Consider the following 288358-nt stretch of genomic DNA (forward strand, 5'->3'; position numbering starts at 1 on the left):
CTCAAAGTGAACACTCCTCTCAATGAACACCTCATGTGTCTCTGGATCCATCAATCTGTATGCCTTAACACCCTCAAGATAGCCAACAAATATGCAAGGTCGACTCTGAGGTTCCAATGCCTTGCATTTCTGCGGAGGTATGCGAGCCCATGCTAGACACCCAAAGACTCTGAAATGTCTCACAATTGGTTTCCTACCAGCCCAAGCCTCAAAAGGAGTAATACCATGCAAAGATTTGTGAGGAACCCGATTCTGGATGTGTGTGGCACAACTGATAGCCTTTGCCCAAAAGGCGGGATCAAGAGAATGTGCATGTATCATACAGCTAGCCATTTCTTTGAGAGTTCTATTCTTGCATTCTGCAACCTCGTTCTGCTGTGGAGTGTATGCGACAAAATGTTGAAGATCAATCCCCTCAAATGTACAAAAATCCTCAAGTCTTTTGTTCACATATTCCCTTCCATTATCTGTGCGAAGAATCTTGACCACTTTCCCTGATTGCTTCTCCACACGAGTCTTGAAATCCTGAAATCTGTCAAATACTTCACTCTTATGAATGAGAAAGTAGACCCAAGTGAAGCGGGAGTAGTCATCAATGAAGGTGAGAACATAGCGGGCCTTACTAAATGAAGGTGTTGGAAATGGACCTGCTACATCGCTGTGAACAAGTTGAAGAACTTCCAAAGCTCTCCAAGCTTTCCCCTTATCAAACTTCTCTTCGGGATTCTTGCCCATGGAACAACCTGAACATACACCCTCTGAAAAATTAATTTGAGGTAGACCTGTGACCATGTCTTTAGTGCTTAGCTATTGAAGATAGCGGTAGTTGAGGTGACCAAACCGCTCATGCCATAGCTTACTTTTTGAATTTGAATAAGCAAGGCCCTAGAAGGTGAACTTGGCACAAAGTGGGAGAATGAATAAAGCCTTGAGTTGTCATTGACTTGTCCCACTACTACCAAGGCATCATCATCAAGTTCCTTTACCACAACTGAATCTGGTGTAAACTCAACCTTTTTCCCATTCCCATAGTGAGTGATTTGGTAGATGGAGAGAAGGTTGGTAGACAAGTTAGGAACATAGAGAACATTCTCAAATGTTCCATCATCCATGTCAACTGAACCTTTCCCTTCAACCTCTACTTGTGTATCATCACCTATGTAAATGTGAGGTACCTTAGATGGCTCCAATGAAGAAAACTGCTCCTTTGTAGAACCCATGTGATATGAGGCACCCGAGTCAAGTATCCATTGCTGTGAAGAACCTGTTGTAGCCACAAATTCTTGCCCTTTTCCCTTAGACTATGACGAAGAGGAAGGAGATGAATCCTTCTTTGAGTAGGCTGATGGCAAGTTGATGTTGTTTTTCTTAAGAAGATTAGTTAACTCATCAACTTGCTTTGCGTGGCATCGATGCTCATCATGACCATACTTCTTGCAATATGCACAAGTTGGTTTATCCTTCTTAGGTGGTGTCCCCTTCTTGGAAGAGGATGTAAAATCGCCTTGTGATGGAGAGGATGATTGTCCTTTTTCCTGGTGTGGTTTAGACTTAGAATGCTTCTTCTTCTTGTTGGAATCTTTGCCTTGACTTCCTTGATTCCCTTGATTAGCCACCAAAGCCTTAGACTTTGAAGACTTGAGAAGCCCCATGTTCAACAACTTAGATTGTTCCAATATCAACATTTCTGTGAAAGCATCAAATGAAGGCATAACATAGGAACTCCCCACTATCAAACGATGAGTTTGGAGGCTAGACACAAATGCTGCATATTCTGGTGCAAGCTTGTCCAACAAGTTGAATATCAACTGAGCATCCTTTTTGTCAATTCCATAATCCTTAAGCTTTGCTATTAGCTCATTTGCTTTGGTGACATAATCTTGGATTGTATCAAAACTCTTGGGATCCAAGTTGGTGAGCTCATTGTCAATCTAATAGCCTCCAATTTCATCAACTTGACCATATAATTTCTGAAACATATCCCAAGCCTCTTTGATTGTTTTACACTTCTCAATGTGAAAAATGAGGTCATCTGATACATACTTGCACAAAGTTCCAAGAGCCATGCAATTCTTTGTGAGCCATTCTAATTGACCATTTGGATCAGCCTTAGGATTAGGTGGTGTTGTTATTGTTCCATCTATGTAATGTGTGAGACCCTTTTCCATTAATTTACTCCAAACTTTAATTTTCCATGATGCATAATTATGTGGAGTTAAAGGTGGAAATTTATTAGGACTCATTGCAACAAAAAATGGAAAGAGCACAAAGAGAGGCACAATCACACAAGACACCCCCCCAAATTCACTCAATCAAAGAACCCCCCCCAAAAGTGATGATTTGGCACTTTATAATTAGTGCGTATACAATGGGCCACTTGCAAAAAATGGCAAAGTGGACTTTTGATCACAATTTTACAACTACCTCAATAAGGCCAAAAGAGACTCAAACTGATAATGCAAGAGATCTAACTAAGATCCAAGCAATTTACAAGTACCTAATAGGCCAAATCAGACCAATATCTGAAAGTATAATTTTCACTTAAAATCTCTGAAATCTGATCATAGATTATGAAAGTAGACAAAAAAACATGCACTTTCAAAAAAAATGGCACCTGAAAAGGAGGTCGTATGAGCTCAAACGAGGCCTTTGAAGTTGCAAAATTGAGGATTGGACAGGTACAGCTGAGAGAATCCAAAAAATTCCTAAAAACTTATGCCCCAAAATTAGAAAATAACCACACCACTGCAAAGATCATGAAATTTTAGCCCATTTCAAAAAAAATTGCACCAAAAAAGGAGCAAAAATGAGCAAGATATGGCGTTTCAAAGTTGGACTACAAAACTGAAAATCTCAATGGAGAGGGGTCAAAAAATTTCAAAAAGCTGCTGATGTGGTGCTGATGTCAGCAATTCACTGTCTTAAATTTGATGGTCATATGACCATCGTGAAAACTTCGCCTCCCTGCTGACTGGGCGTCCGTACCGTATGGACTGCTAACTGTGCAAGTTGATGTGGCGTATGGATCTGACAGGGCATACGGATCTAACAACGTGGCGTATGGATCTAACAGCGTGGCATGGGTGATGTGGCATACGGACTGGACCGTGGGCCAGTGGCTGCCTGCCACATGGCGGGCGCGGTTTCCGCCTGTTTTGTAGTGCCGACGGAGAGAAGGCGTCGCTGAAGGTTTTCGGCGACCGGGAGCCGAGGCGCTGGAAGGTCGGAGACCAGCGGCCGAGAGCCGAGGAAAGCTGGTGGTGGGAGCGAGGCAGCCAGCGGCGGTGACGGCAGCGAGCGGGGTGCGGTGGAAGCCGGGAGGACTGGACGGCCGGCGACAGCGGCGGGCTCCGAAGGAGTACGGGCCGGCAGGCGCTGCAAGCGCTGCAGCCGAGTATGACCTGCAAGCTGCAGGACACGCAGGGTACAAGGGGGTTTGCGGACCTCCAAACAATCCAATAAAAATAATAATAATAATAATAATTTTATCGTTGTTTTGATTTTCGAAATTTTTTTTTTGAAATCCGTACAATAATAGCCAAAATGGGAAAAAAAATTTCTTACCAAAATAGGTCGACTTTATAGTCGAAATTTATGGAAACGGCCTCCCGAATTCTACGGTGATGTCCAAATCGTTGTATGATGCCCCCAAAAAATGAAGATCCCCAAATCCGAAAATAGAAGCCTCCCACGATGTCTCCAAAAACCAATCAATGAAGCCCCAATAGCTCTGATACCATGTAGGATTTTGCCAAGATCCAGGGCACAATGAAAAGCATAAAAAGAGACAATAGAATGACAAGAACAAACTATATTCTCATCAATATACAAAAATGATCAACTGGATTAACCAATATAATGAATATAGGTCTGCTTATATAGGCAAGGCCATATGGATGTACGAGCACACAATTATGACAAGTGGCTCAATGAGAAACAAGGGTAGGTAAGAAATACTAGGGGTAGGTAGGAGAAATAATATAATATTCCACAAGAGGTGGATGACCCACCGAATGTGGAGTGTAACAGCAAAATAAGACCACAAAAGGTGGTATTTCTCCTACAAGCACTATCCCTATGTGCACACTTCCCTAGGTGTCTCAAATCCAAACTACGAAGAGATGCATTATCCTAAGTTAACTTAAGTAAAGTGTAATAATATCCATAATGAATATTTATTTACACCAACAAATGGAAATGATCTATACAATTTATAGACAGTGAGAAATATGAATACCTCGACATTCATAGTCTTGGGACAGTATATAAGATGAAAAGTCAGGTTCAGATTTTCCAAAAAGCTCAGAGGTTTCATTAAGCATTAGTGACAGTGAGGGTCTGTGAAAATAAGACTGTTAAAACCAATGGTTAAGAGTGATATTAAGGAGTAGATATATCAAAGATAAATGACAGACATCCTTACTCTTGACTATTTAATAGCATTGAGAACTAAATGATAGCAGTAACCACACTTTATGATGAAGATTAAATGCTTAAATCTGAGGCAAATGATTGAAAGCAAAGAATGTCCAAAGAGAGGGAGCAAGGTCTATGGGAAATATAGTGACAGAGCTTCATGCACACCATTCAAAGCATTTAGAGTGTTGGGATCCAAGAACACTGAGAGGGGGGGGTGAATCAGTGTTGTGCCAGAATGATAAAATTTAACCTTATAAACACAATAACTCAACAACTGGTAAACATAAAAGCATATAACAATAAGTAATAATGCAACCACAAATATGAACACCATAACACCACAAATTTATACATGGAAAACCTCAATGAGGAAAAACCACGGTGGGATTGGAGACCCACAATATCTATCCACTGATCAGATGAATAAATATTACAAAAAGGGGCCTGCACATGCAAGAAGACCAACAGCCTAGAGCATGCTACTCATCACAAAAGGAGTCTCATTGACTATAGAAAACATCAGACTACAATATGGAATGAAGATTGAACTGCAAGTGCGGCATCTCCTATGCCTGAGTACAGTTCCGGTTTAAGCTCAATGTTGGAGGTCTTAACCCTCTTACACAAACCCAGTTTGATCACCTATGATCGACCAAATCCTCTACATATGATTACAACTTTATTCACACACAGATAATCCCATAACCTATACGCCATGATCTACAAAGAGATCTTGCATCATATTTATACCAACCTAGGACCTAAACAATTAGGTTAGCCACCTAAAATATAATACAATGAATGCATTACATAAACTCGTAAACCAATAATAAACCAAGTCAGCCTAAGACCGAAACAAAATTAACCAAACAATAAATCCAACTGATAACGCATCAGGAGCATCCACCAACACGTTACATAAACTGGTCCATAACCTAGCAGAATAAGACCAGACCTAAAATAGGTCACCATAATTCAAATGAAATACTACCGATCAACTAGAACGCGAACACGATAACCATCAGCATCCTAAAAAACCTTCGAGAAGCCTCACCAACACCACTTATCAAATCCATCAAAAGATCTTCAACGAAGCTATGCCGGTAAAACCCTTACCGGTAACCAAAAGGCTTACTAGAACATAAGATAGCTTCTGGATCACCAAATCCTGAACCAACTAAATGTGACACGCATCTAAATAACATGAATGACCAAACCAAACCAATTCCACCAATCGGAATATACTAGAGACAAATCTCCTAATCATCATCAAAGTCCAACCACTCTACCGGAACCCAGTAGATGATCAAAGAAGCTAGTGTTGACATCAATGCAACACATAATCAATTCCTCCAAATTGCCAATAATCTCCCCCTTTGGCATTGATGGCAACACTAGATGTGAAAAACATCCAAGTGCCAAACAAGTCTCCCCCAATGGAAGACATCCAACAAATGATATATCAATGAAGTTTTGAACCAAATAACCAAACCATAGACCAAACTCCCCCAATGGGATACAACCAATCTGAAATTTTGTTCCTCCCCCTTTGACTAATATCTCTGTTAAGCTTTGTTTTTCACATGTATATCTCTCCCCCTTTGACATTAATGCTAGAAATCTGACATAAACATCAAATAAAAATCATAGATCCTTTGAACCACACAGCTGACTACTCCCCCAAAGTAGTAGCACCAACTCATCAATCCAGAATGAATGATAGTTATGATAAAGGATACCTGATTGATGCCAATCAGGATCACTCAAGTCTCAATCGGAGGGGCAGAGAGCCCCAATTTGTCTCCAAAGTACTCAAATGATTCCTTGGGGAAAGGTTTAGTGAAGATATCTACAATCTGCTCTTTAGTGTTCACATAAACCAATCTGACTTCATTTGCTTCCACCTTTTCCTTCAAAAAGTTATATTTGATTGATATGTGCTTTGTCTTAGAATGAAATACTAGATTCTTTCATATGTCAATAGCAGCAGAGTTATCATAGTGAATAACTACTGGTTCATTGCAATCTACCCTTATATCCTTCAGCATTTGCTTCATCCATAGAACTTGTGTACAACTAGTAGCAGTAGCAACATACTCAGCTTCAACAGTAGATAAAGAAGTACATGACTGTTTCTTGTTGATCCATGAAATAAGTTTCTTTCCAAGAAAGAAAGCTCCACCGGATGTGCTTGTTTGGTCATCTATATCTCCATCCCAATCTGTATCTAAATATGCACATAGTGTAAAGTCACCATAAACCATAAACCATACCTGAAAATCCTTGAAAATATCTGAAAATCCTAGCTACCAGAGTAAGGATTCAACATAATTAATTCCTTCCTTCTGATAATATCCTTTACATACCAATCTAGCCTTGTTCCTCACAACTTGACCATCTCCATTCAATTTTATTCCTAAAAACTAATTTATTTCCAATAACGTTCTATCTGATCCAATTCTTCTTCCATAGCTTTCATCCAACATCCATCCTTACATGCTTCATCTATTGATGCTGGTTCAATTAAAGAAATTAAGCATACCTCATCAACTGCCAACCTTTTGAATGATTCAACCCTACATACCTAGGAGTCTTCTGACCTTTTATTTCTTTGCACTAATCTTCAGTTACTGTTGAATTTTCTGATACTATCAGAGTAACTAGTTCAACATTCGGTTTCGGTACAGGTGTTACCAGATCAACTATGATCATTTCCACTTCCGGTTCTCTCTCATAAGTTTTGATTTGACCTTTGTATTGCTCATCCACCTTGACATTAGTGCTCTCCACAATTCTCTGCTATCTCTTGTTATAACATTTATATGTTTTTCTTTTATTTGAATAACCAATAAATATTCCTTCATCACATCTAAAATCAAACTTACAATTCACTACCAAAGATTCTAAAATACTTAATAGTAGGTGTATGATCAAACCATAACTCATAAAGTGACTTACCAGTAAACCAAACCAGATCCAACAAATCTTTGTCAGTTAACCTTCAAACTGACTACTCCAAAATCTGAAATAGGCTTTCACGCCACTACTAGGGGCAATGCAAGATCTGTCATCAATTTGTCTCCCCCTAAGGCGAATGCCTTAGATACCGGATGAGCATCCTGCCGGTGCAGGAATATTTAGCTCAGCCAGTTGAGTAACTAGGGTATATGCTTTAGCTGAACATCTGGGACATTTGATTCTGCTGGTTGACTCTCAAACTTCATAACCCACTTCTTCTCATGCTCCTTCCGAATATCATCAACCTTATGTTTTATCTTCTCATCATTTCCTACCAGTAGGTTCTTTCTTTTGTAAAATTTAGCAATATGTCCTACATTGTCGCATCTATGACATTGTGAACAAGATAAGATAAGGGGTGCAATTTTAGGACACTACAATGCTAAATTTTGTGAAGATGAACATAATTCATGTGATCCCAGGCATATTTTTCACAATGATAGTGACAATGTCAATGAACCTGATTATGTAGTTTCATCTAATGGTATGAATCAAGCCATTTCCTGCTCTGTGGTTCACAATGATTCATATGATTTTGATTTGGAGGCTTGTAGTCCACTTGAGAATAACATTGATGTGAATTCAAGGGATTGTCTTTTCCCATATTTTATTGACTTACCTTTGGACCAAGAGTTAGTTTATTTGTCAAATAAAAGTGTCAAGGAAATTCAAGTTGTTTTAGATCATATAATTTCAAAAGCAATTTACATGGAAAAAATTATAGAGGGTAATGATGAATCCAAAGGTGTTGATGCACACAAAGGCTTGGAACTCTTTACTAAACTCTATGGTTATGTTTTCTCTCATTTATTGGAGCCTTCTTATGAAGTGGTTCATTTGGCTGTAAATGGTGATTACAAGGTTAAATTAGATTGTATCATTGAGAAATTAAAATATGCACTCTTGCAAGAGTGGGATGTGGATAGTGTGTAAGTGTTTAGTTTGTAAGATGTTGAAACAATAGTGACCAAACAAAGTCTAAAGGTGAATTGGTATGTCATTGTCCATGCTAGTATGATAATATTATCTAAAGAAAGATCCAATGTGTGAGTATTTTTCTTTTCATACATCTGAAGGTACTTTATTTGGTTTGAAATTTGATATTCATGATGGCTCCATGAGTTGTGTGCAAGAGTATTATGAAATTTGGTTTGATGATCCCAACTATGAGGTGAAGTTTGGGTACTTTCAATTTATAGATTAGTTGAGCATGATTGTGTTATTAATGATGAAGGATACCACATTGACTATGGACATGCATTGTATTGTGGGTATGAAATGTAAGTTTTAGATCATGATGTATTTCAATATGTGGATGATTTTGGGGTACTACTAAATGTTAAATGTGCTAACATAGCTAAGTATAGTAAATGGATAAATAATGCCAGTAGTAATGAGTATTCCTAGACACATATTGGCAATATTTTTAGATGTGGGATACAATTATAGGTTGAGAATCAAAAAATTTGATAGAGTTAAATATCATTTTTTTTGTTTTGGTGGCTTAGGGCTACCAAATGAAGTTTGGATCTGATTTTCAAAACAAAGCATGCTTTGAATAAGGAGCCCAATGGATAAATACTTAGTTTGCTTCCCCCAGCAATCTAGATTCTTGCTATTTTTGCAAGAGGCATACATCCCCAATTGGAGCCACTATTGGCATATTCATTTTTTTGTAATTTGAAGTGTCATTTTGTGTTCAGTTTGTATTAGTCTACTCTTAGAAACCTCTACCAAATCTTCTAAATTGTCCTACTTTGAAGGGTAATAATATTGATCTTATTTATTGTCATGTAAAATCACTTGGAGCATATGTTCACATGTCATAACTAAGCACATATGCAAATTTACAAACTCCTATGATTAGGTTTGATATCTTTTAGATGCCCTTAGTTTGGGTGCTCTACAAAGAGTTACAACCTACACATTGTTAAGTCAGCCCAAGTAGCCCACTTCAAAAACTAATATTGTAGAGCCGGATGATTTTCATGTCAAATTTATTAGTGCTCACAATTATCCTCATATTAATATACTCTTGTACCCATTCTCCAAAGCGTCAACACCTCATTTGCTATTTTTCACATTTCAAAAGCAAATGGGATTTATTGAAATTTGATGTTTGCACTATGCTAGATCTATTAGAAAACCTTCTTTTGAGAGTTAATATTTTAGAGAAAAGTGATTTTCAAGAGAAATGGATTGGTTCTCATGATTATTTGGATGTTCATATAGTACCTTGATCAATTGCAAAATTCTAGGATTCAATTTGGTGTTTTTTCAAAGCCAAAAGCAATTGGAGTTTATAGAGTTATGTGACTGCTTATTCTTGAAAGTTTAATTAGGGTCAAATTTGACCATTAATATCTTGTAGTATAAATGGAGTTAGGAAAATCCCCTTGGCATAAGTTCTCATTTGATCTCATTGAACTCCTCCACCCAATGGTGACTTCCCCAGACAATATTCAATGTTGTTTTTAGGTACATGGTTAGCAGGGTTTAGATGATTTTTAACATGAGAGTGATGTAGTCGGCACTGCCAGTTTACAAAAGAGGTGCCTCAATTTTACAAACTACTCAAATTCCAACACAAAACACATGTTTTATCTTAACTATCATAGTTGCTCACAAATTTATGTGGCTCCCCATTTATACGCAGTAGAATTACCCCAAAGTAGCTGCGAGAGAAATTAAAATTTCACAATTTCTCTAAATTTGTGCTAAACCAATTTAAAACATTTTTGTAACAAATGAAATGCTTAAGAAATTGAAAGGGCTATAAAGTGAAAATGTTATAAGTTCCAAATGTTTATAAAATTAGATCAAAGTTGTGTATGCAAACTGATTGGTGCATCATTGGAGCTTTTGGATAGCCCCAATGATAGTATATGCTCCAATAATGAGAAGTTTGCATGGTATTTTGGACTTTATCGTTGGATCGACGGCGACATTAGAAGGCTCTAACAATAGTAATCCTCTTAGCGATGAAAAGAATGCAATGAAATATGGAAGGAATAATTTGCATCGTTGGATAAGCAAAGTTGAAAAGTGGCTCCAATGATGGTTATTTCCTTAGAAAAATTAAGTAAGCAAAGGATGTTGAAATTATGTGGGTTCTATTTTAATTATTCCCATCAGTGGATCATGGGAGGTCAACAGGAGACCCCACAATCTACTATTCTTTCACCATCATTTGGAGCCAAAAATAGCACAAGAAGGAAAATTTTACAAAGTTTTGTGTAAGCATTCCAACGTGCAGGTTTCTAAGATTGAGGGTACCCTAGTTTGGCAGTGAGTTTGAATGTGAGATGTTACTATTGCCATTTACAGAGGTAGAGATTGAAAGTTAAGTTTCCAAATGTGAGGGTGTGCATAGCATATAAGTAGAAGGGGCTTGGAACTCTTTGCTAACTTCTATGTTGCACATCATTCCACTCAATTGGGGCTTGGAACTCTTTGCTAACTTCTGTGTTGCACATCATTCCACTCAATTGGGGCTTGGAACTCTTTGCTAACCTATGTGTTGCTCATCATTCCACTCAATTGGATCAGAAGAGTTCGCTCTGCTCTAATTGAGTGGAATGATGAGCAACACAGTAATTTTAATGTTTTACTGGTGGTAGATTTTGTTCAATAAATAGATGGGGGTGTATATGGCATCAAAGACTTGTTTTTCTAGGCAATCTTTGTCACAAAATTTATGATGTTTTTGACATAGATTCTGGTGAAGTCAATATTATGAGTAGAGGTTATTTTTCATCACCAAAGGAAAAATTAAATATTGCAGAGTTGGAAAGCCATGGACATTTGAAGTATCAAATTTATTCATTAAAGGGATATTTTGTTTGAGTTCTCATAACCAAGTAAATATCTTTACATTCAAGAGGGATTTATTTTTTTCCCAAATGGACAAAGTGCATATAAGAAGATTATATTTTTCATTGGTGATAATATTTTTACTACGATAATTTTGCATCTATGTCAAAGATTTTTCATAAATAACAATCTCATGAATAAAGCAGAATTATTTTAGTTGCAGTTGCAACCTAGATAAAATGAATAAAAATAATTTTAATCGAGGAATTTTTATCTATATCGAATGAAGTATTTTCACATGAGAGGTAAAGTGTTGAAGAAGTGGAAATTAATTTCACGACCACAAAATATAATGTTGCAAGGAAAATATTTTCACTTAGTAAAAACTATATTCACAAAAATAAGACATGTATTATTAAAATAGTGCAAGTTCAATAGTTATATAATTCCCACTAAAAAATATTTTTCACTAAAAGAAACAAATTATGGCAAAGAATGCAAGGTGCTAAGATGAAATATCTTCACCCTAAAGTGAATTGGTTCCATAAAGTTACGGTTGTGCAAATTAAATGTTTTTTCACTAAACGTGCAAAATATTTTCACATAAGGGAAAACAAGTGAAAATTATTCTCACCCAAAGAGGCCAAGGCACAAGGGGGAATAAGATAAAATTATTTGTAAATGAAAGTGGGAAAATGTAGAGTAATGAAGAGTCACTTTTTTATCTATTTGTGATCTATTTGTGATGAAGTGAGTAGTTCAACAATTTTATTTTATAACTAAAGGATGTGAATGGTCTAAAGCTCTCCCTTGTTGTTCTATGAAAGGGAAATCAGAGTCATGTAGCTAGAGTTAGAAAAAATTTGGAACATAATAGTGTTGTGTATATTTTTAAAACTTCAAAGGAGAATATGCAAAAAGATTTGTTTTAAAAATGGTCTTCATTGTTTGTTGATTATAATGAGAAGATAAGTTATTGAACTGTCTCCAAATTGTACTTCTTTTTATCATATGAATCAATATATCAAAGACTTATTGGTTTGTTATTGAACTTTCATGTTGTGTGATTTATTTGATGGGTTTTCTTAATGAGGAATTAAATTCTATTAGATAGATTGTCCTCGTTTGGAGAAGTAAATTGGAATCAGTAAGTAGGGTTATGCAGTTAACGTACTTGCACACTTATGTAATGCATAAACATTCTAAGTGCTAAACAGTTTGAGTTTAAGCCATTGGATGAGCACACGTTAATTTTGAAATTCAACTCCATTTCCCTAGATTAAGGCATCGATTTGCATTTTGTTCTAATACAAAAATGTAGATCATTCTATCTTCTATTTTTGTTGTAGGTGTGTTGCTAAATAGATTTGTTATTGTCATTTCATCTCCAAAATTGACCCTATTTTCCCGAAGAGAAGTGACAAATTGTTGGCAACAATGCATCAAACTGAGAGAGGGGGGGGGGAGTGAATCAATTTGCTCAAAAACTTACTGCAACTTAACACACAAATCAAATTTGATGATTAACAGTTTAAAGCATGAAACAACACCACAACAATAACACACATAACACTAAGATTTTTGACATGGAAAACCTGATTAAGGGAAAAACCACAGTGGAAACCTACCCACAATGAGATAATACTCTATTAGGAGTAAGTGTAAATATTACAATGGCAAATGCACATGCATTCAAGCACACTGCCTAGATCTCACTGCTCAAACAAGAAATGCAGAAAGGGCTGCAACCCTTAGGGAAGGCTCACTGCCTTACAGGTAGTCTCACTGACTTACAAAAGAATTTGAACAACAATTTGAATTACTTGAATTGTGAAAATAGCATCTCCATATGTCTGGGTACAGTTCCAGTTAAGCTCACTATCAAATCTTCTCTGCAACACACTTATTCGCATAACTTTGCACAACTTCCCTGCTACTGAATTATTGATACAATATTCGCACATAGCATGATTTCGTTCAAATATTATTACATTCATTTATACAAGTAATCAACCTATGAAATATAGGTCATCCCAACACATGCTACATATTACAAAATATAATTACACGGGCTATAACATTGCATGCAAACCAAAATGATGTTGAAGCTAAGACATAGTCTAGACCTAAAAAGCCACTGCAAATATGAATCACCTCAAAGAATTATGTTAGAAAAAACAATGAAGGAAAACTGAGAGGGGGGGTGAATCAATTTTCACCCAATCTAACAATTTAAGCACAACTTCATATCTGATCAATTGCAGCAAGAGCAAAGACAAGCACAATAACATGAACAATACAAATAACACCAAGATTTTGACGTGGAAAACCTAGTTAAGGGAAAAACTACGGTGGGAACCTACCCACAATAAAATGATATTCTGCAGTAGTATGTGTAAATATTACAATGGGGAATGCACATGCATTCAGGCACACTTCCTAGAGCTCACTACTCAAAATAAGAAACCTAGATAGACTACAACCTTAAGGGAAGGCTCACTACCTTAAAAAGATTGGACAATAATCCGGATTACAAGAACTAAAAGATTAACATCTCCTAATGCCTAATAATAGTTCTAGTTAAGCACATTTGTCTTCTCTGCAACACTCTTTTCTCAACACTTCTCACCAAAAGATGAATTCGCTTGTTCACACATACACCACTCTCTGATAATGCAGACACAACACCAATCACGAAATTACATGAATATGAAACCTATTTATATAAATCATCAACCTTGACTACAAGGTCGACTCAACCCTTAAGACCTAATTACAAATTTACATCACATAATACATAGATCAACCACCAAACCAATACAATGCTATAATGACATAGCATGGACCCAAATCAAATCCACGAACACACAACACCACCAGAAATCTCGCCAAGATCATCTGCAACATGCTACACCACTGAAAATGTTGCATAACATGAAGAATATCACCGGACCCATAAGATCCTCAATAACATGCATAATGATCAATGCAAACCAGCAAAACAAATAGGATGCGATTAGGAAACACAAACAAGCACGTTAGAACTATCCGCAATAGTTGCACCAACACCACTTAATCAAATCTTCATCGATCAACACATTGATACCCAAGAATCAACTAGGACTAGAAAGATAACTTGCAGAGCACTGAATCATGAACCATTTGAATTCAAGATTCACACGAACATCCCAAATACTCTCCCAAATCTGCAACTCAAGATATAATCATTGTGAGGCACAATGGATCAAATACTAGAACACTACAACACTGAACACTGAAAAACCAATCCTCATGCCAGAATCCAGAACTTGATCAAATCACCACATAGCATCATGAAACCAACACTGAATAAACTAGAGATACTTCATTACTGAAATAATAAATCCTCAACAACACATCTATAACATACCAACTGAAAAAACCAACCCAACTCTCGGCAAAACCTGAACACAAGAACACAAGAATATGTTGACATCAATGACAACAACATATCCTAGTAGCAACAATATCCAAAAAAGTATGCCTTTATCATCCGCAACACGCTACAACAACATGAATGTTGCATAACACGAAGAACGTCACTGGTCAATGAGGACCACCAATACACATAGAGCATGATCTAGAAACATTCACAAGCCATATTAATTGCACCACAACAAATCAAATTACTAGAATCATCATCATCTCTCTACCAAAGCTCAAGAACACCAACATAAATAACTATCAACCTGAAAGATTCGCTTGTGGATTTCCAAATCATGAACCAATCGAACTGAGGACACACATCAAAGTCCATAATGCATCCCACACATCCGCAACTAAATATATTATAATTTCGGAGCAATACAGAGCACAAACCAAAATCCAAATAACACGAATAATTTGAATATCATCCTCAATACTAGACCTCATAAACCGATCAAATCAACATGTGGACCTTTGGAAATGAGAATGAACCATCTATAAACAACATACCAGAAACTCTTTAATCCACATCAGCTCATCTACAACACATAGGCTAAACCAACTCATCCAATCTGACTGCAACACTGGAATACACTGAAGAATATGTTTTTGATAATAAAAGAAGCCAAAAATGAGGGGGCTGACCCATGGGTACAACTAAGAGAACAATGGAAGGACCATTGTCCACAAACAATCAGCACAGAAGTAGCCTTTTACCTCTATCAAAAACAAAAACCATCTTACGAGAGTTTATCACCAATAAAATACTACCAGTCAGAGTATACTTCTAGTGCCACGTAGGGCTATAAGCATTAAAATATAAACATAAGTCGAAACTAGACCTATCCAGCCTACTACACCGCATAGACAAAAAACTTCTCCACATGCAAAAAATTAATTCTTTTTCCCACGGCTCTTCTTAGGGAGCAGCTTCTTAGCCCATTCCTTAGTGAGGAACTTGAATAGGCCTTTAAAGGCCTCATCCTCCTTGCCTTTACCTTTGTCTATGCTATCCTACAAAAGGCACAGAGTAGTGGTTGAGCATCTCATGACATTTAGAGCGAATTTAGACACATCATGCATCTTGGACTCCGTCGCCTCCAGTCTGTTGGTAATCACCTGCAGGTTATCTTCTTCCTTCACACTACTGGCCTCTTCAACAACCAACATTTTCTCAATCCTAAAGGTTGGGGAAGGGAAATTGGTTGGTTCCGGACTCATAGAGGCGGTCAGGCTTTTAGAAACATGGGTTGAGCTCACAGAAAGGGGGGAATGTTTGTGTTGGGCCTGGGGGGTTTTATCAGTCATAATGGAGTTGCACATGTCATGTGAGGAGGAGGGGTCTCTTAGGGATTTACCAGAGGATTTAGAGGCCAATTTGCTAGAGCAGCGAGGTGTGTTGGCGTCTTCGGTAAAGTCCAGGTCCAAATCAATTTCTTGGATTTTAACTTTTTTAGGGGTTCTGACCTCCTTCGGGGAGTGATTCTTGGTTTTCTTATTGGAGGAGCCAAGTTCCGTGCAATGGGGGCTTGAATCATTAATGGCCAGAGGTTGGGTCGAGGGGTCGACATTCTGCACAGAAATGGAACGGGGCGGGCAGAGGGCAAGGTGGAAGTTGAAAAGGCAGAGCATAAGGCCCTGGTGCAGGATAGGAAAGTCTTTTCCTTTCTTTTTGGCTTCAGCTATATCTTTAACGTTAGCATCCATCGAGTGCAATAAAAAGAATGGAATGGAAATGAGGTCTTTGTTCCTCAAATGGTTCAGGAAGGGGAGGTGGTAGTAGTAGAAAATGCCATACCTGCCTTCGAGCGTAAAATACTTCATCACTATGTAGCAGACTTTGTCCCAAGGGTGCGGGAGTTCCTCTCAAATAAAGCCTTTGTCCCTCTTGACAAGGTTCTCATCGTGGCAGAAAAAATGGTTAAGGCTGGTAGAGTCCACAATGCGGCTCTATTTTTTCCATTTTCTGCCCTCCATTGAGAGGCCAGTAGCCTGGCCTATGACCTCTTCATTTATTTTGAAGGAGATTCCCCCTATAGTCACCCTTTTGTCCTCCCAGGAGGACACGAATTGTTTAGAGAGTCTCTCGTCGTTGCCCTTCATGTTCTCCATAAATTTGTCAATGCCTCCTTCGGTGCACATGAACCAAGACGCTGGTTTGGCTTTGAACTCCTCAACTTTGTTGGGTTCCAGTCTGAGCCTATCCCCCCCCATTTTAGAATCCTCCAGCTTCTCTATTTGACAATGACGGAAAGCCAAAACGTAGAGCCGAAGCAAACTCAAGACGAAATGGTTAGGGAAAATGTGCCAGACTTGGGTTAAACGGTCGTAATAATCATAGTGATTATTATCCTTTAAAGTCTCATAGAAGAATATGTTGACATCAGTGACAACACACTATTCCAGCAAACTTCCCAACAATATCCCCCTTTGACATTGTTGGCAACATATGAATGTGAAAAACAATCAATGCAAAGAAAGAAATCAACCCATCACAATCTCCCTCAAAATCACAAGGATCACCTCCCCCTTAGACAAACAACTCAAATCACAAATCTCAAAATGCTTTTCTCTCCCATGGAGTTTTTCACATGCTTCTCTCCCCTTTTGACATCAATGAAAAAAGCTTAGGAATCAAGATTCTCTCCCCCTTTGAATTAGCTTCACAAATTTGTACATATGAACCACTAAACATCAACACTGACTACTCCCCCTGAGTAGCAGCCTCACTCATCAATCCAGATCATAAAATATTTTTGTGAAGTTCATCGAACTGATGCAAATCCATGCATCTTAGATCTCATTAGGAGGGGAAATCACCCTAACTTCTCTCTAAGATACTCAAAAGTATCTTTAAGCAAAGGTTTTGTAAAGATGTCTGCAATCTGTTCCTTTGCAGATACATACTCCAATCTGACTTCTTTCTCATTAACCTTCTCTATCGAGAAATGAAACTTGATTGATGTATGTTTTATTTTGGAATGCAACACTGGATTCTTTGAAATATTTATAGCACTTGAATTATCACAATATATAGCAATAGGCTCATCATAATAACTCCTATACCCTTCAACATCTGTTTCATCCAAATTACCTGAGTACAATTTCTAGAAGGAACAATGTATTCAGCCTCTACATTAGATAAGTAAATAGTATTTTGATTCTTAATTTCCCAAGAGACCAACTTCTTACCCAAAAAGAATGCACCACTAGTAGTACTCTTCTGGTCATCAACATCAACTGTCCAATCAGTATTTGTAAAAGAACTCAAGGTAAAGTATTCATTCTTAGGATACCACAAACCAAAATCAATTGTCCCTTTCAAATATCTGAATACCCTTTTTATAGTAGTAACATGAGATTCCTTAGGATTAGCTTGAAATCTAGCAACATGACACACAAAATTCATTGTATCAGGTCTAGCTTGAGTCAAATACAACAATCCACCAATCATAGATCCATATCTAGTTTGACTAGCTTTCAGAGAATCATCATCTTTTGTCAACTTATATCCGGTCACCATAGGTGTACCAATTGGTTTAGAGTCCTCAAAACCAAATTTCTTTAACAATTCCTTCATATACTTGGACTGAGATATGAAAATACCTTTATCCAATTGAGTAATTTGCAATCCCAGAAAGAATTTTATTTCACCAATCATAGACATATCAAATTCATTATGCATCTCTTCAGCAAATTTCTTACATAGGTAGTCATTTCCTCCAAAGATAATGTCATCAACAAAAACTTCAACAATCAAAATGTTATTCTGATCAATCTTGAAATAAAAATTATTGTCAGCGGTACCTTTATTGAATCCAAGCGTCATCAAATACTTATCCAATCTAGCATACTAGGCTCTAAGGGCTTTCTTCAATCCATACAATGCTTTCTTAAACCAACAAACCATGTCCTTTTCATCTATCAGTTGAAATACATATGGTTGCTCAATGTAGACTTCTTCTTCCAACTCACCATTAAGAAAGGTTGATTTGACATCCATCTAATAAACCTTAAAATATTGTGAGCAACATAGGCAAGAATCAATCTAACAACTTCAATTCTAGCCACTAGAGCAAAAGTCTCCTCATAATCAATTCCTTCCACCTGTGAATAACCTTTACATACAAGTCTATCTTTATTTCAAACGACTTCACTCTATTCATTCAACTTATTTCGGAATACCCATTTAGTTCTAATTACATTTTGATCCTTTGGTCTAGGAACTAGAATCCATGTATCATTTTTCTCAATCTGATTCAATTCTTCTTCCATAGGTTTAATCCAATTTTCATCTTTACATGCTTCATCAACACTTTAGGTTCAATCTTAGAAATCAAACAAATTTCTTTAGCAAGTCTTCTCCTAGTCATCACACCTTTATTCTTATCACCAATAATCTGATTTTTTGAATGATTCAACCTCACATACCTAGAAGTTTTAGGATTTTCTTGAATTTAAGGCTCTTGAACTCTTTCTTCTGCACAAGCATTTGTACCTTCATTCTCTTCATTCTTAGGATTTTCTAGATCAATCTGGACTTGACTTTAGGTCTGCACTTGTTTTCTTTTATCTGAACTGGCATTTGGATCATCAAAATCATATCTGCAAGATCTGATCTGTCTTACATTACCTTCATCAACCTTCAAATTAGTACTTTCAACTATCTTTCGCAATATTTTATTATAACACCAGTACACCTTACTCTTAGTAGAATAACCAAGAAAAATTCCTTCATCACATCTAGCATTAAACTTTCCAAGATCTTCATCTCTTTTGATATAACATCTACTTCCAAAAATTTTGAAATATTTAACAATAGGAGCATGACCAAACCATAACTCATAAGGAGTCTTACCGGTATCACTTTTGACATTTACCCAATTAAGATTGTGTAGTACAATACTCACAACTTCTCTCCAATACACATACAAAACATTTCCTTCAATCATCGTGGTTCTAGTAGCTTCTTGACCTATTCTATTCTTTCTCTCCACAACACCATTCTGCTAGAGAAGATAACTGTCTCTTAACTCCATGCTCCTCACAATATGCATTAAAATCACTAGAAGTGAATTCTCCACCTTTGTTAGATCTCAGACATTTCAGCTTCAATCTAGTCTCAGTTTCAACCATAGCTTTGAAAATATTGAACTTCTCCAATGCTTCAGACTTCTCCCTTAAGAAGGTAACCCACATCATTCTTGAATAATCATCAACCAACAACATGAAATACATGTCACCTTGTAAGCTTCTCACTTTAGAAGGACCACACAAATTAGTATGTACAAGATCCAACAATCCATTAGAATTATATTGTTTTCTCTTATAAGTAACTCTTGTCTGCCTCCCTAATTGGCATTCCTTACATACCGGATTAGAAGGTTTTGTTAACTTCAATAGATCTCTCACTTATTGAGTGGAACATATCTTAACCATGCAATACAAATTTACATGACACATTCTTCTATGCCATAACCAACTTTCATCAACTTGAAAAATCAAACAACTTTTACCACCAACATTCAAGTGAAAGATATTACCTTCAATCTTTGTACTTGAAGCAATCTCAATTCTGGAGATACTCAAGATCTCACATCTTCCATTCTTGAATTTCAAGTTATATTCCTTATCAACCATTTGACCAACACTCAAAATATTATGCTTTAAACCTTCAACATACAACACATCATCGGTATTCTGCTTACCATCAAGAGAAATAGAACCTCTATCACAGATTACATAAGCTTTGTTATCACCAAATATTACTATACCACCATCAAACTTTTCCAAATTTACAAATTTACTCTTATCACCTGTCATATGATGAGAGCAACCACTGTCAATAACCCATTCATCTTTCTCCTCAACTTTAGCAGCCAAAGATTTCTCCTCATTAATGCAGCTTGTAGAATCTATAGTTACAGGATCATCTTCCTTGATAGCAATGAACCGACTCATCACCTGCCACACCTTCATCAGCAACATAATAACACTTCTTCTGATATTTAGGCTTATATGGCTTAAATGGCTTCTTCGGAGTTCTATCTCTTTCTGGACACCTTGATGCAAAATGTCCTATCTTATTACATGAATAACATTTAAGAGGTAAATTCCATTCACACTTACTGGAACCTTTAGGCAATCTTCTAGCAATAATTTCTTGAAGCTCTCTTTCTTCATCTTCCATCACTTTCTCATATCTAGATACTCTTGTAGAACTTTCTCCCAGATCATATGTCTACTTCCCGAAAACAGTAGCTTTGAATGCAAATTCAATATTAGGAAGAGAGTCTCCAAACTCACTCAACTCAAAAGCAGCAAGTTTACCAGTCACCATGTCTCTTGTCACATTTGTCATAGTCTGGATCTCATCAATAGCAGCATCTTTATGTTTGTAAGTAGGAGGAAAGGATCTCAACACTTTAGCAACAATCTTAGATTCTTCCAATACTCCACTGATACATCTGATTTCACACACAAACTCATTCACTTTCTCCATAAAACGAATTAATGTTCTCATCTTCAAGTTCTCATATTTTCCCTTCAATCTCTACAACTTAGAAATCTTCACATGACTATCACCTTCATGCAAGGTCTCCAATTTTGTCCAGATCTCATGCGCAGTCTCTAAGTCCATCACATTAGTCATCTCAGAATTTGACAAGGCACTCAGCAATGCTTCCTTAGCTCTAATATTGTATTTTTCTTCCTTTATTTCATCCAGAGTAGTAGGACCATTCCGAGGAACATTATATACACTCTTACTAATCTTCCAGTACTCTTCTCCAATGCATCTAAAATGACATTGCATCCATCTTTTCCAGAGAGTGTAGTTCATTCCATCAAATCTTGAACTATCCTTCTTGAAAGAAAAGGTTGTCTTCTCAGATCCCCTCAAGTGGTCAAGCTTCTTCTGGAGGATCTGGCTCTGATACCAATTGTCACAATAATGAACCAAACTAAGAGGGGGGGTGAATCTGTTTGCTCAAAAAATTACTGCAACTTAAACCACAGATTAGATTTGATGATTAACAGTTTAAAGCATGAAACAACACCACAACAATAACACACATAAAACCAAAACTTTTGACATGGAAAACCCAATTAAAGAAAAACCATGGTGGGAACCTATCCACAGTGAGATAATACTCTATTACGAGTAAGTGTAAATATTACATTGGGGAATGTACATGCATTCATGCACACTATTTAGAGCTCACTGCTCAAACAAGAAACCCAGAAAGGGATACAACCCTTAGGGAAATCTCATTGCCTTACAGGAAGTCTCACTGACTTACAAAATCATTTAGACAACAATCTGGATTACATGAACTACGAAAATAGCATCTCCATATGCATGAGTATAGTTTCGGTTAAGCTCACTATCATATCTTCTCTACAACACACTTCTTCACATAACTTCGCACAACTTCCCTACTACTAAATAATTGATACAATATTTGCACATAGCATGATTCCTTTCAATGATTATTAAATTCATTTATACAAGTCATCAACCTATGAAATATAGGTTGGCTCAACACACCCTACATATTATAAAATATAATTACACACTCTATAACAATGCATGTGGACCAAAATGATGTCAGCTAAGACATAGTCTGGACCTAAACAACCAACACAAATATGAAACACCTCCAAGAATTATGCTTTGATCATCCGCAACATGCTACAACAACATGAATGTCGCATAACACGAAGAACATCACCGGTCAATGTGGACCACCAACACACAAATAACATGATCTAGAAACATTCACAAGCCACGTTAATTGCACCACAACAACCGCAATAACTCAAATTACTAGAATCATCATCATCTCTCCACCGGAGCTCAAGAATGCCAACATAACTGACTATCAACCTACAATATTTACTTGTGGATTTCCAAATCATGAACCAATTGAACTCAAGACACACATTAACGTCCAGAATACATCCCACACATCTGCAACTAAAGATATTATAATTCAGAAGCACAAATTAGAGTCCGAATAACACAAATAATACAAATATCATCCTCAATATCGGACCTCATAAACCAATCAAATCAACATGCGGACCTCTACAAATGGGAATGAACCATCTGCAGATAACATACTAGAAACCCTTTAATCCACATCAACTCATCCAATATGACTGCAACACTGGAATACACAAAAGAATATGTTGACATCAATGACAACACACTATTCCAACAAACTTCCCAACACAACCATTCCAATAGTTGGAGAGATTGCAATGAAACCACAATCTTACTCTATATCTGAAAGAGGCAACTCCCTCGTATGACGGGTTTATTTTGTAGTTTTTTGTGCAATATTAACCTAAAAGTATATAAAGGATAAAACATAGAACTAAGGAAAGATGACTAATAAAAAATCCTACAATAAACATAAGAATACCATTTGAGATTTACAATGAATAAAAATTACAAAGGGGATTTTAGTACACAATGTAATGATGATTAAAGAGAATAACAAACTTTGACATATGAGAAGCTAGGCTATACCAATACATCCAAATCAAGATACCAAGAAATGGGTGTCGTTCATTATATCAATCACATAGGATGTTAATGTATTACCCATATGAATAGAAAGACTACCAATTTAACATACAAGAGATTGGTAATGATAACACATGAACATATTTAGAACACAGAAACAAAATGCATTCTTCATTATCTTTATGAGATTATACCATCTCATAATACCCTTCTATACATAGTTCAAAATCAAAATGTCATTATAAGTTTCTCTTAACATTCTTGCACAGTTTCCCCCCCTCTGCAAAAGTCCCCCTTGCATTACAAATAGCCTAGTATTTATAGGCTTTTCCTTGATAAGTAGTTTGTAATTACATTTTAACCACCTAGTAACTACCTTTGCAAATTTGAGAAAATAAAAATAGGCTTCATTTTACATTAACTTTTCTCAATTTTTACACAAAGAAAGCTTATTTTATAACTTTATTACAAATATATGACATAAATTACTTTTACCCAAAAGCAATTAAAAACTCCAATTTCAAATAAATGTCAAAGTTTGGTTTGCTAAGCTATTTGTCCACTTCATCTACTTCATCTACATGACCTCTACTCATGGAATCATAGTAGTAATAACCTTTGTTCACTAATATTATAGTGGTTTATAGAACAATGCTTCCACCTTTTGCATATATTTTAAGGATTGCATTTACCATTAAAATATCCAATTCAACCCCAGATGTACGAATCAGCTTTCCTTGTTTCCGAGTGTCAAATTGCAACATGTTTTAAGAATGCTACTAATTAAATGTGTAATGACATGCTTTTGGACATAGCCATTGCATTTGCTTGAAAATTTATAAAGCCTTTTCCATAAATGATTCGGTGTGCATTCCATATGACGATATTTCATTGAGGTATCTGGTCAAACACTCAATTTGTGCTACCAGTGTCTATGCAGTACCCAGACTATACCATTGATCATGTTTTTTAATTAATTAATAATTAAAATATAATGAGTGTTTATTTTTCAATTAATTATTAAACATAATCATTGGTACAATCTGGGTGCTGGATAGACATTTTCACTTGTGCTCCCATACTCACCATGCAACATTTGAATTTAATGATATGAAGTATATTGTCGAACAATCCATTTGTACACATATCCAGCAAAGTATTTGCATTAAGGTGAATTCAAGAGTAATTCATTAAAAATAATATTGAGTGCTTTGCAAAATTTGTTTCATGTGCTTCCCCAGCTTAAATCCTCCCCTGTACTATTGCTCCCTGTCTAAGAATGGTCCTTTGAAGTCAAGGAGTATCAATCTTTCTTTGGAGGTTCCAAATTCCCTGGCTGATTCCTCAACTCTTCCATTTTCTTCTCCAGATATGGGAATAGCCTCCAACATTCATAGTCTATTAAATGACTACATGGAAGAGGATGAAGTCCCTGAGAAAGTTATGGAAACTCCTCTTGCTACTTTGTACTCACAGGTGAAAGAAAAAAGGAAGTTGGGCATTGAGAAATTTATTGATTGCAAATCCAAGCCCAATTTTGGCATTGCCTCCCCTAAGAGGGGTAGAAGAACTCTAAGTGAGCATCAATCTATGGAGGGAGAGGTTGATGGAAAAATCAGGATTACTGATAGACTGAAAGTAAGGAAGGGCTCATCCCTTCCTAAACAAAAATGAAAATCCTAACTTGGAATGTTAGGGGCCTCAATGCCCCTAACAAGAAATGCTTGATCAAAAGAAGATTACTTTTACAAAATGCAGACATCATTATGCTCCAAGAAACTAAACTCAATCTTTAACAAGAAGATTCCTTTGGTCAAGGCCTTAGGATCCAATACAAAGGTTGTAAGCAAGTAACAATCCAAGAATATGGTACGTTAGGGGGTCTTCTGATAATATGGAAACCTTCTAAGGTCCAGATTGAGAGGGTTGGCTCAGACAAAAATTGGTTATTGGTTGTTGTTAAGATGTTATCTTTGAATTTTTCTTTCTTGTTGATTAATGCCTATGGTTTTGTGTCTTTGGCATCGAAGCGTGTCTTCTGGTTAGATCTGGATGGAGTAATGTCTCAAAACCAGAATGAGAATTTATTTATTGGAGAGGATTTCAATGCCATTAGAAGTTTGAAAGATAAAAGAAGAGATTTAATTAGGCTTGTAAAATCCCAACAAGAATTTAATAATTGGGTTGATAGGAACAACTTTCTTGAGGTGGAATCAAGGGATAGCATTTTTACTTGGAATAACAGGAGATTGGGTTTCAGTAACATTGCAGAAAAAATAAATAGACTTTTTTGGATGGGGGACTTCTCTTTTTTCCCATTCTCTCTAGAGTGTAAATTCTTACCATGCTTGGGTTCAAATCACTATCCTCTTCAGCTAAATTTTCAAGAAGCTTCCAGTTTTTCAAAACCCCCATTTAGATTCAAGAATATGTGGATGAAGGATCCAAATTTCCTGCTTCTTATAGACCAATGGTGGAATGAAGACACTTTTGAGGGTTCTAAACTTTATTGCTTTGTATCAAACCTAAAATATGTCAAGAGGAAGTTGCTAGAATGGAATGTTGAGCATTTCAAAAATATTTTTGAATCTAAGAGAAGCCTAGAGACCCAACTAGAGGAGCTGAATGAAAAAATAAACAAGGATGGTATGTCTCAAGTAGAATTTATTAAAGAAAAGGACCTATTGGCAAAATATGAAGATATTCTATCTAAAGATGAATTTTTTTGGAAATAAAAGTCAAGGGAGGGTTGGCTTCAAGCTGGGGATAAGAACACCAATTTTTTTCATAATGTTACTAAGCATAGAAGAAATATAAATAGAATATCCAGAATAGAAGATCAAGGGAATCAGGTCATTGAGGATCCTCAGGCTATTCGGTCTAAAATAATTTGATTCTTTTCCAACTTGCTAAACAACAATGAAGGATCGGACTTAAGGGACCAAAAAAAACTCCTTTTAGTCATTCCCAAAATCATTACAAAGGAGAAAAATAGGCGGTTAAATGACAACAATTCAATGGAAGAAGTCTCTACGGCCCTAAACCAACTTCCCTCTGATAAAGCTCTTGGACCAGATGGATTCCCCGTTAGTTTTTTTCAAAAAAAGTCAGCACATAATAGGGCCTAACTTGGTGGCGACTTTAGAATCCTCAAGAAAATCAGGGAATATTCTCAAAAAAATCAACAATACTTTCATTGCCCTTATCTTGAAGAAAGAGAAATATGTTAGTTTGGGGGATTCTAGACCAATATCCCTTTGCAACTCTATCTACAAAATTCTCTCCAAGGTCATCACTAATAGACTTAAACCTCTCATGGACAATATTATTTTAGAAGAACAAATAGGTTTTGTGCCAGGGAGGTCAATTTTAGATGGGGTGATTGTTGCTAACGAGGCTATCCATACTCTTCAAAATACAAATAAAGCTGGAATTATCATTAAAATAGATATATCAAAAGCATATGATAATGTTGATTGGTGATTCTTATGCAAGACAATGCAAGCTTTTGGTTTCAACAATCTATGGATTAATTGGATCTTTGAATGCATTTCAATGCCAAAATTTTCAATCCTCATAAATGGGAATCTTGAAGGATATTTTTCATCTTCTAAAGGTATCAGACAAGGTGATTCTTTGTCACCATTTCTCTTCATTATAATGGCAGAATCCTTGGGCAGAGCTATTAAAGATATGCAAAGTCGCGGCTCATTAGAAGGTATCAAGATAACAAGAAACTTCATTGCTAAACATCAACAATTTGCAAATGATAATTTCTTGTTAGGAGCAACCAAAGTAAGAGAAGCAACACAACTCCAAAGCCTCCATTTTTTCGTATGGTAAAGCCTCAAGCTAGATTATCAACAGGGAGAAATCAAAGATCTATTTTTTCTCAACTCCAATTCCAATAGAAAAAAGAATCTTGAAAATTTTTAATTGCAAGAAAAGCAGTCTTCCATGTACCTATTTGGGAATTCCTATAGACAAAGGTTTGAGAAATTCAATACTATGGAACCCCTTGAAAGAAAAAATGGAATAGAGTATCAATTCATGGAAAGGCAAATTGCTTTCATGGGCAGGTAGACTAGTTATGCTACAGACGGTTATATTAGCACTTCCCATCTATTTTTTTGTCTTAACTAGCATTAACAACAAGGATGAATACATTCATTATTCAGAAAATGAGAAATTTCTTTTGGCAAAACATGGAGGAGAGGCATAGAATAGCTCTAATATCTTGGGACAAAATCTACAAACCAAAGGCTTCAAGTGGTCTAGGGACTCATAATCAACAACTTCAAAATCAAGCTTTGGGGGCTAAACTTGTGTGGAAAATGACAAAGGATCCAAAAGATAGATGGGTAAGATTACTGCAAGATAAATACATTGCAGATGGAGAACCAAGCAACTTCATAAGAATAAGTAATCCGCCTAAAGGATCTAGGATTTGGAATTTTATGCTCAAGTGTAGATTTCTAGTGGCAAACTATGTCTCTTGGGATGTCCATGATGGCTCTACTTGCTTATTTTGGGAAGACTCCTGGGGTGGTTATCTAAGCTTAGAAAATTTAATATTTATTCAATACTCAAAAGCGTCGTTAAAACAAAATTGGAGTATCCACATTCAAGATTATGTAGTATTCTCTGAGGGTTCTAATTTTTTATGGTTTTGGAAGAGCTTTGGAGGTCTCCCTCTCCTCCATAATGAAATTCATCAGCTCCTAGATATTATCAAGAATAGGCAGCAATTTTTCAGAACCGGTTAGGATTCATTGATTTGGACTCCATCCAAATCAGGCCAATACAATGCTTGGGAAGGATATAATCTCATTGTTAACTAGTATGAGCACAATGATCTTGGAATCCCACAAAAGATTTTTTGGAGCAGCAAACTAATACCAAAAGCAGGGGTTTTTGCTTGGTTAGCAACTAGAAAGAAAATACTAACTGCTGAGAAATTCAAGAAAATGGGTTTTGAAGGCCCTTCAAGATGTATCCTTTGTAAAGCACGTGAGGAAATAGTAGACCACCTCCTTCTCAACTGCCCTTTTTCAGCTAAGTGTTGGAGATGGCTACGTGTCAAGCTAGGGTGGATCACCACACTTCCCAATGATATTGTTTCCCTCTTTCAAGGTTGGCCAATTAGACCAAAAGATTGCCTACTTAGCCATCTATGGGAAATTAGTCCTTCAAGTCTAATATGGGAGGTTTGGAAAGAGTGCAACAGGAGGATTTTTTATAATAAAGAAAGGAGGTTGGAATCAATCCTCAATTCCATAGAAATCTCAATTGTGGAGAACATTAATTGTAAGCTAGCCCTCAATTCGAACACCAACAAAGATTTCACAGACCGTGATGGCAAGATTAGATTCAGATGGAATGGCATTAAAGTTCCTCCATTTATGGGGAAGAAAGATTGTCAAATAAATTCTGCTACTTGGAATCCACCTAAGTCAAGATGGTTAAAACTAAACTTTGATGGAGCCTCAAAAGGCAACCTAGGACCTTCTAGAGTAGGATGTGTTATCAGGGATCACAATGGAAATTTTAAATGCAAATTAGCTATCCCCACCAATCCTAATACCAATAATGTTGCTAAATAGAACACCCTCTTACTAGGCCTCATAGAATTCTCAAAGAGGTATTAAGAATCATGAAATTGAATGGGATTCCATTACTGTCATCAATGTAATCAAAATTGCAAAAACACCAAATTGGAGGCTGCAAGCAATATTGTAAAAGATCTTATCAATTTTGGATTTATTTGAAAAAAAATCTTGTAAGCATATTTATAGAGAAGCTAATTCAGAGGTAGATTCTCTCTTTAAATCAGTGGAAACATGGTCGGATCTTAGTTGGTGGGTGGATGAATATATGATCGATAAGAATTGATGCTCACATTCTTCTCTGGAAAATAACAGGACTTAATTTTCTTTATTTGAAGGTTAACCTCTAGACCTTTCTTCTTTTTCCTAAGTTAGCCTTTACAAGGAGTATTTTTTCCCACCATTGTAAATTTCAATTCAAAATTGCCAACGGTTACTAAGGATGCATAGCCCAAATCTTACCGAAGGTTTATCCTATTTTGAAATTTAGGAACCATTGAGTAGTTCTTTTAATGACTACCTCTAATAAACCTACTCTAATCGCCAGCTCATCTCGCATTTGGATATGGACCTGTGGAATGAGGAGTTGGCATGTAATGCTTGCCAAAATACCACAGAGAAAATAAAGCAAATTAACATACTAATGGAGATTAAAAAAATTAACATCTAATGCAACACATAACATAATCTATGCAATATAAATTAACATCAATTAACTCATAATCATTATGAACTTGAGCATGCCACATAAACTAATTACGCAAGAAAAATAAACATAGCATAATCTTCACTATCATCTCCCTAGGGTATCTCAACAGCATTACTTACTCTACTAACATAGGCAATAACAATCTAACCATTTCCATTAGGACCCTTAACATCCTTAATTATTATTCATGCACATATGCAATACACTTAGTATTTCTTATTCATTAACTATACACATGCAACTCAATTACTTCTATACTTCATGGTATGCAGCCTACATACCCATTTATCTAATATGATATGCTACTATTTTCAATGCAAGACCAAGCCCTTTTCCTTATGTTCATTTTACGTACCAAATCCAAATATGCCTAAAACACTTAATCATTTTATATTAACATGATCTCTACTCTCCTACAATGATAATGCATAGATATAATTTTCCTTTCTTATCTAGTACTCCCATATCTACTCATGATTTCATAACTCTAGCATGATTATTTTACTTTACGTGATTCCTAAGTGCATAATGCAATAATCATAAAGTCCTTCTTTAACCAGTCATCTTAAATGTTATACTTAACTTTCTATCACAACCATAAGTGTAAATACCATTAACACATACACAATAATCATTTATCAACTACAGTTCCTACACTACAATAATCCTATTTACATAGGTTCTTTTCCACTTTTAATCTACAAGCTCATCTAACAATCATAACATACTCATAATGATAAGTGCATACAATAGATACAATTACATCATTTCCATTAACTAAGCAATATCCAAATACTTTGAGATGCACCCATGTCTTATTGTACTACTAGAGTCATAACCTCATTCCACATTAACTAAAACAATCTAAATCATTTCCTTTAGGTTAACTATTCATCTTACTAACTAGTCATTTATTCTTACAATCTAGAAGTATCCATTTATCAAGAATATCAACCTTTCAAAAAAAAGCATTCCTTCAATATTTGCATATACATCCATACTCAAAGATCATTCCTATTACAACATAATTATTACTATCATTACAACATATAAAGATTCCATCATATTACGAGTCCTAATACTTTTATCCACTAAATGCAAGTTACATAGCTACTTTTACATTAACACTTTAATTACCATATTGGATCTCCTATTCTTTTCTATCATAAACATGAGCATAAATTCCTATTACATGACCATGATATCAAAACTCATGAATCCCTTTACGAACCATTACAAGATAATCTACAACATATCTATTTACATGAATTGCATTCCATTTCAAAGATAATTACATTTCAATGCATCTCAATATCCATTAACCTTAGATTCTTTCCTAACCATCACAATTAACCACAATAAAAATTCCATTACAAACACCCAGCAACATAAATCTACTTCATCTCAAAATAAGTCTATCATAACCATCTAATAACATGATCCCATTTCTTAACTAGAATAAATACGTAATACATCTCAATGTTATCTCCACAAATAGATGCCAAGTCTTAAAGATTCATCTACTATGATTATTACATGAATTATACAACAAGAGCATCACTTCCCTAATACATAATCTCATCTACATCTTTTATAAATAATTACATTACATTTGTCATGATATCAAATACACTCATCTGCTACACTAATCATCCATAAGCTGTAATTAAGAAGAATCCACATCCACACATGAGGAACCCAAGAAGATATCCCAATGGTAGAAAGGCACCATCCACTTGACCATGTGGAACCAAAGGAACCAACCCTATGCTACAAGATGACACAAGGTCCCAACACACACTCTAAACCTAAGCTGGCACCAAACTACAAGGGAGACTATTGGAAATTTGGAGGAATTGATTATGTGTTGCATTGATGTTTTTTCATTGATGGCAACACCGTCTATTTTGGTTGTTTGTCAGTTTTTGGTTGGTCTCGGTAGAGTGGTTGGATTATGTTATTGATCCGGTATGCTTTGGTTTGTGGAATTGGTTTGGATCTTTCATTCATGCTATTCAGATGCGTATCACAATCAGTTGGTTCAGGATTTGATGACTCAGACACTATCATTTGTTCTAGTAAGCCTTTTGGTCACCAATAAGGGTTTTACCAGCAGAGCTTTTTTGAAAATCTTTTGATGCACGTGATAAGTGGTGTTGGTGCGGCTTCTAGATGGCTTTCGAGATGTTGTTGGTTATCTTGTTCATGTTCCTATTGATTGGTGGTGTTGGATTTGGTTATGGCGACCTATTTTAGGTCTGATGTTATCTAGGTTATGGATCGGTTTATGTAAAGTGTTGGTGGATGATCCTGATGCATTATCGGTGAAATTTAATGATTGGTTTACATTGTTTTCAGCCTAAGCCAACTTGGTTGATCATTGGATTGTAGGTTTATGTTATTAATTTATTGTATTATCTTTTAGGTGGTCAACCTAATTGTTTAGGTCCCGGGTTTGTATAAATATGATGTAAGATCTCTTTGTAGATCATGTATGGTATGAGATTATGGGATATAGGATTATCTATGTGTGAATAATGTTGTGATCATATACAGAGGTTTTGGTCAATCATAGGTGATCGAATTGGGTTTGTAAGAGAGGTTTAAGGACTCTGATATTGACCTTAACTAAAACTGTACTCAGGCATAGAAGATGTTATACTTGTAGTTCAATCTTCATTTTGGATTGTAGTCTGATGTTTTATGTAGTTAGTGAGGCTCCTTTTGTGATGAGCAGTGCGCTCTAGGTTGTTGACCCCCCTCATATTGTAATTGCATACTTACCACAGAAGTATTATCTGACTATGGGTAGGCTTTACCCCTTTTAATCCAACATCTGGCAATCCTCCTTCGACAGGTCTGGATAAGGAGCTTGAGAATGATTGTAGAGCTAGAGAAGCCCTTTTGTGTGCACTTTCTAATCAGCAAATAATGGGACTAATTGAAAAATCAATTGCAAAGGCTATATGGGACAAATTGAAGACTCTAAATGAAGGTGACCTGTTATCACTGTTTTAAAACTGGGTTCTTCTTTCCCATAATTGGCTGTGGTTTTTAAAAAAATTTTGAATAAGGTGTAGTCCCTGGTGCTCCAACTTCTTTGTTCTTAACCTAGAGGCTTTAAGGGTTTTTTAATGTTTTAGACCTTATCTTTTTGTGTTAAACCCCCTGGTTTCTATTTTGCTGTTACTTTATTTCACTTAGATCATGGGTCGTGGGGTCGTAGGAATTGTCCCCCCTTGTTATTTACCTAGGCGGTTACGTTGATTATTTGAAAAAATTTCGCCTTGTATTACTTCATTCTAAAGTGTCGGGCCCAGTAAACACCGATCAACTTGAGAAGGGATCCGACGGTCCGCGCTATCTCGCAAGGGTTAAGTGCTCACCCTTTAAAGCCGCGAAATAGCGAGAATGAATGTCAGCCGTCCATGTGTCATGACGGAGGACGTAAAGGATATAGCGGTCAAAGAAAGTGGGGCCCCCGTGGTTTTCTTTTGGCGTATTAAAAGGCAGCACGTGGCACAAGTTGCCACAGTCAGCAGGTTAGGATTAAAGGTTCAAAAGTGGGCCCCAAAGATGAGTCAGCTCACAGGTGGAGATGACCTGGCAGGAACAGCTCTTACAATTTATTGAGACCCCGTGGCTCCTTCCAGCAAATGACAGAATGACAAGTCAGATCCGAAAGTGACGAGGCGCTAGGTGTCCATTACGTGTCCGCGGGCCCACCTCTTCTGAGAGCCTTTAACGGGGTTTAAATACCGATCAGGTTGAAATATAATCTAACGGCTCGTGTTATTTCACAAGGGTAAGATGCCCACTTCTTAAGGCCGCGAAATAGCGAGAGTTAACGAGGGCCGTCCACGTGTCTTGATGACACGCGGTCTAAAAGGAAACTGTGGGTCCCTATGGTTCTTGCTTGACAAATGAGAAATTGACAAGTCAGCTCCGAAAGTGACAAGGCGCCAGGTGTCCATGACGTGTCCGTGGGCCCACCATCTCTGAGAGCCTTCTTAAGGGGTTAAATACCAATCGACTGAAGGATGATCCTACGGTCAGCGCTATTTCGCAAGGGTAAAGTGCTCACCCTTTAAACCCGCGAAATAGCGAGGATGAATATCAGCCGTCCACGTGTCTTGATGATGACATAAGAGACAGACCTGTTGAGACAAAAGTGGGACCCCCCATGGTTCTTCTTCTGGCAAGTGACGGAGCGACAAATCAGCACAGTAGGTGACTAGGTGCCAGGTGTTAGTGACGACTCAGCGGGCCCACCATTCCTGAGGACCTTTTCGAAGGATTAAAAAGTGATCAACTTGAAGGATGATCCTACGGCCCACGCTATTTCGCAAGGGTGAGGTGCTCACTTCTTAAGGCCGCGAAATAGCGAGAGTTAACGAGGGTCGTCCACGTGTCATGATGATGACATGGCAAAAAGGGAAAAATATGGGCCCGCCACAGTATAAAGAGAGACATTCGGCCAATATCAAAACAGAATGCGAAGGGGTTTTCTAAGCCAATGGTCGGATGTCGTGTGGTATTATGTAGCCAATAGAAAGACGGGACCCAGACTAAAGACAAAGCCGTCAAAATGAAATTAATAGTGATACACTTGCAGGAAGGCTGCGACCCGTTGGAGCTAAAATATGAATTCTCGTATGAATTCGATTTTGAAGGGACGGCCGAAGCATGCGGAATCAATGTTATAGTTAAGGCCCAGAGTACAAGCATTTGATTTCCTAACAACCAAGTGTAGATATCTTTTAAAAGGATCTTGCAGAAGAGTAACGCAGAGTTATCTTTTTCAAATACAGAGAAGGCAAATCAGTTGCAGAGCGAATTCCTTCAAGCAAGCATCAGGTTCTTTCTTATTTTGCAGCTATTCTTGTGTGGTGTAATAAGTGAAATTATTCTCGTGTTACAGGAGTCTTTAAGAAGTGATATTCATCTTGTTGCATTTTCAAATGGCTCCCAAAAGGGAATTTTCTAGCAAAGTTGATTATTTAGAAAGAAGTGTATGTAATGACTTTTTAGAGCAGTTGACGCTGTCAACTAACCAGGCATCTAAGGCCAAAGAGTTAGTACCCAGGGCTCCTCGTCTGAAGATAGGAGAAGGATTATATGACAAAGGTAATTGGTTAAGAGACCCATAGGTTGGACTGTCTGGGTTGGGGATGTTTAGAATCGGATTTGGGATGAGGAATTCTCCTGCTCCTCAAAATAGCATTTGGGAACTAGATGTCGGGAAGTTGGTAGTCCCAGGAGTATTCATGGATACAGACTTGCTAACCCAAATGGCATTAAACTATGATTCAATCACAAGGTGCATCCGGGATGTAAATGGGAAAACCCTCGTGGAAATCAATGCAGAAGAATTGAGAACAGCGTTTGGGCTCAGTGAGTTTACAAACTTCTTGGAACCCATAAACTTCACACAATTAGCTCAAGTGTACAGTGCATAGAGGAGTCATCTTAGGAATGGGCCTCTCAAAGAACTTTTTCTGAAAATAGGAGGGTTAGCAGTTGTAGGGCCCAACACACAGGAGCCTTTTTCATTGAGTATGTTTACCTTGAGGGCGAAAGGGATGTATTGGGCACTTTGCCAAGTTCTAGGAGAGGATGCTGAATCAAATATGCCAAACCATTACTTGTTAATGATTGTTCAAATTTTGAATCCTTCTCTTGCTATTACATTTGATTATGCTGCTTATATTGCTGATGCTATACATGGAGGGTTGATAGGGATAAAGAATGGAAAGGTGGATAGGCCATTTGGGTGGTATTCACTCTTGATGCACCTCTTTCTCTTCAAAGGTGGTGATTATTTCGCCAGTGGAATGGACCTGGTAAAAGAAAAGGAAGGAGAGAAGATGCCAGTACAACTACAGAGTACTGTGTTGTCATGGGACAGGGAGGATGCTAGTTTTCTAAAATTCGATAAATATTTTGCATCCAAAATAAGGACTCTCCTTTGCTCTGACAACCCAAGAGTCCCCAAGGTTCTTCTGGAATTCTTAAGACCAAAAGAATTCACAGAGAATATCAAGATAGTTCATAACTGGGGTGATATGTACTTATATCCAGTCTCCACAGTTTTCAGAGTCTTTGGTTTCAGAGGCACCCCATTTTTGTTACCATACCAGGTCCCCCTCAAAGTGGGAATAGCTGAGATTCTTAGACAAATTGGTGGCCTACAAGAGGCAGAGCTAACAGGCAGAGGTAAAGGGACAATTTTCCCTACAGCTACAGTAGCCCACCAATTTGTAATCACCAAGGGAGGCTGGAATTGTTTTGAGGATTTCCTCAAACCCTACCATTTGTCCACTGCAGTGTCTAGATGTGCTGATCCAGAGGACTTCTACAATGGTGTGTTCCGGAAGAAGGTAGCATGCAGAGGTAGGCCTCATCAATTCCACTTTCCTAAAGACCTCATCAAGAATGAATTTGATTTAGATGAACAAGAGTTAAGGAAAGAAAAATGGGTGGCTTACAAGAAAGCCCTGGACTTTGTGCATCAATTTGATGCTAGCTATGACCCATTGTCTAGCTTCTTCCCATTGGAAGAAAAATTAAATTTTTTGATTGTTTGCTTTGAGGATGTGATGCAAACACTAAAGGAGAAGAGGGAAGCTGTAGTTAAGAATAACCCTGAAAAGGCAAGAATGATTTTAGGAGAGTTAGCTTCCATAAAGCAATCCCTCCTGGTGACTACACCCTGCATAAGAAAGCAGGTTACAGTGTGTTGGTGTCTACAACAGGGGAACCCTCTTCATCCAAAGGAAAGAGGAAGGTACAAGATGTCATTGACATCCAGGACAGCCCAAAGAAGCAGAGGGTGGGGAGGGAAGTGCAATCAGATACACCCTTGTATTCCCCATCCCAATCCCCTCTCCACATAGGAGATGAACAAGCAGCAACTGAATACCTCTCTCAGTTGGGCAGCTTGGGGGAAATTGCATATACCTATGATGAAGTGGAAGAAGGGATGCCAGAAGATCCCACTGAAGCACAGATGGACATCACCTCGACTAAACTTAAAGGCTAGGAGTGGGATCCTGAGATAAAGAAGGCCACTAGTGCCTTTTTAGCTGATGATAGCTTTGTCACATCTGAAGCATTCATGCAATTTATCAGGAAGCAGCATATAGATAAATATAATGCTAGATGTGAAGCAAGAAAGGCAGAGCAGCCTAATAAAGAACCAACCTCAGTGGAGGAAGAAATAAAACAGGAGATGATGGAAGAATTCAAAACCATCACTCCTGAACAGGGAAGGGATCTAGTAGCACAAGCTGGAGTGCTCATTTTACCAGAGTGGAATATTGCTGATGCTCTAGTGCTGGATGCAGTAAGAAAAGAGACTAAACCCATGGAAGGGGTTACATTCAGTAAGAACAATGTTGCACTAGTCATGTGGTCCCTCAAAAGAAATGAAGACAAGAAAGGTAAAGACACCTCAGGGACAAGTCACATTGGTGGATTGATGATTAAAAGAGTAGAGAGTACAGGGGTAGTAGAGGCTGCTAGAACGGTGTTAGAGACTACCAAATTCAGTGTTGCAGTGGCTGAAAAGGAAGCCAAAGAAAAGGAGGCCCTCCAAATTAAACTGGAAATAGTTTTAAAGGCTTATGATAGTGCTAAGGAGGAGATAAGAGGCAAAGATAGCATTATTGCCAAATTGCAGAGCCAGCTGGTAGGACAACGCCAACAAGGTGAGTCTTCAACATTAATGATCGCCTCTTCTCCTACAAGACCTCCACCTACTAGCCCCATTATTGAGCTCCCACCATCTCCTGCGCCTTCCAGTTCTCAAATGATTGAGATAACTCCCCAAGAATTGGTGTACCTAAAGCAGACTCAGGCCTATTATGCGGGGAAGTATGAGGAGAAAATAAAAGCCACAATCTCCAGTTTTGCAAACACTATAAATGCCTCACTGCTTCACAATAATGTGGGAAAGGTCATAGAGATATGGAATGAATTAAGGAGAGATAAGGCCATTTTGACACCCATTTTTGACAAATGGAGGCCAAGGGAGTAGGATTTAGAGTTCATGTGTGTTTCCTGTGATGAAGCAAGGGCCAATCCCATTATAAAATCTACCTCTGATGTTGCTAAAGTCTTAATGCAATTGGCTACAGATGTAGATAATGTGGATAGGAAGGTCAATCTATGTAAGAAGGAATACACTGATCAGGTTTTTGAGTTGCTCCCGGGAATTTTTGCCAATCCGGATCAGATAAAAGATAAGCAAATATGGCTCAAAGAGGTAGAGGTCAAATTGTCAGCAAGGGTTAAGGGAATCATCGACCTTGATGATACCTCTTTCTTTGTCATAACAATACAGGAAATAGAAAAGATTAAATCACATTATAGTTTCCTTAATTCAGAAGTCAACAAATTGAGAAATTCTTGGAAAAGGTTGACCAAAATTAAGAGTGATGTGATTAATTTTTCATGGCCGACAGAAGAGACATATAGTGAGTGGGGAGTTAAATATTCTACCCATGATCCGGAGCAGTTGGAGAATGCCCCTGAAAAGGCAGAAGAGGTTACAACCGAACAACCTGTTGAACAGACTGCAGAAGCTGAAAAAAGCACATAACTGCTTTACGCAAAAATTGTAACCTCTTCAATTTTTGAAATAATTGTAACAAACTTTCCTCGAGAAGTCCGAAGCTTTGTGCATCCATATTGTTATAAATGGATACCAGGACTAGAGGGAGGGGGATCACAAAATTTGTAAGAAAACGCTGCAGAAAATTATCTGAGCTTTTCAAAGTTTAATGGAGAAAAAGAACTTTTTGTAAAATCTCTTCGAACGAATATCAATATACAGGCCATCGGTTTTTGAGTAAAACTCTGTGTTGTCTTCAAGTTTATTCACAAATTTATTTACTGTTTTCATTCTGAACAATCTAGGATTTTTCTTTTGAATGGAATTGCAAAGCAATCTCAGTATGAGTTTTTTTAGCTTTTCTCTTTACGAGGGAAATTAAATATGCAAGATCACTTATACCAATAAATTCTTTGGGATGAACTTTGAATTTTGAGGACCATAGTTTAGTGTGAAATGATTAAATTCTTGTATGTGTCAGGCACATGTAAGAATTAGTGGAAACCGAGCTGATGGGAAGCATATAGATATTATGTTTCAGGAGTTTTATTTGAGTTAGGTGACTCTGTAACCTTGGATAAGGCACTGATATTAATGGAAGTTGTTTATTGCATGCTTTGTTGATCAAAATGCTGAAGTCAAGTATAGTTTTCATGCTTTGTTTTTAGTTGCTTTCGAGGTGAATAAATCCACTGGTTTTCTGGACTGGTTTGTTGTGGGTTTATTGTTTAAAAGTGTGAAGTTAATTCACAAAGGTATACCCACCTAGGCTCCAAGAAAAGCCCGAAGTGTAGAAGGTCTAACCAAACCTTGTCATATGTTGTTTCTGGAATTTCCTTATCTTTGATGTCTTCTCGGCACCCATTCTAGATCATCTTATTCTAAAGACATTGAAGGGAATCAGATTTTGAGAACAACAAAAGTGGCGACTCTGCTGGGGACCAGTTATAACAAAGATATAGATATAGATCTGCGCCAAGATTTGTGGAGAGTATTGTTGTGTTTGTGAGTAAGACTGCTTGTTTTTATCTTTCCCATAGTTTTGTGGGTGGCGACTCTGTTACTTTTAAACCAGTCCTTGCGAGATATAAACTTTCTAAAATAAAGACAAGCAAGATGCAAGGAAATAAGAACACAAGATCATTCATGAAGAAACATCCTCGTGAAACCTTGCAAGAAGGTCTGCCAGAGCAGTCACGAAGAGGCCAGAAGAGATCTGTGATGCATGAGCCATCAAATGCTGCATGGGTGTAGAAAAACAACAATACTGGTAAGATGCCTGACCGACTTGTTTATGCAAAGTCAAATTCATCTTCTAGAGATTCAGAGCATGATATTTTAGGTTTCCATTCAGGATTGTTTGGAAATATTGATGATGTGCCTATTTTAAGTCGAGACTTATCTCATGTTAGTGTTTCTGCAAAAGATAGAACCAGTTCAAATGCAATTAGGCACTCTGTTCCTAGGACAATAGATGGGAACATTAGTTTGATTGACATAGATCAAATTAATGCATCAGATTCTGAAGAAAATTATCCTGATGAAGATAAAATGTCTCAAGAAATTGAAGAGTTAAACAAAAGAGTTCATCATTTAATATCCCTAAGAGCCCAAAAAGAGGCAAATAAGGAAAAGGAAGTTAAAGCCAAAATAATGGAGAGAGATAGGCTTCTTAGACAGATAGCTGATCTTGAAGTGCTTGCTAAGGAAAAAGAAAAAGGTGATGAGGAAGGCCCAGTGATTAGGGAGATCTTAATCCCTAAGATTAGACCAGTTTCTAAGTCAGTAGCCTAGCCAAGTAAAGAAGTATATAATGACTCCCAGCTTCCTAAAGTCAATTTAGACAAAGGGAAACAGATATGGGTAGATGATGAAGTAGAGTCTAAAACTGTAGAAGGGATTTCTCATAGGATCTTAACACATGAGAGAGAGATGGAAAGGATGAGAAAGGAAAAGGAAGACCTCCAAATGGAACTGGAAAAGGCTGAGTTAGAAGCAGCAAATCAGGAAGTTAAAAGAAAGATTAACTACTTAAAAGCTCCACCTATTACATTCCCATCGGAAGATCTTAGCAAGCCTAATCCCCAACACATCTCTTTTCCTCAGGTCAATACTCAACCTACAGTACATATTAACAATGCCTCAGCAAGCCAGATACCTTCAAATAAACAGTATAACCAAACATCTCAATCCCCAATCCCAAAAGCTAAAATGATCATGGGGAATAATAGTATTGTTTCCCCTTTTCAAAGAAAGCCAATTAATCTAGAACAATATAGGCAATTGTTTTTTGATGGGATCCTAGGGTATCCAAATCATGTTCCCACTGAGCTAAGAGATAAACTCCATAAATTTGCTGGGAACAATGCAGTCAGTGCTGAGGAACATCTAAAATCTTTTGGGGATCTGATAAATGATTATGAGATAGCAGATGAAGATGTCATTATGAAACTGTTTGTTCAATCCCTAGTTGATGATGCAAGAGATTGGTACAGAGGCCTCCCAGTAGCTAGTATAGGTTCATGGGAAGAGTTCAAAAATTGCTTTCAAGAACAGTACGGTGATAAGACTAATGTGAGTTTCATGTTGAATGAGTTCAATAACATTAGAAAATCTGAAAATGAAATAGTCACTGATTTCAATGCTAGGTTCCAAAAAGCTATGCACAGATTGTATCAAGTAATGAGGCTAGATGACAATATGTGCCTTAATACATACTATAATGCATTTGATTCCAAGATGGCTTATATTTTGCGAGATAAGAATCCTCATAACCTGAGGGATGCCTTTAGAATTGCCATAAATGTAGAAAGTAATAGAAAGGCATATGGAAAAATAGGAATAAGGACAGATGGAAGATTATGGCATGAAACCAAACAGCAACCTAACAAAGTTCCTAAAGAGGAGGATAAAATAGAAAAACTGGTTACTGCTATGAAAGATTTAACTGCTAAGGTCAACAAAAATGATAAGCCTCATTACAACTGGCAAGATAGACCTCCTAGATTACATGATATGCCATACAATACAAATTGGAAGGATGGTAAACCCCAAGTTGAGAAGCCTAAAATTGCCCAAATCCAAGACACACCAGATCCTTTGAAAGGGAAAACTGATAATAATATAGAAAATACTCCCTGGTGTATTGCTTATGATGGACCACATTCCCCTCATCAGTGTGCAGTGGCTCAAGCTCTGGAAGAATCCATGAGACCAGAAGCAGAGCTTGACATTAATATGTTTGAAACTATCATAGAAAGTGATGAGGAATCTATGTAAAGTGAATACAGTGATGTGCTAGATAATGAAAGGTTAGTGCAAGGACAATTAGCCTTAAGTTGGCATCCCACATTGAATGTGGTAACAATTGAAGATGAAGAAGTTCATCTTAGGAGGCCTAGTGATGAGGAAGTTAAAAATCTCACTAAGGCTGCAATTGCCAAAGCAAAACATAATTACAACCTGAGAAGCACCAAGAGAGATACTGATCAAGGTGAGCCAGGTTCCATGTTTGTAAAAGAAGTCACTAAGAAAGGGGCATCAAGCAGTGTTACTGCTACTTTTAAAGCTAGTCAAGAAAAAGAGGAACAAGTTAAAGACTTACCTAGAACCACAGATGCCAAAAATGCTGGTGATGTACAAAAGGCGGAAATAGTGAAAAAGGCCAATCAACTCAAAGCAGAAAAGGTTAAGGCTAATACTGAAAAATGTAATTATTCTACATTTGATATGGCCCAAGCGTTAACTCAAATGAAAGTCACTGTCCCATTAGTAGAGTTACTAAAGATTAAAGAACACAAGGATGCAGCTTTGTCTCTATTCTCTAGTATATCTGAGGGTAACCTAGTATTACCCACTGGTTCAAATAGAGTTGGAAAGGATCAAGAGTTCCAAACCCCAGAGGTATATGTCGGAACCACTATCACTCAGGAGCCTTCTCAGGTGGATCCCTTCTATGTAACTTTGCTAGTCAATAACCGGTTAATTAAAAACTGCATGATAGATTCAGGAGCAGCTGCTAATGTAATGCCCTATGGTGTTATGAAAGAATTAGGATTGTCAGTAACTACTATGTATGGGAAATGTTATGCCATGGATAACAGAGAAGTGCCTGTGATAGGTACAATGAAAGATGTAGAAGTAAAAATAGCTGCATTTCCTGAAGCCACTTATAAAATGGATGTTATTGTCACAGATACTAAACCCCACTATGGCATGTTACTTTCTAGGCAGTGGGCAGCAGCAGTGGGGGGAAATGTTCAACTGGACTTGTCTTATGCTACTATTCCTGTTGGTGGCAATAAGGTCAAACTATACAGGGAGCCACGAGCTCCTAAGGTAATTGAAAATGTAGACTCTAGTATGCTTAATTGTATGATTGATGTGGATTTAGATAACTTCAGAATTCAGCCAGTATCACCTCAATTGAAGAACACTGACCCAATTGTAGTTGAGCTACAAGCACAACAGTATGGGTTGTGGCAGATGTATTTTGATGGAGCTTGCTCCAAAGAAGGATCTGGAGCAGGGGTTCTTTTTTATCCCCATAAGGTATAACCTTTAAATATTCATTCTTATTGGCATTCCAGTGCACAAATAATACTGCAGAGTATGAAGCCCTGTTATTAGGACTTGAGGATGCAAAAAGGCATGGAATCCGACTGTTGAAAGTGATAGGTGATTCAGAGCTGGTTGTCTCCCAGGTAAGATCTAAATATGCATCCAAGAATGATAAATTGAAGCAATATAAACATGCTGTCTGGGATGTTATTGAATATTTTGATGCCTTTTCTATCAACTGGATAGAGCGAACAAAAAATATTATGGCAGATTTCCTAGCTAATGTTGCTTTAAAAAATGATGATGCAACACTAACTGGTATTTCCACTGTGGAAATAAAAGCTAGGCCCGCTATCCCTGATAATGTATATAATTGGCAAGTTTTTGCTGATGATGAGGATATTCTTAGGTTCATCCAATGTGTTGATGATTATGATGGACAAAAAATTGATTGCAATGCATTGGTGGAAGTGGTGGATGACAGAGAGACAGTGCTTGGGAATGATATTGTCCAGTTAGAAACTAACGAGATACCTAAAGGATTGGTGGAGTTAGAAAGTATGTTTAGTTATAATGACAGTCATTTACACCAGCAATCTACCACCAAGTTGGAAGAGTTGGAGGAGGTTAACCTGGGGATAGAATCATTCCCCAAGTTGGTATATATTGGAAAGAAGCTACCCCCTCATGTTAGGACTAACCTTATCAGTTTACTGAAAAGGTATAAGCATGTTTTTGCTTGGTCTTATGAAGACCTGAAGGCGTATAGACAAGATCTTTTTCAGCATGAAGTTCCCTTACTTCCAGATGCTAAGCCTTTCAGACAGAAACAGAGACCTATCAACCCCTTATTAGAAACTAAAATGCAACAAGAGTTGACTAAATTGAGAGAAGGGGGGATTATCAAACCAATAAGACATTCTTCATGGGTCTCTAATCTAGTTCCAGTAAGAAAGAAAAATGGGGACATCAGATTGTGTGTTGATTTTAGGAATCTTAATGTTGCCTCTTTAAAAGATAATTATTCATCCCCAAATATGGAAGCAATGCTACAAAGAGTGACAGGATGTGATCTTTTATCCATGATGGATGGTTTCTCAGGATACAATCAAGTGCTGGTAAAGGAGTCAGAACAGTTTAAAACAACTTTTACTACCCCATGGGGAACCTATGTATATGTGAGAATGCCATTTGGATTAAAAAATGCAGGGGCTACATTTCAGAGAGCTATGGATGTGGCTTTTAAGGAATTCATAAATATTATTATGGTGGTTTACCAAGATGATCTAACTTGTTTCTCAAAGAAAGCTGATGATCGCTGTGGACATTTAGAGAAGGTGTTTGATAAGGCCTTGGAATTTGGTGTATCACTGAATCCCAAGAAATGTCATTTTGGGGTCACTAAAGGAAAGTTATTGGGACACATAGTTTCTAAGGAAGGGATAAGAATAGACCCTGAGAGAATTGAAGCAATCAACAGAGTGTCAGAACCAAAGAATGTGAAAGGAATCCAGTCTTTTTTAGGCAAAGTGAATTTTGTCAGGAGATTCATTGCAAACTTTGCTGAGATAGTGAAGCCTATTGTCAAGTTGCTCAAGAAGGATGCAAAGTTTCATTGGGATCAAGAAGCCTCAAAAGCTTTTAATGAGATTAAGAAGGCAATTCAGGAAGCACCAGTGTTGAAATCCCCGGATTATGGTAAGCCTTTTTCTCTTTTTTCTTTTGCTTCATATCACACAGTGGCTGCAGTATTATTACAAAAGGATAATGAAGGATATGAACATCCCATAGCTTTCTATAGTAAATCTTTGCAAGCGGCAGAATTAAAATATGAAACCATGGAGAAACAAGCTTATGCCTTGGTTAAAGCTGTTAAAGCCTTTAGGCCATATCTGGTGAATGCAAACATCATTGCATATGTTCCACATGCTGCAGTTAAAGATATTTTGTCTCGGTCTGAGGTTACTGGGAAGAGATGTAGATGGATCAATAGAATTCAAGAGTTCAATTTGGAGATAAAGATCACTAAATTGGTGAGAGGGTTAGGTTTGGCCAAGCTCATGACTGAGTCAAATCTCATGAATGTAGAAGTACACAATGTTGAGGTTAAAGATACTTTGGTTACTAGTATTGAGAGACAACCATGGTACACAGAGATAATCCAAGTATTGAAAGGTAATATGCTGTCAGAGGAAATGACACACAATCAGAAGAGAACTTTGAAACTTAAGTCCCAAAAGTATGTGCTCATTCAGGGTGATCTTTTTTGGAGAAAAAGAGATGGGGAGTTATTACTGTGTTTGGATGAATTTCAAGCTAAACAGGTGTTGAATGAAATGCATGACGGAATATGTGGAGGTCATTACTCTGCTAAGACTACTGCTGGTAAGATAATACGGGCTGGGTATTATTGGCCTACCTTATTTAAAGATACCCATGCATATGTTCAAAAATGTGATCCATGCCAAAGATTTTCTTCTAAGCTCAAGTATGAAGGAGCCTTACCACTAAATCCAGTCTCTGTAGAAGCTCCTTTTGTCCAATGGGGCATTGATTTTGTTGGAGAAATTGCTGAGAAATCAGGAAGAGGTCATGGATGGATTATAGTGGCCACAGATTATTTTACCAAATGGATAGAAGCTATTCCTACAAGAAGAGCTACTAGTAAAATTGTCATTGATTTCTTGATGGATAATATTGTGACTAGATTTGGAACACCTGCAAAATTGGTAATGGATAATGCTATGTGTTTTAGATCAGAAGAATTTGTAGGTTTTTGCAATAGTCATGGTATACTCATGTCATACTCATCGCCTTATCACCCTCAGGGGAATGGACAAGCAGAATCTAGCAACAAAAGCTTGTTAAATATCATTAAGAAGATCCTAGAAGAAAACAAGAGGTCTTGGGATCAAAATTTGAAGTTAGCTCTGTGAGCAGATAGAATAACAGTTAAAAAATCCATTGGAATGTCACCTTTTGAGTTGGTTTATGGTACCCAAGCCAGATTACCGGTAAATAACCTTCTTCCAGTGTATAAATTTTTGCAGGAAGAGAACATGGAAATATCTGAACCAATGGAGGATAGAATGATCCAAATTGTAGAAATGGAGGAGCTTAGGACTTCCGCCCATAAGAAAAATCAGAAGCTCCAGTTACAGTCAAAATATCTTTTTGATAAAAGGACATCATTAAGGAAGTTTCAAATTGATGACATGGTTCTTCAGTGGAATGCAAAAGGGCAGGATAAAGGAAAGCATAAAAAATTTGAATCACTCTGGATTGGCCCTTCTATAGTTGGTGACCTGAATGGTAAAGATTCATATTTTTTGAAGAATATGAATGATGAAATGCAGGAATTTCCAGTGCATGGACAATTCCTAAAGCATTATTTCTCTTGACGTCCATGCACGGTAGGTCCTTTGTTTGTATATATTTTGTTTTATTTCTTGCTTTCCTAGTTTTGGTCTGTGTTTTGGTCTGTTTCTCCAGAATTTCTGAGTTTCCTTGTGTTGATTTTGCAATCAACCATCCCCAGTCAGAGCCGTTGTTATCACTGTTTTAAAACTGGGTTCTTCTTTCCCATAATTGGCTGTGGTTTTTAAAAAAAATTTGAATAAGGTGTAGTCCCTGGTGCTCCAGCTTCTTTGTTCTTAACCTAGAGGGTTTAAGGGTTTTTAATGTTTTAGACCTTATCTTTTTGTGTTAAACCCCCTGGTTTCTATTTTGTCGTTACTTTATTTCACTTAGATCATGGGTCGCGGGGTCGTAGGAATTGTCCCCCCTTGTTATTTACCTAGGCAGTTACGTTGATTATTTGAAAAAATTTCGCCTTGTATTACTTCATTCTAAAGTGTCGAACCCAGTAAACGCCGATCAACTTGAGAAGGGATCCGACGGTCCGCGCTATTTCACAAGGGTTAAGTGCTCACCCTTTAAAGCCGCGAAATAGCGAGAATGAATGTCAGTCGTCCATGTGTCATGACGGAGGACGTAAAGGATATAGCGGTCAAAGAAAGTGGGGCCCCCGTGGTTTTCTTCTAGCGTATTAAAAGGCAGCACGTGGCACAAGTTGCCACAGTCAGCGGGTTAGGATTAAAGGTTCAAAAGTGGGCCCCAAAGATGAGTCAGCTTACAGGTGGAGATGACCTGGCAGGGACAGCTCTTATAATTTATTGAGACCCCGTGGCTCCTTCCAGCAAATGACAGAATGACAAGTCAGATCCGAAAGTGACGAGGCGCCAGGTGTCCATTACGTGTCCGCGGGCCCACCTCTTCTGAGAGCCTTTAACGGGGTTTAAATACCGATCAGGTTGAAATATGATCTAACAGCTCGCGTTATTTCGCAAGGGTAAGATGCCCATTTCTTAAGGCCACGAAATAGCGAGAGTTAACGAGGGCCGTCCACGTGTCTTGATGACACGCGGTCTAAAAGGAAACTGTGGGTCCCTATGGTTCCTGCTTGACAAATGAGAAATTGACAAGTCAGCTCCGAAAGTGACAAGGCGCCAGGTGTCCATGACGTGTCCGTGGGCCCACCATCTCTGAGAGCCTTCTTAAGGGGTTAAATACCGATCGACTGAAGGATGATCCTACGGTCGGCGCTATTTCGCAAGGGTAAAGTGCTCACCCTTTAAACCCGCGAAATAGCGAGGATGAATATCAGCCATCCACGTGTCTTGATGATGACATAAGAGACAGACCTGTTGAGACAAAAGTGGGACCCCCCATGGTTCTTCTTCTGGCAAGTGACGGAGCGACAAATCAGCACAGTAGGTGACTAGGTGCCAGGTGTTAGTGACGACTCAACGGGCCCACCATTCCTGAGGACCTTTTCGAAGGATTAAAAAGTGATCAACTTGAAGGATGATCCTACGGCCCGCGCTATTTCGCAAGGGTGAGGTGCTCACTTCTTAAGGCCGCAAAATAGCGAGAGTTAACGAGGGCCGTCCACGTGTCATGATGATGACATGGCAAAAAGGGAAAAATATGGGCCCGCCACAGTATAAAGGGAGACATTCGGCCAGTATCAAAACAGAATGCGAAGGGATTTTCTAAGCCAATGGTCGGATGCCGCGTGGTATTATGTAGCCAAAAGAAAGACGGGACCTAGACTAAAGACAAAGCCATCAAAATGAAATTAACAGTGATACACTTGCAGGAAGGCTACGACCCGTTGGAGCTAAAATATGAATTCTCGTATGAATTCGATTTTGAAGGGACGGCCGAAGCATGCGGAATCAATGTTATAGTTAAGGCCCAGAGTACAAGCATTTGATTTCCTAAAAACCAAGTGTAGATATCTTTTAAAAGGATCTTGCAGAAGAGTAACGCAGAGTTATCTTTTTCAAATACAGAGAAGGTGAATCAGTTGCAGAGCGAATTCCTTCAAGCAAGCATCGGGTTCTTTCTTATTTTGCAGCTATTCTTGTGTGGTGTAATAAGTGAAATTATTCTCGTGTTACAGGAGTGTTTAAGAAGTGATATTCATCTTGTTGCATTTTCAAATGGCTCCCAAAAGGAAATTTTCTGGCAAGGTTGATTATTTAGAAAGAAGTGTATGTGATGACTTTTTAGAGCAGTTGACGCTGTCAACTAACCAGGCATCTAAGGCCAAAGAGTTAGTACCCAGGGCTCCCCGTCTGAAGATAGGAGAAGGATTATATGACAAAGGTAATTGGTTAAGAGACCCACAGGTTGGACTGTCTGGGTTGGGGCTGTTTAGAATCGGATTTGGGATGAGGAATTCTCCTGCTCCTCAAAATAGCATTTGGGAACTAGATGTCGAGAAGTTGGTAGTCCCAGGAGTATTCATGGATACAGACTTGCTAACCCAAATGGCATTAAACTATGATTCATTCACAAGGTGCATCCGGGATGTAAATGGGAAAACCCTCGTGGAAATCAATGCAGAAGAATTGAGAACAGCGTTTGGGCTCAGTGAGTTTACAAACTTCTTGGAACCCATAAACTTCACACAATTAGCTCAAGTGTACAGTGCACAGAGGAGTCATCTTAGGAATGGGCCTCTCAAAGAACTTTTTCTGAAAATAGGAGGGTTAGCAGTTGTAGGGCCCAACACACAGGAGCCTTTTTCGTTGAGTATGTTTACCTTGAGGACAAAAGGGATGTATTGGGCACTTTGCCAAGTTCTAGGAGAGCATGCTGAATCAAATATGCCAAACCATTACTTGTTAATGATTGTTCAAATTTTGAATCCTTCTCTTGCTATTACATTTGATTATGCTGCTTATATTGCTGATGCTATCCATGGAGGGTTGATAGGGATAAAGAATGGAAAGGTGGATAGGCCATTTGGGTGGTATTCACTCTTGATGCACCTCTTTCTCTTCAAAGGTGGTGATTATTTCGCCAGTGGAATGGACCTGGTAAAAGAAAAGGAAGGAGAGAAGATGCCAGTACAACTATGGAGTACTGTGTTGTCATGGGACAGGGAGGATGCTAGTTTTCTAAAATTCGATAAATATTTTGCATCCAAAATAAGGACTCTCCTTTGCTCTGACAACCCAAGAGTCCCCAAGGTTCTTCTGGAATTCTTAAGACCAAAAGAATTCGCAGAGAATATCAAGATAGTTCATAACTGGGGTGATATGTACTTATATTCAGTCTCCACAGTTTTCAGAGTCTTTGGTTTCAGAGGCACCCCATTTTTGTTACTATACCAGGTCCCCCTCAAAGTGGGAATAGCTGAGATTCTTAGACAAATTGGTGGCCTACAAGAGGCAGAGCTAACAGGCAGAGGTAAAGGGACAATTTTCCCTGCAGCCACAATAGCCCACCAATTTGTAATCACCAAGGGAGGCTGGAATTGTTTTGAGGATTTCCTCAAACCCTACCATTTGTCCACTGCAGTGTCTAGATGTGCTGATCCAGAGGACTTCTACAATGGTGTGTTCCGGAAGAAGGTAGCATGCAGAGGTAGGCCTCATCAATTCCACTTTCCTGAAGACCTCATCAGGAATGAATTTGATTTAGATGAACAAGAGTTAAGGAAAGAAAAATGGGTGGCTTACAAGAAAGCCATAGACTTTGTGCATCAATTTGATGCTAGCTATGACCCATTGTCTAGCTTCTTCCCATTGGAAGAAAAAATAAAATTTTTGATTGTTTCCTTTGAGGATGTGATGCAAACACTAAAGGAGAAGAGGGAAGCTGTAGTTAAGAATAACCCTGAAAAGGCAAGAATGATTTTAGGAGAGTCAGCTTCCACTAAAGCAATCCCTCCTGGTGACTACGCCCTGCATAAGAAAGCAGGTTACAGTGTGTTGGTGTCTACAACAGGGGAACCCTCTTCATCCAAAGGAAAGAGGAAGGTACAAGATGTCATTGACATCCAGGACAGCCCAAAGAAGCAGAGGGTGGGGAAGGAAGTGCAATCAGATACACCCCTGTATTCCCCATCCCAATCCCCTCTCCACATAGGAGATGAACAAGCAGCAACTGAATACCTCTCTCAGTTGGGCAGCTTGGGGGAAATTGCATATACCTATGATGAAGTGGAAGAAGGGATGCCAGAAGAGCCCACTGAAGCACAGATGGACATCACCTCGACTGAACTTAAAGGCCAGGAGTGGGATCCTGAGATAAAGAAGGCCACTAGTGCCTTTTTAGCTGATGATAGCTTTGTCACATCTGAAGCATTCATGCAATTTATCTGGAAGTAGCATATAGATAAATATAATGCTAGATGTGAAGCAAGAAAGGCAGAGCAGCCTAATAAAGATCCAGCCTCAGTGGAGGAAGAAATAAAATAGGAGATGATGGAAGAATTCAAAACCATCACTCCTTAACAGGGAAGGGATCTAGTAGCACAAGCTGGAGTGCTCATTTTACTAGAGTGGAATATTGCTGATGCTCTAGTGCTGGATGCAGTAAGAAAAGAGACTAAACCCATGGAAGGGGTTACATTCAGTAAGGACAATGCTGCACTAGTCATGTGGTCCCTCAAAAGAAATGAAGACAAGAAAGGTAAAGACACCTCAGGGACAAGTCACATTGGTGGATTGATGATTAAAAGAGTAGAGAGTACAGGGGTAGTAGAGGCTGCTAGCACTGTGTTAGAGACTGCCAAATTCAGTGTTGCAGTGGCTGAAAAGGAAGCCAAAGAAAAGGAGGCCCTCTAGATTAAACTAGAAACAGTTTTAAAGGCTTATGATAGTGCTAAGGAGGAGATAAGAGGCAAAGATAGCATTATTGCCAAATTGCAGAGCCAGCTGGTAGGACAACGCCAACAAGGTGAGTCTTCAACCTTAATGATCGCCTCTTCTCCTGCAAGACCTCCACCTACTAGCCCCATTATTGAGCTCCCACCATCTCCTGCGCCTTCCAGTTCTCAAATGATTGAGATAACTCCCCAAGAATTGGAGAACCTAAAGCAGACTCAGGCCTATTATGCGAGGAAGTATGAGGAGAAAATAAAAGCCACAATCTCTAGTTTTGCAAACACTATAAATGCCTCACTGCTTCACAATAATGTGGGAAAGGTCATGGAGATATGGAATGAATTAAGGAGAGATAAGGCCATTTTGACACCCATTTTTTACAGATGGAGGCCAAGGGAGCAGGATTTAGAGTTCATGTGTGTTTCCTGTGATGAAGCAAGGGCCAATCCCATTATAAAATCTACCTCTGATGTTGCTAAAGTCTTAATGCAATTGGCTGCAGATGTAGATAATGTGGATAGGAAGGTCAATCTATGTAAGAAGGAATACACTGATCAGGTTTTTGAGTTGCTCCCGGGAATTTTTGCCAATCCGGATCAGATAAAAGATAAGCAAATATGGCTCAAAGAGGTAGAGGTCAAATTGTCAGCAAGGGTTAAGGGAATCATCGACCTTGATGATACCTCTTTATTTGTCATAACAATACAGGAAATAGAAAAGATTAAATCACATTATAGTTTCCTTAATTTAGAAGTCAACAAATTGAGAAATTCTTGGAAAAGGTTGACCAAAATTAAGAGTGATGTGATTAATTTTTCATGGCCGACAGAAGAGACATATAGTGAGTGGGGAGTTAAATATTCTACCCATGATCCGGAGCAGTTGGAGAATGCCCCTAAAAAGCCAGAAGAGGTTACAACCGAACAACCTGTTGAACAGACTGCAGAAGCTAAAAAAAGCACATAACTGCTTTACACAAAAATTGTAACCTCTTCAATTTTTGAAATAATTGTAACAAACTTTCCTCGAGAAGTCCGAAGCTTTGTGCATCCATATTGTTATAAATGGATACCAGGACTAGAGGGAGGGGGATCACAAAATTTGTAAGAAAACGCTGCAGAAAATTATCTGAGCTTTTCAAAGTTTAATGGAGAAAAAGAACTTTTTGTAAAATCTCTTCGAACGAATATCAATATACAGGCCATCGGTTTTTGAGTAAAACTCTATGTTGTCTTCAAGTTTATTCACAAATTTATTTACTGTTTTCATTCTGAACAATCCAGGATTTTTCTTTTGAATGGAATTGCAAAGCAATCTCAGTATGAGTGTTTTTAGCTTTTCTCTTTAGGAGGGAAATTAAATATGCAAGATCACTTATACCAGTAAATTCTTTGGGATGAACTTTGGATTTTGAGGACCATAGTTTAGTGTGAAATGATTAAATTCTTGTATGTGTCAGGCACATGTAAGAATTAGTGGAAACCGAGCTGATGGGAAGCATATAGATATTATGTTTCAGGAGTTTTATTTGAGTTAGGTGACTCTGTAACCTTGGATAAGGCACTGATATTAATGGAAGTTGTTTATTGCATGCTTTGTTTTCAGTTGCTTTCGAGGTGAGTAAATCCACTGGTTTTCTGGACTGGTTTGCTGTGGGTTTATTGTTTAAAAGTGTGAAGTTAATTCACAAAGGTATACCCACCTGGGCTCCAAGAAAAGCCCGAAGTGTAGAAGGTCTAACCAAACCTTGTCATATGTTGTTTCTAGAATTTCCTTATCTTTGATGTCTTCTCGGCACCCATTCTAGATCATCTTATTCTAAAGACATTGAAGGGAATCAGATTTTGAGAACAACATGACCCCTATTGTTAAAATTGGTAAACTTGATGGTTACTAGGTAAGCTATGAGAACCTGAAGATGGAAGAAGATGAAATGATTACTGCTTTTATGGAGAGAGTTAATGCGATTGTTCTGGGAATTTAATGTTGTGGTGGATCTCTGAGTGAAGATGAAATTGTTTCTAAAGTACTGAGAGCTTTTCCACCAGCTTATAAGATGAAGGCTACTGCAATTAATGAGTTGATAACTATGGAAAACACCTTTGTTAATAGGGATACCTTGGTTGGAAAGTTATCTTCTTTTGAGCTTGAGAAATTTGGACCTTCTGGAGCTATAAAATTTGAACTTGCTTTTCATGCATCTACATCATCTACCAACAAGAGTGATTGGAAAGCTTTATATGTGAAGGAACTAGAGGATATGAAGAAAGAAGATGAAGAGTTTGAGCAACTTGAAGCCTTATTTGCTAGAAGAGTACCTAAAGGAGCAACATGAAGTAAGTATGAAGGAAAATCACCTTTTAAATGTTGTGCATGTAATAAGATAGGTCATTTTGCATCTAGATGTCCTGAAAGGAATTCAAGATTTGAGGAAAGAGCTAGAAGATCTTTTAAGCCTAACCATTATTACCAGAACAAGCATACGTACAGGAGGAACAAAGAAAAATCATGCTACTTTGTTGATGAGGAAGGTGTGACTGATTCTGATGATGAACTAGCACAAGATTTAGCTAGTGGGTCCGGCAATGGAAAGGAATGGGTATTTTTGGCTATCACGGAAGTTGATCCGGTACCTGAAGAGAAGGCCCTTGCTACTAAAATCGAAGACAAGGATGAATGGGTGATTGACAATGGATGTTCACATCATATGACTAGAGATAAAAGGAAGTTCTTATCTTTGCAAGACTTTGATGGTGGTCTGGTTAGATTTGGAGATGACAAAGCATGCATTATCAAGGGAAAATGAACAACATCATTAGATGGTAAGCATAATATTGATAATGTTTATTATGTTGAAGGTTTAAGGCATAATCTTTTGAGTGTAGGATAGTTGGTGGATAAGGGATTTCAGTTATAGTTCAAGAATGGAAAATGCAAGATTAGCAACAGATCCGAATTGGAGATTGCAACCGGTACACAAACTAAAGGTAATATTTTTCATTTGAACTCCAGTGAGAAGACATGCTTGATTGCACAGATTGATGAGAGTTGGCTATGGCATAAGATGTTGTGTCATATGAATTTTGCCTGCATTGTGAAGATCATTTCTACTAAGGCAGTCAAAGATATGCCTAATATTGTAAAGCCCTATAATCTGGTATGTAAGGAATGTCAAATAGGAAAGCAAGTCAGAACTACTTTTAAGAGTATACAAGACAAATCTAATGATGTTCTTGATCTTATTCATACTGATTTGTGTGGTCCTGCTAGAATCAAAAGTTTTCAGGGTGATAGATATTTCATGCTAATTATTGATGACTATTCAAGAATGATATGGGTTACTTTTCTAAGGGAGAAGTCTGAAGCATTTGAAAAGTTTAAAATCTTTAAACCTAAAGTTGATTTAGAGACAGGATTGAAGATTAAATGCTTAAGGTCAGATCAGGGTGGAGAATTCACATCCGATGAATTTAACAATTATTGTGAGAAGAGTGGGATAAGGAGATAGTTGTCTGCACCCCAGACACCTCAACAAAATAGAGTTGTGGAAAGGAAGAACAAAACTATCTTGGATGCAACTAGAACTATGATGGTGGAAGCTAATCTACCTCATGTCTACTGGAGAGAAGTTGTAAGCATGACAATATACACATCCAACAGAGTTCATACCAAAGGAGACACTGATAAGACACCTTATGAGTTATGGTTTGGTCATACACTGACAGCTAAGTATTTCATAATCTTTGGTAGTAAATGCTATATCAAAACAGACAATTCCATTGGAAAGTTTGATCCTAGATGTGATGAAGGAATATTTCTTGGTTATTCTAATGAAAGCAAATCATATAGATGTTATAACAAAAGATTGCAGAGAATTGTGGAGAGCACAAATGTCAAGGTGGATGAGAAGAACATAAGTCAAATCAGAACTTATGATAAGGAACCGACAGTGGAAATGATCATAATTGAATCGGTAGCACCTGTACCATAACAAAATGTTGAACCAGTTACTCCGGCAGTATCAAAAAATTCAACAATAACTGAAGATTAAGACAGAGGAACAGAAAATCAGAAGACTCCTAGGTATGTAAGGTTGAATCATTTATAACATCAGATCATTGGAGACAAAAATAAAGGAGTGGTGACAAGAAGAAGGTTGGAAGCTAATGAGGTATGTTTAATTTCTCAAGTTGAACTGGCATCAGTAATTGAAGCTTATAAAGATGAATATTGGATGAAAGCTATGGAAGAAGAATTAGATCAGATAGAAAAGAATAACACATGGATTTTAGTTCCTCAGCCTAAAAATAAGAATGTTATTGGAACTAAATGGGTTTTTAGAAATAAATTGAATGAAGATGGACAAGTTATGAGGAATAAAGCTAGAATGGTTTGTAAAGGATATTCTCAAAAGGAAGGAATTGATTATGATGAAACATTTGCACCGGTAGCTAGGATTGAAGCTGTGAGATTATTTCTTTCTTATGTTGCACATAAGAACTACAAGGTTTATCAAATGAATGCTAAGTGTGCATTTCTGAAAAAGATCTTGAAGAGGAAGTTTATATTGAGCAACTTGATGGATTTTTACTTTCAGATGACAAAAACATGGTTTGCAGGTTAAAGAAAGCTTTATATGGATTGAAACAAGCCCCTAGAGCTTGGTATGCAAGATCGGATAAATATCTTTTGAAGCTTGGTTTCACTAAAGGTAATGCTGACAGTAATTTATATTATAAGATCACTGATGATGACATTGATTATTGAAGTCTTTGTTGATGATATCATTTTTGGAGGTGAAAATAAGTTGTGTATGGAATTCTCTAACAATATGAAGAATGAATTTAAGATATCTATGATTGGGGAGATGAGATTTTTCTTAGGTTTGCAGATTACTCAAACTAATAAAGGTATTTTCATCTGTCATACTAAGTATGCTAGAGAGATGTTGAAGAAATTTGGGTTGGAAAATTCGAAACCGGTTGGTACACCTATGGTTACAAATGAGAAATTGTCAAAGAAAGATGCATCTACACCGATAAATTATACAAGGTACAAGTCTATGATTGGAGGTTTGATATATCTGACTCAAACTAGATTGGATATAATGAATGCAGTTTGTATTGTATCAAGATATCAGAGTGATCCTAGAGAAAATCATGTGAGTGCGGTGAAAAAGATTTTTAGGTATTTGTAGGGAACAACTGAATATGGTTTGTGGTATCCTAAAAATGATGACTTTACATTATGTGCATATACAGATGCGGATTGGGCTGGAGATGTTGATGACCAAAAGAGCACATCTGGTGGAGCTTTGTTTCTTGGAAAGAAACTTGTTTCATCGATCAGCAAAAAGCACTCATGTACCTCTTTATCTACTACTGAAGCTGAGTATGTTGCTATTGCTACTAACTATACACAAGTTCTATGGATGAAGCAAATGTTGAAGGATATAAAGGTGGATTGTAATGAACCGGTAGTTATTCATTGCGATAACTCTGCTGCTATTGATATATCAAAGAATCCAGTATTTCATTCTAAGACAAAGCACATATCTATCAAGTATAACTTTTTGAAGGAGAAGGTGGAAGAAAATGAATTCAGATTGGTTTATGTGAACACTAAAGAGCAGATTGCAGATATCTTCACTAAACCTTTGCCTAAAGAATCATTTGAGTACTTCAGAGATAGATTGGGAGTTTCTGCCCCTCCAGTAGAGACCTGACTGATGTTGATTGGCATCAGTCTGGCATGCACTTACATAGATACTATTCATTTTGGATTGATGTGTTGGTGCTACTACTCAGGGGGAGTAGTCAGCTATGTAGTTCAAAGGATTTATGATTTTTCTTTGATGTTCATGTCAGATTTATGGCATTGATGTCAAAGGGGAGAGATATATGTGAAAAACAGAGCTTAACGAAATATTAGTCAAAGGGGGAGTTTGGATCAGTGCTTCATTGCTATATCATTTTGTGGGAGATTGTTGGTTGTCTTCCATAGGGGGAGACTTGTTTGGCATTTCTTGGCACTTGGATGTTTTTCATATCTAGTGTTGCCATCAATGCCAAAGGGGGAGATTGTTGGAAATTTGGAGGAATTGATTATGTGTTGCATTGATGTTTTGTCATTGATGGCAACACTAGTTGCTTTGGTTGTTTACTGGTTTCCGGTTGGTTCCGGTAGAGTGGTTGGATTATGTTACTAATCCGGTATGCTCCGGTATGCTTTGGTTTGTGGAATTGGTTTGGATCTTTCATTCATGATATTCAGATGCGTATCACAATCAGTTAGTTCAAGATTTGATGACTCAAACACTATCATTTATTCTAGTAAGCCTTTTGGTCACCGGTAAGGGTTTTATCGGCAGAGCTTTGTTGAAGATCTTTTGATGCACATGATAAGTGGTGTTGGTGCGGCTTCTAGATGGCTTTCGGGATGCTGTTGGTTATCTTGTTCATGTTTTTGTTGATCGGTGGTGTTGGATTTGGTTATGGTGACTTATTTTGGGTCTGGTTTTATCTAGGTTATGGACCGGTTTATGTAACGTGTTGGTGGATGATCCCGATGCGTTACCGATGAGATTTAATGATTGGTTTACATTTTTTTTGGCTTAAGACAACTTGGTTGATCATTGGATTGCAGGTTTATGTTATGAATTTATTGTATTATCTTTTAGGTGGCCGACCTAATTGTTTAGGTCCCGGGTTGGTATAAATATGATGTAAGATCTCTTTGTAGATCATGTATGGTATGGGATTATGGGATATAGGATTATTTGTGTACGAATACTGTTGTAATCATATACAGAGGTTTTTGTCGATCATAGGTGATCGAATTGGGTTTGTAAGAGAGGTTTAAGGCCTCTGATATTGAGCTTAACTAAAACTATAATCAGGTATAGGAGATGCTATACTTGCAGTTCAATCTTCATTTTGGATTGTAGTCTGATGTTTTTTGTAGTCAACGAAGCTCCTTTTGTGATGAGCAGTGCGCTCTAGGCTATTGGCCTTCCTGCATGTGCAGTCTCCTCATATTGTAATTACATACTTACTGCAGAAGTATTATCTGATTGTGGGTAGGCTTCCCACCATGGTTTTTCCCTTTACCGGGTTTTCCACGTACAAATCTTGGTGTCATGTGTTATGGATGGATGCATGGTAACTATTATATGATTTATGTTTATGTTTAATTGCTATATCAGTTATTTTGGTATTTGGTTTATGAATTTCGACATTGGGTTTATGTGTTTAGGTAATAAGGATTTGAATGTTTAAAGTTTTATAATCTGGTGACAACTAGTTCACCCCCCCTCTCAGTTGTCCTCTGGTTATCTAAGTTGTCTAACAAGAATTTCAACTCAAGTATCACATCCACACAAACACAACAATCTCAACTCAAGTATCACACCCACACAAACACAACATCTAATCACATGACAACCACAAATAGAAACTCCCAAAAGTGTAACGATTCAAGGCATTAGTACAACAAGCAAGGACACATGTAGGAGTGGAGTGTCATCACATGCTATCCTCCAAATATAGACACACAACCCTTCAAGTCATAACCCCGATAGACATGTGGAGCCATCTCAACCTATGAGAGAATCAAGGGAGATTGACTTGCCACTGCAATGGCCTTCCCAAGCTTATCCTAAAAAATCCTCCCTAGGATCAAGTCATGGGGCTCAACTATTAATTATCTTTAATTAGGTGAGTCCTAATTAGCCAAGCCATCTAATTCATTATTAATGTTATCACTTGTTTATAATAAGGAAAACTTCCAATGTGCCCTAACGATCTAGACTAGAGGCTTATCAACTCACCACCTATCTCTCACGATCCTGGTCGTCACATGAAAGCCCACTCCCCCCCTAGCATGTTCCGAAACAACAATAATAACAAGGAGGCTCTAATACAACATTCAAGAATGATCCATAAACAACATCACATAATCATGAAGCATCCATAGCAATCAAATGCTAATAACATCAATAAACCAACAATGAGCCTCATAAAAAGTAGTGCATCAAAAGCCATACCCAAGTCAATCAAAATCTGCTATAATCATGAAATGAACATCAATAGTAAGGCACATCAGCTTACTGGACCAAGAGCAACAAATCAAATCTCACAACATGGCTTATCAACATGATGGAGATGCACAAAACCTCTTCAATATGGATTATCAACATACCAAATCTTTAAAATCATCGATTAACATCAAATCAAATAAATCATGAGCTGAAAAAACATCAACATTCCTCAAACAAAGCCTCTAGTATAAGCACAGATCAGAAAATTTCATCACAGAATGAGAAAACTAGACAAACACATAAACCAAGTAGTTTAGCACATATGTGATGCAGATTAGTGCATACATTACATTCTGTAGCACCTATACTGATGTTGATAGTATGACAATCAAAACAATGCATATGACCAAGGTTTCAGCGCATTTGTTCTAAAATGACGCATCTACACAGAAGTACAACACAAAAACTGAACAGTGCAACACATATACTAAATATAAACTCACATACATTAAAAGTATTAGTGCATTTACAGTTATATCACATTTTCTAACAACACAAACCTAAAAATAGTAAATTTGCTACACCAAAATAAAATCGAATAGATCACAAAAACTTACGAATAAGGGATAAAAAGAGACGCCCAGACAATACGAAATAAATGGCATAAATGAATCAAATAAACATGAACTAAAACCAAAGATATTGCCTTTCAAAACTTCGCAACAACCATACAAAACTTCACGGAAACAAAATCATAGAAGGCCTTTCACGACTCAATAGCACCAACAAAGAAACAACAAATTCATATAAAGTCATAAGGGATTACAGCTCCATCAAACAAACACCTACAACAAGAAGGGGGAATACTCTAAGAAATCTCTCTTATGACAATGTCAGATCGAGAGACTCATACAGACAAAAAATGTGTCCCCAATAATACTCTAAGCACCATAAAAATTCCAACAACTGCAAATCCAATTCAAACACAAACAATAGAGCAAGGAATCACATAGGGAAAATCTACACAATCGTGCATTCACAGCAAAGCCACAACCACACAAATATATTTTTCCCAAAACCATATTGCAATACCATATATTATAAATATGCCATGAAAAATTAAATTCTAGAACTATAGAAAACTTTAGAAATAATTATTATTCCCAAACACCCGCATACAGTCTTTCTGCAGACATGGAGAAGACATTGAAAAATAAAAAATACAAAAGGGAAGATTCCCCAACCTAGAATTTGAAGTGATGGAAATAAAATACGATGATGTGCAAACCAAATCCAAGCAAGCTCAAGTCAAATTCTTCAAGCTCCAAAATCCAAAATGCAAAGAAATCTCCAGTAAGGTAACCCGACACAATGCACAGGCTACCGAATAAAAGGAAAAACCATTCAAACCCTAGCCTCAGAACCGACCAATCAAAATAAACCAAAATAATATAAAACTTACCTACCCAAACTTAAAATATAATTTATTTCCCCAATACATATTCAACCAATAGCTTTTAACGGTAGGTAGGGAATAACAATAAACTCATTTACCCTTGTAACAAAATAAATAACTAAAATAATATAAAATATTACTCACCAAGTAACAAAAGGAATATAGTAAAATAACACAAAGTTTCATTTACCAATGTACAAACAATAATATCCATGCCCTATTAAATATTATGGGCTAATAATTAAAATAAAGCCAAATAAATATTAAATAACCAAGGCTCAATTTAATAAAAAAGTTTAGTGGAATAATCCACTTTTATTGAAAAAAAATAAAATAACCAAGGCTCAATAAATAAATAAAAGCCACCAACTAATCAATGTTAAAATATGAAAGTACTAATAAAATACAAAAGCGCTAATTAAATAATAAATAAATAAATATTAAATAAACAATAAATCAACAATAGATAAATAAACATTAAATCTCAAATAAATAAATAGAAGCCATCAATAAAATATAGATCAACATTAAAATATAAAAGCACTATTAAACAATAAATAAATAAATAAATAATAATTAAACAATAAATATCAAATAAACAACAAACCAATAAATACCAATTAAACAATAAATCGATCAAATAATAATTAATCAAATTAAACTATAATAATAATCCACCAATTAATTTAATCATTAATAAACTATATAAATCAAACATTAATTAATTAAATGAATAATCACATACTCACAAACCACTAAAAGACCATGACTCAACTTACTAACATGGCGAATCACGCCAAGGCAACTGACAACCAAGGTAGACAGCTTAAGCCTAGAGTATATGAAGGGAACGCATGTCATCTCCGACAACTTCCCATTGGGATTTAAAGACATGCTCAGACCTGTGAAGCCAAGTGGAGTCGATGTCTGGTACCTGCAAACCCTCATCAACACTAAGTTAGTATATATGATACATATATATCATAATGAACAGGCAAGAGGTAGAGAATTGAGATGACATATCATGCTCGCAATGAGTGATATGACATCGTCTTTACTCACGAATACAATCACACAATAACCAAACACATCATAACACCAACTCATCACATATAATCAGGAAGTAGAGTTAGCATAATCATAATGCTATCAAATCCATAATTCATATAATCCCTCTAACATAGCAAGTGCATATAGAGACCATTAATATAAATCCATCATATCATTATCATCAGTAATAAGTATCAGCATAAGCATTTGAAATATAAATAGAGTCAACACATAGTATAATACCATCAAATATTATCATAAAGTAAACTAAGCTACGACAATAGAGTCTATAAATGTACAAGGAGAAGGATGAGTCAGTGTGGGGCACTACATGGCAGCTGAGATCACACAGTACCTGGATATATTAAATAAGGTAGGCGATATCCCAACTAGCACACCAATAATGTTAGAAAATCTAGGGAGATCTAAGTTTTTCCAATTTCTCTCACTCTCTTCAAGAGCTCTTAGCGGTTCTGACATCATGTCATCTCCAAACTTAAAGTTGATAAAACTTAGCTAGAAGTATACTTAAAATGGCAGGGTATACAACAAATTTGATGGCTTTGCTTTTCCATCTTAATAACTCTAGTCAGGGAGTCTTAATGGTAGGTACGATTAGCATTCAGGCAACCCACCAAAATCTCCAACAATCTAAGCAAGTGCTTTTTGAAGTGCAGAGAGATTTTTTGCATCTACTAATAAGGCATTGAAATTGGCCACTTGACAAAGAATTCAATCAAATTTCTCTAAATTGATGAGTAACTCACCTCAAGGCAAATTGCAATTAATCTAGCAGGTAGACATTGGGGATGTTGGTCGGTCATTAATGAGAGCAATCACATCAAATTTGCATTTCAACTTGGCCGTTTTTTCCATTTCTTCTTTCATTTTTGCCTTGGCCGAGTTTTTCATTTTTAGAGGACTGGTTTGGTTCCGAGAGAAGGAAAAATTCCCTTGCAATGGATAATTGACAATGGCGAAAAAAATTATAATTAGGGCATTTCCAAACCCAGTATCCTGCTTTGGCATTGACACTCCGGTTTCTTTAGCAAGCCCTAACAGACAAGCAAACTTTAAGGAAATCTCGGATCAGATATTGAAGAGGCTACTTCACAACACAAACTCATTATGGCAGTAAAAATGGTTTTGGGAGGGGGTCATCTTGAAAGAAATGAATACTATAGGGATAATACTCAAATTTCCTCAAGATTTGTGGCTTCCCTATTGGACAACCATGTACCCAAGGTAGAAGTGAAAGATTTGGCTAACCATCTTTTCGATTCAGACCTTTTGATTGGCTTAGGGAAAGTTTTAATGTACGTTGTGCATGGAACTAGTCTTCCGTGGCATGGGGGCCTAGCTTCAATCACAGACTCATAAGAATAATTAACATTCTGCCCTTTTCTTCTTGACCTCAAGGGTCCAACCCTCATGAAACATAGGGCTATTGTTGTCGTGACATATGCTTATCTACTAGTGCTTGCACCAAAAGGAGGTGCAATAGTTAGCCGATAGTAAAATATATTTTCAATAATGTAAAAGCTTTTATTTATTAAATTGGTTTGGATCTAAACTTTAAAATGTAAAAGGCTTTATTTATTAAATTGGTTTGTCACATCGAAAATGACTGAGGCAAACTTTAAAAAGTACAAATGTTCCAGTTGCAGATTCAAATTACTCTAAAATTCTGCATAATAAAGAAAGCGAAATTCTCACAAAACACAACACACATATATGTAAATTTTAGCAATATGAACACTTTTGATTGTTGATAAAATGGGAGCTTTGGAATAGTACGTACAGACATCATCGATTGAGTCTATTCTAGAATTTTGCTCGTGCTTTTGTGAGGTTTTCAATTGCTATGTTTGTTTTGGATCTATTCGGTAGACCAACATGGGTTTATGCTTTGAAATGTTGTGAGTGTTGACACATTGTTATTATATATATGGAGATAGTCCAATTTATTCCCTTGGTTGATCTAGTTGAATCATAGCGCACCATATTTATTGAGATTCCTTATGTATGATTGAAGATGTGATTACTTGGACGAGGTGCATTTTATGTCATTGGAATCTATTTTGTTTGAGTATAAAGCATATCTAAATTCTTCTTTGGGGTTCATCTATGATTCGTGTGGGAATCTCACATAGTGATTATTACTATAAGAGCTTAATTATTACAACATCAAAATTATGTATCGTTGTAGTAATTTTTGATGCTATGCCCATTGACATGTTGAACATTGATTTTTGATCGATTATAGAATTTGTCTCTCATATTAATATACCCTAACCACTGATAGAACCTCATTTTTTGAAAGAGTCCAAACTTATTTAATACTTTTTTCATCTCTAATTAATACATATTCATATTTAAAGAATATATATATATATTGTTAAATCTAAACAACATTTTTAAAGACACTTTACATGAAAACTTACACCCTCATCCACCATCATCCACCAAATCTGCGTGACTGCATGCCAATAAAACACAAGAAAAGATTACAAGCTCGAAATATGTTCAAGACTGCTTCACTAGTACAAAGACTTTAAAAACATCCTCAATAGCCATTTTGTGCATATCATGCAATCCTAGCATTCCATGAAGTCACATTTTTTTTCGAGAGATTTTGATGCTGGAAAAGGTTGTGGAGTCTGACTTTACGCCTGCGCATTCGTTTAAAAGTTTCGTTTAAAAGTTTCTAAAGTCTTTTCAACAAAACCATTCTGTGCATAGTTGCAGTCCATGAGAGCAAAACTTTTTGAGGCATTTGGTTAAACAGTTCGCATGGCTTGTCTCTGTTTCCGCATTTTGCATACATTGTCCACCAGGGCACTTGCAACTACAATATCCGAGAAAAATAATCGGATTCTAAAGCTCCCATTTTGGCACAAGATGGGAGCACAGTGACAAAATCTGAAGAGCCTGGCCATACACCCGCCAATTGCATTTGCTTACAATATTCAAGGCATTTCTAAAGAATCCATTTTGTCCATACTCTGGAATCACCGCATTCCATGATACCGCATCTTTTTGAGGCATTTTATCGAACAGTTCAAGCACGCTTTTATATGCTTCCACATTTTGCATACATATCCACCAGGGCATTTGCAAGGATGAAATCTTGCGTTCATGTTTGCCAGGGCATTTGCAAGGATGGCATCTGATGAAAGTGAACATTGGATAATGTTTTTACGGATATCCATACCTAGCTCTAAAGCACCCATTTTTGCATAGGGTGGAAGGATGCTGGAAAAGTTGGGGTGACTGGTCTTACACCTGCCAATTTCATTTGTTTAAAAATTTCTAAGGCCTTTCGACATAGTTGTTTTTTGCGTATCGTACTATCATTTCTCTTTCAGGCATTTTGTCAAACAACCCACATTAAATTATGCTCTGGTGGATAGCAAAGATGGCGGAGTCTGACTTTGCACCTGTCAATTTTGAAGGCTTTCTCACCAAAACCATTTTGTGTACACCCTGCAATCATTGCAATACAAGACACAATATTTCTTTGAGGCATTTCTTCTAAAAGATTTTCAGCCTCCCCGAGAACACAGTTTTGTGCATATCCTGCAACCGTTGCAGTCCATGTGTTGAAATTTTTGTGAGGCATTTTGTCAAACAATTCAGGTGCCTGGGCACTTGCAACTACGACTGATTCAATCACGAAGCTCAAGTGGCCGAAGCCCTTCTGCAGGAAGCATATTTCCTATTCTTAGATTAGGCAATGTTCAGAATCCCCAGTGAAATCCCTTTCTTCTCGCCATAAAACGATAGAACCCAACCCATCTCTGGCACGTCGAGAACGAGAATGAAACAATCTCGCTTGACCCCCCAATCAGTGGCGGTGGGATGGTAACCAGAAGTTTAGGATATGCGAAGAAACCGAGCCATTCTGGGGTATCTCCCATAGTGGCTCATCCAAATTTCCCAACGATATCAAATTTTCTCGATGACCGCGTCCAAAACTTTCCCGACTGAGCGTGAGACAATTCCGGTGGGCAAAGTCCACGTTATAATAGCCTATCGGATAAAAATAGAAGTTCTCTGCAGATTATGTTGACGATATAGATGAGGAAGAATTTAGAGACTTTGCTATTCTTAATGGATTCCTCACTCTGAAAAGAAGAAGAAGAGACCCCACCCCAAGTGGAACACTTCAGTTCACCTGCAGAGAGGCCAAGGTAGCGGTCAAGGGCACAGTAGCCAAGGGCGCGGTCGAGGAAGGGGTCGGGGCAGAGAGCGCGGTCGTGGTCGCAGAGGTTGTGGTGGTCGTGTTTCAGCTCAGTCCAGTTCTCACCCTGGGTCTTCAACCTAGGAGTGGCATTTCAAACAAGAAAAAGATATGAATTTATTTGCAGATACTGTTTTTTGATAAGCTTTTTTGAAATCACGTATCAAGAAGTAACGTTGATAATTTCAGGCTTTGGGTGTAGATAGGATGTCTGCATAATTTTTGAAGATCTCTTCTGTTATCTTGTGGGTTGATAATAGCCCTAATCAGGAGAAGTCATTTTTTGAGTTTTTTCAGCTGGGCCCTGATGAGCAGGCAGACTGATAATCTTTTTGTAATTCTGAAACTTTTTTCTTTTAATATCAGCTTTTCTGGCTATGCCGTTTACTGATAAAGAAAAAAATTGTTTCATATGCAACTTGGAATCATTAATTTTCATTCCTTGAGATGATACTTTAGCTCACGTGCTTTGTCTCTGTTCTTCATTCAGGTGCATATTCTGTCATCATTAATTCCATGGGACAACATTTATTTTGAGGTATTCTCCTAAACACTCTATATATCCTTCATACGCTTCCACATTCCGCAGGATGTTGACAAATTTGGTGAGTTTGGACTACCGTGCCAATTGCATTTCCTTGAAAGTTTTTAAAACTCTTTCAACAAACCGATTTTGTGCATTCCTATAAACATTTCATTTCATTCCCTTGAGATGATGTCTTGTTTGAAACATCCTGATGGACAGTACACGTGCGATGTTTATTATGATGTTAACAACGTTACATGTATTTGTTTGAACGTTTCTATATTTCCTGTGATCATGGCATGCCACGAGATGGCATATCTTTGAAGTGATTTGTATGCGTGTCTACAGGAACATTTCCAACTATAATATCTATATTCTCATATGATTAACAACACCAAGAGAAGATTTCCACACATTCACTTCAGCTCCAAATGCATCGGGTTTTTTTTTAAGACAACCACCAAGAGAATGCAATTTCAAAAAACCCTCCACTTGGGTGCAGACAAGAAGTTTGGCCGACAAATATAGTGGAATCGATTTACACATGCACATAGAGTTTGCTTGAAAGTATCTAAAGCTTATCAACATATCGATTTTGTGCATACCCCGCAAGCATTATATTCGCATTTTCTTCATAGTCAAAATGCTATTAACAATACATTTTGTGCATGTTCAATGATTCACATATCATGAGAGGACATCTCTTTTCTAATTGAGGCATTCCTTCAAATTCTTCAGCTACCTCGTTCATGATTCCATTTTACATACATTTTAACTAGGGCGAATCATGACTTCATAATGCCTCACAAACTCTAATCTCTATTTGTATTAATAGATGCTCATACTGTGCTCCATAGCTCCCATTTCAGCGGTTATAACACATTCATTTCACACATATCTTACAATTATTCCATTCCTTGAGAGGACATCTTTTTGAGGATTTCTGTTAAAAACCATTCTCAGGCCTTATTTACAGTTCCATATTTTGCATGTATGCCAAGTAGCAAACTTGCAACTATGATTTTGTTGTCCTCATTTGCCTTACCACAAGATAAATTCCTCTTTTAGTGTTTTTGTTTTCTTGTCTCTTCTACTCTAATAAATGACGTTAAATGCATTCTTTTCAAATAAGTCAAAGTACTCGCCAGTAGCCTTCCACTCTTCGAATGTCTATATTCTTACACCCATTTGCTTCAATGTTCTTATATTAGACACTCTATTTTCTCTCTCACCGTCAAAGCTCTTTTCTTATTTAAGGCAAAAGTAACAATGAATTTCAACCCCTCCCGTCACCCTTATTTATTATTTTTCCCTCCCTTTTGAACTTTCCCCCCTCATTTTTTCTCCTTTTCCCTCCATTTTTCCTCCCTCATGCCTCCATTTTCATTCCCTTTAACTCTAATTTTTCTTTTGAGAGATCACCTAGGCTCCCTCAATCCACCTTCTCTCTTAAGGGGTAACCATCTATCATATTATAATTGTGATTTCTTCAAATATTTTAGCAACTTGTCAATATTTATGTTTCTTTAGGAACCTATTTTTATTTTCATCATAATGACATCACGCCTTCTTGGTCTCAACACCATCTCAAAGGGGGGTGGGGGAATGTAAATGCTACAAATCCACAAGACTTATTGAATCACTTTGTCACTAATTAATTAAATAAATCATATTTACTTAATCAATTAAGATAACACCTCATCACTAGTTAATCAAATAAAATTAATACGAATATTTATTTAATTAATTAAATTAATCCTTCTCACTAATTAATTAAATAAATTATTATTATTTAATTAGCCTAATCTAACCTTCTTATAAACATTTCCAGTTATTACTAAGATCAAAAAATTGCATTTTTCATCTCCCTCATTCAAATCAAAAACTATTTTAGCCATCTACTTCAACTCATGCCCTCTGGTACACTTGTCCCCCAACCTCAACATGAGTGAATCCCATAACAACATGCATGAGAAGTGGATCTCCACCATTCATCTCATGATTTGATCCTCTCCATCCACTTATACTCTTTCCACACTTCCACATGCTTGCATCTCCCATCTCTATGCAATTTCAGAATATCTCAACCGTCCATCAACTTGATCTCTTCCCATCCGTCCACTTGTCTCAAGCCTAGCTTACCGTACATGCAAAGCAATCTTAACATCCATTTCATCATCAAATCTCTACTCTCCATGCCTATGGCTAGAAATCTACATAAACACACAATTATCTACATTTAAAAGTATGTGCTGCTCAAAAAAAATTCATGTAAGAGTGAAAAATAGCAACTTGTCATTGCAATCTTTTATCTAGGAGCATATCTCAAACATCATGAAGATATAATGCTTGTGTCTAGTCTTGCATTTGCTTGTTTTGTGCGTTCATTTATTCCATCGGAGGTCTGATCTAATTTGGATTGACTGCTTTGAGTTTTCGTGCATTTCTTCTTGTTCTAGTCCAAATTTCACCAACAGGCTTTATAAGTTTGAAATTTCCCCTTAATATTGACGCACTTTCACAAGTCATTTGCCATCATTTAAATGAGGTTTTAGATGTCTTTTACCATGATAAAGTGCACGTCCATCTGAAATTTTAAACTTCCTTTGTGCTAGGAGCAGATTATTTAAATGTTTGTCCAATTTCTTCCTCAGCCACCGATTGGAGAGGGTTCAACCACTAAAAAGGTGCACCATGCTTTGATTTCACTTCTTTTTCATGCTGGGTGCACTTCACTTAGTTGCCAACTTAGCTTCAACTTGGCCAAAAAAACATTGGGCCTTGCCACTAGATTTGTGTGTTTTGAAGTTTGTTTTAATTCTTCCTTAGGTGCACTTCATGTCATTTTCCTTTACAACCAAAGTGCCTTTCTGCTATTTTTATCTCTCTTTGAAAGATGACTGAAAAATTTTTAGGTATCCCCCTGCTTGTTGCTCTTATATGTTGTTGATCTGCTCTGTTATTGTCATCTGCTCTACCAGACTCGTGTTGATCACCATTACCCTGTAGGAAGCATTAGTTGAAGTACAGAATAACAAAACCACCTTTCAACTGAATAGGAAGATAATCAACACTGAGGATTGACACAAATTTGAGAATCAACTGATGACACATCTGACCAAAGTGGCACAGAAACTAAGTTTTGCAGAGGTACCAACAATTCTTTTCACAAGTACTTTCACTAATGATGATTTTCTTACCCAAGCAAATCAGAAAAGGTTGTAGTTTCTTCATGAAATGCATATGGATGTCATATATTTGTTTGTATGGCATACCTAACAGTATGCTAAGCCTGAAAGGAAATAGCTTCTATGAACTGCATTGTGAAAGCTGAAAACACAAAGAGCATAAAGCTACTTCCATAATTTCATACAATGAATGAAATTTTTGTTTCTTTACACAGACAATTTAAATCTCCTGCATGAGATGCAATGTACAATGTATTGCACTAAAGTAGCACACCTTTAGGAACCCGGAAAGGTTAAAGGAGATGAGTACTTCTTTTTCGGTTATATGAAATCATAAATGTCAATATTCCAATTAGAAATCATTATATCATTCAATTTTAATGCCTGATGTGACATAAATAATACGAACACAAATATATGTACATATTCTCAGGGACAACTATAGCCACAGTAGAAGTAATTGATAATTACAAATTTGGAAATGGGTATGCCAGATCATTTATTATGTCACTTTAACATAACAGACCACAGAAAATACTCTTTTAAACCTTCAATGTTGGGAATGTGAAGTCCAACAGTCACATGATCTTTTGGCTTCTCCCAACTCTTCATTTTTTAGTTGCACATGAATGTATAATAGATGTGTACAGTCCATGTATTGGAATATTGGATATTGGTTAATACAAGATAGTTCATTTTTTTTTATTTTTATTTTTTAAGGGGTAAACGCTTTTGACCTGAGCTATGAACCAGTGAGGCCACAAACGGGGGACCTCATCCCCACACTTCACTTGTTCAAATCCGTGAGCACAACGGCCCAGCGAAGGCACAAGGCCTTGAGAGCACAAAGGCCCAGCAGAGATTTGAACCTGAGTGGCCGCTTCACCAATGAAGTGTTTTAACCGCGGCACTACGTGTCCGAAGACATACAAGATAGTTCATTGCTTTCCCATGGATGTAACCTTTAAGATGAACCACGTAATTCTATTATGTTATGTGTTTCTAAATATTTGTCTAATTTTCTTTTCTGCTGTTTGATATGTTTCTCTGCTTGTTTAAAATACTGACACCTATTGCCTTCCTGAAAGCCTAAGTCAAGGCCTCAGTCTTGTTCATCTCTAGCAAAAACATTTCACTACCAGCCATCTTTGCAAAGGGAGTTTCTTCGCCTAGGACTTTAGCCATGCCCATAGCAATACCAGTTTTCTCGATCAATTCACCTTGCAGAGCTCCCACCTACAAACTGAAACTGTCCAGGGAGGTGGAGACCGCAATTGAGCTCGCGGGATGTGTTGGGGTTAGCTCTGCCACCGCAATATACTGCACAACCTTGTAAGTGAGCAAGATGCTCTCAGCAGCTTCCTTGAGCTCTGTAACCCCTGTTCTCCTTGGATCTCCCGTCACCGAGCACCCCGAATCCTCCTCAGTCAGCTACTCCACTTCCACTCCCTTGATCATTTTCTCCATAAATTGTAGTTGTTGCACTTGTTCACTACTTGCTGCCTTCTCGTAATCATATGTCGTTCTTGATCACTGACACTCTTGCCTCAAACTGTCCAACTCAGCATGCATAGCAAGGATTTGTTGTACTTCTGCATGGCATCTCTGCAACTCCAAATTAAGATGAAATTCACGATCTGCAAATTGGTGAATTTTGGAATTGCTACCATATCAGGCACCTACTCCACAAAATCACCCAAGGGCCCCATCTTCTTCTCAGTCTCCTCCTGGCCCTCCTTCAACCAAAGAATCGCTTCATTTGGCGACATGTCATCAGCATGCATTCGTCTGAGAGTGGCATCTAAAAAAAACTCTACTTGCTTTGGTCTATCCGAAATCATCTCCTCACACCACCAGAATCTCGGCTGCTTATCATCTGCAATCAGGGGACCCACCACCTTTGGTAACGGAGAAATATCACAATCTCTCCACTCCTTGGGAAAACCACCATTCATTTCTTGACTCAAAATGCCAGACCCATTAGCCCTCTCGTCACCGTTAGCACAACCACCTTAACTTCATCGCACCAATATACACGGTGTTTCGTTTCAGCTTTCGTTTGTACAATATCACTTTTGTCGAGTCTAATTCGTCACTTTTTAAAGTGCTAAGAAACTCCTCAATGATTGAATCGGCTTCATCATCTGAAATTATAAATTCAGTTAATCTCATTAAAACATATTTGAAGTATGAATAGACTGTAAAACCATTATCCAGCTCCCAAACTTCACTTTCTTCCATCTCTGCTAAATCTAACCAAGCTTTGATATCAATTGTTAATTTTAAATGAGCAAAAAAGACATTAAATAACATAAAACAGCTAAATTAAAACAGAGACAAACATAAAAAGAATACACAAAACAGCATAAAAAGAACATACATAATTTGCTGTTTTGTGTGTTTTTTTATGTTTGTCTCTGTTTTATGTTATTTAATATGTTTTCTCTATTCTCCTTCTTTCAGAGATGAGGTATTAAGAACTTCGCATCATTGGTTTGGAAAACATTTAATTTCAGTTGTGGCTTGGAAACCTTTTTTTGTTCCTGCTCGATCTAGTTCGAAACTTATTCCTTTCTGGTTTGGTTTACCAAAAATTCCTTTTGAATTTATGGATCCGGATGTTCTTGAGCAAATTGGAAATACTATTGGAACTTTTTTAACATCTAAAATGGACTTTGTGGAGGGGGAGGTTCTGGTAAAAATTTGTGTTCTTATTAACCCTAACAATGTTTGCCCTCATACTTGTAATATCAAGTCTCGTGATGGTATTTGGCGCTAGTCAATTAAGAAATTAGATAAAGAGCTTCTTAAGTCTCCTTTACTTTTGGATGCTCCGTTACTTATGGATTTTAAGAAAAACCAGCAAGTTGTTGGCTCTGTCCCTAAATCCCTTAATAAAGATAGTTTGTCAGTGGGACCTTCGATTGAAGGATGTGGAAATGTCTCTTCGCATAAATTGGTAGAAATAGGTCACATTAATCTTGAAAATAATCCATTGTGCCGTAGTTCTGGGAAACCAAATGATCACATTTCGGGTTCGGTCTCACTTTCATCTTTTTTGAAGACATTGTCTAATAACGGGGGTATAGTGATGGATGGTAATCCCCTGATAAATGAAGTAGATCATTCATTGACAATAGATTGCCCTAAGATGCCAAATAATCACATAAAAGGTGAGGATGACAATTTGCCTTCATGCACTCATAAAGAGGTTTTTGATTCTTCAAAGAATGTGAATTTAGATAAAAATGTAGTGATTGATATGGAAACTATTAAACAGGTACCTGCCATAGGTCTTCCTAATGATGCTTCTTTAGTTCAGGAAATTAAGAATTTGGTGTCTAATAATTCCCCTCTGAATGTTGAAATTAATATGGCTAATGAATCTTCCTTAGGGAATAGTAATGCATCAAAGGTTGTCCCAGTTATTATGCCAGATGAGAATCTGGTTCAGCAAGTAAATGATATTTTTAACAATCATGCACATCAGATGGATGAGGGTATTACTGATAGAGTTGTTTGTTCAATTGAGAATGATTTGGGGGGTATAAACTCGACCCTTCCAATTTCGGAATCTGCTAATCCTTTTGCGGTTTTGGCTGCAACAGAATTGGGTTTTGAAGATAATCCAATTATCCTGGCTTCTCCAAAGTCATGCAAGAGTTTACCAATTGTCCAAACAACTCTGGTTTTTTCACCATCAGTGGTTTCTCCTGGGAGAGGTAGGCCTCCAAATAATCTTAAGACTCAAATGGAAATTGATGCTGGAATTCAAAAGACTTTGTCCCTTTCTCCTGCTAGTGGGCAAGGGAGGCGTTCGGTCTCTCTTGGTAGGCCTAAGAAAACATGCCTAACTCCTGTAAGTGTAAAAAGAAAGAGGAGTAAAAGATCTATGACTAGTCCTCCTGTGACAAGGTCAGGGACTGTGAAACGTAATTTGCAAGGTTATTTTGGGGAAAGCAAAAATTCTCTTACTAATGGGAGGAGGGGAGCTTCGGCCTCCCCTCGAGGACAATGAGAATTATTTATTGGAATGTTAGGGGCTTAAATGCCCCCAACAAGAGACACTTAATTAAGTCCCAGATGGACTTATTTAAGTGTGATTTTTTTATGTTGCAAGAAACAAAGTTGTCAAAGGAGTCTGCTGATTCGGTTTTTTCATCTTGGAGAAGGTGGAATTTTCTTTCTTCTCCTTCTTGTGGTGCTTCAGGAGGTTTGGCACTGCTTTGGAATAATTATAATATTGAGGTACAGTTAGTGGCATCCGCTACAAATTGGATGTTGACTTTAGTTATAAGCAAGATTTCGAAGGTTAAATTCTGGCTTTTTAATATTTATGCCCCGTCAGGAATTCAAGGGAAGAGTAAGTTATGGGGTGAATTAAAGAGGATTTCTTCTCCCTTAAGACATGGTTCCTTTATTATCTTTGGGGGTGATTTTAATGCTATCACTGATTTAGATGAGAAAAGAGGAGGTGTTTTCCCTAATAAAAAGATTATGGATGACTTTGGGGATTTCATTTTTGATATGAGCCTTTTTTATTGTAAGTCTCAGAATGGAGTTTTCACATGGACAAACATGAGAAGGGATTTTTCTCAAATTGCTGAGAGATTAGATCGGTTTTTGTTATTTGAGAATTGGAGTGATTCAGATTTTGAATTCTTTTCCTCTATTCTACCAGTCTCGGGTTCTAATCACTTTCCAATATCCCTATCAGTTATTGAGGATAGGGCTTCTTTTAAGTCTCCATTTAAATTTGAGCCCATGTGGTTTAGGGATTCTTCCTTTTTGCCTCTACTCATGAAATGGTGGAATTCTGCTCCTTTCTGTTTTGGGTCCCGTATGTTTCAAATTTCTAAGAAGTTAAGTTATTTGAAATTGAATATTAGGGAATGGAATATCTCGCATTTTAAGAACATTTTCCAGGAGAAACAAAGGATTCAAGATATGATTGAGTGTCTTAATACTCATGTGCTTCAACATGGCATGGTGCCACAAGTTTTTGATGAATTGAAGTCACTAAACTTACAGCTTGAGGAGGTGTTAGCTAGAGAGGAAATCTATTGGAGACAGAAATCTAGAGAGTTATGGCTCTCAGATGGTGATAAGAACACAAAATTTTTTCATTCTTCAACTAAGATTAAAAGATGTAAGAATAAGATATCTTGTATTTAGTGTCAGAATGGGAATTTATTGACAGAGCCAGAGGATATTGCTTCAGAGGCGGTTAGGTTTTTTAAGTCATTATTATCTTCGGAAAATGGAAATCTCAGCAATGATATTATATCTAATATTCCTCCTTTAGTATCTTTGGAAGACAATAAGATGTTGATGTCTCCCTTTTCCTTAGAAGAAGTTAAGAGTGTTGTCTTTGCCATGAATCCGAATAAAGCTCTGGGACCAGATGGTTTTACTCCTTTATTTTCTCAGAAATGTTGGGATTTTGTGGGAAATGATGTTTTATTGGCTCTCGAGGAAGCTAGGAGAAATAGGTCTGTTTTAAAAGAACTTAATACTACAATGATTGCAATTATTCTTAAAAAAGAGGATACTAAGACTTTTGCTGACTTCCGCCCCATTGCTTTATGTAACACTTTGTATAAGATATTTACGAAGGCAATTTCCCTTAGGTTGGCGAAAATTCTACCTAGGATCATTTCATTGGAGCAAGGTGGTTTTGTTCTTGGAAGGGAGACAACATAGGGTGCAATTGTAGCACATGAGGTGCTTCATTCTATTTCCACCCAAAGAACACCGGCCATGATACTTAAACTAGACATGATGAAGGCTTATGATAGAGTAGAGTGGGGGGCTTTATGTGTTGTTCTTGAGAAGTTAGGTTTTTCCAAAGCCTGGGTCAAATGGATTCGTGCATGTATTTCTTCTGCAAGATTCTTAGTTTTAATTAATGGTTCTCCTTGTGGTTTTTTCTCTTCCACTAGGGGTTTGAGATAGGAAAATCCCCTTTCTCTCTTTTTGTTTATTCTCCTAGCTAAAACCTTTAGTTGGGCTATTAGGGCTACTAAAGTGGGGGGGGGCGTTGGAAAGGTATAAGGATTCATAATATTCCCCAAAGTATTTCTCATTGTCTCTTTGCAGATGATACTCTGTTATTTGGACATGCTTCGTTAGTTGAGGCAAAAGTGATTAAAGGAATAATACAAAATTATGCATCGTTTTCTAGTCAGAAAGTGAATGGTGATAAATCAAAGATTTTCTTCCTTAATACATCACATCTGGTTCAGCATAGGTTGCATTCCTTTTGGGGATTTGAGACTGGAAATATTCCATGTACTTACCTTGGGATTCTTTTCTTTGTTAAACAGGATAAGATTGGTTTTTGGGATAAGATTATTTCAATCATTTCTAAAAGAATTCTCTCATGGAACCATAGATGGTTAACTTTGGCGGGTAAAATTGTTCTCATCAAGTCTGTTTTGAATGCTGTTACCATATATCTCATGTCTATTTTGAAGTCTCCAAAAGCAGTTATTGTTAGTTTACAAGATACCCTTAGAGATTTTCTTTGGAACAATAATAAAGATGGCAAGAAAAAATTCCCTTTAGTTGCGTGGGATAAAGTATGTTTGCCTAAGGAACTTGGGGGAACAGGAATTAGGAGTCTAGAGAATCAGAATTTAGCCTTAGGTGCTAAGTTGGTTTGGAATTTATATGACAAGCCTAGCTCCTTATGGGCACAGATTATGTTTGCCAAATATTTAAATAATGGATCGAGAGAGTACATTTTTAAAGTCTCAAATTTGCCTTCGGGTTCTGCCATTTGGAATTTCCTTTGTAAATGTAGATCAGTTATTTTGCCTCATCTCTCATGGATTGTTCACAATGGTAGAAAGGTTAGATTTTGGGATGAAGTATGGAATGGATACACACCTTTGGTGAATATTAGGGATTGGTCTCCTCTGATCACTATTCTTTCCTCCCTTTGGGGTATTTTTGTAGCAGATTATTTTGAAATTGTGACTAGTGGACCCCTTAAGCTAGCTAGATGGAAGTCGATTGATTTCTTAGATGTTGATCAAAGTATGAAATTAGATTTTGAGAAGATTTTGGGGGATAGAATTGTATTTTTTTCTGATTTTGAGGATGAACTTATTTGGACAAAGAATATTTCTGGTAAGTACACTATTAAAGATGGTTACAACTCTCTTATGGTTGCTAAAGATTTATCATCCTGGCCTTATAAGTTGTTTTGGCATTCAGCTTGTCTTCCTAAAGCTGGAGCCTTTGCTTGGTTGGCAGTTCAGGATAGAGTCCTTACAGGTATGAGACTTGATAGGCTTGGTATTACTGTTGTTTTCCCTTGTGTCCTTTGTAACAAAAATTTGGAATCTTCTTCACACTTGTTCCTACATTGTGATTATGCTTATGAATGTTGGCAGTGGTTGTTTGAGAAGTTAAATATATCTTTTGTTATTGGTAAGGATCTCATTTCCCATTTTAGATCTTGGCCCTTTATGTTTGCCTCATCTTTTTATGCATGCCTTTGGATCATATCTCCATCTATTGTGATTTGGAATATTTGGCTAGAGCGAAACAATAGGATATTTAAAAAATCAAGTTCTCCTATGTCTAAGGTTCTATTAAAAATTGAGCCTTCAATCTCTGAGGTTGCTTTGTCGTTTATTTATAAGAATTCGGACAATCTTATTTCTTTTTTGCACTAGGATAGTAGAGTTACTAGAGCTTGGAAGATGTCGATTTTACCCTCTCATGGTTCAATTTTGAAAAAGAATGATGCAATAGGTAAGAGATGCTCTGCTAGATGGAAACCTCCTCCGAAGGGGCACTTTAAACTGAATTTTGATGGGGCCTCTTGTGGTAACCCTGGGTCGGCTGGGGTAGGCATGGTAATTTATGATCACAATGCAAATTTTATTCGAGCTAAGTGTCATGCTATTGGTTTTAAAACTAACAATTATGCGGAATTTCATGCTTTGTCTTTTGGATTGGATATGGCAATCTCTTTGGGAATTAAGGACTTAATAATTGAAGGTGATTCTATGGTGATTATTCAATATGTTATGAAAAAAAAATCAAATTGTTGGAATTTGCAGTATATACTTGATCTAATTTTACAAAAATTAGAATTGTTTGAATCTTTTTTGTTATCCCATTGTTACAGAGAAGTTAATAAGATTGCAGATTATTTGGCAAATTTAGCCATTGATAGCAATGCTAATCAGCGAGAGGTGGGTTTTGAGGAAATTCCTTCTAGGGTATGGGAAGGTTTGCAACAATAGTTGTGTGATTTTCTTGAGTAATGTTGATGTAAAATTTTATGATGATAATTATTCCCGCTTTCCCCTTTCATTTCAAGTATTCATGTTCGTTGTTGGAGGAGTGTTCGAGCTCATGGTATTTGATACAATAGTGTTTTTCCAAAGGTTTTTTGATACTTTCTTTTTTGGCAGGAAGGTTTTTGGTCATGGGATTTGGCACAGGGCTTTGGAAAATTTTGTCTTCTTCCATTGAAAGAAACTGCGGAGTCTACATTTGAAATTTATATGGGCTCTATGTAAAATTGATATTATATGTGTTATGACCGCATTTTGTATGTGGTTTTGCACAGGGTGTATAAACTGATTTGCTAGATACTATAGGTTTTGTAAAGCAGAAAAATCGAACCCTAGTCGTTCTCCCCTCCCCAACTCCAAGGAGAGAGAAGGGAGGTCACTAGGGTTGATGGTTTTCACTTGGGAGAGACTTTACATTCAAAAGAGGGGTTGAAACCCACAAGATCCAATCCCACACAATGCAGGATTGGATTCTAAATGAGTTTCAAGGGTTAAGACATCAAGGATACCCTCTTTTGTAAAGAAATGTAGATAGGATGATTGAACTAAGAATGCATGTAAAATAGGAAAGATTTGCTTATAAATAGAGATAGGGATACAGGATGAAGCTGCGGACCTGGAATTAGCAGTAAAATGTCGAGACGGTGCTGTTCTGCAAATTTGAGCGAAAGTTGACGGGACGATGGCGCCCGGCGTGCACACAATCCTCCGAAAAATCCGCGAAACGAAGGTGGATTTGTTCGTCTCTGCACAAGGATTCCAGATCTTCAATTACAGCCGCGTACCTGCAACCTACACACAGAAAAGAGAGGACGATTGGGGGGTTAGGAATGAGGGGTTTGCCTTTAGGTCAAACCCCTGTTCTGGAATTAACCAAAAAATGAGAATGCTGTAAATGTAAATGTTTGTAATGTAAACAAGTACTGATACCTTGTTGTAAGAATGTTTGTATTCTTACATGCGAAGGTGTAATCTATGTTGTATGTAATGTGTTGTAAGTGATCTCCTCTTCAATGGTTGAATCCTTGTCTTGAATGCAACACCTAGCCTTGAATGGAGACTTAGAATGCTCAATTGCTTGAAGGAATGCTTGAATGCTTGAATGTTTGAATGTTTGAATATCGCTTCCGCCTTTTTCATACATATGTCCTCCTCCCTTTTTGAGAGAGGAAATGTAGTTTATATACTTGTCAATTAGGGTTGATAGACTGATTTTCTCGACCTAAGGCCGACCAGGAAACAATATTTCCCAAATTGCAAACTTAAAGACCCGATGCCCAAAAGAGACCGGGCCCAAAATAGGGCTAGGGACCAAGGCGCTGGGCGCCCTGGTCTTGGGGGACCAGGGCGCTGGGTGCCATGGTCCCACCTCCCGGGACAACAAGGTGCAAGGAGGGATCATGCCAAGGTGTAGAAAAATGCAGTTTTTGGTGTCGCAAGCAGGTTTCGGGGTCTCCATTCAGGTTCAACGTTGCATCGCCATCGTGAAGACCCAAATGCAGTCGAAATTGCAAGTGTCGCAATTTTAGGACACTACATTTAGCCCCCACTTTAGCGGGAGTATAAGCATACGCTCATACTTCCGGTAAAGTACAAGGAAACAACATTGAAAAACTTTCACCACGTCAAGGAGGCAAGATACACCAAGCCCCCGGTGGACTAAGGATCTTACAAATTCGATTAACAAAGTAAAAGGGAAGATCATGAGGGAGAACCATGACTGTCAGTAGTAAGGCTCCCTCACTATGAGTCATGCAAGAAAGATATCAAAAATTTTCAAGGCAAAGCTAAATTTATCAAGAAATTTTCAAGTATCTTGAAAAGATATGAACAAGATGTATGCCCCCCTACGTTAAAGCGATCGCACACGCCTCACCGGGGGTGATTGCTTTAAGGTAGTGATACATATAAGAAATGAGAAAGGAAAGGAGCACGTTATCACAAGGATTTAGCCCCCAAGTGTGAGATAAGCCCAAGGATAATAGACATAAAGCACAAGGTAACTTCGCTTTCCTCAGGGTCAGTATGCTATATGATAATTCATGTATATCATATATATGTATGCATAATTGTTCTTCATTCCCCAATCAAGGAAGGTCACCTAGAAGAAGGGAACACATGTGTCTTTTGAGTCAACATGAGAGAGACCAAAAGAGATCTCAATGTTTTGCATCGTCCTCAAGTAGACAACACTAAGGACAACAAATAGAAGAATGAGAATAACACATAGAAGAAGTAACAAAAGAGATCAAGAGAGGAGGAGAGAGTCTGTTATGCTAATGAAACTAGTCTAGCACGTCATCTACCTCCCGATCTTGCTGATCAATATTTCAGGAAGGTAGGAAACACACTAGAGGAGGAACATCCAACACAACAGATGGAGCTATCACAAGATCCAAACAAGGGCTATGTTCATGTTCCGAGCCACATTGTTCTTGTCTAGGAGCTAGGATAAGTGCTTTAGAAAATTCGTTAGATAAATTGTTATCAACATCAACATATTCATATTCACTATCAGAATGAACAGGAGTAACATTTTCATCATGCATAACATTTTCATCTATATCATCATCAAGATTTATAAAAATAGGATCTTTAACTCGCACAGGATCAAGACCATCATGCACCTTATGTTTAGGAGATTTCGGCTCAATTTTCGGCTGAGGAGAAAATGGAATAATACTGGCTGAAGGTGTTTTTGGGGATTGCAAAGTTTGAGAAGCAGCTGCCTGAGCTCTAAGACGACGCTTTCGTCGGCGTTCACATGCAGAACGATTTCATCTAGTCTTAGTAGGGAGCTGAGGAGATTGAGGAGGAGGAATGTTCTCATCCTTATCACTTGGGTGTTTAGGTTGTGGTCTCTTAGGTTGAATAATAGGAGAAGAGGAAGCTCTCTTCTCTCCATAAGAGGAAGGAGGAGGAACTGCTCCATATAAAGGAGGAATATTTGGTTTAGGAAGGAGACCAAGCCCATCATGACGAGGAGGTATAGGTCTACTTTTAGGAAGTTTATTAGATATAGGCATAGTCACATTCATAGGAATGGGTTGGGAATCTTCTTGAGGAAAGACAATAGTTTTATCTTTCAAAGGAAGAACTTCCTTCTCAAGAATGATAGGAATATCAAGTTTGGGTGTTCTAGGTTCACTTAGAGATAGGATCATATCCTTTTTCCACTTTTGATAAGATTTGAAAAGATGATCACTTCGCGGTGGAAGAGATTGGAATTGTTTAGGCCAAAAGTAATCAATAGGAACGCTAGAAGTTCTTTCAGTAGGTTTAAAGAGACTATGATTGACAGTAACAACTTCACCATTATGGGGAAATTTCAAGCACTTGTGAATAGGAGAAGCAATAGCTTTCATGGAAGATAGCCAAGGATAGCCTAGCTTCACATGAAATTGTTCGGATGATGGAATAATAGCAAAGTCCACATCAAGGGATTTGTTATGGACCTCAATAGGTAATGTAATAGAACCAATTGCAGGAGAAGAAAATGCATCAAATAATTTCACAACCACATTTGTTTCGTCATAGATCACTTGATTCAATTGCAAAGTAAAAAGAAATTCTTCAGTAATGACATTAATCATACAAGAAGGATCAATAAGCACTCCACGGCAAGGTGTATTCTTGACTTTTGCAACTATATATAAAGGACCATCAGGTGCCCTGATAGTTTCACTGGAATCAAATGTGATGGAAGGTTCTTTAGGGATTTTCTGTTGCTCTACAAAGTTAATCACATTCGGAGTCATAGACACAAGATCATCAGGTGAGACAGAGGAATCATTAGTATCAATCACATTAGAGGTATGAGAAGGTAATGGATCAGTAAAAATCTGAAGATTTTGGTTAGGAGGAGCTACGGATGTGTTGCCTTTATCATTCACATCAGAAACAGAGATAGTATTATTATCAATCAAATCTTGAATTTTACCCTTTAAAGCAAAACATTTTTCAGTATCATGCCCAGGTTGATGATGAAATTGACAAAAAGATTTGTTATCAAAATAGGGTGAATTAATTTTTGCAGGATCTATTTGCCTTATAGGAGGAAGAGTAAGCACATTTTGTTCCAATAACTTGTTCATAATACTATGCAATGATTCATTCAAAGGAGTAAACTTTCTTTCTTTCTTGAAAAACTTAGAAATAGGAGGCACACCTGATGCTACATTCACATTGTTGTTGATGATGTTTTCATTGAATTTAATGGACTCTCTGTTTGGTTTAAACTTCCCAAATGGTTGTTGACTACTATCACCCTTATCACTCGGAGCCATAGGATTTGCTTGTTCCATTTGACTCACAGTCAGTTGATAATTGTGAAGAGTTGCGCACAACTGTTGGAAAGAAGTAAACTCAGAAAACAGAAGTTTTTCTCTAATATCTTTTTGTAAATTAGAAATAAAGATTCTTTGAATATCATTGTCAGGTACTGGAAAAGAAATTTGAGCATACAAATGTTTATATCTACCAATGAAATCAGTCACTTTTTCTTTAACACCTTGTTTACAATGCATTAAATCAATCAAAGTAACTTTAGGACTTATATTGTTTTGAAATTGTTGAATAAAAGCATTGGCAAGTTGTTCGAAAGAAGTAATAGAATAAGAAGGCAACGAGCAATACCATTGTAGGGCTTTATCTCTTAATGTTCTAGTAAACAGTTTTGCAAGCAACCTTTGGTCATAAGCAAAATCGGTACATATTGTTTGAAAGGTCTTAACATGTGTTAGAGGATCACCCTTACCATTATAAAGCTCCAAATGTGGAATTTCAACATGTTTAGGGGGGATAGCTCGAACAATGTCAAGAGAAAGTGGGCTCGCAACATCAAATGTGGGCACACTAAACTTAGATTGATTCATAGAGGCAATTTGTTGCTGTAAAGAAGAGACAGTTTGTGCAAGATTGTTAATGGTCGCTTCAGTCGAAGAGTTCATATTAGATGTGTTGGATTGTGATGGAGGTGTTATGTTATTGAAAGAAGGTAGAGAGTAAGGTGGTCGGACACTATGATAGTTAGTCATAGGAGATGATTGGAAAGGAGGAACACTACAAGGAGGAATGGAATGGTTAAATGAATTGCCCCCTTGCGTCATGTTTATTTGTGGAGATATAACAGGAACACTCATTGAAGGAATGAATGAAGAAGTTGGATTGAATGAAGGAAGAGGGTTGATTGAAGAAGAGGGATTGCCCCCATGACTGGTGATCATAGGAGGAATGTCTTGTATTGAAGTAGTCATTATGTTTGATGTAAAAGTAGGTATACTAGCAATAGGAGTCGTCAAAGGAATAGAATGATTGACTTGAGTAGGAGGTTGTGTATAACCTAAGGTTTCGGCACAACTTTTCATAGGCATCACATTCGAATCCACAATGTGTGCAATACCACGCAAAATATCAATTCCATTCTTATTACTTTGAACCATACGTTTTAGACCCTCAATTAAGGAAAGAGCTTCACTATCAGGATATTCTTGAGACATCCATTGTCGAAAATCATCAAATTGGTTATCCAATTTCGAAAGTTGTTCTACAGAAACCTCATGGAGAGCTTCTTCATCATTAAGAGGATTAGAGGAATTACTCATGTCCTCGTTAAAAAGGCCATTCAAATTAGGTTCCATCTCCTCAGTAATTAAACCTTGGAAAGGCTTAATTCTAAGGCTTCGTCTAACGGGAATAGTGTAAGTAGGGCTTATTGTTGTAAAACTCATGCACTAAAGAGAGAGAGAAGATTTTGAATTTTAGAGGTAGCAAATTTCAATAAAATCAGCCAATCTCCTAGATTTAAGCTGTTAAATGCAATCAAGACAATCTCCCGAAATTTCAGAAAAAATGTCAGGGACCGTGGCGAACGGAGTGCACACGGTCCTCGCAACTTTTTTTGAAATTTTCAAGGATGAAAGTTATGATGATTTTAAAGCTAATCTGAAAAAATTGAGTGATTTTACGATCTGTAGATAGGCCAAATTAAAGTTGCAATCTCAAAATTGAACCCTACCAAGATTGTTGAAAAATGTAAAATTTGAATTTTGAAAAAAAAAGAAGGAAACTGAAATTTTAAATTTTATGATTTTAGAGGGAATACTAAAAGCAATGCAAGTTTTGAAATTTAAAAGTTGACTCGATTTCACGCAAAATTCAATTTTGAAAGTGGAAATCAAGGTTGTTGCAATTAAACACTTAATTTCAAAAGTCACAAACTGCAAAAATTTGAATAAAACACTGAAATTTCGAATGAATGCCAACGCACTTTTCAGATTTAGGACTGTAAGAAACACAATTTTGATAGGAGTTTTAATTTCAACAATTTTTGAATGATTATAAGCCTTTATCCAAGCAATCACTAGACCAACTTTGACTGTAATTTTGAAAGTGTTAGAATTGATAAAATCAGCCAAAATTCTGGATTTTAGCAAAAAAATACAGTAAGATCTAGCTCCTGAAATTTCGGAAAAAATGTCGGGGACGATGGCGCTCGGGGTGCACACGGTCCTCGCAACTTTTTTCCAAATTTTCAGGGATGAGAGATATTGTGATTTTGTTGCGGAATCCAAAGTTACAGCCGATTTGGAGGTGTTTTGATCAGTGAAATTATCAGTCAAAGGTTGAACCAAGAGGGTTTTAAAAATTAGGGTTTTGACATTTAACCACTTAATTTTCAGAATTAAAGCATAAATATGAATTGTCAATTTGCAATAGAAGGATAAATCTGAAACAAGCATTAACAATTAAACATTTCACAAGCTTAATTACTAAAAAGAAAATTTTAGGGTTTTTATGCAATTAACCTCTAAAATTTGCAAAAGATCAAACATGGAAATGTAATTAAGGAAGCAAAATTTTCAGATCTAACCATGAATAATCAGAATGAGGATGTTCACGTCGGGTTCACCAAAATGTAAAGCGGAAAAATTGAACCCTAGTTGTTCTCCCCTCCCCAACTCCAAGGAGAGAGAAGGGAGGTCACTAGGGTTGATGGTTTTCACTTGGGAGAGACTTTACATTCAAAAGAGGGGTTGAAACCCACAAGATCCAATCCCACACAATGCAGGATTGGATTCTAAATGAGTTTCAAGGGTTAAGACATCAAGGATACCCTCTTTTGTAAAGAAATGTAGATAGGATGATTGAACTAAGAATGCATGTAAAATAGGAAAGATTCGCTTATAAACAGAGATAGGGATACAGGATGAAGTTGCGGACTTGGAATTAGTAGTAAAATGTCGAGACGGTGCTGTTCTGTAAATTTGAGCGAAAGTTGATGGGACGACGGCGCCCGGCGTGCACACGGTCCTCCGAAAAATCCGCGAAACGAAGGTGGATCTGTTCGTCTCTGCACAAGGATTCCAGATCTTCAATTATAGCCGCGTACCTGCAACCTACACACAGAAAAGAGAGGACGATTGGGGGGTTAGGGATGAGGGGTTTGCCTTTAGGTCAAACCCCGGTTTTGGAATTAACCAAGAAATGAGAATGTTGTAAATGTAAATGTTTGTAATGTAAACAAGTACTGATACCTTGTTGTAAGAATGTTTGTATTCTTACATGCGAAGGTGTAATGTATGTTGTATGTAATGTGTTGTAAGTGATCTCCTCTTCAATGCTTGAATCCTTGTCTTGAATGCAACACCTAGCCTTGAATGGAGACTTAGAATGCTCAATTGCTTGAAGGAATGCTTGAATGCTTGAATGTTTGAATGTTTGAATATCGCTTCCGCCTTTTTCATACATATGTCCTCCTCCATTTTTGAGAGAGGAAATGTAGTTTATATACTTGTCAATTAGGGTTGATAGACTGATTTTCCTGACCTAAGGCCGACCAGGAAACAATATTTCCTGAATTGCAAACTTAAAGACCCGATGCCCAAAAGAGACCGGGCCCAAAATAGGGCCAGGGACCAAGGCGCTGGGCACCATGGTCCTGGGGGACCAGGGCGCTGGGCGCCATGGTCCCACCTCCCGGGACAGCAGGGTGCAAGGAGGGATCATGCCAAGGTGCAAAAAAATGCAGTTTTTGATGTCGCAAGCAGGTTTCAGGGTCTCCATTCAGGTTCAACGTTGCATCGCCATCGTGAAGACCCAAATGCAGTCGAAATTGCAAGTGTCGCAATTTTAGGACGCTACAGGTTTATTTTATGAGTTGTGACTTTTCTTCCTAGGGTTCTTTCCTCTGGTATGCTCTTTGAATCCTGTGTAAAAAATAAAATAAAAAAAATATTAATAAAAAAGTTTAGTGGAATAATCCACTTTTATTGGAAAAAAAATAAAAAAATAAACACTAAATGGATAGATTATGTTATAATAAATCTGCTAAATGGACATCTGCCTGTTCAAGCTAGATATCATGTAAATAACTCAAGAATTTCCAAGTTCGCTAATTTTATGTTTAGAAAAGTTGTCATAAAAGAAATATTTGGTTTTCTTAGATCCATCTCCTAAAACGGATTTCATATCTGTAACAGAGAAGCACATGATATGAAAGTTAATGCATTTTCAGAATAGGAAAAAGCATTTAACAAGTCCAATCAAATAATCTAATAATTCCTAGAGGAAAAATGCCCAAGCTTATGATGTAAGACAAATCCAAAAATGCATTTTTAGAATAGGAAAAAACATTTAACAAGTCCAAGCAAATAATCTAATAATTCCTAAAGGAGAAATGCCCGACCTTATGATGTGAGACAAATCCCTAACAACCTTACACAAAACACTAAACCAATTGCAAAGACTGTGTGTTTATAATCATCTAGATTGCATCGAGAAGCATAACTCGATGCAGTACGACAATCTTCCCCTTTGCCTACCAACTTAGAAACTCAAAAAGAAACAAAACAAATAGTTAATGCAATTAAACAGAGACTCTCTGTTTTCACTTCAATACAAGGTTTGCAGCATAGAATACTAATTCTTTCCCATCAAATACAAGGACATACATAGATCAAATCTGTATGCATAATATTTACATTCAAGGCCTTACAATGGCCACTCTTCTTGAACACAATACCTATCCGTAGTTTCTGCACCATACTCTCAATTCGCCATCCTTTGTGTTAATTTAAATGAGCAGAGAAAAACTTATAAACAACACAAGACAGCAGAAAGAAAATAACAATACAACAAGGACACGAGACATAGAATTATAGTGGTTCAACATAAAAGCTATGTCCACTCTCAAGTAGGGAAATCTATTCATTAATCATTCTCCAATCTACAACATACATGACTGCACACAACCATTTATACAATCACATTCAGCTGTGGAACAAAGAGTTGGGAGAAGGCAAATGGTCATGTGACAGTTGGGCTTCACAGTCCCAACAATCTCCCCCGTGAAGTCCAATCGACACAGCCATGCACTGTGACATCCTTGCTTCCACTTCAATTCTCATATTGCAACCAGGCCCATCGAAGATTTGAGCTTCACCAAACTCTGTTCCAAAACATTTTGAATTAACCAATCTCCATGTCAAATCAGAGTTATAAATATCTTTGCCTACTACTCTTTCGGGCACAAACTTGTACATTATTCCGCAATGAGAAACATCACTTTCTGCAGAATCCAAGAAATACTCCATCCACAGAAGAACCCTTATACACATGCACAAAACATTCACCTTTTATTGTGCTCTTCCTAAACAGAATATCTAAAAACTCATAATCTTCTGAACATTCTAGCTCTCACCAAAGGAAGCCACCACATGTTGCAACATCAACTTGACCGCCATATTCAAAGCATTTATATCCCAACAGTACCATCAATTCGACCAAATACTCTGACTTTTTTTTTGATCTCCAAATACTATGATGCTTGTAACTGCATATCATTATTTGATCTCCAAAATATTTGGTCAACAAGTGCAAATGTTACCAAAGATTTCAAACCTTCCCTCATTTCCTCTTTGTTCCTTATCGCAAGAATAATATGCCAAGGATTTATTCAAGTTTTCGTGTTGCCTTGCGCTCCATTTTTGGCCAACTCCAAAACCTCAGCCTTTTTGTGATGCATGTTTGCCATGACTTTTACTTCCCCTGTTACAAGCATACATGGGGAATTCACCACGTGGTCACACATTCTTGCCACACACTCTTGCAGCCAACTCTCCTTGTCATGCAACTTCTCAAGGGTGGGGAAAAGTGTTGAAATGGTAGAGCCAACATAGAACAGGAAAAACTAAACCATGATTGTAGAGAATGGCACAAATGAAAAAACTTATTGATTTGATTTTGTAGGATAAAATATATTATCAGATCCACCTATTCATTCTAAATGTGTGCCTTTAAATAGGCAATACAAAACAGCAAATGGTTGTGTAACTGCACAACTGAAAACACAACCACCGGTAGTTTTATTAATTAAATCTAAACTAATGTAATAACACCAACATTCCCCCCCTTATTACATTAGTCTGAACAAGAGTGGAAGTTGCAAGGGTTTTAATCCAACCCTCGAGTGACTTTGATGAAGCGCCTTCACCAATCCTCCTCACTCACCCAAGAAACACTGAACTAACTGCATCAGTGGATCTCCTGACCGCAAAACCTGGAACTGTCTACACAAGAACAAAAGTTCCCACCTCCCCTGCACAATGAGACACATTTCCTCCGAAATTCCACATCTCCTCTGAGTGTGTTTAATGCCTCCTCCAGTGTTGCACATGAGACGCCTTTCCTCTGAAAGTCCAGTCCACATCTCCTCCGAGTGTGTCTAACGCCTCCTCAAGTGCTATGGAAACTTGATCATTGCCGCTATGCCTATACAATCCTATCCCTCCCCTTGCTCCCAAAAGGGACAATCACACTACCAAGCTCCCTCTTCTCTTCAGGAACACAAATAAATCGCGCCCCCTTTTTAGGGACAAATCTGCCAAGCCCCGACTTTACAGGGACACAGATAGGTTGCTTCTCATGCAATGATCATCTCTGAGCAAGAAGCTAACTCGAGATGATAAAAGATCCTCCTGCCTCTGTTGCCTTCGACCTCCTGTCAATATTCACTATTCTCTAAAGTAGAATCCTTGTATCAACCCCTATATCATCTGATGGACTGTCACCATTTGATGAGTCATTTTTATGTACTGCAAATCCACAAAAGTTGGCCTCACCTTCTATTGCAACAAAAGATGTATCTTTCTTTAACTTTCCATCGATTAGATCTTTGGCCCGTTGAAAACAGTTCATCTGCACATGCCCATTTTTCTGACAATAAAAGCATTTGAATTCTCTTCTACTGGAAACATTAGATTTATTCCTTGCAACCAAAGCACATTCTTCAGGAAGTTGATAGTTCTTATTAGTTCTATTTCCTTCATCAATTAGAGAAGAGATTATTGTTTCCAGGCTAGGATTTATTTTGTTTAGAGTAAAGACAATATGGTCAAAACTAGAAGGCAAACTGTTAAGTAATATTGCCTTGGCATCATCATCAACGACATTAGCATTTATACCTACAAGTTGATTAAGGAGAGAACGAAAAATGCTTATATGCTGAATAATATTATCACCTCCATTCATCTTTAACCCGAACAATTTCTACTTAATAGACATCTTGGCACTCCAAGCCTGAGAACCAAACAAGACATTGAGCCCGTCCCATATTGTTTTTGACGTATTTGATAAATCAATATGATGCAAGTATGCATCTGATAAATCAAGACCAATCAATGCCGTGGCCCTACGATCTTTTGTCGTCCACTTCGTTGCTACATCTGCATCTTGTGGCTTTGTTATAGTCCCATCCACAATCTCCCACAAATCTTTCTCAATTAATGAGAGTTGCACTTTAATTTGCCATGTGTGGAATTCATGCCCTTCGAATTTAGGAATTGTAACTATTTTATCCATAATCTTTATCACTCAAAGACAAATAAAATGATAACAAAAGAATTGTGATGTCACCCTATAAAGAGATAGTCCATTTCATACCTCTTTTCTTGAAACATGATTGCAAGATTCTAGTTTGGCGTTTGGACTTGAATCATATCTCTATTTTCACTTCCACCTTCCTTTTATTGTTCCTCTCTCACCATTACAAACACTGAAATCATATCACTGCCATCTACAGTTCTTCTAAGTCACGCCCAGTAGCCGCTTTGTCTCCTCTGCAACACAGCAAATGCAGAAGCCAACCCCAATCTTATTCCTCCATTAGCCACAGATTATAGAAACAAGTTTTCGCTCTGATACCATGAAAAAATGGTAGAGCCAACATAGAACAGGAAAAACTAAACCATGATTGCAAAGAATGGCACAAATGAAAAAACTTATTGATTTGATTTTGTAGGATAAAATATATTATCAAATCCAACTATTCATTCTAAATGTGTTCCTTTAAATAGGCAATACAAAACAACAAATGGTTGTGTAACTACACAACTGAAAACACAACCGCCGGTAGTTTTATTAATTAAATATAAACTAATGTAATAACACCAACAAAAAGGTCATTTCTCTGCCCCTCCATCAAGTCAACATTGGGGTCCATAACTCAGCTATCAAAAAACAATAAACAACATGGAAAACTAGGCCAACTTTGACATGGTTGTTGTTGAGTTGTGATGGTTGTTGACTCGAGATCATCATCCCCTAGAACAACCTCATTATCTGGTTCTATGAGCTGTGGTCGAGCCTTAGACATTGGCAAATCATTGTCATTAGGCAGCCCCTCAATCACAGGTCCTCTGTTGCCTCCCTATCGTGGCTGATCAAATGGCATACCAAACTGTGGTATTGGTTTCATGATATAAACAGAACACATATTAATATCTCCATTCTTCGAGTTTGTAACATCCTCATTAGGCAGTGGAGCCACATTTAACACTTCCTCCAGTCTGCCCTCTTTGCTGAGGTTGGGGTCAATCCTGACTTTGCCCTTTTCACACGTCTGAATGCTCACCGCTAGATGCTTTTGCAACTTAATCACCCTCATGGGGCTCCCGAGTTCGAATTCCAAGGCTATCTTTCGAATCTTCCTGTCATCAGTAGGACTCAAAGGCAAAATCCCTTGTTCAGATACATGTGCTGCATGTTCTGAGAAAACTTCTTCGCTGGCCTGTTCTAGTGCCTTTATTTCCACGACCCTCCTCCCCTGGCCATACAGAATCCCTTGTCGCCGCTCTCTCGGGGGTAACACAGAACTCAGGACATCATTGTCCACAACATGTTGGTCTTCTCCCATGGACTCGCTGCTGCCTTCTTCCTCGACCCTCTCAGAATGAACAACCAAAATCTCACGTAACTTCTGCTCCACCTTTATATATTTAATAGATAAATTCTTTGAGAAATTTTCTTTATCCGTCAATTATTTCTCCACATTCTTTAGCTTGATTTGAAGCTCAGATTCTCTCTCAAGAGCATTATGTAGATCTTCTTGAAGAGCCAATAATTTGGCCTTTGAACTATTATGTTTATTTTCCAAAGTTGTTACAAGATTTTCAAGCTCAAGATGCCTATCAATTGATATATCTTCAAGGTTGCCAATATTTACTTTTCCTTCATTTAAGCTTTCCATCAGTCCTTTTTCCCTTAGACTTGACGTGGTCTCAACCTTCAAAATTCTTGCCAAGGAATCCTTCATAAAATAAAATAGATCCATGAGTAAAAAATTCTCCTCCTTCAGCCTCACAATTTTCTCCTCTTGATAGTTTTTGATATCATATGTTTCATCTCCTTCAAGCTCCTCTTCACTCACTTCAATTTCCTCTTCTTCAACCGAATCCTCCTCATTTTTCCAACCATCCCACCAATGTATGTGGCGTTTCATTTTCAGCTTTCACATGCATAACACCACTCCTTCCAAATTCTAAATTACCAAAAAATTATTCCATGATGGAATCAGCTTCATCATCTTCATCCATCTCTGCTCAATCCAACCACGACTTTGATACCAATTGTTAATTTAAACGAGAAGAGAAAAACTAATAAACAACACAAGATAGCAAAAAGAAAATAACAATACAACAAGGACACTGTTGAGCATCAAATTTGAATGTTTATCTGTGGAATTAAATCATAAAAGCCCCCTATTGTTAGAAGAAATCATCATTTTCATTAATACCATGATAGCCCACAAGTCATCAAGCAGGTATAATAGCGTCCTATAAAGATATCCGGATTCAAATATTATCGATGAGACCCAACGATGTCTCATCGATATAGAAGGGCCATCGAAGAAAGGAAACGCTGATGAACTTCAGAAAGGACTCATCGAAGACAGTAATTCCATTGACAAGAGATATCGAGGAAAGTGGAGATGGTTTTCATCGATGAGAAAAGGTCTTCGAGGAGATAATACCATCGGTGCAAAGGGACTCACCGAAAGAAACATTCTCATCGAAAGAATAAGGTCGATCAGACAAAAATAAGTTACATCAATAAAAGATATCGATGAGGAAATAGGTTTCAAGGAGGCTAAAAGGCATGTCTCCGATATGCGTTGTTTCACCGATACAACTTTATTGGTGGAAGACGACAAGAGAGGATAAAGAAAGGCTTCTGTGAGACAATAGATCCATTCATCGATGGGGCATAGTGACATCGATGGAAGAGGTATTTCGGTGAAAAAATAAAGGAGGTCACCGAAGCCCAAGGTTTCTTTGACATAAAAACCCAATGGATATCAAATTGGTATCGGTAAGGAGACAGCCATAGTGACCGAATACAATATTTCAATGAATGAAGGAAATACTTGATCGAAGTGATATTCGAAATAAAAGTGTTGTCGATAGAAACAAAGAGATCAATGGACTAAAGAAATTAATGATCAAAAGATATATTCTCATCGAAATGGTTATTGATTGCCGCGAAAATCAGAAATGAATCTCAGGCAAGGTCACATCGCCATTAAATTCAAACGTGTGCCCAGGTGACCGTTGTCCAAACCATCACTACTAACTGATTAAATGCGCCATAAGTAATAGATCAACATCAAAAGACACAACATTGAGGAATTCACAGGTGACGAACTGGAAGCAGAAATTGGGCGAATTCACAGATAAAACTCAGTGATTTCAAGTAAGTGTTTACACACAGACCTCTTTCTTAAATTCGAATGGAATCATCATCTAAGGCTAGTAAGACCAGAAAGGGAAATGAACCTATCGCTGCAAAAGAAAAGCCTAAAAGACAGAAAATGACATGAGGATATTAAACAGTGATATTGTGATGTATAAAGATGATAAGTATATCGAGCACATAGGAGTGCTGAACTTGTTTATCTTCCAGTTTGTTAACATGGGTGCTAATTAATAGTTATATGCTGAAAAGCCACGACACTTGGTGACAATGTATACCCTCATTTAAATAAGGGAACTTTTGTAATATGGATAGGAATAATTAGAACAAGAAGTAGATTATAGCCTTAGGCTTGCCATTGTACTATTTTGGTGAATATATATAATATAATCAGTTGTTTTTCCTTTGCATATGTGGTGCGGATTGCTGCATTTTTCTGCAGGCAGTTGCTTATGATATTATCTAAAGGAGATAAGGTTATTTGTGTTCTTCCAGTAAAATTCTGTGTTTCATATTGTAGATTTGGATCAAAAAGATTTACTTGCGAATTGTAATTGTTCCTTGTATTCCTTCCTTGGATGGTCTCTTAAGGTTAGAGTTAAATTCATTCAGGCGGTTTACAATATAAACATTGAAGTAGAGCTCATAAGAAACAGTAACTGACAGACTCATCGAGAGGGGGTGGGTTTAAAAACTGTCTCATAAGTTTACACAATAAGTCCTAAAGAGATATAAAGACTCTGTAGCCCAAACATCAAAGAAAGGCACTGGTCATCTATAAAATACAACTCATCAATTCATACACATTAAAAGTAATAGGAGTAGCTGAGTAGGAATTCTAGAATAAATTAGCAATAGTGTATATATATATATTTCAAGCATAGAGATCAAATAGCTTCTACAACAACAATCTTGAACTCATCTGCTATATCTCCATTCTAGGAGCTTATGCCATTCTGAGATAGGAGGAAGTCAGATCAAGACACCAAATCTGCTATAAAAAGCATTAGTTAAAGGAACAACTAGTGAGTAGGTATACCCGCCTAGGTCCTGTAGAGCCTAAAGTGAGAGAGTTAGTAAACAAATAGGTTCACTCTATAAGTTGGCCAAGTCAATTGGAAGGTTTGAGCATAGGAGTTGGCATTTCCTTAGAACCTATCCAATCTGTTGATTTGAGACCGAACAGACATAAGACACAAAATTATAGTGGTTCACCATAAAGGCTAAATCCACTCTCAAGCAGGAAAATCTATTCATTAATCATTCTCCAATCTACACCATACATGACTGCACATAACCATTTACACAATCATATTCAATTGTGGAATAAAGAGTTAGAAGAAGGCCAATGATCATATGACCGTTGGACTTCACATTCCAACACTGATATTTTCCACTTCCACCGTCTATTCCTTGGCCAAAGCCACAACTTCCTCTCTTGACCGCTTCTTGGTTGTTACCACCACCTACACACTCTCCCATCCACGCAAGCCCCTCCCTTATTTGCCTTATCTCTTGCCTTGGGCTGGCTATGTCTATTCCATGTTTTTAAAATCTGCCACTTTAAATTTTATTCATATTAAATACTCACCTTACGCAGCCAACAACCCTTTTTGTTTGCTTTACTTTTTACTCACGCCTCCTAATGTCTTCCCACACAGCTACTCCCTAATTCCTTCCCCATGTAAGAACCCACACCTGGTGGACTCTAACCAACCACAATTTTCTGCCTTTGTTTGATTTTTCAATGTTTTCAGTGTTTGGGTTTTTCTTGAGTTTTCAATGATGTTTCACCAAGGAATAAAGAAAGTGCAAATAACATATGCTGCAAACTAGAGTATGGAAATGAGAGCTACAGCCATAAGCATTTTATCGAACATTTGCCATGCAATTCCTATTATGAAATGTTGACTTTCAGCTAGGGACATTAAGACAAACAGTTATCTTGCAAACTAAAATAAATACTACAAATATATCATATGCAACTCCTTTTTATTGATGTCCCAATTACCACAGATATGAAAGGGCCAAGACTCTTGGCTGACAGTTGAATATGATATGAAACAAAATACCCAAGTCTGAGTACAATGGCAGCATACAACCAACTTCGAATGTCTATTAAATACTGAAATTAAATGCAAGAGAACCTGATCCAATGAAGCGCCTACGTTGTGGGTAATGTAGCAACTCAAATACCATGTAAATTGTGAAGCAACATGTGTGGCTGCTGCTGCTATAGTACGGCCTCCAACAATTATAAATTCTGCCCAAATTCCAATGTCATGACAGCAGCAACTAATCTGGAAATGAGCAGCAATTAAAACCCTTGAAGAACCCTTGAGTAGACTCAACTAAGATGCAATATATTGTAGCGATTTTACTATTCACGTATCACTGTGGCGTTTCACTATTCACGAGTTACTGTTCATGCACACTATTCATGGCACTGTAGCGCACTGTTCACGGCACTGTAGCAGTGGATGAAATAACTTGCAATCTGCTCTTAAAACCTTGAACAACTTGTTGATAATCTCTCCCAACAAGAATGATATAACTCCATGTGCCAAAGAAGGATGATTCACAACCAACTATAAATGTTCTTCAACAATAAACTTCAAACCCTTGTAGAAAACTTCACCAATTTGCACAAATGAAAGAACTGAAGTATTCTTTCCCACAACTGCAATAATTCAAATGTTATTTCACACCTTCAAAATTGCTATCAATAGGAAGTTTTCGTTTCCTATGATCAAAGAAGAAAATTGCGAAAGCCCTAGGCTCCACAATAAAAATCAATCAAAATACTATTCATCAACTGGATGCCGAGAATGAACTCTTGCCTTTCCTTTTATTCTTTCCTTAAGAGAGCTCAAACACCTTCCTGGCCAATGTGGGATAAAAGATTTATTCCCACATTAAATTATTCACTTAACGCACTTTATTATATTAAAGTGACTTTATTATTATAAAGTTACTTTAGAACTTTATAATAATATTAAAATATTAAATAAATCACTTAAGTCACTTAAACTTTAATATCTCTTGATGTACTTGTCTGATTGCTAAGCCGTCTGAGCCAGGAGTCGACTCTCCCTGTTCTCCATGTGATTGGATGCCTGTCTAAAAATAGAAACCCTGAATAGTGACTTACTATAAATAGTAAGTATGTGGAACTCAGTCTAGAAATAGCTGCAAAGGCCCAATCAAGGTCGACACTGCCAATAAGCTCTGCTCAGGTGTCTTTCTATTAATAGGAACCCTGACTCTCCCAAAATAGTAACTTACTATAAATAGTAAGTGTGCCAATCTGAGTCAAAAAACCTATGCAAAGGCCAAAACCTAAATCGAGTTGAAGAGTAATGTCTCTAATCACCAAGTAACTGCCACACGAGGCCCTCTATCAATAATTGTTAGCCCACGAGGGTCAAATGATAGGCTAATTCTTACAAACTCTGATGCTCGCAAAATGGGGACATTACACCCTACGCACTCAGATTTTCTGTTCTCTTTTTAATCGCATTGCAGCTCCACCACTTCTCTCTCCCATCGATGCATGTTCTGAAATCTTTTATTGTCCTGACTCAATTCATTTCTCTTCTATTTTTGGTGTTCCTTTTCACACTACCTTACAAATGTCATTGAACTGAGGCATTCTGGCAAACAATTAAGGTGCGCATACATAATCCTCTTCCTTTTGACAAATGTGCATATTCTCTTTTATAATTACCATTTGGCATAGGTATGCAGGATGCTCGCAACGGTTATGGGAACTTGGATGCTCCTGAATTATAACTCTACTAATATCAAATCTGCAAACATAAATACATGTCCCTTCATTGGCTTTTCTCACAAACAACTCACTGTAACAAAGCCTTTTATGTTCCACCCCGTTCGCAGCATATCAAATACTTCCTCCTAGCTACGCACTGGTACCTTGGCCAATATACAACCCCACACTAAGTCGATTCTTGTCCTCTACTACGCAGTCCCTATTTCTCCATCCTGCGTAAACCCACATTCTCCATCTTCGGCTCCAAGTGCAGCCACACAATGAACCCCACCATTTGTTTTTTTTATCTCTGCCCACTCCCACGTATTTGAGCCAATTCCTTCCCTCTACGCAGCTCCACCTTATTGGCTGATATTTCCCTCTATGCAAACCCACACTTCTCTATTTCCATCGATGCATATTCTACCATCTCTTAATTGTTCTACCTTAATTCCTCTACTGTCAATGTCCCTCTCTCATCGCATTAAATCTGCAAACTATTTCAAGTTCGACATGCTTTAGTGGCGCTTCATTTCTTCAAAATGGAAGTTGAATGGTCAGAAGACCCACGTGGCACTTATTCGCACGTTTCTTCAGTCTTTACAGAAGCTGCAATGGATATCCATTTCTTGTTTCTAAGGCTGCGGTCCCATGAGGTTACATTGCAATGAGGCATTCTGTCATACAGTCACGTGCCATGGAGAGAGGCGCCAACAAAAACCAAGACGAAATCAAAGCAAAACTAAGAAAACAAAACTGAAAAACTTTTTTTTGGTGATGCCGATTACCATTAATCGTGGATGCTCCTACATCACCTTATGATCCAAGGCATGAAGACAAATTCTCATATGAAGTTTGTAACAACTCATCTCTGGTAAAATTTTAGGCCTATATCTTACTAGGTGATAGGAAGGGCTTTTGCAACTATCATTATGGTAAATGAAAACCACAGTAGATGCAAAGAGCCATAGACTCGGGCGATAAAAGATTATTAATGCCTCAATCATCAATGTATAAGATAGGTATTTTTTAGCATGTTCAGTCTTCACTTAGCATCATATGGTTTCTGGTTAAGTCCTGCGGCTACTTATCTAATTTGTTGCATGTTGCCCCTTCAGCGTCGTTGATACCAATGTACTTTGAAATCTATATTAAAAGACTGAAACACAAATACATCAGATTCAAAAAGGCTTATTGCTTCAGATGTCCATTACTATGATCTTACATGCCAGGAAGAATGTCTTGTGCCCTAATTACAAAACTTATGCTGCAATATCCATCAACAAGCATGCAAAATTCTCAACATGAAAGTGTAAAATGTTTATAAAAACCTTAGACAAATAAAATGTTTTAAGATGTACAATAAATTTATTTAGCAATCTAGTTTGGAATAGTTTTGACAAGCATTGTTTCCATTCAGAGAAGCTGTGTCAAATGCATGCACACAACAAAGTAGACAACTAGTATCTAGCTAGAAAAGAAGAATAACCTTCCCAATTCATGAAGATTTCAAGCATGAAGGATGCAACATGCAACATGGGTATTTTGAAACACACTAAACACTCAGCCAAGAGCTTCTACTTGCACTTCTTTTTCTCCTTATTATTGCTCACCTTGTGTAACTTATGGAGACAACACAAGGGAACTACAAAAGTGTATTATAATTACTTTGATGTCATGTATAATCCTACTTATGATTTAGGACACAAATAGTCTCTTCCTTTATGGTTGGTCTCAAGCACATTGTTAGGGATTAGAATGAGATTGATCAAACCTTCAATAAAGTTCTTATACTCAAAAAGCCAAACTGTCAAAAAAAAAAAGAATCACTTTATCCTTCTAAGACCCCATGATTTCTTCACTTTAATCTTGTAGTCTCATCAAATTTCCAAATGATTTAGCTAGATGCAATACGCACATCCAAGACTGTACAAGAAATTAAACCAATTCACAAAATGTGAAGGAAGCCTGAAAAGGGAGAAACGCTGCCAAGAGTAACTTTAAGGTGGCCATAAATGCAATTACGCTCAGCAATAACCTGGAACAGTCCACCACTTCCATCATGGTCAAAGGGGTAGAGGACCTATCACCAGCAAGGAAATTTGTGACCAGCATGATTCATGCAGAGGTTCATATTTACATTCATGAGAAAGCCTTATGCCATTTAAGCAGACACACACCAACATACTTAACATTCTCCATACCATAGATTTGATGGAATTTAGTATTTACAATACAAGATCACTCAAGGGTTTGGGTTTATATTATTTGATTAATAATGCTATCTCTTTATCCAATCATAACAATAATATGATTCCATCATAAGCCATTATGATTATTATAGGCCATCATTATATAATTATAAAGCATATAATTTAGCATAAAATATCATTGAAAGAAGTTATGGTCATTATACATCATACAATATCAGCAACGTTGAATCACAATGAGATATAACTTCTTCAATTTCAAATAGACAGAGAGTGCAACATATTAACTTAAAATTACAATTTTTGGCATATGAAATGGGTCAGTCATGGAACCTACCCTAACAGCCATTTTACATGATCAAAAGATAGATCTAGACCTCAAGAAGATGTCATTTATGATAAGGATGCAGTTAGGACAAGAAGCACAAGAGAAATGTGTGCCAAAGGAAGCTGCCACATACCATATCAATAAACTCTAATGACAAATGATAACTACACCAAAATTTGCCAAAGGAAGCTGCCACATACCATATCAATAAACTCTAATGACAAATGATAACTACACCAAAATTTGCAATATAGATGTGGAAGACTGCACATTGAATGGTAAGAATTTGAAAGTGTTCTTATGTTTTTAAATGCATTTATGATAGAATGAGTGTTATTTTCTTGTTCAAAAGATTTATGCTAGCTCCCATTGAAATGCACGCTTATATTCGTTTAATGGACATTGTTTTATGGGTATTTTAATCAGGGCATGACTTTTTATTGAACCCTGGGAGCGTTTATGGACTTCTTACACCTTGAAAGGAGATCTAGCCCTAAAGAGCGGTTACTACTTGCCAAATTTGAGATATGCATAGTTTCAAATATCAGGTTTTCTAACTGCACCAATTCAGTAACATAATTGTTTTCTTTCATTTGGTACACACATTGTCTGTGATGATGCAAGATTATCTCAACTGTAGCAGATTTCCAATTGGCTTACCTTTGAAGTCAGATATTCTCTAATATCTAGATTTCTTTATTTCTTCACTCTCATGAATGATTCATAGAGGCGAATGGTATTCTAATTATTCTTTTGACAGTTTGCAGTATCTGACGAGTACTTTCTTCAGGAAAAAATTGCAGAGCACTAGATGCATTTTAACATGAGGATGTAATTGTAACCACGAATTATAAGCAGCTTCATTAACCTTATAGATTAGTGCTACTGACCTAAAAAGTCTTAGAGATAGATTATTGCTACTAATCTACAAAAAGCATTGAAGAAGGGGAAGAATTTTCAGACAAATAAATTTTTTATCCACTACCATTCCTTCTATTACAAATCTATGGTGAATATTGAGGCTTGTATCTATAGCATTTTTAGTCCCATTTCTTTGAAGTTTACATGACTGCATAACAATATTTAAGCTCTCTTTGAGTAACTTGAGCTCCGTGCATTGCTATTCTATAGGATTATCCAAACGTGGCACCAAGATTATGACTTTGGGCTTCTAATTCTATTATTCCAAATAGGCCCCTTGAGAATCTCGCTGAGAGTTTTTTAATCATCAAGGAGGCAACATAATATAAAATGTTTCTTTTTTCAAGAGTTTCTGCTCTACTCGAATATTGTAAGGCCGTAGTATACGCACACAAAAAGTTAGAAACAAGTTGAACAACTCAATACAAGTACATGCCTAAAAAGAAATAAACCGCATTGAAAACAATTGCTTAAAGTTGAATGATATGGAACCATCCCAATTACTTATCTGAACAATCCTACCTCAGTATGGTGTTACAATGCTCAGATCGTCTTCAGAACTCAAGTCTGATGTGAACTTGTTCTACAAAGATTATTGGCAACATATGTAATCTGTAATTTCCAAGCTTGAATTTTTTTCTTTCTGATTGTTGCAATTTCACAATGGACCATGTATGAACCTTAATACCTCTTGGTCATCAAGATTCCAATAAAGTTAGACTAATTATTAAAAATAAATATTTGTTGATGACAAGCGACACAAGTTACAACTCAATTTAACAACTGTTAGACAATAAAAGGGGGTAAAAATTTATTCGAAACATAAGAAGTATATCGAAGGAAGGCAAAGAGTCCAGCAAAGAAAAGATTACAAAGACTTGTCCTAATCAACAAGATGATCCAACTGATGAGACAATTCCGGAGACAGTTGTCCCCTATCCTCAATAGACCAGTCCTCCATAAAGACAAAAGCCCACTTAGCAAGACAATCGGCTACTCCATTCCATTCCCAAGTGTTATGCCCTGCATACCTAACCCCATTAGTTTCCTTGTCTTCAAAATATGGGTCCCTCTTTTTGCTCTTGGTAGCTTTGTTTTTTTAGTTTCTGCCTTGACACTTCGGAACTCCGGATCCCCGGAGTCCCGAGGTGTCCTTTGTTTGTTTTTGAAGTCCTACCCCAGAACCCCGGAGTCTCGAGGTAGGCACTTGTTTTTTTGGTTGTGTTTTGACCTCGGAACCCTAGAGTTTCGAGGTAGGTTTTTGTTTCTGGTGTTTTGTACCTTGGAACCATGGAACCCTGGAGTCCCGAAGTCGTGCCTTGTTTCTTTTTGTCGTTGAAGCCTCGGGACTCTGGAGTCCCGGAATCCTGAGTTCTTCATGTTTTGTTGTTAGTCACTTTGGAACCCCGGAACCCTAGAGTCTCGAAGTTGTGTTGTCTTTGTAACCTCGGAATCCCGGAGTCTCAAGGTTGTTTTGCTTTCTTTTCTTTCCCACCTCAGAACCTTGGAACCCCAGAGTCCCGAGGTGCCCCTGCTTGTTAATGTTCAGACCCCGAAACCCCAGAGTCTCGAGGTCTGTTTGTTTTATTTTTGGTTTTTTGAGTTTCACCTCGTAAGTCCGGAACCCCAGACTCTTGAGGTCATGTTTAACTTGACTGTATGGACGGAAAATTGGGGGTATAAATAGAGGAAATGAACTCTTTTGAGCTCATTTGCGCATTCAGGTTTTCCAATTTCCTTGCTCTACCTCTTGACTTCATGCCTTTGTATCCCCGAGTTTTCGAGGGATTTCTTCCATTAGGTTGGTGGATTTCTTTGCCCTCTTTGAGTTTTCTAGTTTAGATCTTTTAGTTTTTTAGCTTAGATTTGTTTTTTTAAAGTTTTTTCTCTTTTTGCGTGTTCATTTTCTTCCTGCATCCTTAGGGTTTTCCAACCTCGGAACCCTGATACCCCAGAGTTCCAGGCTTGGTAGTTGTTTTCACCTTGGAACTCCGGAACCCCAGAGTCTCGAGGTTAATCTTTTTGGATTGTGCTTTCACCTTGAAACCCCAAATCCTCCGAGTTCCGGACCTTCCCTTTTGGCTAGTCTATGAATTACACCTAACCTCGGAACCCCGGAGTTCCGAAGCTCTTTCCTCATAGGCCATTATTTGAACTACCCTGAGACTTTGAGTCCCCGAAGTCCCAAATGAGCTATGCACTCACCCCGAAATCCCGGAGTTCTAGGTTTTATTGTTTTAGCCTTGTCTTACTATGGAACCCCAGAGTCTTGGGTTCCACTGTTTTGGTCCACCTTGGAACTTCAAAACCCCGAAGTTTCGGGCCATGTTTTTAGCCCATCCTCACCTCGGAACCTCGGAACCCTAGAGTTCCGAGGTCAGTTATTTGAGAAAGAGTTTTCCCACCATGGAACCCCTGAGTTCCAAGGTCAGTTATTTGAGAAAGAGTTTTTCCACCATGGAACCTTGGAGTTCCGGAGTCCCGAAGTGGGTAATATAATTGATATATTTGATGTGTGATAGGCTAATTTGTGGTTCTTTATTGCAGATCAGAAAAATTAGATGGACCCAACTTCTAGCAAAAAAGGAAAGGAATTGGATAGACTCCCTGCAACCATGAAGTACCATTATAAGGGATAGGTATATCTTTCAAAATTGGATGATCAAATCAAATGGGTTAATGATACAGAGGTAGGACATGTCGAATTAGAAGACATTGCAACACAATTGGATAAACCGAGACTAGAGGCTCCTTACAGGACGATCAAAAGATCAGGGCTAGTAGAAGCAACTTTTTTCCCTCAATCCATCCAAGCCCCTGAATTCATTATGACCGTGTCACACTTCTACAATGTAGACACTAGGAAGTGCATTGATGCCCAAGGAAGGACAGTGATAGATTTATCTGGTGATATGCTAGGATATGTGTTCGAGATTCCTTCAAGAGAGGAAGAGATATTGTTAACCACTGAAGAAGAAGCTGTCAAAGTATGGGATGGGGATGTTACTACAAGCAAAAGGCATATGAATGAAAATTGGCTTGAGGAGGAGAGGAAAACAGGTTTAAAATCCAATGACATCCTAAGGGCAGATTTCAAGGAGTCACAACGTGACTTAATTATTATGCTGAGCAAGGCCTTCGGCAAGACAAATTGTCGTCACTTCCACCCATGGATGTTTCATTACATGACTACTGTTCTGATTGACAAGAAGTATTTCGATTGGGCTCAGATCTTATCTGATAATATACACAGGCAATTGGTAGATGTGCATAAGATGAAGAAATTTTTCTTCACTTTATATGTTGTCTGGGTAGCGGCTCGAGCAGGAAAATTTTCAGGGTTGCAGACAGAGGGCCAGCTCAGAGATGAGGACATGTTATAGAATAAGCCCAGAAGCAATGGCCATAATCAGAGAATGGGCATGTTGGTTAATTCAGAATGAACGTTCCACATATATTAGGGTCAGTGGATTCAATGGTTGCCCTATGCTGCTACCAAGATACTGCAATGACCGTATTGTATTATTAGAATACGTCAGACAGATGCTTGGGTTGCAATCACTTTTGTCCTCAAAACATAAACAGGTATAGATTTTTCAATTTCTATCGGTTATTTTTTCGGTTCCAAGATTCAAGTAGCAAAGACAACAGAGAAAGAGTTGCAGGATCTAAATTTAAGAGTTAAGTTATGCTAGAGAATATTATGACCCATATGGCAAACTAAAGCCAATAATGTGAAAGGCATATGACGGACATAAGTCAAGATTGGAGGATTTTTGGGCCAACCTCCAAGACGATTTTGAACTTAGAGAGAAAAAGTATTCCAGGCTCTCAGTTCCGCAGGTAAGGGATTTTGAAATAGAGACCAATCTCCCTAAAGAGTTAAGGGATGATGGTGATTTATTAGACCCTACATATAAGAAACAGGAAATCGATAAGAAGCCCCTCTCTCCAATCAGATGGTCAAGGCATGAAGAGGTGGATATAGATAGAGTAACTCAAACTATTATAGATAGAACTAGGCAGTGGCTAAGTTTGAGGGTTAGGCCGAGTGCTTTGAAGGGGAAGCAAAAGGAATCGACTTTAGGTGTTCCCTAGTCAAGGGGTTATAAGGAGTATGCCTGTAAGACAAGGTCCAACTCTAGAAAGAATACTTCTACGGACCCAAAAGAGGTGGTGCAACCCGAAGAAAGTATTGAGGAACTCCTCAAGCAATTCAAGGAAAAAATGAGGAAGACAACTGATTTTGGAATCAGAGAAGGGTTAGGAGCTTTGCCATTGGCCGAGGTATTCCCTGTAAGGGCAGCAATTGGACAAAGGCCAGGAGAAGGCATTTAGGAGGAAGATGATCAAGGGAAAACTGATGAAAATGTACAACCTCCTCCTGACACCACAAGTATATTTACTCAGCCCCCACCAACTGCAACCACAAAGGCTCCAATTTTGACGTCAACCACTACAACTCCTCTACCAATAGCATCTCGTGTTTTTCCAGCAACATCAACAACTCTACCTCAAGTAACTACGATATTGTTTCATGTTGTAGAAAATGTAAGCATTCATAACATTGAATCAGATTTTGACCAAGAGGACAAGCAACCTATGGAACAACAACCACTTGGGGGAGAGAAGGAAAGAAATGAGCCAGAGGATTCACGGGATGAAAGATTGGTCTTGACTCCAAAAGACCAAGAGGATTTGCTAAAAGAGATAGCTGCTAAGCAAGATATGGAGAAAACAATTAAAGGTGGTAGAGAGTTTGAGAAAGAGATCAATGATAGGTTAGGAGACTTGCATAAGCAACAATAGTTGAATGTTGATACTGCTCTCCAAGCCAACCTGGCTTGTCAAATTGCTTCACCCCAAGGACTTCCAGACCCTAAGCATACAGAAGAAGAGGAGAAAGATGAAGCAGAGGAGCAGTCAGATGTGCACATGGTGACTGCTGACATCGTGCCCCATGAAGATGAGAAAGATAAGGATGTGCCACAATGGTTAAACTTCACCTTTGAGAAGAAAAAGAAAGTGGTGCTACCCAAGGTTACATTTCAGTAGGCCATCATTGAAGAACCACAAAAAACAAAGAGATCAAAGACAATGCATCACTTATCAAGAACCAGTTCTGGTCAAGTGATTGCTGATGTAGCAGTTCCAACACAACCTGAAGGTCAAGATTCCCCCAAATACCAGGTTTCAAAGGTCAAATTGGGTAAACAGACCAAATGGGGAGAGCTAGATACATTGGAGCTTGCTACTAGTGTCATTAGGGGCCGAATAGAAAAGGAGCACATCTCCCATTCAGAGGTCAAGGCGCAACTAGAACAATATAAGCAGTTGTTGGTAGAGATGGGTAAGCCCCTGGATACATGTGTAGATGACAACTTACCTTCAACCTCGTCACTCCCAGAAGGAGATATAAAAGCATTGGTTGAGGTAAGACAGGGGGCAACTACAACGAAGGCATGGGCACGAACAAATGCTGCCAAAATTAGATTATTCTTGCAGAACACCATGAAAGAATATAGAAAGGCCATATAGGTTGGAGGAGCATTAGCTTTTTGTTCTCAGCAGTGGGAGTGGAAGCTCAACACTTTTGGCAAACAGTTACGGGTTTTGAATAAAGTTTTGAGTCTTGGGGAAGAAGAGATAATAAGGGAAGACCTCTTAGGTGGAGGCAGTTGTAAACAATTGCAATCCTACATATACATTTTGGAGTTGAAGATTGAAATGCTTCAACAGTATGTTAAGGATATAACAGGTATTCGGTCTCCCCTTCTCAGGGTAGTGGAAAAATACGAGAAGTTTGTAGGGCAGTTATTAGGAGTTTTTGGGCTTGGTATAACCAGTGTTGGAGGTATGGAGGAGGACCAGGTACTCTGCCAGTGAGATGCATATGAGGCACAACATTTTGCAGCTCCAACTTAGTTTAGTGTTGCATCAATGGACATGTATACATATTTGATAACCCAGTGTCAACAGGCCGCATAAACAATAGAGGAGTTGGAAGGTGGAAGAAAGAACGCGGAGGAGATTTTTAAGAAGTACAAGTTCAGAATCAAACATGTTACTGATCCTCCTGCCTAAGTGATTGCACGTATCATCAACAATTACAAAACCTATAAAAAGAAGTGAAAGATAAATGTATAGTTGTTAATGATAGTATGACATTTTCAAGGAGTTTTTGTATGATACCACACTGGGACTTCAACTGCACCTCCAACTTACGCTTTAGTTTTGAGCAAAATTTTGCATGACTATGAAAGCCTGGCTCATGCAACACCATCTTTGTAGTGCTCCCTTAGTCCCAGTTTTGTAATGGTTAACTAGAGTCTAAGGCAAAGACTTGCATGTCAACTACGGCTCCTTGCTTTTTAGTTCTTAATTTAGATAGGTTTATTTCCTAGAAAGTAGGACAAGAAACTCTATAAATTGAGGAGTTTGATTCATTTGTATGGGTCCACAAATTGATGATTTGAGACCCACTTAGAGATTTTAGATTGTTTTTTTGTAGATTGTTATGAACTAGATTATTTTTGTGATACATTCTTTGAAGTTAATACAAGAAACAACTTATAGATTGTCTGATCTATGCGTGTGTGCTATTAATTTGTTCTTTACAGTCTGGTAATGTCTATTGTTTGAAATCAACAACTTGTTCTGATCTTATGTTTATTGCTTTATGAATCATACTGTTCACATAAGTGGTGTATGAGAATTATTGGGATACATGATATTGTGGTGTTATTCTTTCTATGAATTTGTAAGGTTGTTGACTTTGCAGGTCCGTTATTGAATGTTGATTTAGATGATATTGGTGGTTTTTGGATTGCAAGGTACTTACTAAGTAGCTCATTAAGTTGTTATTGAATTAGTTTCATTGTTATTTTCTTGTTTTCCTATCTTTGTAGCTTATTTCGAAAGAGAATCTTAAAACATAAAATACAAAAGAAAAGTAGAGTTATTGGAAGTTATTGGGATTCATTTAACCAGAAGGCCCCTTTACATGTACAACCACATCAACCATTGAGCTACCCATCGTTGTCAAGACCAGACTATAGAGACCTTGGAGTAGTTAGTTTTTCGAAACTTATTGCTTTTCAGGAGAGGTGGTGAGTGTTTACACAAATTACCTGACTGTTGGTGAGTGTGTCAAAACACACGTCAACAGAAAGTGGCGCTAGAAGGAGGGCCAAGATACTAACCCCCTCAAATTTCAATCCCATGGTCACACTATGACTTGATATGGTATTCACAGGAGATAGACTTTTACCATTCACACAATCGTACTCTTCTACAACTGAGAAATTGAAGTACTAAGCTGTATCGTATAACATCTTTTTCTTCAGAGAGGTTTTTACAGGGTTCTAAGGAATAATTATTCTCTTTCAGACTTGGTAGAGTTAGGACATGTGACTAGGAAGAAAAGGAATAAAGGTAAAGGACAGCCTTCAATATCTTCACCAACGCAATTATCCAGACTCAACGTAGAGGACCAGTTAATCCCTAGCCCTCAACCCATCTCTGCACCTTTCGTAGCTCAACATCCACCTGCAATGGCCTACTTCAACCAAGATCACACACCATTGGGAAACATACCAGGAGGAATTCATGACTTGCCTAGGAACCCATATAAGTTTTGTAGTAAGTTCTACTTTACGGGACCTAGGACTGCAGATGAGCACATTGGAGCATTCAAGGATGCAGTAGTTCACAATAACATAGAACATCAAGACGTGGTGTGTAGACTCTTCCCATATTCACTAGGGGAAAATGAATATAACTAGTATTTAACCTTGCCTGCGAATTCTATCAATGGATGTGATGTTTTGGAAAAGGCTTTTATTGATCAGTTTCAAGTATATGTTGACCCCGGAACATTGTACCAACAGTTTGCCTCTCTCAAAAAGTTACCAAATGAGCCCTTGACAAATTTTAATACCAACTTTCAAAGGGCTTATAAGAGGTTACAGGCTCCTTATCAAGTGGCAATGAATGTAGCAATTGACTCATACTTGAGAGCCATCGACCCATGGAGTGCCATGTTTATCAAAAAGAGTGTGCCAGAAGATCAAAGGAATACCTTGACAAAGGTTTATGCGTTAGCCATCAATATGAACCAAGAGTTGAATCAAACACTTGGGGGAATTGGATACAATTTACCCATAGGAGTCAATCAAGGGAATTACAATCAACTCCCCGAGGTGCCATCACCTCAACCAGTAGGAGCCCCAACAATGAACCTAATGCCAATTTATGCACCTGAACCTCAGGTACAAGGGACGAATGAACAGTTTGGTGCTCAAGCTTTAAATTGGCAGAACAATACTGACACTGCCCCTATCCAAACACAGTCCGCTGGTCAGATACGAGGGACAAATCAACAGTTCGGTAATCCCCAGGAAGTGAACCAAGCCCCAACTACAATTCTTGAGAGTCAAGGGTCACACTTATCTGTTGAAGTAGAGGCATTAAAAAAAATGATTTCACAAGTTACTTCATATTTGAGTTAGCTGAAGATGAATCCTCTGGGAGGGTATAACCAATCCCAAACATATAATAACCAACAAGGCTACAATAACCAAAATCAAAACCAAAGGTATAACTCCAAGCCATACAATAGACAATGGAACACAGGTCCAAACAACAGTGGAGTAAACCATGACCATCCTGATGCGAGAGACAACCCAAACAATACACAAAGTGTTAACCTTGCTGATATGAATTTACTGACTAATTGGTGTAGGTTGCATGATATAGCATCCCATTCAGAGGTCAATCATGCCTAGTTTGAAAAGATCATTAGGATTGCTCAAGCTAGTTCTCAACCAACAGGGTGCTCCAATGAGGAACCAGAAAAGGTTAATACAACAATGTTGGTTGACACGTTCCTATGCAAGGAGTTCCAAGAAGAAGTTGAAGGTGAACCGTGTGTCTATGATGCTCAAGCTTTTCAAACCTGGAATAATTACAACCTTAGAAGTCTGGTGCAGGAGCACCTAACACAAAGGCACAAAAGGATTCTATAAAAGGATAAAGATCAATTCATAAGTATATTCAATTACATTTTTATTTGTAATGTCATTTTGAGTCAATATGAATCAATATGTAAGGCTAAAAGAGCCCACTGTAATGAGTTGTCCAAATTGTCCTAATAAGGTCTTGAATTAGTCATTTGGTAAAATTTGTATAAAATAACCTTTGAGGGGTAAAATGGTGACAAAAATACATTAGTATTCCATCCTTATATGTTTTGAAGGCTCTTGTGAAGGTTTAAAGTCATTTGAGTCAAAAGTGGTAAAAGTTGTAAAATGCAACTTTTCAAAAGTTGTATGGTCATAAGAGGAAGTTGGGTAGTTGTAACTTCCATGTGAAGATGAAAAGGATATAAAAACTCTATAATGGTCATTCATAATAGTATGTAAAATTTGGAGAAGGAATTGGAAAGCATTGGAAACATTTTGGTATCATATTTTCATTGTTTCAATCTCTTGTTTTGTGGTCTTGAAAGTTTTTCCTCTTGTTTCCAGCCCTTGTGCGGCCATGTACAACCTGGAAACAAGTGTATTTATATCATGATAGTGTAGTATATTGAATAATATTTCCATTGCTTATGGTTTGAGTTAATTTCATGCATTTTTGAGAAAGTTATGAGAGTTTTGGTGAAAACTGTTTGGAAATACCCAAAACCTTGATTCACGGTGACCAGTTTTGGAAAAATCATCATATATTTGGACTTAACCATTGGATCTTTCTATAATTTTGAGGAACGTTTTATAACTAGCATTTATAGAATCAGACTAGAGAGATTGTCTTGGTAATTAATATGTTAAGAGTTATGAATGACTGTTCATGACTGTAATTTCATGACCAGAATAGGGTAAATTTCATAGTTTGGGAAAATTCTTGGTTTTCATTTGCAAGAAATGAATAGATGAAAGGTTTCAATGATTTAGGTTTAATGCATAATATATGGATCTACAATCATTATGGATTGATATCTATGGAGAATATTTGATAATGGTTATTGGATTGATGATTTTGTTGGAAAATATATGACAATGCCTCTAACATGTTGGAAGATTTGTGTTGATGATTGAACTTCACGAATGATTTGAGGTTCTTGGTTGGATGATCATGATGTTTTTCATCAAATTGGTATAAGATCTTAGAAAAAGGTCTAGGCTGAGAAAGTGATTGGTATTTTGGTTTGCTAATGGTTGTGGTTGTAGATGTATATCCACTAGCTGCAAGTAGACAGATATGAAGGTTTGTCATGGGGCCATAGGAGATGGTCCAAGGGGCCTGAGAAGGAGGTCTAGTGGGTTGCCAAAAGACCTGGGGAGAGAGGCAAGGAAGGAATCCTAGGTGAGGAAAATTAGTTGGTGAGTTTGGTGCAGCAATGAGGGTGGACTTATGTTTGGAGCAACATCTTGAGGAGCAGCCAGTATGTAGGTTATTTTCATCCATGTTTCCAAGGGACTTGGAAACTTTTCAAAGTCGAGAGTATGGTGCAAGAGCACCTAACACAAAGGCACAAAATGATTCTATAAAAGTATAAAGATAAATTCATAAGTAGATTCAATTACATTTTTATTTGTAATGTCATTTTGAGTCAATATGAATCAATATGTAAGGCTAAAAGAGCCCATTGTAATGAGTTGCCCAAATTGTCCTAATAAGGTCTTGAATTAGTCATTTGGTAAAATTTGTATAAAATAACCTTTGAGGGGTAAAATGGTGACAAAAATACATTATTATTCCATCCTAATATGTTTTGAAGGTTCTTGTGAAGGTTTAAAGTCATTTGAGTCAAAAGTTGTAAAATGCAACTTTTCAAAAGTTGTAAAAAGACCAAAATGGGAAGTTGTATGGTCATAAGAGGAAGTTGGGTAGTTGTAACTTCCATGTGAAGATGAAAAGGATATAAAACCTCTATAATGGTCATTCATAATAGTATGTAAAAGTTGGAGAAGGAATTGGAAAGCATTGGAAACATTTTGGTATCATATTTTCATTGTTTCAATCTCTTGTTTTGTGGTCTTGAAAGTTTTTCCTCTTGTTTCCAGGCCTTGTGTGGCCATGAACAACTTGGAAACAAGTGTATTTATATCATGACGGTGTATTATATTGAATAGTATTTCCATTGCTTTTGGTTTGAGTTAATTTCATGCATTTTTGAGAAAGTTATGAGAGTTTTGGTGAAAACCGTTTGGAACTACCCAAAACCCTGATTCACGGCGACCAGTTTTGGAAAAATCATCATATCTTTGGATTTAACCATTGGATATTTCTATAAGTTTGAAGAACATTTTATAACTAGCATTTATAGAATTGGATCGGTGAGATTGTCCTGGTAATTAATATGTTGAGAGTTATTAATGATTGTTCATGATTGTAATTTCATGACCAAAATAGGGTAAATTTCATAGTTTGGGAAAATTCTTGGTTTTCATTTGCAAGAAATGAATAGATGAAGGGTTTAAATGATTCAAGTTTAATGCATAATATATGGATCTACAATAATTATGGATTGATATCTATGGAGAATATTTGATAATGGTTATTTGATTGATGATTTTGCTGGAAAATATATGACAATGCCTCTAACATGTTGGAAGATTTGTGTTGATGATTGAACTTCACGAATGATTTGAGGTTCTTGGTTGGATGATCACGATGCTCTACATCAAAGTCAAGGCAAGACTCTATTGACAAAACCACCTCCTCCAAAGGGTGGATTTGTACCTCCTGATGCGAATGCAAGTAACAATCCTCCCCCTCCTCAAGCTTTTCAAGGAGCACATCCTAGAAAAAGTCAAGGGCAAGAATATATTTTGAAAGGATCTTTTGATGTTACCAAGGAGATGGAGAGGACTGCCAACACTATGTCCTTAATGGAGGTACTGAGATATTGCCCCAAACAAAAGAAGGCTCTCCTTAAGTTGAAATTACTGGAGTCACAGAGAAATGAGGTTAAGATGACTGACTTGAATGAAGTCAAAGCCAATATCAGTAATGATGCCATCGAAAACCCACCATTTCTACTCAGTTTGAAAATATGCGGGAAGAACTTACATAACTGTTTGATAGATTCAGGCGCATCTAGAAATGTAATGCTTTACTTTATATGTTAGAAGCTTGGTCTCAACCCAATGCGTGCAAACAACAAGGTGGTACAATGGGATAAGATTGAGGTCAATGTGATTGGGGAATTGAAAGATGTATACATCCAGTTGGGTGTTGATCCATGCATATCCCGTTATATTGATATATAGGTGGTTGATATTCCTAAAGTATATGGGATGCTCCTTAGTAGAGATTGATCAAAAACATTGGGAGGTTACTTCTCTACCTGTTTTACATACTTATGGCTTCCCTGGAAAGGAGTAAGTAACCAGATTCAAATTGATAGTGGGCCTAAATTGAAGAAGTTGGTCACAGACATAGCTCCTAATGAGGTCGCATATGCAAAAGTGAGTCAAGGAGTCTATAGAATAAATGAAATTCTCACCTTTTCTACACCTATAGTTCCCTAGTCCCGCCAAATTGATATGGCAGAACATAAACCGAGAGTTAAAGACTTTATTGTAGGAATGAAACAAGGGATGTGCCTATTGGGAGATGATATCAAAATGCAAGATTTGTTACTCCCATAATGGTGTAGGATACATCATCAAGAACATTAAAAAATATCTTGTATCCCGTGCCAAAATGAAGTTACGAAGTTGATGAGCCCAGTCCCTTGTGAGGACACTAATTATGTCATCAACGTGGAAGAAATTTAAGTTCCAAGTCATGAGAAAGTAATACCCCCAAAAATAGATGTTATAATAGAAACTTCCCTACCAGAGCAATGCAAGGAGGAGATATTCATAGTTGAGATTGGCAAGCAAGAGAATGAGGAGATTCCACCCAAGCAGGAGAATGAAGAAACTTAGTCTCTCATACAATTTCAAGTAGAGAAGTTCACTCCCAATATGCTTGAAGTACTCTTGGAACCTATAAATGAACAACCTTAGGTGTTAGAAGACCTCAAACTCAAGGAACAACAACCACTTTCAGAAATTAATCTTCCTCCATTGATCACTGAACCTAAGCTGAAGAATGTAAAGAAATTGAAGGATGAAATATGGTTTCTAAAGTTTGATGGGTCTAGATCCAAACAAGGCAGTGGAGCAGGAGTTGAGTTAACAAGTCCCAAAGGGAAGACCTTTCTAGCCTCCTACCGACTCCAATTCCTTTGCAGTAACAACATGACTGAGTATGAGGCCCTAATCAAAGGACTACTCTTCGCTCATAAGAAGGGAGCCAAATGCTTAAGAGTGCAAGGAGATTCTGAATTGGTGGTTAAGCAAGTAAGAAGCCAATATGCATGTCACAACAAAAGGTTAGCATCATATAGGGATATAGTATGGGTGTTGGTTGAGGATTTTGATGGTTTCAATATATAGCTCGTGCCCAGGAAGGTAAATGGAATATCAGATGCATTGGTTGTAGCAGCAAGTACACTAGAACTAGTCAGTCAATCTCCTTTGAAGAGATTTTCCGTAGAGCTGGTCTCCACACCTGTTGTGACCAATAACATCAAACACTTTCAAGTCTTTGAGGATGATACACACATTCTAGATTTCCTTGCTAATTCAGGGGATTTTGAAGAACAAATCATTGATGAGAAGGACATATCAGATGATCTTGATGAAGGGGGTGACAAAGAAATCATAAATTTACCTACAAATGTCATTCCCAAAGGTATGGTCACTCTAGAGAGGCTTTTTGATTCTGATCCCAGCATAAAAGAGAGATTGACAATGGATTTAGATGCTGGAAAATATGAACCACATAATATTGGTCTGGAAGGTCAAGAGAAGATAGTTTACATTGGGAAGATTTGTACTCCCACTGAGAGGGAGAAAATTATGCAAATCTTAAAAGAGTACATTGATGTTATATCATGGGGGTACGAAGATCTGAAAACATTTGATACATCAATCATCACTCATGTTATACCTTTGAAACCCAATATAAAACCGTTCAGACAAAAGCAACGACTGTTCAATCAATTGATAGAACCCTTGATTTTCAAGGAAGTTCAAAAGCTACTCGCTGCTAGGATTATTTTCCTGGTACGTCACTCCACTTGGGTTGCCAACTTGGTGCCAGTAAGGAAAAAGAATGGGGAAATCCAGCTTTGTGTTGATATTTGCAACCTCAATAAGGCATCAGAAAAGGATAATTACGCACTCCCTTTCTTAGATGAGGTATTACAAATCGTTCATGGTTCACAGATGATGTCATTCCTAGATGGTTATTTTGGATATAACCAAGTTTTGGTGAACAATGAAGACTGCATGAAAACAATGTTTACTACGAAGTGGGGAATTTAAGCATATGGAAGGATGCCGTTTGGGTTAATTAATGCTGGAGCAACATTCTAGAGAGCAATGGGTACAACTTTCAAAGACCTGATTGGCAAATGTATTATTATATATATGGATGATTAGACTATATTTTCTAAAGTCAAAGGAGATCACCTAGACCACCTCCGTAAAGCCTTAGAAAGATGTCAAAGATATGAGATATCCCTTAATCCCAAAAAGTGTGTTTGGGGTGGCTAAAGGGAAGCTCCTCGGACATGTAATCTCTGAAAGAGGGATATCTATAGACCTGGATCGAGTAGATGCATTATTAAAATTGCAGATGCCTAGAAGTAAAAAGGATATGAGATCTTTCTTCAGGAAGATCAATTTTGTCAGAAAATTTATCACTGGATTCACAGAGATAGTCAAGCCACTAAATGAAATGATGAAGAAGGATGCTAAGATTGAATGGATTGCATAAGCAAGAGAGGCGTTCACCCAAATCAAGAGGTCCATTATAGAAGCTCCTGTACTGACTAGTCTTGACTATACTTTGCCATTTTATATATATATTTTTTGCTTCGTTGCATTCAGGGGCTGTTGTTCTAACACAAAGGCAAGTAGGAGATGAGAAACCCATTGCATTCATGAGCTCCCCTTTTAAGAGTGTTGAGGTGAGATATTTTGCTCTTGAGAAACATGATTTTTATTTAGTAAGAGTTGTCAAGAAATTCAGACATTATATCTTAAGGAGCAAAATATACGCAATTGTACTTGATCAAGCAGTTAAGTCACTGCTTATGCAATCAGAGTTGGGAGAACGCCGAGAGAAATGGATGGCTATTTTACAAGAGTTTGATCTAGAGATGCATCCAATGAGGTTAGTTAGAGGCTAGGGTCTGTCTCAAGCTATGGCGACTAATATCCCTCAAATCCAATGCCAACAGTATATGTTGCAGTCATTCACTCAGGACCCATGGTACACTAATTTGGTTTTTATGTTGCTGAATAACAAGTGTCCTGAGGGGTTTACAACCACACAAAGACGAGCTTTAAGGATCAAAAGTGCCAATTATATGATCAAGGATTTGACACTTTATAGGAAGAACTACGAAGGTATTTACTTTCGATGTCTTGATCATCAGGAAGCCCATAAAATGATCAAGGAATTCCATGGGAAGTATGGTACAAGTCATGGGTCAACAGATGCCACTGCACATCAGATTTTGAAGGTTGGATATTACTGGCCTAGTATTTTTAAAGATACTCATGAACGTGTTCGTCATTGCCATATATGTCAAACCACAACTTCCAGAGAGAGGAATCCCACCATGCCTCTCCAACCAGTGTTTTGTTGTGTCGGGACACATGTTTATTTTCAAGGATTCTGAAAGGTAAGTGTTCTTTGCATGACATATTGGAAAATTTTGGGAGACTTCGACTCTTTTCTCTTTACAGCTTCATTATTATTTGGTTAAATCTTGAAACCTTTGTCTACACTCGTCCAAGGTGGTATATAATAGTTTAAATATGGTTCGAGTTCTTGACTCCCACTTGGAAGAGGCTAACCTAATTACTCAACACTACCATCACATTAAGTTATATCAAAAAAATTTGTAAGGTATCAAATGAACTTGTTTCTAAGTGAGAAATCAGAAGTCAGGATGTTTCATGTTGTCCACTGTGGCTCCCAACCCAGTGATTGGACTTCAATGTTTGAAAGTTTCTTTAAGGTTGAAAGAAATAATCCCTTTATACTCTATGATGTTTTTAGAAAAAAAATGAAAGAGAAAAGTAATGATCCACTTAAAGCAACTAAAATTGGGTGTTTCAAGTAATCTCCAAGAAATAATCCCTTTATATTCTATGATGTTTTTTAAAAAACATGAAAGAGAAAAGTAATGATCCACTTAAAGCAACTAAAATTGGGTGTTTCAAGTAATCTCCAAGAAATAATCCCTTTATATTCTATGATGTTTTTTAAAAAACATGAAAGAGAAAAGTAATGATCCACTTAAAGCAACTAAAATTGGGTGTTTCAAGTAATCTCCACTGGGCCTATGGACGTCTGGCTGGCAGTGGAGCATTGCTTGATGGGAGCTAGAGGTATCTCTGTCGGAGCTATGAACGTCCGGCTGGCAGCAGAGCTATGCCCAGGATAACCTTGCACGAAACACATTGGTTGACTTCACCTAAGTAGCTTGGGCTAAATTTCCTTTGTTTGTCTTCATTATCGAGAATGATGGGGTAATAAATCATGCGCACACACTTAAGAGTCAATCATGTTTAGTTCTAGACTTGATTGTTTGTTCATTGGTTCACTCATCTTTTCACTCTTATACATCCTTTTGAATGATAGTAGCCTTAGGTGTCAGGTTATATAAGAGATTCTGAAGTTCTAAAATGCCTGGAGTCATTTTTCTCAGATAGTTTCCATTTGTTATGCCTTGCATACCTAACCCCATTAGTTTCCTTGTCTTGAAAATATGGGTCCCTTTTTTTGCTTTTGGTAGCTTTGTTTTTTTTAGTTTCTGCCTTGACACTTCGGAACTCCGGATCGCCGGAGTCCCGAGGTAGGCACTTGTTTTTTTGGTTGTGTTTTGACCTCAGAACCCCAGACTTCTTAGGTAGGTTTTTGTTTATGGTGTTTTTCACAACCTCGAAACCCCAAAACCCTGGAGTCCTGAAGTCGTGCGTTGTTTCTTTTTGTTGTTGAAGCCTCAGGACTCCAGAGTCCTAGAATCCCGAGTTCTTCATGTTTTGTTGTTAGTCACTTCAAAACCACAAAGTCTCAAAGTTGTGTTGTCTTTGTAACCCCAAAGTCTCGAAGTTGTTTTTCTTTCTTTTCTTTTCCACCTCGAAACCCCAAACTCTCGAGGTGCCCCTACTTGTTTAGACCCCGAAACCCCGGAGTCCCGAGGTCTATTTGTGTTTTTTTGGTTTTTTGAGTTTCACCTCGGAAGTCTGAAACCTTGGATTCCCGAGGTCATGTTTAACTCGACTGTATAGATGGAAAATCGGGGGTATAAATAGAGGAAATGAACTCTTTTGAGCTCATTTGCGCATTCAGGTTTTCCGATTTCCTTGCTCTGCCTCCCAATTTCCTGCCTCTGTATCGCCTCGTTTTCGAGGGATTTCTTCCGTTAGGTTGGTGGATTTCTTTGCTCCCTTTGAGTTTTCTAGTTTAGATCTTTTAGTTTTTTAGCTTAGATTTGATTTTTTTTTAGTTTTTTCTCATTTTGTGTGTTCATTTTCTTCCCACATCCTTAGGGTTTTCCAACCCCGGTACCTCGAAGTTCTGGGCTTGGTAGTTGTTTTCACCTCGAAACTCCGGAACCCTGGAGTCCCGAGGTTAATCTTTTTGGATTGTGCTTTCACCCTGAAACCCCGTATCCCCGAAGTTTCGAACCTTCCCTTTTGGCCAGTCTATGAACTACACCTAACCCCAGAGCCCTGAAGATCCGAAGTTCTTTCCTCATAGACCATTATTTGAACTACCCTGAGACTTCGGGTCCCCAAAGTCCTGAATGAGCTATGCACTCACCTCGGAACCCTAGAGTTCCGGTTTTTATTGTTTTAGCCTTGTCTTACCCCGAAACCCCGGAGTCCCGGGTTCCACTATTTTGGTCCACCTCGGAACTTCGGAACCTCGAAGTTTCGAGTCAATTTTTTAGCCCATCCTCACCACGGAACCCCGGAGTTCCGAGCTCAGTTATTTGAGAAAGAATTTTCCCACCTCGGAGTCTCGAAGTGGGTAATATAATTGATATATTTGATGTGTGATAAGATAATTTGTCGTTCTTTATTGCAGATCAGAAAAATTAGATGGACCTAACTTCTAGCGAGAAAGGCAAGGAATTGGATAGACTCCCCGCAACCATGAAGTGCCATTATCAGGGATAGGTTTATGTTTCAAATTTGGATGATCAAATCAAATGGGTTACTGATACAGAGGTAGGACATGTCGAATTAGAAGACATTGGAACATAATTGGATAAACTGAGACTAGAGGCTCCTTACAAGAGGATCAAAAGATCAGGGCTGGTAGAAGAATTTTTTTTTCCTCAATCCATCAAAGCCCCTGAATTCATTATGACCATAGCACACTTCTACAATGCAAACACTAGAAAATGCACTGATGCCCAAGGAAGGACAATGATAGATTTATCTGCGGATATGCTGGGATATGTGTTCGGGATTCCTTCAAGAGAGGAAGAGATGTTGTTAACCATTGAAGAAGAAGCTGCCGAAGTATGGGATGGGGATGTTACTACGTGCAAAAGGCATATGAATGAAAACTGGCTCGACGAGGAGAGGAAGACAGGCTTAAAATCCAAAGACATCCTAAGGGCACATGTCGTTGAGCCACAACGTGACTTAATTATTATGCTGAGAAAGGCCTTTGACAAGACGGATTGCCGTCACTTCTACCCATGGATGTTTCATTACATGACTACTATGTTGATTGGCAAGAAGTATTTCGATTGGGCTTAGATCTTATTCGATAATATACACAAGCAATTGGTAGTTGTGCATAGGACGAAGAAATTTTTCTTCACTTCATGTGTTGTTTGGGTAGCAGCTCAAGCATGAAAATTTCTAGGTTTGCAGATAGAGGGCCATCTCAGAGATGAGGAAGGACAAAAGAAGGTGCGGGAGTATTACACCCAACTCCCTCTAGGCAACACAAAAGCACACTACAAAAGAATAAACGATGCCTTCCTTTTCCCTATCATCATCAAACTCATAGGTGACACAGGTTATTGAATAAGCCCAGAAGTAATGACCATAATAAGAGAATGGGCATGTTGGTTAATTTAGAACAAACATTCCACGTATATTAGGGTCAGTGGATTCATAGGTTTCCCTATGCTATTGCCAAGATACTGCAGTGACCGAATTGTATTATTAGAATATGTCAGGCAGATGCTTGGGTTGCAATCACTTTTGTCCTAAAAAAAAATGACAGGTATAGAGTTTTCAGTTTCTCTTGGTTATTTTTCCTGTTCCAAGTTTCAGGTAGCAAAGACGACAGAGCAAGAGTTGCAGGATCTAAATTTAAAAGAGTTCAGTTATGCTAGAGAATATTATGACCCATATGGAAAACTAAAGCCAATAATGCCAAAGGCATGTGAGGGACATAAGTCAATATTGGAGGATTTTTGGGTGATCCTCCAAGATGGTTTTGAAGTTAGAGAGAAAAAGTATTCTAGGCTCTCAGCTCCACAGGTAAGGGATTTTGAAATAGAGACCAATCTCCCTAAAGTGTTAAGGGATGATGGTAATTTATTAGATCCTACATATAAGGAACACGAAATCAATAAGAAGCCCCTCTCTCCAATCAGATGGTCAGGGCATGAAGAGGTGGATATAGATAGAGTAACTCAAACTGTTATAGATAGAACTAGGCAGTGGCTAAGTTTGAGGGTTAGGCAGAGCGCTTTGAAGGGGAAGCAAAAGGAATCAACTTCAGGTGTTTTGCAGTCAAGGGGTTATAAGGAATATGCTCGTAAGACAAGGTCCAACTCTAGAAAGAATATTTCTATGGACCTAGAAGAGGTGGTACAACCCGAAGAAAGTACCGAGGAACTCCTCAAACAAGTCAAGGAAAAAACGAGGAAGGCTAAAATTTTGAAGAAGGCTGCTAATTTTGGAATCAGAGAAGGGTTAGGAGTTGTGCCATTGGCAGAGGTATTCCCTGTTAGCACAACAATTGGATAAAGGACAAGATAACACATTCAGGAGGAAGATAATCAAGGGAAAACTGACGAAAATGTACAACTTCCTCCTGATACCATAACTATATCTACTCAGCCCCCACCAACTGCAACCACACAAGCTCCAATTTTGACATCAACCACAACAACTCCTCTGCTAACATGATCTGGTGTCTTTGCAGCAACATTAACAACTCTACCTTAAGTAACTACGATATTGTTTCCTGCTGTAGAAAATGTAAGCATTCATAACATTGAATCAGAGTGACCAAGAGGATGAGTAACCTATGGAACAACAACCACTTGGGGGAGAGAAGGAATGAAATGAGCCAGAGGATTCACAAGATGAAAGATTGGTCTTGACTCCCAAAGACCAAGAGGATTTGTGAAGCAAGATATGGAGGAAACAGTTAAAGGTGGTAGAGTTTGAGAAACAGATCAATGATAGGTTAGGAGAGTTGCAAAAGAAACAACAGTTGAATGGTGATACTGCTCTCCAAGCCAACTTGGCTCGTCAAATTGCTTCACCCCAAGGACTTCCAGATCCTAAGCATACAGAAGAAGAGGAGAAAGATGAAGCAAACGAGCAGTCAGATGTGCACGTGGTGATTTTTGACATCGTGCCCCATGAAGGTGAAAAAGATAAGCATGTGCCACAATGGTTAAATTTCACCTTGTTGGTTCCCAAAACCACAGATTGGAAAGCCAAAAGACTTTCCAAATCCTTAAGCAATCCCATCAGCCTAGGCCAACGAACAAGGATAGTCAAAGACTAAATCCCTCTGCACTTTAGGCTCCACTGAACCTAGGTGGGTATACGTGCCCCTCTAAAGCACAACAAGAGTTATTTATAGTGGATTAAACTTTGCTAAGACAACTCTTTGCAAGAATGGAAATAATTTCCTTCTACTGCTGAGTGCTTTTATTTGAATGCTTTTGAAATTCAAAACTGAATGTAAAGATAATTGTGTATAAAGATTGTTGTATTTTGGAAATAAAATGCTTTCAGGACATACAAGAAACATGCAATAGATTAGTTCAAAAGGCTTTAGAAGAATGTTTCTCTCTCAAGGACCTTATGCATATCAAATCAGAATCTCAGAGAATGAATAACAGACTAGTGCCTCTATCCAAGAATATATATGATACTCTGTGGACAAATAACTTTATCAACTCAGGAGATAATGTTAATCATCACTATAAAGGTTCAGTATGTGTCACATAAACAATAAGAACCCAATCTCACATTTAATGTAACAACATGTGATTCACATTATAGAAAATCCTTAAATTTATCAAGAGGACAAAGAATATTTCATCAACACAGAAGTATACACTATATTTGAAGTAGAAACAACGAACCTTGTATATTAATCTATGAGAAATGACAACACACAAAAGCTACACTTGAAGATACTTCATTACAATTTTCTTGCACAGAATCATACTTCTTCTTCCTATAGACTTCCCTAATACAAATGACTTTCATTCCTTACAACAACATGATGTTCTATGAAAATCCCCACCTCTCCCAAACAAAATTACTCCCGATAAGTATGTCCATGAAAAGACATATATGAAAGGACACACCCTTTCATACATAGGAGGGAGTTACAGATAGTTGCATTCCCAAAGGACACACCCTTTGGTTTGAAAAATAATTACAAGTAATAACCCTAAAATCAAACTAAAGAAATCCTTTAATAATGTTCTTTTATTTTCTTCCTTGATGAAGTTCCTCCGTAAATCTTTAAATATTCATTATCTTCCCAAATCTTCTCCACATAAGATAAACCAATCAAATCCCTTGGTTTGAACATTAAATATATCTCACCTTCAATTAGGTTAGAAAATATTATTTGCAAAATCAATCAAACTCTTATTCATAGAATATAAATAATTTACCCTAAAGAACATTTTAAATATATTGACTTAGGGTAAATAGCATATGAATAGATTTCCTCATAACACTAAAATCCATTTTAATAAATGCTACTCATCATTTTACCTTGGGTAAAAAGAAAATAAAATACATTTTCTCTTTTAACAAAATAATAATCACACTTTGATTCCTCACATACATTATAAAGATTTACCCTAACATGTATTCAATTACGTGTTTTTAGGGGTAAAAATATTTATAAGAATACAATATAATATCCACTTTGGTAATAAAATGCTTTCAATGATTTTCAATATGCATTTAAAATATTTGCAAATATAATGTATTTCTCTCATTTGACAAAATATATTTATTTGAAATTTCTCAAAAGGGAAAGTAAAGAATACTATTCATCGAAATATAATAATTTTTCTTTCAAAACGTCTCAAATAATAAAGAACATTACATCTCAAAATAGAATATTAAAATACTATTCTTGGATAAGGAATACTCCTTGCTCCTTAATGTGCCTAGAAATTTAATTTTTCCCATGTATAACATCCTGCACAACAAATAAAAAAGTTAGTAATAGGGAGATGAAAATTCCTCTCTTTGATGGTAATAGGAAATCTATTACAAGATGTTTCAGAATTGGTTAAGAAATTTGTTTTTTCTAGGGGACAACGGGCCATTGGACCCATTGGACCTTAGAAGATTTTCATGTAATTTTGATTATTTATTTTTACATCTTGCACAAGTTGTACCAAGGTTCTCTGGTGAGCATAATGAATTAGTAAGGTGGCATTTAGAAGCATTCTATTCATTTATAGAATACCATGACATTGATGATGAAGGGAAATTAATGATATTATTTGCCCAAACATTGGAAGATAGGGTAAGGGAAGAATATGACTCATTGCCTGCATGTAGCATTTCATCCTGGAGAGAATATGAGAAATGGTTCTCACATGAGTTTTATGTTGTAGATGTTGAAGGAGATGACAGTTGTTATGAGCAAGATGAGGAACATATATTCAATGAAAAAGAAGAATCATATGTTTCCCCTTGGGAGGCATTCTTTGATTTAGAAAGGTATAAGGATGAATCTATAACACAATTGTTCATAAGGATGTTCAACATTTATAAAAAAAAAAATACCTTCAGATATCAGGCCTTCATTTTCAAGAAAAATGCATGAGTTAGGGATTCATCAAGATCCTTAGGTAAAACTTTTGCTCAAAATTTTAGAAGAAGAACTTGACGTTGTTACGATATCACATGAGGAGGACAATATGGATTTAAGTAGAGAAGAATCCATTTGTGTGAGTGAATGCAAAGGGGAGGAAGAACCATTTCTTAGTAGAGAAGAAATTTCTTATCTGTTAGAAAAGGAATATGAAAGATATATTTAGAAAAATGGTCCAATTTTTTTTCAAATGAAACAAACTAATGGATTAGGGCACATTCAGGATGTGTTGGATGAAGTAAAATATGATTCCCAGGGAGATAATATATCAGAGGAAAAAATCAATGAGGATAATGATTATGAAATATTTTTCGCATATAGTTGGTACACAGGAAGGCATTTCAGCAAATGAAGACATTATTCAAGGTGATGATAACTCTCAAGAAAATTTCCATAAAGGTATGCATTATAATCTGTCAAATGATCTTATGTGTAATAAACCAGAAGAAAGTTTTCAAGTTAATATGCATACATGTTCTGTGATTTCAAGTCCATTATTTGAAGAAGATGTGGAAAATATACCCCTGAAGGATGAAATATTTTCACATCATATCTGTGAAAATAATATATGTTTAGAAACCCTATCTGAAAGAAAAAAATGAGAAAAGCACTTTGAACAATGACCTAAAATTTTCAAAAATACCATATGATAAAATTATGAAAGGTAAAAAAATGATAGGTAGGGATGATATTCTCTTGCAAAGCATTCTTGAAAATGATGTACGCCCAAAGTTGATATACAATAAGGACATGGTATCAATTAGGAAAATACAATGTGATACAAAAGAAAATAATTATGGAAGTTTGATGGGGTTAAATATTTCAAGAAGAAATACGGAAAAGATTTTTACTTCAAGGAACATTGCACCATTAGAAAGTGAATTTGGAGAAAGGGATTTTCAAATTTGTGATGTTTGGGAAGTTTACACCTGGATGAATATTCCATATGGTAAAGATGATTTAAAATATTCAAAAGAGAAGGGTGGTAGTAAAAAATTAGGGTTTTCAAATAAACATTGGATAAATGTTTTTCAGACATTAAATCCAAAAGCCAAATATGATCAAGCGTATAGTGATCAAGTAATATTCATGAAACAAATTTGTGAGAAGTGTGATAAAATAGGGAAGAGGATTATAAATGTTGAGGGGAGTAAGGGTAATATATTCAGAAAGTTCATATGGTTACGAAACCAGAGTCAAGTGTTTGACAGAGGAAAAAAGTAATATCAATTTTTGGGGGCCCAGGGACCACCCAAGTGTAATTCATATAATGATCTACAGAAGGGGTGCTATTTGATGGTCTGCTTCTATAGAGATAGCTATGATTTCACTATGCCCATAAGGAGCATACATCCCCAGAAAGAGCCACAGTTGGAACCTTAAAATTTTCAAATTTTAGAGTTCCAAGCTCACACTTGAAAGCATTTTTCTCCATTCAAGTGTGTGTATTACCTATGATCAACTCTCAGGAACCTTTGCATTTCTGTTTACATGCAAGCGTTATTATGTCAAATTTTAGTATTATATTATTATTTTATATTTCTTGTAAAATAAATCCAAATGCAATTTACTATGCGCAATGTTAAATTTTTCTCAAAATCATGTTATCTAGACATCGAGAGGTTTTCTCTACATGGACATTACACTGATTGAATTCCATCATAGTATTTTTTATTTTTTTTACAATCAGTCTTAATTATATTAATTGGAGAGTGTTTAAGTTTAAAAATATTATTTTTTATCCTCCAATTAATATTATAGCATTTAAATTATTTGTGTTATGAAACTATATGATGTTTTAAAAACTAACACAAACTTTGAGCTCGTGTAATGTGGAGGAAATAAAAGATTTTGTGTTTGATCAAAATCACCTCATTATTAAAATAAAATGTTTGGGAATTTTTCACATTATATTACCAAAACTCAACCTTTAGGGCAAAGCTATTTTTATTGCAATAAAAACTTCACAAAATTCTCCTAATATTTAGGAGATTTTCAAGAATGATCTATAAAATGGAAATCACCTAAAATAAATAAAATTTCAAGATCAAGAAGTCCATATAATAATTTGGAGAAAAATTCATAATTACTTTACCTTATGAGATAAAAACCTTTTACCTCCCTTAAAATACTTTAAATTTTTTATTTAAAAGATTCAAAGTATGCTCTTCATAATGTGCCCTTAAATCATTTATTTAAATGATTTAAATATATATGGAAATTATAGTATTTCTATATTACTTTTAAAAATAAACTCTTTATTTCCTTCAACCGACTACATAGTGTTTGATCATTTCATTTGATCAAACACAAAATATTTCATTTCTTTTTAAACTTAAACACTCTCCAATTAATATAATTAAGACTGATTGAAAAAAAAATAAAAAATACTATGATGGAATTCAATCAGTGTAATGTCCCTGTAGGAGAAAATCTCTCGATGTCTAACATGATTTTGAGAAAAAATTAACATTGCACATAGTAAATTGCATTTGGATTTATTTTACAAGATATATAAAATAATAATATAATACTAAAATTTGACATAATAATACTTGCATGTAAACAAAAATGCAGAGGTTCCTGAGAGTTGATCATAGGTAATACACACACTCGAATGGAGAAAATTGCTTTCAAGTGTGAGCTTGGAACTTAAATTTGAAAATTTTAAGGTTCCAATAGTGGCTCTTTCTGGGGATGTATACTCCTTGTGGGCATATCGAGATCCCAGCTATCTCTGGAGAAGTAGACCATCAAATAGCACCCCTTATGTAGATCATTATAGGAATTACACTTGGGTGGTCCCTGGCCCCCCAACTTGACTCTGGTTCCGTAACCATATGAACTTTCTGAATATATTACCCTTACTTCCCTCAACATTTATAATCCTCTTCCCCTATTTTATCACACTTCTCACAAATTCATTTCATGAATATTACTTGATCATTGTACCCTTGATCATATTTGGCTTCTGGATTTAAAGTTTGAAAAACATTTATCCAATGTTTATTTGAAAACCCTAATTTTTTACTGCCACCCTTCTCTTTTGAATATTTTAAATCATCTTTACCATATGGAATATTCATCCAGGTGTAAACTTCCGAAACATCACAGATTTGAAAATCCCTTTCTCCAAATTCACTTTTTGATGGTGCAATGTTCCTTGAAGTAAAAATCTTTTCCGTATTTCTTCTTGAAATATTTAACCCCATCAAACTTCCATAATTATTTTCTTTTGTATCACATTGTATTTTCCTAATTGATACCCCGTCCTTATTGTATATCAACTTTGGGCATACATCATTTTCAAGAATGCTTTGCAAGAGAATCTCATCCCTACCTATCATTTTTTACCTTCCATAATTTTATCATATGGTATTTTAAAAAAAATTAGGTCATTGTTCAAAGTTCTTTTCTCATTTTTTCTTTCAGATAGGGTTTCTAAACATATATTATTTTTACAGATATCATGTGAAAATATTTCATCCTTCTCTTTTGATTTATTACACATAAGATCATTTGACAAATTATAATGCATACCTTTATGGAAATTTTCCTGAGAGCTATCATCACCTTGAATAATGTCTTCATTTGCTGAAATGCCTTCATGTGTACCAACTATATGAAAACATATTTCACAATCATTATCCTCATTGATTTTTTCCTCTAATATATTATCTCCCTGGGAATCATATTTTACTTCATCCAACATGCGCTGAATGTGCCCTAATCCATTAGTTTGTTTTATTTGAAAAAAAATTGGACCATTTGTCTGAATATATCTTCCATATTCCTTTTCTAACAGATAAGAAATTTCTTCTGTACTAAGAAATGGTTCTTCCTCCCCTTTGCATTCACTCACACAAATGGATTCTTCTCTACTTAAATCCATATTGTCCTCCTCATGTGATATCGGAACAACATCAAGTTCTTCTTCTAAAATTTTGAGCAAAAGTTTTACCTGAGGATCATGATGAATCCCTAACTCATGCATTTTTCTTGAAAATGAAGGCCTGATATCTGAAGGTATTTTTTTAATAAATTTTGAACATCCTTATGAACAATTATGTTATAGATTCATCCTTATACCTTTCTAAATCAAAGAATGCCTCCCAAGGGGAAACATACGATTCTTCTTTTTCATTGAATATCTATTCCTCATCCTGCTCATAACAACTGTCATTTCCTTCAACATCTACAACATAAAACCCATGTGAGAACCATTTCTCAAATTCTCTCCATGATGAAATTCTACGTGTAGGCAATGAGTCATTTTCTTCCCTTTCCCTATCTTCCAATGTTTGAGAAAATAATATCATTACTTTCCCTTCATCATCAATGTCATGGTATTCTATAAATGAATAGAATGCTTCTAAATGCCACCTTACTGATTCATTATGCTCACCAGAGAACCTTGGTACAACTTGTGCAAGATGTAAAAACAACTAATCAAAATTACATGAAAATCTTCTAAGGTCCAATGGCCCGTTGTCCCCTAGAAAAAACAAATTTCTTAACCAATTCTGAAACATCTTGTAATAGATTTCCTATTACCATCAAAGAGAGGAATTTTGATCTCCCTTTGGGTCTCTTCCCTCAATAGAATCACCAACTGAAAAATACCTTATTTAGTAGAATAGAGTCGCCACCCCTAATTAGAGGAAATAAAAATCACACTTATTCTGAGTTTCTTCCTTCCAACAGAGTCTGAAACAATCCACTAGGATTCTGAAAACTTTATTCAACAACTCCCCAGTAGAGTCGCCAATCTGTTGTGTGACTCGGATGGGGAAACAAAACTTATCAAATCTTCAATGAAAAAACACCAGAGCTTCTAGGTGAATGTCAAACTATGTATGACGACTCCCCAATAGAGTCGCCAATCTGTTGGTTCCCAAAACCACAGATTGGAAAACCAAAAGACTTGCCAAATCCCCAAGCAGTCCAATCAACCTTGGCCAACGAACATGGATATTCAAAGACTGAATCCCTCTGCACTTTAGGCTCCACTGAACCTAGGTGGGTATACCTCCCCCTCTCAAGCACAACAAGAGTTATTTAAAGTGGATTTAAACTTTTCTAAGACAACCCTTTGCAAGAATGGCAATAATTTCCTTGCTACTGCTGAGTGCTTTTATTTTGAATGCTTTTGAAATTCAAAACTGAATGTAAAGATAATTGTGTATACAAATTGTTGTATTTTGGAAATAAAATTCTTTCAGGACATACAAGAAACATGCAATAGATTATTTCAAAAGGCTTTAGAAGAATGTTTCTCTCTCAAGGGCCTTATGCATATCAAATCAGAATCTCAGAGAATGAATAATAGACCAGTGCCTCTATCCAAGAATATATATGATACTTTGTGGACAAATAACTTTATCAACTCAGGAGATAATGTTAATCATCACTATAAAGGTTCAGTACGTGTCACATAAACAATAAGAACCCAATCTCACATTTAATGTAACAACATGTGATTCACATTATGGCAAATCCTTAAACAAATTTATCAAGAGGACAAAGAATATTTCATCAACACAGAAGTATACACTATATTTGAAGTAGAAACAACGAACCTTGTATATTAATCTCTGAGAAATGACATCACACAAAAGCTACACTTGGAGATACTTCATTACAATTTGCTTGCACAAAATGATACTTCTTCTTCCTATAGACTTCCCTAATACAAATGACTTTCAGTCCTTACAACAACATGATGTTCTATGAAAATCCACATCTCTCCCAAACAAAATTACTCCCTATAAGTATGTCCATGAAAAGACATATATGAAAGGACACACGCTTTCATACATAGGAGGGAGTTACAGACAGTTGCATTCCCAAAGGACACACCCTTTGGATTGAAAAATAATTACAAGTAATAACCCTAAAATCAAACTAAAGAAATACTTTAATGATGTTCTTTTATTTTCTTCCTTGATGAAGTTCCTTCGTAAATCTTTAAATATTCATTATCTTCCCAAAATCTTTTGCACATAATATAAACCAATCAAATCCCTTGGTTTTACCATTAAATATATCTCACCTTCAATTAGGTTAGAAAATATTATTTGCAAAATCAATCAAATTATTATTCATAGAATATAAATAATTTACCCTAAAGAACATTTTAAATATATTGACTTAGGGTAAATAGCATATGAATAGATTTCCTCATAACACTAAAATCCATTTTAATAAATGCTACTCGTCATTTTACTTTGGGTAAAAAGAAAATAAAGTACATTTTCTCTTTTAACAAAATAATAATCACACTTTGATTCCTCACATACATTATAAATATTTACCCTAACATGTATTCAACTACGTGTATTTAGTTGTAAAATTATTTATAAGAATACAACATAATATCCACTTTGGTAATAAAATGCTTTCAATGATTTCAATATGCATTTAAAACATTTGCAAATATACTGTATTTCTCCCCTCCTCCTTAATGTGCCTAGAAATTTAATTTTTCCCATGTGTAACATGCTGCACAAAAAATGACAAAGTTAGTTTATTGATAAATAAAAATATTTACATTAGGATACATTAAAAATAGAATCTTTAATATTGTAATCCCTAAGGCAAACATTTAAAAACAATAAATTTGCCTTAAAAGAGATACATGTATCATTTCTTTATAATATAACACTTTTAAATTTAGGGCAAAAATATAATGTGAAATATTCCCATACATTTTATTTTAATAATGAAGTGATTTTTCTTCTTTAAATAATTTTTAATAATAAAAATCACTTTAAGAAATCCTTCTCAAAATTTAGTAAATAACATTTAAGAATATTTACTTTTAAAAATTTCAAGAGTAAAAAATGATATTTATTAAAAACAAAATCATTTTCACCCTTAATAAATAAACTATTTAAAATACCCTCACCTCATGACAAAATGAAAATATTACCTCCAAATCTTTCATCGGGGTAGCTTACTCTATCCGGGTAGCATGTTTTTAATTATGTCGATCCCCAATGACTTACTTATTTTTCTAGAGTCATAAAACCATTAATAAAAATAATTTACCCTAAGAAATGTATTTTACCAAAACTTAGGACAAAGCTATTTTTATTGCAATAAAACCTTCACGAAATTTTCCTAATATTTAGGAGATTTTCAAGAATATCTATAAAATGGAAATCACCTAAAACAAATAAAATTTCAAGATCAAGAAGTCCCTATAATAATGCCTTTGGAGAAAAAATCATAATTACTTTACTTTATGAGATAAAAACCTTTTACCTCCCTTAAAATACTTTAAATCTTTTATTTAAAAGATTCAAAGTATGTTCTTCATAATGTGCCCTTAAATCATTTCTTTAAATGATTTAAATATATATGGAAATTATAGTATTTCTATATTACTTTTGAAAATAAACTCTTTATTTCCTTCAACCGACTACATAGTGTTTGATCATTTCATTTGATCAAACACAAAATCTTTTATTTCCTGCACATTACACAAGCTTAAAGTTTGTGTTAGTTTTTAAAATATCATATAGTTTCATAACACAAATAATTTAAATGCTATAATATTAATTAGAGGATAAACAATAATATTTTTAAACTTAAACACTCTCCAATTAATATAATTAAGACTGATTGTTAAAAAAAATAAAAATACTGGGATGGAATTCAATCAGTGTAATGTTCTTGTAGGAGAAAACCGCTCAATGCCTAGATAACATGATTTTGAGAAAAAATTTAACATTGCGCATAGTAAATTGCATTTGGATTTATTTTACAAGATATATAAAATAATAATATAATACTAAAATTTGACACAATAATACTTGCATGTAAACAGAAATGCAGAGGCATCTTACTTTCAAACGAAAGAATTAGGGTTTGAGAGGGCACACCTAGAGAGATCCGAATTTATGAAGCACATACATACCTCGCATCATAGGTTCCTGAGAGTTGATCATAGGTAATACACACACTCGAATGGAGAAAATTGCTTTCAAGTGTGAGCTTGGAACTCTAAAATTTGAAAATTTTAAGGTTCCAACACACCTTTGAGAAGAAAAAGAAAGTGGTGCTACCCAAGGCTACATTTTAGGAGGTCGTCATTGAAGAACCACAAAAAACAAAGAGAGCAATGACAATACATCACTTATCAAGAGCCGGTTCTAGTGAAGTGATTGTTGATGTAGCAGTTCCAACACAACCTAAAGGTCAAGACTCCCCCAAATACCATTTTTCACAGGTCAAATTGGGTAAACAAACCAAATGGGGATAGCTAGATACGTTGGAGCTTGCTACTAATGTCATCAGGGGCCAAATAGAAAAGGAGCACATCTCCCATTCAGAGGTCAAGGCACAATTGGAACAATATAATTAGTTGTTAGTAGAGATGGGTAAGCCCCTGGATACATGTGTATATGATAACTTACCTTCAACCTTGCCACTCCTAGAAGCATATATAAAAGCATTGGTTCAGGTAAGACAGGTGGTAGCTACAACGAAGGTATGGGCACAAACAAATGCTGCCAAAATTAGATTATTCTTGCGGAACACCATGAAAGAATATAGAAAGGCCATACAAGTTGGAGGAGCGTTAGCTTCTTGTTCTCAGTAGTGGGAGCAGAAGCTCGACACTTTTGGCAAATAGTTTTGGGTTTTGAATAAAGTTTTATCTTGGGGATGAAGAGATAATAAGGGAAGACCTCTTAGGCAGAGATAGTTGTAAAAATTTGTAATCCTACATATACATTTTGGAGTTGAAGATTGAAATGTTTCAACAGTATGTGAAGGATATAATAGGTATTCGGTCTCTCCTTCTCAGGGTAGTGGAAAAATATGAGAAGTTTGTAGCGCAGTTATTAGGAGTTTTTGTGTTTGGTATAACAAGTGCTAGAGGTACAGAGGAAGACCAAGTACTCCGCCAGTGGGATGCATATGAGGCAGAACATTTTTCAGCTCTAACTCAGTTTAGTGTTGCATCAATGGACAGGTATACATATTTGATAACCTAGTGTCAATAGGCCGCATAAACAATAGAGGAGTTGGAAGGTGGAAGAAAGAATGCGGAGGAGATTTTGAAGAAGTACAAGTTCATAATTAAACATGTTACTAATCCTCCTGCCGAAGTGATTGCATGTATCATCAACAATTTAAAAACCTATAAAAAGAAGTGAAAGGTAAATGTATAGTTGCTAATGATAGCATGACTTTTTAAAGGAGTTTTTACATGATACTGTTAGATAGTTCAAATAACCAGAAGAAAACTGAGAGGGGGGGGTGAATCAGTTGTCACAGACTACCAGAACCATTAGCAATTTAAACTTTAATACCGGAACTGAAAAACATTAATACCGGAATAGCAGTTAAAAAATAATCATGGAAGGTCATCCACATGACACAGGATTTGTACGTGGAAAACTCGGTAAAGGGAAATACCATGGTGAGAATCCTACCCACAGTCAAATAATATTTCTATAGTAAGTATGTGAATTACAATTGAGGGGCCTGCACTTGCAGGAAGGCCAACAACCTAGAGCACACTGCTCATGATAAAACGAGCCTCACTGACTACATATAAATCTAGACTACAATTTGGAGAAGTTTTGAACTGCAAAAGATAGCATCTCCTATGCCTGAGTACAGTTCCGGTTAAGCTCAATACCAAAGGACTAAATTCTCTTACATAAACCCAATTCAATCTCCAATGATCGACCAACTCGTCTACCTGAATGTTATTTACATTATTCGTACAATTAAATTCTTTGACCATGACCTCTAACAATAACCATGATGATCTAGAATGAGATCTTACATCTATATATACAAACCCTCGACCATAAACAATTAGATTGACCACCAGATAATAAACCAATTACATAATTCCAAACCATGTCGGCCTTAGACCAAACAAATAATATCTAACACATAAGATATCCCGAAAATACATCGATAGGTCCAATCCACACGTTACATTAAAGCCGGTCCAAACCTAGATCAATTGGGACTTAATATAGGTCCACACGCTACAACAATGATCTCCAATGGCCAAGTATCGAACATGATTACCAACATCATCCTGGAACTCCACCAAAAGTTGCACCAACACCACTTAATGCAATTAATCAAAGATCTTCACCAAAAGCTCTGTCGGTGAAACCCTTGCCGGGACCAGAAACCAAGCTTCTAAGAAAGTGGGATAGCATCCGATCACCAGACCAAAACCAACTGACCAAATATGAGCATGAGTATGATGAGAAAGCCAATTCCATCACCAAACTATACCGGAGCCTACCGGATCCAGATCAACCAGAAACCACTCAACCCACTAGGACCCAAAGGGTGCCGATAAAGCATCCAAACAACTAGTGTTGGTATCAATGACAAAACATCAATGCAACACATAATCAATTCCAACAATCTCCCCCTTTGGCATTGATGAGAACGCTAGATGTGAAAAACATCTAATTACCAGAAAATGTCAAACAAGTCTCCCCCAATGGAAGACAACCAACAATCTCCCGCATACAACTCTGAATATCAATATCTCTCCCCCTTTCTTTTTCTTTTTCTTTTTCTTTTTTCACATCAATATCACTCCACCTTTGACATCAATGCCAGAAATCTGACAGAAATATCAAAGCAAGAAAATAAACCACTGAATCACAAAGCTGACTACTCCCCCTAAGCAGTAGCATCTCACATCAGTGCCAGAATGAATAGTATCTCTGATAATGCATGTCAGACTAATGCCAAACCGCAAAAATCAAGTCTCTATCGGAGGGGTAGAAACTCCCAGTCTGTCTCTCAGATACACAAATGATTCCTTAGGCATAGGTTTAGTGAAAATATCTGCAATCTATTATTTAGTGTTCACATAAATGAGTCTAACTTCATTTTCTTCCACCTTTTCCTTCAAAAAGTTATACTTTATAGATATGTGCTTTGTTTTAGAATGAAATACCAGATTCTTTGATATATCAATAGCAGCAGAGTTATCACAATGAATAACTATTGGTGCATCACAATCCATCTTTATATCCTTCAACATTTGCTTCATCCATAAAACTTGTGTTCAGTTAGTAGTAGCAACAACATACTTAGCTTCAATAGTAGATAAAGAAGTACATGACTGATTCTTGCTGATCCATGAAACCAACTTCTTTCCAAGAAAGAATGCTCCATCAGAAGTACTTTTCCAATCATCAACATCTCCAACCCAATCAACATCTGTATATGCACATAAAGTAAAGTTATCATCCTTAGGGTACCACAAGCCATATTATGATGTACCTTGCAACTATCTAAAAATCCATTTCACCGCCATCTCATGATTTTATCTAGGATCACTCTGAAATCTTGAAACAATACAAACAAAATTCGTAGTGTTAGACCTAGTCTGCGTGAAATAAAGCAGACCTCCAATCATAGATTTGTATCTTGTAGGATTTACCAGTGCTAAAACATCTTTTCTTGTCAATTTCTCACTTGTAACCATAGGAGTACTTACCGGTTTAGAATCTCTCATACCAAATTTCTTTAATAGTTCCTTAGCATATTTAGTTTGACAGATGAAGATACCTTTGTCAGTCTAAGTAATCTGCAAACCTAAGAAAAATATCATCTCACCAATCATAGACATCCCAAATTCTTTCTCCATATTCTTAGAAAATTCTATGCATAACTTATCTCCACCTCCAAAAATAATATCATCAAAAAATACTTCAATAGTTAGTATATCATCATCAGTGATCTTATAATATAAATTACTGTCAGCACTGCCCTTAGTAGAACCAACCTTTAAAATATATTTATCCAACCTTGCATACCAAGCTCTAGGTGCTTGTTTCAATCCATATAAAGCTTTCCTTAACCTGCAAGCCATATTTGTATCATCTGATAGTGAAAAACCATCAGGTTGCTCAATATAAACTTCCTCATCAAGATCCTCATTCAAAAATGTACATTTAACATCCATCTGATAAACCTTGTAGTTTTTATAAGTAGCATAGGCAAGAAATAATCTTACAGCTTCAATCCAAGCTACAGGTGCAAAAGTTTCTCCATAATCAATTCCTTCCTTCTGAGAATGTCCTTTACAAACCAATCTAGCCTTATTCTCTATAACTTGACCATCCTCATTCAATTTATTCCTAAAAACCCATTTAGTTCCAATAATATTTTTATTTTTAGGTGGGGGAACTAAGGTTCATGTATTATTTTTCTCAATCTGATCTAATTCTTCTTCCATAGCTTTCAACCAATATTCATCTTTACATGCCTCAATTACTGATACCGGTTCAACTTGTGAAATTAAACATACCTCATTAGTTGCCAGTCTTCTTGTCATCACTCCATTTCTATTATCCCTAATGATTTGATCTTCTGAATGATTCAATCTCACATACATAAGAGTCTTCTGACTTTGTGTTCCTCTTCCATGTTCTTCAATTATTGTAGAAATCTCTAATGTTGTCGGAGTAACTCTGGTTCAACACTATATTCCAGAAAAGGCACTACCGGTTCAGATATAATCATTTCCACTATCGGTTCCTTCTCATAAACTCTGATTTGACTTATGTTCAGCTCATCTACTTTGACATTAGCATTGTCCACAATTCTCCGCAATCTCTTGTTATAACATCTATATGCTTTTCTTTCATTAGAATAACCAAGAAATATCCCTTCATCACATCTAGGATCAAATTTCCCAATAATATCATCTCTCCTGATATAACATTTACTACCAAAAATTTTGAAATACTTAACTGTAGGTGTATTGCCAAACCATAATTCATAAGGTGTCTTACCAGTTTCTCCTTTGATGTGTACTCTGTTGAATGTATAAACCGCTATGTTCACTGCTTCTCTCCAGTAGATATGAGGTAGACTAGCTTCCATCATCATTGTTCTAGAAACATCCAAGATAATTCTATTCTTTCTTTCCACAACTCCATTCTACCGAGGTGCCCGGGGAGCAGAAAATTGCCTTCTTATACCATGCTTATCACAAAAGTTAGTAAACTCATCGGATGTGAATTCTCCACCATGATCTAACCTCAAACATTTAATCTTCAATCCTGTCTCAGTTTCCACTTTAGCCTTAAAGATCTTAAACTTCTCAAATACTTTAGATTTTTCTTTCAAAAAAGTAACCCACATCATTCTAGAATAATCATCAATGATTGGCATGAAATATCTATCACCTTGAAAACTTTTAACTCTAGCAGGGCCGCACAAATCAATATGAATAAGATCAAGAACATCATTTGATTTATCTTGTATACTTCTGAAAGAGGTTTTGACCTGTTTACCCATTTGACATTCTTTACATATCGGATTATAAGGCTTCATAATCTTAGGTATATCCCTAACTACCTTAGTTGAACTGATCTTCACAATGCAATCGAAATTTACATGACATAGCCTTTTATGTCATAGCCAACTTTCATAAATCTATGCAGTCGAACATGTTTTCTCACCGAAGTTCAAATGAAATATATTACCTTTTGTCTGTGTACCAATTGCAATCTCCAATCTAGATTTGTTAATGATTTTGCATTTCCATCATTGAATTGTAATTGAAATCCCTTATCTACCAATTGTCCTACACTCAAAAGATTATGCCTCAAACCTTAAACATAATAAACATTGTCAGTATCATCCAATGATATAGTTCATTTTCCTTTGATCATACATGCTTTGTCATCTCCAAATATAGCTAGACCACCATCAAATTCTTGCAAAGACAGAAACTTCCCTTTATCTCCAATCATATGATGTGAACAACCATTGTCAGTTACCCCTTCATCCTTATCTTAAATTTTAGCAGCAAGTGCCTTCTCTTCAGGTACATTTTCTTCCAATTCCAGATCATCTTCCTTGATAGCCAGGAACAACCATTCCTTCCCATTTCCTGAACCACTTGCATAGTCTTATGTCGGTTCATCATCTGAATCAGTAATTCCTTTCTCATCCACTATGTAGCATGATTTGTCTCTATTTTTCTTGTACTTATACTTGTTCTGATATCCAGGGTTAGGCTTAAATGATCTTCTAACTCTTTCTTCAAATCTTGAGTTCCTTTCAGGACATCTAGACACAAAATGACCAATCTTATTACATGCAAAACATTTAAAAGGTGCTTTTCTTTCATACTTACTTCCTACCGGTCCTTTAAGTATTCTTCTAGCAAATAGTGCTTCAAGTTTCTCAAACTCATCATCTTCTCTCTTCATATCTTCTAATTCCTTTGCATACAAAGCTTTCCAGTCTTGCTTATCGGTTGTAGATGTAAATACATGAAAACCAGGTTCAGTCTTCACAGCTCCAGAAGATCAAAATTCTTCAATTTCAAAAGAAGGTAGTTTCCCAACCAAAGTATCTCTATTAATAGATGTATTAGCCATTATTCTTAATTCATTCATAGCAGTAGCCTTCATTTTGTAAGCAAGTCGTAGGTCTCTCAAGACTTTAGAAACAATTTCATCTGCGCTCAGAGTTCCACAACATTGAATTCCCATAACAATCTCATTTACCCTTTCCATGAATGCAGTAATCCGTTCATCTTCTTCCATCTTTAGGTTTTCATATCTCACCCAGTAACCATCAAGTTTAGCAATCTTCACTATAGAGTCACCTTCATCAAGAGTCTCCAAATTATCCCATAAAGCCTTTTCAGATGATTTGTCAGTTAATCCCATTATTTGTTGATTAGAGAGTGCACACAAGAGGGCTTCTCTTGCTCTAAAATCATTCTCAAGCTCCTTGTCCAGGTTTTCCAGAGGAGGATTGGTAGATCTCGGATTATAGTGTGTGACACCATTCTATGCGATCTCCCAAATCTCCTTGCCAAGACATCTCAGATGAGTTTCCATCTGAATCTTCCATACTTGTATAATTTGTTCCATCAAGCCTCAAAATATCCCTTCGAAAGATAGCTCCAGAAGAACTGGATGAAATTGAACTATTTGTCGCCATAGGATCTTCCTCAGGTGGTTAATCTTTCTGCAGAGAGGACCAACGCTTTGATACCAATTGTTAGATGGTTCAAATAACCGGAAGACAACTGAGAGGGAGGGGGTGAATCAGTTGTCATAGATTACCAGAACCATTAGCAATTTAAACTTTAATACCGAAACCCAAAACATTAATACCGAAATAGCAGTTAAAACAATAATGATAGAGTAAATACCATCTACATGACACCAGGATTTGTACATGGAAAACCCAAAAAAGGAAAAACCACGGTGGGAAGCCTACCCATAGTCAGATAATACTTCTGCAGTAAGTATGTGAATTACAATTGAGGGGCTTGCACTTGTAGGAAGGCCAACAACCTAGAGCGCACTACTCATCACAAAAGGATCCTCTCCGACTACATATAAATCCAGACTACAATCCAGAGAAGTGTTGAACTGCAAAAGATAGCATCTCCTATGTTTGAGTACAATTCTGGTTAAGCTCAATACTGGAGGACTAAATCCTCTTACATAAACCCAATTCGATCTCCAATGATCAACCAAATCCTCTGCTTGAATGATATTTACATTATTTGTACATTACATTCCTTGACCATGACCTCTAATAGTAACCATGATGATCTACACTGAGATCTTACATCTATATATACAAACCCTCAACCATAAACAATTAGGTCTGCCACCAGATAATAAACCAATTACATAATTACAAACCATGTCGGCCTTAGACCAAACAAATAATATCTAACACATAAGACATCCCAGAAATACATCAATAGGTCCAATCCACATGTTGCATTAAAGCCAATCCAAAACCTAGATCGATTGAGACCCAATATAGGTCCACACACTATATCAATGATCTCCAATTGCCAAGTCTCTAACATGATTACCAACAATATCCTAGAACTCCACCAGAAGCTGCACCAACACCACTTATGCAATTCATCAAAGATCTTCACCAAAAGCTCTGTCGGTGAAACCCTCACCGGAACTAGAAACCAAGCTTCTAAGAAAGTAGGATAGCATCCGATCACCAGACCAAAACCAATTGACCAAATATGAGCATGAGCATCATGAGCAAGACAATTTCATCACCAAAACATACTGGAGCTTACCGGATCATGCCGGATCCAGATCAACCAGAAACCACTCAACCTACTGGGAGCAGAAGGGTGCCGATAAAACATCCAAACAACTAGTGTTGACATCAATGACAAAACATCAATGCAACACATAATCAATTCCACCAAATTGCCAATAGATACCACACTTGGACTTCAATTGCACCTCCAACTTATGCTATAGTTTCGAGAAAAATTCTGCATGACTACGAAAGCCTGGCTCATGCAACACCATCTTCGTAGTGCTCCCTTAGTCCCAGTTTTGTAATGGTTAACTGGAGTCTAAGCCAGAGACTTGCATGTCAAATGCGTCTCCTTGCTTTTAATTTCTTATTTTAGATAGGTTTATTTCCTAGAAAGTAGGACAAGAAACTTTATGAATTGAGGAGTTTGATTCATTTGTAAGGGTCCACAAATTGATGATTGGAGGCTCACTTAGAGAATTTAGATTACTTTTTACAGATTGTTATGAACTAGATTATTTTTGTGATACATTCTTTGAAGTTAATACAAGAAACAACTTATAGATTTCCTGATCTATGCATGTGCTATTAATTTGTTCTTAGCAGTCTGGTAATGTCTATTGTTTGAAATCAGCAACTTGTTTTGATCTTATGTTTATTGCTTTATGAATCATACTGCGCACGTAAGTGGTGTATGAGAATTACTAGGATAGACAATATTGTGGTGATATTCTTTCCATGAATTTGTGAGGTTGTTGACTTTGCAGGTTTATTGGAGGTCCGTTATTGAATTCTAATTTAGATGATATTGATGATTTTTGGATTGCAGGGTACTTACTAAGTAGCTCATTAAGTTTTTATTGAATTAGTTTCATTGTTATTTTCTTGTTTCCCTATCTTTGCAGTTTATTTTGAAAGAGAATCTTAAAACATAAAATACAAAAAAAAAAGGTGGAGTTATTGGAAGTTATTGGGATTCGTTTAACCAGCAGGCACCTTTACAAGTACAACCGCATCAACCATTGAGCTACCCAACATTGTCGAGACTTGACTATAGAGACCTTGGAGTAGTTATTTTTTTGGAACTTATTTCTTTTCAAGAGAGGTGGTGAGTGTTTACACAAATTACCTGACTGTTGGCGAGTGTATCAAAACACACGTCAACACCTAAGAATATGAATGAAAGTGATAGACTCAAAGGAGTTACAAAGAAGAAGAATTTGATGAATAACCAATTGTAACTGCCAACTAACACCATCAAACTTCTATTGATTCAACAAAGTCACCACAACTTGAGAGTTTGATTCAACAATAATATAGTTGGAACTAGAATTGTGCATCTGATCAATACAAAAATAATTTATAGGTGAAAAATTATTCAAATGAATATAGGAAATTTTTTGTCTTCTAATCCATTTTTTGTCAAAAGATTTTTTCACTTGAAAAGAAAAGACGAACATTCAATCTTAAGAGAAACGAATTTTAAAATATCAAATTGTTAACCCTCTCCATTCCTCTACCCCTCCTTAAGAAGGCTTTTCCAAGAAAAATAGTATTATTTTCTTTTTTTCTTCTTTTCCCTCTAAACTTTATTTTAGAATTTGGACCCTATTTCTAGCACCACTTTTGGTCCCTCTTTTAAAATATCATTTTTAATAATAAAATCTAAGTTATTTTTTTTTTTTGATCGATAAAAGGCCGAGGCCAAAGAATTTTATTAATTTAAAAATAGATAGATTTACATTTACACCTCCATTCGGTGTGGGCACTAGTAGGAAAGAATGGAGGGGAGAAAACCTCCGGTCTAGCCCAGATCCCTCAAGGATCAGAAAAAAATTAAGAATGCGATACAAAATGGAGATACAAGATTAGAAAGGGAACATGTCCAAAATAATGAAGATTGTATGTAGAAATCCTCTGTGTAAATTTGAGCAGCAAATTGCCCATCTCTTGGGGTGATGCTGCCATTTGTGGGTGGCAGTTCTTGCTATTCCTGAAACATAGGGTTAAGCTTGCTCTGCTCCTTATGTTGCACAAAATATTGAGAAAATCTCTCACCAGAATGTTAGGAAAAGGAAAACCGAACAGGTCAACTTATACAATATATCGTACCTGCCTGGATGGTCACCCTGTTAGGATACACAACTCAAAATATTAGTCTAAAAAAATCTCCAGAAACATAATGCGAGAGTGGTTACCCATCGAAGAGCATAAACTCAATAAATATTAACAAGGCAAATTCCATAAATATTCCTACAAAGAGATCGCGGGGAGCTACCATATTAAAGAATATGGTTCAAGAGCCTTCTAGGCCCTAATTGAGTGTCATGGAAAAGATTTAAGTGAGATAAAATTTTATTAGGTTGACCCTTAATATAATAATATGATGCTAAAGATTACTGGGAAGAAAGTGGAAAATTGACATATGCATCTGAGACTGATTTAACTTAAAACTGAGAGAACAGACAGGAAAATAGGAAACTATATATGAATATGAATATATAGATGTGAGTCTAAACAAAATCCTAATATATAATGTGAATGATATATATATATATATATATATATATATATATATATATATATATATATATATATATATATATATATATATATATTGCGACCATGGGGGGGCTAGAAAGCCTAAAGGTGGCTGGGGCCGATCATACATAGGGAAGAGGATGACACGCATCATATACATAGCTTAACAAAATTACGAAGCTAAGTTAAAGCAACCTAGAGACATTAAAGCCTGAAAGCTTCTTAAGAACAAAACAAGAGACAAAACATCAAGAATATAGGGGACTGAAAAGGTAAAATAGAGATGAGGATAGCTAGGTAAGTGTTAGTCGTAAAAGAAGGCAATATCTACATAAATAATAATACTTATATATCCAATGATCACATATATCCGAGAGTGAGATATGAGAGCACGTTTATATACCTATGCTCATTAATGTAAGGTATTGCCTCCTTCTAGTCTTAAAGCTTATCCTACCAGAGTGGCAAGACTAAAAAGGCTAAATTTAGGAGTTTAAAGGAAGATAAGTGATGCCGCCTGTAGATCATCAAATTTGAATGATTATCCATGGAGTTAAATTATAAAATCCCTCTATTGTTAAAAGAAATCATCATTTTCATTAATACCATGGTAGCCCACAAGTCAACAAGCGAGTGTAATAGCATCCTATTAAGATATCCGGGTTCAAATAATATTGGTGAGACCCAACAATGTCTCATCAATATAGAAGGGCCATCAAAGAAAGGAAGCACCGATCAACTTCAGAAAAGACTCATCAAAGACAGTAATTCCATCGACAAAATATATCGAGGAAAGCGGAGATGGTTTTCATTGATGGGAAAAGGTCTTCGAGGAGATAATACAATCGGTGTAGCATAAAAAGGACTCATCGAAAGGAATGATCTCATCGAAAGAATAATGTCGATCAGACAAAAGGAAGCTACATTGATAAAATATATTGATGAGGAAATAGGTTTTGAGGAAGCTAAAGGGCATGCCTCTAATACGCATGGTTTCATCGATGTGACTTTATTGGTGGAAGATGATAAGGGAGGATAAAGAAAGGCTTCGGTGAGACAATAGATCCATTCACCGACAAGGCATGATGATTTAGATGGAAGAAGTGTTTCGGTGGAAAAATAAAGGAGGTCACCGAAGCCCGAGGTTTCTTCGACATAAAAACCCAATGGATATCAGATAGGTATCAGTGAGGAAACAACCATAGTGACCGAATATAGAAATTCCATCGACAAAAGATATCGAGGAAAGTGGAGATGGTTTTCATCGATGGGAAAAGGTCTTCAAGGAGATAATACCATCAGTGCAACATAACTCAACGAAAGGAATGTTCTCATTGAAAGAATAATGTCGATCAAACAAAAGGAAGCTACATCAATAAAAGATATCGATGAGGAAATAGGTTTCAAGGAAGCTAAAAAGCATGCCACCGATACACATGGTTTCATCGATGTGACTTTGTCGGTGGAAGATGATAAGGGAGGATAAAGAAAGGCTTCGGTGAGACAAAAGATCCATTCACTGAAAGGGCACGATGATTTCGATGGAAGAAGTGTTTCGGTGGAAAAATAAAGGAGGTCACCGAAGCCCGAGGTTTCTTTGACATAAAAACCCAATGGATATAAGATAGGTATCGGTGAGGAAACAACCATAGTGACAAAAGACAGTAATTCCATCAACAAAAGATATCGAGGAAAGTGGAGATGGTTTTCATCGATGGGAAAAGGTCTTTGAGGAGTTAATACCATCGGTGCAACATAACTCACTGAAAGGAATGTTCTCATCGAAAGAATAATGTCGATCAGACAAAAGGAAGCTACATCGATAAAAGATATCGATGAGGAAATAGGTTTCGAGGAAACTAAAAGGCATGCCTCTGATATGCATGGTTTCATCGATGTGACTTTATTGGTGGAAGATGATAAGGGAGGACAAAGAAAGGCTTCGGTGAGACAATAGATCCATTCATCAACAGGGCACGATGATTTTGATGGAAGAAGTGTTTCGGTGGAAAAATAAAGGAGGTCACCGAAGCCCGAGGTTTCTTCGACATAAAAACCCAATGGATATCAGATAGGTATCAGTGAGGAAACAACCAAGCATCATATTAAGATATACGGGTTCAAATAATATCGATGAGACCCAACGATGTCTCATAGATATAGAAGAGCCATCAAAGAAAGGAAGTGCTGATGAACTTCAGAAAAGACTCATTGAAGATAGTAATTCCATCGACAAAAGATATCAAGGAAAGCAGAGATGGTTTTCATCGATGGAAAAGGTCTTCGAGGAGATAATACCATCAGTGCAACATAACTCACCGAAAGGAATGTTCTCATCGAAAGAATAATGTCGATCAGACAAAAGGAAGCTACATCGATAAAAGATATCGATGAGGAAATAGGTTTCAAGGAAGCTAAAAGGCATGCCTCTGATACGCATGGTTTCACCGATACAACTTTATCGGTGGAAGATGATAAGGGAGGATAAAGAAAGGCTTCAGTGAGACAATAGATCCATTCATCGATAGGGCATGATGATTTCGATGGAAGAAGTGTTTCGATGGAAACATAAAGGAGGTCACTGAGGCCTGAGGTTTCTTTGACATAAAAACCCAATGGATATCAGATAGGTATCGGTGAGGAAACAACCATAGTTAGGCTCAATCTGACCATGGATGGATCCTAACTACCTGAGTTAAAGTCTGGGAGAACAGATATATGGGCATATTTAAATTGAATGTTTGTCTGAGTATCTATACGGAAATATAGGGGGCAGGAAGAGGAATAAATAAAGGGGTTAAAATAGAGTTTGGGCAAGAGAAACATGATAATGACCATTTAGGACACGAAAACAAAAGAGAGGGTTTCCTTAAGGTGGCACCGACAGGAGATTGATGGCATCGACTCCCAAGTTGGCCAACTCATCCACTCTTTTATTGCCCTCCCTATAAATATGATTGACTGTGAACCTATCAAAATCTCTGCATAAGTCAAGAGCTTTTGATAACAAAGTATTTAGTCTCCAATTAGGCATACTACCTTTCCTCAGAGCATTGACAACTATAGCCAAATCTCCTTCAATTTACAAGTTCTTAACTCCAAGTTTCCTACATAAATGCAGACCCTCTACTAGGGCCATAAGTTCCACCCAATTGTTGGTGTTGATGCCACCCGGAGAGGCAAGGGTTGCTAGTTCCTTGCCTTCCCAATTATGAACAACACAACCTATCCCTGCTTGCCCTGGGTTGCCACAGGATTCCCCATCAAAGTTTAGCTTCACCCAACCTTCACCTAGGGGCTGCCATCTGCATGCATCCCTTGATCAAAAACTTGCAATAGGACCATCTCCTACAAAGGGAGGAAAGGATAAGCCTTCCCAACATTTTTTCATTTTTTCATCCCAATAAGTGATAAAGGCATTCTTCAATGTGCCTGATGACAGTCGGTTGTTCATGAGCTCAGTGATAGCTGACTCTATCATGTTAATGATTCTAGGAACCTCTAGTTTTTCATTCTTAAAGAGATGTCTATTTCTCTCCTTCTATAGTTCCCACATAATGGAAGAAGGAAGAGCTATGCATAAACCTTCAAAGAGACAGCCATGCCTGAGGAGAGGCCATGCCTTGAGCATTCCAAAGATGGTGTGGGGGAAGGCCGCAGACCATTCAAGTTTGTTGGTGAGCCAAATCCAACATTTGTGAGCAAAGGGGTAGTTAAGGAGGATATGATTGGTGTCTTCCTCATCTGCCTCACAAAGAGGACATCTACTAGGGCCCTCATACCCCATTCTTCTGAATTTGTCCACAGTTAGGAGCTTGTTCTGAACCGCAAGCCAGGAGAAGATACCTGCCTTAGGCAAATAGTATTTATCCCAACAAAGTCTCAAGGGAAGCTCAGTCATAGGCCTTAAAAACAATTTGGAGATGGGAGAGTACCCATCCTTGGAGTTGTATTCTCCTCTTAGGGAGCCATCCCAGATGAGCTTGTCCTTATTCTGACCTAAGGCAATGTTCCTTGATTTAAGAATTGCCATAAGTTTTTGTTTATCCCTTACCGGGATATCCTCACCTTCCTTCTCGATCTACTGCCAACCAGCCCCATCCTCTGAGGGGGAGATATAGTTGTTTAACAGGGGACCTCTATGAGATTCAAGAAGGATACGAGTAGCACCAAAGTCATGGATATTATCAATAGCCTTATATCCACCCCATGAATCCGACCAGAAAAGAGCTTTATCCCCAGACCCCAGGTTCCAAGTAAGTCTATCAGAGATAATCCTCATGCAGTCTAACATAAAATTCCATAGGCAGGACCCTCTGGGAGGGTTGGTTTCTCTAAAGATTTGGATAGGATTCCCTCTATTAAGGTATTTGTCATGCAGCAAGTGAGCCCATTTGAGGTGGGGGGTTCTGAACATCCTCCAGACCAACTTGGCACCCAAGGCTTTGCCCTGATCATGAAGGTTTTTAATGCCAACTCCTCCTTCTTCTTTAGGTTTGCATATCTTGTCCTAGGATATGAGTGATATTTTACGATTGTCATTAGCACCTTGCCAAAAGAAAGTACTGAGATGCTTGTTGAGCTCTACAAGTTTAGAAGAAGATAAATGTTGATAGGAGAGCTGGTAAATGGGCATAGCTGACAAGACCGATCTAACCAAGGTTGCTCTACCTGCAGATGAGAGCCATTTTCCTTTCCAAGTGTTAATCCTAGAATTAATTTTATCCACCAAGTTGTCCCATAATTTTGAGGGTCTTCTACCCTTGTCAAGGGGGATGCCTAGGTATTTGCAAGGAAGAGTTCCTTCACTAATCTCCAGGACATTACTGATCACTTTTCCTAAGGAGGGGTCTATGTTGAACATGAAAAATGCAAACTTGGCCAGATTCACCTCTTGACTCGAGGCTAGCATATAGGAATTAAGGATGCCTTTGAAGGCACTCGCTTCCCTTACACTTCCCTACCCAAAAAGCATCGTGTCGTCGACAAATTGCTGGTGGGTAAAGGGAGGGAGGCCGCTGGTAATGGGGATTCCTTGGATCCCACCTTCCTCTTTGGCCTTAGAGATGGATCTACCTAGGGCTTCAACCATGATGATGAAGAGGAAGGGGGACATAGGATCTCCTTGCCTGAGCCCTCTTTAGCTGCTGAAGAAACCTTCCGGGGAACCATTAACCAAGACCAATAATTTGGGGGTGGATATACATTCAAAGATTAGGTTGATCCAAGATTTGGAAAATCCAAAGGCCTCCAAGCATTTGCATAGGAAGCACCAATCAACTTTGTCATAAGCTTTGCTTATGTCTAATTTGACTAGCATACTTGGGGCCCTGTTGAGCTGGACTGAATGAATGGCCTCTTGGGATATAATAACCCCATCATATATTGATCTATCTGCTACGAAGCCTGTTTGCTCTTCACTAATAATAATGGGGAGAAGACTATGGAGTCTGGCTGCTAGGGTTTTGGTTAAGAGTTTGTATAGAGTGTTGCAAAGGGCTATTGGTTCGAAGCCATTAAAGCTTTTAGGATTCTCTTTTTTGGGGATGAGAGCTAAGAAGGTATTGGTGATTTCTTTGATAATCTTACCAGAGTTCCTAATACCTTCTAAGGCATCCGTGATCTCTGTCCCCATAAAACCCCAACATTTTTGGAAAAAGCTAATGGGGAAGCCATCTGGGCTTGGGGCCTTGTCGGGATTCATCTTCATAAGGAAAGATTCAACCTCCTCCTTAGAGAATTTCTTTGACAAGATTTTGTTATGGTCATCGTTAATGAGTTTTGGAAGATTCTTGATAATATTGAGTTGGCCCATGAGGTTGTAGCCTTCAATATTGTTTAAGATTTTATCAAAAAACCTTGCTGCCTTGGAGGCAACATCATCCGGTTTAGACAGGATGGAACCCTAGCAATTCTTAGTTTTAGAAATTTGATTGACCCATTGCCTTTACTTAGTACTATTGTGGAAAAATTTAGTATTTCAGTCCCCATCACTCAACCAAGTCTCCCTTGATTTTTGTTTCCAAAAGGTCTCTTCATTTGAGAGTGTCTTTTCATATTCAGAGAGTAGAGCCTTTTCTTTGAGGAAGAGATATTCATCCATCCCCTTCTCAAGAACCTCAATGTTAACATTCTTAAGTTCATTTTCTATTAGGAGTTTTTTATCAAAAATATTTCCAAAATTAGTCCTGTTCCATTCTAAGAGCTTCCTTTTGATAAGCTTTAACTTGCTTGTGATAATAAACATCTTAGAACCGGAGAAAACAAAGCTTCTCCACCAGTTCTCAATTAAGTTTAAAAGGTTATCATCTCTGAACCACATGCTTTCAAATTTGAAGGGACATTTTTTAGGGGAGTAGTCAGATAATAAGATTAGTTGGAGTGGGAAATGGTTAGATCCTGCTAAAGGGAGGGGTTCTGCATTGAGGGTAAAGTTAAGCTCCGAGAGCCCTCCATGGATAAAGAACCTATCTAGTTTCTCAGCAATGTTACAGAAACCAAGCCTTCTATTGTTCCAGGTGAAGGCATTATCTACCGTCTGGATTTCCAACAGGGAGTTCCTATTGATCCAATGATTGAAATCTACAGCCACTGGAGGAAGTTTGTTGCTACCTCCTCTTTTGTCAGCTACCTTAGTGATAGAATTGAAATCTCCCCCAATGATGCATACATCATTTGGGAAACTTCTGAGGAAAGACTCCAGTTCCACCCACACCCTAGCCTTATTCCTATTTTGGATAGGACCGTAAACGTTAATCAATTTGAATCTTAGGTTATTTTTATAACTTACCAATTCTCCTCCCATCCAATTTTGCTTAATCTCTAAAGGTATAAACGAGATGAATCTAGAGTCCCAAATGATGGCTAAGCCCCCTGAGACACCTATAGCAGGGGAGTGCTTTAGCTGTCTAATGCCTAGTTTTTTCTCAAAAAGGGCTATCTCAGAGGAGTTCATTTTGGTTTCTTGGATTAACATTATATATGGTTTAGAATCAAAGATGCAGTGCTTTAAGATGTGTTGTTTGTTAGGGGCATTCAGACCCCTAACATTCCATGTTATGATTTTCATGGCTCTGTGGGGAGGAACTACCCCTCCCCTACATTAAAAAGATTAGATATTTTAGACTGACCCCTTGCTTCTCCATCCTTTGATCTTAGTTTAGCAAGGGATCTCCTACCTCTTTTCTTACTGATTTTAGCATAGTCAGGAGAATCTTTACTTCTTTCAGAGCTGAGAATGCCTAGAGTGTTTGGGTTATCATTTTCTAAGTTGTCTAATGCTATAAAAGGTTCATCTATTTCTAAGTTGACTCTGGCAACATCCATTAGATTTTTGACATAGAGATCCCTTTGTGTTTCTAGTTCCTCATCATCACAAATTTCATCAACCAATTGATCCATAAGGTCATTTACTACTTCTTCCCCTACAAATTTGGCAATGATGTTAACTTCCCTAGCAACTCGATCACTCTCAGATTTTGCAATTGAATCTGAAACAACCATCAAAGATGGAGGATGGACCTCTGACACCTCAAAGGTCTCCAATATTGAGACTTGAGAGATTGGTTGACCCTACACGGGTGTCATTCTTGGATTCAGGGGAGGCCTATCCCTCTCTGATTGTTCAGAGGAGGAGGTGAGTTCCATTAAAGGGGAAGACCTCGAAGGACTTAGCCTCTTTGGTGGGATGAGAGAGCTAGATGATGGCAAATTAGTCAGTCTAGGCTGCTCTTTTTGAGGGAGCACCTCATTGATTTCACCTTCTTCCAGGTCTCGATCCCAAAGTAATGAGTCAACTATAGGTGGATTAATAGTTGGCAATGGAGGAAGAGGTGGGCGAGATATCTTAACAGGGAGCTGTGAGGACATAAGTCTGTGGTGAGATGATTAGAGTTGATATTAAACTTATAGCCTTCAAAGGTAAAACCCCCACCTTCCACAAATCTAAATGGGGTGCCATTAGATTTGAGGACCGATTCAGAGAAAGGTTTCTCAGGAGGATCTTCCTCAGCGTAGACTCTTCGAAAGAACCATTATAAAAGGGCAGTTCTAGGGTTAAGCATAAATTGTCGTATTTCACTGTTATGGGCTCTAAAGATTTAATGTTAATATTCATATTAACAATCAAAAGTTAGTTAAAGAAGCTTAGGGCTGATTTTTTAACTTCTACAAATTTGCCTATTTTGTTACCTATTATTCTTAAGAACTCATTATTTCGTAATTCTATAGGGAATTTATCAAGTGAAATTGCTCTGTTAACCATGCAGGAATTAAATTGAGATGGAAGAAAGAGGGGTTGCCATTCTCGACAATCAAACCCTAGACCTTTGAATGTTAATATGTCCTCATTTAACAAAGAATTTCTCAAACTCTGATTACCAAATTCAATAGCTATGAAATTATCAAGAAGGATATCAATTTTTACCTAGTTATTGAGAGATGCTGACACCCAATTAGCAATTTGATCAGACGGGATCCCCCAGCCTTTCCATCGAGCAAAGATCATTCGGTCGTTGCAATGCATTTGATACCCGATCTTAGTATGGGTATCAATTTCAATGACCAACCCATTAGGATTAGCTGGAGGATTTGAAGGTGAATTCAGTTTAGGATGCTTAGCCTCCTTTAAGTTGTGATTATTCATGAAAGAGTGACGGCCCGAGGATACCATTTTCTTTGATAATTTACCCGAGGACCTTCGAGGAGGAAAAATATGGTGAGCAGAGGAAATCTTTGACTGGTTAGGTTTTACAAAACCCTCCTCTCAACAATGATTGAGATTCCACTTGAGGTAGTTTGGTGTCCCTAATGCTCTATTGTTTCCGTGACTCACCAAATGCCAATCCCGATCCCAGCCCTTGCAAAGAGGAGGGGGAGCCCTAACCGTATCAGCCAGAAAATATTTAGTTTTTGCAACGAAGGCTTCTTGATCGTAGGTCCGTGATATAACCTTGCTAGGTTCCTCAGTCCCAGAGATATTAGCCAAAATAGCAAACCGATTTACAAAGCCTCTATAAATTCCTTGTTGCAGGTAAGAATGCTCGAAAAAGGGTGTCGATGCAATGCATCGATTTTTCGTTCGCAGAGACATTTTTCGCTATAACATAACATATACTAATAAATCTAAGTTATTTTTTTACTAATGTAACTTAAAATTCTTTTTTTAACAAATTAAATTATTAATATTATATCTCTTGTACTGTCCCATTAGCTTATAGAAATAAAATAATAGGATAGGTTCTTCAATGGACTTACACTTGAAAAGGGACATGTCATAAGCAACATTCTAAACTAAGAACTTGTGACTCACAAAGACCTACTTCAAAAACAACTAATATTCTACCATACATAACATTGTAATTACAATACAAGTGAGATCAAAAGTACTAAAAGGTAAAGCATTATAAAAAAACAAGATAACGATTTTTTTTAGATATGAAATAAATTTTAATTATAATGTAATTACAATATAAGTGAAATCAAAAGTACTTAAAAAGTATAACATTTTAAGTGCACCAATATGAGTCCAACAAAATGCATTTTGTTTGGTTTTTATAGATGAAACAAGTTGTTAACAGTGACATCTACAATGAAGAGTGAATATAGTTGACCCCTCTACTAGAATACTTATTCACAGAAGATCAAGTTTTGTCATTGGTCTATTAGTCTCTATCCCAAGTCGGTCTAGACAACTGCTCTGTACAACTCCCCACTCAAGCTGATTTTGAAGCATCTCAAGAGACACCCATAATTTTTAGATTTAAGATTTTTCTTGATGTAAAGTGATTTTCATTACACTTAAGAAATGAAAATGCTCGGTTTACAATAGGCTCTAACTTGTTTCCATGCCCCAATTGTTCAATGCCCTTAATGTATGGTGATTTGTCAGGCCTTGGTTGTGTGTGTGCCATTATGCCAAATTTCCTTTGCCATGTACATTAGTGTCAACATAATATCAACACATATTTAATGCATAAGATAAATATTTAATACTTGCAACAACATTTTATGGATGTTAACAATGTTGTTTAAAGAGGAAATTTAAATCATAAGCCTAAATAGATGAGGAAAACTTTTATGTATACAAAATTTGCACAGTAGATAAAGGTACAAATTGAAATTATAATAAACTCATCCAATCATTAATCAAAGAAGCAAGCCATTGCAAAGAAGCCCAAACTTGGGTAATCTATTTGCAGACTATCTTTAATATAAAAATAGCTTTCAAAATTGCCTTCCCAACCATCTCTTTTTGTTAAAAAATCTGACTTAAGATTCAAAAGCTTCTTGACTATTATAGGTATAGATGAATGCTCAAAATGTGAATCTGGAGTAGGGCCATTTGGCTCATGGATTATTGGAAAGAAAAACAAAAAACTCATCAATCTATACCTAAATGACTAGAATATAGTAGATGTATCTTGTACAACTAAGCTCATCACATTTGTCGAACCAGATGAAATAGTTAAATTTAAGTGTCTTTTCCATTGGTCCATGAAAGGATAACTTTGTCTTTGTCCACAACTCTTGTAACATCCTTGGTAGATATAGGCAAACATTGTTGATGCAATAGAAGTTGACAAAATATTTACAAATGTATATGCTAGTACATAAAACAGCTTCAGGGCATACTTGTTGGTATTGAGTCCAAAATAAGTTTATAGTAAAATAAGGTGTCATTAATATGAACCAATCCACCTAATGAATATTTGCATTTTATTATTTGTAATCTTTGAAAAGTCATTTACCAAAGTAAAGACTTTAAAACAACTGCTCTTGATGTTATTCCAATATTTCAAATCTTCGTTGCTTGAATTTGATGTGGGAATTCTATTTTCTCCTGATTTAATAAATCATGTTACAGTTGAAAATGATTCATATGCTATGTTTCTCCGAGTTTCTAGGACTATGGGATGAGAGGAGGCATTTTCAAGATTACAAACAAATTTGCAGACTCGTATTCATCTATACTTTTTTATGCATGAATCTCAGCATAAAATTGTTCTATGGTTCAAATGGATTATTCTCAAGCATCTGTATTCTATCAAATGGGATTATGTCTTTATGAAAGGTTGGTCTATTGAAAATAGGAGACAACTTTTTCCAGAGTTGTCACACATGTTGAATCAACTTGTGAATCCAACACCTTGAAGGTACTCTTTTGTAATTGTTATTCTAAGGTGTTACAGTTTTGTTAGGTTCTCTAATAAAAATTCTAATATTCATTCTTCATTTAATCTCACCTATTTTTAATATTTCCCACTGATATTTATATGAATGTTGTCCACTTTAAAGATAGCTCTCAAAATTCAAGACCCATTCAAAGTTAGGACATTCTTTTGTTGTGGATTTATGTTGCATATAAGTTAAACCATTTGACAAGTATTCTTTTCTATTTTTTTCTTTGATATTATATTAATTTCCATTACAATTACATTAGTTTTACATTATTGTCATGTTTTTCAATACAAATAAATAGAATAAATTGTTAGTAGTTACATGTGTGATGCACAAAGAGAATCCTATGCAATAAATATTGTTTGCTCCTCTGTAAACTATGAGGATACTTATTTGAATTTATTCTCATCTATAGATACAATTGTTGTTATTTTCTATGTAGTTTTTCCATCTGCATTTCCACAGACTCCATTCTTTTCTCTATGTTTACGTACATATATGTATATTAACATATAATTGATTATATATAATCAGACTCCATTTTTGATAGAGGAAAGTTTTAGGAGGCTGTGTATATGCTGTAATTTTGCTAACAATTGTTCTTCTACTATTACTGTGCTTTTATTTGGGTCACACCCTAATTTTGTCTGCTTTCAATATCAAAAACATACAACTGCTTTTATATATATATCCCATTGTTGCAATAAAAAATTGTCAACACCTCCAAAACCCTTTTACATTTCTATTCAAACCAACAATTAAAAGTCTTTTATATTTGTTTTGAATTTTATGTGCGCCTTGCAGTACAGAGATATACATATAATATTGTTGGTTATGTTGGTTATATGTGTGATGAATAAAGCAAATACCGTGCAATACATATTGTTTGTCTCTCTGTAAAATGTGAGCACATTTAACGTCAATAAATTAAAATTTGATGGTGAGCACATTTAACCTCAATAATAATCAGAGGTATGTGCATTTAAGCCCAACTCACATGAAATTTGATGGTGATTGTATTCCGGGTAGTGTTGAACATGATACATATATCTTTGATTCTCCTTCCACACTTAAGCCAACTAGTTCGCCAAGTTACAATACATATGAAGATGAGAAGCTAAGTGAACATAATGGTGTATTGAATGTTGAGTACAAAGATGTACATGTGGATGTGAGCTCAAATTTCAATCAAGTGTGGACAATAGATAATTGTAAGATTCATTACAATAGTACTCCAGATCAAGAGGCTTCAGTTATACATTTGCATGACTATGTGTTCCCTAATGTGGAGGAACATTATTCTGAAATTTTTTATATGAACATGGGTATTGACTTGATTGAAATTTGAGAACATTTTTTTGAATTAGGGTTACAAGTTTTTAGTAAGCCATCAAATGATGATGATACAAGTTTGTGTTGTTTGCATGACGTGGATGCCAAGAGTGAGGATATAAACATCGAATATGCAAGTAAAATCTTCTATCATCATCCTGAATTGCAATTACCAGAAGTGAACGTGTATGAACCTTTCTCTCTTCATACACTTGAAGATAGCTTGCATGATGAATTGTTTGAATGTTCTTTTGAGAGCTCCATTTTTTACATGCAAGCCAATAATTAGATTGGACCGGTTGAGTCCAGCCATGTAAAAGAATTGACCTCGGTGCAGTGTGATGAGAATTTTGTATATGACAGAGGTAAGTTAAGGCCTTTATTTTTTGGTGGACTTGAGCCATTAGCCATGGTTTTATTTTTTAAACCAGAATAATAAGGGGTAGAGGTGAACCCTTTTGACTCTGCGGCCCAATGAATAAATAAAGCACTTGGTTTGCTCCCAGAGATCTAAATTTTTGCTATGCCTATAGGGGGCATACATCCCCAGCTAGAGCCACTTTTGGCACCTTCAAATTCAAAAGGAATTTGAAGTGACCATATAATTTTTTTTGGCTAAAGCACATAAATGATACCCTTGAAAAAATTTTCTGAGTAGCTCAGTTTGGAGAGCTACATTTTCGAGCCAATTGAATATTATGAGAACTGGTATTGAAGAAATGTTCATCTTCTGTCAATAAGGATATTAATCAAGTTACAACCTCCCATGATCATATTAGACTCATTTTTCAAGCACTACGCTTTCAGACTTGTTTGAGTAGCCTACTTTAGGGGCTTGTATTTTACACCCACTTAATTGTCATGACAAACCACTTGTTCCCTTGTGTTCCTAGCCTATTTCGTATCCCTCTACCCAATCTCATATTCTTAGGACCTCATTTGACATGTTTTCCAAGTGCCAACCATTTACAATTTGTCATGTTTTGTAGTTTGCATGGTGAAATGTGTTTTTTAGCAGAGCTCAATTTTAGTATTCAAATCTTGCATCCAATTGATTGTCATGGTGAAACAATATTTTTTTTCCGATTCTCCACATCTATATGAGCTTATGTTCCAGTTTGTAGGGCCTTCGGATTTCGTTTGATGTCTTTCTTAGGTCAAAACAAAATGTAGATTGTTCAGTTTTATTGGCAAAATTAGTGTTAACGTCGTTAAAGTTGCCCTGCATTTTGATTTTATATTTCAACCCAATGACCTGCACATCAAATCAATTGGTTTTTTTAATTTCATTGTAGTTAAAAGAGCTCATATGCAAGTTTCCAGACCTTCATGGCTTCGTTTTCTATTTTTTCAAAATGCATTTGAAACAGGGTTTGAAAGGGGTTCTGGTAAGTTTTAGTGGCATAATCAGCTAAGTAGTCAACTTGAGTGATTAATATCTTGCACCATAGGCAGTGTTATGCAAAACCACTTTGCAGAACTTTAATTCTCAACATATTAGTCTACTTGCTTGTCAGTCGCCATGATCTCAAGTCATCATTTGATCAGTTTTCGAAGAGTGTTTCCAGAGGCTCCGAGCTTGTTTCAGTCATTTTCCAAATTGGTTAGAAATCAAATTTCAATGATTAAATCTTTCATATTTTGATCTAAATACATATTGAAGTGGTTTCAAGTCAATTCTAGGGCTCAGTTGTGTGTGAAGGAAAAAAAATTAAGCTGGACCCACAAGGGACTCGACTTGCCTCATCAAGTATCAGTTGTATTTGCAAGGTCAATATTAATATTTTATTATTTAAATCAAATTTATGATTTAAATGATAATGCATACATGTGAAAGATGGAGATATGAGGTAATTGCAAGATACCATAATTCATTTTTATGATCTACATAAGTGATGTACTCAAATCCACAAGCTGGGAAATATGGGGTTTAAATAATTTTAAGATTATTATTATTTAATAATATTTTAAAAATATTATTAAATATATATCTCAATTACAAATGTGAGGTCTTTTAATTAGCTGATAGGCTATTATAATGTGGGCTTTGCCCATCAGAATTATCTCACGCTCACCTGGAAAAGTTTTTAGGTGATCACCAGTAAAATTTGACGTCGTCGAAAAAATTGGATGCAGGTGTTTTGGGATTCAGAACATTGTCTAATCTAAAAAATATATCACATCTTCTCATGCTTTTTGCTGATGGGCTTGCGCCACTTGAGCTTGCCCACTTAAAAAAAACATACAGTCTACTCTTATTGGTGTGTTCATTTGTATGTGTGTGCATATGCATTTGTTTGTAAATCTATTATGTGTATGCACAAATATTATTTATTTTTTTACATCTAGATTATGGAGTTTGGAAACTGTGACATATCCACCATGGCAAATAGAACGATAGCCTACCCAAATCATAAAATGTTTGATATTGTGGAAATGTATCTCAAATTCCATTAAACCTTGTGAATCAGTAACATTATGTATACTAGACAAAGAGATGATGGTATAATAAATAAAGTGAGAATTAATACTAATACCAAAGGCAATTAAATCAGCTTTTCATGAAATCAAACTTAAAAAACTTTTAGCCTCAAACCTAAGTCTAAAACTCTAAATTTTTTAAACTTTGTTCTATCTAATATTATTTTGTTATGATAGAATAATTGAAAAAAGCTATTTTTAAAACAATTTTCCAATATTTATATTTTATTATAACATTTTCTAAAATAAAAAGTTATAGGAAATAATTATTTGTAATTTGTTTCCAATTACTTGTCCCAAAGGTAATGGTTACTGTCAAAGAAAACAATTTCAGATTTGGTATAGTTTTTAAGAGAAATATTTATTAATGAAATGAAAAAGTTATACTATGTATATTAAACTTGTTATATGGTTTAGGTCTAAGTCATTTGAAAGACAAACTACTAAATTATTACAACATATGATTTTTACTTTTCCTGATACATTATTACTATTTTAAGCTATTTAAATACTCTACAATTATACTGAGATATGTTATACAATTATAGAATATATATCTACTACATGACAACATAACATATGATTTTTACTTTTGGCTATACATTATTACTATTTTAAGTTCTTTAAATATTTTACAATTATGCAAAGATATATTAATACATCGACTGCATGTTAATATGTCATGGATCGATCTAATGATGATCAAGATGTAAGTACAATTTCAAGCAACTAATCTGAAAGATCATCAACCCTTTCAAGACTAATGCTAAAAAACCACAAACCAGAACTGTTTCATATTCTTTAGATTCTTACATATTACTCCAATTATATTTATTTATGTTTTTATTTTTAATAGTTAGCACACTTGAACATATATTACTATCCTCAAAGTGTAATACCGACCAAAATACCCTAGAGAAACTAAGCAACTAACATACTAATGGAGATAATTTTTTTTTTAAATAACATCGAATGCAACACATACCATCATCTATAAAGTACATATATTAACATTTATTCATTATGAACATGAACCATAAACACATTTAACTAATTACACAAGCGGAATAACATTACTAACATCTCCCTAGGGTATCTCAATGTCATTACTTATATTATCAACATAAGCAACATACCCTATTCATCCAATACATCACCTAGCATTCCATTGACTTATTCCATGCCTATATGCAATTTCTTCTATTTCCCATCTTTCATGATTCACATCGTACTATATTTTCAACATGATTTTCTATTCTTTGAATGCAACCCAATCCATTACTTTAATTCATTTATTGCACCAATATCAAGTGTTCCTAATTCCATATCCATATCCTATACGGGCATGATTCCATTTCATCTATCATGATTATCTACTCATAATGCATAAACCATAATTCATTCCTTAGCCAACATAATAAACATGTTTCCTTATTCTTTAACTTAAGTATGAACATGAACAACATAACAATAATCTCATCAACCATAGGTTCCTTTATTCATTACAAAATGTCTAACAACATAAGTCCATTTTTTTTCAAATATGGATACATACTGTATACACCTAAAAATGGTCTGAAGATAGTTAATTAAATACACAGTTATTTGATTCATTCCCCTTCACAATTAATTGAATTCACAAGCAATTTAATTAATTTCTCTATTCATCTACTAGTAAATAAATCTAAATGATTTATTTATATAGTTCATCTCACATCCCCCTTTGATTAATTAATTCTCAATTAATTAATGTCTCCCCATACTAATCAATTCTTCTAATCCCTAATTAAGATTAACAAACTCAAGTTTGTTGAGATTAATTACCATTTTTCAATTATTTGAATTTCTAAATTCAAATGAGCACATGGCTCCTAACTTTAACCACCCAACCTAACCATCCCCTAACTTAACCCATTCAATCTAATCTTGGGTCTAACTAAACCTATCCTATCTTGCACATTCTAACCTCCTTATCCTAACATCCCATGGTGTGGATATTCTCTCCTTGAGACACATGACACTTTTGCCACATGTCTCCTCCCTTGGACACTTGCCCTCTCATGAGCAAGGCTCCTTGAGACTTGTCACCACAGAGATGACAAGTGTCCATTCCTCCAACCTCTTCTCCAACTTCCTCAAACTTGGCCCTTGATATCTTCAAATCAAATTTGGACCGTCGATCCCTGCCACCTCAACTTTGGCCTTGGAAATCCTATAAATACCCCTCATTTTGGAGCAATATGGATCCCATCTCATATCAATTTAGGCATCATTACTATAGGAAATTTGCATTTCAATTATCTAGTAATTAGCTTTTGGATTTATCATAGCATGTTAATCTAGTTTCTTAAATCATGCATTTCATATCATCTCCATAGTCAATCATGATCAATTAGCTACTCAACTCTTGAGTTGTCACTTTGGAGGTTATTGCTCCGCTGAGAGCCCATCAATCCAACACCTTCAAGGTCCTCAAGAATAGAGGAAAATGGGACATTTCGAGGAAGGCTTGTGGTTTGCATTTCTAATCTAGTTTTCAATTAAGCTTTTCAATTATACTTTATTGTCTCATTATATATGCATGCCTTATACTAACAACATTTTTAGCATCACATTAATTGGCGCCCACCGTGGGGCCTAGCCCCTTTGATCTTTAACAAGTTTGCTTGCAGGAAATTTTATTGACAGGTTGATTAGCTCTTTTGGAGTGCAAATTAGCTCTCTTGGGCTCTTGAATAGCGTTCTTGGCATCTTTTGTGGCATTCCGACACCTCAAATGACATTTATGGGAGATTCCTCAACTCTATTTTTATGTTTTTCTGTACTTTAGTGCTCTTAGTCTATACTTTAGCATTTTTGGTATGTATGGTGGCGTTTGTGGCATATTTGGCAGCGTTTTCAATCTATTTGATAGCGTTTTTAGTTTGCAGAACAATGTTTCTGGTTTGCAGAACAACGTTTCTAGTGTGCAGAGCAACGTTCTTGGCACATATGATGGCGTTCTTGGTCAATTTGATGGCGTTTTAGTTTTTTATTAATTTGCAAATATTGTATGTTGCATTCTTCATTTCTGCTTCTGGATTGTCATTTTCCCGAACCTAATTTGCAGATTGTTGGTTTTGCAGATACTTATTTCGCTGTGAAAGGATGGAGTCATAAACTATTTCACCGCCAAAGAATACAATATAAACTACTAACTTTGTTTGCAGCCATGGGATTTTGCACTTATATTTGTTAAATTAGGCACATAGACTAATTACAATGGAAATGAACAAACATGTCTTATGTGTCTTGATGATAGGCGAGTATGCTCTCATGTTTCTTAGGTGATTAGAAAGATAGACTCATCCTTTGCTTTCAATAGTGCATATCTTTAGCGAGCCTATCACAGTGGGAAAAAGTAATCACCCTGTGAGAACGACCCAAGTGAGTATAGTTGGACCTGAGCATTCCAACTAACTATAATAAATAGGTCTTTGATGATTAAAGTCTCAGAGGATGAGATTATATGAGTTTTCTCTTTGAGATATCTCATATCGGGCATTTTGTAGGTCCTCATGGTCTCAATCACGTTTACGTGACTACAACTTGTTTCGGTACCTTGTCGGGCTATAGGCCTCAATCATGCTTGCGTGACTTCAAGGGGTAATTTAAAACGGAATTCTTGACTAAGAACTATAAAAATAGAAGCTACCTGATTGACCTCTGAAAGGGTGATAATCTTTGTGCAAGAGAGATAGTAACTCTCCCAAGACACTTGCCATATCGTGCTCCCATTAGCGTTTGGAGTCAGATAATACAGCATTGAGAATCAATTGCGTGAGACTCATCGACCGTATTCTGATTAGCTATTGGGTGTGTACCTAAGTTAGCAAGCAAAGGTTTTCATTCTCAGCCAATCTCCTTAGGATAGATTGATTGATGTGTTTTTAATTGTTCAAAACCTTTGGGACAAAAATACAATCTGATTTCTATGATTATAAGTCAAGTCAAGATATCATCCATTGAAAATACAACAAACATTGAAAAACTGTCAAATTCACAAGTTTTGTAGCAGATTAGCTCCTACAGTCCAAACAGTCGCATCTACAGTCCAAACAGTTGCATCTATGGTCCAAACAGTCGCATCTACGGTCCAAACAGTCGCATTTACAGTCCAAACATTAGCTTTTACAGTCCAAACAATTTCTCTTTCAGTCCAAACATTAGCTTTTACAGTTCAAACATTAGCTCTTTCAGTCCAAACGGTCGCACCTTCGATCCAAACAGTCGTATTTTCAATCCAAAGGTCAGCTCTCTTGGTGTTAATGTCAAATTTCTCATATTTCAACATTAACTCTCAAAGGTTGAGCATATTACAAAGTTGGGTCAAAATTGTAATCTCCTAAGTTCAAACACTCAATTTGCTAAACCTACATATCATTATTTGAACTTTAGAGTCACTGTATTGCAGAACAGAGTTCCTAGTCTGCCAGTCAACGTTTTTGGTCAGTATAGTAGTGTTTTTGGTAAGTCTATCAGAGTTTCTGGTCCAAATAACAGTGTTTCTGGTATAAACAACAGAGTTCCTGGTCTAAACAACAGCATTTCTGGTCAGAACAATAGAGTTCCTGGTCATTTTGTCAGTGTTTCTGGTAAACTACATCAAAATCAGAAAACCAAAACAACCCATTTCTTAAACAATCAAACATAGAGAGTAGGTCATCTTGTTGGGTCATTCAATCAGGTTATCTTCTGTCAAAAATAGATTCAAGAACAAGACACACAAAGGTCTCAAGTATTCACCTCAAACAAGTTAAAGATCAAACACCTTAAAGTGCAACACCACATTGTCTTTGATCGTTCAAACATAGTTTCTCATCAGGATCTATCATCCTTTAATCACAAAACTACAACGCTTGATCAAAATAACCTCATTCTCTATCATAGGATATATCGTTCCTATTGAACTTGGTCATATCAAAAATCACAAAATCTGCACTCCAAAAACTAAGATCGAAAAACTTGTAAACAAGAAAATACTTGAAAAAGATCATTTCGTGTCTATCCACTTACAAATTTCACCTCAACAATTGATCACTTATAATGACACATTACTCAAGATTTAAACCTCGAAAAACATTCAAAACAAGTGTATGCCCATTCTAACCAGGGCTTAGAGATGAAAGATTGCAGAAACAGAAATCGAAACATTTGAAATAACTAAAGACTATAGAAACATGGAACATGAAGATGAAATAAAAGTTGAAGAGGAAATAACATAACAACATGTCAGAGACTGACACTATTTCTACCCTCCATATCTCTAAAGATGAAAAAATAACCCTTGAAAAAGTGACTCCCTCTCCTGGCCCTCCTCCCGAGGCCTTGAAGGGTTTTATGAAAACCATAGAATGGCTTATTGATGGGAATAAGAAAACTGCGGATGAGTACAAAAAACTCTGCAACAGAGTCCTGATCCTAGAGACCATTAACATTGGAGAGGGGAACACTATGGCTGATTATATCGAGGATCTAAAGAACACAATTGCTAAAGTAGAAGACATCAGAGATGCCTTTAATCCCCAGTTTGAGAAAATTGAAAAGGAGATACAGGACAAAAAAACCCTGGAGGAAACTAGTGAAAAAATGCTCTCAGACACAGTTGCCAAAGTGGACAAGATAGAGGAGTGCCTCAAGAACATTGCGGAGTAGAGCCTCAGCATTCTGAAAATCTCAGCCAACAACACCCATACCCTCATCAGCAAGCTTGATGACAAAAAGGAAACCCAGGATATTGACCTGGATGCAGAAGGAACAGGGGAAGCCCAAGGTCCCAGAACCCGCACCTGTGGGAAGAGGAAGGAAAAGAAAGTGAATAAGGACCCGGAGGAGCTAAAAGCAGTTGGGGCGAACTATGATGAGCTGGTGACAAAGGTAGAGGATTTTCTAAAGAAAATTACTATGTAGTGTCTCCTTGGGTTCTTTGCTGTTTTTTGTTGTTTAGCTGTTTTTTCTGTTCGCTGGTCTTTTGACCAGTTGCTCTGTATGTGGACTCTATTTTCTCAGCTTTCTTTCTAACTATGTTGTAATGGTTTTGGGTCCTTAAAACCTATTTTTCAATCAATCAGAACAACATGTCAGAGACATCAAAAAAGATCCTCAATTCAAAAAATTTATGCAGAAAATATTGGAGGGAGAAAAAGAAAAATATTTCCTAATGTTAGCCAAATCTGGTGCCACACTCCCCCAAGATTTTGATGTAAACAAATTGACACAAAAGAAAAGTGATCCTCCTCCTAATAAAGAACAATAGGAGGACATCTTTGGTCTCAAAATGAATAACACGTCAATTCTTAATAACACCACAACCAATGAAGAGACTTACATCCCCAATAGAGATGAAGTAGAAATTCTAAATAACATTCAATCTAATGAGGATACAAGAAGGACCAGGGATGAACCAAGAAGAGATCGAGATCCTCCTAGAATACAAAATCAGGGTTATGCTAGAACAAATCATGTTGATAATCCTATCATGACTCTCACACAACAACTACAAACATTGCAAACACAAATCCAAGATATGCAAAGAGGAAATGTTAGACGATACTCGCTTCAAGAAATATGTCCTCATCCGTTCGATAGAAACCTCAATATGATACCTTTTCCTATAGGTTTTGAGACTCCAAGGTACAAAAAATATGACGGAAGCACTGACCCTCAAGATCATATAAGAGAATTTTGCACAATGAGCATGGAGTTTGCACATGAAGATACATACTTAATGAGACTATTTCCAAAAAGCTTAAGTGGATTAGCTATGGAATGGTTCTCCAAACTTCCACCAGGAATCAGATCATTTTCAGAGTTGGTAGATAAGTTTGTATCCCAATATGCTTATAACATCCAACATGAAATAACCATGCTAGACCTGTGTAACACAAAACAAAAAAGCGGAGAACCCTTCATGACATTCTTACAATGATGGAGGCGGTTAGCTTCGAGGTATCCTCTTACAGTGCCAGAGTATGAAAAAATGGACATTTTCATAGACAACTTAAACGATCAAATGAGTTATTACTTAAAAATGCAAGGAAATCAAAGTTTTGCAAAAATGATTGATAATGGAATCAGAATGGAAGAAACCATGATAAAGAAAGGTGAGTTGAAAATATTCAAAGAAGGAGTTCACCCTCTAACAACACTAACAACAATAATCACAATGATAAACCAAAATTTTGGAATAGAAATCATAATGTCGTCAATAATGGGATAGTGGATAACAACAATGTAAAACCAAAGCAACCGGTTTTCAACTTATCCAATCACTCAGCAGCAGCTCAACAAAGTAACAATCACCAAAAAGCAACTATCAAAAATTTCTTTCGAAGACAATTTACAAACATTGGTGAACCCCTTGGGTCCACATTCAAAACACTTATCGCAAACAAATTGATTACTTTACTAGAAGAAAGAAACTTTTAACCCAAGGTAAAACCTGCTTGGTGGAATGACAACGAAACAAAGGACACCGAACAGATGCTTGTCAATGATTAAAACATGTCATCCAAGATTTGATTGATAATGGAATAATAACTGTGGATGGACATACAACAAATGAATCTCACACAGATTTCAAAACTCCACTTCCTAATTATGAGAAGGGTGAATCATCAATAGGGCAAAACGGTAAAGGTAAAGCAAAGGTAAACTATGCTAATGCATATGACAATGTGGTAAATGTAATCGTGGTTAAAGAGCAACAACATCGCGAACCTGCTCATGTTATCACACGAAGTAAAACCAAAGTAGTTTTGCCGGGTCCTACAACAAACACGTCATCCACTACCAAACAATACAATATAGTGGATCAATTACAGAAAACACCCGCACACATATCCATCTTAGAACTTTTAAAACTATCACCTGCACACAAAGAGATTCTTGAACGAGCATTAGTAGATACCACAGTGTCCAAAGATCTTGATATAGATCAATTCCAAACCATGGTGGGACACCTCACAACTCCTCACTGCTTATCATTTACCAAAGAAGATGACATGTCCTTGCAACATCCCCACAACGCTCCTTTGCATATTGAAGTCCTCGTTCATAAAAAACGAGTTAAATATGTTCTAATAGATGGTGGAGTTGGCCTAAATATTTGTTCATTGAGTCTTGTTCGTGCCTTAGGATATTCAAAAGATGTAGTTGATCCCCACAAAAAGATCACCATAAAAGCCTACGATGAAGAAGAACATTCCTCCAAGGGAATTGTGATACTACCCATCAAAGTGGGACCTTTATAGAAAAACACAGCATGCCAAGTTCTGGACTTGGACTTATCATATAATATACTCTTGGGGAGATGATGGATACATGATTTGCAAGCTGTCCCATCAACCTATCATCAGTGTGTCAAGTCTCCCTATGATGGACAAGAAATCACAAAATCTGCAGATTCAAATCCATTCTAGTATTGTAGCAATCTAAAAATGGCTCAAGAAGTCATTGTTCCTCATAACAGGGAGGCTTCATCTTTGAATACACAATCCAAAGAACAATCCTTTGCCTCTATTTTATCAAGTATGGAAAAATAAATGTAGTTAAGAGATCAAGGAAATGGAGAATACTCAATATCACAATTACCACTCTCTCCTAAATCCTTTGGAAAACCATCAAACTCTAAACAACAACCAATTGTGAAACATCTTCTGATATTTGATGGAGCATTCATTAGTGCTGGAACCTTGTCAGAGGAGACAGAAGACAAAGATGTGCTACAGTGGCTATAAAAAGATGAAGAAATTCAACAAAAGGTCAACAATGTCAGAATACCTAAATAAAAATATGGAAAAGGATTCAACATTCTTCAAAAGATGCGATACACTGGAACAGGTCCTCTAGGAAAAAGAAAAGAAGGTATCTCCGAACCTATCCAACCTCATAATCAGCAAGCTATAGACAAAGCAGGCTTAGGGTATGGACAAGTTACTCAACAAAGCAACGAGCACAATAGGCAAGAACAACTTGTAATTGAAAGGGAAGAAGAATCTGCAAAGCAACGAGCACAACCAAACATGAAATGGCAAAAGAAACACTCCTCAAATCAATAAGAGAAACAAACTAATAATACCTCCTAAGCAGCATTAACTCTCAATCAAAACAAGCATGAACCTAGTACTAATCAAGGAGAACTGATAGTAAAGATGACAAAACTCAATCTCAGTCCAGAAGAAGTTGAATATGAAAGAAGGAAAGATATAGCAAGACAAACCGAAGAAACACATCAAAAGCTATATGAACAATTTTGTAGATTACAAGCTGCAAGTGAGACAGATTCTGATGAATGGGAAAGGGATTCCTATCATTCTGAAGAATCAACTAAAGAAAATTGCTTTAAAGAAGATGTAGGAGTTGATTTAGTTCACACGTATGCAGGGAAAACGTTAGGAACTAGTTCACTTGAATTAGAATCACATTTGGTTGACTTGGACCTAATTGAGGACGATCAAGAACTTCTTGGGCGAGGTCATTCTGATGAGGGTACTGTTCTAGACATTTACATACATGTCAAAAACTTTGATAACTCAATCATGACCCTAAATACTCTCGAAACATCTCAACCAAATGATCCTTTACCTCTACTCCACCCTGAACTTATTGAATGGGAAAATGAAGGATATACTGCCATTGATACCTTTCCAAATGACAATGCCATATCCATATATCTTAATGCAATTGAACCCACAACAACTTCCACCAGGAATTTCAGCAACACATCTTCCAGTCAAGTGGGTGCCAAATCTCCTAGTTGCAAAAGCGAAAATAAAGAAAACAATATCAGGTCTAATGTTGAAAACCATTTCTTGGCAACATTAGATCAGGAAAAAGTAAAAAGAAAGGATGCATCTAATGGTGAAAACCTCATTGAGGTGCCAGAAGATGGGAGATTTGACACTTTACCTGAGTACTATCAAGAAAGGTCATCAATTTTGATCGAACCAACAGAAGCAGTTAATATTGGGACAACAGAGCAACCAAAGATCCTACATCCAGCAACTTTTCTATTAGAAAAAGAAAAGAAATAATATATGGAATTCTTTACACGACGGCAAATCAATTTCACCTGGTCATATGCAGACATGCCAGGATTGGATCCAGAGCATATTATGCATCACTTGAATGTCAATCAAGGAGCCAAACCAGTCAAACAAAAATTAAGAAAGATGCATCCACATATTGCTCTCTTGGTCAAAGCAGAACTAAAAAAATTACTGGATGTAGGATTCATTAGACCTATAGCATATCCTCAATGGGTATCAAACATTGTTCTTGTTTCAAAGCCAGACAAAAGTATCAGAGTATGCACAGACTTCAGAGATCTTAATAATGCATGTCCAAAGTATGACTTTCCTTTGCCTAACATTGACATCATTGTAGATTTAACAGCTGGACACTCCATGTTTTCTCTAATGGATGGTTTCTCTAGATACAATCAGATTAAAATAGCACTTGAAGATCAAGAAAAGACAGCTTTCATATGTCCGTGGGGTACTTTCTGTTGGAATGTCATGCCTTTTGGATTAAAGAATTTAGGTGCTACATATCAGAGAGCTATGAAAATGATATTCCATGACATGATGCATACATTCATGGAAGACTATGTGGATGACATCTTGGCAAAATCATACAACAAAGAAGAACATATCGAAATACTAGAAAAGATCTTTGATTGGTTAGAATAGTACAAGCTACAGCTAAATCCTAAGAAATTTGCCTTTGGTGTCACTTTAGGAAAGCTATTGGGATACATTGTTTTAGCTAGAGGTATCGAAGTAGATCTAGCTAAGGTCAAAGCAATCATGGAAATGGCATCTCCCAAGAATATAAGTCAACTCCGATCACTACAAGGAAGACTACAGTCAATCAAAATATTTGTGGCTCAATTAGCAGATAAATATCAACCATTCACCCATCTATTACATAAAAATGTTCATTTCAAGTGGGTCCATCAATGTGAGGATGCATTCAACAAGATCAAGGCATATCTCATGCAACCAACCGTTCTAATCTCACCAATTCCAGACAAGCCGTTATTGCTCTATGTATCGACCACTGAAGTATCATTAGGAGTTTTGCTTGCACAATAGGATAATGAAGGAAAAGAGCAAGCCATCTACTACATCAGCAGAACACTAGTGGGATACGAGCTCAACTATTCCCCAACAGAAAAAGCATGCTTGGCGGTAGTTTTTGCTTCTAAAAAATTAAGACACTATCTACTGTCTCACTCCATCAAGTTGATAGCTAAAATCGATCCATTGAAATATTTGCTCAGCAAGGCAACATTGACAGGATGACTAGCAAAATGAATCATGATCCTAAGTGAATTTTATATTGAGTATGTAGATAGAAAAGCTATCAAGGGACAAGTCATCGTAGATCAACTAGAAGAGGCACAACTTCAAGATGATCATCCTCTACAGATTGAGTTTCCTGACACTGATATCCTAACAGTCACAACAAAATCATGGCAACTATACTTTGATGGTTCATATACGCAACACGGATCAGGAGTAGGAATTCTATTTATCACACCACAAGGTCATACAATTTTGAAAACATACAAATTAAGCTTCCCATGCACCAATAACACTGCAAAATATGAAGCTTTGGTTACAAGTATCAAAATGGTTGTGGAATGGAACATTACACAACTTCAGGTCTTTAGAGACTCTCAGCTCATCATCAATCAAATCAATGATGACTATCAAACAAAAGATGACAAACTCATGCCTTACAAAAAGATGGTGGATGACTTCAAGAAATATTTTGTTGAAATCACTTTTGAACAAATTCCAAGAAATGATAACAAAGCAGTAGATGCCATGGCAACACTTGCTTCTCTATTACAAACACAAGAAAATCAAGAGCGTTATGAATTCTTGGTTGAAGATTTGTTTTACCCTGCTCATAATTGTCCTGATTCCCAAACCAGTTGTCAACTTATAGGACATGATTCCTCCCGTTATGGCCAAACTTACACATACCTGAAAGATAACATCTTACCTCTTGACTTATCAAAAAATCAAAAGAGAAACTTTAATCGCCAATCCTCCCATTATACTCTTGTCACAGATACCCTATTTAAACGAGGTCTAGACGGTACTCTTTTAAGATGTCTCGAACAAGAATAATCTGAGAAGGCCTTAAAGGGAGTCCATAACGACATTTGTGGCACTCATTCAAGTGGTCTTACCCTTTCGAAAAAACTCATACACTTGGGCTATTATTGGCTGACTATGGAATGAGATTCTTTTCAGATAGCTAGAATGTGCAAACAATGTCAGATCCATGGGAACTTGATCCATGTACCAGCACAAGAACTTCATGCTTTGGCAACATCTTGGCCTTTCTACCAATGGGGTCTTGATCTAGTGGGAAAAATAAATCCTTCTTCATCTAATGGTCACAAATTCATCCTTGTAGCTACAAAATATTTTACAAAATGGATCGAGGAAATACCTCTCACAAATATCACAGGAAAACAAATTATTGCATTCATCTTGAATTACATCATCTGTCGCTATGGAATACCAATGACCATTATCACTAATAATAGGCAACCATTCAAGAATCAGGATGTACAAGAGCTATGTGAGAAGTTTAAGATCCAACATAGATTCTCCACACCCTATTATCCACAAGGGAATGGGTAGGCAGAAGCATCTAACAAAACTATTCTGAAAATCCTCAAAAAGATAGTGAACGATGCTGGGAAAGATTGGCATATTCAACTAAACCCTAGTCTCTGGGCCTATCGCACCAGTATCCGCACACCAACAGGTGCCACACCTTTCTCTCTTGTATACAGATCAGAAGCCATATTGCCTATCGAAGTAGAGATTCCCTCTCTACGTGTATCACTAAAAGGTCTCATCCCATATGAAGAACAAAGAGTCTCTAGACTACAAGAGTTAGAACTGATCCATGAATGAAGACAAACCGCCTTTGACCATTTAAATGTATATCAGCAAAGAATGTGCTGAAGTTATAATCACAAGGTCAAACCACAAATCTTTTAAGTGGGAGAACTAGTACTAAAGGAAAATCCACAAAATTAGTTAGATCGAGAAAAGAAGGGAAAATTTGAACCAAACTGGTTAGGTCCATTTGTGGTCACAACAGTATTTGGGTCAGGGGCATATCAACTATCAACACAAGATGAAGATCAGCTCGAGGAACCCATCAATAGCATGCATTTGAAGAAGTTTTATGTCTGAAAATTCCAAAAAACAATGAAAAAACAGAAAAATCCAAAAACAGTGAAAAAGCAGAAAAATCCAAAAACAGTGAAAAAGCAGAAAAATCCAAAAACAGTGAAAAAGCAGAAAAATCCAAAAACAGTGAAAAAGTAGAAAATCCAAAAACAGTGAAAAAGAAAAAACAAAAAAACAAAAAAAGAGAAAAAGTGCAATAAAAACAGATGGTGAAAACCTGGCAAACAGGTGCTATCTGTCAGCTAGGTCTTCCATCTATTGGTTCGCGCATTCTTCCGCTTGCATTCTTTTCCGTCAGTGTTGTTCATATTCATCATAAATCCTTTTGTACATACGCAGACATCCCAGGTGATTTCTCGTCATGTTTTGGATCATTGACTATATCATAATAAGGCTTGTTTCTAGGCTGGGGGCAAAATCCTGAACCTGGCTCGCATCAATTTTTATCAATCAGCGTCTGGGGCATCATATTGAGATTTATCATCTCCAAGATCGAAACCACATCATATCGAGATTTATCATCTCCAAAAATCGAATCAGAATCATATCAAGATTTATCATCTCCAAAAATCGAATCAACATCATATCGAGATTTATCATCTCCAAATCAAATCAATATCATATCAAAACCAAATCCACATCAAATCAAAGATCGAATCGGCATCCTATCAAAATCAATATCAACAACATCATCAATCGAGCTTTCTTTGAACCAAAGCGTCATCACACATCACTTCAAAGAGGGGCAAAATGTATACACCTAAAAATGGTCTGAAGATAGTTAATTAAATACACAGTTATTTGATTAATTCCCCTTCCCAATTAATTGAATTCACAAGCAATTTAATTAATTTCTCTATTCATCTAATTTTAAATAAATCTAAATGATTTATTTATATAGTTCATCTCACATCCCCCTTTGATTAATTAATTCTCAATTAATTAATGTCTCCCCATACTAATCAATTCTTTTAATCCCTAATTAAGATTAACAAACTCAAGTTTGTTGAGATTAATTACCATTTTTCAATTATTTGAATTTCTAAATTCAAATAAGCACATGGCTCCTAGCTTTAACCACCCAACCTAACCATCCCCTAACTTAACCCATTCAATCTAATCTTGGGTCTAACTAAACCTATCCTATCTTGCACATTCTAACCTCCTTATCCTAACCTCCCATGGTGTGGATATTCTCTCCTTGAGACAAATGGCACTTTTGCCACATGTCTCCTCCCTTGGACACTTTCCCTCTCATGAGCAAGGCTCCTTGACACTTGTCACCATAGACATGACAAGTGTCCATTCCTCCAACCTCTTCTCCAATTTCCTCAATCTTAGCCCTTGATATCTTCAAATCAAATCTGGACCGTCAATTCCTACCACCTCAGCTTTGGCCTTGGAAATCCTATAAATACCCCTCATTTTGGAGCAATATGGATCCCATCTCATATCAATTTAGGCATCATTACTATAGGCAATTTACATTTCAATTATCTAGTAATTAGCTTTTGGATTTATCATAGCATGTTAATCTAGTTTCTTAAATCATGCATTTCATATCATCTCCATAGTCAATCATGATCAATTAGCTACTCAACTCTTGAGTTGTCACTTTGGAGGTCATTGCTCCACTGATAGCCCATGAATCCAACACCTTCAAGGTCCTCAAGAATAGAGGAAAATGGGACATTTCGAGGAAGGCTTGTGGTTTGCATTTCTAATCTAGTTTTCAATTATACTTTATTGTCTCATTATATTTGTATGCCTTATACTAACAACATTTTTAGCATCACACATACCATACATAATATTTCAAGGTCCGCCTATTCACCAAGTCCTATTACAATTTCTACAACTACAAATACATAATCAATATATCAAGTCCATAGCTATCCTAATACATAATCTCTTCTACAAATTTACATGATAATACAATACAAATGCCATAATATCAAATTAAATCCATTTGCTACAAATATCATCCAAAAGCTGTAATAAAGAAGAATCCATATCCACGCATGAATAATACAAGAAGACATCCCAATGGAAGAAGGTATCAACCACCTGACCATGTGGAACCAAAGGAACCACCCCCGGTGCTAGGAGATGACAGAAGGTCCCAACACACACTCTAGACCTAAGCTGACACCTAACAACCAAAAAGACTCAATAAATCAAGCAATACAACACACATAAACATAAACCAGCCATAAGGCAATCAACCAAATAAAATCCCAGAGGCATACCAATCAATCAAGAGATACAATCATAAATAAGGCAAAGGACACGTGTAGGAGTAGAGTGTCATCACATGCTATCCTCCAAGAACATAGAAAAACATTACCTTACAAGACATAATCTGATAGACATGTGGAGCCATCTCAACCTATGAGAGAATCAAGGGAGATTGACGTACCATCGTAATGGCCTTCCCAAGCTTATCCTAAAATATCCCCCTAGGATCAAGTCTTCAGGCTCACAAGTATTAATCATCTTGATTAAATGAAACCTAGCTACCCAACCCATCTAGTCAATTATTTTAATGTTATCATTTGTTTACAATAAGGAAAACTTTCAATGTGCCTTGGTGGTCTAGACCCTAAGCATCCTTACAAGGAACCTCCTAGTAGCCTATCTCTCATGACCCTGGTCATCACATGAAAGCCCACTTCCCCTAACATGTTCCATAATATAAATAACAACAAGGAGGCTCAACAATATCCAAAAAGGAATACATAAACAACATATATGCAACCATATCCATCAAATGAAAATCAAGAGCCTCAATACGAAGAAAGAATCAAACCATCTCAAGGAAAATCAAATCTGCCATAAGCATGAAATACATCTCTAGAACAAGGCTCATCGACTTGCTAGAGAAACATAAAGCATAAATCCATGATCACAACATGTCAACCAAGGTGAAGAAGCATAAAACCACTTTGACAAGGCATATCAACTTGCCGAAGCATGAATCCGGTTTTTTTTGCTTTGCTATTCCTAGTTTTTTGTTGTCCGTTCGGGTTGCTGGCTTTCTTGCCAGTCTTTTGTATGTTGTCTTTATGCTAGTCTAGTTGATCTTTGATGATCTTTCTTTTGATCTTGATGTAATAGGTTTCGGGTCCTTAAAACCTATTTTTCTAATTAATTAGAACTTGTCGGAGCATAAAATCATATAAAATAACCAAATCAAATAAAACTCAATGCTGGAAAACATCAAAAAGCCTCAATGTAAGCCTCTGGTACAAGAAAAAATTTGGAAAAACCATCACTGACTGAGAAAACTGAGAAAAGAACTTAACACAAGCAATTTAACGCATTTACCATGTAGAGCAGCGCATTTGCTAAACCCTGCAGTGCCTTTACTAAACCCTACAATGCATTTACCAATTCCTGCATCGCATTTGATATGGGTTACAACACATTTATTAAGAAATAATGCATTTATAGAGTTTTCCAACGCATATGAAACCCAGTCCAACACATTTACAAAGAGAAACCTCGCATTTGCAGAAAGAAACAACACATTTGTTCATATAGTGCATTTGCTAAAAAAAACTCAACATGGAGACAAAAATCTTACGACATAAAAACAAAATTAAAAAGACTATCAAAACTCTCGAATAAGGGCTTAAAAGAGATGCCCAGACATAAGGAAATTAATGGAATAGACTGAACAACAAAAAATCAACCATATCAAAAAATATCACAATTTTAAACTTCACGGCTCTCGACCATGACTCAAGGAGAACAAATTACACAGAGCCTGACACAACTTGACAACACAATCAATATGATCACAGACTCAAATACTAGCATAAGAACCAAATCCAAGAAGGAAAAACAACACATAAACAGATCCAGGCACATGAAATATCAGAGAACAATTTCACAGAGCTATCCACTCATGATAGAAAACAATAATCTCAGAGTAATAATAAATTTCCCCCAAAACTATAGTGCAAACTATGTAATATAAATTTTACCTAAGAAATATTTAATCTCAAACTATATAAAACTATATAAATGTATTTCCCATTCTTCTCAGAAGACAAACTTTTTTCTACAGACACGGAGAAAACAAGATTCGAAAATAAAATGGAAAGGAAAGATCCTCCAACCTGGAATTTGAAGTGATGGAAGGAAAATCTGATGAAGCGCAAAACCAATCTAAAAAAGCTCAAGCCAAAATTATTCAAGATCCAAAATCCAAAATGCAAGGAAATCTCGAGAATGGCAACCTGACACAATGCACAGGCTACCGAATAAAAATAATTTCATTTGAAAACCTAGCCTCAAAACCGGCCAATCGAAATAAACCAAAATAATATAAAACTTACCTACCCAAATTTATAATATAATTTATTTCCCCAATACATATATAGCCAATAGCTTTTAATGGTAGGTAGGGAATAATAATAAACTCATTTACTCTTGTGACAAGAGAAATGTAATAAAATAATATAAAGAATTATTTACTCAATGCATAATAAATAATAACCATGCCCAATTAAATATTATGGGATAATAATTAAAATAAAGCCAAATAAAACAAATGGACAATTAAATACAAATAGCCAAGGTATAAATAAAACCCAAACAAATAAATATAAAATAACCTAAGGTTTAGTAAATAAATTAAAGCCACCAATAAGTATAAATCATCATTAAGATATAAAAGCATCATTCAACAATAAATAAATACTAATTAAACAATAAATCAATCAGTAAATAAATGCTAAATCTCAATTAAATAAATAATCAAATTAAACTATAATAATCCAATAATTAAATTAATCATTCATAAACTACATAAGCCACACATAAATAAATTAAATAAATAAATTAATAATAATATACTCACAAACCAACAAGAAACACACCTCACTGACTAACATGGTGAATCATGCCACATCATCTAACAACTCAAGGTAGGCATCTTAAACCTAGAGTATGTGAAGGGAACTCATGCCATCTTTGACAACTTGCCATTGGGATTTAAAGACACGCTCAGACTTGTGGAGCCAAGTGGAGTCGGTGTTTGGTACTTGCAAATACTACAACCACAAAGCAACGATACAACATATGCATATATATCATAATAGACAAGTGATAAAGAATCACAATGGCACATCCTGCTCACAATGAGTGATGTGACATTGTCCCTATCATGAAGACAATCATACAATAATCAAACACATCGCATAATCAACTCATCATATGCAATCATGAACTAGGGTTAGTATAACCATAATAACATCAAATCTATGATCAATATAATGATGGACTTGAAAAGCACTGAGAGGGGGGGTGAATCAGTGACTCCAAAACAAACACTACTTTAAACACTGACCGATAGATAAATTTAACCAAGCAGTTAAACAAAATACATGCTATCCAAAATGAAATAACAACATCCAGATAAAGTAGAACATCCACCATAACACAAGTGTTTATACGTGGAAAACCCAAATAGGTAAAAACCACGGTGAGATGGAACTCACAAGTTAACTATCTGCAGTAATAGAAAACTGACCGATTAAGGTCATATAAAGAGCTCTGCTAGGAGTGAATCTTGTTAGAGATCCAAGCTTGATTAGAAGCTTATACCCTGTTAAGAGTAACCTCGCTGGAGGATTTGAGAATCCAAACTAATGGATCACCTTGTCAGAAGATTTGTACAATGAAGCTTGTTAGAGCTTACCCATTTAAGGGATTTGTATCCGTTGTAATGATTAGAACACAACAAGAGTAGCTTGATCTATTCTGAGTAGCACAAGACTTGCTTGATCAGATCCTTCTAAGTACATTCAATACTGCTCTGCATCTTAACACTTATCACTTCTCAACAAAATTTTTTTCACTCTTTTCACATAGCAACTCTCTATATCTCAACAACATAAAAAATGATTCTCTACGATGTCTTTAAATAGACACACAAACCTTATTTCGGCCATAGGAACACAATTTCCTAGGTGCAGTGAATCTAGTCATATAATCATAACTCATCACAAAAATGACCGCCAAACAAACGGTGTTGGTAACTCATCACAAAAAAATAGATACCGGTTGAAATAAAACTAGTGAACCATTGTTATGGAATCTTCAACTTGATCTTCTTCTTTATCTTCATCCCGATTTAGATGTCGATCTGGTGTTATCACAGATTATCTTATAGGTACATATTAGTTGACACAAAGTACCGGTTTGTAGTGTAAACCAATTGAAGTTACACCGGTAGTCAATGTTATCATATATGTGTGTGAGAGTGTTTCATCAATGACAACAAGTGATGAATACATTACAATACTGCTAAGTGTGCATACACAACATATCTACATATATATGCTCAAGCTCCCTTTGAATGTAACACTATAGTACTCCCCCTTAATGCATGCATAAATACAAAATTTTCAAAAACACACATACATACATATTATTACTCCCCCTTTGACAACAATGCCAAAATGATAAAGTAAAATATATACATATAGATAGAAAAAGTTGTATTCAAAGAGTTCAGCATATATTACATTTTGAAACAAATTCATGTATTAGTATTTCTCAGGAAAATATTGTTGAAATTTTGTTTCATCTGAAATAGAGCATTCTACCATGATTCCAGTATGTGATTTGTATACTCTGAGGTAGACAATAGTTGAGAATAGAATTCTTCCATTAAGTCAAGTGAGCACATTTTAGGAGTGGCAAGAATAGCTTCTGCACTGGAGTAGTCTCTCTAAAGAATGTCGATCTGTGAGGTGAGCTGACTCTTGAGCTCTCTTAGAGATTGAAATCTCTTAGCTCTCTCATTATCATTCCTGATCAGTCTATCATGTAGTTCGTCTATAGACCGGTTAAAGACATGAATGGAGTCCTAGAGTGGGACATATGCCTTGCATAACCTTTCTATTTCCTACTCAGTTTCAACTTGATTTTTGGAAATATTAGAATAAAAGAAAGTAACATTGGAGGTAGAGGCAAGATGCTTTCCTCCAGATTCAATAGCTTTCTTCAACATACTACAATTATGAGATAAAGCCATTTTTCCATTCTCAATGTGCTTAGCTATCTTATCTCCATATGCCTTCTTATGACTCTTCTCAACAGATATTTGAGCAACATCTTCAAGTGATTTGATTTGGTCAGATGCCTCTGCAACTAACTGACCAAGTTTGCTAATAGGAGTAGGAAGATGTGCGATAGAGGTTTCTGGTAGTAATCTAGACAAGATTTCTACTGCATTTTGAATTGTCTCTACCTCAATTATTTGTTCTTTCATCCTCTTCTTATGTGCATGAGTTTCCATAATACGAGCAAACTTCATCATTTTAGAAGCACTCAAGGTATTCATATCGATAGGTCCTGAAATACTTAAAGATTCATCATCATCATCATCATCATCATCATCATCAATAGTTTTCGCTTTCCCTTTTTAGAGGATATACACTTAATGATGGCTCATTCTATATTTGCATCTGTTTTATCTTCTCCTTTCTGAGTAACAGCTTCCTCAGTGGTCTCCTCTTGAGTGATCTCAATGACTGGTGAAGATTGGAGTTTCTCTAGTTGTTCAGTTTTCGGTTGGGGTTTCTCTAGTTGTTCAGTTGCCTGTATACTGACTTCCTCTAGTTGAGTAGCCGGTTGATCACCTGTTGTATCCTGTACTTCAATGATTGAAGGAGGATCTATATTTGGTGTAGTAGTATCTTTAGATATGTCCACTGAATCCTTAATGTCCTCATCAACATGAATAACTTAGTCATCCTTCTTCTTGATTGAGTAGACTATATCAGCTGGAACAATTTCCTCTTCATCCATTTCTGGTCAAGGAACATCTTCTGCGGTATCATCCTTACTGCCTCAGTGGATGACATCTTCCCTTTTTTTGATTATACAGGCTAGCTGATGTATCTCATAATCAACAACTGACCTTTTTTCATTTAGAAACTTCAGTCTTCTTACTGTGAAATCAAAATATGCTTTGTATTTCTCAGTTAAAGTACTAATTCCATCTGATGATAATGTGGGAAAATGTTGTACAAATACTTCATCAATAATTTATTTTTCCGACTGAGTGGCTTCTTCCCATTTATCTAACAAAGTATTATACAAAGAGACTAAAATATCATTCTCCAATTCATGTGGAGATATACTGTAATGACCCAAATAGGTTAGTACTTGTTGAAGTACTTGCTTCTGCTCATCTAGAATTAAATAATCCTAATGTTCTTTGACGTTGTCAAACTTGTTTCTTCCCAATGACTTCATTGCTCTTTCAAATGTGTTGCAGGTTTGTAGGTGGCAATATCTAGTGGTGTAGTTTCCTTTGGCACTACCTTTTCCTTCTTAGATGTTCTGTCAGTTGCCTTTTCCTTTTTAGGCTCTTCAGATTCTATACCCTCAGACTCTGGTTGCAAAATTAGTTTCCCATTCCTCCTCTTCTTTGGTACACTCTCCTCTTTCTCAATTATTTTAGGTGTTGGTTCCTTCTTGCTTAGGACACTCCGAGTCACCCTTGTAATTTTCTTCACAAGAGATTTTTCTTCACTTTTCTTTTGCTTTCCTTTAGCTTTAGCTATAGATGCAGTACTGGTTTCAGAAGGTGTCGATTGGATTGCTAGAATATCCAATTTTGTCTTCTTTTTGTCTATAGGCAATGCTAACAGGCTATTAGCATAGCCAGCCAGTATGTCATGATTGACTTCGTAGCTCATATCTTCCATCTCTTCCTCTCTAGGTTCTCTTGCTTGGATTAAGCAAAAGTCAGTAGTAACCATGAAGATTATGTCTTTTTCAAAGTGTCTTACTACATCTTTAGGTATCCTCATTCTCAGACTCATTTTCTTTTGAAATTCATTAAAATACCAGTTGGTGGCAGCCGAAAAGGTATTCTTTATAGCCTTAATTCTGTATCTTATCTGAGCATTGACTGATTGTTCTTTGGACCATTCAATGTCACCTATACTAGGTAGAAAATTCTAAAAGTAGAAAAACAACCCAACCAATAGCTGACCAAACTTGAACTTTTGAGTATTGTCCATTTTGATGGACTTCAAATTTAGAAATAGTCAGACTCTGATAGCTTCACAAATATCATAGTCTTCATTTTTAATAATCATCCTATGTGCTGTATGAATTGCTGCGGATGGAACATTGTTAAGTCTACTAGAGTAAAATATTTTGTAGCCTATCACCATTGCTACAAGTTTCACCGCAAGATCCTAGATATTGTTAACAAACAAAGCACGCCCATCAGAGGTAGAGCTAGTTAGCTTGAAGACTGTGTCTTTTGTGATTTTCCTCAACTCAAGAACTTTACCGGTTGAGAAATAACCCATTACAACCCTAATGGATTCCTTGGTAATTGTGTGAGTCCTTTCTAGATACATATTCTCTCCATGTACTCGACACAGAATTATTCTTATGTGCTCTTCTTCAAAATCTTCAAGAGGGTAGGCAGCATTATGAAATCCTTTCTCAAAAACCCTAGAATATTTAGCTTCAATCTTTCCTTCCTTGTCATAGAGTGATTTTAGTTGAGTATAGATGTGAAGAGTTCCCATATCTTCAATTTTGCAGTCTATATAGCTGGACAAACCACCTTGGATAATGACTCCACTTGGGACTTGCGATAACACATTATAAGACATAATTTTCTCTGCCTTTACACCTTCCTCAGGCTTAGCAGTGATCATCAAGCTCCCTACAAATTTAGAAGTAGATGCCATTTTAGATAAACAAGTTTCAAGGTGGTAAACAAGGAAATACCTATAATTTAGAACGTTGCTTCGATTCTCGATTGAATTGTTCAAATGTGCTCCGGTTCGCTTCTCTACAACTTCCTATTCAACTTGATTTCTCTTAATCTCAAAGCAATTTTCTAATTCACACCAAGACTATCTTGCTCTGCTCCAATCGCTTCAATTCTTTTTCGAAAGGATTACGATAAAAATGATAAGGTAAAACTTGTTTTTATCCTTTTTACCGACCATAATAAATGCTCGTACTTTTAGGTTAAAAAACCCTAATTTTGCCACTTAAGTGAAATACTAATTGATTGACACGTCAGCACAAAAAGTCACCAAAATTCAAAATTCAAAAAGATTCTTTCTTGCTTACAAAAGGGGTCTGAATTATGTTTTACCATTACGCTCCCCTTAGCCATTTTAGATAGGCTTAAGTCATCGGTGTTGGACTCTCTTCACTGGGTGAAGGAATGACTTCTTCTATAAGCACTTTTTTGATCTTCTTTTTCCATGTTTGATTCATATCTTCTCTTGTTTCCTCAACATCAACCTTTCACTTGCCTTTCTGATCATTAGTAGAGTTGACCGGTTTGCAGTTTCTAGTTCTGCAAAACTTTGCCAGGTGCCTCAGTTTGTTGCAGTGATAACAGACCATACCGGATGATCTCCAGGGTCTTGCATTTCCTCTTCCTGCTCTCTTTCCATAGTTCATAGCCACATGACCAATTTTATTACAAAAGGTACACACAACATTTGTTACCTTTTCCATCTTGAATGGACTAAACCTGTTGTCATAGGATCTTTGCTAGTTCCTGTTTACTCGATTATCAAAATTCCTTGTTCGGTCACCATATGGTCTAAGATGCATGTATGGTACAGAATTGTTTGCACCATATCTGCACTCAATATGTTTATGCCCATACATTCCACAAGTGTAGCAATGACCTTCAAATTTTCTAGATACATACCTAGCATTGGTATTATAATTTGCATTTATGCTAGGTTTGTTCCTACAAACATTAGCAGTATGACCAGGCTTGTGACAAGCAAAATAGATAGGTTTAAAATCTTTCTTACCGGTAGTCTTCTTGACTTTAGAAATATTTTTATTCTTTGGATAGTTTCTCTTGGTTCCAGAGGATTCACCTTTTTCAGCTATATGAAAGCCAAGTCCAGAGATATCACCCTTCATTCTCTGTGATTGAATTTGTTCTTCCAGCATGGTAGAACTTTTGACAAAATTTTCCAGTTTCTCATTGACTTCAGAAAGCTTAGTGACAAGATCTTCATTATGCTTAGACAGATTCTCTTTCAGAGATGATGCCAACTCGAGGTCTAGTTTTAAGTTTTCCTTTTCTTCTGTTTCAACAATTAAGTCCTCATGCATGGTGTCTCTTTCTCATTTGATTTTTAGAATCTCTTGATCTCTTGCTTTGATAAGATCTTCAACAACTCTTCTAGATTCTAGCTCCTGACTCATGTGGATAGTGAGACCTTCCAGTTCTCTTCTTAGATTCAGTTTCTCACTCTACATCTTTTCAACTTCTTCTGATAAGGCATCAATATTAGCTTCGTCTGAAGAAATATTGTTAGATATTTCTAATAGTTTTTTAGATAGCTCTGTCCTCTTGACCTGAGAAGCTTTCAGTTTGCCCCTAAGAGTTTCAACTTCATTTCTACTAGCTTCTAGCTCTCCAACCATCTCAAAGTAGTTTTTGTCCCCCATGGTAGTTTCAAGATTCCCTTCTACGCGATTAGGCTTCAAAGAAGTTAGGCTCTGATACCAATTTATAGACTTGAAAAGCACTAAGAGGGGTGGGGGGGTGAATCAGTGACTCCAAAACAAACACTACTTTAAACATTGACTGATAGATAAATTTAACCAAGCAGTTAAACAAAATACATGCTATCCAAAATGAAATAACAACATCCACATAAAGTAGAACATCCACCGTAACACAAGTGTTTATACGTGGAAAACCCAAATAGGTAAAAACCATGGTGAGATGGAACTCATAAGTTAACTATCTACAGTAATAGAAAACTGTCCGGTTAAGGTCTTACAAAGAGCTCTGCTAGGAGCGAATCTTGTTAGAGATTCCAAGCTTGATTAGAAGCTTATACCCTGTTAAGAGTAACCTCGCTAGAGGATTTGAGAATCCAAACTAATGGATCATCTTGTCAGAGGATTTGTACAATGAAGCTTGTTAGAGCTTACCCGTTTAAGGGATTTGTATCCATTGTAATGATTAGAAAACAACAAGAGTAGCTTGATCTATTCTGAGTAGCACAAGACTTGCTTGATCAGATCCTTCTAAGTACATTCAATACTGCTCTGCATCTTAACACTTATCACTTCTCAACAAAACTTTTTTCACTCTTTTCACATAACAACTCTCTATATCTCAACAACATAAAAAATGATTCTCTACGATGTCTTTAAATAGACACATAAACCTTATGTCAGCCATAGGAACATAATTTCCTAGGTGCAGTGAATCTAGTCATATAATCATAACTCATCACAAAAATGACCACCAAACAAATGGTGCTGGTAACTCATCACAAAAAAATAGATACCAGTTGAAATAAAACTAGTGAACCGTTGTTATGGAATCTTCCACTTAATCTTCTTCTTCATCTTCATCCTGATTCAGATGTCGATCTGGTGTTATCACAGATTATCACATAGGTACATACCGGTTGACACAAAGTACCAGTTTAGAGATAAACCTTAATCATACCGGTTTGTAGTGTAAACCAATTGAAGTTACACCGGTAGTCAATGTTATCATATATGTGTGTGAGAGTGTTTCATCAATGACAACAAGTGATGAATGCATTACAATCATCATCAAGCCAACATATAACCTATCAATAATCCATCAATCATAGTAATGCATATAGAATCCATCAAGTATAGAGATACATATATGATCCATAAAACACATATATCCATCAAACACATATATCCATCAAATCTCATGATCAACAATGATAGCATCATCATCCATATAAATCATCAAAATAATATATGTCCAAATAATATCTAGAATCATAATGAGTAACTAAAATACATGTATAATCATAATCCAAAACATCATAAAGAGTCTAAATAAGTCTATCATACATGAAATAAAAGTCAAGTCAAGTCAAGTCAAGGAGGGACACTTCACAAAGGTTATTTCTGAACTCAATGAATGTAGAGTAAAAATTTTTGAATACAAGTTTCAAGGTTAAAGTTTAGTGCATTCTCTAAAGAAATGTCCCTCATGGAACACCATGATTTGCAAGATATGAGAAAAATACATTGTTGTAATGCTTCGAGGCTTTCAAGAAAATGCAAATGGCAAGTGTAAAGCCATTCTCTATAGCCTCTGCCAATGTTTTCTCTGCCCGAATGTTTCTATGGAAATGATTTTGGTATGGATATATGCAAAAGGGGTTTGATGAAATTTTTTGTAGATTTTCAAATAAATGTATTTGGCAAGTATTCTGCCATCTTCCACAACTGCTACCCTCCCTGCCTGTGCCAATGTGGGAGATATGACATCCATCAAAGAACAGAGAAATCTGTCAAATGTTGTAGTTACAATGCCAAATGTGCAAGCATTAACAAGGAATGTGGATTGTTTGTGACAATGCCTAAAAGGAATGTGATCTGATGATTGTAGATTATGCACAAGATGAATTTAGTGATACGTCTTTAGAAACTTTGAAGCAAATGTTGTTGGCAAGTTCAATGACAAAATCCATGCCATTTCCTAGTATGCCTCCTTGCCAGTGCCAATGCGAGAACTTAGAATAGTAAAGCACGAAGGATTCTTCTAGGTGATGTATTTGCTATGCTGTAATAACCCACTATACTTAACCCAAGAAAATTTCAACTTTTTTTTTTTTTAATTTAATCATTTGTGTTTGAATTCAATAACATACTCTGGGCATCTATCCATTTGGATTAGGCATTCATCCATCCAGGATGAGAATCTAACTATATAGGTTAGGCATATATCCATACGGGACATGAGGTTTCATCTATCCAATACGGGATAGGCATCTACCCAAATGAGGTAGGCATCTATCCAACTTGGGATAAGAGGTGCTTTGGCCAAAGACTTAGACTCATCGAAACTATTCGGTTCTTGAGTCACTCACTAAGAACTACACTCCTTTAATAGGTAAGCACCGAGGTTTCCATCCTTAGAAGCAAGTGAAATAATATATTGCAAGCTTGAATTTTGCCTCAGAATTTTGCCTAAAGCCTCGAGAAGTCAAGCGAATCCATATGGGATTCCTTTTGAGTATGCATTGAATTACTTTTTCTTTTATTACACTTATCTTTCAATTAGGAGTCTTCGTAATCCTTCTTCTTACCAAATCCTAGATCCCATCCCCGAATGCTTGAGTACTAGGGACAACTCCATCCCTAGACAGACTACATACCCGTTTCGGCATGGGATCAAGGCGTATAATATATAGTTCTGTTTCTAATCTATCTTTTAATGTAAACTGTTTGGTGGGTACACAACCCTTTCTACGTTCAATGTCCCATATAGTTTCTCTGCAATTGCTACCCATGATGGTAGCATTTAAGCAAAGGCTCAAGATATCCTATTGCTTGTGGCCTAAAATAACTAGATCCTAATACCTATCATAAGTTTCTAAAGTCCACACACAATCTAATATCCCCATTCTTCTTTCTGACCGGCACAAAGTTAGAGACCCATATGGAATATCTGCAGGGTTCAATAATTCCCGCATCTTTCATTTTTATGATCTATTCCCTCATTTTTGGTAACAGTGTTGGATTAATAGGTCTCTGCTTTTGTCTGAATGGTTTAGCTTCTAGCTTAAGTGGTATCTCATGCTGAAAAAGATCTTCTCTATAAGCTTTGAGATCTTCATAAGACCATGTGAACACGCGTTTATACCTCTTTAGCAATGTTGTCAGTTGTTGCCTCATGGCAGAAGTTAACCTTTTCCCAATAAAAACATTTCTGGGAGTTTCTTCATTTCCTAAATTGACTTGTTCCACATCACTTTCTTTAACAGTTGATCCTTTAGTCTCAATCACATCCTGAGTATTGAAAGCCCTTTCTAATGCTACTAGGCCTCTTGGTAATTTGTTTGACTTCAATTGTATGATTTCATGTCAAAATAAAGTTCCTTTACCTTCAGTCTTTTCCACAAAGTCATTGAAGTTTATAGCCTGAATCTGATAGTGATCAACACAATGTAAGAATTTCAGCAGGTCTGCATCATCTTGAAACACTTGCCAATTATATAAGTTGTCAGGAACAGATGGTCTTACTTTCATCTCTACTTCAGATATCCCAGTTAGTGTTATATCATTATCCTTCAATGCAATACTGGCCAAAAAGTCTGCCATAATGTTCTTTGATCTGTCTATCCAGTTTATTTGAAAAGCATCAAAAAGTTCTATAGTATCCCAGACAACATTTCTATAATATTTCAATCTTAAGTGCTTTGAAGAATACTTCTCCTTTACTTGTGAGACTATTAACTATGAGTCACCAAACACACTGAGTAATCTAATTCCATGTTTAACTACTATATTAAGACCAGTGAGCAAGGCTTCATACTCTGCAATGTTATTTGTGCACTCAAATAACAACTTGAAAGAATATTTGTAGGTTTCCCCTGTGGGTGAAATAAATAGGATTCCAGCCCCACTCCCTTCCTTGCTACAAGATCCATCAAAGAACATTTTCCACACTTGATCATCCTCTCCAGCTAGACCTGATTCAATGGAGATCCACTCGTTAACCTTAGGTTTTGTCAACTGCACTTGGAAATTGTCCATATCAGTTTGCAAAAAGCATATTTGATTTGTTGATTCTTCCATGTCTTCTATGATATATGTGGACCGAGGTTCCCTATCAATTTTTACCTCATGTCCATTGATTGGAATCGTAGCATATGATAAATCTAACTGCACATACCCACCAATCATGTTCGACCATTGCCTAGATAGCAACATCCCATAGTTTGGAGGGACATCCACCACTGTAATATCTGTTTTCTACGATGCTTCTGGACAAGCTGCCAATTTGAATTCTACATCCTTCATGATACCAACCACTAGAACCGACCTGTTGTCCATGGCATAACACTTCCCAAAGGTAGTATAAACTTCCAATCCAAGCTCTTTCATCACTCCAACAGGCATAACATTTATGGCTACTCCTGAGTCGATCATACAATTCTTCACTTTCTTATTGTTTACCACCAAAGTGAGATAAAATGGGTCTACTTGTGTTGGGTTTTTGGTTATGGTGGACCCTAAATATATAACTGGGGCCATTTGTTCATTATTGTCACTCTTTGGAATCTCTTGTTTCTGTTCATTTACTTTTTCTTTTTTGACACCTGAAATCATCTCCAGAGTCTTCTCTCTGTATTCAAGAAACTTCATTATTTCCATCAATGGAACAGAAACTTTTAATTGTGTTAATGCACTTGAAATATCAAATGAAGTAGAGTATTGTGCTGAAGGAAATTTTGCTATTTCTTCCTTTTGATCATCAAGACCCCTTTTATTATTCTTTGGTACAACTTCCTTAGTCTTAGTTGCTTTATTTGTTTGCTTGGGTGTCTCATCTATTTCTTTTATAAAAAGACTAGCAGGTTTACCTTGGTCTGGATTCACCATTCTATTCCTCAAATCGTAAGTCCTTTTTGCTTATGCAACGGCAGAGGCTGTAATTCTTCTTTTCTGTTCTTCAATGGGGATTCTCAGCTTAATACCTTCACCTATGTTGGTGATCACGGGTAACACAGAGCACTGATCAATGTTCATGGAATCTGATCCTCCTTCAAAGGATATCATGTTAATAGTTGGGTCGCCCATATGCTCCTCATAGCCATTCTCTTCCTCCTGCAATCCTCTTGCTATAGCACACAAAGAAGGAGCATGTGGCATATTGCAGGCATAACACCACATGTCATCATCTTGAGCATAGTTTACTATTCTTTTCAAGGGATCTGGGACTTGTTGGTTATCCATATGGTTCCTGTCTACTCGTCTTCCATCTTTCCATGTAGTGTTATAGGGCATATCATGCAATCTGGGCCTTTCAGGATGATAATATTGTTGCTTCTCTATTTTGTTTACCCTCACAGATAGATCTTTTAGAGCATTCAAAACTTTGTCAAGCTTATCCTCATCCTTGTTAGCTTTGGGTGCTTTAGGATTGTATAACCTTGCATCTTCTCTCTTTCCCACTTTACCAACGGCCTTCCTATTATTTTCTATAATAATGGTAGCTTTCATAACATCCCGGAGGTCTCTAGGATTTCTAGTTCTCAACTCATAGTTTGTTTTACTATCATAAGCATTGATGTAATATAGAATGCTTACCTCAGGTACTGGCTTCATCCTGTTGGGAATTTTGTTTAGAACCCTGTTAAATATTTTGTTAAAATCTACCACTGATTCATTTTGCTCCTTCTTGATGCTAATGATCTCATGCAAAGCAAATTCAGGGCTGTTATGGTCTCCATAATGTTCAAGGAATAAGCTTTTGAATTCTGCAAGACTTCTAATGGACACATCAAGCAACGCTCTAAACCAATCTCTTGCATCTTCTGTTAATGACTGCATAAATAATCTGATTTTAACATCTTCATGTGGTAAACCAAAATCCTCTATTACTGCATCAAAAGTCTTCAAATGAGCTTCCCCCATAATTGCATTACTTCCAGTGAACCTTGGTATTGCAGTCCAGATTTCATTCGGGATAGGATATGGGTACACCATCATTCCCGAGAAATCAAACTGCCTCATTCGTTCCATATTCATTAGCCCATGTCCCCCATGGGGGTTCCTAAAGTTTTGGTTCATGTTATGATATAAGGGCATTTGATTTTGATAAGGAAAAGGGTATCGATTCTGGTATTGATGTTGAAATTGATCAGGGGGTGGACATTGGTTATAAAATTGACCTTGAGGTGGAAACTAGATATGAGCAGCAAAGCTATTATGTAAATTTTGCTGGACTGGTGGTGCATTTGATTGCACATGATCATTCCTTTTGTTACTGAACAAGGGGTTCTCATAAGCTTTAAAATCATCACTCTTTGTTTTACTCACTCCTTGATCTGTCTGAGCATATTTTTTTCTGTAATTGTTTACATCTTTATTAAAGTCATCCTCACCAACATTTATGCCTAATTTAGCACATAACTCCAAACACTCCTGAGCCCTCCCAGAATCTATCATTTTAGCAGCTGCCTCCATCATCTTTTTAGTTAAATCTGCAAATCTATCTGCAGGATCTGCCTTACTTGATCCTGATGAAGTTGATGTGTTCTGTCTGGATCGTGCCTCATGATATTCAAAACCAGGGGGAATTTGATATTGGCCCTTTTGGGCTCTATATGCTGCAACCAAATCCTCATTCACTGGGCTTGAAGTAGTTGCTTTATCCTTTTCTCTTAAAGGTGAATGTTGGTTGTTTTCATACTTATACTGATTGTACCTTTCTCTCATGAATTCATTCATGGATTCTTCTTTGTTTTTGTTCTTTCATTGAGAGAAATCTAACTGGGATAAAGGTTGTCATTTTGTGACTGATCTCGTTCCATGCATTGATGTTCCTCTCCCTTACTTCAGAGCCGCCACCTCTCTCCTTGAGAGGAAAGTTTTTGTTTTTTTTTATGGGTTCTTCCACAGCAGAGTCTTAATAATTCTTCCCCAGCAGAGTCGCCAATCTGTTGGGTCTCAAATCAACAGATTGGATAGGTTCTAAGGAAATGCCAAGTCCTATGATCAAACCCTCCAATTGACTTGGCCAACTTATAGAGTGAACCTATTTGGTTACTGACTCTCTCACTTTAGGCTCTGCAGGACCTAGGCGGGTATACCTATTTACTAGTTGTTTTCAAAGACTAGTGCCTTTTATAGCAGATTAAGTATCTTGATCTGGCTTTCTCCTATCACAGAATGGCATAAGTTCCTAGAATGGAGATATAGCAGATGAGTTCAAGATTGTTGTTGTGGAAGCTATTTGATCTTTGTGCTTAGAATTTTATATGTATACACTATTGCCAATTTACTCTATGCTTCCTACTCAATTACTCCTATTGTAAAATAAAATATGATGAATATGGTGATAAGTTGTAATTTACAAATGGCCATTGCCTTCTTTGCTGTCTGGGCTATAGAGTCTTTATATTGCCTTAGAACTTTATGTGTGAACTTGTGAGACAGTTTTTAAACCCACCCCTTTTATGGGTTTGTCAGTTACTATTTCTTATGAGATCAATTGAATGCCTATATCATAAGTTGCTTGAATGAATTTAACCCTACCTTTAAGGGACCATCCAAGTAAGCATTGCAAAGAACAATTATAATTCACAAGCAGGACTTTTATTTCAACCTTATAACATACAACATAAATTTCACTCAAAGAATATGAATAACCTTATCTTCTTTAGATAATATCGCAAGCAATTGCCAACAACAAATGAAATAATCCACAGCACATATGCAAAGAAAAGACAACTGATTATATTATGTATCCGTCAAAATTTGTGTAATAGGAAACGTACAAGCTATCATATATCACTGTATTCTTGCTATCATGTTATGTCGTTTAATTACAAGAAACCTTTCTCATATATATATGAGAGCAAATGCCATCTATGAAAAGACATGTCTTTTCGAAATACTAACTGTCAATTTGAACATTCCTAACAAACTTAACAAAAAAGAGATTAAGAATCCCTAAATGATGAATGTAATAATCTTCTTTAAAAGTCTTGATCTTGATGCTCTGTTTCTTTAATTCTTCTCCCTGTGAAAGGTATTCGAATATCATCTGGTTGACGGTAGGAGCCATGTCTTTGCTTCGATCCAATCTTGAAAGAGCCTGATCCTTGACGCTCAGAATTTCATTCCACCATTTATCCATAGGTATTAATTCTCCCTCTTTATAAATCAAGGGCATTCCAATAGGGTTCCCATCATCCAATTCTTTAAGATCTCCTTTTAGCACATCTTCGAATTTAACATGATTTTCCATATACGAAGTCCCTTCTGTTTTCTCCTCTAGCATCATCACATCAACACTGTTTATCACTTCATGCAATCGTGCTTTTAACCTTTCATGCTCTCTTAATGCCTTTATGGTCCCAGTGTACACCCTCCAATAATGTTCAACATGGATGAGCATGGTATTGAACCTGTGTTCAATGATATCATTAACCATTTTATCCATCTTCTATTGAATATTACTCACCTGTTTGGCAGGCTTCTCTGCTTGATATTTCCAATACAGAACATCAGAGACATCATCCAAGCTTCGTCCTATGGGATATGCAGTATATTCATTTAAAGGAGTCCCTGTCTCAAATTGCAATATCCTTGTTTGTAGCCTCTGATTATCCTCTTTAGTTCTTTCATATAAACCCTTAAAGGTAATGTTTTCCCTAACCAAAAACTCTATCTGATCCAAATTTAATTTGGCTACATCCAAGTTTAATTTTGCAGTGACCCTAGGGTCAGTCTTTCCTACCTGATGGACCATAAGGTGTCCAAAGGTTTCTTCAACATCCATAATAATTGGTCTTTTTCCTCTCGGATATAGTGCCCATTGTAGGAGAGATTTTTTATCAGGATCATACCCCGAGCCCATGAACAATTTATCTATCTCTTGAGGCAATACCTGTTGATTTGTGTCTTGCTTCTTCAAGAATCCATCAAACAGAAGTGTTGAATTTATATCCCAACCTGGAAATATGATAAATCCAGCCTCCTTTAATATTTTCCTCCCCTTCTCAGGGGTCATATCTTTCATGAGAGCATCTATCTCATCTTGCAGCCTTTTCATCTGCTCTTCTTCTGATCTACCAGCCATACTTCGTTTCACATGAGCCCCCTTGTACTGGTATAAGAATGAAAGGAATTCTCTTGAGGAAGCGAATCCATCATCTGCAACAAAGACTTCATGCTCTGTCATCCTTATATCAACTATATACCTAATATTAAAATCACCAGTTTCCACATCTACCTCTGCTTCAAAACCAGGTGGATAATCTTCTCTAGGGGAGTCAGCAGGGATGCTACTAGTATTTGATTTTGGTGACATGTGAGCCAATGGCTTACTATCTCTTCGAGTGTTGACAAAATGGAGGAACTGTGGGGGTACTCTATGCATAATCTCTACCTCATGTTGAAGTAGTTTTTTGGCTATCTCCAAAGGATCTTGGAGGTTTCCAAGTAGGTCTCCATCCACCATTCCCCTTGCTCTTTTCCACTTGAAAGCTTCCCAAGTCATCTCACTTCTTTCTCTCAAAACCTTGGCCTCTTCCCTTTCAAGGTTCCTGATTAAATCGTCTGGCATTTGAGCCACATGTATTCCAGCCTTTACCTTCTGTGATGCCCTTGTAGCTTTTATATATCCCTCAGGATCAAAGTTCTCTCCAGGATCACCCAGAGTCATGCCATAATAATCCAACTTATTTTGAAGTAAATGATAACTTTTAGAACTTTTAACAATGAAATCAGAAAACACCAGTAACATTGGCACAATAGATTGTTTACCAAAATCTGTGAGATGTTTGGCACTAACAGCACACAGTTGTCTTACAATCTCTAGACTAGCCACCCTGTTTGGCACTATTATTGGAAGCATGTATAGCTTTCCTTCATACCCGAAAACCCTGATTTTTTTATGATTAGGGTGGCAATACCAATCACCCCAGTTGTGATCAATCTGAGACTCTGGAGAGAAGTCTTTTGGCCTGAGGAATCTTTTGATTTCAGGAGACAAAGCATAATTTCTATGTTGTCCGAAGCCTGCACTGAGTGGTTTTACAAAATATTCTTGAAAGTGCCAATACTGGTTGTTTATAAATCTTTGATCCCATGCAGACACCCACAACTAGACTGGCTTCTTCAAACCATTTTTATCATAAGCTCTAATGCTTAAATCGTCTGACCAGAAATTGACTTCTTGTCCACAATAAAGAATAATGTGCATTAATAAGGAATACAATGAGAAATGAACATTTACAAGGTCTCCTTTTAACTTCTCCAACCCATGATTTAGGGCTTCTACAACATAAGTGGCATATTCAAACAGCCTAGGGTCTTTTGACTATAGATCAGCACAGAGAACCATAACCCCAATATCCATGAGAGGATGAGCTTCTAAGCCTAATACTTGGGCTGCAACATAGTATGTATATGTGAAATACGGATGGAATTGGTTGACATCAAAAGGTACCTTGTCATCTTTACTGAAAGGAACTAAGGACTTTCCCACTTTTGGTCGGTGAATGGGTAGTCTCCATTTCGTATAGATGTCCTCTAAATTGAAGAACTCTTGCGACAACTTCTGTATGTCAATTTTCTCTTCTACATCCCAGTCTAGATCAAACACCATATCAATGGTCTGTTTGTTAATTACCACCATAGGATTCCCTCGGTAGTCACATATGGTTTTGGTTTTTGGATCATAACAATCTACTAGGGCTTTCATTAATTCGACATCCACAAATACATTCGGAACTGCCAATTTCCCTAAATTTTTCTTCCACGGGTTACTCATGGGCTCAGGAGCATCCCTCCTCTTGTAACCAAATAAGAAAAACTCATGTCCTTTGATTTCAGTCCATATGTCTCCTAAATGTTCAAATCTATCTTCCAACCCTTCCTCTCCACTTTTGATTTTTTTGGACCTCACACTGGATGTCGGGCACTGGTCTAACAAATCCTGAGCTAAAGCTCTACCCTCCTTTTTCTGTCGTTTGGGTTTCTCTTCAGGGTTCAATTCCTTTCCTTTCCTACTCTTTTTAGAAGAAGAAGATGGTTCCATAATTTCAATCAATGTGATATATCACACTTACTTGGAGAATTGTCAAGCTCTTCTGACTATTGTTTACGAACTTCAGCTAACTCCTTGTAACTTTCTGTCTTCTGCACCAAAGTCTGGTTCTTATGAAAATTTGATCAATTTAGCTGTAACTGTGTGGGCAACTTGTGCAATAGTTAATGTCTCTATGTTTATAATGGCTACTCAAATGTTTAAACTTAATTGCAAATGTGACATCCTCAACTTGAGCTTTTAATTCCTTCGCGGGAAGTACTGTTCAGCTGAAAAGATTGTGAATCGAGATTTCGATGAAACCCCTGTCTTCGGTTGAATGCTTTAACCTTTCATCAAATTTTCATTTTCCTTGATATCAACTCATCGGTGAATGGCCCTTGTCGAAAAACCATCTTCTAGTCTCCTCGAAATCATCCTTTCTTCGATGAGTTATTCGTGAGTCTCATCGAAATCATATTTCGATGAGTTTTATACTTCGGTGAAATTTCACGCGAGCCCTCTGAAGTCTTCTTTTCTTCGATGTCCTTCTTTTATCGATGAAATCCCTCTGTTTTTATTGACATATTGTTATCGATAAGATTTGATTTTCGGTGAATGTTTTTTGAGTTTCCTCGGCAATTTTATTTCCTCGACTTCACCCTTTGTTGGCCTTTCACTTTTTGATGAAATTGGAATATTGATGAGCGGCTTCCTTCATTTACCGAAAGAGATATTTTTCCGAAGACATCTTAACTTAGTATTTTACACTTTGTGTTTTATTTCGATGAAACTATTCTTTCGGTGAAACTCATTTTGAGATGGTCAACATGATATTTTTTGCCGATGATCTTTTTAGCTTTCGTGCCTTTGGGAAGATTTTTAAGTTCAAATATATTGTTCAACAGTGGCTCTGACTGAGGATGGAGGCATATTGTGTATGTCTTCAAGAATTCAAAATCTGTGGTTAGCAAGGATACATTTTGACAAAATATGGTATTTACAATGGAAGTGGATCCAAATCTACTGTACATATAACAAAATATATCAAGAAAAGAAGTTTTTCAAGAATTGTCCATGTACTGGCAATTCTTGGACTTCACCTGTCGCACTTTGGAGAAGGTAAGAATCTTCTCCTTTTTTATCCATAATCACATATGGTCCGATCCACAAGGCCTCAAATTTTCCATGCTTTCCTTTGTCTTGACTCCTTGCATTCCACATTAAGACCCAATCACCCACATAAAATTTCCTATCTGCTGTCCTCTTGTCATACAATCTCTTCATTTGATTTTGGATTTTGATATTCTGCTTCTGAGCCTTTGCTCTGATTTCATCAAGCTCTACTAACTGCATCATCCTCTCTTGTGAGGGGTCTTCAACATCTATCCCTTCTTGAATCATGAATCTATGTACAGGCAAGAGATTGTCCAAAGGCAATCTGGCTCTTTTGCCATAAACCAACTCAAATGGAGACTTTCCCGTAGATTTCTTCACTATTATTCTATCTGCCCATAATGCAAAACTCAACTTTGAATCCCATGCCTTCTTGTTTTGTCCTAGCATCTTTTTAATGATCTTTAGGATATTTTTGTTGCTTGATTCAGCTTGCCCATTTCCTTGAGGGTGGTAAGGAGAAGAATGAGATATTTTGATGCCATATTCTTCACAAAAAGTGTTGAATTCCTCAGACCTAAAGGACATACCATTGTCTGAGATGATCCTTGTAGGAACACCGAATCAAGTGATAATGTTCTCCATTATGAATTTTATTACCACTTTACTAGTAGCCTATCTAGTGGGTATTGCCTCTACCCACTTGGTAAAATAGTTTGTAGCGACCAATATCCACTTGTGTCCTCCATTGGATCTTTCTGATATCTCTCCTATGAAATCTATTCCCCATTGCTGAAATGGTTCTTCAGCTAGCATTGGTCTTAATGGGAGTGACCCTTGATATTTCATTTTGCCTGAAAATTTTTGACAAGCTTCACACTTTCTAACATATCTGTAAGAGTCATTGAAAACACATGGCCAAAAGTATCTAGCTCTCAATATCTTGTGTGCAGTAGTCCTAGCCGAAAAATGACCACCACAAACCCCATCATGCATTTCTTGAAGAACTTTCTTTGCTTGGTAGTCATCTAGACATAATAATAATATCCCATCTCTATTTTTCCAATACAAGTCCCCATTGGCAATCACATATTTTGCAGATTTCAGCTTTAAAGTTCTTCTTTGATTATCAGTCATACCATCTGGACATTTCAAGTGCTTAAGGTAATACACGATATCAGTATACCATGTTGTATTCTCAATACTAAAGCTGGCTTCTTCCAACCCTACTTGATTTACACAAGACTCCTCAATCTCAGTTCTTGTCATGAGTTTGGCCAATCCTTGACCTTTGATAACTTGTGAAATTTTGAGTTCAATTTTGAACTCTTGTATTTGGTTGATCCATTTACCTCTTTTGCCTGTGACCTCAGTTTGTCTGAAGATATCTTTCACTGCTGCATTGGGAACATATGCTATAACTTCAGCCCCTACTAAGTATGGTCTAAACTGTTTTACTGATTTGACCAAGGCATAAGCTTGCTTTTCATTCAACTCATATTTTATTTTTGAGGGGCTCAAAGACTTGCTAAAATATGCAATGGGCTGCTCATACCCTTCTTGATTCTTCTGTAGCAACACTGCTGCTATTGTGTGACATGAGGCAAATGAGAATATTATAAAAGGCTTGCTAAAATCCAGAGAGATCAGTACTAGTGCTTCTGAAATTGCTCTCTTGATTGCTATAAAAGAGTCGATTTCTTCCTCAGTCCAATCTATTTGGGCTCCTTTCTTTAACATCCTTATTATAGGTTTTATTATGTCTGCAAAATTTAAAATAAACCTTCTTACAAAATTTATTTGTCCCAAGAATGATTGGATGGCCTTGATGGTTCGAGGAATGGGAATCTCATTGATAGCTGCCACCCTTTCAAGGTCAATTCTTACCCCTTCCTTGGATACTATGTGTCCAAGTAACTTTCCTTCTTCTACACCAAAGTGGCATTTTTTAGGATTCAAGGAAATCCCATACTGTAAGGCTTTCTTGAATATCTTTTCAAGGTGCTCACAATGATCCTCGGCTTTCTTTGAGTATGCAGTTAAGTCATCTTGGTATACTACCATGATTATATCAATCAATTCTGCAAAAGCCACATCCATTGCCCTCTAAAATGTAGCACCAGCATTAGTCAATCCGAATGGCACTCGTGCATAGACATAAGTGCCCCATGGAGTTGTAAAGGTTGTCTTATATTTTTCAGTTTCTTTAACTTTCACCTGATTGTAACCTGAAAACCCATCCATCATAGACAATAACTCACACCCTGTCACCTTCTGCAACATGTTATCCATATTTGGCAATGGATAATTGTCTTTTAGAGATGATATGTTTAAGTTTCTAAAGTCCACACACAATCTAATATCCCCATTCTTCTTTCTGACCGGCACCAAGTTAGAGACCCATGTGGAATATCTGCAGGGTTCAATAATTCTTGCATCTTTCATTTTTATGATCTCTTCCCTCATTTTTGGTAATAGTGTTGGATTAATAGGTCTCTGCTTTTGTCTGAATGGTTTAGCTTCTGGCTTAAGTGGTATCTCATGCTGAAAAAGATCTTCTCTATAAGCTTTGAGATCTTCATAAGACCATGTGAACATGTGTTTATACCTCTTTAGCAATGTTGTCAGTTGTTGCCTCATGGCAGAAGTTAACCTTTTCCCAATAAAAACATTTCTGGGAGTTTCTTCATTTCCTAAATTGACTTGTTCCACATCACTTTCTTTAGCAGTTGATCCTTTAGTCACAATCACATCCTGAGTATTGAAAGCCCTTTCTAATGCTACTAGGCCTCTTGGTAATTTGTTTGACTTCAATTGTATGATTTCACATCCAAATAAAGTTTCTTTACCTTCAGTCTTTTCCACAAAGTCATTGAAGTTTATAGCTTGAATCTGATACTGATCAACACACTGTAAGAATTTTAGCAGGTCTGCATCATCTTGAAACACTTGCCAATTATATAAGTTGTCAGGAACAGATGGTCTTACTTTCATCTCTACTTTAGATATCCCAATTAGGGTTATATCATTATCCTTCAATGCAATACTAGCCAAAAAGTCTGCCATAATGTTCTTTGATCTGTCTATCCAGTTTATTTGAAAAGCATCAAAAAGTTCTATAGTATCCCAGATAGCATTTCTATATTGTTTCAATCTTAAGTGCTTTGAAGAATACTTCTCCTTTACTTGTGAGACTATTAACTATGAGTCACCAAACACGCTGAATAATCTAATTCCATGTTTAACTGCTATATTAAGACCAGTGAGCAAGGCTTCATACTCTGCAATGTTATTTGTGCACTCAAATAACAACTTGAAAGAATATTTGTAGGTTTCCCCTGTGGGTAAAATAAATAGGATTCCAGCCCCACTCCCTTCCTTGCTACAAGATCCATCAAAGAACATTTTCCACACTTGATCATCCTCTCCAACTAGACCTAATTCAATGGGGATCCACTCGTCAACCTTAGGTTTTGTCAACTGCACTTGGAAATTGTCCATATCAGTTTGCAAAAAGCATATTTGATTTGCTGATTCTTCCATGTCTTCTATGATATATGTGGACCGAGGTTCCCTATCAATTTTTACCTCATGTCCATTGATTGGAATCGTAGCATATGATAAATCTAACTGCACATACCCACCAATCATGTTCGACCATTGCCTAGATAGCAACATCCCATAGTTTGGAGGGACATCCACCACTGTAATATCTGTTTTCTACGATGCTTCTAGACAAGCTACCAATTTGAATTCTACATCCTTCATGATACCAACCACTGGAACCAACCTGTTGTCCATGGCATAACACTTCCCAAAGGTAGTATCAACTTCCAATCCAAGCTCTTTCATCACTCCAACAGGCATAACATTTATGGCTGCTCCTGAGTCGATCATACAATTCTTCACTTTCTTATTGTTTACCACCAAAGTGAGATAAAATGGGTCTACTTGTGTTGGGTTTTTGGTTATGGTGGACCCTAAATATATAACTGGGGCCATTTGTTCATTATTGTCACTCTTTGGAATCTCTTGTTTCTGTTCATTTACTTTTTCTTTTTTGACACCTGAAATCATCTCCAGAGTCTTCTCTCTGTATTTAGGAAACTTCATTATTTCCATCAATGGAACATAAACTTTTATTTATGTTAATGCACTTGAAATATCAAATGAAGTAGAGTATTGTGCTGAAGGAAATTTTGCTATTTCTTCCTTTTGATCATCAAGACCCCTTTTATTATTCTTTGGTACAACTTCCTTAGTCTTAGTTGCTTTATTTGTTTGCTTGGGTGTCTCATCAGTTTCTTTTATAAAAAGACTAGCAGGTTTACCTTGCTTTGGATTCACCATTCTATTCCTCAAATCATAAGTCCTTTTTACTTGTGCAACGACAGAGGCTGTAATTCTTCTTTTCTCTTCTTCAATGGGGATTCTGAGCTTAATACCTTCACCTATGTTGGTGATCACGGGTAACACAGAGCACTGATCAATGTTCATGGAATCTGATCCTCCTTCAAAGGATATCATGTTAACAGTTGGGTCGCCCATATGCTCCTCATAGCCATTCTCTTCCTCTTGCAATCCTCTTGCTATAGCACACAAAGAAGGAGCGTGTGGCATATTGCAGGCATAACACCACATGTCATCATCTTGAGCATATTTTACTGTTCATTTCAAGGGATCTGGGACTTGTTGGTTATCCTTATGGTTCCTGTCTACTGGTCTTCCATCTTTCCATGTAGTGTTATAGGGCATATCATGCAATCTGGGCCTTTCAGGACGATAATATTGCTGCTTCTCTGTTTTGTTTACCCTCACAGATAGATCTTTTAGAGCATTCAAAACTTTGTCAAGCTTATCCTCATCCTTGTTAGCTTTGGGTGCTTTAGGATTGTATAACCTTGCATCTTCTCTCTTTCCCACTTTACCAGCGGCCTTCCTGTTATTTTCTATAATAATGGCAGCTTTCATAACATCCCGGAGGTCTCTAGGATTTCTAGTTCTCAACTCATAGTTTGTTTTACTATCATAAGCATTGATGTAATATAGAATGCTTACCTCAGGTACTGGCTTCATCCTGTTGGGAATTTTGTTTAGAACCCTGTTAAATATTTTGTTAAAATCTACCACTGATTCATTTTGCTCCTTCTTGATGCTAATGATCTCATGCAAAGAAAATTCAGGGATGTTATGGTCTCCATACTGTTCAAGGAATAAGCTTTTGAATTCTGCAAGACTTCTAATGGACGCATCAGGCAACGCTCTAAACCAATCTCTTGCATCTTCTGTTAATGACTGCATAAATAATCTGATCTTAACATCTTCATGTGGTAAAACAAAATCCTCTATTACTGCATCAAAAGCCTTACAATGAGCTTCCCCCGTAATTGCATTACTTCCAGTGAACCTTGGTATTGCAGTCCTGATTTCATTCAGGATAGGATATGGGTACACCATCATTCCCGAGAAATAAAACTACCTCATTCGTTGCATATTCATTAGCCCATGTCCCCCATGGGGGTTCCTAAAGTTTTGGTTCATGTTATGATATAAGGGCATTTGATTTTGATAAGGAAAAGGGTATCGATTCTAGTATTGATGTTGAAATTGATCAGGGGGTGGACATTGGTTATAAAATTGACCTTGAAGTGGAAACTCATTATGAGCAGCAAAGCTATTATGTAAATTTTACTAGACTGGTGGTGCACTTGATTGCACATGATCATTCCTTTTGTTACTGAACAAGGGGTTCTCATAAGCTTTACAATCATCACTCTTTGTTTTACTCACTCCCTGATCTGTCTGAACATATTTTTTTCTGTAATTGTTTACATCTTTATTAAAGTCATCCTCACCAACATTTATGCCTAATTTAGCACATAACTCCAAACACTCCTGAGTCCTCCCAGAATCTCTCATTTTAGCAGCTGCCTCCATCCTCTTTTTAGTTAAATCTGCAAATCTATCTGCAGGATCTGCATTACTTGATCCCGATGAAGTCGATGTGTTCTATCTGGATCATGCCTCGTGATATTCAAAACCAGGGGGAATTTGATATTGGCCCTTTTGGGCTCTATATGCTGCAACCAAATCCTCATTCACTGGGCTTGAAGTATTTGCTTTATCCTTTTCTCTTAAAGGTGAATGTTGGTTGTTTTCATACTTATACTGATTGTACCTTTCTCTCATGAATTCATTCATGGATTCTTCTTTGTTTTTGTTCTTTCATTGAGAGAAATCTAACTGGGATAAAGGTTGTCATTTTGTGACTGATCTCGTTCCGTGCATTGATGTTCCTCTCCCTTACTTCAGAGCCGCCACCTCTCTCCTTGAGAGGAAAGTTTTTTTTTTTTTTTATGGGTTCTTCCACAGCAGAGTCTTAATAATTCTTCCCTAGCAGAGTCGCCAATCTATTGGGTCTCTAATCAACAAATTGGATAGGTTCTAAGGAAATGCCAAGTCCTATGATCAAACCCTCCAATTGACTTATCCAACTTATAGAGTGAACCTATTTGGTTACTGACTCTCTCACTTTAGGCTCTGCAGGACCTAGGCGGGTATACCTATTTACTAGTTGTTTTCAAAGACTAGTGCCTTTTATAGCAGATTAAGTATCTTGATCTGGCTTCCTCCTATCACAGAATGGCATAAGTTCCTAGAATGGAGATATAGCAGATGAGTTCAAGATTGTTGTTGTGGAAGCTATTTGATCTTTGTGCTTAGAATTTTATATGTATACACTATTGCCAACTTACTCTATGCTTCCTACTCAATTACTCCTATTGTAAAATAAAATATGATGAATATGGTGATAAGTTGTAATTTTCAAATGGCCAGTGCCTTCTTTGCTATCTGGGCTACAGAGTCTTTATATTGCCTTAGGACTTATTGTGTGAACTTGTGAGACAGTTTTTAAACCCACCCCTTTTATGGGTTTGTCAGTTACTATTCCTTATGAGATCAATTCAATGCCTATATCATAAGTTGCTTGAATGAATTTAACCCTACCTTTAAGGGACCATCCAAGTAAGCACTGCAAAGAACAATTATAATTCACAAGCAGGACTTTTATTTCAACCTTATAACATACATCATAAATTTCACTCAAAGAATATGAATAACTTTATCTTCTTTAGATATTATCGCAAGCAATTGCCAACAACGAATGAAATAATCCACAACACATATGCAAAGAAAAGACAATTGATTATATTATGTATCCGTCAAAATTTGTGTAACAGGAAACTTACAAGCTATCATATATCACTGTATTCTTGCTATCATGTTATGTTGTTTAATTACAAGAAACCTTTCTCATATATATATGAGAGCAAATGCCATCTATGAAAAGACATGTCTTTTCGAAATACTAACTATCAATTTGAACATTCCTAAGAAACTTAAATAAAAAGAGATTAAGAATCCCTAAATGATGAATGGAATCATCTTCTTTAAAAGTCTTGATCTTGATGCTCTGTTTCTTTAATTCTTCTCCCTGTGAAAGGTATTCGAATATCATCTGGTTGACGGTAGGAGCCATGTCTTTACATTGATCCAATCTTGACAGAGCCCGATCCTTGACGCTCAGAAGTTCATTCTGCCATTCATCCATAGATATTAATTCTCCCTCTTTTTAAATCGAGGGCATTCCAATAGGGTTCCCATCATCCAATTCTTTAAGATCTCCTTTTAGCACATCTTCGAATTTAACATGATTTTCCATATACGAAGTCCCTTCTGTTTTCTCCTCTAGCGTCATCACATCAACACTGTTTATCACTTCATGCAATCATGCTTTTAACCTTTCATGCTCTCTTAATGCCTTTATGGTCCCAGTGTACACCCTCCAATAATGTTCAACATGGATGAGCATGGTATTGAACCTATGTTCAATGATATCATTAACCATTTTATCCATCTTCTGTTGAATATTACTCACCTGTTTGGCAGCCTTCTCTGCTTGATATTTCCAATATAGAACATCAGAGACATCATCCAAGCTTTGTCCTGTGGGATATGCAGCATATTCATTTAAAGGAGTCCCTTTCTCAAATTTCAATATCCTTGTTTGTAGCTTTTGATTCTCCTCTTTAGTTCTTTCATATAAACCCTTATAGGTAATGTTTTCCCTAACCAAAAACTCTGTCTGATCCAAATTTAATTTGGCTACATCCAAGTTTAATTTTGCAGTGACCCTAGGGTCAGTCTTTCCTACCTAATGGACCATAAGGTGTCCAAAGGTTTCTTCAACATCCACAATAATTGGTCTTTTTCCTCTCGGATATAGTGCCCATTGTAGGAGAGCTTTTTGATCAGGATCATACCTCGAGCCCATGAACAATTTATCTATCTCTTGAGGCAATACCTGTTGATTTGTGTCTTGCTTCTTCAAGTATCCATCAAACAGAAGTGCTGAATTTATATCCCAACCTGAAAATATGATAACTCCAGCCTCCTTTAATATTTTCCTCCCCTTCTCAGGGGTCATATCTTTCATGAGAGCATCTATCTCATCTTGCAGCCTTTTCATCTGCTCTTCTTCTGATCTCCCAGCCATAGTTCATTTCACATGAGCCCCTTGTACTGGTATAAGAATGAAAGGAATTCTCTTGAGGAAGCGAATCCATCATCCGCAACAAAGTCTTCATGCTTTGTCATCCTTATATCAACTATATCCCTAATATTAAAATCACCAGTTTCCACATCTACCTCTACTTCAAAACCAGGTGGATAATCTTCTCTAGGGGAGTTAGCAGAGATGCTACTAGTAGTTGATTTTGGTGACATGTGAGCCAATGGCTTACTATCTCTTCCAGTGTTGACAAAATGGAGGAACTATGGGGGTACTCTATGCATAATCTCTACCTCATGCTGAAGTAGTTTTTTGGCTATCTCCAAAGGATCTTGGAGGTTTCCAAGTAGGTCTCCATCCACCATCCCCCTTGCTCTTTTCCACTTGAAAGCTTCCCAAGTCATCTCACTTCTTTCTCTCAAAACCTTGGCCTCTTCCCTTTCAAGATTCCTGATTAAATCGTCTGGCATTTGAGCCACATGTATTCGAGCCTTTAGCTTCTGTGATGCCCTTGCAGCTTTTATATATCCCTCAGGATCAAAGTTCTCTCTAGGATCACCCAGAGTCATGCCATAATAATCCAACTTATTTTGAAGTAAATGATAACTTTTAGAACTTTTAACAATGAAATCAGAAAACACCAGTAACCCTGGCACAATAGATTGTTTACCAAAATCTGTGAGATGTTTGGCACTAATAGCAGATAGTTGTCTTCCAATCTCTAGACTAGCCACCCTGTTTGGCACTGTAATTGGAAGCATGTATGGCTTTCCTTCATACTCGAAAACCCTAATTTTTTTATGATTAGGGTGGCAATACCAATCACCCCAGTTGTGATCAATCTGAGACTCTGGAGAGAAGTCTTTTGGCCTGAGGAATCTTTTGATTTCAGGAGACAAAGCATAATTTCTATGTTGTCTGAAGGCTGCATTGAGTGGTTTTACAAAATATTCCTGAAAGTGCCAATACTGGTTGTTTATAAATCTTTGATCCCATGCAGACACCCACAACTGGACTGGCTTCTTCAAACCATTTTTATCATAAGCTCTGATGCTAAAATCGTCTGACCAGAAATTGACTTCTTGTCCACAATAAAGAATAATGTGCATTAATAAGGAATACAATGAGAAATGAACATTTACAAGGTCTCCTTTTAACTTCTCCAACCCATGATTTAGGGCTTCTACAACATAAGTGGCATAGTCAAACAGCCTAGGGTCTTTTGACTATAGATTAGCACAGAGAACCATAACCCTAATATCCATGAGAGGATGAGCTTCTAAGCCTAATACTTGAGCTGCAGCATAGTATGTATACTTGAAATACGGATGGAATTGGTTGACATCAAAAGGCACCTTGTCATCTTTACTGAAAGGAACTAAGGACTTTCCCACTTTTGGCCGGTGAATGGGTAGTCTCCATTTCCTATAGATGTCCTCTAAATTGAAGAACTCTTGCGACAGCTTCTGTATGTCAATTTTCTCTTCTACATCCCAGTCTAGATCAAACACCATATCAATGGTCTGTTTGTTAATTACAACCATAGGATTCCCTTGGTAGTCACATATGGTTTTGGTTTTTGGATCATAACAATCTACTAGGGCTTTCATTAATTCGACATCCATAAATACATTCGGAACTGCCAATTTCCCTAAATTTTTCTTCCACAGGTTACTCACGGGCTTAGGAGCATCCCTCCTCTTGTAACCAAATAAAAACAACTCATGTCCTCTGATTTAGTCCATATGTCTCCTAAATGTTCAAATCTATCTTCCAACCCTTCCTCTTCACTTTTGATTTTTTTGGACCTCACACTGGATGCCGGGCACTGGTCTAACAAATCCTGAGCTAAAGCTCTACCCTCCTTTTTCTGTCGTTTGGGTTTCTCTTCAGGGTTCAATTCCTTTCCTTTCCTACTCTTTTTAGAAGAAGAAGATGGTTCCATAATTTCAATCAATGTGAGATATCACACTTACTTGGAGAATTGTCAAGCTCTTCTGACTGTTGTTTACGAACTTCAGCTAACTCCTTGTAACTTTCCGTCTTCTGCACCAAAGTCTGGTTCTTATGAAAATTTGATCAATTCAGCTGTAACTGTGTGGGAAACTTGTGCAATAGTGAATGTCTTTGTGTTTATAACGGCTACTCAAATGTTTAAACTTAATTGTAGATGTGACATCCTCAACTTGAGCTTTTAATTCCTTCGCGGGAAGTACTGTTCAACTAAAAAGATTGTGAATCGAGATTTTGATGAAACCCCTCTCTTCAGTTGAATGCTTTAACCTTTCATCGAAAGTTCATTTTCCTTGATATCAACTAATCGGTGAATGGCCCTTGTCGAAAAACCATCTTCTAGTCTCCTCGAAATCATCCTTTCTTCAATGAAGTCTTTTTCGATGAGTTATTCGTGAGTCTCATCGAAATCATATTTCGATGAGTTTTATACTTCGGTGAAAGTTCACGCGAGCCCTCCAAAGTCTTCTTTTCTTCGATGTCCTTCTTTTATCGATGAAATCCCTCTATTTTTATTGACATATTGTTATCGATAAGATTTGCTTTTTGATGAATGTTTTTTGAGTTTCCTCGACAATTTTATTTCCTCGACTTCACCCTTTGTTGGCCTTTCACTTTTTGATGAAACTGGAATATCGATGAGCGGCTTCCTTCATTTACCGAAAGAGCTATTCTGCCAAAGACATCTTAACTTAGTATTTTACACTTCGTGTTTTATTTCGATGAAACTATTCTTTCGGTGAAACTCATTTTGAGATGCTCGACATGATATTTTTTGCCGATGATCTTTTTAGCTTTCGCGCCTTTGGGAAGATTTTTAAGGTCAAATATATTGTTCAACAATGGGCCTGCCTCATCACGTGAGTCGGTAGTGTCTGCTACCCATAGGTAGCAGAACTACTAGTCAGCAGCACCGCTACGCAGTAGCAGTGCTACCGGTCGATAGGACTGCCACCGGTTGGTAGCAGCACTACCGATCGGTATGACTGCTACCACTTGGTAGAGGTTTCTACTAGCGATAGTGGCACTACCGGTCGATAGTACTGCTACTGGTTGGTAGCAGTGCTACCAATCGGTAGAGGTTGTTACCAGTGGTAGTAGCGCTATCGATCGGTAGGGCTATTACTAGTGGTAGCAGCACTATTGGCAGGTAGTGTCTATTGCCTCGACAACAACACTACTGCAGGTCGGCTTTTGCCACCGCTTGACCTATGCCTTACCAGTGCAAACCAATATGTTATAATTTAATTTAATTTTGTTAAGTGATCATGTTGAAGTGGTTGTTTTTATGTTAAGCATAAATGGTGATTTTTTTATGTGATTTTTATTACGTGGTTAATAAATTTATCAATGGAAATCAAGGCATGAATTAGTGATTCAATTGGTATATTTGGATATATTATGGAAATGAATTAAATGCCTATTAGGAATTCATGTTATAACCGGTTGAATGTTTAATGTGGATTTCATTCCTGAGGGAACATTGATTTGGGAATTGAATAATGTGACTGTTGTAAGAGTGTTTTATTTATGATTCAGTCAATGATGTTGCAAGTTCTTATGATGCTGATATTCTCAAAGATTGTCTGAGTGCAAACTTGATGTATTTAGCTATCCTTGCAAGTGTTTATTGTGATATTTGGTCTGTGGTTCAGTCATCCTATGGTGGTGTAATTCGTACCTTTGACCAAGAGATATATGTTGGCTCTCTTGTCTTAACCATGTAGTGTCTTTACCTTATGGTTAGCCAAGAGTTAGTATGCCCTTGTTTGACCACTTGTTTTTGATAGTGGTGTTATGGTTGTTTGCTTTGCCATAGGGTCCTTAGGGAGTGACCATGCTTGTGTAGTGTCCTTTGAGAGAGTGGCTTTTGCTTGGGGGTTGCAACCAAAGTGGTAGGCATTATGACCCAACGAAAGTCAGATAATAACTGGTAATCTAATGAATTGATTAGGTGGGTAGTATCATAACATTAAAAAAGATCATTGTACCTCGTGCATAGGTGAGTGCTAGTACAGGGCTCATAATGTTGCAAGAAGTCTTGGAATGGCAAACCGACCACCTTGTCTTCACGAAAGGCTGGTAGGGTCCGCATGAGACTTAGTTGGAGCCGGGGGTTCGGGAGAGGTTACCAGGATAGTGAGCTGGGACCTATGGAGGCTGTACCATGGTATCCATCTTAAGCTATGCGATGACACTCTCTCATTTGGGTCACTTGTGTTTGTGATGTTGAGTCACCTGGATTCTTGTGGAGTCTTTTTGTGCTGTCATGGAGTCGTATTGTTTTGTCGACCATGTCATGCTTATGCTTGTTTGAGGGTCCTCAACTATCTCCTAGCACGGTGGGGTGATTCCATTTGGGAATTACATGGTCGGGTGGTAGTGCCACTTTCCATCAGATGTTCAGATTTGTACCTTCATGCGAGGATTGGCTTCGCAGGTGTTCCTGTGGTTTGTGACTAATGCTTCATCTCTTGTTTGAAGATTATTTTTATTTGGAGACCCTTGTGGTCATTTTATCATTGTATCATTGTTCTTATGTAACCTTGTAATTGGATGAGATCTATCCTTATATGTATATTGAGAAGCTATGTATTGAAAGAGCAATGTAACCCTATGTTTGGATGGTTTTTTATCAGTTCCTTGATGATGTTAGTAAATGCTTATTGAAGTGGATATTATATTGTATCCTTTCAATCTTTTTATGATGAATATTTATTTGCTTATGGCTTCTTGTGATCATTGAGTTAATGATGCATATGTGGATTTATGGTTTTGTGGAATTTATTCTTGGAGTTAATTCTTTGTTGGTAACCCTTAAGGAATTTTGTTGTAAGTCTTCCGCTTGTGTTATCGTGCATGTTGTGTAAATGCACTTATGATGTTTATACTTAAAAAGAAAAATGTTCCACCCTTGTTGTGGGTTTCCTTCGGGGTTCCTGGTGGGGCATTACAGTTTATACCGAACACTGCTAAGTTTTAGTTTCCAACACCTCTTGTTTAGTTTTCTAACTAGGAGATCTAACTCTTACATTCAATGAACTTCACATTACTCTAGTGTAGATAAAATTGAAAACCATATTGAGAAATATGCCACAAAATTAACTCTACAAAAAAATGAAGGAAATACTCTTGAAGTAGAATCTTATTAATTCTCAAAGGAAGAAGGATTCTAAATAAGAGATCAATTAAGCAACTAGCATGGATAAATAAGAATGTGTAACTTGTATAGTAATATCAAGAATTGAGTAAATGTACCACCATTAAAAGTAACTTGCATGAAATTCCCTCTTTTTAAAAATAGAAAAATATTTTTGATACAACCAAATTCATGAAATAACTGAATCATCCAATTAAATAAATCTACTTTGTGGATTGTTAAAATTAATTGTGAAAGAAATCAACTCTTCATTCCTATCTAAGTTAGTCAAATTTTTCCCTTATAATCTAAGTTAGTTATTGATTAACTCTCAATTATTGGGGCAAAAATCCCTTTTACAAATTACGATAGTGATATCAATTTATTTTTCTCAAAATTAGGATTTTGAAATAAATTTCAAATTAGGTTATTAAAACAAAAATTTAACAAGTTATTACAACTTAGAATTAATGCTAATAAAAATTTAACATGTTGATAATATTACTTATTTATTTCAACTGAAATACAAAAAATAAGATTAATGAAACTAATAATTTACCAAACAAGTTAATAAAATTTGGTGTTAACATAATCTAAATAAATTATCAATCTAAATATTCATATATTTATACGAAATACATTCCAAAATAATAATATATATTCTCATTAAATAATATCAAAGTTATAATTAGTGTAACCAATCAACAGTCTATTTATTAAATTAAACCCATAATTATGTAACACATGTATATTCTTCTCTTTTTTTCTTCTTCTTTAAATTCAATTCGAAATTACCAAATGTTATTTATAATACAAAACTCATTTGATATAAATGAGTTGTAACATATTACTAAATGTAAATTTTATATCAATTTTATTATAAGTAAATTTAATAAAATAAATTTTGTCTAAGTCAAGTTTCATTTTAATCCTCTATTTATGGAGGGGAGAGTGGGGTCTGTGGGCCCACCACCCCCTTGTGGCCACTGTCATGACAGTGATCACAGGGAGAGTGGTAAATGCATAGTTTGATGCTAAATTTAATAAAGAAATTGATGAGGGGTTATATATATATATATATACACTAGAGTTCTCCAAATTCTGTAACTAAGATGGATAATACGGAGGCAATTTAAGCTTCTTTAAATTTGATTTTTTTAATGATAAAAATACAATTCTTTTAGTTCAGGGAGTAAAGAAATATCACAGAGGCAATGTTCATATAGATATTAATTTGTTTTAGTTCTTGAATTCATCTTTTTTTTTTCTAAAAGAAAATTTTGAAGGAAAAATGAATACACAGAGACAATTTACATATAAGATTTGAGCTCCTTAAATTCTGGAAATAAAAAGATTAAATCGTGGATTGCATATTCATATATTTGGGAATAGATTTCTGTAAATATTTTTATTTTTTCACAAAGCAATTGGAATAAAATTTCTAGGTTATAATTGTATTACATAGATATTTTGAGATCATATTTTATAATTTAAATATCTTTCAGAGAAAAGGTTCATGAAAGGATAATTTACAAAATGCATATTTGATAGAGATTTTAATTCAAGAGGGTAAATATGATTGAAAGAAATAAGATCTGGAAATTAGATTCAAGAAAGCAAAAGGTAAAAAAAAAGGGAAAATCCGATTTTCTTTATTTTGTCTAAAATAGAATAAAACTGAATCTGCATGTACATATTTTAAAGATCTATTAACATTGCTTTTCTCTAGAATGGATTTCTTTACTGATTATATTTTAAAGATCAATTAACATTGCTTTTCTCTAAAATGGATTTCTTTATTGATTAATCTAAATGAATAAAAGATGGTTTCTTGAAAGCAATTTTTTTTTTCTTTTTTTATTACATAGATATTTTGAGATCATATTTTTACAGACAAAAATTTCCTAAGAGAAATAATTTAAAGATCTTTCAAGAAAAGGTTCATGAAGGAATAATTTACAAAATGCATATTTGATAGAGATTTTAATTCAAGAGGTTAAATATGATTGAAAAGAAATAAGACCTTGAAATTAGATTCAAGAAAACAAAAGGGAAAAAAAAAGAAGGGAAAATCTGATTTTCTTTGTTGAATCTGCATGTACATATTTTAAAGATCTATTAACATTGCTTTTCTCTAAAAATCTGATTATTCCTCCTAACAAATTAAGTTGAGCAAATTTCTTTTATAAATGAAGAATCAAGAGATGTATAAAAACTATATATTTTTTTTGAAAAATATAATTTTTTATTCATATAAGAAAATGTAAAGAGACGAGAACCTGGATTGTTGAAGCTTGATTCTGAATACTCTCCAACCTTCTAGCTATCCTTTCTAAATCTTCCTTGCAACTTGATGAAAATCCTCAAGAATCAACTTAACAATCCTACCAAAAGATTGAAACTACAAAAGAAATCCTACTTCTATCAAATGAAAAACTTAAGAAAAATTTCTTCACAATAAAAACCATGAACTCCTTTTTCGAAAGCTTGCATACATTATATAAAAAAAAACCTCAATTCCACTATTTAGCGAAATTAATTGAAAATGAGATTCTTTTCCAATATTGGTTCCATGCAAAATTGATTAATAACTTAGTGGGGGAAGTTACATGCAAGGAAATTAAAGAATGAAGATTCCTCTAGAAGTTTCTAATTTCTCCTACAACATGTGCCTATTTGAAAATGAGAAAATAAATAATGCTTAATTAAATTATATTCTCCAAGTGTGTATGCAGGTCCATTATTTAACCTTTTATAATAATTATTCAACCATATTCAATAGCTCAACCACAAAAAGATATAATAGTAATAGTATCAAATCAAAAGTGATAAAGGAGGGTTATGACATCCTTCCCCCCTTAAATTGTGCATCGTCTCGATGCACTTATTAATGTATCCATAAAAGAGTATAGTTCATGATTAGTCTAAAACAAAAAAGGAAACAACTATTGTATTTCCCTAGTATCTTCTCATGCGACATTCTTTTCATCATACTAATTTCATTATACTTTGCATTGATCAAGCTCTCTGTTGCACAATTGGTACTGTCGCCTTTCCAAGATTCTGAATGGCTCTATCATTATTCCCCCCATTTCCTGGACCTATAAAGCATCCCAATTCAAGATATGTTTCTCATCAGGTATATACTTTTTAAGAAGAGATATATGGAAGACATCATAGATTCGGTTCAACTGGGGAGGTAAGGCCAACTGGTACGCAACTGGATTAATCCTTTCCAATATCTCAAAAATCCCAACATAACGAGGTGCAAGCTTAGTCTTTTTCCCAAACCTTATGGAACACTTGTGTGGCCTAACCCTTAGGAAGACTTTCTCTCCCACCTCAAACTCCCTTGGTGTCCTGTTCTTGTTAGCATAACTCTTCTGCCTATCTGAGGCTTCCTTCAATCTTTGCCTAATCTCCTTATTTTTCCTTTCCATTTCCTTCAACATATCTGGTCCAATAATTACTCTATCTTCAAGACTATCCCAACTCAAAGGTGTTCAACATGGCCTACCATACAATGCTTCAAAAGGTGTCATTCCCAAAGATGTTTGATATGTATTATTATAAGAAAACTCTACCAGAGGTAGGTAATCTTCCCATTTCTTTTGTTGATCCATGCAGTACATGCGAAGTAGGTCTTCCAAAATCTGATTTGTCCTTTCTGTTTGATTGTTAGTTTGGATGGTATGCAATACTAAAATTTAGCTGAGTTCCCAAAGCTGATTGAAGAGTTGTCCAAAACCTTGAAGTGAATCTAGAATCTCTATCTGATATGATTTTCTCTGGCATTCCATGCAACCTAAATATTTCCTTAACAAAGTGCCTTGCCAAGGTAGGCGCATCATCCGTCAGATTCCCTAGTATAAAGTGCGCCACCTTAGTGAGTTTGTCAATTACCACCATTATTGTATCATGCCTAGAAGGTGACATGGGAAACCATTGCACAAAATCCATTCTAATAACTTGCCACTTATGTTGAGGTACATCATGTAACTGTAATAATCCAGCTGGATGTCTATGCTCTACCTTTACCCTTTGACACTCCAAACATTTAGCCACATAGTTAACTATGTCATTCTTCATCCCTTACCAAAAGTATAGCTTCTTTAGATCTGCATAAAGTTTATTAACCCTCGGGTGCCCTAAGTAAGGGGTATTATGAGCCTCTGATAAGACTACCTTCCTTAAGTTCCCTGAACTAGGAACATAGATTCTATTATTGTATCTAAGCAACCCATCTTCATCTAATGTATACCCTTCAACCTTAGGATCCATTAGATCATATTCTAAAGTCAATTTGACTTGCTCATACCATGGGTCATGTTCGTGCTCATCTATTACTTGCCTTTTGAAGTAGTTTTGAATGTTGCTATAGTCATCAAGTGCCTCATCCTACTTAAAGCATCTGCCACCCTATTTTCCTTCCCCTTAATATATTCAATTTCAAAATCATATTCACTTAAAAATTCTAACCACCTTCTTTGTCTAGAATTTAAGTGGGGTTGAGTGAAAATGTACTTTAGTCCTTGATTATCAGATTTTAACTCAAAGGGCTTCCCCAATAAGAAGTGCTTCCATTTTTGTAGGGCACACACAATTGCTACTAACTCTAAGTCATGGGGTGCATAATTAACTTCATGAGTCTTCAACTTCCTGGATTCATAAGCTACTACCCCTTCATCTTGGATAAGTACTCCTCCTAAACCTTCAATAGAAGCATCAGTTATGACTGTGAAGTGTCCATTCAGATCTAGTACCCTTTAAATGCGTGCTGAAGTTAGTTTTTCTTTCAAAATTTGAAATGCCTTATCACTTTGCTCTGTCCACACAAAATTTTTACCTTTTTTCTATAATGATGTGATAGGGTTTTCTATCTTAGAGAATCCTTCCACAAACCTCCTATAGTATGCTACTAGCCCCATAAATCTTCTTATCTCTGAAACATTTTTAGGGATCAACGATTCTATTATTGCCTTTATCTTATCTGGATCAATTGCTATTCCTTCCTTTGATATGATATGCCCAAGGTAGTGAATCTTTTCCTCGAAGAAGGCACATTTTGATAGTTTTCCATATAACTTATGCTCCCTCAACCTTTGCAAAACCATTTGTAGGTGTATTAAATGTTCCTCCTCATTCCTAGAGAAAATCAAGATGTCATCCAGAAATACCAAGACAAATTTGTCCAAGTAGTCATGGAGTACACTATTCATTAGGTTCATAAATGCAGCTAGGGTATTGGTTACACCAAAAGGTACTACCGTGAATTCATAATGCCCATATCTAGTCCTGAAAGTCATCTTTGGAATGTCCTCTTCTTTAATTCTGAGTTGATGATATCCTGATCAGAGGTCTATCTTTGAGAAAACTGCTGCTCCTTTCATTTGGTCAAAAAGATCCTCTATTCAAGGTAAGGGATACCTATTCTTTATTGTGACCATGTTCAACATCCTATAGTCAATGCATAGTCTTAGGGTCCCATCCTTCTTAACGAATAAGACTGGTGCTCCCCATGGTGATACACTTGGCCTTATTAATCCCTTAGCTAAGAGTTCCTCTAATTGCATTTTGAGTTCTTGTAATTCAGTTGTGTTTATTTGGTAAGGTGCACTTGATACTAGTTCAACTCTCGGTAGTAAGCCAATAGAAAAGTCAAACTTCCTTTTAGGGGGTAAGCCTAGTAATTCTTCTGGAAATACATCCTTGAATTCTCATAAGAAAGGGGCATTTTCAAAGGTTGGGGTATTTTCCTCTGCTCCTTCATCAATTTCAACCATATAGATTAGGCCTCCTCTTCTTCTTTCCTTCTTTAATTACATGTCTGATATGGTTTCTATATTAATGGGGTTAAACTTTCCTTGGATTTTAACCCTTTTCCCCCATCATCCAAACATTCAACAACTTTGTTATAGAAATCTATGCTAGCTTGATAATATGTTAACCAATTCATTCTAATAATTATATCATATAATCCTAGGGGTGCCACATAGAGATCTACGCTTGTTTCAAACTCAGGAAATGTTGGCATTTCAATAATGATATTGAGAAGGTTGTTGGAGATTATTGATATAACTGAAGAAGGATGATTACTGTCTTAATAATATTGTTTTGTCATTGATGTCAAGAAATTGATTTTCTGATTCAGTATGATGTTGCCATATCTTGATAAGTATGTGTTGATGAGTATTAGGAGGTTGGTAAGTGAAACAGAAAGAATGTGATAATAAAGGGGAGAAATAAGTTATTCAATGGGCAACTATTACTGATTTAGACAATGATGAGATCATGTTGTTTTGATTGTTTTGATATCCTTCACATGTTGTTGATTATAAGTTTAATACTATATTATGTCACCGAGCAAGGAACCTAGTCAGTAAACCCTAAGGTACCTAGTCGGTAAACTCTAAGGTTATCGATATCAGTTAAAGAAGGCAGAATGTCTACCAAGCGAAGTTCAGTATTAATCGAGTAACAATCGAGTTATAATAGATCACATTGGATGGATAAAAACATTATTTAATGAAGGATGCTGATGAGTTGGAGTTGATCAGATGATTGGTTTGTCATGCAAGAAGTTTGTTGAGGATCGACGACATGGAAAATACAGGAGGAAGATCTACAACACAGATTGAACCGCAATAACCTAGCACAAGTTCCAAGGAAGGAATGTAAGTTCCAAGGTGAGGTAAAACATTTTTAGATCAAAGAATACATTGAACCTAGTCAAGTTTGATGATCTGATGGCTAATATTGATCATGGGAAATGTGATCAAGGAGATTAAGTGGTTAGAAATTGTTTATAAATAAGAAATTGTTGATAAACAATGTATGTGGGAAAATGTATGCATAGTGATGCTACAGGATTGTTTACCGAGCTCAGAAGCTTGAAGATCTAATTGAAGAACAAATTGAGAAGCCCAACAAGCCCAACAAGGGACTAGATAAGTCTTATGACAAGATTGTTTTGAGCAAATAGAATCTGCTTTAGCATTTTAGATGTGAAGTTACAAATATATTTTATTACTGTTGTTTATTTTGTAAGTGACAGGTGTTTATGGTGAAAATGGATAACAATAATAATAATATTGAAAGGCTAAATGAATTCAACCACAAAACCCTAGCCTAACAACAACAAAGATCCACCATAACATATGAAGATTACCTAAGACAATGCAAATCAAATGAAATCACAAAGATTATACCATCACATGTCCAATAGGGTTTGGATCTCCATTCTTCCTATCTCCATTGATCTTGCTTGATATATTTGCTCTCAGATTTTATATGCACAAGAGCTCAACAAAGAATGGAATGTGGTTGCAAGTAGGATCACATATGCTCAAAAGCGTAGTGTAGTCAAGTAGTCAACGGGGGGTTTGCATAGATTGATTAGAATGATTGATTAGGGTTTAATAATGAAGGAAGCATCTCCTTATATAGAAGACACAATATGAAATGGAGGGATAAGATTGAGAGGTGTAAAAGGAGGTCGGCTATGATTAGAGGGTAGGTAAAAGAAATAATAAAATAATGAAAGGGGTAGGTAGTGTATGAATTAAGAGATGAATGACATGTGTCATGGGTAGAAAGGGTTAATGAATTAGTTAAATAAATAAAGATTTATATAATTAATAGAAGAAGTGGGATCAATTAAATAAAGAAGATATTTATTTAATTTAGGAAAAGGATAATTTAAATAAATAAATGTATTTATTTAAATGAGAAATAAGGCTAGAAGAGGATAAATGAATTAATTAAATAAATAAAGATTTATTTAATTAATAGAAGAATTAAGCTTAGATAATTAAATAAATAAAATATTTATTTAATTAGACTGGATAATTTTGGGTGTCTACATTTTGCCCCTCTTTGAGACAATGCGACTTGTCATGTTGTTTCAAAGAAGATAAGATGAACTGATACAAAGTTGCCTCAAGTTGGGAATGATATGCCCCCTTGAGAGATTGGATGGAAATGTGTGAAAAAACCATAGACAATCTCTCGATAAGAAAGAAAGGCTAGAATGAACTGACCAGATAAAGTGACAAAGTCACGGGATAATGAAGACTGACATAGGAGACTAGGGCTAGGGTAGTCTATAAGATAGACCACGAGGGAAATACATCCTCATTGTCATCTACACCTCCAAGAGATTAGAGTGCAAAGAGAGAAAAGAGCAACAACAGTCAGCAGTGATGGCTTTGGTTCACAGATTCGATCGCATTCGCCAATTTCAGAGGCCAGCAGGTGCAGGAGAGCCGATAAGTACCAAAAAACCTCCTTGTACTTTGTCGCAATAATTGTTGTAATTAATGCATGCTAGGTAATGTAATAAATGCACTTAGAATAGGGTCCAAAAAAATGTCAAAAATGCCCAGGCGCGTCTACGTTGGTGCCAGGCGCGTCTATGCTCATGAGGCGCGTCTATGTTTGTGCCAGGCGCGTCTATGATGGAAACTGCGTCTGTGCCGAATGCGGCCACGTCTGTGATGTGTAGGCGCGTCTATGCCAAAAAGGCACGTCTGTGTCGCCCAGGCACGTCTGTGCAGAGCATAGGCACGTCTGTGTGTTTCAGGCGCGTCTATGTAAAACAGGTGCGTTTATGTAGTCTTCAAGCACGTTTGTGTCCAAAAATGTGAATTTGTGTCTTCTAGGTCAAATCGACAGTTCTGTGATGAACATACGCTGTCGATTGGATAAGTTGCTGAGAGGATACACTCAAGCAGGTCCTCTAGGGAAAACTAGGATAGCAAATAGGGCTAGGATTGACAATTATGTGATAGAACATACGTTGCCAATTAGGAAACTACTCAAGAGGATTCACTCAAGCATAGGCCCTAGGATAAGATAGATCAAGGCACTTTGTGATGAACAGTGAGTACCAAGATATAGTACTTTGTGATGAACAGGGAGTACTAAAATATGAGCAGCACTTTGTGATGGGCAATGAGTGCAAATGTGAGCAACACTTTGTGATGAATAGGGAGTGCCAAACACGTAGTACTTTGTGATGAATAGGGAGTACCACTAGGATAGAAGCAACACTTTGTGATGAATAGTGAGTGTCACTAGGACTGAGATGATTGATTTGTGTGACTATAGGAGTATTTGCCTATGCTGGAGTCATGAGAGAGATTCCCATCGACTCAGAGGTTGCAACCTGAGTTGACAGCCGAGGACCGAGCTGCGATTGAGGCTATGGGATTGAGACATATTCTGTATGTGCCTAAGTTTCGGGTGAACATGGGATTGTTGACTGCACTGGCGGAGAGGTGGCACTCTGAGACTTGCACTTTTCATTTACCGATGGGGGAGATGACAGTCACCCTGGAGGATGTATACAGGATTATGTGGATACCGATTGATGGGGAGCTGATTCTGTATGATTGAGACGGAGATAGGGATGCCCTTAGATGAGTGTTCTAGGATCCAGGACTGGAGATGAGGGTGGGACATGTGGCATGGGATACCATGACATGGACAAGATTAGCACTACCAATAGTGTTGGCAGGAGTTATCAGTGGGTTCCTTTGTATCAGTTTTGTACCATTTTGTATGATGATGTAGACACCTTCGGGTGATTGTAGCCATATGATTTTGACATCATTGTATCATAACACTTTATATATATATATATATATATATATGACGATTCATCTTTGTGGCAGCTATATGCATGCATACCTATGTGATATATGTTTCTATGTGATGCTTATGATATGGATGCTTATGATGTGTATATGATGCAATGCAATATATCTTTTGTTCTTTTATGTTTTATATGTGTATGCATGATGCAAATGTGAATGTATGTAATGCAAATGTAAATTGTGCTAATAGGTGTTGTGTGCATGGTGTTATGCAATTGTGATATCTATATGTATGCATGTAATGCTTATATGTGGTAATGCAAGTGAAACTACATGAAATGCAAATGTTTTTGGTGTGTCATTATACTCAGTCATGTGATAGCAGGCTACACAGACTCAAGAAGGATGATGGAAGTCAATCAAGAAAGGGGGATGAAAGATAGAAGATATGAAAGTGAAAGAGCTTCTTGCGTGTTATCATCATTGAGCTTTATTATGGCAAGTAGGTTATGACAATTGAGGCATATGTTCGACCCAGAAAGTCATTGTACCTGTTTGCATGGAGATAAGACAGTCACAAACAAGGAATGCCCTAGTTCACACTAGACTCATAGTGTCCTCATATCCTTGGACAAGTCATAGCATTACTAAGAGACAATCCATAGATAGCAAAGAAAATAGGTGACGATACCCCATCCTCACCTTTCTAGTCAAAGACATCCTAGAGATAGAATCTCTAGTCAGAGACATCCTAAAAAAGCTAAAAGACATGTCACCAGAAAGAAAAAATCAAAAGAAAACCAAGACTTGACACCAACATCCACTGTAGTCCTCAAGTTTAGTGTCTCTTGTCACTTGTATAAGTCTTATTTGATTGTGGTCACAATGTTTACTTTCACAAAAAGGATAGATAGCACTGAACCATATGTTGTCTGAGTCTGTTGAAAGATTTGATTTGTTGAAGCCCATTGTTGCTATTGTGTCTCATCTGAAACTGACTTAATCCATGAAACTGATACTTTATTGCGGAGAAGATGAAACTTTATTGCGGATCTGTGATGCAAATGTTGCTTTATTGCGGATTGTGCACGGATAGACTGAAGGAAGCTGGAAGAAACTGTACTCCTCGAAACATGTGATGTTCTCAGTTCCACACCCATCACTAGACGTAGGATTTTCCCTAGCCACAGATAGGATCTGATTTATTATGGATGGAAAGAGAGTGAAAATGGAGGTTTATTATGAATGGCGAACCAATCTTGGGTAGATCAATAACAAGCCATGATGAGAATGTGTAAGTTTATTATGAACGAATAGGTTGTGAGTGTGTGCAAAGTGAAAGGATGAAAGTGAATCCTGAAGGAGGGAGGAGAAATGTCTCTACGCATGGCGCTGGTGACCCAGTTTTCACCATGGTACTTGCCCAGGGCACCATCGAAGTGGTTTTCACCATTGGATGAAATTATTTCTCTTTACTTTTTTTCAATTTTTCAATGTTTTTTGTGTCACAAGGCGCCTGTTTGCCAGGTTTTCACCAAGTAACGATTTTTTTTGTTTTATAATTTTTTTTTGTATTTTTGAATTTTTTAATTTTTTTTGTATTTTTTGAATTAGGATACTCTGAAGAGCTATGTGTAAAACCTACGAAGGTGCATGCTTTTGATAGGATCCTCCAAAGGTTCACCTTCTGTAGTTGAGAGCTGATATGCCCCAGATCCATATGTTGTTGTAATGATGTAAGGACCAAGCCAATTTGGTTCAAACTTGCCCTTCTTCTCTCTATCTTGCTGATTTTTAGGATTTTCTCTGAGAACCAAGGCACCCACCTCAAATGTATGAGGCTTTACCTTATGATTGTAGCTGCATTGTTCCTTGACTGAATGATGTGTAGCTTGAGTGTCTGTCTTCCTCGATAAAGGAAATGAGATAGAATTACTAGTGTGTGGACTACATTTGCCCATATGCGTGTCACCTAAAGAAGTTTGGGCATTCCTGATAACAAAGTCCTTCGAGGAAGCTCCATTAAAGGTCCATGATGTATCGCCAGAATGGAAAGGATGTGCAGAATAAGTGGATGAGTGATGAAGGCTTATGATTGCGAAAAGAAGTGAAAGTATCATGACATGATGGAGACTTAGGATCAACAAGTATTCTTTTTGGCTTGAAATTATGGAACTTTTGCCCCCAGTTATTTTGGTGTTAGGGGAGATCAACTCTTGTTCTTTTTTCTTCATATGATTTTTATCCTTGACTTTGACTTTTGCAGAGTCCAATAGCTTTTGATTTTGATTTGGACTAAAGGACTTTTCTTTAGTTTTCACTTTTGGTTTTTTCTGTTCATAGCTTGATTTTTGATCCCCAATTAGTAAGGGCTTTTGTAATTCTTGTTGATCCAAGTCTGGAAGTGGAGTGGCAATGGAATGAGTGGATGATATGGTAAGGCTATGTGATTCCTCAAGAGGGTAGGTGATACACTCAATAGATTCTTCGTTGGAACCACTCTTAGGACTAATGATATCAAGAGTTGCTTGCACCACTAGAGGAGATTTGCATTCAGACTTAGTAGCCACAACACTAGGTGGTTCACACCCAATTCCTTGGCATTGCAAATTGTTTATAGATTGTTCTTGTTGACTGAATACCTTAGGAGATAGTGGGAGTTGATCGACATGAAAAATATACTCACCACATCCCAGGTCTTTAAAATTGAACTTTTCTTTGAGCTCTGCTTGCTTTGATGTAGAAGCTTTCAAGGATTCTGGATCCACATATGTTGATGAAGGAATAGCTTCTCGATTGACTGGGATTGTTATTTCGGATCGAGGTTGCAGATTTTTGCAATATATGAATGGATTTGGATCCGCTTTGATGGTCACTTCAACTCCATCGTGTGGAAACTTGATACATCGATGATATGTAGATGGTACTACACTCATCTCATGAATCCAAGGATGTCCCAGTAAGATATTGTATGTGAGATCCAAGTCTAGGACCTGACAAACCACATCCTTGGTAGTTGGCCCAACTCTGAGAGGTAAAGTGATTGTGCCCTTGGATGAGCGCTCTTCATCATCATATGCCTTGATGGTAATTTTGTTTGTAGAATTCACAGCTTTATTAGAATATCCCAATTGTTTAATAGTGCTCAATGTACAAATGTTTAGACCTGCTCCTCCATCTATCAGGACTTGTTTGATTCTATGTTTGTGTATGAAGGCTTCAATGTGTAATGGTACATTATGTGGCTGACTTACGGAGGTGTCATCGGCTTCTGTGAATGTAAGGGAGTGTGGAATGGAAAGGTATCCCACCATGGCTTGAAACTGGTCCACGTTCAGATCAGTAGGAATGACAATGTCTCTCAAGATTTTGTCAAGAATAGCTTTATGTGCGGGGGATATGCGTAAGAGCTCAAGGATGGAGATGAGCGCAGGTGTCTTCCCTAACTGTTCTACAAGGTCATACTCAGGCTTGGTTGATGAGGAAGCAGTGTTCTTGGCTGGAGCACCTTGCAAAGTGATTTTAACTTGACGGGTTGTAACATGACATTCAGAGGTAGGTTCGGAAGAAGATCCAATGCCTTTTAAGACAAACTTGGGTCTTTGGGTAGAATTCTTAGGGTTTTTGTCCTTGATGATAATGGTAGAGACATAATTGTCCATCGAGATGTGATTGATGGTTGAATCATAGTTATAAGATGCTCTGGTATAGTTGGTTTGATCATCTGTGACTTTAGCTTTTCCTTTGTCATTTTTTGGGAATGGTTCCTTAAACATCTCATGTTCTTGATTGGATGAGTGCCCTTCAATCTCAATGTCACCTCTATCAATGAGATCTTGTATGATGTTCTTCAGTCGATGACAATTTCCTATTTTATGACCTTTTCTCTTATGAAACTCACAATACTCGTCATCATTCCACCAATTTGGTTTAACCTTTGGTTCATATGGAGGATAATCTGGAACTGTGATTACTTTGTTTGCCACTAGCTTTTTGAAAACTGACTCAAGTGGTTCTCCCAATTGAGTGTACTTCCTTTGTGATTCAAAATTTGTTTGAGTATTCAATTGATTGTTTGTAGAACTTGATCTAGAAAAAACAATTTTTGGTCGTACCGTGTTGGCATCAACAACACCATCATTGACTGTGTTCTTGTTTTTATTCCAAAATCTTGGCTTGTCTTTTCCTTTAAAGTCATCTTTGTTTTCCTTTAATATCTTAATGACTCCTTGTTCAATTAGGACCTTCTCTATTGCTAAGCCTCTTTCAATGACGTCCTTGAAGGTGGACAAACAAGCTTTCCTTAAGTCATAACCAATCTCTTTATTAACATTTTGGGTGAACATTTCTACCATTTGTTTCTGTGGAATTTCACAAGAGCATCTACTGGCTAGATTCCTCCATCTTTGTAAAAATGATGAAAAAGACTCTCCCTCTTTTTGCTTGGTGTTGCACAAAGTAGTGACTAATATGTCTGTCTCTATGTTGTAGGAGAAATGTTGAATAAATGCCTCTGCTAGATCACCCCATGACTTAATACTAGGTGGGAGTTGGGAGAACCATTCCATAGCTTGATCACTTAGGCTTTGTGGGAATAATCTCATCAAATATGTCTCTTCTGCTGCTACCTCAATGCAAGCTGTGAAGAACTGTCTTATGTGTGCCTTAGGATCCCCTTTTCCTCTATACTTATCAAACTTGGGTGTCACAAAGTGTGTAGGAAATGGAGGCATTGGAATGCTTTTGTTAAATGGATAAGGACATATGTCTCTCATTGTGTATGTTGGCTTTGGTGTATTTATATCCTCCATTTTCTTTTGTAAGTCCTTGATTTTCTATTCCAAATTGTTCTTAGGTGGAGATCGACTTCTTGGACCACACCCTATGCTTGAGGCACCAATTGGAGGAGGAGCATGTTGCATATGTGGATGATATAGATCATACACATGTTCATATGGAGGAGGTCTATAGTGATGCTACGTATATGGACCACTTGGTATAGATTGATGTTGAGGAACACCATATCTATTTTGTGCATGTATACCATACTATACAGGCATGTCATGTTCTAATGTGTTGCCCCCAAATTTGACACGGGGTTTCCTTGTGTCCAAATTTTGAGCATGCCTTTGAATATCCAATTGCTTTGGTGGTTGATCCTTAGCATTGGTATGTGATTGAGCATATCTGTCTGCATAAGACTTCCATAATGGTCTGCGAAGGTGAGTATCATATGCTTGACCATGTGTGTATGGGACCTCTGGTTTTTGAAACAAAGATGATGGTGATTCAGGTACCATATGTGGTCCTCTATTGCCTCCACTATTAGGTCTCCTTTGATCCATGTCGGAGTGAGGTTGTTGCAAAGGTCTATGTTCTATTATTTGAGACATGTCAAAATCATGAGGTATCTTGGCTCCACTTTGTGCCATCATTTGTAAGAAGTATTGTCTATCCCTTCTCATTATTTCCTCAACCAATCGATTGAAATGGGGATTCATAATGGATTCTTCCACATCTGCTGAATGTACGGAAAAGTTGTCCATATTGTCATTGTGTGTAGCATTGTTTTTTGTAGTGTCCATGTTCTCAACATTTGGAATGTTTCTATAGGCATCCATGTCAGGTAATGTAGTATGATCAGAATTGAAAAAGATATCATTCTCATACTCATAGGAACTCATGTTTGCGGACTCTTGAGCCTCTTTAGTTTCTCTCCTAGATTTTTGGGAATGGGTTTCAACCATGAACTAGTTATTGATCAAGATGTGTGAGACTAGATGAAAATGGAAAAAGTATGGAAGACCAAAAGTTGGATGGAATGTAAATGAATCTGAGGTGTACTTGCAATGTCCAAAGTGTAAGACCAAGTATGTATGTAGTAGAGTAGGTGCAACTTCCAAAGAGAGGATAGTTTCTCTTGATGAGGTAAGTTGACCTTGACTCTAAGTAAGACCAAATGAGACCCAAAGGTGATAGACCTTGATGAGGGACCACTTAGCAAAATGTTGTTGTATGTAGTGTGTTGACAAAGTATGATGAGGACAAGCAAGTGACCTTTTGACTCAAGTTTAGACAAATGTGAATGTAATGTAAGGTGTAAAGTAATGATGGACTTTGTGAGACCCAAAGACAAGTTGAATGCTAGATGAAAACCTAGAGAAACAACCTAGGAAGCTCAAGAATTCCGAAACTGATTGCTCTTGTTTGCTGGACTGTAAAATTTTTCCAATTTGTGAAGTTGTTGGTTGTGACCAAATCTGAATGTTTGACTGTTTTTTGTGACAAGAGGACACAATGTTGATGAGGACTCAATGTTTGCAAGTGTTTAGACTCAAAATGACTCCAAGAAAAATGTGTTGTTTGATGTAAAAATGTTTTGCATACACTTAAAGACACAAAAGACACAATGTTTTGCTATTTGGTCTTGAATGTTTTGAATGTTTAAAATAAGTCAAGCACAATTCTTATGGCTGGCCAAGACAATAGTTGTTGATCCCACATGAGGTTTTACCCCCGAGGCTACGCTATTCAGAGCAGATACTTAGATGCTTGACCTCACTGGCTCCACCCTCAACACTCACTTCTTGGGTCAGCCAAGCATCAGTCCCCACGAAAACTCCCCGTGGCGAACTTTGTATCTCTACTAAGAACCGTATATGTGTGGGCCGCTACCAGAGGTCTGACCTCCTGCCTCAACAACTAGAAGGATTTTGGCTTCTAAAACAAAAAGGTGCTAGTAAGGGCATCCGCTTGTGTGGCCATACATGCGGCACTTTCAGATCTATAAATACAGAAGGCTCCCAGCCGGTAGGGGTTACGCCCTACAACTGATCAAATAAATTTGATCAAACGGGTTTATGGGGAGACATAGTGTCGGTATGAACTAATCAGCACACGTTATTCATAGTTTTCACCATGAATACAATTATTTATAGTGGTTTGGAAGAAGATGGCTTTTCTTTTGCTACCACTTGGGTCGTTCTCTTCTCACCAGTAGTCCTAATGACCACACGGGAAGACAGGCCCTCTAAAGATTAAACAAAAAGAGCCTATTGCTCAAGACACAAAAGACAATGATTCAATTTTAGTGCACCAATTGAAGTGTTTGCTAGTCTATGAAACCAAGGCACACAATAAAAATCCAAAAACCCTTGCCAAGGACCTACAACAAAGATTTATTAGTAGTTTGGATTGTTTCAAATGATCACCCCTTCCTGCAAGCACACAAGTTAGGTAAATTTTAGATCCAAAAGACTTTGTGAAATAGGGGCCTTCAATAATGCATTTTGTTGACCAATTCAAAGATCTGATTCATCATAAAAAAAGACCACCTGTAAAATTTCAAGAGATTTTCAGAAATGTAAGAAAATCCAAAAAATTTGCTAATTTGCTCCAAAAATTAAATTTTTATGAAAAATCATAAAAAATTCATATAAAATGCAAAATTGATTCAAAAATTCTAAAATTTTTACTGGAGAGTCCCGATGGTTTTCCAAACTTGCATAAAAAAATTTCTGCAACAAATCCAAGCAGTTTGTGAGATATGCATAAAATAATGCAAAACCCTAATTTTCAAAGATCTGATTTTTGAGGAATGATTTTGCATCAAATTTAAAATCACAAAGAATAGATCCTGTGTATAATTCTGAGATATTTCGAAAAATGTAAGAAAATCCAAAAAATTCACTAATTTGCTCTCAAAATTAATTTTTTATGAAAACTCATAAAAAATTCATATAAATTGATAAAATGATCCAAAAAATCTAAAATTTTTATGGAATCCTTCTAATACTTTTCCTGATCTTCAAAAAAAATTTGATTTTGAAGCCGTTTGTGAGATCTGATCAAAATAAGGAAAAACCCTAATTTTTAAAGATCCGATTTTTAGGGAAATATTTTGCATCAAAATTAAAATCACAAAGAACAGATCCTATGTATAATTATGAGAGATTTCCAAAAATGTAAGAAAATCTGAAAAATTCTCTCATTTGCTCTCAAAATTAATTTTTTATGAAAAATCATAAAAAATTCATAGAAAATGAAAATGTACTCAAAAATTCGAAATTTTGAATTGAGAGCTCCTGATACTTTCTTCAACCTGCAAAAACAATTTGGTGCAAAATTTCCTAGCCGTTTGTGAGGTATGATCGAATCTCTCCAAGATCTTGATTTTGTGTCCAAAACCCTAGCTGCACAAGATTATTCTCCAAATTGTTTTACAAAACAATAATATAGGGTTAGAAAAATATGCAAAAAACATAGATCTAACAAAAATCCATGTCCCACCGGGTGTGCCAAAATGTATATGGTGAAAATGGATAACAATAATAATAATATTGAAAGGCTAAATAGATTCAACCACAAAACCCTAGCCTAACAACAACAAAGATCCACCATAACATATGAAGATTACCTAAGACAATGAAAATCAAATGAAATCACAAAGATTATACCATCACATGTCCAATAGGGTTTGAATCTCCATTCTTCCTATCTCCATTGATCTTGCTTGATATATTTGCTCTCAGATTTTATATGCACAAGAGCTCAACAAAGAGCGAAATGTGGTTGCAAGTAGGATCACATATGCTCAAAAGCGTAGTGTAGTCAAGTAGTCAACGGGGGGTTTGCATAGATTGATTAGAATGATTGATTAGGGTTTAATCATGAAGGAAGCATCTCCTTATATAGAAGACACAATATGAAATGGAGGGATAAGATTGAGAGGTGTAAAAGGAGGTCGGCTATGATTAGAGGGTAGGTAAAAGAAATAATAAAATAATGAAAGGGGTAGGTAGTGTATGAATTAAGAGATGAATGACATGTGTCATGGGTAGAAAAGGTCAATGAATTAATTAATTAAGTAAAGAATTATATAATTAATAGAAGAAGTGGGATCAATTAAATAAAGAAGATATTTATTTAATTTAGGAAAAGGATAATTTAAATAAATAAATGTATTTATTTAAATGAGAAATAAGGCTAGAAGAGGATAAATGAATTAATTAAATAAATAAAGATTTATTTAATTAATAGAAGAATTAAGCTTAGATAATTAAATAAATAAAATATTTATTTAATTAGACTGGACAATTTTGGGTGTCTACAACAGGAAATCTCTTAACCGAGTGGACCTAACAGTCTTATTTGTAAACCCTCCAGCAAGGTAACATTCTAAATGAGTGTTTGAAATCCTTTGACAAGGTTACTTCTAACAAAGTGCAAAGACTCTAACAAGTTTGAGGGAAATCCCTTAACCGGGTCACATCTAGCACTGTATTTGTAATCTTTAACAGGATTTGCTTTTAACCAAGCATAATCTAGAAGGGTATATTTCTTAGTGGGTTCGAAATCCCACAGTGGTTTTTCCCTATTTGGGTTTCCACGTTAAATCTGGTGTTATATGTGTTGTGATGTTATCTGTTCATGAGTTTGAATGTTTTACAGTTTTGGTTATGTTTTCTAAAGTATAAGCTACCGAGGTTGAATCTATTGAATATATTGAAGATTAAGTTTGTATTATTCACCCCCCCTCTCATCTTATTAAATATTAGCACCAGAGCTTTACAATTGGTATCAGAGCTATGGACTCCAGAAGAAAAGTTTAAACGTTCTTGAGGAAAAGATCCGAAGATGTATAAAAGGGATGCACCAAAGCTGAACAAGTCAAGTTTCTCCACATGGCAGAAAAGGATGAAGCTACACTTATCAGGAATTAGAGAATATGCAACATATTATCTGGAGAATGATTACATACCACCTAGCACCAACTTGGTGACCATGGAAGAGATAAAGGAAAAGCAAGAACATATTCAAGCTATGATTGAAATAACATCAGTATTGACCGACTCAGAGTTTAATGATATAGAAGGCTGTAATGATGCAAAAGCAATGTGGACCAAGCTCATATCTGTGTATGGCGGTGATGAACATGTTCAAAGAGAAAAAGTAGATAGTCTAAGAGGACAACTTGAATCTACGAGAATTAATGAAGGTGAGAACATAACCCAATACAGTACAAGGTTAAAGGAAATTGTCAATCAAATTAAAGGAGTAGGAGGAACTATTGAAGAAAAGGATGTGACAAGTAAGTTGTTGAGAACCCTTCTACCTGCTTATGCCATTCGAGTCTCTACAATCAATGAATTAAGGTCTGTACCAAACATGCCAGTCTCTTTGGATGCCACTATTGGTAAGCTACATGCATTTGAGTTAAGTAATTTTGATAACAATGGGTCTTCGGTAAATAAAGTAGAATCTGCATTCGGTTCTTTTCATATTGGTGAATCTGATGACTATAATGATAGAATGAATGAGTATTCTGAAGGAAATCACAGTGGAGCAAGTGAGAGATTTCATAAAAACATGGAAGAAGTATACAAACTGTATGAGGAAATCAGAAAGCAAGAAGAGTTTGAAGCACTATTGGCCAAAAGGTTACCGAGAGGCAAAGGTAAGTATAAAGGAAAGCTACCTTTAAAATGTTTCAATTGTGATAAAATAGGACATATGGCTTCTAACTACCCTGACAAAGAATCTAGTGAAAAGAGAGAATACTGAGATAACAGGCAGAAAGACAACCAATACAAAGGACACCGAGACTTTAGAAGGAGAGATAGAAAGACATGCCTAGTAGCTGATGAGGAATCCAATGATGATAAATATGATAAAACTGATACAGAGGAAGTTGTTTATGTGGCTATTAAAGATGGATCAGATGAAGAAAGGTATGAAGAAAAGGCCCTAATATCTCACATAAATAATAATGATTCTTGGATCATAGACAGTGGATGCTCACATCACATGACAAGTGATAAACACAAGTTTGTTAAATTAGAAGACTATGATGGAGGATATGTAAGATTTGGTAATGATGCATCATGTCCAGTGAAAGGTAAAGGATCTATAACACTTCTTGTCAATGCTAAATGTGATGATGTATACTGGGTTGAAGGTTTGAAATACAATTTGTTGAGTGTAGCACAACTAAACAATATAAGATACTGAATAGAATTCCAGAAGGGATGTGTCAAAGTTCATGACAAACATGGAAAGTTGGCTTCTACCGGGACACAAACAAAAGGTAATATATTTCATCTTGGCTCAACTCGAAACAAATGTCTATATGCAAAAATAGAAGATACCTGGTTATGGCATAAAAGGTTTTGTCATGTAAATTTTGATAATCTGATCAAAATAAGTAAGAAGCACTGAGTAAGAGGTCTACCGAGCTTGGAAAAACCTGAGAATGCTATGTGCCAAGGATGCCAGATGGGTAAGATGACAAGATCAAGCTTTACAAGTAAGTCCTACACTTCTAAAGGAATTTTAGATCTAGTACACACTAATCTTTGTGGTCCCATGAAAGTTCAAAGTTATTATGGTGATAAATATTTCATATTATTTGTGGATGATTACTCAAGGATGATGTCAGTTATGTTTTTAAAAGAAAAATCAAAAGCTTTTCAAATGTTTAAATGGTACAAGGAAAGAGTTGAAAATGAAACAGGAAGATAGCTGAAATGTCTTAGATCTAATAGAGGAGGAGAATTCACTTTTGATGAATTTAACTTATTTTGCAATGATCATGGTATAAAAAGGCAAGTGTCTGCACCGAGAACACCTCAGTAAAATGGGATAGCTAAGAGAAGAAACAGATCAATTGTAGATTGTGCCAGATCCCCGATGATAGAAAAGAGGGTACCTCAAACATTTTGGAGAGAAGCAATTAGCATTGCAGTTTACACCCTAAACCAAGTACAATTGAAGAAAGGAACTATGAAGACACCATATGAAATCTGGTATGACAAGAAACCTAATGTAAGTTATTTTAAAATCTTTGGAAGTAGATGTTATGTTCATAAAGATGACAGAAATGGAAAGTTTGATCAGAAAAGAGAGGAAGGAACATTTTTGGTTATTCTTCTAGAAGTAAAGCATTTAAATGTCTGATCAAATCATCTAACAAAATAGTAGAAAGTGCAAATGTGAAAATTGATGAATTTGCAGAAAGAAATGATGAAGGAATTCCAAAGAACTAGAAAATTATGAAGAATTTGTTTATGTTCAACTGAGAAGTCCTACTGAGAAAGTTGCTGAAGAAAATGAAGATAATATCCAATTACTGAGTGATGAAGAAGATCATACAGAGCCTACCAAGCCTATATTAGCCAAATATGTAAGAAGAAATCATGCATCAAGTCAGATTATAGGAGATAAGGATGATCCAGTGATGACAAGGAATAAACTGAGACAGAACACATGTCTGATATCTGAATTTGAACCGAGAATAGTAAAAGAGGCATTTAACAATGAAGATTGGGTAAATGCTATGACAAAAGAGATTGATCAAATCAAGAAGAATGAAATATGGACATTGGTCCCAAGATCGAAGGACAAAAATGTGATCGATACAAAGTGGATTTTTAGAAACAAGCTAACTGAAAAAGGTGAGGTCATTCAGAACAAAGCAAGACTAGTTTGCAAAGGTTATGCTCAAGAAGAAGGAATAGATTATGGTGAGACTGTTGCTCCTGTGGCTAGACTTGAGGGAGTAAGAACATTGTTGGCATATGCTGTTTTAAAAAATTTCAAGGTATATCAAATGGATGTTAAATCTACATTTTTGACTGGTATACTAGAAGAAGAAGTTTATATTGAACAACCTGAAGGATTTGTTGAAGACAAGAATAAAGATCAGGTATGTAAATTGAACAAAGCTTTATATGGTCTGAAACAAGCACCTAGAGCATGGTATGAGTGACTGCACTCTTACTTAATCAAGATTGGTTTTATAAGGACAAGTGAAAACAACAATATGTACATGAAGAATGATGAGGACAATGGAATACTGATCTTAGCCATATTTGTTGATGATATTATTTTTTGTGGAAATGATTCTTTATGCAAGAACTTTGGAAATGAAATGTGCAAAGAATTTGAGATGTCATTAATCGGTGAGATAAAGTATTTTATAGGTTTACAAATACTGCAAATGAAAGATGATATTTTCATTACTCAATCCAAGTACATAAAGGAAATCTTGAAGAAATTTGGAATGGAGGATTCTAAACCTGTAAGTACTCCTATGACTACTAACTGTAAACTATCAAAGAATGATGAATCTGTATCTGTTGATGAGACACTTTACCGATCTATGATTGGAAAGTCGCAATATGTTGTTCACAGTAGGCCGGATATAGCACATGCAGTAGGAATAGTTGCAAGATTTTTTGCAGATCCCAAAGAAACCCATATGATAGCAATCAAGAGAATTTTTAGATACCTGAGAGGAATTGAAGATTATGGCTTAGTATATGAAAAAAGGAATGATTTTGATTTAAAAGTTTATACTGATGCTGATTGGGCAGGAAACATTGATGACAGGAAAAGCACAAGTGGTGGAGCTTTCTTCTTGGGCGAAAGAGTAGTAAGTTGGCTTAGCAAGAAACAAGGATGCATTTCACAATCAACAGCTGAAGCTGAATATGTCACTGCAGCATTGAATTGTACCAATATAGCATGGATCAAACAACTGTTGGAAGGTATAAATGAGAAAGTTACCGAGCCAGTAACTATATTATGTGATAATACTAGTGCCATTAACATTTCAAAGAATCCGGTAATGCACTCTAAGACAAAGCATATCTCTATAAAGTATCATTATCTCAGAGAAGAAGTTCAAGAGAAGAAAGTTGTGCTAGAATATATCAGTTCAAAGGAGCAAATAGCAGACATCTTCAGAAAGCCACTATCAAGGGACACTTTTGGGTATCTCAAAAGCAAGTTAGGGGTCCTACCCCTATCTTCTACTCACTGACAGAGTTCAGTGAAAGAATCAATTCGATGACTCTATAGAATATTATTTGTGGATTGATGCTGATTTATGCACTTTAGGAGGTTTTCTAAAGGTTTGCAGGAATTAGTGATTGGAGACAAATTGCTCTGACCAGGACTGAGATGATACATATGTAACACAATAAGGAAATTACTTCACAATGGCAGGAATCATGAATTAGTTTTTCCTTTTGGCATTGTTGTCAATGGGGGAGAAGACTAAATGGAGAAGATATCAGATAACCAATGACAGGGGGAGAAGACTTTAGGTGAAGATTTAAACAGCTCAAGGATAACAAGAGAAATCTAACAACAATCTGAATCCGAATCAGTTGGAATAAATCAAGTTGGTATTACCATTTAATTGTTGGTTTTGCCATCAATGCCAAAGGGGGAGATTGTTGGCATTACAACATAAAGGAGATTGTTGGCATTTCAATAAGGATATTGAGAAGGTTGTTGGAGATTATTGATATAACTGAAGAAGGATGATTACTATCTTAATAATATTGTTTCGTTATTGATGTCAAGAATTTGATTTTATGATTCAGTATGATGTTGCCATATCTTGAGAAGTATGTGTTGATGAGTATTAGGAGGTCAGTAAGTGACACAAAAAAAATGTGATAATAAAAGGGAGAAATAAGTTATTCAATGGGCAACTATTACCGAGTTAGACAATGATGAGATCATGTTGTTTTGATTGTTTTGATATCCTTCACATATTGTTGATTATAAGTTTAATAATGTATTATGTCACCGAGCAAGGAACCTAGTCGGTAAACCCTAAGGTACCTAGTCGGTAAACTCTAAGGTTATCGATATTGGTTAAAGAAGGCAGAATGTCTACCGAGCAAAGTTCAGTATTAACCGAGTAACAACCGAGCTATAATAGATCGCATTGGATGGATAAAAACATTATTCAATGAAGGATGCTGATGAGCTAGAGTTGATCAGATGATTGGTTTATCACGAAAGAAGTTTGTTGAGGATTGACGACATGGAAAATATAGGAGGAAGATCTACAGCATAGATTGAACTACAATAACCTAGCACAAGTTCCAAGGAAGGAATGTAAGTTCCAAGGCGAGGTAAAACATTTTCAGATTGAAGAATACATTGAAACTAGTCAAGTTTGATGATCTGATGGCTAATATTGATCATGGGAAATGTGATCAAGGAGATTAAGTGGTTAGAAATTGTTTATAAATAAGGAATCATTGATAAACAATGTATGCTGGCAAATGTATGCACAGTGATACTATAGGATTGTTTACCAAGCTCAGAAGCTTGAAGATCTGATTGAAGAACAGATTGGGAAGCCCAGCAAGCCCAACAAGGGACTAGATAAGTCTTATGACAAGATTGTTTTGAGCAAATAGAATCTTCTTTAGCATTTCAGATGTGAAGTTGCACATATATTTTATTACTGTTGTTTATTTTGTAAGTGACAGGAAATCTCTTAACCGAGTGGACCTAACAGTCTTATTTGTAAACCCTCTAGCAAGGTAACATTCTAAATGAGTGTTTGAAATCCTTTGACAAGGTCACTTCTAACAAAGTGCAAAGACTCTAACAAGTCTGAGGGAAATCCCTTAACCGGGTCACATCTAGCAATGTGTTTGTAATCTTTAATAGGATTTGCTTTTAACTAAGCATACTCTAGAAGGGTATATTTCTTAGTGGGTCCGAAATCCCACAGTGGTTTTTCCCTATTTGGGTTTCCACATTAAAACTGATGTTATATGTGTTGTGATGTTATCTGTTCATGAGTTTGAATGTTTTATAGTTTTGGTAATGTATTCTGAAGTATAAGCTACCAAGGTTGAATCTGTTGAATATATTGAAGATTAAGTTTGTATGATTCACCCCCCCTCTCATCTTATTAACTATTAGCATCAGAGCTTTATAGGAAATTGTACCCTTGTCCTTGGAAAACACTTAGTTACTTCCCTAGTTGCCTTATCCTCATACTGAACCGTCCATGATGACTCCATTTGATTAACTTTTAATGCATATTTGCTTACTAATTCAGGTGAGATGAAACATTCAGATGACCCAGTGTCAATTAGAATTGAAATTGGTTGTTCAAATAGTGTACCTGTAGTTTCCATGGGAACATTCTGGAATCTTGTTCTTCAGTTCCTAATTGCTGCATGAATCCTTTGTTGAGGCCCTTGTTGTGGTTGATTGGCCCTAATTTAATCTTGCATTCTGGGGAATTCTCTAGAAAAATGGTTTCCCCCACACATAAAACACCCACCTGGAGGTCCCCTCCTACCTTGATTCCTGGGGGGATCATTCCTTGTTTCATTGGCCCTGGGCGGATAAGTTATCCTGTTGTGCTGGTCATTCCTATTATAATTGCCCCTGTTATTATTGCCCCTATTATTATTATTATTATTATTATTATTTCCATTCCTCTGATATTGATTAGGGGGTGGCCTTCTTTTGGAAGAATTATTCCTTTGACTTTTGTTGAAGTTAGTGTTCCCCTTGAATTCCTGCTTCCTTTTAAATGAGTGGTTCCCATTATAGTTCTGCCTTGCTGCTGTTAGGGCTTGAATCTTTCTCTCCTGCCTTAGGGAATTTTCAAGTACTTCATTCATGTTTTTGGGTCCATGCATGTCAACCTTTGCCCCTATGTTGGTATTCAGTCCCAAAATGAACTTCCTCATTTGACCTTCTTCATCCTTCTGGTACATAGGTACGTACTTAAGAAATTTGGTGAACTTATCCCAATATTGTTGGACTGATAGGGGCCCTTGTCGTATATTATGGAACTCTATCACCTTCTCATCAAAGAACAATTGTGTTAACCACCTTTTATGGAAATGGTGAACAAATTGATCCCATGTGATCGTATCCCTGCTATACCCATTTTCCTATTCTATGTTGGTCCACAAACTAGCTACCTCCCCTATGAGTTTATAGGAACCCCATAAGGCCTTGGTTGTTTCACTAAAATCCCTTAGTTCGAAATACTTTTCCATTTCATTTAACCAATTTTCAGCTTCTTCACCAATTTGCTTCCCATCAAACTTGGGGGGGGTGATTTTCTTTAAATCCTTAGAGAGTTCCAACATGTTATTTTCTCTTCTATTGTCCATCACATTCCCTTGATTGTTACCAGGGTTCCCATTTTCAATTCCACTTCGATTTCCAATGTCATTTCGCCTTGCCCTAAGGTCCTACATTGATTGCTCCAAGAAGTTGATCTTATCCCTTTGTTCGGCTAGCAGGTTGATTACGGCCTCAACCCCATCTTTGTTATTCCCTTGGTTTTGTTGATTCCCTTCATGGCTTTCCTCATGGTTAGGTTCCCTTTGTCTCCTAGTGGTAGCACGTCTTCCATTTCCCCTTCCTCTAGCCATCTAGGGTTTACCTGTAAATTAAATTATATAGTTAGTTCTTGATTTAAGATATCTCTACCATTGCAAGACACTCCCTTAGTTGTGTAAGTTGAAGTGAGCACAAGGCCTAGATTTGAACCTTCACTCTGATACCACATGTAATAATCCACTATACTTAACCCAAGAAAATTTCAACCTTTTTTTTTTTAATTTAATCATTTGTGTTTGAATTCAATCACATACTCTGGGCATCTATCCATTTGGATTAGGCATTCATCCATCCAAGATGAGCCTCTAACCATACAGTTTATGCATCTATCCATACGGGACAAGAGGTTTCATCTATCCAATATGGGATAGGCATCTACCCAAACTGGGTAGGCATCTATCCAACTTGGGATAGGAGATGCTCTGGCCAAAGACTTAGACTCATCGAAACTATTCGGGTCCTGAGTCACTCACTAAGAACTACACTCCTTTAATAGGTGTGCACCGAGGTTGCCATCCTTAGGAGCAAGTAAAATAATATATTGCAAGCTTGAATTATGCCTCGAAATTTGGCCTAAAGCCTCGGGAACTCAAGCAAATCCATATGGGATTCCTTTCGAGTATGCGTTGAATTACTTTTTCTTTTATTACACTTATCTTTCAATTAGGAGTCTTCGCAATTCTTCTTCTTACCAAATCCTAGACCCTATCCCCGAACACCTGAGTATTAGGGACAACTCCGTCCCTAGACTGCCTACATATCCATTTCGACATGAGATCAAGGCGTATAATATGTAGTTTTGTTTCTAATCTATGGTTTAATGTAAACTGTTTGGTGGGTACGCAACCCTTTCTAGGGTCAATGTCCTAGACAGTTTCTCTATGGTTGCTACCCACGATGGTAGCATTTAAGAAAAGGTTCAAGATGGCCTATTGCTTGTGGCCTAAAACAACTAGGTCATAATACCTATCATAAGAGTCACCCTTGACCCAATTGTCAATCGTCAATGACTCTTCGAGATTAAGCCAAGTTTATAAAAACATTTCACTCAATCAACCCTAAAGGGGTTTACTATGGTTTAACTAGCAGATGTAAAATCATTTAAATATTATCTTATTAGATTATCGATCCAAGGGGGATTACCCGCCCCTTGGATTTTAACTTCCAAGTGTCCCTTATCATTCCCCGATGATTTATAGGGACGATGCCACAAACGTCGTTGATGCAACTTTATTAGGCATTAGGTGCAGTTGTTCAACACGATGGCTTTACCCGTAAGCATGACCCAGAGGCACCGTTTATACTGAACACTACTAAGTTTTAGTTTCCAACACCTCTTGTTTAGTTTTATAACTAAGAGATCTAACTCTTACATTCAATGATCTTAACATTATTCTAGTGTAGATAAAACTGAAAACCATATTGAGAAATATGCTACAAAATTAATTCTACGAAAAAATGAAGGAAATATTCTTGAAATAGAATCTTATTAATTCTCAAAGGAAGAAGGATTATAATTCAGAGATCAATTAAGCAACTAGCATGGATAAATAAAAATGTGTAACTTGTATAGTAATATCAAGAATTGAATAAATGTACCACCATTATAAGTAACTTGCATTAAATTCCCTCTTTTAAAAAAGCAAATAAAAAAATATTTCTGATACAACCAAATTCATGAAATAATTGAATCATCCAATTAAATAAATCTACTATGTGGATTGATAAAATTAATTGTGAAAGAAATCAACTGTTCATTCCTATCTAAGTTACTCATTTTTTTCCCTTATAATCTAAGTTAGTTATTGATTAGCTCTCAATTATTGGGGCAAAAATCCCTTTTAAAAATTACGATAGTGATATCAATATATTTTTCTCAAAATTAGGATTTTAAAAATAAATTTCAAATAAGGTTATTACAACAAAAATTTAACAAGTTATTACAACTTAGAATTAATGCTAATAAAGATTTAACATGTTAATAATATTAATTATTTATTTATACTTAAATACAAAAAATAAGATTAATAAATCTAATAATTTACCAAACAAGTTAATAAAATTTGGTGTTAACATAATCTAAATAAATTACCAATCTAAATATTCATATATTTATATGAAATACATTCCAAAATAATAATATATATATTCTCATTAAATAATGTTGGAGTTATAATTAGTGTAACCAATCAACAGTCTATTTATTAAATTAAACCCATAACTATGTAACACATATATATTCTTCTCTTTTTTTCTTCTTCTTTAAATTCACTTCGAAATTACCAAATGTTATTTATAATACAAAACTCATTTAATATAAATGAGTTGTAACATATTACTAAATGTAAATTTTATATCAATTTTAATATAAGTAAATTTTATAAAATAAATTTTGTCTAAGTCAAGTTTCATTTTAATCCTCTATTCTCAGGAAAAAGGGAGGGGAGAGTGGGGTTTGTGGGCCCACCACCCCCTTGTGGCCACTGTCGTGACAGTAATCGCAGGGAGAGTGGTAATGCATAGTTCGATGCTAAATTTAATAAAGAAATTGATGAGGGGTTATATATATATATATACTAGAGTTCTCCAAATTCTATAACTAAGATGGATAATATAGAGGCAATGTAAGCTTCTTTAAATTTGATTTTTTTAAAAAATAAAAATACAATTCTTTTAATTCTGGGAGTAAAGGAATATCCAGAGGCAATATTCATATAGATATTAAGTTGTTTTAGTTCTCGAATTCATCTTTTTTTTTTCTAAAAGAAAATTCTAAAGGAAAAATGAATACACAAGACAATTTACATATAAGATTTGAGCTCCTTAATTTCTGGAAATAAAGAGATTAAATCATGGATTGCATATTCATATATTTGGGAATAGATTTCTATAAAAAAAAAAAAAAATTCACAAAGCAATTGGAATAAAATTTCTAGGATATAATTGTATTACATAGATATTTTGAGATCATATTTTTACAGACAGAAATTCCCTGAGAGAAATAATTTAAATATCTTTCGGAGATTTGATAGAGATTATAATTCAAGAGGTTAAATATGATTGAAAGAAATAAGATCTGGAAATTAGATTCAAGAAAGCAAAAGGTGAAAAAAAGGAAGGGAAAATCCAATTTTCTTTATTTTCTCTAAAATAGAATAAAACTGAATCTGCATGTACATATTTTAAAGATCTATTAACATTGCTTTTCTCTAAAATGGATTTCTTTATTGATTATATTTTAAAGATCTATTAATATTGCTTTTCTCTAAAATGGATTTCTTTACTGATTAATCTAAATGAATAAAAGATGGTTTCTTGAAAGCAATTTTCTTTTTCCTTTTTTGTTTTGTTTTTTTATTCAAATAATAATTTAAGAGAGATAAAAAGAAATATTGCCTTTGAAAACTAAAATCTATTACATAGATATTTTGAGATCATATTTTTACAACAAATATTTTCTAAGAGAAATAATTTAAATATCTTTCAAGAAAAGGTTCATGAAAGAATAATTTACAAAATGCATATTTGATAGAGATTTTAATTCAAGAGGTTAAATATGATTGAAAAGAAATAAGATCTGGAAATTAGATTCAAGAAAGCAAAAGGGAAAAAAAAAGAAGGGAAAATCTGATTTTCTTTATTGAATCTGCATGTACATATTTTAAAGATCTATTAACATTTCTTTTCTTTACAAATCTGATTATTCCTCCTAACAAATTAAGTTGAGCAAATTTTCTTTTATAAATGAAGAATCAAGAGATGGATAAAAACTATACATTTTTTTACTCGTATAAGAAAATGTAAAGAGATGAGAACCTGGATTGTTGAAGCTTGATGTTGAATCCTCTTCAACCTTCTAGCTATCCTTTCTAAATCTTCCTTGCAACTTGATGAAAATCCTCAAGAACCAACTTAACAATCCTATCAAAAGATTGAAACTACAAAAGAAATCCTACTTCTATCAAATGAGAAACTTAAGAACAATTTCTTCACAATAAAAACCATGAACTCTTTTTTCGAAAGCTTGCATACATTATATAGAAAAAAAACCTCAATTCCACTATCTAGGGAAATTAATTGAAAATGAGATTCTTTTCCAATATTGGTTCCATGCAAAATTGATTAATAACTTAGTGGGGCAAGTTACATGCAAGGAAATTAAAGAATGAAGATTCCTCTAAAAGTTTCTAATTTTTCCTACAACATGTGCCTATTTGAAAATGAGAAATTAAATAATGCCTAATTAAATTATATTCTCCAAGTGTGTATGCAGGTCCATTATTTAACTTTTTATAATAATTATTCAACCATATTCAATAGCTCAACCACAAAAAGATATAATAGTAATAGTATCAAATTAAAAGTGATAAATGAGAGTTATGACATATGCCTTAACAGGCATGTACGCAAAATAGAAGATTATAAGAAACCTTTGTTCAGGGTTTCACATATGCTGCAAAGGGATGTCATCTCATTGTTATGATGACTGCACAACACGCATTAAATGCATTTGTTGAAAATGCTTTAGAAACTTTCAAGCCAAGTGACAAAGATTATGCTGGAAATATGTGGCAGTCTGTGCTTTGAAACACATAGGGAATAATACAAAATTATTTATAATGATAGAACGTGATGTGGGTGTAAAGTCACCTTCAACATCCTTTGTGAGCAACCTTCCCAGTGCTGATATTTGAGCTTTGGAATAGTATACGTATGTCCTTCAAAACATAAAGAATGGGGATTTCTGTCAGATATTATAATTGGATATGCTCTCGTAGAAATGAATGCAAAATGTGATTTGTAGAAAGGGTACATGAATTTGTCTTGACAGATCCTCAAAGGAGAGTGTCATGATAATATGATCGCGTATTTTACTTCTCCATTGTCTCCTTTGGAAATGGTTGATAAATAATGCAATGGTTTTGCAGGCAGAAAATAATATAATTGCAATTTCAATTGGTGTATGGTAAGAGAGGAAACTAATTTTAAAATTATTATCTCATCCAAGATGAAGGGGCCAACTTATAGCTGCATATGTGATGAAATGTATGATAGAACATGAGGGAACCACTGATTGTCTTCACTTGAAACAGGGTTAGTTATTTTACCAGTAAGGTGAAAGTATATTTGTAGAGATGTCCACTGGGTAAATTATCAAGAGAAGGATATGTGAAGATTTATGAACTAAAGGGGCAAAGTGCAGTATTATTTTTACTGAAAATGAAACCAAGACAAAAGTAAGGCAAGTGTTTTCACTGAGGGGTAAAGTGGTGAGTAAAGAGCAAATGCAAAATGAATGTGAGATAATTTCACAAGTAAAACAAGGGAAGGTTCATTGTCAAGATCAAAATGATGTTTAAAATAAAGTTTATTTTGTCAGGAAGTGCATCAAGGAAAAATAATTAACAATAGAGAGAAGTGTTGGAAATTTGTTAGGCTACCAATTGTCTTTCTCAGATTTTAGCTGGAAATAAGTAGAAAGGGATGTAATGACCCACTTAGCTTAACCTAAAAATACCACTTTTTTTTCTATCAATCTTCAATTCAATCGCATATTCAGGTAAATCTATCCAAATGGGATAGACATCCATCCATCCGAGATAGGCATCTAATCATATGGGTTAGGCATTCATCCATATGAGACGTGAGTTTCATCTATCCAATTCGGGATAGTCATCTACCTAAACGAGGTAGACATCTATCCATAAAGAATAAAAAATGCTCTAGCTAGAGACTAACTCATTGAGACCATTTGGGTCCTGAGTCACTCTCTAAAGACTACACTCCCCTATTAGGAGTGCACCAAGGTCACTGTCCTTAGGAGTATATGAAAATAATTATTTAAACAGGCTCGATTTTCGCCTCGAAATTCGGCCTAAAGCCTTGGGAAGTCAAGCGAATCCATACGGGATTCCTTCTAAGTATATATTGAATTAATTTAATCTTTCATTTATCATTATTTAGACCCTTTGATTAATGGACTATGGAGCTTCAAAAAAATATAATGACACGTCCTTAACCAAATTTTAATCCCCATCCCAAAACGCTTGGGTACTAGGGACAACTTCGTCCCTAAATTGCCTACATACTCGTTTCGGCACGAGATCAAGTCGTAAAATATGTAGTTCTAATTTCTATCTATATTTAATGTAAACTAGTTGGTGGGTACACAACCCTTTTTAGGGTCAATGTCCCAGATAGTTTCTCTACGGTTGCTACCCACGATGGTAACTCTATAGCAAAAAGGCTCAAGGTGGCCTTCTTCTTGTGGCCTAAAACAACAATTTTCTATTTCCTATTATTTGCGTCGCCCTTGACCCGTAATCATCCGAGAAAATTCCATCAAGATAAATAATTTTCAAAATCAACATACACAACCCAACCCTAATGGGGTTTTCTAACGTTTAACTGAACATATGTCAATCATTTAAAAATTTATCTTTCTAGGTTATCAATCCAAGGGGGATTACCCGCCCATTGGATTTTAACTTCCAAATGACCCTTATTTCTCCTCAATGATTTATAGGCATGATGTCACAAATGCCATTGTTGCAACTTTATTAGGCTTAAGTGCAGTATTTCAACAAAATGACATTACCCGTAAGCGTGACCTAGAGACACCATAGATACTAAACACTGCTAAGTTTTTTGTTTCATCTCCTCTTTTTAATTATCTAACTAAGCAAGATGAAATTGACTCTATCATATGAAAATAAATCTATTCACTATCAATAAATCAATTTACTTGGAAAATACTATTTGCTTGAAAATTAATAGATCTAATTTACTTGTAAGGAACTATTTGCTTGGAATTTTAAGCTATGATAATAATTCAAATAACTTAAAGAGTAATGAAAAATAAATTAAAAAAATCTGAAAGTATTATTTTCTCTAAAAGGATGACTATGATAATAAATCAAATTTCTTAAAAAGTAATGCTTCCTAAAAAGGTATACCAATAGTTTAGAAAAAAAAACCCTTAAATTAATGCTTGAATAATGAAGATTGAAATTGATTCTAATTTCTTGTAAGATACCTATTGCTTGAAAGAAAATTTAATGAAACTAATTACTAGTATAGTAATGATTCTAATTAATTTTAATTACTAATTTCTTGAAAAAGGAAACTAATATAATTATAAAGCTTGTAAAAGAATTTAAATATATATATTTTTTTTAAAGGAAGACTATCTAATGAGTAATTTAATCACTTTCAACAATAATTTTTTCTTGATAATAATACTAATTATTTGTAAGTACCATTTTCTTAAATACGAATAAAAATAAATTAATAATAGAACTTGAAAATGAATCTAATTATAATATGCTAAGTTGATTACTTACAATGAAACCAACTAATTAAATAATAGAACTTGAAAGTAAAACCCATAGTACTATTTGCTTCCTAAAAAGGAAAAGATAGTAATTGCACTTACAATGAATTTTTAGTAGTAAATCTAATACTTGTATCTTATACTAAATATTTTATTTAAATGATTCAACTACTTGAGATTAGTTCAACTAAGCTTGAATTAATCAAGATAATAAGTTAATTCCAATAATAACTTATTTTCTTAGATGAAAATACTTTGGACTAAATAGAACTGATTTTGAATACTTATTAAAAAAAAAAGCATTTTTTTTCTTATGGAAAAATTAAGCATTTATTTAGTCATTAAATTGATAAATTAATCCTAAGAAGAGCCTAAGAAGTTAATACCATAATTTCCATTATATCTTTTATTTGATAAATTGTTTATAAAATAACATGTCTAAAACTATTTGCTTGAGGTATAACGTCCATTCTCAATAATTACTTTTTAACATGATTTTAAATACTTAAATTAATTGATCCATCCATCTTCAAAATTTTTAAATAGAAATAAAATCAATATGTCATCTTAAACATCTTGTATTCATAAATTGTACTATTTATTTTCAAAGATAACCTTTTAAACTTTATTGTTTATAATAAAATTACTTAGATTATTTATATGTACATAATAGTTTCTTATTTAACTTTGATATATATATAATAGACTATCATTAAATGTAATTTATATAAATCAATATTATAAATATTTAAAAGAATCTTAATAATAATAATATTTATATTTAAGTGTTAATTATTATTAATAAAATATATTTATAATAAAATGTAAAGTTCATTTTATATTAAAACTATGAAGTTTCTTTATGTCTAAAATATGCATGATCTTTTTTCAAGGAGAGGTGACTACCACAATTACTCCCACTACCACAATTAAATATATGATATGCCATGATTATATTCCTTTTAACAATGCAATATGCTTTTATATAAAGTTTTAAATTTATATATAATATTATGTTTTTTTTCTTGTTTTTTCTTTTTTCTTTTTAATTTCTATTATAATATACTATTAATTCTCAATTAGAATAATCAACCCTTTTATCACTTTCATCTAAATATTGATATATTTTAACATCTAGCTTTATTATTTAGATTTTAAGAACTTAATATAATAAATATGTATTACACATATTATTATTTATAAATATATTAAATTGTGCATGCAACCACCCTTATTAAAGGAATAAAATAATTTTAATAATATTATTTATTGAATTTATAATATCAATAAATGTTGATGTTTTAATTAAAAAAAATTATATAAATACTTTTGTATTTTGAATATTTAATAATTGTTCGATATTATAATATTTTATATTGGAAGAATAAGATAAGTGTAAGTATCTTTTTGTTATCTTTTCTTGATTTTAATATTATTTTATTTTATAAGCACATTTTTAATTAAAATGGAAAATAGAAATATTATATAACTAATATATTGTTAGTATTTTTATTGTTATTTTAATGTGAGAAGAATATTGGAAGAATTTTTTTTACAGAGAAACATATTGTCAGATTTATTCATGCACTTCAATTTATTTATTTATTTTTTCCTTTACATTTCCCTCAAATAATATTCCTTATTTAATATTTTTTGTAACATTTTTTATTTACCTAGGTGAATCCAAACAATCCTCTCCTAGTTTTCCAAAAGTAATGAATTCAAATAATCCTCTTCAAAATACTTAATATTTACCCATGTAAATCTAAACAATCCTCTTATAGTTTTCCAAATGTAATAAATTCAAATAATCCTCCTAAAAAATACCCAAAAAACTGCATGCATTGAAAAAGGAAATTTACTTGCATTCAGATTTTACTCAAGATATATGCATGCATACTCTAAAACCTACATGCATTGAAATTTTACTCATGATATAAACATGCATACTTTAACAAAACAAGAATACTTGCTTTTTAAAAATATGCAAACGAAGATCAAACAAAATGAATAAAAACCTAGATTCACTAAAAGATCAAATCCTTTTTTGTTGAACCATGCTCTTGCTTCCAACTTCATTTCTTCAAAATTTCTTCTCTCTAGCAATCTTCCCCCCAAAAGTAGTATCTATACTCTACTCATATTTCATCAAAGAATCCCTTCCAAAAGTAATTCATCAAATATCTCTAACAAAACTTGCTCACAAACTTGTTAACATTGTTTTTGAATATGAAAAGCAGCTTTACAAGGGAGATGGCCCTTAAAGTCCACAACTCGAAGGCGTTAAAACAACATTACAAAAAACCAAAACTATAACAGCTAGTTTGGAAAAAAAATAGGGGACCTCTGAGACTTCAAAATAAAACAAACCCCCAGCCCTACACCTAGGAAAACAACTAGGGCTTCCAAATGCCCGCTTGTCTAATGACACCCTCCCAATCCTCTGTGAAGAATTTGAAAAGGTCTTGATCTTTTCCTTGTCAGCAACACCATCCTCAAGCATCCTGTCTTGGAGGGCACACAAGGTAGTTTCCAAACTGTGCATGATTCTCAGGCTCACCCTAGCAATGCCTGTGATCTTCCTGCCCAACACCTTATGTTTCTACTTAATGGTCATAGTCTCCTCCATGATTATCTTCATTTCCTTAGTTACTTCTTTGATCGTGTCCCTTGTGCTCTACAGTTCCTTGGACAAAATGTTAAGCTCTTCTCCAGATGGTTGTGTAGTGGGGCTGGTAGGGTGGGGCACATCCACCTGTTGCACATGATCCTCCTTTTCACTATTAGAGTAGGGAACAACTACCTTTTGCACACTATCCTCCTTTTCGTTGCTACACTTGCCTTCTCCATCATCATCTGCCGCTTCAAAGACCAATTCTTCCCCAAGAACATCCCCCATCACATAATTAGGGTTCAATTCAAAGGTATTAGGTGGGGTCTAAAAGGTGTCAAATTCACCTTTGGAATCTTCCTTGTCCTCTTCATCCATCCCAAGATCAATTTTCTTAGGGCTCTCCTCCTCTTCTTCATCATCTATTCTTCTCTTTCTCTTTTTTTGGTAGCCTTCGATGCAAGCCTATGACACCTCCTCCTTCCCTCATCTTTCACAGAGTTCTTAGTAGGAATTTCCTCACTACCCGAGCCATCAGAATTGTAATACACAATAATGTGTTTTTGTTTCCCAACAGATTTGCCTTTTCATTTCAAAGGGGCCTTTTTATCCTTCGGGATTGAGAGTGCGGAATGAAACATCGGGGTTCCAATCTTCATGATAGAAACAAGATTGGGAGGGGGGGAAGATAAGGTTCATGTTAGCAGCAGTACGGTAGAGCTGGAATTGTATCCAGATAGACCCCTCCACGTATGATGGCCAACATCTAGAGTTTTAGCTCACCTCCACCACCGCATCAAGACCATAAAAGGTAGCACTTCATACCAATCCCCATATGGCAAGTTGGGTCCACCAAGATAGGAAGGCTATACACATAAGCAACATTGTATCACATCAGCATATGACAAAAACAAGTAAACGCAAATGAGAAGCCCCATCACACCAAAGGCAAGGCATTTGTTGGCATTCAAATTCAACAAATCTCACCTGCTCCCATTTGAACGGAGAGTGGGTTTCCTTAAGCAAACAATAGGGTGACTAGGCATGGTTATTAATCATATTTTTGTCTCTCCTTGGCAAATCATTACCTCTAGAACCTCCAACCCACCAATTGGGCACCCATAGCAGCCATAGCATCCACAACAGAGTTGCCTTCCCTGTAGACATGATTAATGTGATGAGCATTTGGTGCAGGAGAACCTAGAGGGATCATGAAGATCCATTGTTTTTGGTATTGTGTTTTCATGTTTCTATGATGTAATAAGGTCACTTTGACCATTTCATAATGTTTTAATAATGATGTAAGGCTTTGGTGCCATTTTGTGCTTTGTAACTTATCGGGACCTACTTGGTCAACTAGTGGTCAATGGACACCCAAGTGTGCACAAATGGCTGAAATTAATTTATTTTCTATGTTTGAGCCATGTGTGACCTATTTGTTATAAATTTCATGTGTCTAGATGATTTTGGTCGGTTGGATTCCAATGTTGTCAAAGTTGCATTGCAAAACAAAGTTGAATGTGCAACTTTTGTAAAATTTGTAAACCAATGGCTATCTGGTTCAAAAGGTGGTTATAGCTAGTTGGTCAGTTGTATATGGGACTATATAAGCCTCCTCCCAACTAAGGAAAAGGTTGTTGAAATATTTTGAAGGATTGGCAATACAAAACACCTCTGATTTCCTTGGATTTTGTTACAAAACCACGTAACAATCATTTGATTCTCTCTTGTACAGATTGGTATTGATCTAAGATGTACTTGGCATGTTATAATAGTGATTTGGATTCCACCTCTAATTGGTTTAAAGTGTTTTAGTGCAGTAGGGAGAAAGATCTACACAATTTCCTCATACCGGGTTAGAAAACCCTCTAAACCTAGGGTTTTGAACAAATAAAGCCATAACTTCACATTCCCCAAGCCAAAAATTAAAATATTTTGGGGAATGTCAAGAATAATAGTGTATTATAAGATTCTCAAGGTTGCAGAGATGGCCGCAGAGGAAGGAGAGAGAACCAAGAGTTTTTAGCCTGGCATCCTCATGTCACAAGTTAACATTTTGACTGAGTTTTGAGGACTGGGCATAATTGAATAAGGTTGGACCCCAAATAGTGGTGTATTTTGTGGATTGGAGGTTGGTAGAAGGTGTTCCAAGTGGTGGCTTGTTCATTTTTCCAATTTGTAAGGTAGTTCCTTTGTAAAAGTGTCCTAATTGGGGCTCTAGGGCTAGTAGGACAATGTTGGTTATCAAAGACAATCAAACCATAAAATCTTGAATTTATGACATGTTTTAGACCTTTTTGAATCATTTAATTTTATGTATTCAAGTGGTGTCCATATTACTTGTGGTTGTGTATATTGGTGTTGTCTAACGTTGAAGGGCTACTAGGCCAAAGTGTGGTCTTCATTGTGTCAAACTCTAGATTGAAGGTTGTGATCAGTCTAGTCTCTTTTTCGGGTCAAAAAGGGTTGTCATAAACATGTTCAAGGGTTTCTTGATCATTTCCCAATGTCCAACATGTCATGTGCAAGTTACCTTGTGAGTAAGTGTTGAAGCCTTTAAGGGTTAAGGCTTGGTATTGTATGATGAATCACCCATGATACCTATAATGCTTTTGCTGATTCTTAGGGTCTTGTGTAGGGTCTAAGATTTTTTTGAGACTGTCCCCAAGTTGGACCTGTTAGCTTTGGAGTTGTGTCCCAAGAAGTTGACTTGTCAACTCAAATCCCCACAAGGCTCTGCATCATCATCTAGACCCAAAAGTAACAATTGGATGTCTTTAATGACCCCATTAATGGACTAGTCGATCCTTATTCTTCCTATAAAAACATCAATTATGAGCTTGGATTCACCTTCATTAACAACTCAACTCAAACCAATAGTTAGGGCAAGCTTAAGATCCCACCGAAGAGCCATTCCCTCAACCTGGTTGGAATTTCAACCATTTAGGTTCCCAGTAAAGGTGGCAATTAGGTCCCCTACGCTCGAGCGAATCACCCCCCACCAACAACAATACCTAAAGAAGGACTGACAAATATAGAAAAATTAAGTTTACACCATCCCTGCAAAGGGGGGCCCATTTAGTATTCCTTCTTTTGAGGATTTTGATGCTGTCAAAAATAGCAAAGGTGTCAGGGAGGTTCCAAATTCTTGATATTTCATAGTCAAATGGAGAGGAAGGATAGGGGGGATTTTTACCTTAGTGATAGAAAGGTTATTAGAGAGGAGACGAAGGAAGCTCCCAAAGACTTGAGTGGCCGAGTCTTCCTATTCACAGAAAATTTGGTTGTTTCTCTCTTTCTAGATGCACCAAACCAAATGAGGGGGAATTTGCTCCTAGAGTTTAGAGATAAAAGTATTGGGGGAGGGTCATTTCCAGGAGAGTAAAAATTGGCCTACATCCTTATCCATGACACAAGAAACCCCGCATCACTGAAAGACAAGATCCCAGAGAGATTTGGCAAAACTGCAATGGAGAAACAAGTGGGGATGCTTTCTTCTCCCTATTTGCAAAGGATGCAACAATTGGGAAAATGAAACCCTTGCTTCACCAAATTGTCCTATGTGAGGGATTTAATGTGTAAACAAGTCCACCATAAGAAATTAACTTTGGGCATAAGTTGTTGATGCTAGACTTTTTTCTAGAGATTGGGATGATCAGTAGGGTGCAAAAGGGATAGGTATGCAGACTTCATAGTAAAATAATAGATGAGACTATCCTCCCTACTAAAAAGGGAATGCTTGAAGTCTCCTAAAATCCTTTGAAGTTCATTAGCAGCTCTGTAGATGGGGTCGACCAATACAACAATTTTTGATATCTTTCTATACATTATTAGGCCCCCAATAGTCTTTAGCCAATTGGACAAAGAAGTTCTTGGCACAATTATTGATATCCTTAAAGGGGTGCAATTCCTGGAGCGGCTTATCCAAAAGTCAGGCATCCTCCTAGAATCGAATTTTGTTTCCATTACCCACCACCCATCTTAAGCCATTATGAACAATCCCTCTGATGATTATAATGTTGGACCAAATTTTAGATCTAGTAGGAACCCCATGGTGGACCAGAAGTTTTTGGAATTCCTGATTCTGTAGATATTTTGTCTCCTTTATTATGAACTAGTCAGTTTTTCTGTGGGCAAGTCTCCACCCAATCTTTCCCAAGAGAGACTTGTTGAAATGTGATATTCTTCTTATGCCAAGACCTCCCCAAGATTTAGGAGTATAGACCTTGTCCCAACCAACAAAGGCTAATCTCTTCTTCTCTTCCATACCTATCCAGAGGAAAGTTCTTTGAATTCTCTCTAGCTTGTCCGCCATATAACCTGAGATTTTAAAAAGAGATAAGAAGTAAATAGGGATCCTGATGCAACCATAACCGGTAAAACCCTCATAGAGAATCAACCAACTTATGCAGCAAGAGTAACACAATGAAAGAAACAAGAAAACATAGAAATATTATAGAAATAGATCATATTATTGCCTTAGAACTTCCGAAAACCAATCGGTTATCATCATATAGTCATCATAGGATATCTGGTAGTTATTTGGTTACATGCAGGCTATCAGCCAGATATAATCCAATCGGGACTCTAAGAATCAACCAGATCACTAAATGCGAATCTCAATCCTTATTCTCAATTATACTTCCTCTTCCTCCACAAATGATTACATAATATCATATTTATACTCACCGAAACATATTTGGGTCGACCTCATAAGATTACATTTACCAATGTAGGAAAATGAAATGTGTAACTAGGTCGGCCCTAAGAATTAAAGAAATCTTTCCAGAAAATAACAACCAAGAGGTGCAACTCAGCAAGAAGGTCGGCCAAACGCTAAAGAACATCGAACAAGATCCCAAATAGGTCCACACACCAAGAATCACTCTGGTAATCAAGGAAAACCAACCGGTAAGCACAAGAACTGTCTCGAAACCCAGAAACAGTCAATTGAAAGCGATAACTGACTGGAAAAAAATCCAAATGAACTAAAAATATGGAATTAAGCACATGAACCAGCCTGGAAACCGAAAATAAGATCTTCCATGAAAAGCAAGCAACTACCGGTACCAACCAGTAAGAACACAAAAAAATCACAATGAACTAAATAAGAACAAAACTGAAAGGAAATATTTTTGGTTGATGAAAGATTGCTCATTGATCGGGGATGCTTCTGCATTAGACACCCCAGGTAGAAAGAAGATGTTCCATGAGAGGAAACTCATGAACATCTAAAAGACTTCGGATAAAGACCCCATGCTCATTTCTGATCCAAATATATTCTTTATCTGCCAACCTCTACTTTAGCTCCTCCAGTGCCTCAAATGGCTTCTCTAACCCTTGACTCTCTTTGTTTCTCTTCCTTTGCTTCAAATCTGTACATTGTCTCTATTTTCTGCCTTCTTTCTTCTACAACCTCATTTGTTTCTGCCACAAGACTTAATCCGGTTTGTCATCATAAGCTCTTTGTCCATTAGGCTTATTTATCAGATCCTTCTTCAAACTTGTTGGATCTCAAATCAATAGATTGGAAAATTTCTAAGGAAATGCCAACTCCTATGATCAAACCCTCCAATTGACTTGGCCAACTTATAGAGTGAACCTATGTGGTTACTAACTCCCTCACTTCAGGCTCTGCAAGACCTAGGTGGGTATACCTATTCACTAGTGGCTTTCAATGACTAATGCTTTTTATAGCAGATTGTTTATCTTAATCTAACTTCCTCCTATCTTAGAATGGCATAGGTTCCTAGGATGGGTGGCTTTTAGATGAGTTCAAGATTATTGTTGTGGAAGTTATTCGATCTTTGTACTTGAAATTTATAAGTAGGTATACTATTGCTAACTGGTTTTATGTGTCCTACTCAACTAGTCCTATTGCTTTAATGTAAAAGTAATTAATATGGTAAAGGTTGTGATTTGTGAATGACCAATGTTTTTCTTGTTATTTGGGCTACAGAGTCTTATATTTCTCTGGGAATTAATGTATGATTTGTGAGATAGTTTTTAAACCTACCCCCTTTGGTAAATATGTCAGTTACTGTTTCTTATGAGATCTGCTAAATGTTTATATCATAAACCACTTGAATGAATTTAACCTTAACCTTAAAGGACCATCCAAGGAAGAACTACAAGGAACAATTACAATTCACAAGTAGATCTTATTAATCCAAGTTTATAACATAGAAACATAAACTTCACTATAAGAATATGAATAACCTTATCTCTTTTAGATAATATCACAAACAACTACCTACAGAAAATGAAATAACTCACAACACATATGCGAAGGAAAATAATTGATTGTATTAAAAGGTTCAAAATAGTACAATATTATTCAAAGTCTCTCCTACATTTTTCTCTCACTCCCCTCTCATATCTACATTTTTTAACCACTTTTATATGTGGTTGAATGGGCACCATGCCCCTTTTGGGGTGAAAAGTCACCATTTTACATTAAAGTTAACAAAACCCTTTGAAATTAATATGCAAACTAGTTAGTCAATAACCTTGCTTTAAGCTATCTTTCGGGGTTTTGTCTGGTCGGCAACTTTAAAATTCAGATATGAATCTGAAATTTTTTGTGGTGGTAGGAAAAATCCTCTTCTAAAATGGGTTTTCATCATATTTGATAATTGCATACATTTGCATTCCAAGTCGACATCTTCTTTCATGCAGGTCAAAATAACAGGCTTTTCAGCCTTCTTATGGTCTTCTGTATGGTCTACAACCAAAAACACATTGTACAGATCTAATATTTTTACTGGAGCTTGAAAACTTGATTTTCTGAAATGGGTATTCTTATATTGTCATTTTTCATTCATTTTAATTCTTTTTTCATATCATCTTTTCTACAGATCAAAAACACTAGTCTTTCATGGGGTTTATTGGAATTAATTTATTCATATCCTCCTTTACTCTAGTTGTTCAAATCATTAATCATCCATTATGTGTCATTTCCATGAAGTGACCACCATTTTTAATAGTAGGGTGCTTTAAATTATTTGGAAATTTGAAGCCCCAACAAAACTCATGTCACCTTCCAGTATAACCTCTACAACCGGTTCTATTAGATCTTTCTGCAAACCTTATTGTATAACCTCTGCCACCACTTTCTCAGTACTGCAACTTTTCCCAAGGTTCAAATTATTCACCTCCTTCTCTTTCTCCTTCAAAGAGGTCAAAGTGAACTTCTGCCCATATTTCTCAATAGTGATTAGGTTTCTTCTACAGTCATAAATAACTCTATCAAAATGCCAAGGTCTTCCCAACAAGACATGACAAGAACTCATAGATACAACATCACACAAAACTTCATAACTAAAAGGCCCAATATTGAAATTCACCAAAACCTGCTCCTTTACTTCTATCTTTTGATCATCTTGTAACCAACTTACCTCATAAGGACAAGGATTCTCAAGCCTTTTCAATCCAAGATTCATAACCATCTGCTCAGATACTAAATTATCAGTACTCTCGGTATCATCAATAACCTTGCAACACTTACCACCTGATTTACACATAGTCTGGAAAAGACTCTTCCTTTGAGTAGGTTCAGTATCCTTTCTTCTGAACATAAGGGATTCTCCTTTCTCTGGTGCATAGTTAGATTCGATACCTTCACCTCCCAGTTCCTCATTTGCCACACAAATTCTTGCCATTCCCTCCTTACATTCATAGAATCTATGTCTGGTTTCTCCACACTTGAAACATTTGCCAGGGAATTATCTACCGGTACTGCCAGTGCCTTTCCTATGTATTTTTTGTTTCGGTTGTTTTCTCCACTTAGGTTGTGATTCTTCCTCAATATTCTGCTTCTTTGTACTCATCTGCCCCTTGAATTTATCCTTCCCTCTAGGGTTATTTGGTTGTCTCCTTCTCATCTTCTCCTCAACCTTCAAATCATACTTGTAAGCTTCTTCAACTATGGAAACCCTCAACACACTCATCTCATCTTGAATGTTAAATGCAAGTCCATTTACGTACCTTGCAGCCTTTTCTCTATCCATCTCTCTATGTCCAGATCTAATCATCACCTTGTAGAATTCCTCAGTATATTCCTTCACAGTCATGTTTTTCTATTTCAGGTATTACAACTTAAACAATTCCAACTCATAGTTTCTCGGTATGAACTTAGCCTTCAATCATGCAACCATCTATCTCCATAGGGTGATCTTCACTTCACCATTCTCCACTTTGTGTTTCTACAATTCTTTCAACCATAAGGCAGCATGCCCTTTCAACGTAGTCTATGCCAACCAGACTCTCTGGGGGTCCTTAATATCCTCAAACTCGAAGTAATCCTCCAAATTTCTGATCCAATCAATCAGATCCTCCGGGTTTAGTGTTTCAAAAAAGTTGGAAACTTCAAATTTATGAACTTAACTTGCTTGCACCACTGATCTCAAAAATCTTTCCTCGCTTCCATCTTCCGGTCCTTCATCTTCTTCAAGCTCTTCACCGACTTTTTCATATTCATCCTCAAATTTAGGGTTTCTTTGCAAACCAACCAAAGCATTTTGGATTTTGTTCCTCACTTCATTATTGAAGTCTTCCATCATCTACTCTACCCTCCGAGGGTTTGTCCTTCTAGGAGACATCTCCTCTTCCGCTCCGATGAACTACCTCAACTTGGCAATCTGACTACCGGTTTCAATTGCCTCCCCTTGACAATCTATTGAACACATGCAAAACTTGCCTCCAATCGACAATCTGTCCACCCAAAGGAATGCCTTAGGGTTCACAAACATCTCTTCCACTAACCAGTTCATAACCAGCTTTAATACCACTTGATGCAGCCATAACTAGTAAAACCCTGAAAGAGAATCAACCGGTTTATGTAGCAAGAGTAACACAACAAGAAAACATAGCAAGATTACAGAAATAAATCATATTATTACCTTAGAACTTCTGAAAACCAACCAGTTATCATCATACAATTATCATAAAACATCTGATAGTTAACCAATTACATGCAGGCTATCAATCAGATACAATCCAACCAGGACTCTAAGAATCAACCGGATCATAAATGCGAATCTCAATCCTTATTCTCAATTCTACTTCCTTTGCCACCATAAATTATTACACAATATCATATTTATACCCAACGAAACATATCCAAGTCGGCCTCATAATATTACATTTACCAATGCAGGAAAATGAAATTTGTAACTAGGTTGGCCCTAAGAACCAAAGAAATATTTTTCAGAAAATAACAACCAAGAGGTGCGGTTTAGTAAGAAGGTCGGCCAAATGCCAAAGAACATTAGACAAGATCCTAAATAGGTCCACACACCAAGAATCACTCTAGTAATGAAAGAAAACCAACCGTTAAGCACAAGAACTATCTCAGAACCCAGAAACAATCAATCGAAAGGGATAACTAACCGGAAAAGAACCCAAATGAACTCAAAATCTAGAATTAAGCACATGAACCAGCCTGGAAACCAAAAATAACATACACCAAGAAAAGAAAGCAACTACCGGTACTAACCAGTAAGAACACAAAAAATGAACAATGAACTTAAAAAAAATAAAATTGAAAGGAAATATTTTTGGTTGATGCAAGATTGCTCATCGATCGAGGATGCTCCTGCATCAGATCCCCTATAAGCAAGTAGCCAATAAGTGAAGTTTTCCAGCACTGCTAAGGAGCTTCCCTTTCCATCTAGCTAATTTATTCTGGATTCTTTCTAAGATCAAATTCCATAATGTGTTAGAGACTTATTTCATTGTTAAGGGAAGGCTCAAGTAGGTCCTAGGAAGAGAAGCATGATGACCCCCAAGAACCCTTCGGATCCTATCCTGAAGGTTGGGGAGTTTCAAAAAAATATATAGCACTCTTCTCAAAATTGATATGTTGACCCAAAGCTTTGGCATAATTATCCAAGAATTTTTTCCAAACCTTGGCCCCCATCAGTGAAGCCAACCCAAAGAGGATGGTGTCATCAACAAACTATTGTAGGGGAATCGAGGGGGGTGGTCGAGGTAAATTTGATTCCTTTTAGTAATCCCTCCTCAATAATTTTAGTAAAATTTATCCCTAACACCTCAGCAACTATAATAAAGAGATAGGGGGAAAGGGGCCCCCCTTGTCTAATGCGTCTAGAAGCAAAAAATAATTCACTTAGGCAGCCATTAAAAAGAACATAATACTTAACAGTGGTGATGCATTGATTTATTAGATTGATAAGTCTGTCACAACACCCCATCTTTCTCAAAATTTTAAACAAAAATTCCCAACTCACCCTGTCATAGGCTTTGGAAATATCAAGTTTAAAAGCCATGGAGGGTTGTTTTCTCCTATCCATTGTATGCAACAATTCATGCATAGTGATGACATCATCCAATATTTTCCTACCCGAAACAAAACCTTTCTATGAGGGGCTGATGAGGTTGCCCAAGATGGGTTTAATTATATTAACAAGGATCTTGGACATGATTTTGTGCATTGTATTACAAAGGCTAAAGGGCCTGAAATGGGTGAGATGGAAGAGATCAAAGGTTTTGAGGATGAGAGCTATAAAGGTGGCATTTAGTTTCTTGAGGATTTTACCTATTCTGAAGAAGTCCTTTGTAGCCAAGATGACATCAAAACAAACAATATCCCAGAATTATTGAAAGAAGGCTGAGGGGAAGCTGTTAGGTCCAAGAGATTTAAAAGCATTCATGGAGAAGACTGCAACCCTGACCTCATCATCAATGATTGGGACTGATATGATAGAATTGGCATGATCATCCAGTGTGCAAGGAATGTATCGAAGCAAGAGGTTCTCTTTGTTTATCATCCTGCAACAAGTGGTTAGCCGAGAGGAGTGTGGAAAAATAATTTGTGGCAAGGGAATACAATCCTCATCTTCAATGAACTGAATTTGATCATCCTACAATCTCAAAATTAAGTTCCTTCTTCTATGAGTGAAAGCCAACCTGTGGAAGAAAACTGAATTTCGGTCCCCCTCATTAAGCTATTGGATTCTCGATCTTTTCTTCCAATAAACTTCTTCCTGATTAGAGATATCTCTCCACTTCCTTTTGACTAGGTCCTCCTCCCTGTGTGTGGACTCCTGGAGATCCCCTTGTGCCATTCTAAGTTGAAGGTCATTTAGCTTGTTGGAAATTTCCTTCTTTTTATTGAAAATATTTCCGAAGGTTAACCTGTTCCATCCTCTAACCTTTCTTCTAATAATATCAAGTTTTTGGGCCACCAAGAACATAGTCGTTCCTTGATAGGAGTGTTCCACCAGTTTTGAATGCAATCTTTGAATTTCAGGTACTGAGTCCATATAATCTCATACCTAAACATGATTCTCCCTTTCCTAGAATGAGCAGAGCAATTGAAGAGAATGGGATTGTGATCAGAGACTATTCTCGACAGGGCATGCAAAGTAGCATTCGACCCTACTTCCCAATTAGAAAATATTAGGAATCAGTCAAGCTTAACTTGGATAAGATGAGTTCCTTTCCTATTATTCAACCAAGTAAAAGCCCTATCCTCTCAACTCAATATCCATCAAAGCATTGGAGGTAATGAAGTTTGCAAAGTCTACCATACTGTTAGAGTACTCATCCTGACCCCCCATCTTTTCTAAAGGAAAGAAGGGGGTGTTAAAGTCCCTCAACACTGTCCAGAAATCCTTCATCATACCATCTATGAAAGATGACAAATCTCTCCAAATAACACCTTGACACGACTTCAAATTGGGAGCATAAACATTAGCTATCAACCAGGATTCTCGAGAGGATTCAATTCTAGCAACAAGAAGATTGTTCGAAGAGTGAACAACCCTTCCCTTGAATCTGAGTGGAAATTACATCATAACCAAACCTCCAGATGCCCTAGTGGTATTACTAATCATAAAAACCACTCTTGACCATAATTTATTAGAAATAAGTTTAAAGGAACAATCAATCATTTTAACTTCATATATCAATATAATATCAATCATATTATCCATAATACTGTTTCTGACTGCAAATTGCTTTTGAGGGATATTTAGCCCTCTAATGTTCCAAGAAAGGATTTTCATTTCTTTGACTTAGTTGCAGAGTCTAGGGTACTTTACCTCCCACAAGAAATTTCTATCACCACGTCTTTATGCCTGGTGAGTCTCTGCGATGGTCTGCCCTTTGGGTCTTGATCCATATCCAATTTGAGGCTCCTAGCCAACTTGTTCACATTATCTTCATCAGATTTCATATTCATGGTTCTTCTCCTTTGCATGATCCAACCATCATCAAGAGGAGTTATGGTATAGTTGGATGAAGCGTCGTGAGATAAGGGACCCAAACTCTTCCTCGTAGAAGGGGAGCCGAACTCCAATCCATCCATGACCTTAGAAATACCACTGGTAGGTGTAGAGGGGAGAGAAGCCAAAATATTTCTCATAGGATTCTTCGGTCTAATGGAAATATCTCCCTCCTCAAGGGTGGGCACCTCTGTAGGAACAAGGGGATTAGGGTCAACCAATTCTCGAGGACTAGAGTTTTGTAGTTTTTTCAGATGAGTTTCCATCATCCTAATAAGCGCATTAGTAAAAGGGTATTCCCCATAAGAGAGAGGATCATCTGAAGATGGAGGCTTAGTGGCTTTAGTAGAGGCAGGGGTGGGAGTACTCTTGGGAAGAGTCTTAGAGGAGAAAATTTCCATCTATTTTTAGGGTTGTTTCATTTTGTCCTGCTATTTTTGGGGCTGCTCAGGCACTATTTTGTAGTTGAAAATAACATGGTCGGATTTAGAGCATCTCAGGCAAAAGGTTGTAGCATTCTCATAGACAATAGCTTGAGTCCAGCTTCCCAACTTAGATTTAAGGGTAATTAAATTTGGCAAGTTCTTATTAACTGTAACCAAAACACAAAAATGAGCAAAGACTAACCTAGATTTGGTTCTGGTCACTTTATCTACTGCCACAAAATGGCCAAAGGTGTTGGCTATCTAGCAGAAAATAATCTCATCCCAGAACTCCAAGGGCAACACCGACATGAAAACCCAGACTGGACCAGATTTATTCAGATCCAAAATAGGTTCAAATCTTGGCTTCTATTTACAAAGTGAGAGATAATATTTGTCATAGGTCCAATACCCAGAAAGGATCAAAACCATATCTTCCTCCGAAATAAATTTGAAGATGAATAATGCACCCAACATAGCACTGATAGTGACACTCCCTTTGAGTTTCCATATAGTAGTAGCCCATTTTCTCACCATATAAACAAAAGATTGAAAGGAGAATAAATTTCTCACCAATGCGAACATCATTGAAGACATTATATTGTCAACTACCTTGTCTAGAAATATAATAGCAATCCCTTCCTTAGTTTGAACACATTTTGGGGTCGGGAGTGGTTCCCCAATTGTCTGGGTATTTCCTATCACAACATTTGGGGTCGGGAGTGGTTCCCCAATTTCCTGGGTATTTCCTATCACAACATTCTTCTAACCTTTGGAAGAGGCATCACCTTTGGGTACCTCATTAGGAGGTAAAGCATATTGTTTCACACCCAAAGTAGAGGAGTTTTGAACATCCTTCGAGTGGGAATTAGTATCCAAAACATCCACATGCATGTTGCCTAAAGAAGTGGGCATCCCAACACCTTCTGTTAGGCCCAATATAGAAAGCTAATGTACTGAGAGGGGAGGGGTGAATCAGTACTCCAAAAATTTTCTTTTGTAATAACCTTACTATTATGCATAAATAGAATAGTGCAGTAACATAAAACAAAACTATAATCAACAGATAACATTCATACATGATTCACTCCATAACACATATATTTTGGTCACGTAGAAACTCTTGGTTAGAGAGAAAAACTATGGTGGGGATGGCACCCACATCTTCACTACTGCAATAATAAAGAATGCTCGGTTAGAGCTACATTTAGCTATTTCTGATAGCTTACCCTATTAGGAGTATTAAGATCAGTTAGATCTACCTTACTAAAGGATTTATACAACACTATATAAGTGTAGCACCTAGTTAAAGGATTTACAATTTATAGACTTGGTTAGAGTCTTTTACCCTATTAAAGGTTTCTCTTACAACTTCAAAATATTACAATATAATCATTACAAATATCTGCAACTTTACATCTGAAATGCTAAAGTAGATTCTATGTGCTCTGAATAAGATTACCTAGCTTGTAGCATACCTTGGTAACCCATAATGAAACTCAGTAAACCCTTCTATTTACTCTGTTCTTCGACTATTCATTGATAACCTTCTCGGTGACCTCTCCGTGTCTCTGTAATAGTCTTTCTTCATGCATACACACTGCTATCTCATTGCATCTCTTATCACATCATATCGTGTCATATATCTAACCCTTGAATCATGTTGTATATATAGATCTCTTACAGCGGTGATCTGATTTATTGCTTCGATCTTACAAAAAGATTCTTCAATTAAACAAAATATCTCATAGGTTAGATTGATCTTGTAATCATACACAATCTCCTAGTGCAATTTCCAATGCAAAAACGGTTAGATGTGCCTCGATCTTGTAACACGTTTTCATGTGCATGTCTAGGTTCAATGTATCTAGTAAAACATTTCACTCGGTGAATATCAACTCGGTGAGTTAATTATACCACTCGGTAGCCATGAACCTTTACTCGATAAACAGCTCGGTGAATACTGTGTTCTGTGACTGCTTTCTTCAGTAATCGACTAGACTGTCCATACTGACTTCTCTGTGTGTACCGACTACATGATTTGGTAATACTAACTGACTAGAATATAGTATGACTTTGGATATGAAACTAATGGCAGTTTGATAAGTAGTAACAATCTCCCCTTTTGACATTAGTTGAGATGTTTGACAAAAACTACTTACAAAGTCATTACTAAAAAAAAATATACTTGACAAAATGACTATACTTGACAATATGTACAATAGTCAATAGTATATGCAGATATACTCCCCTTATCATTATCCTATACATAACTCTGAATTTGCATGTTCAGTTTGGTTCTGTACTATACTTGTGTACGCTGAATGCTCTATATATTCTGCTCGATAGACTCCCCTTGTATATAATACTCAAAATTGTGTTATCAAAATTGTACTAGTCTCCAAGTGTAGAATTACTCCCCCTTTGTTGGGCTTTCCTCTCCTGTGTAGTAAAATAAAATTACTCCCCCTTTTTGATGAACATTAAAAACTTAATTTGCATCCAGAGGTGGTAACTGATCAAAAATAGTTTTATACTTGGTCCGGGCATTAGTGAGGGCGACTGAGAGTGAGTCCTTGAGACTTTCCATTAATGATTTCTGTGCTTGAATATCAGATAAGAGTGATATCAAGCCATCAAGAGTGCTTCCCTCTTGGGTAGTTGATAAGCTTGTAGCTCGGTTAAGCTGCTCTTGGATTGATGAGAGATGAGGAAGGAATAATGTTTGAAGGGTCATTATATCCATCCTAATTTTATGCTCTTCATTCCTCAATTCTAACTGTTGAGCCATGAGCTATTGTAGCTTTTTGAAAAAGGTCTGAACTGAATTAGGCTCAGTGGTCAACTTGGAGGAGAGATCGGTGATCTCTTTCTCAATTGCATCAGTTTTATTTGTGATGTCTTTAATAAATAAAGAAAATGTACACAATTTCTGGAATAAATAAAGAATGTGCTTAAGTTGAGGGGTCAACTCAGAAATGAATTTGACAAGTTTTACCTTGCCAACAACAATTGATTTTTGGACTTCCTCTATCATTTTTGTTGTGAGCTCTTTATCCTTGAGCTTTCTTAGGTATTCGGATGCATCAACTCCAGATGTTTCAATCTGATTAAGGAGTTCATCCAACTGAATATGATGGCTGCATCGGTTGACATTGTTGCTGATGGTAGCATTTCTATGAGTAGTGTTCTAACCTTTTGAAGTACCTTGTTCTTTTTTAGTATTGCCAGTTGTTTCTCCTGTTTGGCCTTTGCTTTGCATAGTTCACCGAATTTAGTGAGTGCTTGCCCTTTTAATTTGGAGATGTCGACATTGGGAAACACAATCGATTTAGATAAGTCAAATTTAAAACCATGCTTTCTCACCTTTTTCTCTTTTCCTTTTATCTAGGGCACTAAGACAAGTGCTTGTGAGGCTTGCTATCCCTCGATAGGTTGCTTGGTAGATGCAACACTTTGCACTGTTCCTGTAGTAGTTGTAGTGTCTTTGGATGGCTCAATGCTAGGGGTCTCTGCTATAATATTTGTTGTGCTTGTCTATCCTTGAGATGACTGATCTTTTGTTGTGTTTGCTGCAGCTTTAGACTTGTTACCTGTATCTTCTGTAGCTTCAGATTTGTTACCTTCGGTAACTTGTTCGGTGTCCTTGGGGGCTTCGGTTGGTACTGTTGGCTTCACTGGTGGATAAGGCTAAACTTGTTCTAAGACCGATTCACTAGACACAAGTTTTGCATAAGTGGTGCCTTCAATCATTTCTTGCTCCAGTGCGGCTTCATCCATTACATCTTCATCAATTTGTATTATGTCAACCGGGTCTGGACCTTGCTCGGTGACATCTGGATCTTGCTCGGTGACATCAACAATTTCAATTTGAGATTGTTCACCGACATCCTTTTGTTTGAAGATCTCTTGCCACTTGGCCTTAGTCTCATTCTCCACGTCAATATATAGCCCATTCATCAATTTTAAGGCTCTCTGTTTCACAAGAAATTTTGAATTGTATGTGGACAAATGCTCCTTGATTTTAGCTACGGACATGTTAGGAAATAAGTGGACAAGACTTCTTTCTCTTATTTGTCTCTCTGAATCCATTGCATGTTTCCATCTGTTATCAATATGTGAGTAGAGTTCACTTGGAAGTGACTTTGCTAGTTCCAATGGTGCTAACCGAAACTTCAGAAGTGTACATATGATAGCTTCTTCAATCTGTCATTTCTCATCATTGTTCCTAGACTCATACTTAACATATCTGAATCCTGCAAATCCACCGTATTCCTTGAGATTGGCACAAAAGTTTTCAACACTGTGAATGTTTGCCTTTTTGCTCTTCACAATCTGGAATTTTTTAGCATCATCAGACTCTATATCACTCGACTCTTTTGCCAAAATGAGTCTCCGAGTAGATTTCTTGTAAGTCTTTGTTACCTTAGGAGCAGCAACAGTCTTTTGTTTCTTGCTCGGTGATGCAGCTAATGCTCTGGTGTTTGGTCTCTTTGTTGGTGGAGTCGGTAGGGCCTTTGTAATGTCCTGTTTCTTTCTTTTTAGAACTTTTCCCTTTAGCAACTCTGTGCTCAATGTTATTGCAGCCTCCTTTGCTTTTGATTCTTCCTTGGTAATGGCAAGATTGCCTTTGACAGGTGTAGATGAAGATTCTTCTCCGAATTTCTCAGACAAAGCTTTTATCATCTTTGTTGCTTTCCTTGTAGCCTTAGGAACTACAATGCTCATTTTTACTTTCTCCTTTACCTCTTCATAGGTTCCATACCTTAGTTTAGTTGAATGCCTTGGCAATGATAGGTAGGCATCAATTTGTTGCTATGTGATGTCATAATCAATTTCATAACCCATTGGTTGCAACGATTGAATCCTTGGTTCAACAACATTTACATAGCAGTAATCAGTGTCAACTTCAAAACAAATATTGTCCTTGTATTTTTCAACCAGTTGTGGTGGGATCCTATACCTTTTGTGCATTTTCTCTTGGAATTTGCTAAAGTAATCATCCATGACATCATTAAAGTTATCTCCTAACTTCTTGATGTAATCATTGATCTGATGGGTGATAGGTTGGTGTAGCTCCCATACTACTTTACTGACTAAGGGAAAGAACTTTTCAAAATAGAAAAACATACAGACAAGTAGTGAACCGAACTTGAGTGTGTTTGTCGAGTTGTTCTTCTTCGGCTTCCTTATGGTGTTCAGGTTCTCAAATAAGTTCTTTAGTAGTACTTCACACAAGTCTACTTTCATTCCCTTCTTTACTATTTTGTAGGCCAGGTCCACTGCAGTACATGGTACACTGCTTTCCCTTGCAGATTGGAAGAAACAGTAACCAATGACTCTGATTGTAAATTTCAGTTCAGCATCAGTGACATTATTCAATTTCAGTCCTCGGTAATCAGATTCTACTCCGGTTAGACTGATTAGCTCCTTTTGTGATATCATTTTCTGTGCACAAGCATGATCGTAGATGGGATATCCGGTGATCAGGTGAATGACTTCCGTCGTGATCTTGAACGGTTGCTCTTGTAGCCACATGAAATCGTCATGTACTTTGCTCAGTACAAACTTAACCCATTGGGGTTTGAACACATGAGGATAGACTAGGGCTTCAGTTAATCCCTTGATTCTGATATGTTCAAATTTACTATCCAGTTTGCCGTCAGTGCACAGTTCATCATATGTGTTACTAATCTCTACATGACCGAGTTCCTCAACATGACACTTGGTAAAGAATCTGACATCTTCTACCAATAAGACTTGATCCGAGATGAGTGAAAATGCAGTTTTATCATCCGGTTCTGAGGCGACTTTAGGAGTTAGGGAATACTTCAAAGATGGCTTCTCCACATTTTGGACAACTACAGGGTCTTGGATCTTGGGCGCCATGGTAGATCTTGAGTAAAAATTTGACAGGTTATCCTTAGGGTTTACAAGTAGCTTACTCTTCACACTCGGTAGACACTAGCAATTTGACTAGATTAGAAACCAACTAAACAATGTGAATAGATTGATGTAAATATCTTGAAAATTCACTCTGAATGAAGTTTTGTTCACTTTGATTCGCTCTGCTCTGCTTCTCGAAAACTTGGGTGAATGAAAATGACCACAAAAATACTTTTAAGTACTCAAAAATACCTTATTGGGCTCCGTGCAGGTTAGGTCATGGTATTAAATGCACTCAGTTCACCTTTTACCGATTTACTTCATTTTTTGTTTTCACTGAGTATTCAACTTTTCTTTGATAGCCGACTTGATAGGTTTCCTATATACACCGACTTGACAGGTTTCCTGTATAGTATACTAACTGACTAATTGCATCTTAACTATGCAGATTTTGAATTCTTGTTCATAATAAAATAGGAGTTGTTATGATTTAACTTTTAAAGAATGCAGTCCCTTCATACCTTTTCTTGATTAATTTGAAATAGGTGCACCTGACTCGGTTGGTAAGGTGCTTTCTTCATCAGACATAATTTCTTTCTTTTTCCAAATCATCTTGAATTTTTCTTTTATCTCCTCAGTGTCTCTTCTCGGTTGATCTCTGCAATCTCCAGCTAAATGTCCATCTTTGTGACAATGAAAACATGCCATACCGGGATTTCTCCATGATCTCCGGTTGTTCATTCCAAACCTTATAAAACAGTTGGCACTTATATGTCCATATCTTCCACAACATTCACACCATATCCTTGTATTGTAATCCCATGGTACTGCTGCATATTGTTGATGAGAATCTGTGTGAATTCGGTAACCTCCAGTGTTTTCTCGGTGTGGATACTTCATGTAGTTCTTTTTCTTAAACCAGCATCTCTCAGTACTATGTCCATACCTATTGTAGTTTTTACAAAACCCTTTGAATTTTGCCTTCTGATGGTTGTTAACAGACTTTGTTCTACATTGATTAGGTATGTGACCATATTTATTGCAATTATAACAATGTCCATTGGACTTAGAGATATTCGGTTTCTTACCTTTTCTGATCTGGCATATGTTGGTAGTATGACCTTGATTTCCACAGTAGTAGCAAATAGGCTTCTTCCTTTTGATGTTATTCCTTTTTCCAGCTTGTTTTGATTATTCTCCTCTCTCGGTAGTATGAATTCCTTTCTCGGTTGATTCTTTTCCTTTGTAACCGAGTCCTCCATCTTTATTTCTTGTATTCAGTTGCTCATCCAACATCTTTGATGCTTCATAACTCTTCTCCAATGATTCTTTGTATTTCTTTTCTGTTTCAAGTTCACCAGTCAACCTTGATACTTCAAGTTTCAAAGATTGATTTTCATCATTCTTCAGAATTGCTTCATGATGTGCATAACCTAGTTGATCTGTCATATTTTGTTGAATACCAATTAACCTTATGATTTCATCATCCTTATCAGATACTAGTGCTTCAAGTTGTTGTTTCTCTCTTTGTAGATCTCTTGCTTTATCCTGAGCTCTCCTTAATGCATCTAGATTTTTAGTCATTTGTGTACTAAAATGTTCATGTTCTCTTTTCATTGCTTTTAGTTGATCAGCCAATGCTTTGTTCTTTTCTTTCAACATTCCAATCATTTCTTCAGTTTCTTCAGATATACTATTCTCAGATGATGTCTCTATTTGTTCCACTAGCTCTTGAGAATCCTGCAAGTCATCAGATAATCTTCTCCTTACTTTCAGAGATTTTTGCATTTGCCTCTGCATGTCTGCAATCACTTGATTTGCATTATCCAGCTCTTCTTGAAGATGCACAATCCTCTGAGATTGTTTGTAGCCTTCCATTGCTAAGATCTTTCTCTTCAAGTGGTTAAACCCTTTTCCAAGATTCAAGCTCTGATACCAATTGTTAGGCCCAATATAGAAAGCTAATGTACTGAGAGGGGAGGGGTGAATCAGTACTCCAAAACTTTTCTTTTGTAATAACCTTACTGTTATGCATAAACAAAATAGTGTTGTAACATAAAACAAAACTATAATCAACAGATAACATTCATACATGATTCACTCCATAACACATATATTTTGGTCACGCAGAAACTCTTGGTTAGAGAGAAAAACTGCGGTGGGGATGGCACCCACAACTTCACTACTGCAATAATAAAGAATGCTCGGTTAGAGCTACATTTAGCTATTTCTGATAGCTTACCATGTTAGGAGTATTAAGATCAGTTAGATCTACCTTAATAAAGGATTTATACAACACTATATAAGTGTAGCACCTAGTTAAAGGATTTACAATTTATAGACTTGGTTAGAGTATTTTAACCTGTTAAAGGTTTCTCTTACAACTTCAAAATATTACAATATAATCATTACAAATATCTGCAACTTTACATCTGAAATGCTAAAGCAGATTCTATGTGCTCTGAATAAGATTACCTAGCTTGTAGCATACCTCAGTAACCCATAATGAAACTCAGTAAACCCTTCTGTTTACTCTGTTCTTCGACTGTTCACTGATAACCTTCTCGGTGACCTCTCTGTGTCTCTGTAACAGCCTTTCTTCATGCATACACACTGCTATCTCATTGCATCTCTTATCACATCATATCGTGTAATATATCTAACCCTTGAATCATGTTGTATATATAGATCTCTTATAGTGGTGATTGTTAGAGTAAAGTAATTAATTAACTTTGCTCTCCTCTTAAGATTTCCCTTTATGCACATATTAGTCATTTAATAATTAATATTTAATTATTAAATGCTCACACCTCAGGGTTAGGTTTTCCTTTTGGTGTTGATCTCCTTTATAAGGATTGATCTCTTGTATTATTCATATTGTTGATTCATTTTTCTCTGATAATACATCTTTTATCTTTGTCAGAGCCAAAACCCTTGTATTCGTTCTCTCTCTTTCTCTGTGATAGGTTTCTTGCATGCAGGTTTCTTTTGGGTTCTGTGGATTTGTATTTCTCAAATCCTACATGGTATCAGAGCCGAATCTGCTACAGCTTGTTCAGAATTTTGAAAGATTTTGAGATCCAGGTTTTGGTTGCATCAGATCTGTGTTTGTCTTCTGTTTTTTATTTTGGAATAGGGGGTATTTTTTTTCGGTGCACTTTGAGCCCAAACAGACCTCACCGTTGAGCTCGTAGCGCCCAAAAACCCCTATTTCCATATAAAATTCGTCTGATTTGGACACAGTTGCACCAAGAGGCAAATTTTTTTTGGCCCCAAGGCTGTACAGCCCTAGGGCACGAAAACTGAGGCGGATTTTCAAAAAAAAATCAAAAAAAAATTTTAAAACGCAGTTTTTTTGTTTAAAAAGCGCGTAGCCTTTTTTGGAGGGACGTGCAGCCCGGCGGCCACCGCCGCAGGCGGTCACCACCGACCGCGGCCCAGTCTCCACCGTCGTGCCGCCGGCACAGCCCTCGCCCGAGCGCCGCCTGGCCCCAGCCCGCTCGCCGCCTGCGACCACCCCACGCGCCGTCGCCGCCCCTGCGCCGCCCCCTGCGCCACCAGCCCCAGCGCTAGCCCCTGGTCGCCCAGAGGACCAAGGGCTTATTTTTTTAAGCCCTTGAGGGCTTAAAGGGCCTATTTGAGCTTTTTTGGAGTAGTTTTACTAAATCGGGTATAACTCGGGCATTTTAGCTCGGATTTTCGAATGAAAATAGGCGTTGGAAAGCTGGTTCCGAGCCCGATCTAAAAGATGCAGATCTTTTTTTCTGATTTTTCCGTTTTGTAGTGTTTTTTGCCAGTCGAAGTCAGAACAAGTTTTTTGCGCTCCAGGAGCCATATCTTTTGCATACGGACTCCGTTTTTCGAAAGCAAATAGGCGTTGGAAAGGTGGTTCTATGCTCTTTTCAGATCTATAGTCTATTTCATCAGAAAACTCTTCAGGTGCTCCAAATTTTGTCTCAACCTGTTATTGCTTTCTATCATTTTCTGGCTTTCAGTTTGTACTGGGGATTAGTTTTTTGCATTGTGGGGGGTGTTTTCTCTTGCTTTCTGTTATTTACATCAGAAAACTAGAATTTACAAACACCAATACAAAAAAAAAATCAAACCCCCTTCTGCATCTTCTGTCTAGTTCTGAAAGACCACTTAATAATAATTAAAAATTCAGAGCAGTTGAGGCACAGTTTACAGGATGGCAGACAGACCTATTGAATCTCTCACACCGCATAATTACCACACTTGGAAGGGTCGCATGATGACTCTTCTCCAGTCAAAAGGGTTATGGTCCTGTTTGGATGAGGTTTAGCCTCAGTTGACACGTCCTTTTGAGATTATGCAGCACAGGAACAATATGGATCAAGCTATGGGATTGATGGCTTTACACATTTCCGACAGTCTCCAGTTTCATCTTGAGGGTTGTATCACTCCTCGAGCCATTTGGATCAAGTTTGAGGGACTTTTTGGTACTGTCAACGAGTTCAGAGCTTTGCAGCTTGAGGCAGAGTTAACTTCCTTGGTACCTGATTCATTTCCTTCTATTGAGGACTTTCTGATGAAGTTCAAACAACAAAGATCTATCTTGCAGGGTTGTGGTAAGACTAAGACTGATACAGAGTGCATTTTCCTGATTCTCTCCAAGCTTCAGGGTCCATTTCAGATCTTCTCTTCGACCTTCTATTCCACCATGGATGCCTTGGGTGCTCGACATGTCATGCCTTCTTTTGAGGTCTTTTGTGATCGTCTGACTCGTGAGCAAGCTAAGCTTAAGCAGTTGGATTCACTTTCAGGTTCATAGAACCAAGCATTGGTAGCCCAGTCCTCCAAAGGAAAACAGAAGCAGAAACCGAAGCCTAAGCAAGATTCAGAGGCTAGTGAGAATCCCTCCAAGCCACCACCTAAGTCTGATTCAAAACCACAATTCAATTCTAAACAGGGCAAATCTTCAAAGTCTGGTGAGTCTTCCTCCAAGACTAAGAAGAAATCAGGTGATCCTTGTAGTTTTTGTGGCAAGGAAGGACATCCTGTTTCCAGGTGTTGGAAACGTTTAGAGGCTTTGGAGGAAGCCATGCAGCAGCATAATATCAGTGCACCACAGCCTCCTTCACAGCCCACAGGGAAAGGTCATGCTCTTTCTGCACGAGCATTGTCCTCAGCGTCCACTTGGATTCTAGATTCTGGTGCCTCTCACCATATGACACACACACAGGATTTGGTCACCGCTCTTGCTCCTACAGGCACTCGACATATTGCAGTTGGTGACTCAGCACAACTTTCTGTTCAGGGTTCTGGTACTATTTCATTGGATGGTGGTTGTCTTCAGGATGTGCTTTTGGTTCCTGACATTTCGACAAACCTTCTATCTGTTTATCAGATTTGCCACTCTGGCTCTGGTAAGACAGTTGAGTTCTCTCCACATGATGTGGTTATTCGAGATCTTCATGATCCTGACTTGGTTGTGGCTACTGGGAGTGTGGATTCTGCATCTCACTTATATAGTTTTGATGGCTTTGAGAGTTCAGACACTATTGGTTCCTCTCTTATAGCACATGCAGATTCAATGAGCAGGCTTTGGCATGAGCGTTTTGGTCATGTCAATTACAGATATCTACAGCAGATGAGTACACAGGCACTTGTGATTGGGCTTCCATAGATTTCTTGTACAGATGGTGTATGTCATGGTTGTGTCCTTGGTAAACATCATCGAGATCCTTTTCCTAAGGGTCGAGCCTCTCGTGCTAGGGCAGCCCTAGAGTTGGTACACAGTGATCTTATGTCCTTTCCGACTCCTTCTTTTTCAGGGGCCCGTTATGTACTCACTTTTATTGATGACTTCTCTAGACGTACATGGGTGTACTTTCTTAAGTACAAGTCTGATGTCTTTGACTCTTTCAAGAAGTTTAAGACATTTGTGGAGAAGCAATCTGGACTTTCTATCAGGAGGATACGCACAGATAATGGGGGGGAGTATGTAAATCAGGCTTTCAGAGATTTTTGCACTGAGCATGGTTTACAGCATCAGTTTACAGTTCCTTATACCCCTCAACAGAATGGTGTTGCTGAGAGAAAGAACAGAACCTTACGGGAGATGGCAAATTGTATGATACAGTCTCGAGCTATGAGTTCTTCATTTTGGGCTGAGGCAGTCAATTGTGCCAATTATATTCAGAACCGGATGCCCCATAAGGCATTACGACATATAACTCCTGAGGAGGCTTGGACCCATGTCAAGCCTGATGTTTCTACATTTCGAGTTTTTGGTAGTGAGGCTTGGGCATTTATTCCTGATGCTCAGCGGATAGCCATGGAGAGGAAGAGCCGACCACTCATATTTGTTGGCTACTGTGAGGATGTTAAGGCATACAGGTTGTTTGATCCTGATTCTAGAGAGGTCTTGTTTCGGCGGGATGTCCAGTTTGATGAGTGCTATCCTCAGATGGATTCTCCATCACCAGCTTCTCCCTCATTGCCTACTCCTTCCTCTTCATCTCTTGAGGATTACTTATCTCTTGAGGATGATGTAGATCATGATCCACCATCTCCACCACCACCAGTTGCTCCGTCTTTGCCGAAGTGGGCCCGTGATATTGTTGATGCAGCTGGTTCTTTGGCAGGTGATCCTTCAGATACTCGTCGCACTCGTGCTCAGACATCTGGTTCTAGTCTTTTGAGTCATACCCTTTCAGATGATCCTCAAAAGTTTTCAGAGGTGACAGGACACCCAGAGTGGGATAGGGCCATGGATGAGGAGTATTCTTCTTTGATGAAGAATCATACTTGGGATCTTTGTCCTCTTCCTAAGGGAAGAAAGTTGGTTCGGTGCAAGTGGGTGTATCGTACCAAGTATGCTGCAGATGGTTCTATTGATAAGTATAAGGCCCATCTTGTTGCGAAGGGGTTTTCTCAGGTAGAGGGTATTGACTACTCTGAGACCTTTGCTCCTGTTGCCAAGATGAATTCTATACGTCTAGTACTTTCACTTGCAGCTTCATAGGGATGGACAGTGTTTCAGATGGATGTGAAGAGTGCCTTCTTGCATGGAGACCTACATGAGGAGATCTATATGGAGCAGCCTCAGGGTTTTGTGCAGGACACTTCTTTGGTTTGCAGACTTCGACGTTCATTGTATGGTCTCAAACAAGCCCCCAGGGCTTGGTATGAGAAGATGGACTCCTTCTTGCTTTCCTTGCACTTCACACGCTGTCATTCCGATCACACAGTCTATATTCAGCGTCAGGAGGGTGATCTTTTGATTCTAGTGCTATATGTAGATGATCTCATCATTACAGGTAGCTCATCCTCCATGATTCAGAGTGTTCAGAGAGCTTTGATGGAGCAGTTTGAGATGACCGATCTTGGTCTCTTGCACTTCTTTCTGGGTCTACAGGTTATTCAGTCTTCAGATGGAATTTCCATTTTTCAGGAGAAGTATGCTCTTGATATGCTTCAGCGATTTGGCATGCTTGATTGCAAGTCTGCCCCCACTCCATTTCAGTCAGGTGTTGTTTTGTCTTCCACTTGCTCTACTCCTTCAGTAGACCCCACTTTATACAGGCAGTTGGTTGGCAATCTGTTGTACCTGACACATTCTCATCCTGATCTTTCCTTTGCGGTTGGCCTTGTCTCTCGGTTCTCCCATGATCCTCATGAGAGCCATTGGCAAGCAGCCAAACGTATTTTGAGATATATTCGGGGCACCACACATTATGGCATTCACTACTCTTCAGGATCCCCTCACATCATTGGCTTCACTGACTCCGATTGGGCTGGTGATGTCAATGATCGGAAGTCTACTTCTGGCTTCGTTTTTTGCCTTGGTTCTGGTCCTATCACATGGTCTTGCAAGAAGCAATCTGCTATTGCATTATCATCTACAGAGGCTGAGTACCGTGCAACAGTGTTAGCCAGTCAGGAGGTTTTATGGCTTCGGCAATCGATGACAGAGTTTGGGTTTCCTCCAGATTGTCCCACTATTCTTTGGTGTGACAACCAGAGTGCCATTCACATTTCTCGCAACCCAGTGGAGCATCAGTGGACAAAGCATATTGAAATCCACATGCACTTCATCAAACAGTTGATTCAGGATGGTTCTCTCATCTTGAAGTATATTCCTACAGAGGAGCAGGTTGCAGACATCTTCACTAAACCCTTGGCATCTCCGCGCTATCTTTAGTTGCGCTCAATGCTTGGGGTGAAGGAAGTTGTCCTTGGGGGGTCTCAGTGAGGCCTTCCTTCCTTCATGTTTTCTTTTCAGCATGATTCTTTATCTCTTTTTGGAGAGGAGTTTTTTCCCACTGGGTTTTCTCCTTTACTCCGCTTTATAGAGATTTTCTTGTATTCGGGTACCTCATCAGGCCTTGTTGCCGGGACCCCCTTTTGCATTATAGTTCCTTTGCTTTTTTCTGCATTGTTGGTAGCTGCATTGTAGCTCATCTTAAGGGGGGGTGTTAGAGTAAAGTAATTAATTAACTTTTCTCTCCTCTTAAGATTTCCCTTTATGCACATATTAGTCATTTAATAATTAATATTTAATTATTAAATGCTCACACCTTAGGGTTAGGTTTTCCTTTTGGTGTTGATCGCCTTTATAAGGATTGATCTCTTGTATTATTCATATTGTTGATTCATTTTTCTCTGATAATACATCTTTTCTCTTTGTCAAAGCCAAAACCCTTGTATTCGTTCTCTCTCTTTCTCTGTGACAGGTTTCTTGCATGCAGGTTTCTTTTGGGTTCTGTGGATTTGTATTTCTCAAATCCTACAGTGATCTGATTTATTTCTTCGATCTTACAAAAATATTCTTCGATTAAACAAAATATCTCATAGGTTAGATTGATCTTGTAATCATACACAATCTCCTAGTGCAATTTCCAATGCAAAAACGGTTAGATGTGCCTTGATCTTGTAACATGTTTTCATGTGCATGTCCAGGTTCAATGTATCTGGTAAAACGTTTCACTCAGTGAATATCAACTCGGTGAGTTAATTATACCACTCGGTAGCAATGAACCTTTACTCGATAAACAGCTCGGTGAATACTATGTTCTGTGACTGCTTTCTTCAGTAACCGACTAAACTGTCCATACCGACTTCTCTGTGTGTACGGACTGCATGATTCAGTAATACTAACCAACTAGAATATAGTATGACTTTGGATATGAAACTAATGGCAATTTGATAAGTAGTAACACCTTCCACATGAATGGCATCCATATTAGTGATCTTCGCAGTATCATTGTTTAGTACCACATCTGTTCCCAAATGATTAGGAACAATAGCTGACTTTTGCAAGTTCAAAGTATTGCTATCTCCCACAAGGGAATCCTTTCCCAAAACTTGTTGCAGACATTTGACTTTGGTCATAACTGCTAGATTAACTAGCAGAGGATTAGTAGGTGGAGGTCCCTGGTCCCCACCTCCCTTAGGGGGCATGAAAATTAAAAATAGAGAGAGTGGGAAAGTTGCAAAGTAGGAAACAATTTGTTAAAACTTTATGGTTTGAACCATGGATGTAAGCACTATAGGAAAGAAGCCCCACTATTTCTCCAAGGTTCTCCCCAAGGTAAAGCATGCTCCTTTGTTAACACAATAGAGATGAACCCATGGGGTTTGAACCTAGGTTGTAGGCACTACAGGCAAGAAGCCCCACCATTTCACGAAAGGGTCACCCCATAAAAAATTATGGATTGAACCATGGATGTAAGCACTACATGCTATAAGCCCCACTATTTCTCCAAGGTTCTCCCCAAGGTAAAGCATGCTCCATTGTTAACACGATAGAGACAAACCTATGGGGTTTGCGCCTAGGTTGTAGGCACTACAGGAAAAAAAAAGAATGTGTAAAATACATTCAATATCCTCCTAATTTATAGATATCGAATATGTAAAATAACTTTTACCATCCGTAAGAATAATTTTAAATTAGAGAGATTCTTCAATTAATATATGTAAGAGAATATGCCAAAAATAATATTGTAACTCCCTTGCTGTCAATTTATTTATTTCTTCCATTTTATCAAAAATGAATTTTGTAACTCTCTCATCATAAAAATACCATGAATAGAGATATTCCTTCATAGAATTAATTTGTAACTCCCATGTCATAGCATTTGCTAAAATAATATTTATTTCTTCCAAAATAAATATTTCTCTTATCATAGAATATGCTTATAATAACTTTCCTCTTCTGGTATGTCAAGTGTCTTGGCCTTCCCCCTTTCTCCTACACCATGTGCTTAGTAAAATATATGCATTAAAATAAATATAAAATAAGTATTCTTATTGTTTAAATTTTAAAATTAGTTACTTGCACCTATTTATTATTATAATGTAAAGAATATACATATATGTGTGTGTGTGTATTTTTGGTTTCTTAATAAAACTAGTTTTATATATATTATTCTACTATTATATTTAATCAAGTTTATTATTTAATTTGATTCATTTATTAATTTTGAGTTTGTTTTATTTATCAATTAATTTATTAATTTATTATATAAATTAACAAATAATCAATTCCAACCTTACCCAAAATTAATCAAATAATTTTTTTGAATATTCTAAGTAAGACATCTCTGATGTCTTCCGCTTTAGCAATTGTGTTCTTCAGATCTTTGATATAATCGGCCATAGTGTTCCCCTCTCCAATGTTAATCGTCTCCTGTATCAGGACTCTATTGCAGAGTTTTTGTACTCATCCACAGTTTTCTTATTCCCATCAATAAGCCATTCTATGGTTTTCATAAAACCCTTCAAGGCCTCGGGAGGTGGTCCAGGAGAAGGAGTCACATTTCCAGGGGTTGTATGTTCATCTTTAGAGATATGGAGGGCATAAATAGTATCGGCGGCCCTGAGAGTCTCCTCCATAGTCTCCATATCTAGGCTTTGTTCAGCTTCCAGGGCCCTTGTTTGCTTGTCCTCTTCTGGTTCCTTGCCGGTCTCCTCTGGTTCTTTGCCAATTTCCTCTGTTTTCTTTTGCTTCTTCCTGGGCTGGGCTTGGTTCTTACTCTTTTCCTTCAGCACCCCCTTAGGTTTCTTCTTCTCCTCAGGGACATCAGAGTACTCTTCTTCCGAAGAAATACTAATCAAGGGTTTGCTTTGGGGTTTTTTGCTCTTAGAAGAAGAGGGTCTTGATTTCCTCTTCTTATTACTCTCATACTCTGAGTCGTCAGAGCTTTCCTCATTATCAGTCAAGGAATCACTGTCTGATTCCTCCTCCTCCGAGAAATCAGAATCAGACAAATCTTCTTCAAAATCCATAGAGAGCTGCACTTGGTTGATTTTACTGGCCTTTAAATGGTGATAAATGAGGACCATAGGTCCCTGGTGCATTGCAGTATCACCCTGAGGATTTTCTTTATAGGCTTTTAGGGAGGCATTCATGGAACAGAGCAAGAAGTAAGGGAAATTCACCTTATCATTATGCCTAAAATGATTTAAGAGGACAAAATGATACCCATACACTTTCGTAAACCTACCATCTAGCATTATATACCTCATTAAAACAAAGAGAATTTCCTGCCAGGGTTTTGCAAAAGCCCTAGGCGGGTAATAGGTTTTACTCAACTTTACCAGTCTTTTCTTCTCTTTCTCTATGACTGGGTACCTTTCAATGGCTTCCCTGCTGACCTTCCTGTCTCTGTAGAAGTTGCAGCCCTCCCTTTTGAGCCCCGTGGCTTTAGCTATTAAGTCTTCGTCAATTTCCACCAGTTGGTCGCCCATTTTAAGCATGCCCTTCTTCCAATTTTTGCAGAAGAAGCTAGTTATCTTTCCATCCCGACCATGGAGTCTCTAAATGAAGCTTGAAAGACCACCCTTCTACAAAATTTCCCACATCTCTTCTTTCTGTTTCCAATCCTTGCAACTGCTTGGCTCATATCTTCTTCTGTTTCCGCCCATGGTGTCATTTCTCACAGTCAAGTTTAGATTACAGAACTGGCAAAAAAGAAAGCTTTTCAAAGTTGAAACAAAAACCCAGAAAAGCGTGCGTAGCAATAATGATTTGATGGGTTATAACACATGTTCTGCTGGCTTTGATATTATAATGAGTAATTCCCTCATTATAGAAGTAACTCAAAGTGCTTACTTCAGTACTTATCATAATTGCCCTGTCAATCAAGAGACTTTGGGGTACTTCGATATCTTTCATTAATTATGATTTGTCTGACATCTTCGGGGAGACCGCTCTCACCTGTCCACGTGGTAATCATCTCAATATTGGTCATTTTGTTACCAAAGCCTTGGAACATGGTTTTCATTTCATTTTTAAACTCCCGAAACTCTTAATTTGGGAGTGTGACAGTATTTTCTTGGGCCGCAACTTGATAATTCAGTGCTGGTAAAGGTGGGACAACGACTAGAGGAGGCTCTAAAAGAGGTACAATAGGCTATATTTCTAGAAATATTGGCATTGGGAGCCTAGAAGCTGTTTAACCAGCTTGAATTAGGCAGTTTTCTACTCTAATAGCAACATCAAATGCATTTGGTAGAGTACTTGCACCCATAGACGGAATCATGACTAAAATCTCACTATTAAGGGCCCTTAGATAAGATAGAAGTGCATGAGCAGGAGTAGACCTTACTATGACAGGGATTCTTCCCTAAGTCTTCTGGAAACAAAAATTGAAGTCGGTCATTTTCTCTTGAGGAGATCTCTTTATGGTACTCATCTGTTCTAATAGTGACAAATGGTCAGATTTGTCCTAAAACTGTGAATTTAATCTATCACCCAGCTGATCCCAGGTATCAATTGAGTTTACAGGTAGTCCTTTGAACCACTGAAGCATTTTCCCTTTAAATGAGGCAGCTAAGAGTCTGATTGCAACATTCTCTTGTGTGATATGGTGTACACCGCACAACGAAGCTACATCCCTTATATGTTCGATTGGAGTGGTCTGATCTTCTCCTATGAAAAAAGGTAGGCTTTTCAATGCTGCTATAGGAATATCATCATAATAAGTAAGATTCAAAGGGCTGCCTTGATTGAAAGGTACAAAAGGCTGAGCTCTTGGCAGAGCCATTTGGATAACATGTGGATTTATTTGTGCTATTTGGGTAATAGATGGTTGAATTGGAGTAGTTGCAAAAAGAGGATTTATGCAGGTGGCAAAATTAGGCTGAGAATTAGGTAGAGGAGAATAAATAGACAGGAGATTAGAATGTGGAGTTTCCTAAAAAACTTCAACTGAGGAACTTTCTGGAAACTCAACTGCTGAATTTGTTGCTTTCTCTATCTTTTTTGTTGTTCTTGACCTTCTCTGTGATGGTGGTAGCTCAATATGCTCAACTAGATCCTCGCTCTGTCTGGTTTGATATTTTCTCATATGGTACAAAATGTCACTGAATCTGCACAGAAAACCAAGAAAATGAGTCTCCAGGTATGAAAATTGTTGCCTTTGAAGGCTGGAATTGCTGCTCCTCACACCAAAAGCAACAAGAGTGAATATTTGTTGAATTGAGATAGCTCAAAGTGTCCCACCGAGCTTGCCAAAAATTGTTGTCACTCAAATTGCACCCGTAATGCACAAGTTGAAAGGTCAAGCAACCTGGTGACACATGAGATAATTCTTAGGCCTGTGGGTTGCCTATAGTTATAATTAACCTCTAGATGAAGGGTTGGTTCCCTGTGAATAACACTAAATCTTTACTGAGAAAAGGGATAGGAAAACTAAAAATGAAAATAGAATGACTTGCAAGTGCTAAACCAAGGTGAAGCATCAATAAGATATCTAAAAATGACAGATATACACTCCTAAAAATAGGAATCTGCACAAATAGACTTCTGGTTCATAGCACATAAATATTTCATGCAAAGGATTTAAACTTCAATAAATTTAAAGGAAAGAGAACTTTCACAATCAACCAAATGAACCAATTTATCACAATGCACAACCTCTGACTTATAAATGAGACATAAAATTTTAAGGTTATTTAAACAATAACACAATAAACTAACTCTCAATCATGAATAAGAAAATAAACTGTAAAGACATAAGGCATAAGCTGATAAATTTTTATTCAGAATTTTGTCATAAAACTACATATGAGCTGCAATAATGTATTCTTTGCTAAAACCAGCAAGAGAATGATCAAGAACTACTAAAGAAAGATAAATTTTTTTCACTCTATACAAAAACCTTCCAAAAGGTAGAGGAAAGATAACTCCAGAATGACTGAAGATGAACTCCCACTAAAAATATATCTTCTGAAAAATGATCCCCTCATAGAAATAAAAGGCCACCAAAATAGGCTCCAAAACATGAGAAAAACTCATGCAATTCAAGTCAAACTCTTAGTCAACTAAAGGTTGACCATATGGCACTCAAAATCAATCCTTATTACTTCAAGATCACGAGAAAGACTCATGCAGACTTTCTCTCAAGCTCAAATCGGACCTCAAACTACCTAATGGCTTCTCTTCTCATTTTGCATGGACCCCTGGATGCTACCTTGCCTACCACCACTTTTGGCTTATGACTATAACTAGCATTGCTTTCTTCATCGGGTCATCGGGTTAGTATTGAAACACTTATTTTGATGGCTGATGATACACTTGCATTTCACCTCCTTTTCTATCAGGTCATCAGGTGTCACTTCCTAGTTGGTTCTGAGGTCCACCTTGTCTGCCATCTGGACTGCCATCTTAACCGCCACTGGACCTAGACCCACCTTGTCGCTAAGTCACAGCGATAACTGGGCATGCAACTTTTCCTTACGCCTTAGCGACAGCCGTCAAATCTTTCGGACTTGCACAATCCTTATCTCACCTAGGCACTCACCCTATTAGCAGGCCCACCACATGTCGCTTTCTGTTCACCTTTGGATCCAATTGGGTGCCACCTTAACCACCACATCATCAGTCGCCATGTCCCAGGGGATAACTATCGAGCATCTTCTGATCGTTGTATAGCGACGATTATTGATCTGTCCTCAAACTACTCAAGCTTCAGCACCTTAGCCGCTCACCTTTAACACACGTGCTTTGTCACCAAGTCATAGGGATAACTGGCAAGCTTCTTTCTATAGTGGTATAGCGACCGCCGTTAGATCTCTCGCATCACCGTTGATCTTCCCTCAACTTGCTCAAACTTTAACCTCGGCTGATTTTCTCTCTTGTGCCGCATGTCAACATGTGTCACCCCCTGATTGGCTTCAGAGATCCACCTGGGCACAACCTGTGCCGCACATCTTGTTCTATCAGATATCATTCTTTTGGCCAAACTACTCCCTCGGTGAGTCATTTACAAGTCTCATCGAATATGCAGTTTCATTGATATTATTCTCTTATCGGCGGGACCAGTTCTGATTTCTTCGATATACCCTATGTCGATGGAACTGAGCCTTCGGTGAAACCTTTTAGGGATTCATCGCTGCCAAGGTGTGCTTGATGTTACCCATCTATGCCATTTCACCAGCTACTAGACCACCACCTATCTGCCGATCACCAAAATTAGAATGCCTTGAGATGCGCACGCATGTAGGGTCCATTGGGCGACGAGCCACTTTTTGTCAAAAGCCTGTAAGCTTTGACACTATAGTTATATGTGACTTTATATTTAAATGCGAAAAACTCCTTCCGCAAAGTCAAGGTGGGATAAATGTTCTTCATTCCTGGTGATTGAAAACGCTTGGAAGTTCTCTAGCCTTTTAAAACCTTATTTGGTGCCCAAGTAAATAAAACCTTACACAAGCTGATTGCATTTGCTCTGAGTTCCTTTTGGCCTTTAGGTTTTAATAGCCATGCCATTTCATCTGCAATGAAGCATTATACCTCTGTGATCTACAACATGCTAAGCTCAACCCTCGTGGGAGCCACATTTTAGCCCACATGTTGTCTTACTTTTCTAGTATCTGCACATGAAGCAAACAAGCTAGACAAAAATAGTGCATTTCTGATTTCTCGTTCATGATTTGACCTTTTCAAAATGAATTAATGAAAGGCTTCATTATGGCACTAAATTTGGCATGTGTAAAATTTGGTAACACTACACATGAAAGTGTTAGTGGGATAGGATCAGGAAAGGTTGTCGGTAATCCTAGTAACGCATTAGTTAAAACCACAAGCATAAGTGGAACTGGAGCCTTAGTTATTACTATGTCACTTTTCAAACATTCAATTGCTTCAACAAGCCCATATTTTCAATTTCGTGATTACTATGAAAAATTTGAACACACAACAAAAAAAGAGAGCATTTCATAGGGTTTCCCTTACTGAAGTTTTAGACGAACAACCTGGAAGGAACAGGGTATTTCCAACATATGACCCACACAAACATATGATGGAGTGTTGGCATTTTGCATAGAGATTGCATTAATGATATGTTGTCATTGATGTCAATTGAACCGGTAAAAGGTATTCATGTTATTGCTGATATTGTTGTTTTTGATATTGGCTAGTAATAGGTAAGAAGAGAGTGGTAGAAGATGTTGTAGCCAATATGTAGAGTTTGTGAGTTGAATCGGTGAACCGATGTAAAGGATCAAACCTTTCTATGTAATGTAACTGGTAAACCCTATTAGCTATTAAACTCTAACTAATCAAGTTTGTTAGTTTATTATTTGATGAGCGGTAAGGATGGAGACATGTGTGATCATTGTATGAGGATAAATTCAAATTGGTTTGGCGCGTTTGCTTATTGTCTAGAGAAGGAGCAAAGTGGATTGCATTTAATGCACAATGTGTGATGAGTTGCAAATTCCAATGGAGCGATGATCATGGAGTGGTTTGAATTGTCTTGAAGAATGTGAAGACATTGTCATGATTTCTAACAGTCAAGATTGAACTAACTTGTTTGTAATCTCGATGATGAGAATTAGGTTTTTGTTGTGTTACCGACCTAATTGATTTGTATTTAAGGTCGATGAAGTTGTTTGTAAAGGTTGTTGGAAATATTGGTAGAAAACCTGTTGAGTGTGTGGTTGCACAACCAGTGAATGGATCTACACTTTGAGTGAAGGCAGATTGAATCTTAGAAGAATTTGATCAAGCAAATGTAGTGCTACTCAGACAGATCAAGAAAACCTTTTGTTTTCTAACAATTACATCAGAAGTAAAATCCCTTAACTGGGTAAGCTCAAACAAGCTTTGTTACTCATTAAATCCTCTAACAAGGTTGTCCATTAGCTTGGATTCTTAAATCCTCTAGCGAGGTTACTCCTAATAGGGTATTGTGCTTCTAACAAGGCATATTTGTTAATCCCTTAACCGGGTGAACCAGGTGATTCCTAACTGGAATTAGTTCTTAACATGACTTATTGTAAAGCTCTAATAGGCTTTGGCTCCTAATAGGGAAAACTTCAAAAGAGTTCAGATAACCATCCTTGTGAGTCCCATCTCACTGTGGTTTTTACCTATTTGGGTTTTCCACGTATAAACATTTGTGTCAAGTGGTGAATGCTTTTATGGTTGTGATCTTATTTGTTGATTTGGTTAACTTCTGATAAGGCATGTTAAGTTAAAGCATTGAGAAATTAATATGTTGAGTTCAGATTAAGCATTGTTGATGTTTACAAGATTGAAGGTGTTTACTATTAAAAGTTGTCAAAATAGTTAAACTGATTAATGTCAAGTATTCCTAAGAATACTGATCTTGTCTGAGATATGTTTACTTTGTTTGATTGAGTTTGAGCTTGGGAACTTTGTATCAATTTTTCAATATACTGATTCAACCCCCCTCTCAGTATTCTATCGAATACTTATTCTTTCATCATACCATAAATTGGTATTAGAGCTATCTAGGTCCTCTTAATCTAAAAGCCTAACAACTTGAGGAAAAGATCTTGTACATCATGATGAATAAAGAAGGTCCAAAGTTTAACAAAGATAACTATAGAATATGGAGTGACAAAATGAAGATTTACATTAAGAGTCTTGGTAGTCAATATTGGGATCATATAGAACTTAAGTATACTACACCTACTGGACCCCTAACTGATGATCAAATGAAAGAACAACAAGAAAATCACCAAGCATTAGAAGCTCTTATTAGTTCCCTGTCTGATGCTGAATATGTAGATGTTCATGGTCTTGAAACTGCATATGAAGTATGGAAGAAAGTTGAAGATATCTATAGCAGTGATGAGCATGTCAAGATTGCTAAAGAAGAGAGTTTAAGAGGCAAGTTTGACAACATGAGAATGTTTGAAGGTGAGAACATCCAACAGTATGGTGAAAGGATCAAAGAGATAGTTGGAGAGATAAAGAGTGCAGGAGGGAAAGTGGAAGATGCCATAGTAATTAGTAAGGTACTGAGAACCTTGCTACCAGTCTATGCTATCCGAGTTGCAGCTATTCAGGAGCTAAAATCCATTGACAAGACAAAGGTAACTCTTGACTCTATTATTGGCAAACTTATTGCTTTTGAACTAAATGGCTGTGATGGTAGTGTACAGAAATCAGAATCTACATTTAGAGCTTCTGTCTCTAACCCATCTGTGAGAAGAAGTAGAGATACCGGCAATAGCTATGAATCTAGATCTAGTAGAGATGTTGATGATGAAGACAACTTAGTGGAACTTGAAGCATTATTGGCAAAATGACTGCCTAGAGGCACTGGCAAATATAGAGGTAAGCTACCTTTAAAATGTTTTGCATGCAACAAGATTGGTCATATAGCAGCAAACTTCCCTAATGGTGAAAATGATTACAAGAGAGACAAATTTAAGAAGTATAAGGGTAAAGGCAATAGAGATTGTCTTGTAGCTATTGACAGTGGTATTACTGATGATGAATCTGATGATGATGTTAGTGAAGATATTGTGTTTGTAGCGATTAAGGAAGAAGTATAAGATCAAAAGGCACTAGTATCCAGAATGGATAACTCTGACGATTGGATCATTGATAGTGGTTGTTCACATCACATGACTGGTGATCGAAGCAAATTTCTTTCCCTGAAGGAATTTGATGGCGGTGTTGTCAGATTTGGCAATGTCTCACCCTGTATGGTAAAAGGTAAGGGAGTTATTTCTCTTAATGGGAAGAGAAGTGTTGATGATGTCTATTGGGTTGAAGGCCTAAAGCACAATTTGTTATGTGTGACACAAATTAATGAGAGAGGTTACCTGCTGGAGTTTAGAAATGGTATATGCAAAATCTTTGATAACAAAGGTGAATTGATTGCAACCAAGAAACATACCAGAGGTAATCTCTTTCATCTGAATCCTAAAGTTAGCAACTGTTTGATTGCAAAAATATATGATAGCTAGCTTTGGCATAGGAGATTTTGTCATATAAATTTTGATAATATTATTAAAGTAAGCAAGTCCAAGACAATAAGAGGTCTGCCTCAGCTAGACAAACTGGTTAATTCTCTTTGTAAATAATGTCAACTAGGAAAGATGACTTCTTCAACTTTGAAGAGCAAGTCCTTCTTAGTAGAGAACTTGTTAGATTTGGTTCATACAGACCTATGTGGACCAATAAGAACAAGAAGCATTCAAGGTGACAGAGACTTCATGATCTTCACTGATGATTGTTCAAGGATGTTATGGATCACATTCTTGAAGGATAAGAATGAAGCTTATGGAAAATTCAAGGCATTCAGAGCCTTAGCTAAGAAAGAGAGTGGCAAAAGGATAAAATGTCTAATAACAGATCAAGGCGGTGAATTCACTTCTGCAGAGTTCACTAAATATTGTGATGATAATGGTATAAAGTGACAACTTTCTACACCAAGGACACTACAATAGAATGGTATAGTAGAGAGAAACAACTGGTCAGTGGTTGAAGTTGCTAGATCTATGTTGATACAAGGAGGTGTATCAAAAACATTTTATAAAGAAGCTGTAAGTACAACTATATACACAATGAACTGAGTTCTGGTAAAAAGAGGTAATGACAAGAGCCCATATGAGTACTGGTATGGGAGATCACCTGATGTTACATATTTTAAAATATTTGGTAGCAAATGTTTTATTAAAAGGGGTGACTACTGTAGATAGGAATCTGAAAATCATCAAAGCAAGTAGCAAATTAGACTAGCTCAATCACAAAACCAGATTGCAATGATAAGAAATCCTAAAAACATTCAATAGAGATATGAAAACAAGACATTCAAATCAAATGCAAACCATTGCAAACGTGAATGTCTCCTCCAGAATTATCCATTGTCCTTCTTTCTCCTTCAAATTGCTTTGTTTGTGGATCTCACCTACAAGTTCATAAGCATGAGATGAAAGCAAGATTGACAAGATGAGATGACAGCGTAAGGATACTAGAAGCGTGATTGATTCAGATTGGATCGGCCTGATTGAAGAAATTCATCCAATTTATAGATAAATTGGAGAAAAGACAAGATTAGCATGAAGAGATTTGAAAGGAAATTTCAAATCAAGAATGACAAATATGACAAATTATGACAAAATTGACACTTTCTATTCAAGATTGATTGATTGACAAATTATGACAAAATTGACAAGGTTACTATGCAAAATTGATTGATTGACAAATTATGACAAATTATGACAAGATTGCTATGTAATCCCCATGAAATTAGGAGAAATATTAGAAAAATAGGAGAAAATAGAAAATTAGATGAATTGGAAATTAGGAAATTAGAAATTGATGAAAATTAGGTAAATTAATTAATAATTTTTCATTCATTAATTAATTCACAAAAAGAGAAGGAATTAATTAGCCAATTAAATAAATATTTAATTGTGACAAGAAGACTTAGGATAAATAAATAAATTATTTAACCTAAAGGGAAAATGACAAACAAGATTAAATGAATAAATCATAAAACCTTAGAAGATGAATTAGAAATGCAAGGATGACAATAAGGTCTTGACAAAAGATAATTAATGTAGGGTTGATTTGATCATGGTTTTGATTGACAAAGGACCAATGATGACAAATGATTTAGATTGATAAAGAGATCAAATTGATAGGTGCCAATTGACGAGGAACAATGACTAATTGATCCAACTTGACAAAGAGATCAAATTGATAGGTGGCAATTGATGAGGAACAATGACTAATTGATCCAAATTGACACGATTGAAAAGGACAATGATCGATGCCGAATCGATCACAAAATGACAAGATTGACAAGAGGACAAGGATCGATGACGAATCAATCGCAAGATGACAAGATTGACAAGAGGACAAAACCCTAATTCCATCATCGATTAGGATTGACGATGTCTAAAATGATGATAAATGAGCACACACATTGATGCGACAGGATAAGATCGACCAAAATCATAACTGAAGATTGTTATCGACAAGACCAAATTCGAAAGCGAGAAAAATGAGGAATGCAGATGAAGGACTCGATGCTCACAAATGATAAAGACCAAGTGTGCAACATAGAAGAAATGTTAATGCGACGCAAAAACCCTAAAATAAGGCAATGCGCAAATGTTAAAGTATGACTGCGTTGACCATTTTTAGATGTCTACATTTTGCCCCTCTTTGAGACAATGCAATTTTAAGCGTTGTTTCAAAGAACAATAATGAAAATGCCCCAGACAATGACAATGACATATACATGCCGCCTCAAGGAATTGGCTGGAAAAATCCAGAAAAGAGGCCAATTGATCGATAAGAATGACAGAAGATGATAGGTTCAAACGGATTAAAAATCGGAGGTCAGATGCACAAATGACAAGCAGTGGAAGGTGCAAAAGACCGCGACCAGACTGACAGAAGAAATGTTAGTAAGAAGAAAGTAGACAGAGGACAGTTAGAGATGAAGGAAAACTTGCTTTCACCAATGCACAGAAGTAGGTGAGAACCTTTATTTAATGTACCAAAATGGATGCAGAGCATCATGGCATTGAAGGCCAGAGCTGAAACACAACCATTTTTTGCAAAAGACAGACACATCGCACACAAGGAATGAGTGAATCATCCTAGGGTGCATACATCAAGGGTCAAGGTATGTGTGGCGTTCACAAAGCGAATGTACTTATCATAGACACCCAATGATATAGTTGCCCCAATTTGTGACAAACATTCCACAAACAACAAACACAACAAAAAAGGAAATGGACCATGAACCATCCCGGTCACTCTAAATCACTCAGTGACATCATCGAGCAACATAGGAACATGATTGAAGCCAAAGATAAATCAATAAAAAGATAAGACACACAAATTCGACCAAGTCAAACAAATAGTTTGATCGCCATTGTCAAAGGTGGAAAACAAGAATGATCATGTTGTTTGGTTTCAGGGAATGTGGTACCCCGTCTAAGACAGGACACAGTCTGGTTTCGAGTATACCACACCCTGTGTAAGACCCATGATAATAGAGACAAGGAGAAATGGTAATGATGTTGCTTTGATGGACATGACAATTTTGATCAGTCTGAATGTCTGGTTTGATTGAAAAGTTCATCTGTTAACGCGTGATTTCAGTTAAAGCACAATGTTGTAACATGGTATCTGTTTGTTGTCTACACAAATGTTTGATCGATTTGTCATTGGATGTATGCTCAACGATCTGTCTATGCACATAGGGTACCATTTATTGACAAAATGCAAAATGCCAAAGGAATTGTTTTTGGATTTTGATGTTTTGAACTTTTTTTGTTCATTTTTTTCAGGACTTTATTAGACTTTTTAGGGATTTGTTTCAGGACATTATTTGATTTTTAGGGATTTTTTCAGGACATTATTTGATTTTTTTTTTGGATTTTTTTTCAGGACATTATTTGATTTTTTTTTTTTATTTCAGGATGTTATTTGTTTTTTAGGGATTTTTTTTTCAGGACATTTTCCAATTTTTTTGATTATTTCAGGACGTTATTTGATTTTTTTGGATTTTTTCAGGACATTATTTGATTTTTTTGGATTTTTTCAGGACATTATTTGATTTTTTTGGATTTTTTAAGGACATTATTTGATTTTTTTTGGATTATTTCAGGACATTTTTCAATTTTTTATGATTTTTGCCCCCAGTGTCTAGCAAGGCAAGGAATATGACAGGTGAATAAATAGGCTTTCTGAAATGTTGGTGGATAGAGAGAAGATAAAGGCCTTTTATTATGGAGACAATACAGATGCAATTTTCAAGGGCTATTGCGTGATGGGACAAGAGACTAGATATGACAATGTAAAGCAGGAACATGGCATGAGGGACATGTCAAGAGGTTTTTGAAATTATGTTTAAATTTTGCGTCCTTATGTTAGATCAAGATCAAGGAATGAAAAAGAGTGCATGGATAGTGATAAGATATGGTAGGATAAGCAAGACCAAGAATGGATAAGGGACATGGACTGAATTTCGAGATAGGATACGGGATAGTGGCAGAAAGTTGCAATAAGCCAGGGAATATGGATGAAAGGTTGTAATAAGAAAATGGATAAAGACCAAAAGCTATGATAGACTAAAAGTTGCAAACAAGATGCATAATGCTCATGAAGATCCTCAGCCTTGTCAAGATCAAAGGTGGAAAGGGAAACTGGACATGAGGGACAATAGGATATGAAGGGTAATGACAGGGGTTCAATAGGATAATGGAACAATGAAGGACAAAAGGATATGATAGGATAAAACCTGTCCCCAAGTACGGTATGCAAGAAGTTCATAGATTACGCATGATGCCTGTTTGCCAGGTTTTCATCACGGTACTTGCCCAAGGCACCTATTTGCCAAGTTTTCACCAGTGGATGAATTATTTTTGCTTTATTTTTTTTCTTTTTCTTTTTTTTCACTTTTTTTTTTCACTTTTTTTTTGTATTATTATTTTGACTTTTTCAATAGAAGATGGACATATGATAGGGGATGGAAGAAGGACTCAAGCATCTTTTTTTTTTTTTTGATAGTAGCCTTGAAAAAAATGGACCATGACCTTTAAAAGTATGCTCAAAGACGTTGGTAGGATAAGGACATGGAAAAAGAGATGAAATTAAGGCTAGGATTTATGCAAAGGATGGGATCAAAGGGATCGAAGGATGGAAAATATGCATTGGATAATGGATAGGGTATTGGAAGAATTGTGCTTGAGTAGATATAAATGTTGGCAAGATCGACATTGGCACACACCTTGAGGGGTGATGGACTAATGGAGGAAAAATGGATCTCAGATTGTGAGATTTGGATGGAGGAATAGCTTGGGATTTTTGGGACATAAGGGTCCAAAATGGATGAAGAAGGTGATGGAGGAACAAATTTGAGAGGGTTGGATGGAGGAATAGCAACTTTGGATGCCAAGTTGGATGTTTCTTTAGGCTTTTGTGCTTCAAGGAGCCGCTTAGGGATCCACATGGTTTTTGATTTTTCATGCTTTTGTGGTTCCTTGGAGTGCATTGCTTGCACAAGGGATTTAGGAACCCATGTATATTTTGACTTTGCTTTATTTTTCTCAGTGGGCCTTTGTGGCCTTTTGGATATTTCTTTTTCTTTATAGATCATATTGTTCTTTGTTTTGACATGTTGATTAGATTGGACATGTTGATCCTTGAATACATGTGGATTGCTAGACTTATGACGTTTATACTTGGCATCCAAATTGCTTGGAGGAGGAAAGGAATGCATGGATGGATATGAATGGAATGGAGTTATTTTGGATGGATGAAATTTACTCAAGGATGGGTACCTTTGCTGACCTTGCATAGAGAACAAAGAGATATAAGGACCTAAGATGGATGGAAAGTATGATGGGGAAGGGATATGTTTGGATTTTGAAGGGATGTTGGATTTAGTAGGGGTACCCACGTCTTGAGGAATTTCACTGAGGCCATGACCCTTAATATTTTCTTTAACATGAAGGGATTCTTGCTTATGGAGGTCTACTCCTTTGCCTTTATGAATATCTTGACTTGTAGGATACTCTTTTCTTTGGGAAGAAGATGCGAGTCCATTATGAGGTGGATATGATATGAGAGAAATAATGAGATCTTGAAGTGGATTGGATTGCACCAAAGTGGAAGAACCCATTATGCATGTCGAGGGTTCATGAACATCTTGCACTGACACATTAGAATCATGAGGGGGATTAGGATCATGAGGGGGACTAGGATTGTGTAGTGGACATGGTTCAATGACAGGCTCTTCAAGAGATGGAATGGGAGAAATAATGGGATCATCAAAAGAAATGCGATCTTGGAGTGTATATGGAGCATTAAGACAAGGAGATGGAGGAACAAAAGGATCTTGTGGAGTATTTAAAGGAATAATTTGATCTTGACAAGGAGTAAGATCATTGGAATCCTCTTTAAAGGTGCTTTGCTCTTGAGTTTTAATGGGATCATCGGAAAGGATGGAATGGATATTTGGAATGTCAATGGGATTTGAAAGGACATTTTTTTCATGAAATGGAATGGGATCATTTGGGATTTGATGGACTGGGATATCTTGATCTTGCTTGGGGAATGGAGTGTCAATAGGACTTTGGATAGGATGGACAAGAATAGGGGATTCATCATGAGTGTTTGGGAACACAGGGTCCTGGTCAACAATTGGATGGGATGATAAGGTTTCAGAATCTTGATCTTGATATTTTTTAAGACACGTTTCTTCATGCTCTAAATTATCCTCTTGACATGAGGTTGGACTTTGGATATGCATGGAGGATTCTGACAAGGAATCAATGTTTTGGCATGAAGGAAATGCACTTTGAACATTTGTGATGGATTCTAGCAAGGAATCAATGCTTGAACATGAGGAAGAGGG

Source organism: Cryptomeria japonica, chromosome 11 (genome assembly GCF_030272615.1).
Source record: "Cryptomeria japonica chromosome 11, Sugi_1.0, whole genome shotgun sequence".
Lineage (NCBI taxonomy): Eukaryota > Viridiplantae > Streptophyta > Pinopsida > Cupressales > Cupressaceae > Cryptomeria > Cryptomeria japonica.